Source organism: Panthera uncia, assembly GCF_023721935.1.
Source record: "Panthera uncia isolate 11264 chromosome C1 unlocalized genomic scaffold, Puncia_PCG_1.0 HiC_scaffold_3, whole genome shotgun sequence".
Classification (NCBI taxonomy): domain Eukaryota; kingdom Metazoa; phylum Chordata; class Mammalia; order Carnivora; family Felidae; genus Panthera; species Panthera uncia.
This window is the reverse complement of record NW_026057584.1, coordinates 110853438-111113214: the sequence shown is the minus strand read 5'-3', so window position 1 is coordinate 111113214 and position 259777 is coordinate 110853438. Positions and strand designations below refer to the sequence as shown.

Here is a 259777-nt window from a genome sequence, read left to right as displayed (position 1 = left end):
TAAAAATCTGCTATTACCCAGGTCACCATGTTCTGTAATTAAGACCTGATCTTCATATCCTTCTATCTTCACAGGCGTGAACTGATCCATGTTATACTGGGCAAATGCATGTGCTGCCCCTTCCCTGAGGAGATTGTCATTGTTAAGTAGTAGCCGGACATCATTGAACACTTCATTAAATTCCCCTGGGGGTGCATGAGTGATGAATTTAGCAGCTATGCGTACCTTCTCCTCATCCGACACCCGATCCTCGAAGTCGGCCATCTTGGGCTGCCTAAACCACAATTTCTTTATCCATTCATCAGTTGATGGACATTTGGGCTCTTTCCATAATTTGGCTATTGTTGAGAGTGCTGCTATAAACATAGGGGTACAAGTGCCCCTCTGCATCAGTACTCCTGTATCCCTTGGGTAAATTCCTAGCAGTGCTATTTCTGGGTCATAGGGTAGATCTATTTTTAATTTTTTGAGGAACGTCCACAATGTTTTCCAGAGTGGCTGCACCAATTTGCATTCCCATCAACAGTGCAAGAGGGTTCCCATTTCTCCACATCCTCTCCAGCATCTATAGTCTCCTGATTTGTTCATTTTGGCCACTCTGACTGGTGTGAGGTGATATCTGAGTGTGGTTTTAATTTGTATTTCCCTGATGAGGAGCGACGTTGAGCATCTTTTCATGTGCCTGTTGGCCATCCGGATGTCTTCTTTAGAGAAGTGTCTATTCATGTTTTCTGCCCATTTCTTCACTGGGTTATTTGTTCTTCGGGTGTGGAGTTTGGTGAGCTCTTTATAGATCTTGGATACTAGCCCTTTGTCCGATATGTCATTTGCAAATATCTTTTCCCATTCCGTTCGTTGCCTTTTAGTTTCGTTGGTTGTTTCCTTTGCTGTGCAGAAGCTTTTTATCTTCACAAGGTCCCAGTAGTTCATTTTTGCGTTTAATTCCCTTGCCTTTGGGGATGTGTCAAGTAAGAAATTGCTATGGCTGAGGTCAGAGAGGTCTTTTCCTGCTTTCTCCTCTAGGGTTTTGATGGTTTCCTGTCTCACATTCAGGTCCTTTATCCATTTTGAGTTTATTTTTGTGAATGGTGTGAGAAAGTGGTCTAGTTTCAATCTTCTGCATGTTGCTGTCCAGTTCTCCCAGCACCATTTGTTAAAGAGACTGTCTTTTTTCCATTGGATATTCTTTCCTGCTTTGTCAAAGATTAGTTGGCCATACGTTTGTGGGTCTAGTTCTGGGGTTTCTATTCTATTCCATTGGTCTATGTGTCTGTTTTTGTGCCATTTAATGGTTATTTTTGAAGGAGAGAGAGAGAGGGGGGGGGTAGGGGGGGGAGGGGGAGGCAGAGAGAGAAGGAGGCAGAATCCAAAGCAGGCCCCAGGCTCTGAGATGTCAGCACAGAGCTCAACATGGGGTTTGAACTCACGAACCGTGAGATCATGACCTGAGCCAAAGAATTCATAGTCTTAACACATTTCTGTCCTCATAATGATCAGTCAACTGTCATTCAACTAAGGTCTGTCTAATTATGTTTCTATTTATACTGCTTGGAGATCACTGATAACCTTGAATCTGTACCAAATTTGTGAAATTTTTGGCTGTTATTTCTTAAGATTTATTTCTGCCCCATTTACTCTCTCATGTTAAATATCAAATGTTAAACCATTTGATATTGTCCCACAAGTCACTAAGGTGCTGTTTATTATTTTCCAACATTTTAAAATCTCTTTTTCAGATTGGATCATTTCTTTGGTCTATATTCAAATTCACTGACTCTTGGGGCACCTGGGTGGCTCAGTCGGTTAAGTGTCATACTTCAGCTCAGGTCATGATCTCACGGTTCACAAGTTCAGGCCCTGCGTTGGGCTCTGTGCTGACAGTTCAGAGTCTGGAACCTGCCTCAGATTCTATGTCTCCCTCTCTCTCTGCCCCTCCCCTGCTTGCACTCTGTCTCTCTCTCACTCAAAAATAAAGAAATATTAAAAAAAAACAAAACAAACAAACAAGAAAAACAAATTCACTGACTCTCTCCTCTGATATCCCCAATGTGCTATAAGCCCATCCAGTGAATATTTTTTATTAAACATACTATACTTTTCAGTTCTAGAATATCCATTTGATTCTTTGTTAGAATTTCCATTTCTTTGCCATTTCTTATTTCTTCATTCATTAGAAACGTGTTTTCCTGTATATTTTTGAGCATTATCACAATAACTTATTTGCTGATTCTGACATCTGGATCATCTAAGTGTTGGTTTCACTAATTGACTCACTTTTCTCTTGAGAACCAGTCATATTTTCCTTTTCTTCATGTGTATAATAAATTTGGATTGTATATTGCTTGTCGAATGATAAATTGTAGAGTCTCTATAATCTGTTTCTCTGTAGAGTAGTATGGTTTTTTTTTTTTTGCAAGAAATTAAGTTTACTGAATTAGAACTTCACATTCCTGTTCAGTTTTTTAGCCCTAGCGAGACTTCTTAATCTTTCCCATGCCTCCAGAGTTCAGGAGTCAGCCAAAGATTTGGGCAGAGTTCCACCCAGAAATTATTTGTAGCTGTTCCCTCTCAATTGTCTCTTTTCTGGGATTGTCTTCCTCACTCCTGCTTTTATGATCACCCTGAATCCTGTTTTCTGATTCTCCTGACAATGAGACTGTGACCGCAGGTTCCTACCTGAGTTTTAGTGAGCTCTTGGACCCTGCCTTAAGGCAAAAAGCTAGAAGGACAGGAAACTCCTCCAGTAGTGTTCTGTTTTTCTCACCTCTAATTTCTTCTGGCTTTGGGTCATTCTCCAGGGCCATCAAATTGTTGACTTCTACATTTTTTTCAGTGGGTATAATTATCCATGGGAGAGTTTTTCTGATAGTTTATTGCACTATTAACTAGGAGCCTTTGAGATAAAAATATTTTATTTATTGAGTTGAGGGAGATATTTTGACATTCTCTGACATGGGAAAATACATTTTACTTGACGTTAAACACCTCGAAGTAGAATAATTTAGGATGAGTGTAAGTCACAGTGAGTGTTAGTGTTGTAACCAAGATTAATTTATTTGCACACTTGGTAATAAAGTCCTACATTTTATCATATTTTAAGGGACTTTTCTACTTCAGAAATCAAATTCGTTCACATTTGTGTTTTAAAAGGAGATTCAAAATGGACAATGTCTTTAAGTTAATTCTGGAGAGGTCTTCAGAAAAAGAAAAAAACAAGAGCTGGGTAAATTGGTAGTACAGAGGTATATGTGTCAGACTTGAAGACATAGGACTCAAGTTTGTATGTCAGTTCTGCCGCAGTTTACCACTGTGACCTGGTAAAGCTCTCCAGACTACAGCATTTCTCTCATGTAGAATGAAGACAAATAACTTAGTTCACATGACAGAGGAATAAATGCAATATTTGTTGAATCTGAATCTTAAAGGTTTAGACTGCATTTTCTTGGTATTAAAACAAAAGAGTCCAAGCATGTTAGCATACCTGATCTTTTAGCCCTCTTTATCTCAACTTTAACCCTTTTACCTCACCCCCAGATTATTCTAAGTTTCACAGTGTTCATGCCCATGGCCAGGATTTTTATGGGAAATATTTTGACAATGGGAGGAAAGTAGCCTTGAGCAAATTTATTTTATCTGTCTAAAAGACTATGATCATTTGAATAGACGGTATCAGGATTGATAGGAAAAGGGATGGTAGCAGAGAAGAAGAAAAATGGAATTTCTGGGAAGTCTTAATGATTCCAGCAGTATTCTAGGACTTGAGCCTCAAATGTCAGGATGTAAACACATGCCTCTCTCTGCATCAACTACTTTGGCCAGCAGTGCATGTTATTAACATCCACATGAGTGGTTCCCAGTAGCTTCAATCAAAATTGGCTAATCCTCAAGGCACCTAGGTGACTCAGTCTGTTAAGCATCCAACTTCGACTCAGGTCATGAACTCACAATTCATGAGTTCAAGTCCTGTATCAGGCTCTGTGTTGACAGCTCAGAGCCTGGAGCCTGCTTCGGATTCTGTCTCCTTATCTCTCTCACCTTCCTCCACTTGCACTCTGTCTCTCTCTCATTCAAAAATAAATAAACATAAAAAAAAAGTGGGATTAGTAGATCATATGATAGTTCTATTTTTAATTTTTTGAGGAACCTCCATCCTGTTTTCCATAATGGCTGCAAAACTTTGCATTTCCATCAAGAGTATACACAAGTTCCAGTTTCTCTGCATCGTCTCCACTTGTCTTCTAGGTTTTTTTGATACTAGCCACTGACAGGTGTGAAGTGATATCTCACAGTGGTTTTGATTTGTATTTCTCTGATAATTAGTGATGTGGGGCACCTTTTTATTACCTGTTGGCCATTTGTATATCTTATTTGGAAAGACATCTATTCAGGTCTTTAGCCCATTTTTTAATTGGGTTATTTCTGCTATTGATTGTAGGAGTTCCTTTGGAGATTAACTTCTTATCAGATATATGGTTTGCAAATCTCCCATTCCATAGGTTACCTTTTCACCTTGTTACCTGTTTCCTTTGCGGAGCAGTAGCTTCTTAATTTGATGTAATCTGACTTGCTTATTTTTGTTTTTGTTGCCTTGTTCTTTTTGGGTCATACTCATTAAATCATTGCCAACACAAATGCTGTAAGCTTTTCCCCTGTGTTTCCTTCTTTACAGTTTCAGGACTTACATCTAAGTCTTTAATCCATTTTGAGCTGACCTTTGTGTGAGGTGTAAGATAAAGGTCCAGTTTCATTCCTTCATGTATGGATATCCAGTTTTCCCAACCCCATCTGTCAAGGAGACTATCTTTTCATCATTGTACATTCTTGGCATCCTTGTCAAATGTCAGTTGACCCTATACGCATGGGCGTATTTCCGGATTCCCTGTTCTGCGGCATTGGTCTACATGTCTGTCTCTATGTCAGTACCATATTGTTTTAATTACTGTAGTATAGTTTTATAACATAATATAGTTTAAAATCAGGAAGTGTGATGCTTCCAGATTTGTTCTTCTTTCTCTGGACTGATTTGTCTGTTTGTGATCTTTTGTGTTTCCATATGAATTATACAATTGTTTTTTTTTTTTCTATTTCTAAAGAAATGCCTTTTGGATTTTGATAGAGATTACATTGTGGGTAGTATGAACATTTCAATAATATTAAGTGTTCTGGTCCATGAACACAGGCTGTCTTTCCGTTTGTTTTTGTCTCTTTGATTTCTTTATTCAGTGTTTTGTAGTTTTTAGTAGACAAGTCTTTCCTCTCCTTAGGCTCATTTCTAAGTATTTTTTTTTGGTACTATTTTAAGTGGAATTGTTTTCCTTTTCTTTTCAGATGGTTTTTGCTAGTGTATAAAAACACAAGTGATTTTTGTATCTTTATTTTGTATATCCATCCTTCACTGAATTCATTTATTAATTCTAACAGTTTTTCTAATAGAGTCTTTAGGGTTTTCTATATATAAGATAATAAAATGCAAGCAGGGAAAATTGTACTTCCTTTCCAGTTTGTATGCCTTTTTTTCCCCCTAGTTACTCTGGCTAGAACTCCCAGTACTGTGTTGAATAGAAGTGGTCAGAGTGGGCAATCCTTGTCTCATTCCTGACGTCAGAGGAAAAGCTTTCATGTTTTTACCATTGAGTACCATGCCAGCTGTGGAAATTTATACATGGCCTTTATACATGTGGAGGTACTTCTATCCCTAGTTTGTTGAGATTTTTTTATCATGACAGGGTAGTGAATTTTGTCAAATACTTTTTCGGCATCTCTTGAAATGATCACGTGATTCTTATACTTTATTTGGTTAATATGGTGCATCACATTTGTTGATTATCATTTGTTGAACCAGTTGTGCATCCCAGGGGTAAATCCTACTTGGTCATTGTTTGTAATTCTTCTAATGTAGTGTATGATTCTCTAATTTAGTTTACTAGCATTTTGTTGATGACTTTTACATCAATATTCATTAGGGTTATTGGTCTACAGTTTTCTTTTCATATTCTGTCTTTGTCTGGCTTTGGCATCAGGGTAATTACAGACTCATAAAATGGGTTTGGAAGTGTTCCTACCTCTTCAGTTTCTTGGAAGACTTTGAGAAAGATTGCCATTAAGTCTTCTTTAAATGTTTGTGCACAAACACCTTTTAGACAACATGAGATTGTGCTATTGCATTTAACTTAAGCAGCCTGTACACTAAAAGAAGAAAGTTGTATCATTTTAAAGCCCCAATTTATTTCAATAACAGGCTCAACTATAACCTACCATAAACAATCATGATATTTTATTTGGTACTTAATTTTTTGCAGTGAAATTTATTGCAGTAATGTATGACATGATTCTATTGCATTGCAGGGTAATGAGGTAGAAATGAAAACTTTCATTAAACCATGTGACAGTATTTTACTATATTGTAGAGTATAATTACTCTATAGAGTAATAATTGGATTACTCTACAGAGTAATAATTATAGAGTAATACTCTGTAGAGTATAATTGGATTATATTGATTTACTAAAACTTTACCAAAAATTTGGTCAAAGATATTTCTATCTTTGGATTTGTACTCCAAAAGTCTATGATCTAGAGTATTATATTGTGGGCTGGTCATATTAAATACAAAATCAAAGTCATTATGTAAATTTTGCAAGTCTGTATTAGAGGAACAGTTACTGACATCCTTAGCACCTCATCCTTAGCATCCTAACATAAAATTGCCATGTGTCAAAAACCATGCTTCACTTCTTGCTAAAGCATGACATGTCAAATTTTTTTACATTTGTTTATTTTTGATAGAGAGAGACAGAGCACAAGTGAGGGAGGGGCAGAGAGAGAGAGGGAGACACAGAATCCAAAGCAGGCTTCAGGCTCCAAGCTGTCAGCACAGAGCCTGATGCGGGGCTAGAACCCACAAACCATGAGATCATGACCCAAGCCGAAGTCGGACGCTTAATGGACTGAGCCACCCAGGTGCCCCTACATGTCACATTTTTTAATGTAATTGCTTTTTGAAGTAATTGTGATCACAAAGCCTCTTTTAGATGTGAAGACCTGCACTTTGACTGATTTCCCAAGTACTTAATTCTTTGAGTAATATGGAACCATAGCACCATGCAGCCAGGTGCAAGAGGGTGATCGCCGGGCACGAAGGCCAGAGGGAAACGAGGGGCTGTGTGCTCATGAGTGCAGGACAGCAAGGAGGCCCTCGAGAGGTTCAGGGAAGAATGTGGGCATTTGGGCAAGTTTTATCCTGCCTTTGCTGCTCGCTATCTGTGAGACCTTCACAAGCATCTTAACTCTGGGGGCCTCAAGTCTTTATCTATGTGATGTGTCTAATATTACCCATCTCATAGGTAGGCTTGAATCTGATGTGTAAAGCAGCCAGCACATTCTAAATGTTCAGAAAAAAGTTATTTTCTCTCTCCATAAAAGGACAGGAGACTAGAAGGGACAAGAGATGTTCAGGTCTTTCCTATGGTAAAACCCTGCAAGCAGGCCTTGTGGGACAGAGGGCATTCAGGTTTGGTGCTATAGATGCCATAAAGTTTTATTTGCCAGATGAACAAAACTCTCAGAAGCTTAAATAAGTGAACCTTTGTGCACCTAAATAAAAAATCTTGATCTGTGGAGATCACTAAATGTGATATAGGATCCTGGAACAGAAAAAGGATATTAAGGAATCACTGAGGAAAAGCTGAAGAGAGGAGGGACTTTAGTTAATAATATGTATTAGTATTGGTTCACTTTTGTAACTAATGTAGCTCAAGATCTTAATAATAAGGGAAACTGGGTGTGGGGTATATGGAAACTTTATTATCTGCTTGATTGTTCTGGAAAGCTAAAATTTCTAACAAAATCTATTAATCAAAAAAAAACTGTCTTAACCCTGGAAGCTGGAAAGGATTTAGGGCAGAAGTCAAACTCCAACTCATGAGCAAAGGCACCAGTGCAAACAAGAGCTCATGAAGAGAGATTAATCATGTCAGGACAGCCTGGCATCGAGACCAGTGGGGGCTGGCCTGAGAGGATGCCCCTTGCTCTCCACCCTAATCCACATTCCTGGCCCCCAGACCTGGCCTGGGACACAGTGCAGGCCCCTCCCCACCTAGATCCACACTCCTGACCCCAGACCTGGCCTCAGACACAGTGCAGGAAGTGTCTGCTGCACCTGGTTACTGCTAGACGATGCAGGGCAGGCAGTAGGTTATTAATGAATGCATGGGCACTGCCTATGCTATGTGCTCCTTTAACAATCAACACAAACCTTACCATCCCTTGTCTGACTTGCCATCAGCAAGAACCCTTCGTGCAGAAGAAGAGAAATAAATGTAAACAAACTCAATTCAAACAAACTCAGTTCGGTGAAAACAGCCCAGAGATCTGGCTGGTGTCCGAGCTTTGGCTCCTTGCCAGCGGGGTGATTTTTCGAAAGGAACATTACCTCTCTGAGTCCCCACTTCCTCATCTGTAGAACGAGTTACATAATTTAACCTTTTCTGTCCATGTCACTAGGATGTAGTAAAAAGCCTATGTGGTGACAGACCTGAGAATTTACTTCAGTTGCTAAGCAAGGGGCTGCCTAGGACAATGCTGTTTGCACCAGCTGTCCTCCCCAAGAAGTGACCATCAGACCTTGCCTCGTCCTTCCCTTTCCCTTTCTCTATTCCTGGAATTCCACGACTCTTGCATGTCCTTGGACAGCCCCACCCTCTTGTTTCTGGGGCCTGATGCTGCTGCCCCCATTGCCTGGAACACCCTTTGCCCCTGGTCCTGAAACCTCGAGGTGTTCAGCACGTTCCAGGCTTGGCCAATGTCTCCTGAGCTTGCTCTTCCGCAGCTCTGCCGCTTGTCAATGGTTCCATTCCTGTTTCCCTCCAGACACTGATCCCCACAAGAGCAAGGAGTGTGTCTGTCTTCTTCACACCACATCCTCAGAACCCAGTGTGTATCTAATGGTACACACACAATGAGCACTGAGTATTTCTGAGTGAATTCAGAAAGAAAGAAGCAAATGCATAGTAAGTGGACCCCCTGGCCAGTGCCTGGGGAACAGCTGAGGCTCCCTTCACCACTCCAGATGCTCCGACATTCTCGAGTTCCTGTTTTTACTCTGCAACTATGTGCCAGTCTCTTTACAGGTTTCTAAAAGTGCCCTGAGGCCACCCCCTAAAGAATGTATTTCCTGATCTGCTGGAGCAGAAATTTCCTGGCAGTTAGTTAAGTCACTTTGTTAAGGACTCTTGACTGAGAGCAGCAATCTCAGACTTTCAGCTCTGCCTGCTGGGTTCCACCCCAGAGGTCCTGGGAACCCCAGAAACCGTATCTGTAACGAGTTCCCAAGTGATGCTAATGTCTGGGGACCACACTTTGAGAACTGTAATTTCCAGAGGTCTAGAGCAGCACCGAAAAGATTCCCCTGGGACTGTCTCCACTTGTTGGCAAAACTGTGGCCTTTCCTTATAAGTGGAGACAAGGAATAGTTTGGGTGCTGTTTGTTTATCAGAGGTACAAAGGCCTTGCTGACCTTTATCTAGAATCCAGATTTCTTGGTTCTTTTGCTGTTTCAGTGTTCTAAATTGTTAGATTCTTAGAGTGGATCAGACAGCTGACTTGTCTTCCTACATACAAATTAAAAATTTAGGTCACGACTGACCTTGGTCGTGACCAAGGCCATGGCTTGGTCGTGTTGACCAGGCCATGTTGTGGTCGTGTATTTATTTACCCAAAGATGCTTGTGGTACACTTGCTTCCCCTCTTTAGCACTTTCATTTAAGCCAACTACATGTGAATCTTCCACTTGGCCTTGCTTTGTAAGAAAGGGGTTTGGGCTACCTCTCAGAGAGAAGGTGACAACTCTGTCCCTGCCCATTTGTACAGACCAGCCAGGGCCTGGGTTCCCTAACTTAGTCCTGGGGTCATTCTCCCACTATGGCCTCCACTCACTCCCAGAAATTTCCCCCTCTTTCCTTTTAATGCAAACACTACCTCCACCCTAGACCTGGGTGATGGAAGCTGGATATTAGACAATGAATAAAAATATTGGGACACTCATGTTGAAACACTTTTCTTTTCTCCTGAGCTGCAAGTTTGCTAGGTGAGCAATCCTCCTGTGAGCTGCTGAGACTCCAGCTGGGACTGGCTAAGAAAAAAGGCAAGGAAAGTAGGGACTCTTACAATGAGCTTTATTTCCCCCAAGACCACTGATTTTTAAATTCCCTGGAGAAGAAGGTGTGGCAGAGAGAGAGAGACAGAGACAGAGACAGAGAGTCTGTATCTTTAAGACATATTCTATAGTATTTACAGATTGAATTATATGATGTGTGAGATTTACTTTAAAATAATGCAGTGTGAAAGAAATCAAAGATCTAAATTATTGAGAGATATTTTATGTTCACAGATTAGAGGACTCAACAGAGTAAAGATGTCAGTTATCTCCAAATTGATCCACAGTTTTAATGCAATTTCTATCAAATCTCAGCAACTGTAGTATTTTTTTAACTATAGACAAGATTATTCTAAAATTTATATAAAAGGGAAAGAAATGAGAATAGCTAAAACAATTCTGAAAAAGAGGAATAAAGTAGGAGGAACCACTCTACCAAATTTCAAAAATTATTATACAGCTACAGAATACTATATGGTACAGACTGTGTGGTATTGGAGGAATAAACAAATAGATCATTGGAACAGAGCAGAGTATTCAGAAATAGTGCCAAACAAATATAGCCAACCAATGTTTTAAACAGCTTTGTTGAGATATAAGCCACATACCATACAACTCACCCACTTAAGTATAAAATTCAGTGGTTTGTGGTATATATTAGTAATTTTTTAAATTGTGGTAAATATATATTATAAAATTTGCCACTTTAATTGTATAATTCAGTGGTATTAATTATTTTTATGTGTGCAACCATCACCACTATATATCACCAAGTTTTTCATCACCCCAAATGGAAACTCTTTTAACTATTACGCAGTAATTTATCCCTATAGCCCCTTGTAACCTCTAATCTACTTTCTGTCACTAAGAATTTGCCTATTCTAGGTACCTTATATAAATGGAATCATACAATATGTGTCCTTTTGTGTCTGGCTTATTTCACTTAGCATAGTGTTTTCAAGGTTCATCCATGTTGTAGCATGTATCAGAACTCCATTCCTCTTTATGGCTGAATAATATTCTGTTGTATGTATATACTGCATTTTGTTTATCCATTCATCTGTTGGTGGACATTTGGGTTGTTTTCCACTTTGGGCTATTGTAAATAATATTGCTCTGGATATCGGTGCATAAGTATCTGTTTGAGTCTGATTTCAATCCTATTGGGTCTATACCTAGAAGTGGAGTTGTTAAGTCATATGGTAAGTCTATGTTTTGGTTTTTGAGGACCTGCCAAACTGTTTTCCACAGAAGCTGCACTGTTAACTTTCCTGTCAGCAGTGCCTAAGGGTCCTAGTTCGTTCAGTCTTCTTCAGTGCTGGCTATTTCCATTTTTTGTTTTTTGGTTTTTTTAATCATAGTTATCCTAAAGGGTGTGAAGTGGTTATCACTGTGGTTTTGATTTGCATTTCCCTAATTATTACTGATGTTGACATTCTTTTATGTCTTTATTAGCCATTTGTGTATCTTCTTTGAAGAAATATCTACTCAAGGCTTTTGCCCATTTTTTATTCAGTTTGTTGTTGTCCTTGTTCTTGAATTATAGGAGTTCTTTATATATTCTGCCTATTAATCTCTTATCAGGTATGTGATTTGCAATTATTTTTTCCCATTCTGTGGGCTTCCTTTTCACTCTCGAGACTATCCTTTGATACACAATGCTTTCAAATTTTGATGTAGTCCAGTTTATCTATTTTTTCTTTTGTTACCCATACTTTTAGTCATATGCAAGAAACCATTCTCCCATCCAAGTCTTAAAGACTTTCCTCTGTTTTCTTCTAAGAGTCTTATAGTTTTTGTTCTTATATTTAGGTCTTTGATTCATTTTGAATTAATTTTTGTGTATGATATAAGGTAAGGATTGAACTTCATTCTTTTGAATGCAGAATTTCAGTTTCCCAACACTGTTTGTTGAAAAGACTATCTTTTCCCCTCACTGACTGTCTTGGCATCTTGGTCAAAAATCAAATGACTATATGTATGAATGAGGGTTTATTTCTGGGATCTCTGTTTTATTCTTTTGGCTCATATGTCTATCCTTAGGACAGGGCTCACTGTTTGATTACTGTGGCTGTCTAGTAAGTTTTGAAATCAGGAAATGTGAGTCCTCTAACTTAATTTTAAAGGTTTTGTTTTTGGTTTTGTTTTGTTTTGTTTTTTAGATAATTTTGGCTATTCAGGGTCCCTTTAGATTCTATATAAATTTTAGGAGGAGTTTTTCTATTTCTGTAAAAATGCCATTGGGATTTTGATGGAGGTTACATTGAATCTGTAGATTGCTTTGCATAGTAATGTCATCTTAATATTAACTTTACCATTTCATGAATACAAAATGTCTTTCCATTTATTATATTTTTTGTAATGCCTTTCAGCAGCGTTTTGTAATTTTCAGTGTACACATCTTTTGCCTTCTTGGTTAAACTTATTCCTAAGTATTTTTATTATTTCCTTTTTTAATGTTTATTTATTTTGAGAGAGAGAGATAGAGAGACAGAGAGAACATGCACACATGAGCAGAGCAGGGGCAGAGAAAGAGAGAGAATCCTAAGCGGGCTCTAGGCTCTGAGCTATCAGTGCAAAGCCAGATGCAGGGCTCAATCCCACGTTTCATGAGATCATGACCTGAGCTGAAGTCGGACGTTTAACCAGCTGAGTCACCCAGCCGTCCCTGGTGCTAATTTTTATTCATGTGTTTGGTAGAATTCACTAGTGAAGCCATCTACTCTTAGGCTTCTCTCTTTTGGGTAGCTTTTGATTACTGCTTCAATCTCCCTACTAATTTTAGGTATATTCAGATTTTCTGATTCTTCTTTAGTCGGTTTTGGTAAGTGTGTGTTCCTAAGAATTTGTCCATATCATCTAGTTTATGTAGGTATACAACAGTTGACAAAACAAAACAAAACCCAACTCAAAATGGATCATAGATTTACATGTAAAAGGTAAAAGACTTTTAGAAGACAACATAAGTGAAAATATTTTAGAACTAGGGTTTGTGATGAGTTCTTAGGACATGATTCCAAAAGCATGATCCATAAAAGGGAAAATCAATGAATTGAACTTTATCAAAATTTAAAATTTTTCTTCATGAAAACCTTTGTTTTTTTTTTATTTTTTTTTAACGTTTATTTTTGAGAGAGAGAGAGACAGAGCATGAACGGGGGAGGGTCAGAGAGAGGGAGACACAGAATCTGAAACAAACTCCAGTCTCTGAACTATCAGCACAGAGCCCGACACGGGGCTTGAACTCACGGACCACGAGATCGTGACCTGAGCTGAAGTCATTCGCTCAACCGACTGAGCCACCCAGGTGCCCCATGAAAACCTTTATTAAGAGGATGAAAAAATAAGCTGCTAAGAGAAAATATTTTCAAATCACATATCTGACAAAGGACTCACGTCTAGAAAATATAAAGAGTTTTCAGGGGTACCTGGCTGGTTCAGTCAGTAGAGCATGAGACTCTTAATCTTAGGGTTGTGAGTTCAAGTCCCATGTTGTGTGTGGAGATTAGTTAAATAAAATCTTTAGGAGTGCCCAGGTGGCTCAGTTGGTTAAGCATCCAACTTTGGCTCAGGTCATGATCTTACAGTTTAAGAGTTTGAGCCCTGCATCAGGCCCCACACTGATAGTGCAGAGCCTCCCCCACTTGCACTCTCTCTCTCTCCCTGTGTCAAAATAAATAAATACGTTGCTTCTTGTCAGGGAAATACAAATCAAAACCATACTCAGATACCACCTCATGCCAGTCAGAATGGCTAAAATGAACAAATCGGGAGACTATAGATGCTGGAGAGGATGTGGAGAAACGGGAACCCTCTTGCACTGTTGGTGGGAAAGCAAACTGGTGCAGCCACTCTGGAAAACATTGTGGACGTTCCTCAAAAAATTAAAAATAGATCTACCCTATGACCCAGCAAGAGCACTGCTAGGAACTTACCAAAGGGATACAGGTGTGCTAATGCATAGGGGCACTTGTACCCCAATGTTTATAGCAGCACTTTCAACAATAGCCAAATTATGGAAAGAGCCTAAATGTCCATCAACTGATGAGCGGATGAAGAAATTGTGGTTTATATACACAATGGAATACTACGTGGCAATGAGAAAGAATGAAATATGGCCCTTTGTAGCAACGTAGATGGAACTGGAGAGTGTTATGCTAAGTGAAATAAGTCATACAGAGAAAGACAGATACCATATGTTTTCACTCTTATGTGGATCCTGAGAAACTTAACAGAAGACCATGGGGGAGGGGAAGGAGAGGAAAAAAAAAAAAGTTAGAGAGGGAGGGAGCCAAACCATAAGAGACTCTTAAAAACTGAGACTCCTCTTAAAAACTGAGAGCCAAAGCATAAGAGACTGTTAAAAACTGAGAACAAACTGAGGGTTGATGGGGGGTGGGAGGGAGGGAGGGAGGAGTGATGGGTATTGAGGAGGGCACCTTTTGGGATGAGCACTGGGTGTTGTATGGAAACCAATTTGACAATAAATTTCATATTATAAATAATAAATAAATAAATAAATAAATAACTTTCTCACAGATAAATAAATAAACTTTAAAAATAAAATATTTAAAAATATATATAATTTAACATTTTAAATAAAAAAAAAGAAAAAAGAATTTTCAGGGGTACCTGACTGGTTCAGTTGGGAGAGCACATGACTCTTGATTTTGGGATCATGATTTGAAGCCCCATGGTGAGGGCAGAGTTTACTTGATAAAAAAAAGTGTTTTTTAAGAATTTTCAAATCTCCACATTAAAGCAATAAACAATCTAATTAGGAAAGAGGCAAAAAAAAAAAAAAAAAACCTGAAGGAATACTGCACCATTAAAAATATATGGATGACAAATAATCACATCAAAAAATGTTCAACAGCACCTGCCCTTTGGGAAATGCAAAATAAGACCATGATGCAATATCACTGTACACCTATCAGAATGTCTAAAATATAAAATTGTGACAATACGAAATTCAGGTAAGGATTCTTGAGAAACGTACATTACTGGTGAGTATGTAAAATGGTACCACTACTCTGGAAAACTGTTCTGCAGTTTCTTAAAAAACTAAACACTTGGGGCACCAGGGTGGCTCAGTCGGATGAATGTTCGACTCTGGATTTCAGCTCAGGTCATGATCTCACAGTTCGTGAGGTCAAGCCCTTCCTTGAGCTCTGCCATATGACCTGGCAATTACACTCCTGAGCAATTACATTCATCCCAGAGAAATGAAAACTTGTTCATAGTACCTTTATTTGTAACAGTGTAAAATTGGAAATCACTTGGATGTCCGTCAGTGGGCTGAATAGTTAAACAAACCTGTAAACCCATTGCATGGAATACTAGTAAGCGATAAAAAGGAATGAGGTTTAAATACAAACAACTCAGACAGATCTCAAGGGCCTTTGGCTGAGTGAAAAAGTCAACCTCTAAAGCTTACATACTGGTTGCTGTGGTGGTTACACAAATCTACACAGGTGATAAAATGACTTAGAACCATATACACACATTGTACCAAGGTCATTTTCCTGGCTGTGATATTATATTAGAATTCCATAAGCTGTAATCACTGTGTGAAGGGTACACAAGACCTCTTCACTACTGTTACAAATTCCCTACACTCTATGGTTATTTCAAAATAAAAAGTTTTTTTAATGCTCTAGAGGAGAAGGTATGCCACTCAGACAACCTTTGATGGATTATAGTTTGTTTTAGATGTGTATTGCAGCTACATTTTTTATAAAGACAGAGTCCTCATCTCTTATAAATATATACTACAGTATTTACAGATGGAATTATGTCATATCCTGGATCTGTGGAGAGGGGATAAAGATGAAGCAAGATTGCCCTCATGTTGAGAATTGTTGAAGCTGGATGATGGGTGTACAAGATTCATTTACACTGTCATCTCTTCATTTGTACATATTTCAAACTTTCCATTATAAAACAATTTAAAAACATAAATCAAATAAAAATGATGAGGGTTCCTTGGGACTCTTGATTGCGTGGGTCAGTGGCAGAACTATTAGCTCCTGCCCCCAAGCTGGGCTCAGACCATTGCTGCCAGGCTAGAGCAGAGGGCTTTCTCGGGTCAGTTCCAGGGACAGGATGTTGCTCTCAAGTCACATGCTTCTGTTTCCATATTCAGCCACATGCATGGAACTTTAACTGTATTCCTGGTATTGGCTCTGCCAGGCCTCATAGGCTCTGCCTTCAACTATTCCTCTTCTAGGCCTCTCTGCGTTCATTTATTCATCTCTCCACTTTTTTATTCATCTGTTCTGTCATTCCGCTGTACACCATTCTCCCACCCATCTGTCTACTCATTCATTTCTTTAACACTTACAGAAGTCTACATCAATGAATAAGGCATGGCTACTGCCTTTGGGAGAGACAGTCAGACAATGCAATATATAGGGGACGTATGATAAATGCCATAACCATTGTCTGTACAAAGCACCTCGGGAGTGAAATAGAAGCCGATGTCAGTCCTTGGAGTGATGATGTCTAATAAGACTTGCACAGAGGAGGTAATGCTTGAGGTGAGTCTTGAAAGTTAATATTTTCACCTATGTTTGGCTCACCCGGGTAATCCGGGATAATCTCCCTATTTTGAGGTCAGCTGGTTTGCAGACTTAATTCCATCTGCAACCTTAATTCCTCTTTGTCATGTAAAATAACATATTCATGGACTCCAGGGATTAGGATTTTGACATCTTTGGGGGTCCATTACTCTGCCTCCCACAAGAATAGAGTCAACAACTTGATTTAAGGACAGAGCAAACATTATGGATCCATAGGAAAGGACCATCTATTCCACAAATAGTGCTAAGACAATCGCTTATCTTTACAGAAAAAATGAAATTGGATTCTAAAGGTTCTGGACCCCATTATCATGTGTGCTCCCACCACCAAGCAATTCTCAGGCACCAGTGAAGTGTCCTACGATTCAACTCAATTCTCACACTTTCTACCTGGAGATAGCATCAGATCCCACAGATTAACAGGGCTCAGTCCTGTACGACTACCCTTCTCCCACTTTGGACACTAGTCACAAACTCCAGGTGCTTCTGACCAACAGGCTGTAGATTGGAGGTTCCAGCTGACTCCCACCTTGTGTTCAAGTAATTTGCTAGAGTAGCTCACAGAACTCAGAGAAACATTTTACTGACTGATTACTGATTTATTATAAAAGGATATAACTCAGGAACAATGAGATGGAAGACATGTATAGGCAAGTAACGCGGGAAGGGTCACAGAGCTGCCATGCCCTCTCCAGGTATGCCACTCTCCCAGTCTCTGTGTGTTCACCAACCAGAAAGCTCTCCAAACACTGTCCTTTGGGTTTTTATAGAGGCTTCATTATGTAGGCATGATTGACTAAATCATTGGCCATTGGCTATTACCTCAACCTCCAACCCCTCTCCCTGCCCCAGAAGTAGGTTGGGGGATGGGACTAAAAATTCTAAACCTCTAATCTCAGGGTTGTTTCCCTGGCAACCATCCCCATCCCTAGGTTACCTAGGGGCTTTCTGGAAGTCAGATTAACGTAACAAAAAACCTTTATCTCTCTTATCACTGGATATTCCCAAGGGTTTTAGGAGGTCTTTGCCTGGACCGGGTGGAAGACCAAATACAAATTTCTTATTATAAATCACAGTACCACAGATTCCAACCCACACAATACACGATAAACAATACACAAATATATTCCCAATTGCATAAAAACTTAATGTCAAAATAAAAACTATAGGGGGTACCTGGGGGGCCCAGTCAGTTAAGTGTCTGACTCTTGATCTCAGCTCAGGTTTTGATCTCAGAACCATGAGTTCAAGCCCCATGTTGGGCTCCATGCTGGGCATGAGCCCTACTTAAAACAAAACAAAACAAAAACACTATAAAACATTGAAGAATAACATAGGAAAATATTGTAACTTTGAGGTAGGGAAGAGTTTCCTAAACACAAAACCATATAGGACAAGATTGATAAATTAGGAGACAGGACAAGCCACAAAGTGGGAGACCATATTTATGATACATGTGGGTGACAAAGATTTAGTATGGAGAATGAGAGCAGTGTATGTACATATATATATATACATAGAAATAAACTTTTTTTACATTAATGATTACATTAAAGACCAACAAGCTCAGTTGACACAGATATTTCATATGAAAGGAGATACTAGTGACTCATAAGTATAGATAAGGTGTGTTTACCTCATTAGTGATCAGAGACGGGTGAATTCAAACCACAGTAAGATATGATTCCATACCCATCAGCCTGTCAACAATGTCTGACAATGCCAGTCCTCAGAGTGGTGGGAACATTCATACACACTGTCGGAGGTCTTAAGTGGTAGAATAGCTTTGGGAAACAGTTTGGCATACCTACAACCCAGGAATGCCAAACCTGGGCACCTGCCCCCTAGAGCATGACTTCACACCAGGGGTAATAATTTTGCCAAAGGGGGCAAAAATCTTAGGTATTATGATAGTTTGTGGCTTTCCAAAGAGCCACAGAACATAAAACAAACACAAGGTGTATTTGTAGTATTAAATTTTCATTGAGATGATTAGGAAAACCATGTATAAAAGGCTCTTTAGGGGTTAATAATGAGAAAGAGTTGAGAAACACCATCCGAGGTGAAATTCTAAGACATGTGCCCAGGAGGTTTGTAGGTATGTTTGCAATGCCATCGTTCACACTGGCAACAACACAGAAAAGCACCCAATGTCTCCAGCAGTGCAATGGGTATGTAAAATGTGACGTATTCATAAAATGCAAGATTGTGCAGCAGTGAGACTGAATCAGTCACAGCTGCATAACCCAAAAAAAAGCTGTTGAGTAAAAAAAAAAAAATTGAATTGAGAAAGAAACAAAGAAAGAAAGAAAGAAAGGTCAGTCAGTCAAAGAGAAGCTACTGGATGGTCCCATTTATGTAAGGTCAAACCATGCAAAACTTGACAGAAATAAATGCTAAATACAGCATGGGTATGATTTATAGAACTTTGAAATATTGGATAGCCCTAAAGGAAAGAGAGAAGAGAGGGGAATGCAATTGGAGTAGGGCATACAGGTGGTTCAATTCTAAGACTCTGGTGTTTTTCTTAAACAGAGTAAGTACTATGGGAATTCATTTTATTAATTTTCTACCTATATTTAAATGTATATACTATATTTCTTTGGAGATATATATATATATATATATATATATATATATATCTCCAAATACATATATTCATATATATATATATATATATATATATATTTCATAATAAATTGTTAGCATTATTCTTAAGGGCCTTCTATCAGACTTGGCATGTTGGTTCAGATGGAGGGGCTCTTGAATGCCATGCTCTGGCAGATATATGAGTTTCCTTGTTTATGGAGTTGGTGGGAATTGAATGGTGATTAACAGTGATGGGGTGAAAGTCAACCAGTGCCCTCTTTCAACTAGACAACGATTTTGCAGCAAAAAATGGTTTGAGAAACTAGTTCCCAGGTCTTCTCCCTCCTCTCGAAGGAGCATTTATCCTGAAAAAGGTGATCTCCTTCTCTGCCTGTCCCTCTTCCTCAGCTCCTCTTTGCCAGCTGGTGTCTCTCCTTCCAGCTATCCCTGATGGAGTTCTGGACCCGGCCATCCGTGCTGACGAGGCAGGGAGTGAGGAGGACCTGTATGAGGACCTGCACAGCTCCAGCCACCACTACAGCCACCCTGGAGGGGGTGGTGAGCAGCTGGCCATCAATGAGGTAAGGTCAGGGCTGCATGGGTGAAGGGAAGGGACTGGGACAGATGGCTTGGCTGTCAGGATGAGTCCAGCATGCTCACACAGACCTAGATGTCCACAGGCTCTGTGTTCCAAGCAGATGGCAGTGGCACCAGCATGCACACAACACCATTTGAGCCTGTGGTTCTCCCTTTAGGATGTGGTATCTGCTAGCAGAGCTAGCCCAAATACAGATCCCACCCCTCTGCCATTATGGACCTACAGGGAACCCAGAATGGCAGGCATGACTCAGGACCTACAATCAAAGTGTACTGGTCTATCCTACCCAATTCCTGGATGCAGGAACTCTGCTTGGTGGAAGGAAGGCCAGGGCTTAGCCCCCTCCCTCCAAGAAGTTTTCAGGACAGAAGGGGAGTGAGGCAAGTGAAAATTGATTTCTTTCCTGTTGACTCCTAGAGCTCAAAACTTATTATGGTTGCTATGACAACTGTGTGCAAGTTACTCTTTTTTTTTCTCTTTCTGTTCCTACCTACGCAGAAGAAATTAGTGACAAACTTCCTCTAGGCAAAACTGATTCCCATACTGAGGACTCCTTCTGCATTGTCCAAGGACAGAGAAATTTTGAGACCTTGACTCCTCTCTTTTTATCACTTATACTCCTATTTTCTCCCCTTCTTCGCTTTTAATTCGGGGGTGGGGGGCATTAAACATAATGTGGTCCATAACCCACATCCATAACAACACCATGTTCTCTTCCTAGTCATGAGCTACTATCTATTAATGCTTCATCAAAACCAGAATCTGACCACCCAGGATCTTACACCTCGGAAGGGATCAATTTACAGTTTGAGTGAATGAGTGGGCTGGTGGGCTTCTCAGAAACCCTCAAGGAGTGTCCTGTCCTTATTACCTACTTACTGGACAGATGGTTACAAACTGTTGATGGTGGATGAACTCTTTCCCCAGGCCCAGCTCTGAATAAATGATTTAAAACAGTCATTGAATAATGCTTTATTCAAGATCCATTTGTTAAAGAATACATATTCAAATAAGTTAAATAAGTTGATTTTTCCAATACATAAAGCCTTTCTTTAAGTGCTTCTCATAAGTTACTTTGAATGGAAGATGTCCTAAAATTATGTCTTCTTAAGCAGAATTCACAGATAATGGTTTTTCTTGAAGTCTCAGGCTGCCCTCCTCAGTCTTGGGCCCCAGCCCTGGTGGAGAGCAGCATGGTGAAGAGGGGAGAATCCGGACTTTGGGGCCTCCCACTCCTGGATGGGAGTTCCTCCCTGCCCAGTACCCTGCCTGGCGTAAAGCTCTGAGCAGCTAACCCTCTGAAATCTGGTTTACTTAACTGTAAACAAGGATAGCCATAAGCTTACATAAGGACTAACTGAAATAACATAGATAACCTGGCATATGGTGGGTTCTCCAGCAATGAGGATGATAGTGAGGAAGGATTGCTAACATAAAGCTTTTAGAGACTCTGAACAGTTGTGGGGATATTTGATTGGCCATCAGTGCTGCATTGTTAGAGGTCTTGTGTCTGCTTTTCATAGTTGTGTATCTCTTACTTGAGGGTGAAATTCTGGTCTGTCATATCTTGCTGCTGGTAAGGAAGTGCCTTCTGGGGCCCTTGACAAGTTATTCATTCTAAAAGGTTTTGGATAAGGAAAGCCAAGAGCCAGGAGTGCTCTAAGAGAACCAATAGCTGCTGGCAGAGGGCACCTCTATGAAGGAAATAAAGGTAATTTAGATCATGAATTGGATAGCACCTATTTTAGCTGCTTAGAGACTTTGTTTCTTGTTTGGTTCAAAGGTCTTTCTTGGTATTTGAGGTTCCTGAGTAGACCGGGGGGGGGGGGGGGGGGGGGGGGGGGGGAGGGGTGATGTTGTATCTTATGTTTAGAGTGCTTGGTGCTTCAGGGTACTTGTCTTTCCTGGACATGCCCCTGTGGGGAAGGACATGTCACATCATGCAGGAGGGCAGCCAGTCAGACTGGGGAGCCCCTCTCCAGTGATGCAGCGGCAAATGCAGGTGTCAGTGTCCACCAGGCTGCTCTCCTTCATGAGACCCACCAGCACTTCTAGATCCCTTTTCAGGGCAACATAGCATGACGGGCAGGGCCTGGGTTTGGAGGCTGGCAGCACTGCATCTGCCCCCCAACCCTGCCACTGGACAGTGGAGGACATGTGGCCAGTCATCCCCTCCTCAGGGCCTCAGTTTCCTCTGGTGGGATGGGTGTGTCACTTGAGCTGCACTGGCAGCTACAGGAGGGTCACTGTACCCAGGTGTATAAGGGACTTAGGAAAGGCAGCACCCATTTGTCGGCAGCATTGAATAGACCCACTTTATCAGAAACTGAAGAGATATAAAAGGTGATTCTGCAATAAGGCTAGTTCACTTGGCCTTCCAAGAGCAGTGAAGCCCCACCATGAATGCCCTGAACACACCAGCACTCACTGCTGGTTCACATGTGTGGCAAGCTGATTTGCTAGGGTCAACATGAGTTTCATACTTAAGAGATTATAGCAGCAACAGATGTCAGAGAAAAGTCCATACTAAAGAACATTTATCTTGCTCTAAAATCACATATTCACTTCTATTTTTTAGACACACATATCATGTTCTAAATTGTGACACTTTCTTGTTTGTATTGACCTCAGAAGAAGACACCACATCTCAGTTTCCTAAACAGAAGGGAGTTCAAACCATCCAGTCCAAAGCGCAGTAGACATAGGGGAGAATAGTGAAGCATTTTTGTATTCTGGGTACAGAAGAAATGAGTGCATGTGCTCACAAACACATGCACCTGCAGGTTTATGAGTGTGATGTGTATATGTGTGTGTTGGATGCATGTGACATATTTACTGAGCATGTAATTACTGTCAAGTAATGTCCCAGGCCCTGGGATACAGAATATATAGGAATGTTGAGGGTGGGGGTAGACAGTGCATGTCTGTGTGCTGACAAAAGTGAAAAGGGACACAATATCATATTCATTCTGTATTCTCTGCATCTCACTTGTGCCTTGCGCCTTGTGATGGTCCAGACCCTGCAACATGAGTTAACTGCAGTGCCTAGAAGTGTTCCTTTTTTTTTTTTTTTTTTTTAGCATCATGCGGTCTGGTACCTTGTCCAGATGCCCATGACTGAGGCCTATGTCTGTCTGCCCAATTCCTCACCCTCTTCCCGGCCTTTCCCAGCCTTTCCCTGCCTCATGAGGCTCTGAGCATACTTTGCTGGGCTGGAGTCAGGCCTGAGGGTATCATTAGCCCAAGGATTTTTTTCTGGGGTTGAGGGCTGAAAGGAGAGGTGTCTTCTTTTCATTTCCACCAGTCCTACACCACCCCCACCCCCCGCCCAGTTGTGAGATGGGACCAGAGGAGGGGAGGGCATGGCTCCTGGCCTGGGGTCTTCTGATGCCCCCTCCGCTGTGCTGTGGGTGGCAGCATCTCCCCTGGGGGCCAGGTCATGGCTGCATTAACAAAGGGCGCATGTGTGGAGCCAGTCTTCCCTAGTTCTGCCCACTACCTGACTCTGGCTCTGAGGGTCTTATTGTATCCAGGTCTGCTCCAAGCACCTGATGTCCCCACTCTAGGAGGGCATGGAGGGGGCGTGCCAAGAACAGTTCCTGGATCCTCCTGCTGAGAAGAGATAAGTGTGAACTAGAGGGCAGTCAGACATAAATCTTGTCCTCTAACCTGGGGCTTAGAGCATAATAGGAGCTCTACCAATAATTAGGCCAGCACAGCGGGTGGGAAGCAGGACTGTCCTGGCCCACAGGCCATAGGGTAACCTGAGGATAGAAGAGAGTCTTGCCATCCTCAAGCTCCCAGAAACTCTTTGTGGAACACTAAGAGGACACTCAGGACACCAGGCCAGCTTATGACCTCCCCCTCCATGGAGATAGTCTGACCTTCTCTCCAGGTGTTTCTGTCTTCCCCAGTGTCTGTGAGCCTGGAGATCCATCCCAAGGCCTACCTGGCTCTGGTACCCCTTCTGGCACCAGCCCAAGGGAAGAGCCTGATACTGGTCAGTGCCCCAGATACCTTTTCATGCCCTGTTGTTGGACAACAACCTCACTTAACTCTCCATGAGATGGGGTAGCAGGAGACCCTGGGCCAGGACTGTAAGTTGTCTGGTGGCCAGCACACCCAGAGCAGTTTTCCTCATCCATCCCCAAGCTACAGTGCTGGGGGCTTATCCCTCATCTGTCCAAACACCTATGTCACCTGTCCATCTCCCTGCCAGTCCTGTCACTGGCAGTGCCTCCCTGCAACTCCCTGCTACCTCCTCCACTTATCTTCCCCTCCCTGGCTTGGAACCATCCAGTTTGAACCCCTCAAGAGCCAAGGCCTTTGCTTTCAAGCTTTTCTGGCTTTGCTTTTTTGGTCATGAAACATACACAAAAAGGACGTTGCCATTGTGTTCCCTGCTATCACCCCAGTTCACCAGGATCAAAAGTCTGGGTGCCGCCCGGCAAGGCAGTGGCCACCTCTTAGGTCTTGGTCCCAGCCCAGGTTCAGAGGTTCTTCTGCCCCAAGGTGGTCAGCTACAGGGGAGACAGAGGTCTTGTTCCAGAAATGGGCCATGGCTGAAGCCCTAAAACAGGCCTCTGGGGCCAGTACAGCATCAGGTAGAGTGCTATAGACCCACAGCCCTCAGCACGGTGCTGACCAGTGGATTCCCAGAACTGTCCTCTGTGCCTTTCTTCCTTGGAACCACAGGAACACAATGAAACATCTGGCCTAAAGTCAGGACTTCTGAGCCACACCCTCCCAAGAGGGCATGTCACACAGTCTTACAAAGGAGCCCTGGGATTTGGGGTGGCTGGGAGCCTTTGATGCCTTCTGTTACCCCACTATCCTCCTGAGAAATTGAGGGAGCAAATCTTGAGCCTAGTTTTCTGAACTGAAGAGAAACAGAAAAATGACTTTCCCCTCACGACCAGACAGATGGGAACAGAACCTTTAGATCTGAGGAGGGCAGCCAGCCTCTCTGGATGTAATCCTAGCCCTCCCCTGGCACACACACAGGTACCCACATGTGCACATATATCCCGGCACCTGCTTGGGGTGTTCAGCAGGATGGTGGTGTCCACAGGTGACTCATCTGTACTCACTCACATGCATGTAGTACTAACACACACACAGAAACCTCAATATACAGGAAACAAAGTCACTCATGTGTGAACACGTGCCTCTGCCCAAATTCCATGACTCCTTCTGCCCCGGGAGGCCATAGTGTTGAGCATGGAGCCTGGAAATCTCTGAGCAGGTCTTTCTGATCTGCCTTTAAGTCTCCTTGGCCTGCTTGGCTGCATCCTTCTGATCCATCAGAGGGGCATGGTGACTGTGACAGAGCACATCTTTGTGGATGGAGTGATAGACACCTGCACATGAGCTTTGAACCCTACAGGGCTAAGTGTACAGTCTGTCAGGGAGGCAGTGGGAACTCCCCAGGAGGGAGCATAATAGGAACTGACATAGGATACTCCTGCATAGCTGACACAGGATTTTTTTAAAAAGCTGCTGAACCACATGCAGAAGATGAAATTGGGCCCTTAACTCACACCATACACAAAAATCAACTCAAAATGGATTAAAGACTTAAACCAAAAACCTGACACCACAAAAGTACTAGAAGAAAATAGGGAAAAGCCTCTCAACATTGGTCTGGGCAATGTTATTTTGGATATGATGCCAAAAGCACATGTAACAAAAGCAAAAATAGATAAGTGGGATTACACCAGGCCTAAAAGCTTCTGTACATTAAAGGAAACTATCAACAGAGTGAAAAGGCAATCTGTGGAATGGGAGAATGTATTTGCAAACCATATATCTGATAAAGGATTAATATCCAAAATATATAAGTAATTCATACAACCCAGTAGCAAAAAACCCAAATAATCCATTTTTAAAATGGACAGAGGACCTTAATAGACATTTCTCAAAAGAAGATACACAGAATGGCCAACAGGTATATGGACAGATGTTCACCATTGCTAATCATCAGAGACATGCAAACTAAAATCACAATGAGATATCACCTCACATCTCTTACAGTGGCTATTATTAAAAAGACAAAAGATAAGTGTTGGTGACAGTGTGGAGAAAAGGAAACCCTTATAAACTATTGATGGGAATGTAGATTGGTACAGCCAGTAAGGAAGCTCCTCAAAAAATTTAAAATAGAATTATTATGTGATCCAGCAATCATATTTGTGGGTGTTCCAAGAAAATGGGATCAGGATCTCGAAGAGATATGTGCACTCCCATCTTCTCTGCAGCATTATTCAGTAGCAAAGACATGGAAACAACCTAAGCGTTCATTGCGTGATGATTGGACAAGCAAAATGTGGTTTATATGCCATGGAATATTATTCAGCCTTTAAAAGGGAAAGCCCACCATTTGTGACATCATGGATGAACTTGGAGGACATTATGCTAAGTGAAATAAACCAGACACAGAAAGATGAAAAGTGTGTCATCTTACTTATTATATGTGTAATCTAAAAGTCAAACAAACTCATAGAAGCAGAAGATAGGGGATTGCCTGGAGTTGAGGGAGGGAAAAATAGGGACATGTCAGCCAAAGTATACAAAGTTTCTGTTGTGCCAGATGACTAAATTCTGGAGATCTAATGTGCAGCATGGCAGCATGGTGACCATAGTTAAGGAGTACTGTGTTGTATACTTGAAGTGTGTGAAGTGGTTAGATCTTAGTGTTGTCACCACACACACACACACACACACACGAGAAGTGAGAGAGTGATTAGCCTGATTGTGTTGATTTTATTTCAAAATATACATATTTCAAAACATAAAATTATATCTCTTAAATATATACATTTTTTGTCAGTTAACCCTAAAAAAAGGGGGGGGGGGGGGGGGGGGGCGAGAAGGGGAGTAGCCACTGAAGAAGCCAGCTGCTTTCCCAAAGGAACAAAATGCTGCTGGGATGGGTCAGTAAGGAGAAGTCCTGAGTCATGACCTTCCTGGAGCACCTCCATGTGGGTGATGCCTCAGTCTGTCCTGACTCCACCATCCCTGTATTCCTAGGCGCTTTTATGAGTGAGCAAATTACCTGACCTTTGCAAGATGCATTGACTCCTGAAGTGGGGGCCACGACAGCTCTTGGTATTAGGGATCAGAGCCCCTGGCCTATCCCCATGGCCCGGTACCCCAATACTGTGAAGCTTTGAGGCACCCCCCACGCACCTCCTCCCACGCCCTGCCCCGAGCGCCGCCGCGGCCCTCCGCGCCCGGTCAGTGCGGGGCCCCCGATCACCGGGAGCGCGTCTAGGTCCCCCTAGGAACCCCCCCCCCCCCCCCCCCCCCCCCGTCAGGAGGCGCCCCGGGCAGGCCGCCTCGCACGCCCGAGCCTCCTCACCCCTCCCACCCCGGCTCCCCCGCCCCTGCGGCCGGCTCGGTTGCTAGGGCTGCGGGGCCTGGAGACGCGGCGCGCACGTCGCGAGCTGAGCTGGAGAAGCCCCGGGCCCGGTGACCGCAGCGGCTCCGCCCCCCTCCGGGCGCTCCGGGCCACCCCGCTCCCGCCCTATCGCGGCGGGATCTCCGGGCCGCACGGGGCTGGCAGGCCGGGGCCATGGCCAGGGCCCCGCAGTCCCGGCGACGCCCCGCGGCGCCCGGCAGCGCCCTGCGCGCCTTGCTGCGCTGCAACCTGCCCCCCGGCGCCCAGCGCGTGGTGGTCTTCGCCGTGCTGGCGCTCCTGGTCCTCATCAACGTCGTGCTGATATTCCTGCTGGCCTTCCGCTGACCGCCCGGGCAGGGCGCCGCGGGGGATCGCGCAGGGGTGAGTGGCGCCGCGCCGCCAAGCATCTTCCTTTTCAGCCGCGTCCTCCGCAGTGCCCGCAGTGGCCGGAGGTGCGCCGGCTGACCCCGCCTGGCCCTGGTGCCCCCCTCCTCTGCCAGCTCCATGTGCCACGGCCCAGTGTGTGCGTGCGTCCCCCGGGTGATGCGGCCCTGCAGGTGACTCTGGGGCTTGGTGACCCTTGTGCCACGGGGTTCTTCTGCCTGTCCTTTGTGCCGTGCGCGTGTGCGTGTACCTAAAATGGCGTGTCTCTTCGTGTAACTGAGGATGCGGATGCAGCTGTGGACACGGCTGTCTGTGGTTGTCTGGAAAGTGTACGTGTGACTGCCGTGTGCGCGGAACTGGACATGCGTTTCTGTGTGGGTTGAAAAATGGGGAGATGAGTGGGTTCCTGTGCACGTGTCATCTATAGTAGCTTTATCCAGGTTAGTGGTCTCGGCCAGCATGCCGCTACTACGGGTAGAGCCCTGCCTGCATCCCTGGAACGTGGGCATTCTGAACACCCCCTCTCCCCTGCTGGGCCGCGGCCTGGAGGAGCTGAGCCATATTCCTTCCCAGACTGATTGGAATCCTCCACCAGCCCGCATGTGTGAGAGAGAGGAGGAGATAGGACAGGGTGGGCATGTGTGTGAGAGAGAGGAGGAGATAGGACAGGGTGGGAAGGGTCGTGAGTGGTCATCAAGAGCAGCTTTGAGGTAAAGCCTGGCTTCCTCCAGCCTGTCAAAGTCTCCAGGGCACAAGACTGGATCCTGCCCCCTCCCTCTCCTGACCTGCCCCCCGGTAAACAGCCCATGTCTCAGAGCCAGCTTCTGCTCCCCACTGCCAGGCCAAGAATGAACCTGCAACCCTTGCCCCTCAGCCTACTGGACTCGAATCTGGGCTTCTGTGCAGCCGTACCTCAGACAGAGAGCTTCAGGAAGGGCCTCTGCCCAGAAACCCATCTAGTGTGGGCCCTGATGGCCTCTGGACTATCCTGGAGGTAGAATGCATGTCTGACCTCTTGGAGCTACATTTTATCTTGGTGACAGAGTGCCGCCCTTTTGTGGATCTATAGAGGAGCTTTGTGGCCCAGGGAGAGCACATGGTTACTGTGGCATCAGTGAGGGAGACCAGGGGATTTGCTGAAGACTGTGAGTCTGTCAGGTAACTCCTGTGCACAGCAAGGTACTAGGACAAGGAAGTGACAAACGTGACCAACCCCACCACCACCGCCACCACCAAGGGCTTCTGGATAACTGGACAAGGCAGGTATTGGGGCTTGTCCATAAAGGTCAGGAACCATGGTCTCTCTGGGAAGCCTTACCTGTTTGTCCCATACCTGGAGCCCTTCCCCCCATAGCTATACAGGAAACCACTCTGTAGGATGTGCACCTCTCTGCAAGGGCTGGCAGAATAAAGCAGAAGGGGGAGCCATTGGGCCTGACAAGAGGGGCTTTTGCTCAGGGCTCACTTGAGAAAACCTGGAGTTAGGAGGAGGCACCTGGCCTAGTTAATATTAGTAGGAAACAACCTGGGAAGAGAAATGGTGGGAAGCTGGGCTGTGTGGGTATGTCTGCATTGCTTCCTCCCTGCCTGGGCTCCAGCAGTGAAGGTAGCATCCATGCTGTCCTAGAGACCTGCATGTGTATGTAGCTGGTGTGAACTGAGGGTGGACAGCATACACCTGCAATATGGCATACTGTTCTCTGGAGATCAAAGTGTAGCATCCTGTTAGTGAGTATGTAAATGTGTGTTGGCAGGTGCATGTCAGGGTGTGTGCAGGAAGAGGGGGGTCTCGGAACACCCGCCTCTCAAGGATCAAAACTACCCAAATAGCCTATAGTCACATATTCCCTCCATCGTGATGCACACATTTGCCTGATGTCATACACACCCTCTGTCTTTATGCCCACACTCACCCATCGTCACACACACCTTCGGTCCCGATGCACATGCTTACCTGTGATCACTGTCCCTGAAAGAGGACATTCACCTGCAGCCCACATTCTCATTGGCTCACCCATACCACCCTTGAGTACTTTCTTCCTCGTCTTCAGGCAAGATCTTTCAAGGCCAGGAGTGGTAGCCTGCTTGTGTGGAGTGTGCCAGCTATGGGCTGCCCAGTCTAGTGCCTGCTCCCTAGGTACAGCAGGCTGGCTCCTTTCATGATGCCTTGCTGAGTCCTCTGGTCTCATCTTGTCATATTGCAGCCAGGAGGTCTTGATCCTGGGGGCCAGGCCTTCTTGCAGAAGAGGACATACCTGTAGTAGGTCTTTTTAGCTGGGATGATTGCAATGGTCTCTTGAGGAGGCATGCAACCCCCCAGAAATAACCCAGTGCTTGGTGCCTGTGGTCTCTGGTGGGCCTTGGGCATCTGCAGCCTCTGAATGGCTGTTGTGTGAGAGTAAATGTGCGTATAATCATTCTGAGGAATGATTTCATCAGGGTTTGGAGCAGGTTCCATTCCCAGAACACATAAACTGAAGGTTTCTGAATGTGCTTGCTCAGGCCCTACCCTAGGGAAGGTTCCAGCCTGAGTGGGCTCTGGTACCAGGTGGCCCGCCCTACCCTTCGCTCTGCCCATTCAGGGTTTGGGGAAAACATTTTAGCTACTGGAACTCTCAGATGAAGACCCAGCTAGTCTTGCTGCAGCCCTGCTCTGGTTCCCATTTCAATCTGAGGAACAGAACACACACTGCCCTGGGAGCACCGAGGAAAGGTCCCTGAAGCCAAGGGAGGATTCACACTCATGAATGGGGTCAGAGGCAAGCAGCTCAGAGGAGGAAAGAGTTGGCGCAGACGGCCTGACTGGTGATGCTCTGAGGGAGTGACTGCTTAACCAAAGAGCCAGCCCATGGCTGTGATAGAGCCAACACTTGGTCCCATCAGAAAGGGGCATAGATCTCACCTCTTGTATAGCCCCCTGTCTACCCTTCCTCTTGTCCTGAGCACTCAGAGCCATTCATTATTCACGGAGCAGAAACTGAGCCCATGTTACAGGAAAGCAGGTGTCAGCCCAACAGGAAATGGAGCTCTGAGCACAAGGGCTGCCTGGGGGCTTGGGGGGGGGGGGGCGGAATTCCATCTCCTCCTGATGTGAGATCCATGATAGGAGCGTCGCTCCTGATGTGAGGTCCATGGCCATGTTGGAGTAAGGAAACACCCCAAGTTATTTCAGCAGAGAGAAATTAATATAAAGAATTATGAGCCAGTTTTAAAGTACTTGACTCCATAACCCGAGTGCACAAGAACAATCCTGAGGTATCTGTTACAGAGGTAGCAGCTGCAAGGTGAACCTACCTCTCCTACAGCTAGGGAATATAGGAAAGAGGTTGGAGTAATTAAAGCTGAGGATCCTGTAGGGCTTGGGACCTAGAAGTCTGAGGATAGGTGCTGCTCAACTAGTGCTGGTGGACGTGGCAGGGGAGGGCCAAGAGACCGGTTCTGCCAGTGTTGGAAAAACACTGCAAACCAGATCCAGCTACCGTGATGGCTGGGAACCTCTGTCCCTGGGAGGAGTGGTGCCGTTGCTTGCCAGGTGACCTCACAGGTAATGCAAGTCCACAAGAAGCCAGCAGGAGGGAGCAAGCCCTTCTCCCTCCAGCCTTGTGGTACCCTCCAACGCCACATTTGGAGAACCTAACAGGGAGCAGCTGGCACAGAAGAAATGTAGCTTGCTGTGCTCAGCCCCAGCATCACAGAGCAGAGCAGAGATGGTAAATGAAGCTGAGAACAATAATTTAATCGCTAGTCCAATGGGGATGGGAGGAAGATGTGCCCTGTGCAGGGGAGTGAGCAACATGCTTGCCTCTCAGATTCTGTGGCTCACCAGTATTCTAGTGGTCAAGTTCACTTCAGGCTTCATCATGAGCCCTGCCAGTCCAGACATGCCCAGGGCATAGTCCTGTTCCCTGAAGAATGGCTGGCTCAGGAGGAGCCTCCATTCACTCCTTTGTAACATGAGTCAGGATCCCCTCTTCTCAGGGCTGCTGAGGGGTGGGGGGGCAGAAAACAGGAACACCCTGCCCCATGAGGAGGTCCCTGGCAGCTTTACCCCACTGATCTGCCTGTCTGTGGCTCTCTCTACAGCTCATCAGTGATGGCAGTGTGGTCTGTGCTGAAGCACTCTGGGACCATGTCACCATGGATGACCAGGAACTGGGCTTCAAAGCTGGGGATGTCATCGAAGTAATGGATGCCACCAACAGAGAGTGGTGGTGGGGTCGTGTTGCTGATGGCGAGGGGTGGTTTCCAGCCAGCTTCGTGCGGGTATGGCACCAGCCTATGCTTTCTCTGGGTCCATAAGGAGCCAACTGGCTCTGCTCAGAAGTGCAGACCTGAAACTGCTCTGGGGTCAGAGGTGCTGGGCATGGACCCCCACCTACCTATGGCTGTGCTGGGACTGCAAGACTGCGGGCTGGAGATGGGAGGTGTGGGGACGGGGATGTGAAGAAGGCCAGCCACAGAATTGTGACACAACCTTCCTCCACCCGCAGACCATCACAAACTCCTGCCTGCCCCACCCCTCCCACCAGGGTGCCCTTGGTGTTCAGAAAGGAATGGGTCAGAAACGATGGTGTGTGGATTCCTCCAGGGGGAATCTGCATGTTAGAATGCCACCACCACAAACAACTCGGTGTATCAGGCATTTACTAAACACTATTCAGAAAAGTTGGATAGGCATCTCAAACTTCCGCAACGCTCTGAGAGCTGGGAACAGCCACTTATACCTGAGAAAATTGAGGCTTGGACAAGTTAAGTCGTTAGCACAAGAGATCACAGGGAGGAGACCCAGAACCTACCTATGGTGGCCTTTGGTGTCCAAGGAAGGAACCCGGGTGCCCTCAAAGGCCATGCAGAAGGCAGTGGGGAGTAGAGTTCTCAGACCTTGGGTTTCATTGCTTCCCCTGCCCCAGACCTCATGGATAAACGGCCCATTGTCCACCCCAAGCCTGTCCTAGTTCCAGGTCACAGAGCCAGAAAGGCCCCAATCACCCATTCACTTCTGTCACAGGCCCTAGAGGGGCTGGTGTGAGCAGACACTGGTTCGGAAACCCCCTAAGAATGAGCATCCACTCTGCTCCCAGCACGGAGTCCAGCACCAGCGCAGGAGGGGGAGGGGGACAGAAGACGACAGAGAGGGAGAGGGACAGAAGCTGGCGCCTCTGGAGGGGCTGGCGAGCCTCCGGTGTTGGGGGCAGGGGGCTGCCATGCCTACCTTCCTCCCAGCCTCAGTTCACCACTGCCCCCGCGTGCGGGCCACAGGGGCTGACCCTCCGGGCACTGACTGGCCACGTGCTGCCTGCAGCTGCGGGTGAACCAGGACGAGCCTGCCGACGATGACACGTTGCGGGCCGGGGACAGCGGGGCCAAGGATGGAAGTGCCGAGGGGCAGAGCAGCAAGGACCAGATGCGGACCAACGTCATCAACGAGATCCTCAGCACTGAGCGGGACTACATCAAGCATCTGCGGGACATCTGCGAGGTGAGGCCTAGCAGGAGGTGCGGAGGGTGGCGTGGGGGGACCAGAGAGAGACCTGACAGGCCATGGGCTGCAGGGCTACATCAGGCAGTGTCGCAAGCGTGCTGACATGTTCAGCGAGGAACAGCTGCGCACCATCTTTGGGAACATCGAGGACATCTACCGGTGCCAGAAGGCGTTCGTGAAGGCGCTAGAGCAGAAGTTCAACAGGGAGCGCCCCCACCTGAGCGAGCTGGGCGCCTGCTTCCTGGAGCACGTGAGCACGCCCTGCCCCAGCAACCTCTCTGCCCAGGGCCCATTCTCCAGGCCTCCCAGCCAGGCAGTCCCCCTCTGCCCTTCTTTGCTGGTGGTCCCCACTCCCCTGCACACACACACCCTGGCCCCCGAGCATGTAAGCTGCCCTTTGCCCTTGGCTCCCATTCTGGCCTCCTCGCAGACAGAAGTGGGCCCTGTAGGCTAAAAGCCCAGGCAACTTGCTCTTCTCTTCCCAGAAGCTTCCAGGCTCCACTCCCCTATTGCCCAACTGCCTTCACCCTCCAGCGCTGTTTCAGCAATGTCTCTGCCTCTTTGGGAGGCAGACCAAGTCAGAGAAGGCTCCTTGGAGCAGGGGGCCTTAGGCATCAGCGGGAAAGGTTTTCTTGGGCTACAGGAAATAGAAGGCAAAGCTGGGCGGGGCCACCTGCTGAGCATCCTCAGAGCTGTCATAGCAGATTCTGGGCTTCCTCACACAGTGAGAAAACTGGAATTTGTGTAATGTGTAGCACTTCCACTCTAAATGCCAGTTGGATTGGTGATTTAATTGGATTTAATTGGATGGTGTGGGCTAGATGGACTCCTGGCCTTGCCTGGTAAGGAAGCACTTGTTTCTGTCTCCTGTGGCATTTATGTGGGGTTGAGCAGAGGATGCCAAGGCCAGCCGATCAAGGACAATATGGGTTCCTTCCTGGCTACTACCAGTGTATGTGGGGGTGGGGGTTGAGGGGGCTGTTGGAAGGGCCCTATTACCTGGCTCCAGTGGCAGGAGAGCTGGAAGGGGAGACCTTAGATTCCCTGAGCAGGAATGGGTAGCGGGGTCAGAGCACCTGAGTGAGTGTGGGATTTGGAGCCAGTTATGCAGCAGGCAGAGTTGTGATGGGGGCTGGAAGGGAGGGATAGGCACTTTATCGACATTACCCAGTATGACCATCACAGCAACTGGCCAGTGAGCTTACTGCTGTTACCCTCCTTTCCCACCTAAGTCCATGAAGTCCTAGTCACTAAAGACCCAGTCTTTCTCTGGGTCAGGTAGATAGAACAACAACAACAACAACAACAAAAAAAAAAATGAAAAGAAAAAAGGCACAGCGAGTCTCATGTGCCTCATGTGTGTGTGTCTCAAGACACACACACAAGAGGTACCTGGGTGGCTCAGTTGGTTAAACATCTGACTCTTGATTTCAGCTCAGGTCATGATCTCGTGGTTCGTGGGATTGAGCCTGGTGTCAGGTTCTGCCCTGGCAGTGTGGAGCCTGCTTGGGATCTCTCTCCCTCTCTCTCTCTGCCCCTCCCCCACTCATGCTTTGTCTCTCTCTCTCTCTCAAAATAAATAAACATGAAAAAAAAATTTTTTTAAACAATACACACACAATGTGGACGTATCTGTCACATGGTGAATGGATAAAGTGGCACTGGCTACCCAGATATGAAGCCAGAGCTTTGTGAGGAAGAAGTGAGACACCAGGGGGCACAGACATAGACCCTGGAAGCCATTTAATCTCCCTTAATCTCCTTCTGTCTCCTCTCAATCCTTCTCTCTGTCCTTCTCCCTCCCTCTCTCTCTCCTTGTCTCTGTCCCTCCCTCTCTCTCTCTTCTCCCTCTCTCTCCTTCTTTATCTCCTCTCTTCTCTCCCCTTCACTCTCCTTTCTCTCCCTTCTTCCCCCCAATCCTCTCTCCTCTCTATCCTTCTCTCTCTCCCTTCTTCCCCCCACTCCACTTTCCCCTTCTGTCTCTCCTTTCTTTCTCTTCTCCCCCTTCTTTCCCCTGTCCTCTCTCTCCTTCTCTCTCTCCTTTCTCTCTCTCTTTCTAGTTTTTGGCCTTGGCAGTGCTTCCTTATTAACATCATTGATTTCACCCTCCAAAAAAAAAAAACTGACATACAGTCAAAATATCTGCTGAGAAATCTGGGTGGTGACAGGACACATACATGCCTGAGTTTTCAGTGTCTAATACCCCTGTGTCTAATTCCACATAGCTTGTGCCCAGTGACATGGGTACAGAGAGTCTGGGCCCTCTGAGCCCAGCTCCTGAGGGAAATACAGAGGCCCCTGCTCCCTCTCCTATGCTGTGCCCCAGTTGCCTGGGTGGCCTGAGGGAGCAGGAGGTCACCATCCTGACCTCCAGCTGTGCCCCCAGCAAGCGGACTTCCAGATCTACTCGGAGTACTGCAACAACCACCCCAATGCCTGTGTGGAGCTCTCCAGGCTTACCAAGCTCAGCAAGTATGTGTACTTCTTTGAGGCCTGCCGGTTACTACAGAAGATGATAGATATCTCCCTGGACGGCTTTCTGCTGACACCGGTACAGAAGATCTGCAAGTACCCTCTGCAGCTGGCTGAGCTGCTCAAGTACACACCCCCCCAGCACAGGTAGGAGGCTGCTGGAAAGGGAGGGCAGTCTGAGGCTCTTCATGCCTTGGGTCAGCCAGAGTGTTGAGTTCTGACAGCACATAGTAAAATAGTCCCTGCTGTCACATGCTGTCATTACAATGAGAGAAGAGGACAAAAATAGGATATTAAGTTCTGTGGTGCCCAGACGCACCATCTGGCATTGACAAGTGAAAACTGCCAAGGGCATAGCCCCAGAGGGAGGCAGCTCCACAGCCCCTCTCTGCCTTCCCTAGTACAACCTTCTTCCATGTCTATTATGCCCCAGGGACTTCAAGGATGTGGAGGCAGCCTTACATGCCATGAAGAATGTGGCCCAGCTCATCAACGAACGGAAACGGAGGCTTGAAAACATTGACAAGATTGCTCAGTGGCAGAGCTCCATAGAGGATTGGGAGGTGAGGGCCCCACAGCTCGGAAAATACCGTGGGGCATGGCTCCTTGCTTTAAAATCACGCTTGCCTTTGAAAAATCTAGGAAGGAGCTGAAGTGGGAGTCGTGCTCTGGGAGCTGGCAGTAGGAGAGCTGGTCCTCTGCCCAGGCCAACCCACTGGAGCATGCAGCTGCAGGCCTGGTGGCCTCTTTCCTGGTCAAGAGTGCCCAGCATGTGTGACATAGGATGCTGCTCCCAGTGTGGTCAGCTGGCCCAGCAGGAGGAGCTAGTCCTCAGCCCTCAAGGGACAGGCCAGATCCCCAAGTGGCAGTAACTACTGGGACTCCCAACAGAAGGGTTCAGGCCTGCCACAGCATGACCGAAAACGGATTGCCATGGGTTTTCATTCCATTCCTGATTCCATTCTTCAGGCTTGCACATGCCCCTTATATCCACCAGTCTTGCCTTCTGAAGCCACCCAGAGACCTGAACTAATGGGGACATTCCTGTCATTTAGAGGCCTTCCCGTCCTGCTCTTTCCACCCCCACCCACCAGCCATAAAATGTTATGAAAATACAGATTCCTGGACCCCACCCTAGAAACACAGAATTAGAATCCCTGGTGTAGTCTTCGGGGTTTTTTTGTTTGTTTGCTTGTTTTCTTTTCCTGGTGACTGGTTCTGAGGCCTAGCCCTGGCTAAGGACCCCTACAAACTCACTTATCCCAAACTGAATGGCTGCCAATAACTGGCTATGGTTTGCATTTTCTAAGGAGGAACCAGAGTGAGGCGGGGCTTAGCCTGAAAGTTTGAGGTCTGATGATGGAGCTTCAGGTACTAACTATATTTAGCTAAGAAAACTTCATAAGCCCCTAAAGACAAGGCTCACAGGTGACTTGAGCCAGGTCTAATTATTCTTGAGCATAGCACTGTCTAATCGAAGTATCATGGGAGCCACATGGGTCATTTTAGATGTTCTAATAGCCATCTGGAAACAGAAAAAAAGCAGGTAAAATTAATTTTAATAATGTTTTAAGTCAGCATATCCAAAGTGTTTCAACGTGTAAGCAACAAAATCATTAGTGAAATATTTCACATTCTTTATACTAAGTCTTCAAAATTGGTGATTACTTACATGACATCACAATAGGGATCAGTCACATTTCAAGTGTGCACATGACTGGCCGCCACTGGCCCCATTTTGCAGAGACAACTAACTTGTAGGTTAAACCACCTTTTTACTCCTTAACACCCCACTGTGCCCACCACTGCCTTGGGCTTCAAGAGCAACCCCTCCCTCTGTGGCCTGCTGCTCACTGCAGACCCTAGCCCAGTGGGGGCCACAGGCAGACCAGGCCAGTGGGGAGCCTGCCCCACTCATGACAGAGGCAGGGGGCAGTGCCCAGTGGAGGGGGCTTCCCAGTTTGGGTACACTCAGCTCATAGTGTTCCTTGGGGTCCACCAGGGGGAAGATCTCCTGGTCAGGAGTTCGGAACTCATCTACTCGGGGGAGCTGACCCGTGTTACACAACCACAAGCCAAGAGCCAGCAGAGGATGTTTTTCCTCTTTGACCACCAGCTCATCTACTGCAAGAAGGTACCAGAGCTGCTGTGCCCTGCTGGACGAGCCGTTCAGAGCGGGAATGGAGGGGGTGAAGCTGGGGGCTGGGAGTAGCTGCCAGAGAAAAGGAGCCACACACGTCCTGAGGACGTTCAGTACAGCAGGCCCTTCCCTGGTCAGGCCCATAGGGCCAGGATGAGGATCACTGTCTGTGAAGGAAGCCAAGTAGCCCGAGGACCATGGGGTGGCCCTCACAGTCTGACCAGGGTCCAGTGCTGTTGAGAACACCCTCCTTCATGACCTAGCCTCTGCTTGCTTCTAAAGCCACCTCAGCTCCCCCTGAGCCCTGGCATCCTCTGCTCCTATTGCCTCTTCTTTGCCATTAGCTTCTGCTCCTCTCAGCACATGGCCCAAGTGGCCCTGTTCAGGAAGCCCTCCCGGTCAACTGATACTGGGCCTGGCCCGGTAGGCCTGGTACTCTTCTGTTGTGCAGTATGGGCCCTGACCCACTGTCTCCATGGCTGCCTCTCTGTGAGGCAGTGGGTGCCCTCCAGGCTAGTCAGTAATTTCACTGAAGGCACAAGGCTCCTCCAGCATGGGTTCAGCACATGGCTGTGGGCCACACCACACTCTGCCCTTGTGAGCTTACCACCTGCTGGGAAAGTGGGTGTGCAGCCCGCTGGCCCTTCTGACTGCAGGGCAGGGGGTGAGGCATAAACAGGTCAGGAGAGTGGTTCAGAGGCCTGAGAGGTAAGGACTTGAAAAGCAGGATATAGAGCAGGAGCTCACAGAGTCTCTGGTAGGACCTTCTCCGCCGGGATGTGCTGTACTATAAGGGCCGAGTGGACATGGATGGCCTGGAGGTGGTGGACCTGGAGGACGGGAAAGATCGAGACCTCCACGTGAGTGTCAAGAATGCTTTCCGTCTGCTCTGCGGCACCACGGGAGAGAGTCACCTGCTGTGTGCCAGGAAGCCTGAGCAAAAACAACGCTGGCTCAAGGCCTTCGCCAGGGAGAGGGAGCAGGTGCGGCTGGACCAGGAGACAGGTGCGAGACCCCACTCAGCCTTGATCCACTGTGAGGGCCCACCCAGCCCTCCTCACCCCTGAATGCAAGGTCAGGACAACCTTGAGACTGCGAGGTAGCCATGTGCTACAACCCAGGGCAGCTCTTCATTTCAGCCCCAAGGCATGGCATGGTCTGTTGGCCTGTCCAGGTTTTTCTACCACACACACTCCATAAGGTGGGGGCCTTCTCAGTTGCAGAGAACTGATGAGGCCCCTTTCCAGCACAAAGAATTCAAGTAGGATTTGGGCATGGGCTTTGAGAAACCTCACCCATCCAAACATAAGCAAGATACCTCCCTGCTGCATTCCTTTTCTCTCCATGGGCCCCTGGACATCACACTCAGAGTGACCAGATTGGCTCTTGGTCTGGGAAAGAGCCTCCACCATAGTGGAAAGGACACTAGATGCTGAATAATACATCAAGGACTGGGTCTGGGTGAGAGATGGGTAGGGCAAGGTTGTAGGGAGGGCCCACTGAGCATCTCCTCTGCCTGGTTGGCCAAGGCAGGCTGGCTGAGCAGGATACGGAGCATCTGCAGCATGATGGGACACCAGACCCTGTGAGAGATGCAGGATACACCAGGTGCCGAGAGGCACAGGACAAGAGCAACACTGGCTGGGGAGGGGGAGGAGGTGGAAGTCAAGTCCTCAAAATAAGCAGAGGTCAAGCAGAGGTCTCATTTGCGGTCCTCCCTCCCAGGCTTCTCCATCACCGAGCTGCAGAGGAAGCAGGCCATGCTGAATGCCAGCAAGCAGCAGGCCACTGGGAAGCCCAAAGGTAAGTGGATGGTACCCTACCTCCTCCCACAGCAGCCTGGCCCTACTACCTGATCAAGATCAAACTCCTCTCTGACCCCCAGAACAAAGCCAGCTAGCACGTAGGTCCCATCTGCTGCCCACTGCCCTTTCCAGGTGTTTGTTCCCAAATGGTGGTGGTAAGGGGCCACTGGTGACAAAGCTTTAATCAGTGTGCAGTTGATAATTTTGCTCTCAATCCCCTCACATCCCCCAGAGCAGTAGCATTAGTGACAGCACACCTCCCCAGGCAGGACTGCTTTCTGGCAGGCCTCCGTACAACCTCCTGGCAAGGAGCCCATATCCCCATTCCAACAGAGCTGATAAATGCCTGGCAAGGGGCCTGTGCCATGGAGAAGCTCCAGGGCCCCACACCGTCCCAGGTTTCCTGGCCATCCCCTCTACAGTGGCTCAGGCCACTGGATGTGGTCAGCCCCATGAAGGAACTTCCCTCCCATGGGATGGGACCCATTCCACCCCCCCTACCAAGCAGAGGCTGCCACTCTGCCATGTGACACCTGCTCACTAGGCACCAGTGATCCCTGCTTTCTTTTCCTGCTCAGCCCTCAGCCGGCCCTACTACCTGGCACGCCAGAAGCACCCGGCACTGCCGGCCAGCCTGCCCCAGCAACAGGTTTTGGTACTGGCAGAGCCCAAGAGGAAGCCATCCACCTTCTGGCACAGCATTAGCCGGCTAGCACCATTCCGCAAGTGAGCCAGCCCCCACCCGACAGCACCGTATGGACCTGTCCCTCCAGTGGGCCTCCAGCTTTTTCTCCCTGAGGCCCACAGCATGTGGCCTCCTCTGCCTGTCATATGCACTGGAAGTTACAGGCTGAGGGAGGGAACTGCTCGGCACCCCATTCTTCGTTTCTTCCCCACCACTGGTGCACTGAAGACACCAGCTGGAGGGGCAGGGGCCCACAGCGGTGAGCCTTCCGCCACCCTCTGGACCTCAATGGGGCCTCCTGGGAGCCACAAGCTCAGAGCCACCGGCCAGGCCAACACGCGTGAGAGGACTGGCCACTCTGGACCCTCTTCTCTGGACATCTTATTATCCTTCCTCCTGCTGTCTCTGGGCAGACTGCCTTCAGCCCCTGCAAAGTTGGGCTGTGTGCCCCTCTGCCCTCCTTCAGGCCGCTGGTCCCCAGCTGGTGGTGCCAGGCAACTTGCATCCCTGGAGGGTGGGAACCAGAATTCTGTGCACAAAAATGTCGGGCCCAGAGCCCACCTCTTTTGCCTCCCAGTCCCTCTCTAGACACTCCTGGCTGCTGGACACCCTCTTCACTTGTGATGTGTTTATAGTGGAAAGAAAACAAAACCATAGTCACTGCATACTTCTGTCAGGGTTTGTGACCAGTCCACGTGTAGTTGTGGGTTGACTCCAGAACCTGCTCCCAGTCTGTCTGGATTGTTCTGTTTTTCTAACATTGGGGAAAAATAATTGTTATTAGTGACACAGAAAGATTGCCTTACCCTAAGTGAGTGTGAGAAGCCATAAGGACTGAATTCTGTGGCCCAGCATCCAGGACTGACCCACTAACCCAGAGTCCAGTGAGCATGTGAGTTAAGAGGGAAGCCCATGTCCTGTGCCGAGAAGGGTCACAAGTACAGCCAGGACCTGGCTTGTGGGTGCGGGAACACTGAGCTGCCCCTCTGGCCTAAGGGAATTCAGCAGCATGTACAGTCAGTCACTCTTGCACTATACCTTCTCCAAGCCAGAAGCCACATTTAATTTCATAAAGAAACATGAAAAATAACCTGTTGGCCCTGGTTTTTCCATTTGTGTCTATGCATTTTCTCCTTTGCATGCTCCATCCTTCCTATGACAGTTACCTTTCTCTGCCCTGGGCCTCTCCTTAAACAGAAAGGATGAGCCCAGCATCGCCCAGTGTGGTGGAAGCTCACTTACTTGCAAACCATACCCTCAGAGCTTTGGTGGAAAGAAGCGAAGGTGGCGGGAGAAATGCTTCAGACGCTCAGAAGGAGCTGCGAGGACAGCATGTGGTCTGGGAGCTGTCCTGGTATGGGATACAGCTGGCTTGGCTCCTCCAACCACAGGGGCCTGGAAGCCTGTTGGCTCCCTGACTGCTCCCAGAGTCCATGTTTAGCTGAAGTAAGCAAATGTGAATTTGGGGGATTGGCAGTCTGCAATCTTTCTGGGTTTTAGCATCCTCTTCAATGAAATAGAGAAGAATGTGTCCTCCAGGATGGGGACCAGGACACAGGACCAAGAGAAAAGGAACAGGGGGTAAGCTTTCCTCCCCTTTCCCCTGAGGAAGCAGTCTTCCCAAACTGTTGCCTCCACACACTCTTACACACCGTGCTGTCACGCCACACAAGGTCACCACGGCCCAGCACAAGGCCTTCTGCCCCCAAACCCTGCATGTCCTAACTAGAAAGAAACTACACCACCTTCCAGCCAGGCCATGCCACCTCAAAATAAAACCTACAGGAAAAAAAAAAACAAAAACCATAAAAATCACACTATGCAACACAAGTCAATCTTTATTGAAAACTGCAGTATTAATACATAACAAGTCTTGTTACAATAAACGTGCTTTTAAGAATTTTAAATCTGAGCTCTACTCATCAGATTGCATAAAAAATTAAAATAGTATGAATTTACACTTAATGGAACTGGCTCAGGATGGATGTTCCATTCCTTTGTATTGATTGACACCGTAAGTTCAATGCAGAGGTGAGGGATGCCTTTAACACTGGAAGACAATGCCGACATAAGCTTAAAAAAAGTACCAAGAAAACAGTCTAAAAAAAGTATTTAAAAATCATTAAAAAAAAAAAAAAAAAAAGGAACCATTTCCTAGTCAGTCATAACCCACGTGGCTCCTTGGGACCTCTCCTTAGAGCAGCTATCACGTTAAACCCTGCCAGGAGCACAGCAGAGCCCATCTATTTTACTGACCACTAGTCTACACAAGGACCCATGGGAGACTGACAGGGCTCAGGAGGCCCAAACAAGACACCTGTCATCTCCAACACAACAGCCCTGGGAGCACACATTTCCTGAAGCCCACTGCAGGTTCCCTAAACAGATGCCTGCCTCTCCTCTGTCTCCCTGTCCCAAGTGAGTAAACTTTAAGGTTACCCTAGGGTTTTCTGTTCTTCAAATGAATGGGGGGGGGGGGGGGGAGACAAATCCTCTAAAACACGTAAGATCAACTTTGCAACTTTCTACCCAAAATGATCAGACCCTCCTCTGCAGTGCATCATCTGCAAGTTTGTTCAAAATAGTCTGACGCACCTTCAGAGAGCTCAGGCTGAATAATAAACAGCTCAGGGGAAAAACACAAATATTTGAGATATGCTAGAAACAGCTAAGCAGTCTTCCCCTGAGCCAACTACACTCCTCTCTAGAGAACCCCACCCCCACCCTTAGAAAGCACCAGAAAGAACCAGAAGCTGCCCCTCACCCTCCAAGCACTTGCCCTTAAAACTGCCCGTGAGCCTGCTGAGGGGTCAGACAGGCATCCTGTCCTGACTGGGCAACACCCAGGTTAGTGACGACTAGGGTATCCAGCCATTAGCTGCCAGGTGGGGAGAAGGTGGCCCAATCAGTCAGAGTAATACTGTTTCCAAATGTGTACAGGAACAGGTGAAGAAGGGTGGATTTCCTTTTGAAGTAGGCCCCAATACTGATGTGGTTGGTGTTGCCACCCTTTCACCACCAACTGGCAGGCACACTCACAGAAACTCATGTGCCAGATATCAGCATATCCAAAATGCCATAAGAATATATTTCCTCTTATTACAGAAGCGATGGTGCCACCAGATGGAGCAAGGCACTGTACGCCGAGAGTGGGAAGGGCAGGATGCTCACCAACAAGTACCTAGCCCAAGTCTCAAGACCTCTCTCATGTCCTATAAATACTACATTTGCATAGCACTCAAGAAACAGATTCACAGAACAGCAACTGGTAGGCCTCATAACCATACCAACAAGAATGGTCTGACAAGATTTAACACAGAAGACATAAAAGGTTCTGGAAGCGCCTTGCCTTCATGCCTCCCACGAATGGCCCTGGTCCTGATATTGGCCTCAATTCTCAGAGGCAGCAGGCTGATGGGACCATTGCTCATCACTAAACACTCAAGTCACCCGGCCCAGATCCAAACAAAACTTCCATAAGCAGAGAAACAGGCCTCCTGAACCTTGGCAGAGAGGCTGTAGAAGATTTTTTTTAATTATCCATGATGATGACGTTCATGTTTAGAGGAATTAGGTCCTTGCCTACCTGTCTCCACTTCCAAAAGAACCATAATTCAGCTGAAAGAGTATCAAATTAGGAATGTCACATACAAAAAAAGGCCGTTTCTCTGTTCCACAATTATGCTTGGGATATCAAATTATGCAATTTTATAACAAGTTCTATTCCTTAATTATTTTTACTGGAACTGCTGTTAAAATTACTATCTATGATAGTTTTGCTACTATTCATATGTCCAGATTCTTACCTACTAGGTAAGATCTACCTTTCATTATCATATTTGGTAGCTGATGCCCTGATGTGAAAAGATTTCCACACAGATGTATTCCATTATGCAAAGGTATTTGATAAAGTCTCCCAACTCACCTTCACAAAAGGGAAAAAAGACTTTAAAAAATTATAGGGGGTAAAGTGTTTATGAGCTGATGTAAATGGGGGCAAAATGCAACCCAACCTTCTTGCTCTTGAAAACACTATTTAATTCAGTGCTTGTGAAAACACTCACCCTGTGTGCACCATGTCTCAAGCAAGCCCAATGAAGCATCCGATGTAACTTCTACATTTGAATGACTCCACCCTTACACATAGGGTGTGTGTGTGTGTGTGTGTGTGTGTGTGTGTGTGTGTGTTCCCATTTTGATGTTTAGGGCTTTTTTAAAGCATACACTAAAATCTTATTTTCTCCTAATCTATTACACTAAACTGGGGAAATGGACTTTTCTGTTAATTGATCAGTTCAGCCCTGGAACCTCATGGATATTATAAACCATCCACCATACAGATGGAATAACCAGCACAGAGTTAAAGTAGACACAAACTGTGTGCCTGGGGTACATGGTACACACACACACACACACACACACACACACACACACACACTCTCTCTCTCTCTCTCTCTCTCCACACACACACACACACACTCTCTCCACACACACACACACTCTCTCTCTCTCTCCACACACACACACAGACACACGTGGGTTAAGTGCTAATGAAGCAATTTAAGGTACTTATCAGTAAGCACACTATGTTAATAGACATTAGGAATAAGGAACCTTCTGTTTACAATGATCCATGCAAAAATATTCCTAAACTTCTTATAAAATAAAATGTGAAAAAAGAAAATTATGGGGTACTTACTATAAAAAATAAGGTTACCAAAGGCTCAGGGGTCAGGTGTCCCAGTCAGGAAATGGGGCAGAAAGCCAAACCAGTGCCAGAGCCCTGACCTAGCTGCCAGAGACGTAAGAGCAGGGTCCCCTCCCCAACCAAAGCCCATACACTTGAAATGATGGGGTGAACAGGAGCACACCCACCCCCACCTGACAGACTGCTGAAAGGGAACAAAACCCTCACCCTCCCACCCCCTCTGTGAACAGACACACTCCCACTGATACAAGCTGGGCACATTTAAGCAAAAAAAAAAAAAAAAAAAAAAAAAATCCCCTTCATTTCTTATGTACAATATTCTGACTTTAAACACAAATTCCTTTCTAAATAAATCCTGGCAGGCAAATGCATTCTGATGCTGCCTGGGCCCTTGCTGTCCATACCTGCTTTGTGCTGAGAGCCCTCAGCTACAGATGGCAGACAAGGCTCACAGACCAGAGGCACCAGCCCCTCCCTCACACCTCCCCAGACCCATCTCCAGAAGTCTCCTCCAGATGGTGTCAGATGACAAGTCCCCTTCAGGTGGATGGGCCGAAACACAGCCACAGCCCTGCCTCTCTACAAGAAACAATTTCAAATCAAGTTTTGTTCCCTTTTAATAGTTCTTTTAAATATGTAACTTTCTTCATAACAGCTGAAATCTTTGCCCTTCGTTGGTGGGGGGGTGGTAGAGGACAGCAATGCCTACATATGTTTTCCGTGGACTGAAACTTCTGGGGGCGGGAGGGACGAATGGTTTTCTAAGCTAAACAAAGGAGAAACCAATACCTCCTCCAAGTGTGACTGTTTCTCCTTCACACATCTTCCATCCCAGGAAAATAATTTAGTTCTACATAAGACTTTCCCAATAAAGACACAGAAAACCTCATCTCTACGTGTAGGAGACTTGTAATGAAAATTGAGATGGCAGAGAAAACTGCTTTGCTGATACACAGACAACCTCTTGCCCCTAACTGTACTGGCCATACAACTCTATACTTTCATGATCATCTCTAAGAATGTCCACACCACAATGTTTAGGCAAGCCTAAACGGCAAGAAAAGGGACGTCCAGAAAGCTGGCTGTGCCCCAGGCAGTGGTGGCCCACCCTGCACTTTCCCTGTCCCTGCGACTCTCTTCCCGTGCAGTCAGTGTAAAAGAAACAGATGGCTGAAAACTCAAAGTCCACGTTACCAACTGGCAACCCACATCAACCCCAAAGGCTGAAGAATCATCCAAGGGATTTCAGATACTCTATGAAGAAATTCACTTTAACACTTATAACTTGAAGACTCTGCATACATTACAACAGTGCATTAGTGATACAAGTTGTAAAATGCTTTTCCATTCCTTTGGGTTTTGCATATGATGGTTTTGCATCAGTCACTGCAGGTAGATTGAGCAAGCTTTGTTTTTTGTTTGTTTTTTTAAACATGCATTCAACTAGATATGATTCAGAATAGATTAATACTCCCTTTTTATCATTACAGTTAGCTAAAAAATTGCCAGGCAGCCCACAAAACAGGAATTGCTTTAAGACCAACCCACAGAGTCCGTTGGAAACTAATGGCGCTGGGACCTGCTGGGCCGGGCCAGAGTAGTGTTAGCTAAGTGTCGAGAGCATTAAGAAGAAAGTCCAGGTTGGAGGCGCGAGGCCTGCAGCACCAGCTGTGGAACCTCCATGATGTGACTGCACAGCTCCATCCTCAAACCTGGCAGGGGGAGAAAGACACACATGGTCACACGGAGCACCCCTGGCACCGCTGCTCCAAAAAGAAATTTCATTTAAGTCAAGGAGGACAAAACCCACTAGGACCAGAAAGGGCAGCAGTGGGAAAGGCCACTGCTCCTGGTTGCCGCACACACCTTAGAGAGACTCCTGGTCACAACCAGAATCCTAGTTCCTGTAGGAGGCAGTAGGAGATTAGAGCACAGACTAAGAAAGGAACAAGTATATAGTGTACACAGCAAGTACTCAATGGTTTCCTTTCCTCTACTTTCTAAGAGTCCAAATAAGAACAAATCTTTAAATGCCACACTGCCCTTGGATTAAGAGGGGCATTTAAGCATTTTTCTTGTTAGTGCTTAAAATATAGATTTGCCATTCTGTACTGGAAAAAAAGCCAACCCAGGTTTCACTAGTCACTTACATTTGCAGGGTGATCACCACTGAGGGGGCACGTAGCTGTAGGTGGGCGTTCCTGGGGCCCGATACGTGGGCACAGTGACTGGGTGGGGGGCAACAGGAGTTGGGGAGTGGGCGGTCAGCAGGGTACCTGGAAGAAAGAGCAGCTGTCTCAATGGCAGGCAGCACTACCCACATGAGGCTAGCCTATGTTACCATGCAGCTCCATGCTGCCTGAAAAGAGAGCTCTGGCTTGGCCTGCTTTAACAGGAAGAGGGGTGGTCATGACCTAGACTGCTGTCAGAATTCAGATCATACACAACTCAAAGTTGTATAAACACAGCAAGCTCATATGATAATGTCTGTAGAAGGCTCTGTGCCTTCCCTTCATATAAGCATACTCAATGATTTTTGCAGATCAGATGATAATCACAAATAAATCATTATTTACCCTTAAAAAGGAAGATATTCAGGTGCCTGGGTAGGTTAGTCAGTTAAGCACTGGACTTCAGCTCAGGATCTCACAGTTCATGAGTTTGAGCCCTGCATTGGGTTCCCCAGGGACAGTGCAGAGCCTGCTTGAGATTCTCTCTCTCTCCCTCTCTGTCCCTCCAAACACCCCTCCCCAAATAAATAAGCTTTTACAATGAAAAAATTTTTAAAAAGGAAGGAAATTTGTCCATGCTACCATGGATGAATATACAGGATGTCATGCTAAGTGAAATAAGCCAGTCACAGAAAGACACACCCAATAGGATTCCACTTACATAAGGTATCTCAAGTAGTCAAACTGATAGAAAGTAGAATGGTGGTGGCCAGGGGCTGGGGAGTGGGAGGGTGGGGCAGGGGAAAAAGAGAGCTGTTATTTAATGAGCACAGATCTTCAGTTTTGCAAGGTGAAAGAGATCTGTTTTACAACAAAGTGAAAATACTTAACACTACTCAACTATACAGTTAAAAATGGTTAAGATAGTAAAAATTAAAGAGAGGGAAGGAGGGAGATTCTAAACTACATGACCTTGTAAGTACATGAAGATAAATGTATTTTCCCTATATCTGCAGAAAACTCAGCAACTCTGAGTCCATCTGTAAATCAGCATAACCTCCAACCTAATGGCCTCACCCTGCTTTTCTTCACTTCCCATCTTCCTGCCCACAACCAACCCAGGGCCTGCCATCTCTCCCTTCACGTGCCTCAAACATGCAGTTTCTGTCTGTGCCTTCACAGAAAAGTATGGGAAAACCAAATACAAGGGAGACTCTGAGAAGAAACACACATGGTATCCTAACACACCTTTCTCTCTGGCACAATCTCCCTATATTGGAGTTAAAGGGGGGAAAAAAAAAGAGAGGGAGGGAACAATATTAAAACACACACACACAGCCATGGGCAAGCAATGACATCTTCCGTATTTGGCTGCGTGCCACAGACAACCCATATGACCACTGGGGGCTCACAGGGAGATGTGCACATCCTAGCCAGGAGTCTCATTTCTCTGTGATGTATTTTCCTGAACAAGGGAAAGGGAAGCCTTGGGAAATAAAGGTGACCAATGCCAAAGATTTTCTATAAGAGGCTGTTATGTCCATGAACACAAAGCCAGCTTTCCTAGATTCATGCAAACACCAACATTCACACAACTTGCCCTGCAGCCTACACTAAAGGGGAGTTATCAGGAAGGCCAGCCCACCCAGATACAAAGTGATCACCTTCTGCCCAAGCTTGGTATGTTCACTGGTATGCCCCTCAGCCCTACTGCTAAGGGCTCAGCTCACCTGTCTAATACATTGATCACTATCCACTCATGCCCTATGGGGAAGGTACTTGGTTCTTGGCTAGTCACACCTGTCCTCTCAACCAAAAGAAGAAGGGGAAGAAATAAAAGGAAGGGAAAGAAGGATCATATGCTGTTCCTTTCCCAAAGAGTATATCCTTCCACACAACTCAAGCCATTGAAAAATCAAACCAAGGGTCAGAGAATTAGTGAGCTCTCCCTTCTCCTGGCTCTCATAAAACAGGCAACCCAGGGTCAAGGACTCACCTGCTGACATGGCCATAGTGGTCCCAGCCACCATGCCCATGGTGACGCCATTGCCTCTAGGTGGAGGGATGGGAGCAGGGTACACTGTTGCTGGCATGCCGTTGGGCTGCACCACCGTGGTGTGGTGGATGACATGAGGGGGTGCTGCATACAGGGGCTGTGTGTAGTACGTGCCCTGCTGCAGGGAGGAAGAGAGACAAATACCACAGGGCTCCACACTTCATGGGTCAGAGTCCAGAGAGAACCAACCCTTCCCACACACACAATGCCCAAGAGCACTTAATTAAGGGACCCATAGCACACCCAGGCCTACCTGTGCATAGGGGCTCTGCTGGGGGTAGGCACTTCGCACAGGGTACACAGCAGTCTGGTAGGGGTTGGGGGAGGAGGAGTATGGTGGCACTGCCCCGCTGGTGGGGGAACAGGACACTTTGTAAGGTGTGCCAGGAGTGTAACCTGAAACAAAGAAGCCAGTGGCCAGTGAAAACCCAAGAGATTTCCTCTAAGATCAGGATCAAGACAAGGATGTCCCCTCCCCTCTTACCACTTTTATTCAACACATTAATAGAAGTACTAGCGACAGCAACCAGGTAAGAAATAAAAGGCATCCCTACTGGTAAGGAAAAAGTAAAACTATCACTATTTGCAGCTGACATGACACTATATACAAAAACTAAAGACTCCACCAAAACTGTTAGAATAGATGAATTCATTGGGGTGCCTGGGTGGCTCAGTCGGTTGAGCATCCATCCAGCTCTTGATTTCAGCTCAGGTCATGATCCCAGGGTCAAGGGATTAAGCCCGGCTGTGGGCTCCGCACTGAGCATGGAGCCTGCTTGGAATATTCTCCCTCTTTCTCACTTTCTCTACCCTCCTCCCTCCCTCTCTGTGTCCCTCTCCCCAGCTCACGCTCTCTAAAATAAAGTAAAAAAAAAAAAAAAAAAAAAAAAAAAAAAAAAAAATTATAACGAATTAATGAATTCAGTAAAATTGCAGGACATAAAATACACAGAAACCTGTTGCATTTATATACACTGATAACAAAGTAGCAGAAAGAGAAATTCAGAAAACCATCCCATTTACAACACCAGCACCAAAAACAGTAAAATATCCAGAAATAAATGTAACCAAAAGGGTAAAAGACCGTATACTCTGAGAACTGTAGGACAAACTGATGAAAAAAAACTGATGACAACACAAATAAATGGAAAGAGACACCACACTCATGTACTGGAAGAATCAGTATCATTAAAATGTCCATACTACTGACAGCAATCTACAAATTCAATGCAATCCCCATCAAAATACCAACAGCATTTTTCACATAACTAGAACAAACAATTCTAAAATTTGTGTATGGAACCACAAAAGACCCCCAAACAGCCACAGCAATCTTGAGAAAGAAGAACAAAGCTGGAGGTATCACAATCCTAGATTTCAAGATATACTACACAAAGCTGTAACCAAAATGGTGTGATACTGGCACAAAAACAGACACACAGATCAATGGAACAGGATAAAGAGCCCAGAAATAAACCTACATTTATATGGCCAATTAATCTACAACAAAGGAGGCAAGAATATACAGTGGGAAAAAGACAGTCTTTTCAACAAATGGTGTTGGGAAAATTGGGCAGCTACGTGCAAAAGAATGAAATTGGACCACTTTCGTAAACTAGCCACAAAAATAAACTCAAAATGGATTAAAGACCTAAATGTGAGACCTGAAACCTTAAAACTCCTAAAAGAAAACAGGCAATAATCTCTTGGACATTAGCCTTAGCAGCATACTTATGGATCTCTTAGGCAAGGGAAACAAAAGCAAAAATAAATTAGGACTACATCAAACTAAAAAGCTTCTGCAAAGCAAAGGAAACAATCAACAAAACAAAAGACAACCAAACTACTGAAGGAGAGGAGATCTGCAAATAAATCTGATAAGGATTAATATCCAAAATACACAAAGAACGCCAAAATAAAAGCACCCAACTGAACAGTGGGCAGAAGACCTGAATAGACAGTTTCCCAAAGAAGAGATCAAATGGCTAACAGACACATGAAAAGATGCTTAACATCATTCACATCAGGGAAATGCAATCAAAACCACTTTGTGAAATGAGATATCACTTCACACCAATCAGAATGGCTACTAACAAAAAGACAAGAAACAGTAAGAGGTGGTGAGGAGGTGGAGCAAAGGGAACACTGGTACACCTTGGTGGTGGGAATGTAAATTGGTGCTGCCAGTACAGAAAACAGTATGGAGGTTCTTCAGAAAATTAAAAACAGAAATACCATGTGATCTAATAATTCCCCTACTAGGTATTTACCCAAAGAAAATGAAAACACTAGTTTGGAAAGATACATACACTCCTATTTTTATTGTAGCATTATATACAATACCAACATACGGAAGCAACCCAAGTACCCAAAGACAGAACAGATAAAGATGTCATGTATATGTATGTACACATACAGCCCCACACACACACACACACACACACACACACACACACACTCTCTCTCTCTCTCTCTCTCTCTCTCTCTCTCTCTCACACACACACACACACACACACACAGTGGAATATTACTCAACTACAAAAAAAAAGAATGAGATGTCATTTCCAGTAACACAAATGGACCTAGAGAGCATTATGTTAAGTGAAGTAAGTTAGACAGAGAAAGGCAAATACCATAAGATCCATGTGATTTCACTTATATGTGCAATCTAAAAAACAAAACAAAACAAAAACCAGAAACAGACTCATAAATAGAGAACAAAGTGGTGGTTGCTGGGCTGGGCAGGCAATGGTAATAGGTTGAAAAGGTGAGGAGGATTCAGAAGTACTAACTTCCAGTTATAAAATAAGTTAAGTCATGGAGAGGAATAAAAAGTACAGCTCAAAGAATACAGTCAGTAACATTGTAATAACACTGTACGATGAGAGATGATGAATACACTTATTGTGCTGTATAGCACACAGACAGAACTGGATCACTATGTCATACACCTGAAACTAACATAAAATTTAAAAAGAAAAGAAAAAAAGGCTTTAATTCAAACCCACTTTTGGCCTGGCACAGGGAGGAACCAAGCAGTGTTCTAGCCCTGACCGCAGTCAAGATGTGACACCACTATGGACCAGTCCATCCTCCACAAAGATCTGACCTCATTTCCAGACCTGATACATGTATGTGTGTGTGGGGTAGGAGCATGGGGCCTTTGGGGGAGAAGGAAAAAAACAAGGAGAAAGTTCTACTGATAGTATACTCAACACAGGAACAGAAAAGATATACCTGTTCTGTAGGAATACAAATGGGTACACGTCTAGAGCACAATCTAGCATTAAAAGTATGTCTGTCTTTATATCCCGTAAGTCCACCAAAAAAAAGCATAGATTGGAACAGACTCAACTGTAAAAATGCTCATCACAGTGTTTATCACAGCAAAATAAAGTTGGGGGGGGGGGAGGAATTATCAAGCACCAGGGCTATGGTAAAAAGATTTGACTTAAGACAGTAAGGGGGCACCTGGGTGGCTCAGTTGGGTAGGTGTCCAACTTGGGCACTTGGGCTCAGGTCATGATCTCAGTTCATGAATTCAAGCCCCATGTCGGGCTCTGTGTTGACAGCTCAGAGCCTGGAGCCTGCTTCAGATTCTGTGTCTCCCTCTCTCTCTGTCCCTCATGTTCTGTCTCTCTGTCTCTCAAGACAGAATCAACATTAAAAAAAATTTTTTTTAAATAAAAAAGTTTTTTTAAATAAACTTTAAAAAGTTGAAAAATTTTAATTACATTATTGGACTGTGGTTAGAAGTGTACATATATTTTGTCATTAATTTAAGAGAGAGGGGCGTGTGGGTGGCTCAGTCAGTTAAGGGTCTGACTCTTGATTTTGGCTCAGATCGTAATCTCACTGTTTATTAGATAGAGCCCCACATCAGACTCTGCGCTAAAAGTGCAGAGCCTACTTGGGATTCTCTCTCCCTCTCTCTCTCTGATCCTCCCTGTTCACTCTCTCTCAAAATAAATAAATAAACTTAAAAAAAAAAGTTTAAGAGACAGAAAGAAAATGAATGACTCCCAGGAAGTACACCAGCTCTAAATGATGCTTTTCTCAAGTCACATGAAAGAAATACCCCTTTGACAAGGACCGAGTCAGTCTTAGAAGTTCTTCTAACTGTCATGTACTTTGTGTGCCTAGGTTCACTCCACAGAATGCCTTTCATGGCGTTCATTATGAAGATGCTGATAAAGATGATACTGTCCAAAAGGTCACCCAGTCCCAAGTAGTAGAGCAGGTACAAACCCAGACCTGACTGTGAGTCCTGACTCCTTTGTCCAAACCAGGCAACTCCCAAGCTCAACTACTTTGTTTTCACTCTGAAGAGTGAAAAGACCCTTCCAGGTTTCCCTAAATTATTCTGAAATTCGTTTTAACTGCGAGGTTAACTGTAAGTGGCAACAACGAATAGCCACTCTCCTCAGGTACAGTGCTTCCATCAACATGACTGGTCACAAGTGTGCCCACCATGCACCTCACTGATCCTAATACAATAAACTAATTCAGAAAAAGAAGAGGCTATTTGAGGAAGTGAAAACACACAAGCAACAAATTCATGACCTGGATGAAAAATTGGAGAAAAGAGATCCTCTAAAAAACTTATCACTATTCCTAACAAGTAAGTTCAAGACCATTTTGTCACTGTTCAAACTGCAAAAAGAGCTTGGAGTTTTGGACTGCATACAAGGTGGAAGCTACCAACCTGAGCGAGCTTCCAGGAATACAGTATAAATCCAAAACAATGAAGACCCAGGCATACAGCCCTCCACAGAGAGGTTCTCTGATTCAGAATCACTCTTTTGGTCAACTACATGCACTGAAAGAAGGTGAAGTCCTTCACTCGCAGCCAATGAACGGTCAACCTACAATGCCTTTCCTTTCTTCTTCTAATGGAGGCCAGAGGCCTACTGTTGCAGAAATCCCTCCAGCTGGCCCTAGGTTTCTTAAGGTGGCTTTTGTAACACCTGCCTCATATGTATGCTTTGTTGAAGATGGTGAGATGACTCCGAAAAGCTACTATGTGTATGCACCTGTGAGATTATGATTGAATGGTACATTTCATGTGAAAACAAAACTAAAATAAAACTGCAAACAAATATGTATATATTTTTGAGAGAGAGAGCACAAGTGGGGGAATGGCAGAGAAAGAGGAAGAATCCCAAGCAGGATCTGCGCTATCAGTGCAGAGCCCAATGTGGGGCTCAAATTCACGAACTGTGAGATCATTACCTGAGCTGAAATCAAGAGTCAGATGCTTAACCAACTGAACCAGCCAGGTGGGTATCCCAGAGCTGCAAACAAATATTAACAACATGCACACTGGAGTAAATGGGGTCAAGAGTAATTGATGTCTACAACTTACTTTGAAACACGTCAAAAAGTAAGATGGACTGAAGGATAGACAGAGGGATACATATGTGATACAAGTAAAATGTAAATTTTAAATGTTGATTGTAGGGGCACCTGGCTGGCTCAGTCAGTGGAGCATGTGCCACTTGATCTCAGGGTCTTGAGTTTGAGCCCTACATGAGGTACAGAGATTAAACAAATAAAACTTAAACAGAAATAAAAGTTGATTTTAAAAGATTTTATTGTGGAATTTTGGCAGTCCACAAGAGATTCAATGTGAATTTGTTTTCAGTTTCTCTGTATACTGGAAAATTTTCACAATAAATGTTGGAAAAATAGTCACCCACTATTTCTACTAATGACAGCAATGGTTTTTAATGTATGTTATCTTACTGCATATTCTTGTAACTATGAGCTATGTCCTAACACTAACCAGAAAATTTTGTGTTTTTATAAACGCACCTTTTATCCAACACTCAAGACAAATCAGTTTCAAGGAATAAAACCCTGTCTCCCAGTCACGTTAAAAACTGAGTGTGTGCTAGGCTAGGCACCTTCTTTTCGCTGCTGTTGTTTTATACAGCACTAGACCCACCATGTCACACAGGAGACCCTCAACAGGAAACTTAAAATACACACACACCCCTATCACATGGCATCCAAAACTGACATGGCCTCCTAAAATAATTGTTAGACTTGTCAACCATTCACAATACAAAACCAAATACCTTCACTGCTCAGTCTTTTAAAAATATTAATAGCTTTCCAGATTCTCCTTTCCTAAAAAGACCATCCATAGCAATGCAACCCAGACAACAAAATGATTAGAGCGCTTCTCCTTTCACTCTCATCAAACAAGTGAGTCACCACTGGCTGACTTCCTCTTAGGGAAACAATCATGTATAGGGCCACTGTTCTGAGACTGCAAATTGTGAGGTGCCAAAAACTTTTTGTAGTAGAATAGATCATTTCTTCTAAAAGTACTATATACCACACAAGATTTTATATAGTAAGTTTCTGAGCATAAAAGATGTTTATTTAGAAAATTCAGAACAATAGGGGTGCCTGGCTGGCTCAGTCAGAAGAGCATGTGACTTTTGATCTCAGGGTTGAGTTCAAGCCCCATGGTTTGTGTAGAGATTAAATAAATACTTAGAAAACAAATCTTTAAAAAATATTTAAAAAGAAAATTCAGATCATAAAATGTATGTGAGGAGGAAAGACCTGCACCAAAACACAGCACCATGAAATTTCAAAACACTGGAGACAAAAAAAAAAAAAAAATTACAGAATACCAAAGAGAAACACAGGTTATATTACAGTCAATCAAGCATCAGCAAGGTATCAAAATTCTCAGCAGCAACAACAAAAGCTAGAAAACAATTAAGCAATATTCTCAAAATTCTGGGAGGAAATAATTGTGAGCCCAGAATTCTATAAGCCAACTACTGAAGTGAGTGCAGAACAAAATGTCCTCAGATATGAAAAATCTCAAAACTGTGACTCTCCCAATCTCTACTGGAAGACTACTAAAAGGGATCCTCCACTAAAACTGAAGAGTAAACTAAGACACGGAATCAAGCAGAAGGAAAGGGCACAAGCAACTCAAGATGATGGAGAAGAATAACCCCCAGGATAAGGCCTCAACTAGGATACCAGGTCCAGGGAGGTCAGAGCAGTTGAAGAAAATAACCACTCACCACAGGATGCTCAAGTGGTCACATACCAGGAGTGGGAAGGAGAATGAGGTTATCTGTAAACTATGTGCATGTTAAACCTTTAATTTAAACAAGACAGAAACAGATCCCATGACTCCACAACCCAGTAACACTGTAAGGCTTTTCTCTCCCGTGTGGCTGCCATAAATGAAGTTTATTTTTTAAACAAACCTGGGGTCTTACTTCACAGACATAATTCAAATCTTCCCCAATTTATCCTCCATCCAGCCCTGCAGGGCAAAGCAACCAAGGAAACTATTTCATCACTCCTAGCAACATTTTTTCCTCCCTTTAAAATGTGTGCTGGTGGGGTGCTTGGGTGGCTGGCTCAGTCAGTTAAGCATCTGACTCTTGTTCTGCTCAGGTCATGATCTTGCAGTTCGTGACACAGGGTTCCAGCCCTGTGTCAGGCTCTGTGCTGGCAGTGCGGAGCTTGCTTGGGATTCTCACTCGCTCTCTCTTTCTGCTCCTCCCCACTCATGTGCACACCTCTCTCTCAAAATTAAATAAACGTTTTTTAGAAAGTAAAAAAAAATGTATGCTGGTGGGTGGGGAGATGGGTTACACGCGTGATGGGTAGTAAAGAGAACACTTGTTGGGTTGAACACTGAGTATCGTATCTAAGTGATGAATCTCTAAATACTACACCTGAAACTAATATTATACTGTATGTTAACTTACTGAAATTTAAATAAAAACTTAGAAAATAAATAAATATCCCCCCAAAATATGTGCTAATGTAGTGTTTGAATCACTTCTTAAATAGAGTTTACTACAAAGAATTGAATGTTTTCTTGGTGACTTTACATGATAATTATAAATATTAATTTCAGATACTCATGACTAAACGGGGGAAGTGTGAATGTGCATCCTCAGGGCAACGGGAGCCTGACTGTGCATGCTGCTTGCCAGAATCCTCAAATAGCACAGCTGAGGGAACATGTGAATTCATTATACAAATGCCAATAATGAGAAAGAATGAAATCTTGTCATTTGCAACAACATGGATGGAATTGGAGGGTATTATGCTAAGTGAAACAAGTCAGTCAGAGAAAGACAAATATGTATTCTCACTCATATGTGGAATTTGAGAAATTTAACAGAAGACCATAGTGGAAGGGAATGGGGGAAAAAAAAATAGTTTCAAACAGAGAGGGAGGGAGGCAAACCAAGTCTCTTAAATACAGAGAACAAACTGAGGGTTGAGCAGTGGGGGTGATGGGCAATGAGGAGGGCACTTGGGATAAGCACGGGGTGTTGTATGTAAGCAATGAATCATGGAAATCTACTCCCAAAGCCAAGAGCACACTGTATACACACTGTATGTTAGCTAACTTGAATAAATTATATTAAAAAGAAAAACATTATACAAATGCTAAAAATGAAATAAAATAACTTTCCCAGGAGTGATACAGTCTGGATTTGAGCCACATCTAGCTAACTCCACAGCCCAAACTCTTTCCAATGTATTCCTCTGATTCTAAGAAAGGACAGCCCACTCTGGCTGCATGGGTACTCAGCCTGCTACACTTGTCCATGAGGATGAAATGAATGATGCCTCCACCTACAGGCTCTGAGTAATGGAATCTTTCAGCAAAAGATATGACATATCATTACAAAGTTCTCTAAACCCTCATCATGTCACACTTAGAAGAACTAAGAAATAAGCAATATTAGGACTACTAACTCTCTGAAAGCCAATCTCCACAAACACACCACCTGTACTACGTTAGTTTTATCTACAAACCTGGTGTGAAGAGAACCAGAAGGCAGACTGAGAAAACAACAGAAATGGAGACAAACTTCTTTTTAACTTTTTTATAAGGACAACTCTGGCTTGCTCATCAGGTGAAATGAAAGGCCCACGGAAAAGGAAAATTTTTATTTTTATTTTTTACATTTATTTATTTTTGAGAGACAGAGCACAAGTGGGGGAGGGGCAGAAAGAAGGAGACACTGAATCTGAAGCAGGCTCCAGGCTCTGAGCTGTCAGCACAGAGCAAAGCAGGGCTCGAACCCACAAACCGTGAGATCATGACCTGAGGCGAGGTCAGACGCTCAACCGAGTCACCCAGGCACCTCAAAAAGGCAAATTTTTAAATTCACAGTATGAAAACATTGAGTAGATCCTAGAAAAAGATGGGAGCAAAGCCGTGGCCCAGACTCAGGGAAGGTGGCTGAAAGCACTGCGAGACACTGGAAGGACCTTCAAAGTGCCTTTTATTTTCTCATTTGCAAGTTTCATATACATCTTTATCCTGGTTTCTTCCCAGCTTATTTTTTATTCTCAGCTTACTTTGTCATTCACAAATTTCATATACATCTTTATTCCCAGCTTTTCCTAAAAATCAGAGGGTCTGACAATACTGCGCCAGCAGTCTGGCAGCTGACAACTCTGGCATCTATCAGCAAATGCTCCTCTGAATGAGGCAGCCACCGTTCCCAACAATGCCATTACTCCCACCTGCCTAACCCAGCCTTGTGGTTACAACAACCTGAGAGCAGTCATGGCAAAGTAGCAAGAAAGGACCTATCTCCCATGGGAGAAGATGGAGGACACTCAGGGGCTCCCACAGGAGAAGATGGAGGACACCCAGAGGCACCCACAGGAGAAGATGGAGGACACCCAGAGGCTCCCACGGGAGAAGATGGAGGACACCCAGAGGCTCCCACAGGAGAAGATGGAAGGCACCCAGAGGATCCCACGGGAGAAGATGGAGGACACCCAGAGGCACCCACGGGAGAAGATGGAGGACACCCAGAGGCACCCACGGGAGACGATGGAGGACACCCAGAGGCACCCACAGGAGAAGATGGAGGACACCCAGTAGCACCCAAGGAGGAAGCTGACCAGATCTACAAACACCAAGCTTCCTCTTGGGGAGCTATACACGCTGGGCAAGGAGAACAGCTTTGCCAGCCTCAAACAAATCTGAAGGTTTTTTGGTAAAAGAATAAAAGAGTTGGAAGCTTTTAGTATGCTTTTACATTAACTTGTACTCCAAGAAAACATGAGTAGAAGTGAGCTGCTCTAAAAAATTCTAGAATGTGACATTTTAGAGTGATCTGCAGCATGATCATACATGGTAACAAACAACTGATTCCTTTTTCCTTTTTTTAAAACATTTTATTTTTAAGTAATCTCTACACTCAATGTGGGGCTCAAACTCGCATGCTCCACTGACTGAGCCAGCCATATGCCCCACAAGCAACTAATTCTTATGCATGAACTTCAATCCATTTTTACCACCATATGCAAAAACTAAACCAAAATGGGCCACAGACTTAAATGTAAAACCTAAAACTATGAAACTTCTAGAAGAAAATAGAACATCTTTGTGATCTGGGTTAGGCAAACATTTCTTAGAAATGATACCAAACATATGACCCATAAATGAACAAAATGATAACCTGAAAGTGATTAAATTTATTTAGTCATTTATTTATTTATTTATTTATTTATTTAATGTTTATTTATTTTTGAGACAGAGACAGAGCATGAACGGGGGAGGGTCAGAGAGAGAGGGAGACACAGAATCTGAAGCAGGCTCCAGGCTCTGAGCTGTCAGCACAGAGCCCGACCCGGGGCTCGAACTCACGACTGTGAGATCATGACCTGAGCCAAATTGGACGCTTAACCGACTGAGCCACCCAGGTGCCCCGAAAGTGATTAAATTTAAAAGCTCTTGCTCTTGGGGTGCTTGACTGGCTCAGCTGTGGAACATGTGACTCTTGATCTCAAGGTTCTGAGTTCAAGTCCCACATTGGGTGTGGAGGTTATGTAAAAATAAAATCTTTAAAGAAAAACATAAATTAAGAAAAACTCTTGCTCTTTTAAAGACAATGTTAAGAGAATGAAAAAAGCTACAGACCAGAAGAAAATATTTGCAAATCATGTATCTGAAGAACTCTCAAACTCAACACGAAAACAAACTCAAAACTGATATACAGTGAAAGATGTACACACTCAACCAAAGACATTACAAATGGCAAATAACATAAAAAAAAGGTCAAAATTATTAGTCGTTAGGTAAGTTCAAATTAAAACTGGAATGAAAAATTACCACACACACACTAGAATGGCTAAAATTAAGAAGAATGGCTACATCAAGTATTGGGAAGAACTGGACCTCTCACACACTGCTGATGGGGAACATAAAATGCTACAACCATTTTGGAAGACAGTCTGGCAATTTTTTACAAAGTTAAATATACACCTGCTTTAAGAACCAGCCACTCCCCTCTGTATTTACTCAAGAGAAACGAAAGCATATATCCATACAGACTTGTACACAAATCTTCATAGCAGTTTCATTGATAACAGCCCCAAACTGCAAATAATCCATACGTTCACCAACTGGGGAACGGGTAAGCAAACTGTTATTTTCATACAAAGGACCCTCACAATAAAAAGGAATGAATTACTGATAAAGACTACATGGAGGCGCCTAGTGGCTCAGTCGGTTAAGTGTCCAACTTTGGCTCAGGTCATGATCTCATGGTTCATGGGTTTGAGCACTGCATTGGGCACTGTGCTGACAGCTCAGAGCCTGGAGCCTGCTTTGGATTCTGTGACTCCCTCTCTCTCTTCCCCTCCCCTGATCAAGTTCTGTCCCTCTCAAAAATAAAATAAACATTACAAAATTTTAAAAATTAAAAAAAGACTACAATACGGATGTTAATTACAGAAGAAGCCAGTCCACCCCCCGCCCTGAAAAAGTACATTCCATATGATTCATTTATACACAAATTTTAAAATACAATCTATAGGGGCGCCTGGGTGGCTCAGTCAGTTAAGCGTCCGACTTCGGCTCAGGTCATGATCTCGCAGTTCGTGAGTTCAAGCCCCGCGTCAGGCTCTGTGCTGATGGCTCAAAGCCTGGAGCCTGTTTCGGATTCTGTGTCTCCCTCTCTCTCTGACACTCCCCCGCTCATGCTCTGTCTCTCTCTGTCTCAAAAATAAATAAACGTTAAAAAAATTAAAAAAAAAAAATACAATCTATAGTGAGAGAAAACAGATCAGTGATCTCCTGGATGAGTGGTGCCATTTAGCTGTTAGAGAATTCAGTGAGTAATAATATAATACTACTGATCCCAGAAAAGGGATTTCTTTTACAGACCCCAAAAGATAGGCAACAAGGTAGCAGGTACTCTGTGCCAGGCAGGAGAAAAAGGGTAATTAAAAGCTCCCAAAAACACAAAACAAAAACTATTTTGGAAAAAACAAGTCAATGTGGCAAAAAACTAGTCTCATCTGGGAAACCTTCATCTGGGAACATTACTCTGGCGTACGCAGGCAGGGAACATGAACCACAGGAGAAAGCTTGGGAGCAGAAGACCAAGCCACAGAGGTCAACAGCCTATGAGCTACAAGCTGAACAGATACAGTTAGAGTAGGGACAGGAAAGGAGAAAGGGTGGGCACCTGGGTGGATCAGTTGTTAGGTATCCAAATCCTGGTTTCAGCTCAGGTGGTGATCTCACAGTTGGTGGCAGTCTGAGCTGGCAGCTCAGACCCTACTTGGGATTCTCTCTCTCTCTCTCTCTCTCTCTCTCTCTCTCTCTGTCTCTGTCTCTCTCTGCCCCTTCCTTGTTCATGCGCTCTCTCTCTCTCTCTCTCTCTCAAAATAAATAAATAAAACATTTTTTTAAAGAAAGGAAAAAGGGATAAAAGAGTCACAGAAGGAAGAATTTTATGATTGGCAAAATACAGAGAATTCAAGGTAAGGACACTACAGCTATCTGCTTTTCTATCAAAGTGAACAGTGCGTGGCTAGGTGTTCTGAAATGAAAAAAGGGAAGCACCCCAGCAGACTCATAAGACCAAGCCTGAATTCAGGTCACTGTGGGCTACTGCTGCAGCAGAATCACAAAGTCCAATCTGGGTGAACAGAGCCTGCAACAAGCCCACAGCAGAGTGCTAACTCACAGAGGAAAAGTCCCACTCTCTTTACAAGGTTACAACCCAAACCATGTAAACTTTCAACTCTATCACTGATTTCTAAAATCTAAAAATATTCTCATGCAGAGGAAATAAGACAGCATAGGGAATATAATCAATGGTATTGTAATAGGGTTGTCTGATGACAGATGGTAGCTATACTTTAAGCACAGCATAACTTATAGATTTATGGAATTACTATGTTGTACACCTGAAACTAATGGAACATTGTTAACTATACTTCAAAGAAAAGAAGTAAAACTATAACCAAAGTGCTGTAATATGGGAGAAATCGGTTATCTCTAAAAATGTTAGCAACATAGAATTCCACCTATTAACCAGACAAAATAATCTTTAGTTTCTAGTAATCAACACTATTTCATAACTATGTGTCCTGGCTCTAGTTACCTGCAACTTACAACCTATGATTAGAATGAAGATCCATGTTGTGGAAGAACATGAGAAACGCAGTGTCCAGAGACCTCTACATGCAGTAAGAATAAAGCTTTTATTGCACTCAACAACAAGGCTAATCTTATGAACCAAGAAATCAACTCAACCCCAAATCCTAATTCTATAACCTCTCTTCTCAACACCCACCCACTTTACATTCTCCCCGGCCATGCAAAGCACTTCTACCACCCAGCACATACAGGCTGCATACCTGTTTGGAAGGTAGGATTTGCTCCAGGGTACATGTTGGGGGAATAGGCAGGAGCTGCGGCCGCATAGCCCATGGGGAAACCAGCTGGAGAAAAACAGAACAATGTAATGTCACCACTTAAAAGAGTAACACAATTTTACAACCATGGCTCCCAGACCCAGTCGTTTTTATCTTCTCCACAGACTGACTTAAGGGTATGTATGCTAAGCAGTTTGTCACTAGGTGTCTCCTTTCCTCAGAATTAGGATGGGTCATAATCAAGTCTTTCAAACTTACCAGTTTTATTCTAGATTCTCATCATATAATTTACTACTTAGCAAGAGTAATGAGAATGCTGAGATTGTGTCGTGAAGGGGCTGTAACTGGTACCACTGACACAAGGAAATGGGAAAAATCCAATGTCACAACCCACTTGCAAGCAACCTAATTACAAATAATTACAAATGATGAATCTTTAAGAACACTAAACCACAACCACTACTAATTCATGTGAATACAACAAAAACATCAAATAAAACAGTGTTACGGTCAAAATCCTAGTCACCAGGTGTCCACCAGCAGTGAGTAGGGCCTCAGTTACTTGCTCCTGGCCTCTTCACAGCCTAGGGAGCCCTGTAAGGCCCATGCCCAGGCATTCCCCTGACCCAGCTGGCTCACAGTCCAGAACACTCCATTCATGTGACAGCTGGAGCATTAGAAAGCCTTCCTTATATTCAGGGCACAGAACCAATAAAGATGACCCAGATTCACTAGTCTTTACTATTGTCTGTCACAAACTAGTTATGAAAAGCTGTTACCTTCTCTATTCCTCTTGCCCTCACCTGTAAATAAAGTTGAAATGGAACAGGAGACTTCAAAAGACTCTGTGTTGAAGAGACTCAAAGAAAGTGTCTCCTAGGGATATTTAAGGCACTGTGGTTCTAAGAGTAACCAAAGTGAAAAACCACAAGGGTAGGAAGGTGACAAAGGAGAAAACAGAGTAGAATTCCAGAAGGAAAATCTTTGTGGGTCTGGCTGTCACCTGTAAAGGTGTGGATAAAGTGCCTTACAGAAACCCCTGCATTCTCCAGCACAGCTTGGATGCCCTTGGTCTGCTGCATCTCCTGCTCCAGCAGTGGTCCTGTAGGCTCTACGGGTCTCCTCGCAAGGCAGGGGCTCCAGACCTACCACTCCCAAGGGATCCCTACTTGCAAGTGCCCATTTCTCATCTCATACACAATCCTCTGCTTCGGAGTCGCTTTCCTTTCTCAAAATTGATCCTCCTCCACCTCAGCAGAAGCTATTTTGAGTTTCCTTCATAGATCACCACTTTCCCATTTGCCCAATTACTTAGAAAACAGTGTGAGGAGATCAAATGCTTACCAAATTCACTCATTTTGGACATCAAGGACAGATTCAACTTGAAATAGACCTAAAATGTCTATTTTAAAAAGACCAGGAAGGTAGTTTTTAATCTGTGTTCTATGAACCCTGTACAGTTCCTTAGAGGCCTCAACTGTGAGCAGCAGGAGGTCAAGCAGGCTCTGGAGCCTGCCCTCAATTCACCCTGCTGCTCTAACTTACCTTAGTACTATGGAACTACTTACAAATCTTCGAAAGTTTCATGGTTAAGAAAATTTTAAATACTACTGACCTAGATCTCATCGGGTAGGCCTCTACAACAATCCCCTCAAAATCCAATGTCCTCATCTCTCCATAAATTCTACCAATAAATCCTCCAGGGGCATCATCTGCTCCTGTACCTGTCTTGTGTCTAAGAGGTTCCTGGAACACTACTATTATGTTTGCTTGGCGCTTCCTATCCTAACCTTCTAACAATGAATTATTGTGCTCTAAAATGAAAGAGAAAACCCAAATAACAAGTATTTAAAACAGCATAATTAAACACCAGCAACAGGACATCCTCTGTACACCACACTCGCACACCACTCACACCACCACCCTGACCCAGGGCCCCACAGCAGGACCCTACTTACTCTAGTCCAAAAGTTTCCACCGTAGCCACACAAAACCCCCCACGTGGAAACCCTTGAAAGGACTGCCTCCCCAGCCCCTCACGAACATTGCTTTAACTGGTCTTGGTTGTAGCACCTTCAGTTTCTTAATTTTTCCAGAAAATTCTAACTTGCAGGGGGGCTCCAATAAATAAAGTGGAAAAGCACTGTGCCTTCCTATTCTTATCAATCTTCCTGGCCACAGCACTGTGTTCCTAAAAATGCCCCTCACAGTAAGTACCACAGACTGTTTCCTTCAACATCTAGTCTAGCTCCCTTTTGAGACAGAAACACTAGAAAGCTAGAAATTACACAACCTAGACTCCACTCTTGTAAAACACTGGAAGTAATCCCAAATCCTAATCACTTTTATGACTAATCACTTCATGAAAATAAGAAGTTCAGAACAGAAGATACCATAAGCTAAATTAAAAAAAAAAATACAAAGAAAAATACTTGCAAATTATACAAAAAGTTAATATTCCTTATATATAAATAATTCTTAAAACTAAAAAAAAAAAAAAAAAAAAACCAATAGAAAAAAATAAATAAATAGAAGACATGGATAGAACTGCCTACTACCACTACACTGATCCCATTTCTAACATCAGATTGGCAAAAATCCAAAGGCTGAAAACACACTTTGTTGGCAAGGTTGTGGGGAAACCACCATCTCACATGCTTCTGGTAGGAATACAAAACAATAAAAATCCTATGGAAGGGAAATCATCAGTATTTTAAAAATTACGTATGTAATTTACTCTCTCACGCAGCAATCCCATGTCAAGGAATCCACCCTGGAGATAATTTCCACAATCAATATAAGCTGCAGTATTGCTGGAATACCAAAATACTTCAAACAACATATCTATCCAAAGAACTAGTTGAATAAACTCTGGAAACCCCACAAGATGAAAGATTACAACAGCAGCATTATACAAAATATAAAAAAGAACAAGGCAAACCTCTGTGAACCAACATGGAATGACTCCTAGTATATCTTAAGTTGACAAAACAAAGTGAACCTGCATCACTATTCCAGAAAAGAACCCCCTGCTCAGCCATAAGGAGTATGTGGGCTGACTCCCAGGGCCACTTCTGCCTAATGAGGGCCTCCTCTAACCACTAATCCTTCCCTCACAGCTCTCCCATGAGCTGGCTAAGACCTCAGCAATGTGTAGCACAGTCCTGAGGCTCTCCCTACCTGATTCTGCTTCCTCTTCATTAGACCTTTCACAAGTGTTATCCTCCCCCACTAAAAAGCCTACTTCTCTAATTCTGTGTCCACCATGTTTTATGTAACAAAAAGAGAAATTCGAATACATGGACATATTGGCATGGGGGCATGATATGAACTGAATATGCCCCCTCCAAAATTTGTATGTTGAAACTCTAATCTCCAAATATGATAGCATTTGAAGATACTCAATTACAGTAATCATTTCACAGTGTATACATAAATCATCATATACCCCTTTAAAAAAAACATGTTGTACAACCCAAATACATGTAATTTTTACTTGTCAATCATACTCAATAAAGCTGGCTTGAAGAAAATAAAGCTCAATCAGTATGCTATCTTGCCTCACAAAGGAAGACATCAACTGGACCACTTACAATTCTTATTTATATTTATATGCAAGTTAGCTAGCATATAGTGCAATAATGATTTCAGAAGTAGAATCCAGTGATTCATCACCTACATATAACACCCAGTGCTCATCCCAGCAAGTGTTCTCCCCAATGCCCCTTGCCCATTTAGCCCATCCTCCCACCCACAACACCTCCAGCAACCCTGTTTGTTCTCTGTATTTAAGAGTCTCTTGTGGTTTGTCCCCCTCCCTATATTATTTTTGCTTCCCTTCTCTTGTGTTCATGTTTTGTATTTTAAATTCCACATGAGTGAAGTCTTATTTGTCTTTCCCTAATTTTGTTTAGTATAATACTCTAGTTCCATCCATTGTTGCAATTGGCAAGATTTCATTCTTTTTTATTGCCGAGTAATATTCCATTACATATATTTATATATAACATAAATATATATATATATATATATATATATATATATATATATATATATATCACATTTCTTTATCTATCAGTAGATGGACATTTGGGCTCTTTCCATACTTTGGCTATTGTCAATAGTGCTGCTGTGAACTTTGGGGTGCATGTGGCCCTTTGAATCAGCACTCTCGTATCCTTTGGATAAATATCTAGTAGTGCAATTGCTGGGTCATATAGTAGTTCTATTTTTAATTTTTTGAGGAACCTCCATACTGTTTTCCAGAGTGGCTGCACCAGTTTGCATTCCCACCAGCAGTGCAAAAGGGTTCCTCTTTCTCCACATCCTCGCCAACATCTGTTGCTGCCTGAATTGTTAATTTTAGCCTTTCTGACAGGTGTAAGGTGGTATCTCACTGTGGTTTTGATTTGTATTTCCCTGATGATGAGTAATGTTGAACATTTTTTCATGTGTTGGATGTCTTCTTTGGAGAAGTGTCTATTCATGACTTTTCCCCATTTCTTCACTGGATTATTTGTTTTTTGGGTGTTGAGTTTGATAAGTTCTTTACAGACTTTGGATACTAACCCTTTATCTGTTATGTCATTTGCAAATATCTTCTCCCATTCCATGTGCTTTTAGTTTTGTGATTGCTTCCTTCACTGTGCAGAAGCTTTTTATTTTGATGAGTTCCCAGTAGTTCATTTTTGCTTTTGTTTCCCTTGCCTCCGGAGACATGTTGAATAAGAAACTGCTGCAGCCGAGGTCAGAGGGGTTTTTGCCTGCTTTCTCTTCTAGGATTTTGATGGCTTCCTGTCTTAGGTCTTTCATCCATTTTGAATTTGTTTTTGTGTATGGTGTTAAGAAAGTGGTCCAGGTTCATTCTATTGCATGTCGCTGTCCAGTTTTCACACCATTTGCTGAAGAGACTGTCTTTATTCCATTGGATATTCTTTCCTGCTTCGTCAAAGACTAGTGGGGGTGTCTGGTGGCTCAGTTGGTTGAGTGTCCAACTGTGGCTCAGGTCACGATATCACAGTTTGTGGTTCGTGGTTTGAGCCCTGCGTTGGGTCTGTGCTGACAGCTCGGAGCCTGGAGCCTGCTTTAGATTCTGTGTTTCCCTCTCTCTCTGCCCCTTCCCTGCTCATGCTCTGTCTCTCTCTCTCTCTCTCTCAAAAATAAACATTTAAAAAAATTAAAAAAAGAAAAAAAAAGATTAGTTGGCTATACGTTTGTGGGTCCATTTCTGGGTTCTCTATTCTGTTCGATTGATCTGAGTGTCTGTTCTTGTGACAGTACCATACTATCTTGATTATTACAGCTTTGTAATACATCTTGAAGTCTGGAATTGTGATGCCTCCAGCCTTGGTTTTCTTTTTCAGGATTACTTTGGCTATTCGGAGTCTTTTCTGGTTCCATACAAATTTTAGGATTATTTGTTCTAGCTCTGTGAAGAATACTGGTGTTATTTTGATAGGGACCGCCCACCTCCAATTTTAGTACACTGTGTATTGCACTGAATGAAAAAACACTAGGCATGCGGAGACAGGACCACATGGCTGAGAAACAAACAAAAAAAGGGACAACTGACAATAAAAACAGACCCACAGGTGATTCACAGACTGCAGTCACCAAGCAAGATCTTTAAAATAACTGTAATTAGTATGTTGGAGAAAAGAGAAGATTGGAGTACATGAAAAAAGTCAATTCAATAAATGCGTTTTATAGCAAACTGGAGAAGAATTAGCAGGATTAGTGAAATGGAAGCAGGTTGGTACAAAATATCCACATTAAAGCTCACAGAGGGAAAAAATGTAAAAGACAAAAAAATGCAGGACACAAGAAACAGGTAAAAAGATTTACTACACTTATAAATGTAAGTCCCAAGAGAGAAGGGAGGAGAAACAAAAAAATACATGAAGAATCACTGCTACTGCTATTTTGAAAAAAAAAAAAAAATCAACCTACTGAGGCGGTTTCCAGTGTTACTGAAACACACACTCAGTACTGTCTATGGCTGCTTTTGTTCTGGAAAGTAGGGGTTGTATAGTTTTAACAGAGAGCCACAAAGCCTGAAATATATACTACACCTGGACCTTTATATGAAGTTTGCCAATCTCTGCTTTTGGCCAAAGAACAGGAACAAAATTTAGGTATCTTGCACAGAACTGGAATATGAAAGGCAATCAATATTTTATTAAAAACACTATCAGGCAACACTAATACCATAGGGTTTTGCCTATTTCCGTTGCTCCAGATCCACCCAGGATTCTCCTCAGCTATTTGGCATTCTGTTTAAACTAGTCTGATGACTTAAAGATAGTAGGTCTTATTACTAAATTTCTTTTTATCAATTCCAGAAAATTCTGTCACTCCTTTTCTTCTAGTCTCTCTATTCGACCTTATGGAGCTCTTAATTCTCCCCAAATCTTCTCATTCTGACATCTAGATTTCTTAACTGCTCTCCTATAGCCCTCCCCCCTTTCCTTATTTGGCATCCTGGTTCTCCCATTCAGTGGTGTTTTACCTGCAATTTAACCTGAATTTTATTCACATGCCATTCCTTTTTAAGTTCCTTTGGTTCTTTATGGTCACCCCCCACACACACACCCATGTCTAGTTCCCCTCTTATATTCTCATTCTTTCTTTTTGATCTTCAATTATTCTAAACTTGTTTGTGTGATGTTGTTTCTACCTGATGTTCTATTCCTGAAGTCTATCATGACTGGTGACTCTTACTTGCATTGTTAACAGGCAGAATTTTGTGGGAAACCCACACAACCTGGAATGGGAACATATGCCTCCATAGCAGTTCTGCATTTGCTGCTGTCAGGTGCTTAGGGGTAATGAAGGCTGCAGACTACTTTTTATGTTAGTTTCTCAATTATGGACCCCTGGTAAGTCTGAGTAATACAAAGTGGAGCCTCCAATATCCCTGACTGGTTATAAAGTGTTAGGAAGGATTTCCCCCTTCCTAGAGCCCAAGCAGAGATAAAATTCCCTTGTGGAACCAGTGAAAGAACTGTTTTAGTCTACATCTTCCCTGGGAGTATGACCCTCTGGAGGAACAAGATTGGTGTAGGGTCCCACTCCCAACTCTCAGCCTCACAATGGCCTCACTTTCTGTCCCCTTGTGGGATGTTAAAACCAACTAAGAGCACATGCCCCTTAAGACAAGCTAATTATCAGCTCAATGGCCAAATGCACTGGTTTTTATGTCACTTTCATATTTAGCTACAGATATTTCACTCACTACCCTGCAAGTTCAGTTGTACATTTTTTAAATGTTTTATTCAATTTTTTAAAAATATTTATTTTTAAGAGAAAGAGAGAGCATGCAAGCAGGGGAGGGGCAGAGAGAGAAGGAGACAAGGATCTGAAGCAGGCTCCCACTGACAATAGAGCTCACTAACCGTAAGTTCAAGACCTAAGCTGAAGCTGGATACTTAACCCAATGAGCCACCCAGGCACCCCTAAATGTTGTATTCAATTTTCTAGAGGTTTTATAGCAACAGGATTTTAAGGTTATCTGTTCCACCATATTATCAAAACCCACAAAAAAATTTAACATTACAAATAATTATTCCTTGGGGTGTCTGGGTGGCTTAGTGGGTTGGGTGACCAACTCTTGATTTTGGTTCAGGTTATGATCCCAGTGTCATGGGATCCAGCCCCGTGTCAGGCTCCACGCTGAGGATGGAGCCTGCTTAAGATTCTCTCTCTCCCTCTGCCCCTCTCCCCTACTCACACATGCTCTCTAAAATAAAAAAATTAAAAATAAAAATAAAAAAAAAATAAAATAATGACTCCATGTTAGATGTCACCAACTAGGATGACCATTTGCTGTTTTCAACCAATCAGCTCCTAGTCCCCCAAATTTGCTTTACTGCTTCCCTCACAGCCCAAGTTTGACTAGCTGACTCCAATAAGGGAGGAATATGCCTCAGACCTGAATTAACCAGCAGAATCTCCTTCTGGCCCAGGGATGGAAGCTGAGTGCAATCAGAACACACCCCAGGACTGGTCTGAATAGAGAACGAGAAGCCCCATGGGGGTTTCCTGTAGAGCAGATGTAACAAGGCTCATAGCCAGTATACTGCTGGGAGTAGCTGACCAGAGAGAGACCACAATGGGGAGAAGTGTAACCCATGACCAATACTGAGCCAATCCTGAGGAAGTGAAGCTGAGTCCAGGAGGCAGAAACCAGATCCCAGTACCACCTGTTGGAGCCACCAGATCAAGCTTTGACCAAATCCAGTCCTACCTCTTGATTTTTCAGTTCCATGAGCCAAAACATTTTCTTCCTTGTGTAACTCACTTTGAGCTAAGTTTGTCAACTAAAAGCATTCTTAGGGACATGGAAATTTACTAAGTGCTCAAAGTTCCGTAACAAAACAAAGTTTTACTTGCTTACCTGGATAACCAATTCCTTTGGCATTTGCATAGGGAACCCCAGAAGAACCAGGGCTATAAACAGGATTCATGATTTCAAGAACTAAAAAGGAAAAAAAAAGTCATTTAGCCAAGCACTTTTATTCTCTAGTTTTTCTCCAACATCAGTCTCAAAATAGCAGACAGCAAGAGTCCCTCCTCTAGTCTACTAAAAACAAGGCATCTAAGGCTGCTGCCAATCTACTTAGGAAAGGAAGGCCAGAAGTCCTGATGAGCACCCACCTAATATTGTAAACTTTCCTTCACAGCTTCTTCAGTCCATAGGAAGTTAAAGGGAAAAAGTGCTCTCTACGGCCCTACTTAAACCAGTGAAAAAAAAATGTCCTTATAATTTAAATGTCCTTATAACAAAGAATAGTTAAGTAACCCAGATCTATTCAGAATATGAAATAGTGTACAGCTACTTTTTAAAGTGTTTAAGAACATGACTGACATGTTATATAGAAAAAGGAAGGGAATGATGCTGCATTATGTAGTATGATATCAAATCTGCACCCGCACATAGTATAGGCACAGGCATGTGTACTTCCAACACAAGCAGAAAAGATCTGGGAGAATATAAAAATATGAACAGAGACTGTCTCTAGATGGGGTGGGGTTAGTGTTCTTTTTGCACTTTTCTCTGTTTCTTCAATAACTTTTGTTAAATATACATATATTTTCTTAAAAAGAAAAATCAGCTACAGCCCAGCAACTTTATTAACCCATTCAATGTTTTTTCACAATCTTTTTCCTGTAAAGTTCAACTTACCCAGCTACAACCATGAATTTACCCCTTCCTCAATAGAAATATGATTCTCATCAGTATCTTCAGCAAGCTCCTCTGAATTCTATCGCCCAAAGTATTTTCCGAAAGTGAGTTTAATCAAGACTATTCTGCATTCCTCGTCCAGTAAGTCACTCACACCAATTTACACGGTAGTAAGGATTAAGGGGGACCCTAAATTTAAAAATAAAAACACCACAGGGTGGGGGGATGACAGGCAACAGGTATATGGGAATTCTCTGTATTTTCTGCTCAATTTTGCTGTGAACTTAAAACTGCTCTAAAAAAGTCTACTTAAAAAAATTAATAAAATGTACATGTATTTACTTGTTTAGCGTGTGCCTCCCTTACCACATCCCCAACTAGAAAGTGGCCCCATGCAGACAGCGAACAGGGACTCAGTCCTATTTACTGCAGCACCAATAGCAGTTATCTGGCACAAAACAGGTGCAAGTACTTGCTAATTTTCTTAAAAAACACATGCACCTTCAAACACTGTAGGTATCAAATTCCATTACAAAGACATATTGCAAAAATTAACTACCTCAAGGTCTCAGCTTACGCGACTCATTCAGCATATTCATAATCAAGCAGTTCAATACAGAAAAAAATATATAAGGTCCCATCCTTAACCTTTGTAACAAGTTCTAGTCTAAATTAGGAATAAATTAGGAACATCTGTGATTTGGATATTCATTATCTGAAAAACTAATTTTTTTTTTTAAACTTCTAAACCAAAAGGCAGGTGCCAACTTTACCGTGACATTCACAATTACAGGTAAAAGATAAATCTAGATCAGTACAAGCCAACAGTACTCTCTGCAACTATGAGGATGCTCTCTGTGCCTTCCAATATGGCAGCCATTAGCTAAAAGTAACTACTGAGCACCCAAAAACATGGCTTGGCTACTGCAGGATCTGATTTTTAAATTTATCTGACTCAAATTTATTTTTCTAAAGTTTATTTATTTATATAATCTCTATACCCAAGTGAAGCTTGAACTCAAGACCCGGAGATCAAGAGTTGCACACTTCTCTGACTGAACCAGCCATGCACCCCTCAACTTAAATTTAAATAGTCATATGAGACTAGAGGCTATCACAGTGAATGGCACATGTCTACAACACAGATGACAGAAAATAATAGGAAGCCATAGAAAGCAAGCAGGAGAATTAATTATGTATCTTATCCCACAGTTTAAGAATAAGCAAATTGGCAAAAAATAAATAAATAAATAAACAAATTGACAACTTCCAGTCCCTATTGTCCTGCACTTTTAACCCATTCTTAGTGGATGTACAACATAAGAATTGTGGAAACCCTCACAAATTCCATCTATCTCTGTAGCTCAACTATGATCTCTAGAAAGTGCGTACCTTCCAAAACTCTGTTCCTCTATCCTGTGCCAGGATCTAATTTCATTTACTCAACTGAATTCAAGATAAACAAAGCACTATGCAAAGGCCACAGAGGGGGGAAAAAAAAAGCAAGTCACAGTCCCAGTTCTGAGTTTACAATCTAGGAAAGTGCTGTCCAATAGAAGTTTCTGTGAAGAAAACATATGGCAAGAAAAGAAAAGAAAAGAAAAGAAAAGAAAAGATATGGCTACCCTGTCCATGTAAATAGCCATTAATGGCTGGTTAGTGAACACTTGAAATGTGGCTAACACATGTAAGGAACCGCATTTTAGTTTAACTTCAACAGTCACACCTAGGTGATGGCTATTCTACTGGACAACCCAGTCCTGAAAAACAAAAAACATGAATAATGGTGATATAGAACAAACAGTAGTAATAGCCACATTAAGAGCCATAAAGGAATAAAGTATTATGAGGGGTGAGGGGAGAGAGCAAAAATTCAACAGGTGAGGGGGGGAATGAATGGTCAGAAAAAACTTGGATTACAGAGGTGATATTTTCAACAAGCTCTGGACAAGTAGGATCCCGAAAAGCCACAGAAGTGAGAAAATACAAGATGTACTTCAGTAATACTGGGCAATTGGACTTGTAGGGAATCAGCAAATATTGTTATGGAAGTGGGGCTGAGTAGGAGATGTCATGGAGTAGGCAATGAAGCTCATGAATAGCATAACAATTTAACACAAGCATTACCATATGATCTGGTAATTCTACTCCTTGGTAAATACCCAAGAGAAATGAAAACATATACATCCACACAAAAATTTGTACACAAATGTTTATAACAATGTTATTCATAACAACCAAAAATTTTAAATAACTCAATGAAGCACTGAATACCACAAGGCTCTCCTGCCATAAGGATCTCATAGCGTAAACCAGTAACACAATTCTACTGTACATTTGCCACTAAAAATGTACAGAATTGCACCTGAATTCTCAATACCATAAGTTCCAAACTACTCAGAAGTTACACTTCCTGAAAGCACTTTTACTTCCCCAGAGGCTAATAATGTTTCCTAGAGTGATTGAAAGTCTTTAATGAATTAAAAATTACAGGTTAAGAAAATATAACAAGACTGATAAAAAAAATGTTGCAGTTCCCTCTCCTATTCAATAAAAAGGCCTGAATAATATAAAGACAAAGTCCGTGAACTAATGTCAAAAAGCTTCTTAGGTTACTTTTGAAATAATGAGACTTCCCCAAGATTCTGAGGCTCAAGGACAGGGAAAATAATTTTCTCGGCTCTGTCTCCTTGCATTTCACCAATGCTTGGCACACAGGTATCTTATATGTATCTTCTGAATGTTCTTGAATAAAATAACTATCTAATAGAAAATATAACTTTTCACAGCAATAAATGTGAGATTGAGAGGTGCCCGGCTGGCTCAGTAAGTCGAGCACGGACTCTTGATCTCTAGGTTGTGAGTTTAAGCCTCATATTCGGCACAGAGCTTACTTTAAATATATGTATATGTATATGTGTGTGTGTGTGTGTGTGTGTATATATATATATATATATATATATGAAGTTGAAACGTTTATTTAAAATATAACTCAGAATTTAGGGGCACCTGGTTGGCTCAGTCAGCTGAGCACGTGATCCTTCCTTGCTTTTGGCTCAGTTCATGATCTCACACTTTGTGAGATTGAGCCTGGCACTAGGCTCTGCCAGGATTCTCTCCCCCATCTCTCTCTGCTCCACCCCTGCTCGCCCATGCTCTCTCTCTCTCTCAAAATAAATAAACTTAAAAAATATGTAACTCAGAATTGTTGAAAATTTCTGTTTACTGATTAGTGGATATGAAAGCTGAACCCACTGGCCAATCTTAACATCATCATCACAAGTCAAACTATTTAACACTAACAAACCAAAAGGGGGCATTTTAAAAATCAAATGACCCAGTTTCTTCAGTAAGTCAAAGGTCTGGAAAAAGGTAGAGGGGTGGGGAGGGCAGTTCTAGATTAAAATAGATTTACACATAAAAGTCATTAGGTGGATTTTGTTTGGATTTTGATTTATATTGAAAAAAACTGTAAAAAGATTTTACAGTTATAAAAATGTCCTCTAGAATGCCCCAACTTATGGGTTTGTCTGATTGCTTCATGGTGTTGCCCACCCTATTCCTCCAATTTGTCTGTCAACTGGAAGTTGGATGTATAAGATCTATTGATGCAGACTGTAATGTTTTTTTGTAGCAGTACCCTTAGGTGATGCAGAGTACTTCTATCACATGAGGATGCACGTAGTGTTAAATAGTTTGACTCGTGGTGATGATGTTAAGATTGGCCAGTGGGTTCAGCTTTCATATCCACTAATCAAATATAAAAAAATTTTAAGTGTGCACACTCGTTCTCTCTTAAAACTTTTTTTTTTTTTTTTTTTTTTTTTTAAAGAGGAGAAAGTTCTCAACTCCCTCAAACTCTACCTTCACTACTGAGGTAGAAATTGGAAGAAATTCATGTATTTCTACACAGGAGTGGAAAGACTTCAAAGGCATATACGTAGAGTGGAACACAGATATCAGAAAAATAACTATTACTCTTTTAGGTTAGTGTTCTGTTGTTTTAAAAGTGCTCTCAACTGATCTAGGAAAAGAAGCTGTTTATGTGAGAAATAAAATTTCCCTTTAAACTACAGAACATACAAAAAATTAAAATATTTTTACAACGCACTTAAGTTCTTATTTTCCAATTCTAATCCTCTACCTCTACTACTAATTTTCCCAATGTTTGAAAATTCAACAATTTTGGCATTACAATTCTAACCATAAAGTAGAAATGAGTTGAAAGGCAGGTGTAGAGCAGAACAGTAACTAAAAATCCTAACAAATTTATCACGGCCTGATAAGAGGGCAGGGGCAGTTAAGAGCTACAGCAGCAGATGGTGCTTCCTCCTGAGCTGCAGGCACTCACCTCACACACAGAACCCAATCTTTCCACTATTTCCAAAGGCAGGAGCCAGGAGGAGCGGATGCTACCTGCTCAACACTTTTAGCAACTGCTGCTCAAGGACACCCATCAAAAGGCACAGGCTGCTGGCTCTGCTGTCTTCAACTCTTAAAGCCTGCGGGGACCTCTATCAAATCTTATCTTCCATTTAGTCACAAACACAACTAAACATTAGCAACATACAAACACTCCCACCAAAGCAAACCCACTTTATAAAGCTTAAGGGAAATCTTCACAGTGTGTACTACAGTAGCTTCAGCATTAGGAAAAAGAGCTTTAAATTGTCCAATTGGCTGTCAAAGCAAAAATAATCCACTACTTACTCACCAAAGTTGTAAAATGGATCCCTCTTATTGCTCACAGCAAAAACTTTCAAACTTTTTTACGTATTTGAGAAAATAATCTCAATTACACGATGACTTGAAAATTTAAAGTGTGGAAATGAGACAAACCTTTTCACTTATAATTTTTTCTTGCATGCCACAAACACTCCCGAATATTCTCATGTACGACTTTAATAAAACATTAATTCATACGACCCATTAAGACGCACACTTGAGTACGCTGTAAAAGAAAAATACCGTTTGTGGACAGGCTGCAAAGACTCACTTCTTTAAAGTTAACCCAGACTGGGCGACAAAACGTCCTTTCTGAAATTAAAAAGGCTTTCAAGCTGGAGGGCGAACACTAAGCTTCTGCCAGGCAAACAATCATTTTTACTTTGTAGGTAGACAAGGTGACTAGTTTACACATTCGAAATGACTGCAACCACAAGAATCCCAAATCTAAGTTAGAGAAAACAACACCCTGCTGCCTCCCCATTTTTCATACGTTTTCCTGACCCGATCTAAGTCGGACCTTAAAAAGATCCAGCGAACATTCTTGGGCACGGACTCCACCTCTCACCGGCCACCTGGGCAGCAGCCCCCCACCACCCACACCGCACCTGCCCGCGCGCCAGTCCGCGCCCAGTTCCTCCTCCCTCGGGCCCCCAGAGGCCCGGTCCGTCCCACCGGACAAAGCACAGCCTGGGTTACCGCCGCGGGTGCCGCCAGGCCGTCCCCCCGCCCGGGCACCAAGCGACCCTAAGCCGCTGGCCCGACCTTGGCGCCGCCCCAGGCCGGCCGCACAAAGCGCCGCACTTCCGGCCGGCAGCGCCGCCGCCCGAGCCCGCCGCCCGGGCCCGCGCTCAGCCCCGGGCCAGACAGGGCGCAGCGTCCCGCCCCGCCCCCGCCCGGGGGCGCCCGCCTGCACTCACCGCGCCGCGGCAGCGGCAGCGGCAGCCTGGGCCTCGATGACCAGCGCACGCCGGCCCGGGGCGGGCTCGGCGGTGGGGCTCGGCGAAGGGCGAGCGCCGCGGAGGCCTGTTCTGGTGCGGGGGCTGAGCCGCGAGGCCCCCGTCTCCGCCGCCGCCGCCGCCGCCTCCCCGGCCCGCGCTTCCAGTCGCTCCGCTCCGCCCGGCCCGCCTCTCCGCAGCCCGCGCTCCCCGCCGACGCTGCGCAGCCACCGAGCCACCGACCTCACTTCCGCCTGGAGCGCGCCGCGGCGGGGACGCGCCGGGCACGTGACTGTATGGCTCCGTCCGGACTGGGGTGGCGGCGTGCTCGCTCCCGCTGGCGTCTGAGAGACGCCCGGATGGAGTCTGCGGGGAGCACCGCGTGGTGCGACCCCTGGCTGGGCTACCCCAGGGTCCCGGCGTGCGGAGCTTGTAGGGCGAGAAGCCCTAGCAGCTAGCGGCGCAGGTGGGAACGTCTGTGTTGACCTTAAGGAATAGGTGCTTACTATGGACTTTTTCCTCGCGCCATTTTTGCCTTTCTAATGCAATATGGAAAGAACGTATAGGAACAGAATTGTACTGATTACAGAATTGTACTGATTTCTTAGAAAAAATGCATTTCATTTCGTATTTTTAAAATACGTACGATCCTGCCACTGTACTGCAGGAACCTGTGTGTAAATGCAGACGGCAAAGGTGCAGTAGTGGTGTGTGACCCGGTCCTGGCTGTGATGCCCAGTGGTGGCAACTGAGTAGAAGGCTCACTCAGCACCCCCAGCCAGGGCTGGTGTGGTGGCGTGCAGGTGAAGTGCTATCCCACAGAGCGGCATGGGAGCCCGGCCTTGAACACCCTAAGGACCGTCGCAACAAAGCACATCCCAGCGACGCTGGGGCACCACGTAGAGGCTGCAGGCATGGGCACTGACTGCATTCACTCTGCCAATCATTGTTTCCAGTGCTCTGCATTCCTTAAGTCATTTAATATTTGTGATAAATCATTTTACAATTGAGGGAATTAAGACACAAAAAGGCTGACAAGCTTTCAAAAACACGCTATTAGAAAGCCCACTAAGGATTCAAACCCCAACATCTGGCGTCAAAGCGCTTGCTTTTAAAGGGGGAGTTCTGAGTTTTAGTTTTCCCAGAACACCTCTAGCTACTTGCACGACATTAACAGAACCTACAAGGTCCTAGCCTGAACTGAGAGTCCGTGAGTCGGCTGTGGAGAAAGGTGGAGGAATCCTGAGATGCAGTCTGAGATGGGTCTCTTGTAAGGGTCTGAAGAGAGTTGGACAATCCTGTGGGCCTGTACTCAACAGAAAGAAACCAGCAGTTTATCTTGCTGACTGTGCAGGTAACAACCGGATCTGGAGGGACACTCACTACATACAGTTCCTAAAGACTCTACCCAGCATATCTGTTAAGAGTTCTGGGTACAGATTAAAGTAGTCTCAAAGGAGATGATTCCTGGCAAGCTGTAAATGTTGACAGTTGTAAAAAAAAACGTTACTTTTTAAAACATCCATGAGAATATAAACACTATGGTGATTCAATTCGCATTTTTTTTCCATTTAAAAAAGACATGAGTAAATTCTATAACTAAAAGTTTAATTGCTCCTTTTTCTCCTTCCACTGCCCCCACAGAATTTTACCCTAATATATTTGTGTGTTGAGCATCTTTTCTTTTTTTTATTGTTCTTTTTTTTTTTAAGTTTTATTTCCTTATTTTGTGAGAGAGAGAATGGGACAGAGGATCCAAAGCGGTCTCCCTGCTAACAGCAGAGGGCCCGAAGTGGGGTTCAAACTCACAAACCCATGATCCTGACCTGAGCTAAAGTCAGATGCTTAACCGACTGAGCCACCCAAGTGCCCCCTTTTCTTTCTTTCTTTCTTTTTAAATTACCAGTTTCTGTCAGGATAACTAGGAAATGCTCCAAGACCAAAACCTCAGTGTCTTCACACAACAGAATTTTACTTCTCACTTACACATGAGGTCAAAAGCAGGAGGGATTGTCTGAAAAACTATACAAACAATAAGAGCATTCAGCAAAAACCAATAATCAAAATGAAGAAAATATATAGCTATCATGTATCTAAATAAAAACCAATTAGAAGATATAACGAAATGGTATAAAAGATCAATAGTATACAAGGATACTTACAGGATAGATAGATAAATAAATAAATAAATAAATAAATAAATAAATAAAATGACATAATACCTAGCAATAAACTTTCATAAGAACTGCACAAGATTGACGTGAATAAAACTTTGAATAATCCCTGAATGGCACAAAAGAACACTTAAACACATGGAGAAAAACATATTCTTGGAAAAGTGGATTTAACATCAAAGAGATGTCAATGCTCCCTAAGTTAATTTACAAATTTAAATACAATTCCTATAAAACGCCAATAATTATTTTTAACTAGATGAAGTGATTCTAATTTACCTCTAGGAAATAATCAAGAAGAATTAAAAGAAAGAATCTTTCAGGAAAACTTTGAAAGTAAAGAGTAATAGGGAGGGAGCTGGCAACTAGACCTACCAAATAAGAAAACATATTTAAAAGCCTCATTAAAGGGGCACCTGCCTGTCTCAGTCAGTAGTGCATCTGACTCTTGGGGTCATGAGTTTTAAAAAAATTTTTTTAAATAAAAGCCTCAATAAAGCAGTGTGTCACTGAAATATGAATATACAGACTAATGATATATATAACGTTAAACCCAGAAATACACCCAAATAATTTTGGGAAGTCACCAGGGATAAAGATCAATTATTCAATAAATGGCATTGGGACAAAAATATACCCATCTGAAAAAACATAAAATTGGGTCCATACCTTACACTATACTAGAATTAAATCCAAATGAAGAAAGATATGAATATATAAGAACAAGAAGAAAACATGGGAAAAAATCCTTTTTAATCTTAGAGTAAATAAGGCCATTCTAACTCCTGTTCAAAATCCAAAAGCCACATTATGAAAAACTTTGGTTTGGCAAAAAGTGCCATGAACATAGTCAAAAGACAGATGATTAACAAGGAATAAATAGTTCCAACACTTATGATAGACAAAGGGTTAATCTCCCTAGCACAGAGAACTTTCAGAAGTTAATAAGAAAAAAATCCTACAACTCAATAAAAAAACAATGAGGGGAGTTCACAGAAAAGAAAGTAAATGGCTCTTAATCACATGAAAAAAATCCAACCTCACTCAAGAGAAGAATGCAAGTTAAATTTCTTTGAGATAGCATTTTCCCCCATTTGATTGGCAAGCATCCAAAAAATTGACAGTACACCTTATTAATGTGGCTGTGGGGAAGCAGGCACATTGCTAGAGTGTAGAAGGGACCACTTGATGTATTATGACAAGTAATACACAAAATATTTGACTCAACAATTCTACTTCTGGGAATCTGTCTATAGAGATGCTTGCTGGTGTAAAATGAAATAGGTGCAAGCTCATACATTGCAGTATTTTTTAGAGTAGCAAAATATTGGAAAAACAACCCTAGTGTCCATCAATAGGGGACTGATTGGCTGGTTCATCTATACAATAAATTACTCTATAACTCAAAAAAGAAATGAGCAACCTTTCTATAAACTGAAATGGAGATACCATCAAGGTAGATTGTAAATAAACAAGGCAAAGGATGGAACTGTTTCACAGGCTGAGTTGTGTTCCCCCACCCCTAATTCATATGCAGAAGCCCTAACCCCCAGTACCTCAGAATCTGTACTTGCAGATAGGGCCTTTAAAGAAATAGTCAGGTTAAAATGAGGTCAGTGGGGTGGGCCCTAATCCAATCTGACTGATGTCTTTATAAGAAGAGGAGATTAGGATACAGACAACACAGATGTATGGACAGCCATGTGAGGACACAGTGTGAAGGGGTCATCTACAGGCCAAGGAGAGAGGCCTCAGGAGAATCTAACCCTACTAGCACCATGATCTTGGACTTCCAGCCTCCAGACCTGGGAGAACATAAATTTTTGTCATTTAAACTGTTTTTTTGTGTGTGGTGTTTGTTACAGGAGCCCTATTCAACTGTGTTAAAGAACATCATGATGTTCTTTAACTGTTAAAGAACATCATGTAAAAAGGGGAAATGAAACTATGTATTTACTTGTGTATGAATACAGACATAATTTCTAAAATCCAAGAAACTAAGCAGTGATTTACTGTAATGAGGCTACGGACAGAGTGGACCCTGAGCAAATGGAAGACAGGGAAGAGATGAATAATTTTCAAGGTTTGTTTTTCCTTTGAAATATATGAATGTATTACATACTCTAAAATTAAATCATAAATAAATAAAATCTCATAAATTTGCAGGAGTGTAAAATGGTATAATCATTTTAGGAAAAAGTCTTGTTATTTCTTAAAAAACTAATCATACACCTGTCCTATCGCCTAATAAATTGTAGGTATCTGCCAAAAAGAAATGAAAACATACATCCATTCAAAAGAATTGTACAAAAATGTTCATAGCAGTTTTATTGATAATAGCCAAAAATTGAAAGAAGTCCACACATCTATCATCAGGAGAACAGCTGAACCAATTCAGTAGGGTACCTGGGGCCTGCTTACAATGGTTTGAACTGGCTCCTGAAAGCCAAAGGATACATTTTCAGGAATTTGGCAAGACACTTGGCAAGCACAATTATTAAGATTAGGTTATAGAAATTTATTAAAAACAAAAGACGCAAAAACTTATCCCTTCCTAGTTATTGTGTTTTACTGTTGCCTGTGCCCTAAGGCTCTTTGAGGCTCTTTGGGGCTATTGGACCTGCCTGGCGGAAATGCTCTATAACACTAAGCTGCAAGAGCTTCCTTTCCTGCCTCCCCTCCATGAGGTCACATTGTAGCCTGAACTCTGACCATGGTAGGACTATCTACATCATGCAACTTGTCCAATAATACTAAACAAGGCTTAATTTATTGCTTGCCAATTTTATAAACTTAAGAATATGATGGAGGGGTGCCTGGGTGGCTCAGTTTGTTAAGTGTCCTACTTTGGCACAGGTCATGATCTTGTAGTTTGTGAGTTCAAGCCCTGTGTCAGGCTCTGTGCTGACAGCTTGCTCAGAGCCTGGTGGCTGCTCCAGATTCTGTCTCCCTTTCTCTCTGCCCCTCCCCGACTCACACTCTGTCACTGTCTCTCTCAAAAATAAATAAACATTAAAAAAATAAAAAAAAAAGAATAAGATGGAGAAAATATTAATGTAGATTAAACTTCAAAGGGGATAATGTCTATAGTTTTCCCTTTATGAATAGCACAAAAAATTTAGGAAATATTTTTCTAATATCCAAAAACTACTATCCTACTTGGGAAAGAAGTCACTCATGTCATTGACAAGCAACCGAAGTTCCAATAAGGTTTTTTCACTCAAATCTTACTGCTTAATATAAAGGGAAATATCAGTCTAGGTTATGAGACACCGTAACAATAAATTGCTGTTTTAAAGCATTAAATTTTGGGGTGAATTGGTACACAGCAGTACATAAACAGAGCAGCTCTCTCTTGAACAGCAACCCAATATCAGTCCCACATTGTGAAATCAATCTAGTCATTTATTGCCTGCATTTTAGAGTGAACTAGACTGGAAAACAACAAAATAAAAGAGTGCCTAGCACAAGAGTATGGTTAAGTATTACTTTGTAACTCTTCATATATATCTTTTTTTTTTTAGTATAATTTATTGTCAAGTTGGCCAACATACAGTGTAAACAGTGTGCTCTTGGCTTCAAGAGTAGATTCCTGTGGTTCATTGCTTACATACAACACCCAGTGCTCATCCCCAAAAGTGCCCTCCTCAATGCCCATCACTCATTTTTCATATATATGTTTTTACATATATTATGTACTAGGTTATGAAGTAAATTCATTATGTAGGCGATAGTCAAAAAGTTGGAAAATACTACTCTACCGAGAAACAGAATTATTTGTTCACAGGGTACCAGCATCTTAAAACTGACTAGATAGTGTCAAATTGCTCTCTAAAGGTTTGTAATAAGCTACACCATCCATAGTAAGATACAAGCTCTGATAGCTTCACGTATTTGTCACATTTAGTATAAAACTTTAAAATGTTTGCCAATAAGCTGAATGTGTAATGTCATCTCACAATTGTTTTAACTTCTATTTCTTATGCACCTGATATAATCCTTGTAAATAATTTTTGACCAGAGTCTGTTTATTATGGGATCATTGCCCTAAACAATTACTGGCTTACAGAGTATGAACTATGCTAAACTTCTATGTTAAATCTTATACCAAATTTAACTCTGGAAGGGTTGCACCAATCTATAGTTGCACAAGCACTGTATGCCACTCACCGTCCCATCAAATCCTTGTATTTAACATTTCATTAAAAACCTTTTAAAATTTGATCACTGAAAAACCACTTGTTTTAATTTGCATTTGTTAGATCACAGGCAAGCTTCATTTACAAGATTCATTTGTTGTATTTGTGTTTTCTCTTGTGTGAATGATTTACTCATAATTTTTTGCCTGTTTTTATACTGGAGTCTTAGGGTTTTTCATGTCAATCCGTTTGAGTTCCTTCTGCATAAAACTTGAGGAGTTAATAGGAGAACAACACTTTTTTCTCTTTACTATCTAGCTGGATACAAAGTTTTTAAGAGTGCAAAACTCTGTTTTGGTTCAGCATATTGGATTAAACACAGGGATCTACTCTTCCCTTCCAAACCCTGTTAAGGTAAAAGAAAATGTGTTTTTAATGTATTATTATATTTATTTTTTTTATTAATAATTTTATTATTACTTTAAGGAGTCTCCATGCCTACCATGGGCTTTGAACTCAGGACCCTGAAATCAAGAGTTGTATGCTTTACCAACTGAGCCAGCCAGGCTAGAAAAGTTATTTTTTTTTATTTTATTTTTTATTTTTATTATTTTTTTAATGTTTATTTTTGAGAGAGAGAGAGAGAGAAAAAAAAATGTGAGTGGGGGAGGGCAAAGAGAGAGGGAGACACAGAATCTAAAGCAGGCTCAGGGCTCAGAGCTGTCAGCACAGAGCCCGAAGCGGGTTGAACTCAGAAACATGAGGTCATAACCTAGCTGAAGTCGGACACCCAACCGACTGGGCCACCCAGGTGCCCCAAGAAAAGGTATTTTTAAAAGAAGGAATCCTGGGGCGCCTGAGTGGCTCAGTCGGTTAAGCGTCCGACTTCGCTCAGGTCATGATCTCGAGGTCCATGAGTTCGAGCCCCGCGTCGGGCTCTGTGCTGACAGCTCGGAGCCTGGAGCCTGTTTCAGATTCTGTGTCTCCCTCTCTCTGACCCTCCCCTGTTCATGCTCTGTCTCTCCCTGTTTCTCCCTGTCTCTCCCTGTCTCCAAAATAAATTTAAAAAATAAAAATTAAAAAAAAAAAGAAGGAATCCTGAATAGTCCTGGAAAACAACTTAAGGATACTATTGGTTGACCAGATATTTACAGACAGTTGAGCATGGTAGAAAGCAATTAGGGTCCGAAGCTTCTCACTCAAGATGGCAGACCAAAAACACACTTTGGTCTTCTATTCCCTCTTTAGACTTCTATGAAATAGATAGTAGGTGTTTAATAAGCAACACAGCAAACTGAAGTAGTAATAGAGGCCGTGGTGAATGAGGGAGGAGAGGGACTCACTTTAATGTAAATGGTTTAAATAGGCAGAGCAGGTGTGAGGAGGGAGAGGGAAAGGTGGTGAGAAATAGCCTATGAACAGGGACAGTAATAGCTCTCTTTCCCATTCTCGTGTGCATGGACAGTTTCATGTTTATAGTGGGCAAAACCCCAAAAGAAGCGGCTCAACTGTCTGAAGAAAACTAAGTCTTTTCAGTAGATGTTGAGGGCAAAATAAAGTCAAATTTAAGTATGCAAAAACTCTTTGTTTCCTACCCAATAGAGACATTTCAGAATTTCTGTCTAGGAAGAGCAAAGGTATAGCAAGCTGAGTGAAAGAGCTTCCTAGTCCTGGGCTGGACTTCACTTTGGCTTGACCCAAAAGCCAAGTCTGTTTTCACTAGAAGATTTCCATTCCAAATAAAGTGGGATGTGGCATGGAGAGACATGACATATTACTTCGTGTCTTATTTATTTTATTGAAGTTTATGTACTTATGTATGTATGTATTTTAGTAATCTCTACACCCAGTCTCTGAGGCTTGAACTCATGACCCTGAGACTAATAGTCCCATGCTCTTTCAACTGAACCAGCCAGGCATCCGCATTTCCTATTTAGATTTTCTTTTCTAACCACAAAAGACTTAACATTTTCTTTTTTCAATTTTAGTACTAGCAAACAGGACAAAAAAGGGAGCACATAATTTGGTTTGACCAAGTTGAGGACCACAAATTCTATGGAGCCATGGAGCAAGGCGACCGATGAATATGGAGTCCTAGCGCGGTTCCTTGAAGCCCTCTTTCAGTTCTGGACCAGAGGACACATGTTCAGTATTGGCAGATATGGGGCTGGAAAGCAGGTATTCTTACCCCCACAGTTGGCCTTTTTCCTCCTATACTTTCTTGTCAGTAAACTTGGACAGAAAACCAATTTTACTGAGCACTGCTCCTCGTGAGAGTGCCCTTCAACCATCCTCAGATCAAATGCAGCACCAGGCCTAGTGGCAGCAAGTTGGGCATGCTGGTGTCAAAATGACTTAGGTGATTTGAGAGCATGTCAGGACACTCCAGAGGAGACTTTCATTTACCTCCTGCTTCCACTTATGGAGTCCCAGGAGTCCAGGCTGATTAGGATCTGCAAGTTGCTATTCGTATCACCAGTGACTGGCACACTGTGATTTTTCAATTCACCTTTATTGAATAAAGTGTTTGTAACCATGCACAAAACATGGTGATGGTGAGTGCTTGTGAGCTCTGCTATGTATGGTGGGATAGTGTATTAATAGCATAAGAGAACTGTTTTGACCTGAATTCAGATTAAAGAGATTGGAAAATTAAAAAAGAAAGAAAGAAAGAAAGAAAAGAAAGAAAGCCAATTTTACTAAACCAGAAAACTTACTAGGAGACACTTCCTGCTCCAGCTCCTAGAACGTCCACTTAAACCAAATTGGATTCAAATATTACCTTTTTCCTGTTGTCTAAGTGATTTAAAGTCAAGTGATTAATTGAAGAAAATTTGGAAAATACAGAAAAGTATGAAGAAATAAGTCATCCACAGCCCCAATGCTCAAAGACAAAATGCTTGTGTATTTTGGGACATTTCAACTCCAAGCCTTGAAAGATACCTAAGATTAACACAGAAGATAGGGCTAGCCTTATCACTTTACTGACAGATGGTCAGGAACTTCAGTGATGTCAGGTAATTTGCTCAGGCTTATTCTTGGGTAGTGGGACCAGGAAGAATTCTAGAAGACTCCAATCTCTGAACTCTTTGTTTACTAAGTCACACTATTTTACAAAACATTAGATTGGAAAGCATCACAGGACTCCCCACCCTGAATTTCTTTTCCCAGAGAGAAGCGAGGTTAAGACAGGAGCTCTTGCCAATTCAGTTTGGAGTTTTGAAGCCCATTAACTACAGGCCTTTCCTCCAATTTTTAAAATTTAAAAAATGTACGTGTGTGTGTGTGTGTGTGTGTGTGTGTGCGCGCGCGCACGCAGTGGAAAGAGAGAGAGTTTACATGCAGATGTTAAAAATGAGAGAGCAGTCCCCAAAGGGAGTCACTTGTGCCAAATTCCACACTACCAAACCAAGACTTAATACCTAAGTGTAGTTTCAACCTCCCAGGGATGTAACCTTTAATCATACAATATGGAATTACCTGGTCAGCATGGTGAGTTAATCTGCTTGATAGATCCCCTTAGGAAGGCATCCTTGCCTGAAACTGCATTCTTTGCTAATAATTTTCCTGTTCTGTCCTCTTTCCACCTTTAAAAACCTTTCCTTTTCTACAGCTCATTGGAGTTCCTTTCTATTTGCTAGATAGGATGCTGCCCTATTCATGAATCCTCGAATACAATCAATTTGATCTTTAAAAAAAATAAATAAATTAACTCAGTTACATGTTTGCTATTTATCACAGAAAAGAAAACAAATCTTAAGCGCACAGCTTGATAAATGTTTACACAGTACTTACCTTTCAGGAGTAGAGTTGCCCAAGATTCCCTCAGGCCACTTTCCAGGAAGTGTCCCAACCCTGACCCTAGAGGCCCCACAGGGGCTTAAAAGCACCATAAAAGTTTCTCAGTAAAGGTAACTAACATTTCTTTTCCCCCTCCATTGCCTTCTTTGTTTTTAAATAAAATTTTTATTTTGAAATAATTTTAAATTTGTGGAGAAAAATTAGTATATTCAGTTTCCCATGATGCTTACATCTCACATAACCATGGCACAATTCTCAAAACTAAAAATCACTAGTAATTATTATTAAAGTCAAGACTTTACTTGGAATTTACCAATTTTTTCACTAACGTCAATTTTTCTGTTCCAGAATTCCATCTAGGATCCCTCACTGCACCTGACAGTTTCTCAGTCATTCCCTGTTTTCAATGACCTTCATAGTTTTGAGGCATACTGGTGAAGTATTTTGTGGAACATCCCTCAATAGGGATTTGCCTGATGTTTTTCTCATCATTCCACTGGGGTGGAAGACCACAGGAAAAGTGACATTTTCATTACATCATGTCAGGGTTAAATATTACCAACATGACTTACTACAACTGTTGATGTCAACCTTGATCACATGGTTGAGTAGCGTTTGTCAGGTTTTTCCACTGTAAAGTTATTTTTCCCCCTTCTCACACTTTACTCTTTGGGAGGAAGTCATTATGCAGATTGGGGGGTGGGTGGGTGGAGATTAATAGCCCCTCAGAATGGGGGATGATTAGAATTCCTCTACAAAAAAAACCTTTTCTCTTCTCCCCATTAATTTATTTAATCATTTATTTACAAAAGAAGGGCTTGTTTTACACTGTAAGTTATAATCCAATAATATATAACTTATTTTGCTGCTCAAATTGTTCCAGATTTGGCCATGGAGAGCTCTTTCAGGTTGACTTCTGTATTTTATGACACGCCTCCACGGTTTATTTTTTGAGCATTCCTTACTTCTGGAGCTACATGAAGCTCCAGACTCTAGGTTGTACTTTTCCTGCCCCACCTCTAGAGCCACTCATTTCTTTAAGGAGCCATGGCTCTTTTTATTGGAGGGTTATATTTAGATGCAAGATCAGGGTGCAAACAGTTCCTTTTCAGTTGAAAAGTAAGCCTCCCTCCACTCCAGCAGAACTGAGGATGTCCCAGCCCCCTCCCCTCCCTCTCCAGCTCTCCTTTCCCCTGCCCTCCCCTCGGCTCCCCTCCCCTCGGCTCCCCTCCCCTCTCCTCCTCTCCCCTCCCGGCTAATACCCAGGCTCCGCCGTAGCCCCCAAGACCATTCCAGGCATGCCCCGCGCGGCCAGGCGCATGCGCCAAGGCGGTGTGACGTTGGACGGCGGCCAGGACGCAGGCGTGGGGCATTTGCAGCCAGAGAGCCTCAGCGGCGTCCTTGCGCTCTGTCGCCCTGCTTCTGTGCTCCGCGGCGGCGGCCCGATAGTTCGCAGGTAAATGTCCCTGTCTGGTTCCGGCGAGCCCGAGCCAGACCCACCTGCCTGCGCCCCTTCTTCTCCCCATCCCCCGGAGTTGGTCCCTTTGGAGCCTCTCTTGGGGCTCAGCCCCGTACTCCTCCGAGAAGACCCCCTCTCGGCTAGCGTCCCGCCCCTCTCCAGTGTCGGTCCTTGCAGAGCCTCTGCCAGAGTTGCCCGGCTCTGCGCGCCCTCCCCTTCCCTAGCGTCGGTCCCTGCTGAGCTTCCCCTTGAGCCGCCCAGCCCCGCACCCTTCCGAGAGGACGCCCTCCCGGGCGTAGGTCCCAGCAGAGCCTCCTCTAGCGCCGCCCACTCGGCGCCCCTCAGAGTTGACCCCCGGCCCACATTCTTTTCTCCCGTTGCTGGTTGTCGGCCCCACCAGAGCTTCTGCTAGAGCCGTCCATTTGCGCGCGCCCTCCTCTTCCACCGTGTCGGCCCCTCCAGAGCCTTCCCTAGAGCCGCCCACCCCGCGACCCTCTGAGCGAACACCCTCGGCTTCTACCAGGCTGGAGCCGCCCAACTCCGCGCCGCTCTGCAGGGACTGCCCTCGGCCCGCGCCCTCTCCCCTCCCTGGTGCTGGCCTCTCCAGAGCCTCCCCTAGAGTCTCCCAGCCCCGCCCGAGCTCTCCCGCAGCCGTTCCGCTTCCCGCAGTTTCTCCCGACCGGCTCGCTGCCTTTCCGCTCCCCGCAGGTGCTCCCACCCGTCCCGCTGTCTTTCCTCCAGCTCGGGTGTCCTAGTGCCGGCTGTCTGGTCGAGGAGACTTGGGCTCTTTTTCGTTCCCCTCCGGCACGGAGATCGCACCCTCTTTAAGGAATCCAGAACGGTATTGAAACTCTGCACTCGCGGGTGCGCTCGGCCCCCGCTTCGTTTCACCTACTCTTAGCTGTGCAGTCTTAGGGTCTTGGTTGTACTTTTTCCACATCTGATCCTTTCATTCATCCAGATCAGGAACTCTGGACCTCAGCGGGGGTTTATTTAGTGTTGACATAGAGTTTTTTGTTTTTATCTCAAATGTAGAGTAAATTACATAGAAGAGGCTTTGTAAATGAACGAATAGTAAGTTCCCGTTTTTTCTGGGAAGTGGAGGGAATGAGGTACGACTGTCACACTACCAAAAAATCTAGAGCAACGTGATTAATTCCCAATACCATTGACTCCAAGTCCCTGAGAATTTTTTTTTAAGTACCTCCTCTGATTAGGACGGGGTGGAGCCACTGCCGGAGGCAGTTCCCTTGTATTTAAAGGGAGGAAAGGGTCTCCTGGTCTTTGAGGAAACCAAAGCCAGTGCAGGAAGTGAGTTGTCAGAAGTCACGAGGGGAATTAGGGCCGAGCTGGGACTGTTTAGCTGCCTGTTTACTTTGGCTGTCTTTATTTGTTGAACAAATCAATGACCAAAATATTTGCCTATATGTGCTTGTGCAGCCAGGTTATCTAAGGGCCAGCCTGTACATGGGAACGAGAATGTCTAGGGTTTCCTCTTCCTGGTAGTGATTTTTTTTACTTGACTCCTCCTCTTCCCCCCCCCCCCCCCAGCAGCATACTGATCTGATCTCTGAGGGCAGAAATCCAACATATGTTGGAGGATCATCCTGGCAGATGAGGTAGTGTTCAGTAAATGCTTTCTAAGGGAGGCTGCAGGAAATAACTCAGAATCTGACAAAGGTTCTTCACTAGCATATTTTTAATGATGTCAGTACATTTTGTAAGTAAAATTCCTAATAATCTCAAGGACTGAATTTATGAAATGTGTGCATCAGTGGTATAGAAAGAACAGATACCACTCTTGTTGTGATAGTCCTATTATTCTTCTGGAAGATACTAGTTTTTCCTGACTCTCCCTAGAAGCTATGCTATGCTTCCCAGTTTGCCACCCTACAGGAATATTTGGTTTCTTTCTCCTTACCTCTGCCTTTTTTCCTTTTTCTAGATGTGTAAAGAAATTAAAAATGGTTAGTGTCTCTAACTACAAAAAACTGCAGATAGTAAAATAAACTATTAAACATGTTATAAAAAGTGGGCTGTCATGTTTTATTGGTTGTATATTTGCTTCTGAATTTGATCATGGGCACAGACAGTTGAACTTTCTTATCTGTTTAGTTTGTCTGCCCTTTGATGAGTACTTGTATTAGGCTTGTTAAGAAGTGGTTGCTACTGCCAATGGTTGTAGTGCCAATGCTACACTGACCTCTGAGTGATGATGGCTCACCCAATTCTTGTCCCCTGTATTTAGGGTACACTTGGGACTTCTTGTTGCCTTTACATTATTGTTATTTAAAAACTTTTTTTGGGGGGCAACTGGATGGCTCAGTTGTTTAAACATCCGACTCTTGATTTCCATTCAGGTCATGATCTCGTGGTTTGTGAGTTCGAGCCTGGGCTCCACATTGACAGTGGGAGCCTGCTTGGGATTCTCTCTCTCTCTCCCCTACTTTCTTTGCCCCTTCTATGTTCTCTCTCTCTCTCATTCTCTTAAGATAAGTAAAATAAACTTAAGAAAAAATGGTTATAATTTAAAAGAAAAATAATTTTTTTCGGGGCACCTGGGTGTCTCAGTCAATCATCCAACTCTTGATTTTGTCTGAGGTTATGACCTTATGGTTCATGAGATTGAGCCCTAAATCGGGCTCTGCGCTAACAGCATGGAGCCTGCTTGGGATTATGTCTCTCTGCCGCTACCCTGCTCATGCTCTGTTTTTCTCAAAATAAGTAAATATACATTAAGAAAAACTTTTTTTTTTTTTTAAGATTTTGTTTTTAAGTTATCTCTACACCCAGCATGGGGCTCGAATTTACCACCCTGAGGTCAAGAGTGGCACGCTCCACCTGATCCATCCAGGTGCCCCTAACATTATCATTTTTTTTTTTTTAAGGTTTATTTTTTTTTTGAGAGAGAGAGAGAAAGACAAGAGTTCTAGCTGGGGAGGGTAGAGAGAGGGAGATAGGGAATCCTAAGCAGGCTCGGACCCATGAACTGCAAGATCATGACCTGAGCTGAAGTTGGACACTCTACTGACTGAGCCACCCAGGCCCTTCCCCTACACTATTGTTTTTGAAGAACAAAGTTTTCCTCCCTTTGATAAGGTAGGAACTTTTACAGTTAAGGTACAGAGAGGGCTAACTAGAGGAACCAGGATATTGTGAATGAGTCAGTTGTAGACACGCAACTCTAAATTGCATTTCTTAAAATAGTAACGTAATTATAGCAGTTCTCAGTTTTGGAGCACCTACAGGGCTCTTTGGGTGTATTATCTCATTTAATTCTCACACTAACCCCCTATGAGATAACTAGTAGTGTCCTGTTGTACAGGTAAGAAGAAAAGTGAAGCTTGGGAGGGTTAGTATTGTGCTCAGAGTCATACCAGTTAGTAAAAGGCAGAGCTCAGAACTGACAGATTCCAAAGGCAATGTTCTTTCTACCTCTTAAATTAATCTCTTTTGGATTCAGTGCTTTTAAAATGATTTCAGTTCACATTTAAAATAATTTGAATTGTTGAAGGGCACCTGCGTGGCTCCATTGGTTAGGTGTCCAACTCTTGATTTTGGCTCAGGTCATGATCTCATGGTTTATGAGCTCAAGCCCTGCCTTGGGCTGCTGGCTGACAGCATGGAGCCTGTGTGGGAATTCCCCACTGCCCCCCACCTTTCCCCTGCTCATGCTTGCTTTTTCTCTCTTTCTCAAAAATAAATAAACTTAAAAAAATAATATGAATTGTTGAATATGGTTTATGTTTAAAACTTCCTATAGGTTTTCTGGCATGTGTGTAATGTGGGTATTTTGCAGCTAGTTTGCTGGTGTTTTATTCTGTTGAGACCCAACAGCAGGACTTTTATCTGATGAGTTTTAGTTTATGCAGTAGATCTTGCTCCAGGATATAAATAGTGAAGCGTTGAAATAAGTTATGAAGTGATGTGGACTTCAGCAAAGTAAGGCAAAAAAATATTCCTGTTCCTTTAAAGATGGATTTGGTTCTGTATTCAGGGATGTTTTTTGTTTGTCTACAAGATTTTTGTTTTTACTTCTAGTGTATATATGTTCAAATTTTGACCTTCAAGAGCATCTTAATTTATTAAGTCTTCTAAGCCATTTGAGAAGCCACCTAATGTGTTTCTGTCTTCTGGAATGTTTTGGGCAAATTTTATTCATGTGCTAGTGAGGAAGTAATAGTGATGATAGTAATTGCTGCATGAGCAGCTACCAATTCTTGAATTTTAGTAAATGTCAGGCACTATGCCAAATATTTACATGTTTTTTCACCCAATTTTCCAAATATCTATCAAGTAGGTGTTGGTATTCTCATTATATGGGCTAAGAAACTAAGCCTTGGAAAAGTTAAATAACTTGCCCAAAGTTATCTATAAGTGAGTGAGTCAGGATTTGAACATGGGTCATCTGTTTTTGTCTCTGCTGCTGGTCTCTCTGTGATTTATGCTTTGTTTTCCCCTTAACTCATTTTAGTTGCATTTCAGGAGGGAGCAGAGTTAGCTGTTTATGCTCCTAATAATCCATCTTTAATGTTGAAAATAGCAAAGCAGTCATTAGCATGGGTAATCTTGACATTATTGGTATATCTTTTGTCTTGGATTCTCATTTTAATATCACTGTGTGTCTTCTCTCTTTGAAAATAACTCTCCTGTGAATTACAGTGTTTAGTGATAAAAATACGGATTTTACATAACCGTAATATTTTTGTTTAACACAGAAAGAAAAATTTAAAAAATGGATGTTTAAAGTCTGCCTCCCCCGCCCCAGCACTGTTTCTCAAGGCAGGGCAGGCTAGTAGGATCAGGAATTGGCCTAGGCCAATGAATAATAGTAGGATACCTCTTTTAGGCAGTGACATGTGAGTGCTCTGTAAGGCTGAAGGCAGGTGGACTGAGTGACAGTGTCTCCTCTGTTCTGGTCAGGGTTCAGGAGCTTGGCAGGGTATGGATTCTAGACAGATACAGCTGCGGTCCAGCTTAGGTGAGGTGGGTCATTTAAGGAGCCAGGTACTGGCAACTGCTTATTTAAGAACTTGTTGCCCTTGGTTTATCTTCTTTATAGGGCATAGTGTCGAGAGTCTGTATTGTGTTACATACATGTTGCTTATGGGTTGGGAGCCAGAGGCAAGGTTGCTCTTGCTGCTGGAGGCCGAGACTAAGGCTGATGAGGCAATATGCTGCATGTGGTGCTGGTGATAACAAACTGGTGCCTGACAGAAGAGGCTAGTAGTCACAAAGGATACACATCTCTTCAGTGAAGATAAAGAACTTGTTTTCCTGCCTTCAGTTGAGTGCCCACCTTGCTGTGTCTGCTAGATGGCAAAATGCCCTTGCCTCAGTCCCCCTAAGATGTGCTGTGTGGATGATATTGCCTGACTAGAGTGAAGATCCCACAGGGTGCTTGAGGAGGCTTTCATTATCATGGGGCTTTAATATTTTCTTCTTTTTGACTTTTCTGGAGACTGGCTTGTGAGTGCCTGCCCAGCAAGTACAAGTAACCGGACTCAGTGTATTCCTGCAGGTGTGAATTCCAGGTTTGTTTCCTAAAAGTCCTGCTCTCCAGTGGTTTAAGTTTTAGGCTGGTTTGAAGTCTATTCCTACAGTCTTCTCTACTGCTAAGTTTTATACACTTGAGTCCTTAACTCAGAAGTCTAGACTTTTTGTCTTAAAAAAGAAATTGTGGCATCTTGGTAAACACAACAAATACCCCTTATTATTACCATAATAACCATTTGAATTATCAAGTGAGGAGAAGGTATTATACAAGTCAGAGTGTTTAAACTTTCTTTTAACACCCCCCTCCCCTGGGCCCCCAGTTGGGTGAAATCCAAACTCACATCGGAAGTTGTGTGCTTTCTCTAACACATTCTATAGCAGTGTATATGGTTTTAGTCATCATTTTATTCTTAGGATGCCTTTCATCCTCAGTTGGTTCTAATGAACTATAATTATTGTTTTTGATTTGGCATTATTAGATGCTCTTCCTTCAGCTGGTTGGTTTTTTTTAATCCTTTCTAAAGACATTCCTTCCTGAAACCGTCTTTAATTTTTTAAAGTTTAATTTACATTTTTATTTGTAGAGACAGTGTGCATGAGCAGGTGAGAGGGTGGGGGCGGGGAAAGAGGGAGGGAGAGAGAGAGTGAGAGGGAGGGAGGGAGGGAGAGAGAGAGAGAGAGAGAGAGAGGGAGGGAGGGAGGGAGGGAGGGAGGGAGGGAGGATATGAATCTTAAGCAGGCTCCATGCTCAGCGCAGAGCCTGATGCCGGGCTTGATCCCACAATTCTGGGATCATGGCCTGAGCTGAAATCATGACTGACTGAGCCACCCAGGTGCCGCGTGTCTTTGCTTTTTGACAGTAGGCACAACTTGCGGTTTCCTGTCCCTAAATTGTAACCAGCTGATTTTCAAGGAGCACAGACTCCTTTTTGAGAAGACCAGTATCAGAGATAAAAATCTGGACATGGGGTGCATGTGAGATTGTCCCACATAATGACTAAAGATAGACAGGATGATACCAGATAAGAAGCTACTTGAGTCCACAGAATTACCCTTTCAAAAAGTCACGAGTTTCTGTTGATAATTCCAGTTTAAGTTTCTTTAGACCTTGTTATAATAGTTTTCTCTTTCTCTAATGGTTTTGAATTATTTTACATAAGCACACCAAAGGTATGTTTACGATGTCCCCTTGATGTAGAAGTTGTTTTTTTTTCCTTTTTGAATTTTTATTCAGATGGCCTGAAATTGATTCCCAAGTCAGCTGATCAGATTCCTATTGTTGACATACCTTGAGTGCCAGATACCTGAAAAGTAAAACCCAGGCTTACGCCAAGGCAGTACCAAAGAGAACATGAGTAACTCAGATGTTGACCCATGCAGTTGGTAGATAATAGGAAATCTCAAGGTTTTTAAGGTTTTATTTGGAACTTCATTTTTGACCCTCTATTTTCAGGGGTGCTAGCATTGTTAATGGTTTTACAGGTATGTAAAGTTGTTGGACTCAGTTTCTTAAAAGACCTTTGAGTAAATGAAAGTTTTTTTTTTGTTTTTTTTGTTTTAATGTTTATTTATTTTGAGAGAGAAAGGGAGAGAGAGCAGGCACGCAAATAGGGGATTTCAGAGAGGGAGAGAATCCCAAGCAGGCTCCGCAATGTCAGCGCAGAGCCCGATTCGGGGCTTGATCCCATGAACCTTATGATGATCACGACCTGAGCTGAAATCTGCGTCAGATGCCTGACTGACTGAGCCAATCAGGTGCCCCAATGAAGGTGTTCTTACCAGTGTTAACACCGGTCTGACATTTTGACTATTATGAATGACAGCAAATAGAGTCAAAATGATATCAAGAATCATTTGAGAATAGAAAAAAGTTACCAGAAAAGTTCAGGAAACATTTTTCTATTGCTCCACAGTTTTACACAACCACCAGCTGTTGAAGTACCAGCAAAGTTGTAGGACAACTTTGCAGCCAAGTTTTATAATAATCGTGTTGTGACTTGGTAGCTCCCAATACCTGCTAGTAATTTTTGGCCTATTCCCAGATATTTTCTTTTTCACATGAAATACAGACCGAGAATTCATGTTACGATGGTAGACACTTTACTATAATTACCTAGGATTTGGCATGAGTGAATGTGGTTTGATGTTCTGGGGTAATAACACAGCTGTTCGAGATGTAATGCTGTCTATAACATTGCATCACCCATCTGTTTAATTTATAAGTTTGACCTGTTGCTTTTACTAAAGTATAAGTACGTAAAAACGGGGACTTTGGCTTGGTCCCTGCTGTGTCCTTAGTGCCTACCACAGGCTGGGAACATATTAGCACTCAAAGGATATGTGTTGGATGAAAATATGGTGGTGTCCGTTTGGAACTAAATGATTGTTCTAGGATGTTTTAGGCTCCAAGTTTTAGGAAACCAGTTCAACCCAGTTTAAATAATAAAAAAAACGTTCATTTTGCCTAACAGAGAGCCTTGGATTAGGGTGGGTTTCCCTGCCAGTGCACCTGCATATCCACTGGGGGAAAGGGGGAGATATTGCCTTTCTGATTCTTATTCACCTGGGACTGTTTGAGCATCTAAATATGTGGGAGAAAAATGGGGAAAGACGGAAAACTTCCTTTCTTGGTGAGGACAGATAGCATGAGTTGGCAGAAATTGCAAGGACATTAAGAACCTTTAGAGTATGAGATTTTGGAGATGCTGGAGTATAGGATGAACCAAGCTTGTGGAGCTCTTTTTGCAAAGGTTTGGAGAGGGGAGAATTTAGCCGTACTTAGATGTGGGAAAAATTAAAGGTGGGGAGACTAATTTGTTCTTTTCAGGTGCCTACTTGGGCTTTTGCTCTGTTTTGCTAACTAACCCTTAAAGAGAATACCTAAAAATGCTAAAGTAGAGAACCAAAGTGGCCCATAATTTCAGCCTCCAAAAAAAATCTATTTTTTTAATTAAAAAAAATTTTTAAGTAATCTTCATGCCCAACACGAGGCTCAAACTCATGATGTGAGATCAAGAGTTGCACTACCACGTGAGATCAAGAGTTGCTCTACCAACTGAGCCAGCCAGGCGCCTCTAAAATCTGTTGATTAAAAAAAAAGGATAGAAGTTGCTGGGTGATTCAGTTGCTCGAACGTCCCACTCTTGATCTCATTAGTTAGTTCAAGCCCTGCATTGGGGGCTTGAAATATCACAAAAAAGGTGTAATAGGACTGAATAGTCACTTTTCTGATACATACCCAGCATTGCCTCTCTCCTCTCTTCAGATACACATCCTTAGCAGTTTCTTTGATTTCCTTCCACAAAACAATTACGCAGGTATCAGCACATACTGTTCTACCCCCTTTTAAACATCTGCGAAATGATCTGTCATATGTGTGGAGGGCGTGTATCCTTTGAGTGGTCTTCTGATGTGGGGCACTTTGATTGGAGCTAGTTCTTTCCAGTATAAGCGATATTACCACAAATACACAGATATGTTGGTGAACCTCTGCACATGTATCAATGAGGTATAATCCTAGTAATGGTGAAATCGCTGAGTCAGAGTTTATGAACATTTAAAATTTTGATAGATGTTGTCAAAGTTTCCTCCCAAAAGTTTGCAACATTTTTTGTTCCTGCCATCATACATACTCCTTTCTGGATATAATAGTGTTTTTCATTTGTGCCCATCTGATAGGTAATATTGTTAACTTGTGTTTTGAATTTTGTCTCTTGAATTGAGAGATAAATTGAATGACTTACAAATTTATTGCTCATTTATTTATTTATTTTTTTGTGAACTGCCTGATGATAATCGTTTGTTATATGTGAGTTTTGTACATGCAGGAAATTAGCTTGTTGCTGCCATATAATTGTAAATGTTTTTTTTTTTCCTTTTTTAAAGTTTATTTATTTTTGAGAGAGAGGGAGGGAGGGAAGGAGACAGATGGGGGGCTGGGAGGGGCAGAGAGCTGACAGCAGAGAGTCCAGTTTGGGGCTTGAACTCATGAACCTTGAGATCATGACCTGAGTCAAAGTCAGACACTTAACCGACTGAGCCACCCAGGCACCCTGTGTTTTCTCTTAATCTTTCATCTTTTTGACTTTTTATTTTGTCACTCAGATTTTTATTTTTATGGAGTTAAATTTATCGCACCTTTTCTTGACTTCTGGTGTTCTGCTTTGACCCGGCCACTCTGCCTGTTGACACCAGTTCACACCTGACTGGGCTGTGTGAAGTCAACTGGGCATACCAAATATAAAGCTAAGGCAGCAGACCCCAGAGCCCCAGGACACTGGGCATGTTAGGAGAAGCTACAGGTCCTTGACAGAGTCTTAGTGTTCCTGGGGCTGCTTTATGTTTCTTGAGTGGCATTAGATTTCGTAAGGTGGGTAAGAGTGTTGAGGCCAAATTCTAGAGTGGAAGGTGGGGGGAGGGTTTATATTGACCCCACTGAGGAGGTATTAGGTAAATGCCAAGTGGCCAATTAGGTAAAATGGCTTTGGTCCCTTCCTCAGCTGACACAGAAAGGGATGAGAATGGAGAGATGGCTGTGATTTTGTGATGTAATAAGAAATATGTGAACTTCTAAAACCTTGTAATTTCTCCGGGATCCTGGGTGGCTCAGTTGGTTAAGTGTTTGACTTTGGCTCAGGTCATGGGTTTGAGCTCTGCATCAGGCTCTGCACTGACAGCTCAGATCCTGGAGCCTGTTTTGGATTCTGTGTTTCCCTCTCTCTTTTTCTCTGCCCCTTCCCCACTTGTGCGTGCTCTCTCTCTTCCAAAAATAAACATAAAAGAAAAAATAAAACCTTGAAATTTCCTGAGATAGAGGTGCTAGGAGTGTCTTGTGATTCATAATAAGTCCCTTTCAGCCATACATAAGTTTATGCTAATGAGGTGACTTGATGGGTCCCCAGATAACTTCAAAATGGGGCTGGTTGCTGAGGGTCACTCTTGTGATTACAAGCTTAGAACATTCAGGGGCGCCTGGGGGACTCAGTCAGTTAAGCATCCAACTCTTGATTTCTGCTCAGGCTGTGATCTCACGGTTCATGAGTTCAAGCCCCTGCACTGTCAGCACAGAGCCCACTGGGGATTCTCTCCATCTCTCTCTCTGCCCTTCCCCTGCTTACACACTCTCTTTCTCTCTCTCAAAATAAATAAATAAACTTTAAAAAAAAAAAAAAAGCTTAGAACTTTCAGCCCCATCCCTGGACCTGCAGGGATGGGGAGAGCCTGGGTATTAAGTTCAGTCACCAGTGGCCAGTGATGTAATCAATCATGCCTACCTAATGGAACCTCCCTTAAAACCCCTAAATGCCGGGGTTCCAAGAGCTTCTGGGTTGATGATCGCATAGAGGTGCTGAGGGGGTGGTGTGCCTAGAGAAGGCACTTTGCCCTCACTCTTCCATCTTGTTCTTCTTGAGTTACATCCTTTATGATAAACAGGCAATGGTAAGTAAAATGCTTTTTCCTGAGTTCTGTGAGCAATTCTGGCAGATTATCAAATTTGAGGAGAGGTTGTGGGAACTCCCAGTTAGTAGGTCAGAAATACTGGAGACTCAGGACTTGTGTCTAAAGTGGGAGCACTCTTGTGGAACTGAGCCCGGAACCTGTGGGGTCGGATGCTAACTCCAGGTCAGAATTGGGTTGAATCAGTAGACATCCAGTTGGTGTCCTGAGATAGGGAGAATTGGTTATTAATGTTGGAAAGACCCCACACGTTTGGTGTCAGAAGTGTTGTAAGTGAAAAACAGCTCATGTGGGCCATTCTCTTTTCTGGGTGTAACTTTGAACCTGGCTTTTTTTATAGGTGGAAAGATGGCGTTTGTGAAGAGTGGCTGGTTGCTGCGACAGAGTAAGTACAGGACATGAGCACCTTGGTCTGGGTTTAGTGTTGCCTTAGGGTACATATTTATTTCTGTTGCTGAAACAGATCACACTTAAAAACAAATAGGGGGACTGGGTGGCTCCGTTGTTAAGCATCTGACTTCCGCTCAGATCATGATCTTGTGGTTTGTGAGTTCAAGCTCTGTGTCGGTCTCTGTGCTGACAGTTCAGCCTGGAGCCTGCTTCAGATTCTGTTCTCCCCCTCTCTCTCTGACCGCTTGCATTCTCTCTCTCTCTCTCTCTCTCTCTCTCTCTCTCTCAAAAACAAAAACAAAAAAACAAATAGCAAAGTCTTATTAATATTGTTGCTCTGGACTTTCTCTTGGAAATTTTACAGCTCTGTGAGCTGTGTTTCTGTTCACACAGAGTTCTTTCTTGGTTGCTGCCTTGACAGAAACCAGAGAATGGTGGTAATCCCTGCTGGTTTTTCTCTTTTTCTCACTAGCATGCTGTATTATTCATGGCTGACCTGAGGCCCTGCTTGAATGTAACCAAGCTGAGCTCTGATATATTAGCATGGAGGTACTGCTCTTTTTGTGGGAAATACCTGTCTTGTCTGGAGATTGAACAGTGACTAAAATTCTGAAATACTGGAGACTTTAATTATAGGGATGAAGATTAGACCTGAGGGAATGAGTTTATTTAAAGAAGGTCTTTTGGATCTCCAAAAGGACTCTGCAGAATAGACTCAATTCTTTATGGAGTTGAATTCACATTCTTAGACTCATCTGTGTGTGTGATGATCTTTCATATACTGTCTGTTCATCTCTGAGACTGCCACTAGAAGTAGAATTCATGGTCTGTTCTGGAGCAGGGAGAACTGACTGCTCATTGAAGAAGGAGTAAACAGATTATTCTGCTGTTCTTCTAGAAACAGCAGAGTTAAGGGAAAAGTGACATCATTTATTACTCAAGAAAAAACCTGAGCTGTAGTTTACACTCTTTATTGTTGAGATACAAATTTCTGTATGGGGGATACTTTTAGAACTTAGCTAAAATGGAGATTAACTGTGAAGAATGGACTGCATACCTTAGATGGTTTATAAAAGCTATTATTTGTGAAGCTTGTTTGTGACCCTGGTATAAAGATTTTACATATATTATGTAATCACAACAGCTCTTCTAGTAGAAGAAATTGAATTTCAGTGATAATTGGTAACTTGGTAACACAGGGTAGCAAACCTGTATTCAGACGCAGGACTGTGTCATTTCAACATTGACACACTTTCTACCAGGAGAGAAGCTTTCAGCTTATTTGTCCTGTCACTAGTTCTACATTCCCAGACCTGGAGCTGAACCAGGTGTCCTTCAAGGTCTGTGACAGTTCTGTATTCTAAGAATAGAGAGAGCCATTACAATGTTGGCTTTAAAAAGAAAGTCCTGGCATATTGGAGCCTAGCCCCAGGCTTTGTGTAAGTTTTCTTGTCTTGGATTTTGTGATCCTGTCCTTCCCTAAATTGTCAGGGTATGAAGAGAGCCTTGCTCAGACCTTGAGGATATATGTGCCTTCCTTTCCTGGCCCTTTGGATTTTCTCTGGTTTTCTCCTTAGGCTTTACTGCGCCCTTGACTGAGGGCAGTCCCCCTGTCAGCGTAAGTGAACAGTGACCATTTTGACAATTGTTTTTTGCTCCCTCTCCCCACCCATCAGTGCCTAGCATGATGACGTACACAAAATAGATGTCTTTTTTTTTTTTTTTTTTTTTTTTTTTTTTAATTTTTGGGACAGAGAGAGACAGAGCATGAACGGGGGAGGGGCAGAGAGAGAGGGAGACACAGAATCGGAAACAGGCTCCAGGCTCCGAGCCATCAGCCCAGAGCCTGATGCGGGGCTCGAACTCACGGACCGCGAGATCGTGACCTGGCTGAAGTCGGACGCTTAACCGACTGCGCCACCCAGGCGCCCCAGATGTCTTTTAAATAAGTTGTATAGACTTTTCCAGTGTCCTGGTCCATGACAATCTCAAATCCGTATATTCAGAAGATTTACGCCATTTCCCCATCTGCCAATGTGTGGGTTGATTTTCCTTCTTTGAAAAAGCAGAACTATCAATCACAATAAAATAAAATGAGGTGAAATGCATTATATTCACTGGGTAGCAGAGGTACACAGATAATTACATGTTTGCAAAGAGGTCTCCCAGGCTCCTTTTCTTGCCATTGCCACATAGACCCTTAGGACCTCTGGGCTCTGGAGGACGCTTAATTTGGGAATCTGCAGTCAGAGCTTCCGTGGCAGGTGAAATGTTTGGGTAGAACTCTCTAATCCAGTGATTCCACCTGTCTCTGTTTTGGTGGCTCTCTTGGGTAGTTTCTGTATAGCTCAGGGGCTGCCACTCACATGGATGCTAATGTCACTTATTTATCAGTTTGGGCCAGTGCTGTGGATGCCCCTCTCAGCAAGGAGGGTACCTGATAGTGGTAAAAAGTTTGGAAGGCTGATGTGTTGCCTATTTGGTTAACACTGGTAGCAGCCACAGGAGCATAAGGAGAGGTACACAGAATGGGATTTGTGCATGATGGCTGCCAACAACAGAGTGGGATCTATGGGAACAAAGGATATAGTACTTAGTGTCTGGGTGTGAGGAAAGGGTAGGAGTGACTTGGCCTTTTAGTTTTCCCTTCTCGCTGACAGAGATATTTGAGTTTTATGAAGTTGAGTGCCTAGCCCTACAAATGACAGGATGAATTCCTTAAACTGAAAGGGACATGTGCGGTAGTAGTAGGGATGCACACAGGATGGGGGTCAGCGTCCTGGTTGTGGGTGCCTCCAGTGTCTGAGCCACCCTCCCACACCCATGGGCTTTAAGGGAAGGTGAATGTTAGAGAAGAATAGATGTGAAAGCCCTTAAAGAAAAAGAAAAACATATTTTCCCTAAAGTGGAAGATACTATTGTTATCTGTATATAGAGACTTCACAGTGCCATGTTTTCTGAACAGTCTAGCAAAGTTAAATAGTACTGGGAAAGTTTTGAGAAGATAAAATATTAGATGTTCATTTCCTATTTAAAAAATGTTTTTAAAAACAGTTGACACAATTAGTTTCAGGTATATAACTCTAATGTGTGTGTGTGTGTGTATATATATATATATATATATATATATATATATGCTGTGCTCCCCACAAGTGTAGCTACCATCTGTCCCCATACATCACTATTACACTGTCATTGACTTTACTCCTTATGCTGTGCTTTTTATTCCAGTGACTGACTCATTTCATATATATTTTTTTTAGATTCCACATGTGAGTGGAATCATATGGTATTTGTCTTTATCAATCTGATTTATTTCATTTAACATAATACCTTCTAGGTCCATTCATGTCATTGCAAGTGGCACAGTCTCCTTTTTTTATAACTGTAATATTTCTTTGTATATAAACATTACATCTTCCTTTTCATGTTTGTCCATGGACACTTTGCAACTTAACGTTGCTTCCCTGTCTTGGCTATTGTAAGTAATGCTGTAGTAAACTTAGAGGTGCATGTATCTTTTTGAGTGAGTGTTTTTGTTTTGTTTGTGTAAATACCCAGTAGAATTATTGGACTATATTGTCTTTTTATTTTTAATTTTTTGGGGAACTTCAATACCGTTTTCTGTAGTGACTGTACCAATATACATTCCCACCAACAGTGTACAAGGGTTCCTTTTTCTCTGCATCCTCACCAGTGCTTGTTAACAAAATCAAGGTTTTATTGAACTTTTTTTTGAAAATTTGGGCCTATTAATTTAGCAGCATTCTTAGTATCTTTAGCGTGAGCTGCATGTAGCCTTGGTACAGCACGGGTGTTTGTGCCATTGGAGTCTGCTTTCTTTTTCTTTTCTTTTCTTTTCTTTTCTTTTCTTTTCTTTTCTTTTCTTTTCTCTTCTCTTCTCTTCTCTTCTCTTCTCTTTTTTCTTTTCTTTTCTTATTTTTTTAATTTACATCCAAGTTAGCATATAGTGCAGCAGTGGTTTCAGAAGTAGATTCCTTAATGCCCCTTACCCATTTAGCTCATCCCCCCTCCCACAACCCCTCCAGTAACCCTCTGTTTGTTCTTCATATTTAAGAGTCTCTTATGTTTTGTCCCCCTCCCTATTTTTATATTATTTTTGCTTCTCTTTCCTTATATTTATCTGTTTTGTATCTTAAAGTCCTCATATGAGTGAAGTCATATATATTTGTCTTTCTCTGACTAATTTCGTTTAGCATAATACCCTATAGTTCCATCCATGTAGTTGCAAATGGCAAGATTTCATTCTTTTTGATTGCCGAGGAATACTCCATTGTATATATATACACCACATCTTTATCCATTCATCCGTCGATGGACATTTGGGCTCTTTCCATGCTTCAGCTATTGTTGATAGTGCTGCTGTAAACATTGGGGTGCATATGCCCCTTCGAAACAGCACACCTGTATCCCTTGGATAAATACCTAGTAGTGCAATTGCTGGGTTGTAGGATAGTTCTATTTTTAACTTTTTTGAGGAACCTCTGTACTGTTTTTCAGAGTGGCTGCATCAGTTTGCATTCCCACCAACAATGCAAAAGAGATCCTCTTTCTCTGCATCCTTGCCAACATCTGTTGTTGCCTGAGTTGTTAATGTTAGCTATTCTGACTGGTGTGAAGTAGTATCTCATTGTGGTTTGATTTGTATTTCCCTGATGATGAGTGATGTGGAACATTTTTTCATGTGTCGGTTGGCCATCTGGATGTCTTCTTTGGAGAGGTGACTATTCATGTCTTTTGCCCATTTCTTCACTGGATTGATTTTTGGGTGTTGAGTTTTGATAAGTTCTTTATAGATTTTGTTTTTTTTTATTTTTTAATTTTTTTTTATTTTTTATTTTTTATTTTTTAATATATGAAATTTACTGTCAAATTGGTTTCCATACAACACCCAGTGCTCATCCCAAAAGGTGCCCTCCTCAATACCCATCACCCACCCTGCCCTCCCTCCCACCCCCCATCAACCCTCAGTTTGTTCTCAGTTTTTAACAGTCTCTTATGCTTTGGCTCTCTCCCACTCTAACCTCTTTTTTTTTTTTTTTCCTTCCCCTCCCCCATGGGTTTCTGTTACGTTTCTCAGGATCCACATAAGAATGAAACCATATGGTATCTGTCTTTCTCTGTATGGCTTATTTCACTTAGCATCACACTCTCCAGTTCCATCCACGTTGCTACAAAAGGCCATATTTCATTTTTTCTCATTGCCACGTAGTATTCCATTGTGTATATAAACCACAATTTCTTTATCCATTCATCAGTTGATGGACATTTAGGCTCTTTCCATAATTTGGCTATTGTTGAGAGTGCTGCTATAAACATTGGGGTACAAGTGCCCCTATGCATCAGTACTCCTGTATCCCTTGGATAAATTCCTAGCAGTGCTATTGCTGGGTCATAGGGTAGGTCTATTTTTAATTTTCTGAGGAACCTCCACACTGCTTTCCAGAGCGGCTGCACCAATTTGCATTCCCACCAACAGTGCAAGAGGGTTCCTGTTTCTCCACATCCTCTCCAGCATCAATAGTCTCCTGATTTGTTCATTTTGGCCACTCTGACTGGCGTGAGGTGATATCTGAGTGTGGTTTTGATTTGTATTTCCCTGATAAGGAGCGACGTTGAACATCTTTTCATGTGCCTGTTGGCCATCCGGATGTCTTCTTTGGAGAAGTGTCTATTCATGTTTTCTGCCCATTTCTTCACTGGGTTATTTGTTTTTCGAGTGTGGAGTTTGGTGAGCTCTTTATAGATTTTGGATACTAGCCTTTTATCCAATATGTCATTTGCAAATATCTTTTCCCATTCCGTTGGTTGCCTTTTAGTTTTGTTGGTTGTATCCTTTGCTGTGCAGAAGCTTTTTATCTTCATAAGGTCCCAGTAATTCACTTTTGCTTTTAATTCCCTTGCCTTTGGGGATGTGCCGAGTAAGAGATTGCTACGGCTGAGGTCAGAGAGGTCTTTTCCTGCTTTCTCCTCTAAGGTTTTGATGGTTTCCTGTCTCACATTCAGGTCCTTTATCCATTTTGAGTTTATTTTTGTGAATGGTGTGAGAAAGTGGTCTAGTTTCAACCTTCTGCATGTTGCTGTCCAGTTCTCCCAGCACCATTTGTTAAAGAGACTGTCTTTTTTCCATTGGATGTTCTTTCCTGCTTTGTCAAAGATTAGTTGGCCATATGTTTGTGGGTCTAGTTCTGGGGTTTCTATTCTATTCCATTGGTCTATGTGTCTGTTTTTGTGCCAATACCATGCTGTCTTGATGATGACAGCTTTGTAGTAGAGGCTAAAGTCTGGGATTGTGATGCCTCCTGCTTTGGTCTTCTTCTTCAAAATTACTTTGGCTATTCGGGGCCTTTTGTGGTTCCATATGAATTTTAGGATGGCTTGTTCTAGTTTTGAGAAGAATGCTGGTGCAATTTTGATTGGGATTGCATTGAATGTGTAGATAGCTTTGGGTAGTATTGACATTTTGACAATATTTATTCTTCCAATCCATGAGCAGGGAATGTCTTTCCATTTCTTTAAATCTTCTTCAATTACCTGCATAAGCTTTCTATAGTTTTCAGCATACAGATCTTTTACATCTTTGGTTAGATTTATTCCTAGGTATTTTATGCTTCTTGGTGCAATTGTGAATGGGATCAGTTTCTTTATTTGTCTTTCTGTTGCTTCATTGTTAGTGTATAAGAATGCAACTGATTTCTGTACATTGATTTTGTATCCTGCAACTTTGCTGAATTCATGTATCAGTTCTAGCAGACTTTTGGTGGAGTCTATCGGATTTTCCATGTATAATATCATGTCATCTGCAAAAAGCGAAAGCTTGACTTCATCTTTGCCAATTTTGATGCCTTTGATTTCCTTTTGTTGTCTGATTGCTGATGCTAGAACTTCCAGCACTATGTTAAACAACAGCGGTGAGAGTGGGCATCCCTGTCGTGTTCCTGATCTCAGGGAAAAAGCTCTCAGTTTTTCCCCGTTGAGGATGATGTTAGCTGTGGGCTTTTCATAAATGGCTTTTATGATCTTTAAGTATGTTCCTTCTATCCCGACTTTCTCAAGGGTTTTTATTAAGAAAGGGTGCTGGATTTTGTCAAAGGCCTTTTCTGCATCGATTGACAGGATCATATGGTTCTTCTCTTTTTTTTTTGTTAATGTGATGTATCACGTTGATCGATTTGCGAATGTTGAACCAGCCCTGCATCCCAGGAATGAATCCCACTTGATCATGGTGAATAATTCTTTTTATATGCTGTTGAATTCGATTTGCTAGTATCTTATTGAGAATTTTTGCGTCCATATTCATCAGGGATTTTGGCCTGTAGTTCTCTTTTTTTCCTGGGTCTCTGTCTGGTTTAGGAATCAAAGTAATACTGGCTTCATAGAATGAGTCTGGAAGTTTTCCTTCCCTTTCTATTTCTTGGAATAGCTTGAGAAGGATAGGTATTATCTCTGCTTTAAACGTCTGGTAGAACTCCCCTGGAAAGCCATCTGGTCCTGGACTCTTATTTGTTGGGAGATTTTTGATAACCGATTCAATTTCTTCGCTGGTTATGGGTCTGTTCAAGCTTTCTATTTCCTCCTGATTGAGTTTTGGAAGAGTGTGGGTGTTTAGGAATTTGTCCATTTCTTCCAGGTTGTCCAATTTGTTGGCATATAATTTTTCATAGTATTCCCTGATAATTGTTTGTATCTCTGAGGGATTGGTTGTAATCATTCCATTTTCATTCATGATTTTATCTATTTGGGTCATCTCCCTTTTCTTTTTGACAAGCCTGGCTAGAGGTTTGTCAATTTTGTTTATTTTTTCAAAAAACCAATTCTTGGTTTCGTTGATCTGCTCTACCGTTTTTTTAGATTCTATATTGTTTATTTCTGCTCTGATCTTTATTATTTCTCTTCTTCTGCTGGGTTTAGGCTGCCTTTGCTGTTCTGCTTCTATTTCCTTTAGGTGTGCTGTTAGATTTTGTATTGGGGATTTTTCTTGTTTCTTGAGATAGGCCTGGATTGCAATGTATTTTCCTCTCAGGACTGCCTTCGCTGCATCCCAAAGCGTTTGGATTGTTGTATTTTCATTTTCGTTTGTTTCCATATATTTTTAAATTTCTTCTCTAATTGCCTGGTTGACCCACTCATTCGTTAGTAGGGTGTTCTTTAACCTCCATGCTTTTGGAGGTTTTCCAGACTTTTTCCTGTGGTTGATTTCAAGCTTCATAGCATTGTGGTCTGAAAGTATGCATGGTATAATTTCAATTCTTGTAAACTTATGAAGGGCTGTTTTGTGACCCAGTATATGATCTATCTTGGAGAATGTTCCATGTGCACTCGAGAAGAAAGTATATTCTATTGCTTTGGGATGCAGAGTTCTAAATATATCTGTCAAGTCCATCTGATCCAATGTATCATTCAGGGCCCTTGTTTCTTTATTGACTGTGTGTCTAGGTGATCTATCCATTTCTGTAAGTGGGGTGTTAAAGTCCCCTGCAATGACCACATTCTTATCAATAAGGTTGCTTATGTTTATGAGTAGTTGTTTTATATATCTGGGGGCTCCGGTATTCGGCGCATAGACATTTATAATTGTTAGCTCTTCCTGATGGATAGACCCTGTAATTATTATATAGTGCCCTTCTTCATCTCTTGTTACAGCCTTTAATTTAAAGTCTAGTTTGTCTGATATAAGTATGGCTACTCCAGCTTTCTTTTGGCTTCCAGTAGCATGATAAATAGTTCTCCATCCCCTCACTCTCAATCTAAAGGTGTCCTCAGATCTAAAATGAGTCTCTTGTAGACAGCAAATAGATGGGTCTTTTTTTTTTTTATCCATTCTGATACCCTATGTCTTTTGGTGGGCGCATTTAATCCATTTACATTCAGTGTTATTATAGAAAGATACGGGTTTAGAGTCATTGTGATGTCTGTATGTTTTATGCTTGTAGTGATGTCTCTGGTACTTTGTCTCACAGGATCCCCCTTAGGATCTCTTGTAGGGCTGGTTTAGTGGTGACAAATTCCTTCAGTTTTTGTTTGTTTGGGAAGACCTTTATCTCTCCTTCCATTCTAAATGACAGACTTGCTGGATAAAGGATTCTCGGCTGCATATTTTTTCTGTTTAGCACACTGAAGATATCGTGCCAAGCCTTTCTGGCCTGCCAAGTTTCAAAGGAGCGATCAGTCACGAGTCTTATAGGTCTCCCTTTATATGTGAGGGCACGTTTATCCCTTGCTGCTTTCAGAATTTTCTCTTTATCCTTGTATTTTGCCAGTTTCACTATGATATGTCATGCAGAAGATCGATTCAAGTTACGTCTGAAGGGAGTTCTCTGTGCCTCTTGGATTTCAATGCCTTTTTCCTTCCCCAGTTCAGGGAAGTTCTCAGCTATAATTTCTTCAAGTACCCCTTCCGCACCTTTCCCTCTCTCTTCCTCCTCTGGGATACCAATTATGCGTATATTATTTCTTTTTAGTGTATCACTTAGTTCTCTAATTTTTCCCTCATACTCCTGGATTTTTTTTATCTCTCTTTCTCTCAGCTTCCTCTTCTTCCATAACTTTATCTTCTAGTTCACCTATTCTCTCCTCTGCCTCTTCAATCCGAGCTGTCGTCGTTTCCATTTTGTTTTGCATTTCGTTTAAAGCGCTTTTCAGCTCCTCGTGACTGTTCCTTAGTCCCTTGATCTCTGTGGCAAGAGATTCTCTGCTGTCCTGTATACTGTTTTCAAGCCCAGCGATTAAATTTATGACTATTATTCTAAATTCACTTTCTGTTATATTATTTAAATCCTTTTTGATCAGTTCATTAGCTGTTGTTATTTCCTGGAGATTCTTCTGAGGGGAATTCTTCCATTTGGTCATTTTGGATAGTCCCTGGAGTGGTGAGGACCTGCAGGACACTTCCCCTGTGCTGTGGTGTATAACTGGAGTTGGTGGGCGGGGCCGCAGTCCGACCTGATGTCTGCCCCCAGCCCACCGCTGGGGCCACAGTCAGACTGGTGTGTGCCTTCTCTTCCCCTCTCCTAGGGGCGGGATTCACTGTGGGGTGGCGTGGCCCGTCTGGGCTACTTGCACACTGCCAGGCTTGTGGTGCTGGGGATCTGGCGTATTAGCTGGGGTGGGTAGGCAAGGTGCACGGGGGCAGGAGGGGCAGGCTTAGCTCGCTTCTCCTTAGGTGATCCACTTCAGGAGGGGCCCTGTGGCAGCGGGAGGGAGTCAGATCCGCTGCCGGAGGTTTGGCTCCGCAGAAGCACAGAGTTGGGTGTTTGCGTGGAGGGAGCAAGTTCCCTGGCAGGAACTGGTTCTCTTTGGGATTTTGGCTGGGGGATGGGCGAGGGAGATGGCGCTGGTGAGCGCCTTTGTTCCCTGCCAAGCTGAGCTCTGCCGTCCGGGGGCTCAGCAGCTCTCCCTCCCTTTGTCTTCCAGCCTTCCCGCTTTCTGAGCAGAGCTGTTAACTTATGACCTCCCAGATGCTAAGTCGCGCTTGCTGTCGGAACACAGTCCGTCCGGCCCCTCCGCTTTTGCCAGCCAGACTTGGGGGCTCTGCCTGGCCGGCGAGCCGCCCCTCCGCCCCGGCTCCCTCCCGCCAGTCCGTGGAGCGCGCACCGCCTCGCCGCCCTTCCTACCCTCTTCTGTGGGCCTCTCGTCTGTGCTTGGCTCTGGAGACTCCGTTCTGCTAATCCTCTGGCGGTTTTCTGGGTTCTTTAGGCAGGTGTAGGTGGAATCTAAGTGATCAGCAGGATGCGCGGTGAGCCCAGCGTCCTCCTACGCAGCCATCTTCCCCTGCATCCCAGTTCTTTATAGATTTTGGATACTAACCCTTTATCTGATATGTCATTTGCAAATATCTTCTTCCATTCTGTCCGTTGCCTTTTAGTTTTGCTATTGTTTCCTTAGCTGTGCAGAAGCTTTTTATTTTGATTAGGTCCCGATAGTTCATTTTTGCTTTTGTTTCCCTTGCCTCTGGAGATGTGTTGAGTAAGAAGTTGCTGTGGTCAAGATCAAAGAGGTTTTTGCCTGCTTTCTCCTCGAGGATTTTGATGGCTTCCTGTCTTATGTTTAGGTCTTTCATCCATTTTGAGTTTATTTTTGTGTATGGTGTAAGAAAGTTGCCCAGGCTCATTCTCCTGCATGTTGCTGTCCAGTTTTCCCAGCACCACTTGCTGAAGAGACTGTCTTTATTCCATTGGATATTCTTTCCTGCTTTGTCAAAGATTAGTTGGCCATATCCTTGTGGGTCCGTTTCTGGGTTCTCTGTTCTTTTCCATTGATCTGAGTGTCTGTTCTTGTGCTGGTACCATGCCGTCTTGAGGACTACAGCTTTGTAATACAGCTTGAAGTCCAAGAAATCTGCTTTCATCTCTATTTTGATGTAGTGCTCTGGGCATTTGTATGCAGGTATACTTATGGGGCCAGAGGAAAGTTTCCTGTTTCTGTTACCTGTGGGTTAGAGGATAAAGTCCTTACTGTTTTAGCGTAAAGCAAATCTCTCTCATTTTTTTCAGGTACTATTTTGAAGCGTTGGAAGAAGAATTGGTTTGACCTGTGGTCAGATGGTCACCTGATCTATTATGATGACCAAACTAGGCAGAGTGTTGAGGATAAGGTCCACATGCCGGTGGACTGCATCAACATCCGCATGGGGCACGAGTGTCGGGGTAAGTGAAAGTGAGTCTGTCGTGGCCGGCTTCTGTCCTCTTCCTTTCCCCATTCTTGGTGGGAATTGAATCCTCTTTCTTACTCATTTTGCTTTCATTAGCAGACCAAAGAAGGGTTTCATTTGGGAGGTAACCACGGTGGACACCTAGATACTTGAATCATGAATCATATGATTGGGGCAGATTGAATTTTCTCATCTGAATTAAACCCAGCAGTTCACATTCCTTGTTGTCCCATGGAGAAGGTGGGGAAACAGAGTTCTGGGATCCCCAGGAAGAATGGAACCAACATAGGTAGTATAGGTTTTGTGACTCGGAACGAGCATCTTATTGATGACAACATCAGTCGGTTACTTAAAAATCCATGATACTTTGGTTTTTGGAGTTATCCCTTATATTCATTTTAAAGGAACAGATTTTTAATAAGTATAGACTTAGATTTTTAATTTTTAGAGCGACAACATGAGTGGAGAAGGGACAGAGAGAGAGAGGGAGAGAGAGAATCCCAAGCAGGCTCCACACTACCAGCACAAAGCCTGATGTGGGGCTTGAACTCACGAACCATGAGATTATGACCAGAGCTGAAACCAAGAGTTGGACACTTAACTGACTGAGCCACCCAGGCACCCCTCTATTTCTAATTAATGGCATTTATAGACTTCCCAGTTTATTAGCTCTGTTTCTGTTTGGAATAAAGAATCTGTTTTAGTAAACATTGATGTTTGAAACATCCTGCTCTTATATAATAGGTTTTGAATTAAAGAGTCACAAGTGGCATATGTGCCTGTAGTAAGTATTGGTATTGTAACATCTTACTCCTACATGTTAGGTCTTGAAACACCAGTGTCCATGGGCCAGCTGTTGAAATCTACCTAAACCAAGCTCAAATATCATAGACCTTATTTCTTGGTACACATGAATTGTGTGTACACAATTAAAATATGATTTTCACTTTTAAAGCAATGATCCAGTTTAGTGTTTCCTGTGAATAAAAGCAGTAAGTATTCTGTTACCTGATGCTTTGTAACACTTTTCATTGTGTGGGGTTTATTCTTGTAATATCTGGGCTCTTCTGTACATCTCCATATGTGAATTGCCTTTTAGAAGGAACCTAAGTTTAATTGGAACAGAGTTGTGATTTATGTGCTTGGTTCTGTGGAGCAGGACAAAGATGTTTTGTAATTGGAATGTTCTGAAGTACTGGTCTTTTGCTTATCAGAGCTGTTAGGTAAGAATAAATCTTGAAAAAAAAACTATGTAAATATTTCTTTATTCTACTTATGTTTCATAGATATTCAGCCTCCAGATGGGAAGTCAAAAGACTGTATGCTGCAGATTGTTTGCCGAGATGGGAAAACTATCAGTCTTTGTGCAGAAAGCACAGATGATTGTTTGTAAGTTTGGGTTTTTTTATGTGTATAATTTAAAAAGTGTCCTGTTTTATTTCTAGTTATCAGGAAGGAAGAAGCATGAGAATGGAGTTTTCTTTCAGGCATCAGAATAAGTGACTGAGAGGATGTGTGAAAGAAATGCAACAGGGCCTTGTTCCATCTCTAATAACTCTGGTCCTAGTTTCTGTGTCTCCAGAGCTGTCCGGGCGAGATCCCCGTTATAGTGGGAATGACAGGAGGTATTAGCATGCAGTCATTCTGCATGTGCTCTTTTTTTCTTCTCTAGATGCACATTGGGTAATGGGCGTAGTTGAATGGGTTCTTAGAGCTTGTTCTTTTTATGTAAATGTCTTTTTAAAAAGCACGGACATCTGTATTATGAAGTCTTTCCCTTCCTTTGATGGTTCTTATTCCATCTGCCTTCTCTGAAGAAGGGATATGGAGCCAACACTGATTAAATGAAATTTGGGGGGTGGGGTGGAAGAGTTTTTTTTCTTTCTGGCCACTCTGGCCACTCTGTATCACTCCCATGGACATTGTGAGAGTTCACTAACAGATTATTGTGATTTTTCATTTATATTAAAACATTCATATGTAAGTGACATTTTCATATAATCCAGAGAAGTTTGTCAGAGTGCCTGCTCTGCATTTCACATACATGTTCCTCTTCAATATAAACATTTATTCCATGCTAAACTCTAGAGTTTATTTTAAATCCCGTCTGTAGCTACTTTTTTACACTCTTCTTTTATCAGTGAATCTTCAGTGATACTTTCTGGAAGAGATACTGCTTTCCAATAGACTGATGGAGAAATGACTGCATGTCCAGCCAGTTTACTACTTTTTTTATAAATCGGGTCTATATATTATTAGTATCTAACAATTTAAACATGCATTTTGAACACTCACTTGGCCCTACGCACTGTGCTAACTGCTTTATATATGGTATTTAATGCTCACCATATCTTACAAGGTAGATGCTGTTCTTGTTACAAGAAATTTAGGTTTGGGGTGCCTATGTGGCTCAGTCATTTAAGCATTTGACTTTGGCTCAGGCCATGGTCTCATGGTTCATGAGTTCAAGCCCACATTGGGCTCTGCACTGACGGTGTGGAGCCTGCCTGGGATTCTCCCTCTCCCTTTCTCTTTGCCCCTCCTCCACTTACATGTCTGTGCTCTTTTCAAAATAAGGAAATAAACTTAAAAAAAACAAAAACAGAAGAAACAGGCTTAGGTTAATTTCCTATATCACTTTTTTAATGCTCCTATAATAAATCATCCTGAGGTTAGTGGCTTCAAACAGTACAAATTTATGATTACATTTCTGGAGGTCAAGAGTCCAACCATTGTTGGTAGGGCCATGATCCCTTCTAGAGGCTCTAGGGAACAATCTGTTTCCTTGCCTTTTCCAGCTTCTAGAGGCTTCCTGGTTTCTTGGCTTCTGGGCTGAGCCCTTCTCTTGTGGTCATCTCTTTGGTTCTTTGCATCTGGGGAAGGTTATATGCTTTTAAGGACTTAATGAATAGTTTGGGCCAATGTGGATAATCCAGGGTAATCTCCCTATCTCAAGGTCCTTAATTTGAATTCTATCTATAGAGTCCCTTTCCCCTGTGAAGTAACATTCACAGGTTTTGGGGATTAGGAGGTGGACATCATTCTGCTTACCACACTTGCCAAGATTTTAGAGCTGGTAGAATAGACTGAGGATTTGAACCTTTGTCTCCAGAGCTGCCGTGGAGCTCTGCTCTACTGTACACTAAGGTGTCAAATGGAATGTTCTTTTAAGTAGTGGAAAAAATATCTGGAATTAGCAGTAGTTAAACCAGTGATGTTTATGACCTCAATAAATGTGAATTGGTTAAATTTCCCTTAAAAAAAGTAAGATCTGAGATTGGGTAAAAAATACAGAGTATAACTTGTCTATTAACAAGAAACAAACTTGAAATAAAATGAGAATGCTAATAGAGTAAAGAATAGGAGAATGTTAGTTTGCTGTGGGCCACAAACTGGGTGCCTTAAAACAACAAATGTATTCCCTCACAGTTTTGGGAGCTAAGAGTCTGAGCTCAATATGTCAGCAGAGCCATGTTCCCTCTGAGACCTTTCAGTAGAACCCTTCCTGCCTCCTCCTAGTTTGGGTTGTGGCTGGTAATTCTTGGCATTCCTTAGCTTGCCACTGAATCAGTCCAATCTCTGCCTTTTGTTTCTCAGATTCCACAGATGAGTGAAATAATATGATGTTTGTCTTTCTCTGACTGGCTTATTTCACTTAGCATTATACTCTCTAGATCCATATATGTATATATGTTTATATATACACATACACATATATATACCACATGTTCTTTATCCATCTATTGCTAGACACCTGGGGTGTTGTTTGGTCACTAAATGCTGCAATAAACATAGGGGTGCATGTATCTTTTCATATTCTTTGGGTAAATTAGTAGTGCGATTATGGAATTATACAGTGGTTCCATTTGAATTTTTTTCCTCTTTTTTTTAAAAGAATTTTAAAAAATTATTTTTGAGAGAAGGAGAGAGAGTGTGAGTTGGGGAGGGGCAGAGAGTGGGACAGAGGATCAGAAGCAGGCTCTGTGCTGACAGCAGAGAGCCCAATGTGAGGCTCAGACTCAACAAACCGTGAGATCATGACCTCAGCCGAAAATTGAGAGTTGAATACTCAATCAACTGAGCCACCCAGGCACTCCTCCATTTTGAATTTTTGAGGAATCTCCATATTGTTTTCCACAGTGGCTACACTAGTTTGCGTTCCTACCTACAGTGCACAAGGGTTCCTTCTTCACATCTTTGCCAACACTTACTGTTTCTTGTGTTGTTGATTTTAGCCATTCTGACAGGTGTGATGTGATATCTCGTTAAAGTTTTGATTTGCATTTCCCTGATGATGAGGGATGTTGAGCATCTTTTCATGTGTCTGTTGGCCATCTGGATGTCTTTGGAGAAATGTCTGTTCACATCTTCTGCCCATTTAAAAAAACTTTTTTTTTTTTTTTAACATTTATTCATTTTTGAGAGACAGAGACAGCGCGCGAGCAGGGGAGGGGCAAGAGAGAGAACGAAACACAGAATCCGAAGCAGGCTCCAGACTCTCAGCACAGAGTTCGAGGCGGGGCTCAAATCCATAAACCATGGGATCATGACCTGAACTGAAGTCAGATGCTTAACTGATTGAGCCACCCAAGCGCCCCTCTTCTGCCCATTTTTTAATTGGATTATTTTTGGGGGGTGTTGAGTTTGGTAAGTTTTTTATATATTTTGTATACTAATCTTGCATTAGATATATACCATTTGCAAATATCTTCTATTCAGTAGGTAGTTTTGTTGGTTGCTTCCTTTACTGTGGGGAAGCTTTTTGTTTTGATGGAGTCCTAATAGTTAATTTTTGCTTTTGTTTCCCTTGCGTTAGGAGTCCTATCAAGAAAGAAATTGCCATGGCCAGTGTCAGAGAAATTGCTGCCTGTGTTCTGCTCTAGAATTTTTATGGTTTCAGGTCTCACATTTAGGTCCTTAATCCATTTTATTTTTGTGTATGGTGTAAGAAAATGGTCCAGTATCAGGAAAAAGCTCTTTAACATTGGTTTTGGCAGTGAATTTTTGAATATGACACCAAAAATGCAAGCAGCAAAGGAAAAGGAAACACATGGGATTACATCAAACAGTAAAACTTTTAAAAAAACATTTAGTTAAAAAAATTTTTTTTAAAGTTTATTTATTTTGAGAGAGAGAGAGGGAGAGAGAGAATCCCAAGCAGGCTCCACACTGTCATCACAGAGCCTGACTTGGGGCTTGATCCCTTGAACCGTGAGATCATGACCTGAGCTGAACTCAAGAGTCAGACACTTAACTGACTGAGCCACCCATGCACCCAAACTGTAAAGCTTCTGCACAGCAAAAGAAACCCATCGGTAAAATGAAAAGGCATTGTATGGAATAGGAGAAATTATTTGTAAACCATCCACACGATAAGGGTTTAGTATTCAGAATATATAAGAATTTGTATAACTTCATAGCAAAAAACCACAATTTTTAAAAATGGGCAAAAGACTTGAATAGATACTTTTCCAAAGATGTACAAATGGCCATAGGTATGGGGAAAGATGCTCAACCTCAGTAATCACCAGGAAAGGCAAAACAAAATCATAATGAGATTACCTCACATCTCTTAGAATGGCTGTTGTCAAAAAGACAAAAAGGTAAATGTTGTGAGGAAGTAGTGATAAGGGAGCCCTGTGCACTTTTGGCAGGAATGTAAATTGGTATAAGCCACTATGGATACATTATGGAGGTTCCTCAAAAAAACTGAAAGTAGAACCATCATATGATGTAGCAATTCCCTTCTGGATATATGTCTTGAAGGAAATGAAATCCTTATCTTGAAGAGATTTCTGCACCCACATGTTCACTGCAGCATTATTCATAGTATCCAAGACATGAAACAGCCTAAGCAGTTGTTGATGGATGATAGATAAGGAAAATGTGATACACACACACACACACACACACACACACACACACCACATACATTGAATATTATTCAATTAAGGAAAACAGAAGGAAATCCTGTGTTTTACAACAATATGGATGGATCTTGAGGGCATTGTGCTAAATGAAATAAGTAAAACAGAGAAAGACAATTACTATATGTCTCACTTGTAGAATCTAAAAAAGCCAAATTCCTAGAAAAAGATAGTAGAATGAATGGTGGTTGGGGGAAATGGGGAGATGTTGGTCAAAGTATACAAACTTCCAGCTATATGATGACTAAGTTCTGGGCATCTAGTTATGTAGTATTGTGATTATAATTAGCAAATACTTGTTACATGCTTGAACAAGTTAAGGGACTAGGTTTTAAGTGTTATGATCAGAAAAAATAAGTAATTATGTGAGGGGATGAAGGTATGAATCATATTGTCATCATTTTGCATCAAATCATTACATTGCATACTGTAAACTTACATGTAATATGTCAATTTCTCAAGCTGGCAAAAAAGTACTAGGACTGTTTTCAATCACAAAAAAATTGCTGACAATCTGAATCTCTTATCATGGAACATTATGTAGCCATTAAAAAAATGCAGTTGGCATTATGCTAAGTGAAATAAGGCAGAGAAAGACAGATACCATATGTTTTCATTCATGTGGATCTTCAGAAACTTAGCAGAAGACCATGGGGGAGGGGAAGGGGAAAAAACAGAGAGGGAGGGTGGCAAACCATAAGAGATTCTTAAATACTGAGAACAAACTGAGGGTTGATGGGGGATGGGGGAGAGGGGAAAGTGGGCGATGGGCATTGAGGAGGGCATCTGTTGGGATGAGCACTGGGTGTTGTACGGAAACCAATTTGAAAATCAATTAATTTAAATAATAAAATCCCAGAATCAATCAATAAGTCAATAAATTAAAATGCGGTAGATCTGTGTGTGTGACATGAACTGACAAAGCAAGTTGCAGTAGAGTTAAACATGTGCATTTTTTTATACTTACTAAAGAGTAAAGCAAAAACTGTATAGTAATAGAGTAGGCTTTAAATACTATATAGTGTATGCGCCACAGATACATATTGTTTCACATATTGTGTATTGTGCAGATCTCAGATGATTTGATTGAGTGGGTCTTGGGGTAAGGACAGAAGGCCTGTTCTTGAAACAAACTTTTCCAGAAATTTTGATGCCGACACAGGTTTGAGAATCCTTGAGGTAGATGTTGGATTGCCTTAAATAAGCATCCCTTTTTCTTTTCTCCAGGGCCTGGAAATTTACACTGCAGGATTCCAGGACAAACACAGTAAGTTGCTAAGGGCAATCACCTGTAACGTTTTTGCCTTGTCTTGCTGTAACAAATGGGATGATAGGGGATTAAGAAAGGGAAATGGGGATGGGTTTCTTGATCGTCCAGCCATGGCTGAGCACTCATAGCTGGGCAGGACACCTTTTACTGATATGAGAGTAAGCTAGATTTTGCCAAACCTTTTAAGGCAGGAGGATCCCTGCCAGTACAGGCAACACTGGTCCTAATATTGTCTTCCAGAAGTGTCTGTATCTCAGAAAGTTTTGCAGCACTTTGAATTCTGCTGTAGTTTACAGAGAAGGCTCAAAAAGGACCAGAGTCCATTCATGGCACCCCAGCCTTGTGAAACAAGCATTTTGGGGACTTGTGCTTGATTCTAGTTCTGCTTCTGACCTTAGGAAGTCACTGAGATAGTAAACCCCATTTGTAGGGGTCTAATGCCATTTTTGTGTCCGAGAATCAAGGCAACTTCCTCTGCAGGAAACATTTTTATTCTTCAGATAAGATTTTATTTTTCCCTATAAAGGGAGGAAAAGAAAAAGGTAGATGAAGCTTATAAAATAATTTGTACAGGTAGGAAAAGTAAAAAAGACTTAATATCCAAATGTCATTGTTTCCTACTCTGTTAGCCCAAGACAGTTCTTCCTGTAAGCCTACTCTGCAACTCCAGTTAGCTTTTCTCTCACAAAAATCTTGGCTGAAATTAGTGTTAATGATCCATACTGTTGGGGCTAAGATCCCAAGATGATTCTTTGCATGGATTTATTATTATTTTTTTAAGTTTATTTTTTTATTTTGAGAGAGAGAGAGAGAGAGAGTGCACACATGCTCACAGGGAGGGGCAGAGAGAGAGGAAGAGAGCATCCCAGGCAGGCTCTGTGCACCATCAGCGTGGAGCCAGACATGGGGCTCAAACCCACGAGAACCATGAGATCATGGCCTGAGCCGAAATCAAGTGTCAGATGCTTAACTGACTGAGCCACCCAGGTGCTCCTGGAATTTTTTTTAAAAGAGTACATAGATTTTTCTTTTTCCACTGGGAAGTAATTTAATGAAGGAATTTTTTTTTTAGTGCAAAAAGCAGGCTGTGTGTGTAGGACAATCCCTGACTGCTGTGTCTTCAGATTGTAGGATTTATATTTAACAGAAGGGTTGTTGAGAGTGGTGCCACATCTTTGAAAAGGCCTGGATAATGGTAGACTCTGGCCTCCTTAGTCAGTGAGAGCTCCATTCCTGCCTTCTGCAGATGGCTGAGGAGGACAGCCTCCTCCCGAATTCAGAGGACAGGAGAGTGCAGGATTAGAGGGGGTTGTGGGGAGATACTCTTGTTGTTCACTGCTTTTCAGAGACCTGTTGTATTTGCTGTTCTAATTTTTAAAATTTTGCTGAATAGAAAGGATATGTATACGTACAGAATCATGAGAGCCTGTATATGGTTGCTTTGTGACAGAAAGCTGTTTTTCATTCTCTCTCCTCTCGTAGGCTTATGTTGGCTCAGAAGTCCTGTATGATGAGACAGCTGTGGCTTCTTCCCCTCCTCCTTACACAGCCTATGCTGCACCAACCCCTGAGGTAGGGAGCAAATCTTGGTGTTTTGGAATCCAAGTTTTAGGGAGGTTGGGGTCTCTGTGCTACTCTTCTCCCCACCCCTCCCAACTGTGCTACTCTCCTTTTTAAGAAACAAAACAAAAAAAACCCTTGAACCAGTATCAGAGAAATTAAAAATGCACTCAACCCTTTTCTTTAAACTTTTTAAAAAACAGATTATTGTCATTGTTTGCTTTCATAAAATAAAGCTATTGCTTTATAATCTCCATGGTTACATTTTGTTTTTAAGATAGGCCTGATAATGATTCATGTTTTTTGTTTTGTTTTTTTTTTTTATTAAAAAAATGGTTTTTTTAATGTTTATTTGTTTTTGAGAAAGGGAGAGAGACAGAGTGTGAGTGGGGAGGAGCAGAGAGAGAGGGAGACACAGAATCTGATGCAGGCTCCAGACTCTGAGCTGTCAGTGCAGAGCCTGACGCAGGGCTCGAACCCACAAACCATGAGATCATGACCTGAGCCAAAGTCGGATGCTTAACCGGCTGAGCCACCCAGGCGCCCCTTTAATTTAAAAAAAAAAAAAAAAAAGTTAACGTTTATTTATTATTGAGAGACAGAGCATGAGCAGGGGAGGGGCAGGGAGAGGAGGAGACACAGAATCCGAAGCAGGCTCCAGACCCTGAGTTGTCAGCACAGAGCCCAACGCGGGACTCGAACTCACAAACCATGAGATCATGACCTGAGCCGAAGTCAAACGCTCAACCGACTGAGCCACCCGGGCGCCCCTAATTTTTTTTTTTTAATGTTTGTTTATTTTTGAGAGAGAGAGAGAGAGAGAGACAGAGTGTGAGCAGGGGAGGGGCAGAGAGAGAGGGAGACACAGAATCTGAAGCAGGCTCCAGGCTTTGAGCTGTCAGCACAGAGCCCGACACGGGGCTTGAACTCATGAACTGTGAGATGACCTGAGCCAAAGTCAGATGCTGAACTGACTGAGCCACCCAGACGCCCCCTAGAAATGATTCATGTTAATCATAGTTGCTTTGATAATATGATATTGATGATTTTTATACTTAATGAATTACTTGAATTTTCTGTATAACCAGAAAAGATGCTTTATTTTTATTTTTACTTAAAAGATTTTGTTTATTTTGAGAGAGAGAGCAAGCAGGGGAGAGGCAGAGAGAGGGAGAGAGAGAGAATCCCAAGCAGACTCCACATTGTCAGTACGGAGCCCAACGTGGGGCTCAATCTCATGAACTGTGAGATGGTGACCTGAGCCGAAATCAAGAGTCAGATGCTTAACTGACTGAGCTACCCAGGAGCCCTACTTTTTTTTACTTTGAAAAAACAAAACTCAAGAAAAAAATCACATATCAAATACCTTAGGAGTATCTCCTAGTTAGATGTGTTAAGTGTTCAGTGCTACATATAGAAGTCTCTGTTGTGGGAGGGACTTCTGTTTTGTTTTGCTTTTTTAACTTTTAATAATTATAGATTTACAGGAAGTTCCAAAAATAATATGGAAAGATCTCATGTACTCCTCATTCAGCTCCTCAGTTGTTACATGAAATCAAAACCAGGAATTTGAAATTGGCAAAATGTTTATGTCTGGTTTCGTGTCATTTTATCATATGTGTAGGTTTGTGTAACCAGCCCTTCAATCAAGATATAAAACTGTTGATAAAATCTTCCCGCTACACCCTTACATAGTTATACCCTCATTCCCCTTTCTAACTCCCATCAACCACTGATTTGTTGATTTGTTCTCTGTCTGTATAATTTTGTTATTTCCACAATGTTATATAAATAGAATCATACAGCATGTGATCTTTTTTTTAAATTTTTTTTTAATGTTTATTTAATTTTTGAGACAGAGAGAGATAGAGCATGAACCGGGGGGGGGGGGGGGGGGGGGGGGGGTCAGAGAGACAGAGAGACACAGAATCCCAAGATGGCTCCAGGCTCTGAGCTGTCAGCACAGAGCCGGACAAGGGGCTTGAACCCACAGACCGTGAGATCATGACCTGAGCCGAAGTCGGATGCTTAACCGACTGAGCCATCCAGGCACCCCTGATCTTTTTGAGTTTGATGTTTTTCACTTAGTACAGTTCCCTTGAGACCCAGCCAAATTCTTGCATGTATACCCCATTAAGTATTGATGGATGTTTACTTGGGGTTGTTTCAAAGTTTTGGCTATTACCACTAAATGTACTGTGAATTCTCCTCATGTATAGCTTTTTATATAGGCATAAAGTTTTATTTCTTTGGGGAAAATGCTCCAAAATGGAATTGCTGGGTCTATTATATGGTAAGTACATGGTTAATTTTTTAAAAAGCTAAGAAACTACTTTCCAGAATGACTCTACTGTTTCACTTATGTGAATAATCCAGTTTCTCTGCGTCTTTCCCAGCATTCAATGCTGTCACCATTTTTTAATTTTAGCTGTTCTTACAGGTATGTAGTGATATTTCATTCTAATTTTAATTTGCATTTCCCTAATAGCTAGCGATGTTGGACATCTTTTTATGTGCTTTTTTTTTGCCATTGTATATCCTGTTCAGTAAAATGTCACTTCATGTCTTTTGCTTGTTTTCTAATTGTATTATTATTTCTTTTAACATTGAGTTTTGAGAGTTCTTTGAGATTGAGATAGGAACACTTCGTCAGATATGTGGTCTGGAGCATTGTGTTACTATCCTCTTAACAGTACCTTTCATGGAGTTTTAGTTTTCATGCAGTCTAGTTTATCAGTTTTTATGGTTTGTGCTTTTGTTGTCGTTTCATACTTCCCCCAAGACCAGGTTTCCTAAGGTTTTCTCCTGTGCTATTTTTTGGAAGTTTCATAGTGCCAGGATTTACATGTAAGGCGTTAGGGTTAGGGTTCATTTTTTTTGAATATGAATGTCCACTTATTCAACTACAATTTGATGAAAAGTCCTTTGTGGAATTGCTTTTGCATCTCTGTGAAAATTCACTTGGCTGTATTTGTGTGTGTCTATTTCTGGGTTCTCTGATTGTTCTATTGATCTATGTGTTTTTCTTCCTCTTACACCACACTGACTTGATTACTGTAGCTGTATAAGTCTTAAAATTGGGTAGACTGATCCCCCACTTTATCCTTTTCAGAATTCCCTGAACTATTCTGGTTCTATTTCCTTTCCATATGATGTGTCTAAATCTACAACAAAATCTTCTTGATAGATTTTGAAAGAAATTGTTTTAAACCTATGTATCAGGTTTTTGGGGGGAGAATTGACATATTATGTTGAGTTTTTCAGTCAGTGAACATGGACTGTCTCTATTTAGATCCTCTGATTTTTTTCATCAGCATTTTGTAGTTTCAGTATAAAAATCTTGGGCATGTTTTGTTAGATTTACACTTACGTATTTTTTTTTTGATCGTTGTCTATGGTATTATGTTTTAAATTTTAATTTCCCCAAGTTCATTGATTTTTGTTTATTGATCTTATAGCTTGTGAACTTACTAAGCTCACCTGTTGGTTCTAGAAGTAGTTTTTTGTACATTCTTTGGGATATTCTACAATAGACGCAATCATGTCATCTGTAAATAGGGAGAGTTTTCTTTCCAGTCTGTGTGCCTTCTATTTCTTTGCCCTGGTTAGAACTTCTAATGTTATGTTGAATAGCAGTGGTAATAGCAGTCATCCTTGTCTTGTTCTTGATTTTAAGGGGAATGCATTCGGTTTTTCTACATTACATGTGATGTGAGCTGTAGTTTTTGAAGATGTTCAATAACAAGTTGAGAAAGTTCCTTTTCTAGTTTTCTGAGTTTTATCATGAATAGGTGTTGAATTTTGTCAAATACCTTTTCTGCATCAATTGGCATGGTCATGTGATTTTTTTTTTAAACCTCTGTCAATATGATGGATTATACTGATTGATTTTCAAATATTGAACCAGAGTTGCATCCCTGTAATAAACCTCTCTTAGTTGGGTGTATAATTCTTTTCTTTTATTGCTGAATTCTGTTTGTTAATATTCTTACAGATTTTTGCATCTATATTCATGAAGGATATTGGTCTGTAGTTTTTTTGTACTCTTATTTGGTATTAGGTCATACTGGCTTTACAGAATGAATTTTGGGAAGTGTTCCCTGCTCTTCTATTTTCTAGAAGAGATTATATAGAATTTGTGTTAATTCTTTTTTAATTTATTTTTAAAAAATTTTTTAAATGTGTGTTTATTTTTGAGAGAGACAGAGACAGAGTGCCAGCAGGGGAGGGGCAGAGAGAGAGGGAGACACACAATCTGAAGCAGGCTCCAGGCTCTGAGCTGTTAGCACAGAGCCTGATGCGGGGCTCAAACTCACCAACCCTGAGATTGTGACCTGAGTTGAAGTTGGATGCTTAACTGACTGAGCTACCCAGGCGTCCCATGTTAATTCTTTTTTAAAATATTTGGTAGAAATCTCCAGTGAAACAGTCTGGGCCTGAAGATTTTGAGGGTGGGGTATTTTTAATTACAAATTTTATTTTTTTAAAATGTTTATCTATTTTTGAGAGCGTGCAAGTGGGGGAGGTGCAGAGAGAGAGGGAGACACAGAATTGGAAGCAGGCTCCGTGCTCTGAGCTGCCAGCACAGAGCCCCATGTGGGGCTCGAACTCATGGACCCTGAGATTATGACCTGAGCCGAAGTCGAATGTTTGACTGAGAGCCACACAGCCGCCTCCAAATTCTATTTTCTTGAGAGTTATAGTACTGTTCATTTTCTATTTCATATTGAGTGGATTGTAGTAATTTGTACTTTTTGAGTAATTGGTCCTTTTCATATAAGTTGTTTAATTTACGTGTGCACCTCTGTCATTGGTCCATAGACATTTATATTTTCTTGGTGGGTTAACTGTATTATCATAATGTAATGTCCCTTTCTGTTTCTGGCAATTTTCTTTAGTCTGATGTTTGCTCTGATATTAATATAGTCACTTCTTCTTGCTTTTCACTGTTTGTGTGGTATCTCTTCCCATCTTTTTTTTTTTTTTTTCAACCTACATATTTCATTTGAAGTGAGTTTCTCATAGATAACATGTATGTGAGTTTTCCCTATCTGACATCTGACAAATCTCTATTTTGTAATTAGTATATTTAGACCATTTACATTTAATGTAATTTTTGATATATTAGGTTTAAGTATGCCATTTTGTTTTTTGTTTCCTTTGGTTCTGTGTTTTAAATTTCTCTGTGTTCTTGTACTTAAGCTTTTTGTGAATTATTTGAACATGTTTTAAAATTGCCTTTTGAGGGGCGCCTGGGTGGCTCAGTTGGTTAAGCATCTGACTATGGCTCAGGTCATGCTCTCATGCTCGTGAGTTCAAGCTCCTCGTCGGGCTCTGTGCTGAGAGCCTGGAGCCTGCTTCAGATTCTGTCTCCCTCTCTCTCTCTGCCCCTGTTCGTGCTCTGTCTCTCTGTCTCTCTCAAATATAAATAAACATTAAAAAAAATAAAGTTGCATTTTGATTTATCTATAATGTTTCTTGAGTGTGTCTCTTTGTATTGCTTTTTTAGTGGTTGCTCTGCATTATTCATATTTACATATTTTTCAAAGTCAAGTGTTCACGTTTCTTTTATATATGAGAACCACATCAGATGGTGTTAGAAATTTTGCTTCAGCTGTCAGACTTGTTAGAAAAGTCAAGCTGTGAAGGAAAGTTTATTTACATGTATTTCTGCTCTGTACCTATTTTTTTTTTCTTTTTTTACCTCCTGATGTTTTAGGGTTCTTTCTTTTATTGTTTACATTTTGTTCAGTGAAATTCTTTTTTTGCCATTCTCTTAGGATAGTAGCTCTGTTGGCAACAGATTCTCAGTTCTTCATCTGAGAATGTCTTGATTTTTTTCTTTATTTCTGAGGGATATTTTCACTAGTGTAGAATTCTGAGTTGACATTTCCTCCAGCATTTGTCAAGTGTGTGCTATTTCCTTTGGTCTACATGGTTTCTGAGGAGAAATCTGCTATCATTTACATTTCCCCCCATGTAGGTAATGCATTGTTTGTTTCTTGCTATTTTCATTGTCCTTAGTTTTCAGAAGTTTGACTATAGTATGTTGGTATGGATTTTGGGGGCGTTATCCTATTTGGCGTTCACTGTCTTTTTGTTTCTTGCTAAATTTGGGAAAATTTAGGCCATTATTTCTGGAATGTTTTTTTCAGCCCCACCCCTTTTCCTTTTGAAACTAATGATATGGATGTTAGATGTCCCACATGTCTCAGATTCTGTTCATTTTCTTTTTATTAAAAAAAATTTTTTTTAATGTTTATTTATTTTAGAGACAGAGCATAAGCAGGGGAGGGGCAGAGAGGGCTGGAGACAGAATCTGAAGCAGGCTGCAGGCCCTGAGCTCTCAACACAGAGCCTGACGCGGGGCTCGAACCCATGGACCATGAAATCATGACCTGAGCTGAAGTTGGACACTTAACTGACTGAGCCACCCACGCGCACCTTCTTTTCTTCAATATATTTTCCTCTCTGTTCCACTTTATAGTATGTTTACTGATTCTTTTTGTCTGACATTTCTATTCTGTTTTTGGACAACTGAGAATACTAAAACATCAGGAGGTAAAAAAAAAAAAAAAAGTATGGTCAGAGCAGAAACTCTGATAAATGAGCATTGGCCTCAACTTAAAGTTGCCAGCTGCATTAACCCCTAACAAGGGAGTCCACTTGTCCTTTGAAGCCAGGCATTGACTTCTCATCTGTAGCTATGAAAATCCTTGATAATATCTTCTTCCAATAGAAGGCTATTTCATCTGCACTGAAAATCTCTTGTTAGGTGTAGCCACCTTCATAAATGATCTTAGCTGCCGTCTTCTGGGTAACTTGTTGCAGCTTCTACATCAGCTCTTGCTGCTTTACCTTGCCCTTTTATGTTATAAAGCTGGTTTCTTTTCTTAAACCTCATGAACCAACCTCTCTTAGCTTCATACTTTGTTCTGCAGCTTCTTTCCCTCTTTCAGCGTTCACAGAATTGAAGAGAGTCAGGGCCTTCCTCTGGATTAGGGTTTGGCTGATCTTCTACCCAGACCACTCATACGTTCTCTGTATCAGCTATAAGACTGTTCTGTTTTCTCACCATTTGTATGTTCACTGGAGTAGTGCTTTTAATTTCCTTCAAGAACTTTTCCTTTGCACTCACAACCTGGCTGTTTGGTACAAGAGGCCCAGCTTTTGGCCTGTCTCAGTGTTCAACATGCCTTCCTCACTGAGCTGAATCCTTTCTAGCTTTTGATTTAAAGCGAGAGATTTGCGACTCTTCCTCTCACCTGAGCACTTAGAGACCGTTGTAGGGTTCTTCTAAATTAGCCTCATTTTTCTTTTTTTTCAATTTTTTTTTTCAATTTTTTTTTTTAAATTTTTATTTTTGGGACAGAGAGAGACAGAGCATGAACGGGGGAGGGGCAGAGAGAGAGGGAGACACAGAATCGGAAACAGGCTCCAGGCTCCGAGCCATCAGCCCAGAGCCTGACACAGGGCTCGAACTCACGGACCGCGAGATCGTGACCCGGCTGAAGTCGGACGCTTAACCGACTGCGCCACCCAGGCGCCCCTAAATTAGCCTCATTTTAATATTGTTGTGTTTTAGGGAATAGGGGACCTGAGAGGGAGAGAGATAGGAACTAGTGGTTGGTGGAGCAAGCAGAACACACGATTTATCTATTAAGTTTGCCCATTTATATGGTGTGGTTTGTGACACCCCAAAACAGTTATAATAGTAATATCAAAGATCACTGATCACAGATTGCTGTAACAAATATAATAATGAACGGGGCACTTGGGTGGCTTAGTCATTTGAATGTCTGACTCTTGATTTCGGTTCAGGTCATGATCCCAGGGTCATGGGATTGAGCCTTGTGGTGGGCTCTGTGCTGAGTGTGGAGCCTGCTTAAGATTGTCTCCCCCCCTACCCCTCTCCCCCTCTCCTCCTCTCCTCCTCTCCTCCTCTCCTCCTCTCCTCCTCTCCCCGTCTCCCCCTCTCCCCCCCCCCCCCCCTCCCCCTCTCCCCCCCCCCCCCCCCCCCCCTCCCCCCCCCCCCCCAGTCCCTCCCTCTGCCCTGCTCCCCTGCTTGTATGCTCGCTTGCTTGCTCTCTCTCAAAAAAAGAAAGATATTAATAATTAAAAATTTGAAATATTGTGAGAATTAGCAAAATGTGACACAGAGACATGAAGTGAACAAATGCTGTTGGAAAAATTGTGCCAATAGACGTGGTCCGTGTAGGGTTGCCACAAACCTCCCATGTGTAAAAACACAGTATCTGCAAAGTGCAGTGAAGTGAAACACAATAAAATTTCATTATGATGTTGAATAAAAGTAGTAAGAGTGGGCAGGCACCGTATTGTCTTGTTTCTGATCTTAGAGGAAAGCTTTTAACTTTACACTGTTGTTTATGATGTCCTGTGGGCTTGTTGCATATGGCCTTTATTATGTGGAGGTACATTCCCTCTCCACCTGCTTTGTTGGTGATTTTTATTATGAGTGGATGCTGAACTTCGAAATTGTATTTCTGATGGGCCTATTTCTTTTCAGCAGGCATATGGCTATGGTCCATACAGTGGTGCGTACCCTCCAGGAACTCAAGTTGTCTATGCTGCAAGTGGACAGGCTTATGCTGTACCCTACCAGTACCCGTATGCAGGTACCCCACGCCCACCTTCCATTCCTTATTTCTCTTCATTTACTGGGTGGATCTGTGAGGCCTGAAGGAATTGTATTTCTTAGTTTAAGGATAAGTGAGCAGTGCTTCTGGTTATAGACCACAAATGATTCTACTATGCTTTAAAAAAAAAAAAAAAGTTATGTATTTTTACGTTGTCTTATAAAGTTGGAGTAGGCTTGTGTTTTTTTTTTTTTATTTAAAAAAAATTTTTACATTTATTTATTTTTGGGGGAGGGGCAGAGAGAGAAGGAGACACAGAATCTGAAGCAGACTCCAGGCTCCAAGCTGTCAGCACAGAGCCTGACGCAGGGCTCGAACTCACAAACCACAAGATCATGACCTGAGCCGAAGTCGGACGGTTAACCGACTGAGCCACCCAGGTGCCCCAGAGTAAGCTTGTTAAAACTTCACTGTTGTATCCAGATTTATTCCCAAGGAGAGAATTTGTACCTACTGGTATTCACTTATATCCCATTTTAAACGATAACTTTCTCCTGTTTTTTCTCTTCTGGTAACATCCTTCAAATATTATCACTACTGAGGCGATACTCCATTTTGCAAGTGAAATAAAGGCCTGGAAGGTTCTTACATTTATTCCAGGCTTTTGATGCACTTCCATTTTTCACCTTACCTGAGGAAAATTGTAGTTGTGAGTAACTGGCCTGTGTAGGTAGCATCAAGTCCTGGGTGCAGTTTGGGCAGTGGGAGGTCTAAGGTGGAGGTGCAGGAGAGTGCTGGCTGTGAGGCCAGAGCCTACAGTCAGGATGAGGGGGCCCAAGAGCCCCCATCATGTGGTTGATGGACCGAAGAACAAGGCCACACCCAGAAGCCCAGAGAAGGGAAGTCAGGCAGAGGCGGTTGCAGTGGGCATGGCATATCGGATCAATGTATAAGTGAATGAAGCTGGCAAATAGCTTACAAGAGTCCTGAGCCCATAGAGCGGTTGAGAATCTGAATCTGAGGGCGCTGTGAACAAACCTAGTGCAGTGTCTTACCACGGCAGTGGAAGAAGAATCTGTTGCCAGAGAGGTAAGTGGTCACTGATGCTAATCTCCCAGAGAGGCCCAGGGCTGCCGCCCCCTGACTCAAAGTATCCTGCTAATTAGTGGTGGTTACTTTGGTGTCTCATAGGTGAGCATCCAGTATGAGAGGTTCTCTGCTTATCTGTTCCTGCAATCTGATGTAGTTCACTCAACTAGCATGGACTGTGACTTTTTGACTTTTTTTCATGTTAAATTGAAAACTAATAAAATGATGATGCTAAAAAATGAAGTATTTGTTGGCCCTGTGATCTTAGCACAACTATTTTTGTTTGAATTACTTTCCCCATACAAAATAAATTTTTGTCATTGAAATCTTATATCACCTTTTGCATTTCTTTTCTCATTTTAAAATTCTGTGTATTCTGAGTGTTACATAATTTCCATAAGTATTTTTAATGACTGCATATTATATTGGGTGATCTTCTAGTATTAACTGTTTACTTTTTCCTGTTTGCAGTCATAAATGTTGCTTTGAACATGTCTAATGATTTTCTTTTTCATTCCTGTTAAATCTTAGAATACATTTTTCATTTCTGTGTATTAAGTTAATGTGTTAAAGGGCATAGACATTTATTTTTCTTTTGATACCATTGAAATTTAGAAAGCTTCTCAAACATGCAGAAGTATGGACAATAGTGTAATGAACTGTCATTTGTCCATTACCACCTTCAGCTAGCATATCATGCCTAATTTTGTTTCACCTCCATCTCCTGTCATCTCTGGATTGTTTTGAGGGAAATCCACACTGTATCCTTTCATCTGACAGTATTACAGTAAATCTTAATACCATTTATTTAATTTTTTTTAAATGTTTATTCATTTTTGAGACACAGAGAGAGACAGAGCATGAGCAGGGGAAGGTCAGAGAGAGGGAGACACAGAATCTGAAGCAGTCTCCAGGCTCTGAGCTGTCAGCACAGAGCTCGACGCGGGGCTCGAACTCACGAACTGCGAGATCATGACCTGAGCTGAAGTCAGACGCTTAACTGACTGAGCCACCCAGGCGCCCAAATCTTGATACCATTTACCCAGTTGATTCTCAGAACAGTTTGCCAGTTTCTTTCTTTCTTTTTTTGAAGAAAATCTATTGTTATTATTTTTAATTATGGTAAAAAAAAAACAAGTACCATAAAATTTACTTTTTTAAAAACCATTTTAATTGTACAGTTCAGTAGTGTACATTTAATTGTACAGTTCAGTAGTGTACAGTACATTCACATTGTTGTGCATCAGATTTCCAGAATTTTTCATCTTCCCATATTGAAACTGTACTCGTTAAACAACAACTTCCCTTTTCCTTCCTCCCAGCCCCTGATAACCACTATTATACTTTATTTTTCTGTGAATTTGGATACTTTAGACATTTCATATAAGTGGAATCCTATAGTATGTGTATTTTTGTAATTGGTTTATTTCACTTAGCATTATGGTTTTTTTTCTTCTTTCTTTTTTTTTTTTCTTTAAAGGAACTTTTATTTTTTTCTACTACTTCAATGATAGAATTGGAGATGTAGCCTGGTGGGGAGGAATCAATGATGGACTGAGTTTGAAAAGGGAATAATTTAAGACTGGTCCAACTGAGGCCAGAGACCATTTACATGAGAAGTAAGGCAAATGACTAATAACAAAAAATTCAACTTCACTAATAAAGAAATGCAAATTGAAATGAGATACCGTTTCTGCTGATCACATTGGCAAAAATGAAGATATTCTTCAGTGTTGGTAAAATTTGCCAGTTTCTACCACTTCTAGGAAGTTCCTGAAGCACTGGTTTCTCAGCTGTCCTGAAAGACTGCTTATTGTTATTAGCTCTAAAAGTTTTGATACCCTCCTTGGGTCTAAAGTGGATCCTTAGGTTGCTTTAGTTTACATTTTTCTGCTGACTGGCAGAGATAAACATGGTATAATTGTTTACAAACTTGATCTCTTTGCCTGTTTGTCTTGCAGTTGGTGGGTTTTAAGCCCTAGCCTACCATGCCATGAGAGCGAACTTCTTTCTTACTCAGCCCCCAGACCTCTGACTGGGGTAATCTCAGCTGTTTCTTACTGTATAGAAGATCAGATGTTTTGCAGAAGTGCTAGTAAAGGGAATTTCTGTAAATTGGATTCTTTACTTGCTCTTGCCTTTCTTCATAGAAAAAGAGATAGCCCTCTCATGAGCACCCTCAATTTACTTGCTGCAGAGGGCAGAGTCAAGAAGTAGGTGGGCATTCAGCATTAGCGTTGTGACCCATCTAGCAAGCATACTTGCTGTGGAGAGGGTGAGTTGAGTTTGTGGTCATCCCCCAGTAGCCTTGTCCTGATGACCAGATTGGAGCTTCTCAGTCCCTTTCTGGATACCCCAGTGCTTGGCCAGCTTCATGACATTATGTGGTCTTTAGACACCATAGTCATGCATATAGCAGGGTAAAGGCCTTCTCTCTTTTTAAAAAAAAAAAAATTTTTTTTTTTAATGTTTATTTTTGAGAGAGAAAGAGAGACAGAGCACAAGCAGGGAAGGGGCAGAGAGAGAGGGAGACACAGAATCCGAAGCAGGCTACAGGTTCTGAGCTGTTGGCACAGAGCCGGACGCGGGGCTCGAACCCACGAACTGTGAGATCATGACATGAGCTGAAGTCAGACGCTTAACTGACTGAGCCACCCAGGTGCCCCAAGGCCTTCTATTTAATATGATTGGAGCCAGTGGTCAGTCAGCCAATTAAAAAAGTACAAAGGGTGCTGTGTACACACTATGAGTGTTCTGTTTTAATTTACCTGTGTTAGTGGACAGTGTTCAGCTATCTTTTGACATGGGCTCTAGGATTTTGCTTTGCATTGGCTCCTTTGGTTGGAGTTTTCTTGTCTTGTAAACACTGTGCTCATGGGCTGTCTTTTGACATGGGCTCTAGGATTTTGCTTTGCATTGGCTCCTTTGGTTGGAGTTTTCTTGTCTTGTAAACACTGTGCTCATGACATATCACCGCATCGCAGTTTCCCTTGGTAAGTACAAACAAGTCTAGGTTTTAAAATTCTTTTTTTAGTTTTTTAGTTTACTCATTTCCTTGCTCTGATAGTAATTTGTGAGTTACCTGCCTTTATTCAGTCCACCCTAAAGTATCGAACTTAGTTATCCTGGAAGCAATAGCTGCCTATTTCACATTCACATTTTGACCATTTATGTAAAGCTTAGTTAAGTTAGGTAACTACAGTATGTACAACTTAGAAATGTCCTCAGCTGACTTGGGTAAGGATTTCTCTTCCTGGTAGGAGCAGAGGCAAGCAGGAGCTGCAGGAGAGGTCTCTCCTGGTCATGTAGTGCAGGAGGCCCTTGATGTGATCTACTGAGGGAATGTAGATTTAGATTGTCCAAGGGATCTTCTAATTAAGTCAGCTTGCAAGTTCCTACTATCCTACATTTCATAGTTCCATTTGCCTAATTGAAAACTTTTAAATTTCAAGGCAGTGAAAGTAAATACTACTAGCTCACCAATTTTGAAAGGTAAACATTGCATAAAACATTGTTTGCTTCCAGTGCTGTTACCTGTACTTGATCAGCCCTTTGTTTATAGTGGTGTCATTCTACTGTGCAGCTTTGGTGTTTTTTCTTTTCTCTTCTCTTCTCCTCCATCATATTTGAGCTTTAGTGGTTTATGAGTGCACACTTGTAGCCTGAGTGCCTAGGTTTGCATGCCCTTATTGCCATTAACCCCTGTGTGCCTCACTTTTGCCCATCTGTAAAATGGGTATAATAATAAACTCAACTCATAGGGTTGTTAGTATTAAGTGAGTCAGTACATGTAAATGCTTGTAGTACTGTGATTGCTTAGAGTACTAAGGACTTCTAAATGTTAGCCTTTATTTTGCTGTTGGTTTTCATCTACATATACACATTACTGTTGTATTAGTTTCTTGCTCCCTTAGGGTTGAACTGTTAAGGGAACAGCAGGTCAGGGAGGGAAGTTAACATTATTTATATTTGAGTAATTTTAAAGCTAATTAGCTGTTAGATAGTATAGCTGTGAAGTATAGAACAGAACAAATAGTACATTTCCAGTTGTAAACTTTAGTCATGCAAATTAAATATTAAAGTTGTTTAAAGTTTGCTTTTAGAAATTTTCCCCTTAACGTAAGTATTTTCCCCCATAAAGACCTATGATTAAAAATGAGCAAGTTTTATTAGCAGATTTAAGGTCTAATTTAAAAATGGTTTACATGAATATCAAGAAGCTAATTAGCTTTTAAATGGATTTTTCATTTTCAGCTTTAGGTGGAGATTCTTGCCTCTCACAATGCAGGCTCTGTGTATCTCCCATGCTCTCCTGTATCTACCTGTCATCCTAATAAGTGTGACTGGAGGGGAGAAGTGGACATTGGAGACTGGAGCTTACAGCTGCATTAGGATCCTGCTGTTTGCAGTGTTTGGGGGAGGGCAGAAGTGGACATTGGGGACTGGAGCTTAACAGCTGCACTAGGACCCTGATGTTTGTAGCATTTGGGGAGGGCAGAAGTGGTCATTGGGGATTGGAGCTTACAGCTGCACTAGGACCCTGGCTGTTTGCAGCGTTTGGGGGAGGGCAGAAGTGGACATTGGAGACCAGAGCTTACAGCTGCATTAGGATCCTGCTGTTTGCAGCGTTTGGGGGAGGGCAGAAGTGGACACTGGAGATAGGAGCTTACAGCTGCAGTAGGATCCTGCTGTTTGCAGTGTTTGGGGGAGAAGTGGACATTGGGGACTGGAGCTTACAGCTGCACTAGGACCCTGCTATTTGCAGCGTTTGGGGGTTTGGACCTTGGAAAGTTGAGCACCTTGGTTTCCTCTTACTGCAGTCTTAGAGACAGTCACCGTGGCCTGTTCTGGGGGAGAGCCGGGGAGCACCCACTCAGCGACTCCACACACCTGTTGAGAGGAAGATAGCACTGTAGGGGAGGGATGCACATGCAGGGAGATGTGACCTTTGCCACTTCAGGGCACACTGTCTTTATGAGGGAATGTTGGACTTCACAAACTGCTCCTCACAGCATCTGCTTTTTCACTTCTTTTTTAGGACTTTATGGACAACAGCCTGCCAACCAGATCATCATTCGGGAGCGGTATCGAGACAGCGACAGTGATCTGGCACTGGGCATGCTGGCCGGAGCAGCCACTGGCATGGCCTTAGGGTCTCTGTTCTGGGTCTTCTAGAGTCCTTCAGATCTGGATGTGCATAGCTTCTGATACCCTGTGTGCAATAATATAATTTGCAGGGCATTTCTGTTGGTGATAAATGTTTTTAATAATAGTTTAATTGTTCTTTTGAAAGTGATGACATCATAGTTCTAACTAATCCATACACGTACTGTAGAGAAGGCTTCTGATTTGTGTTTAGCTAAAACATGGAATCTCTGGGGCACTGGCTCATTCCAGGAGTTTCATTCTAGAACTCTTGGAATACCTTATTTTGGACATACCTATTTAGAATGGCATTTTCTTTTCAGAGTTAGGTATAGTGCTTAAGGGATAATTTAGTGTTCTGTTTATATATGGTGATGTATGAGTGAGCAATGTGGCAAGGAGAACTGCATCTTCTTTCTGTGTAACATTGAACTTTGAAGCCTTGGATCAGAGCTGGCTGCATGTAACTTCAGGAGTTGTGGACTGGTAAGCAACCAGGAACTTCCCTGAGGCAGTGGGGTGGTATCCCCAGGACCTCTGGGGCCAGCAAGGCTGACTGCTCAGGATGATGGGGTAGGGTCAGCCCCCCTCCCCGCCCTCCTCCCTCCCTCCCCACCTTCCTCCCCACTTCCTCTTAAAATGATGCTTCTTCATTTTATTCTTTGTTCTTTTGGTATGATCCTTGGAAAATATCCCATATTAGGAATTGGCTTGAGCCTCAAAGTTTTATCCTTTAAAACTTGAAGAAGCCAAAACAGTTTGAAGTATGTGGAGGTAGATGTGCTTTATTCAGAGAAGACCCTATGTTTTTAGTGTCTGCTTTGGATATTTTTATTGCCACATCAGCCTACTTATAGCTTATTTTGCTACTTGTTGAGAAAGTGGTATTAAGAGTGGTGAGGAAATGGAATGAGAGCCATACTTACAGTGTGACTGTGTCAGGCCTCTGGGGATCACACTGTGCAGAGGGTGCTCTTTTCCTCTCTTCTGTCCTTCTGAAGAGCAGGTGTCCTGCTTTGTGCAGGACTGGGGCACTGTGATTGTCCCCCAAGCACTGGGGTTCATGGAGCCCTGGTGATGGATAGTGGGGGCTCTTGGGACCATGGCTGTTGGGGAGACTCAGGTTACAGATGGGAAATGATTGCCTAAGAACATGAATAACCTTCTGTCAAGGTATTACTCAGCTTGACCAGGACATGGGCTTTGTTTTTATTCCTGACACAGAAGCTTAAACCATGTAATTTTGAGCCCCAGCTATGTGTGAAGCTCTGGAAAACCCATAATCCTACACTTCTGTTATTTCTTTATATGAATTTGTAAAGCCCAGAATTAGTCCAGTCTTCTGTCCCGCAAGCTTTAAAAAATGTACTTCCACCAAGGCAGTTTAGCACAGTGACAGTCCCTACGCTGGCACTCCAAAATACACTCCCTAGTAGCACAAACTCTGTTTTTATTTTCTGTGGCCAGTTACATACATAACTTGTTTCATAGGTCAACTGACTCCATCTCTGAGCAGACTTAAATAGATGTCCATATGAAGCCATCTGCCAAACGACCTTGATGTCAGGTCTGTTTTCCTGGGCAGTTCTGCTGAACTTACACTGTAGAGTCTGTTTCTAGTTGAAAGGAGGTGCACTTGACTGTCACCCCTTTGGATATTTGAGACAGTGGAAAATTGCCAACTGTGATTTGTGACAAGGTTGGTTTTGATGATTAAAAATGTTGCTCTTATGATTTTACATCCTTTGTAGTAAGAATGGCTTTGTTTAGATGATAGTCATTATTAAGAGCTGTATGCTTTACTAATAAAATATTAAACAGTTTTTAATGTGGTATTGGGGTATTGATTTTGAACTTGGAGTTCCTGGAACCACAGGGTACTGAGTTATGTTGCTGAAATGCCTGGGAAGCAGAGTCCCCCCTCTGACGGAAGGGGCAGGTGTAAACTGAAGCTTGGGCACATGTGTGTGCACTCTGTTGGCCAGCCCCATTGGGCAGCCACAGTTGAACCTGGAAATTCAGTGTTGCCAGTGACTTGATGCTGTTAGGAAATGCATAGTAGGTATAAAGATGGGCTGAGATACTTCATTTCCTTGGTCCAGTTTCTGTAGATGCCAGCTTTGTGATTGCCTCAATTTAGGTAATCCTAAATCAAAAAAAGTTAGATGAGGTGGAAGGAACTTGTTCAGGTGTGAGTAAGCTTTTCTCACTTTCATGTGTGGAAGAAGTTGCCCACTGACATTGCACACATGCCAAGCTGATTGTTTTTTGGTTACTGGAGTGAACTTCAGAGTCTTAGATAGTAAGGAGAAAAGAAAGACCAGTGGCTGTGTTTCAGATGATCATCCTGAAACAGGCCAGACCTGGACCCAAGACACTGGTCTCAACCATGGTTGAGACGAATGGCCTAAGTTTATTTTCTACATCAGTTATGATCCTGTTTCATTTTTCTTTCTCCTTCCCAAGTTTATGTAGACACAGGCATGGAATGCAGTTCCATTTCTCACCCCCCCCCCAGAATTGATCTGTTTTCTGATTGCTTCCCTCTCATAATCTCTTGTGTCCACAGAACCTATTTTCCCTGTATATGCAAATTGTATGTTTATAAGTGAAAATGTTAATACATTAAATGGTTAACCTTAAAGCAGGTTGCATTGTGACTTCTGTTTTTTTAAATTAAATTTAGTTAAACTAAATAAAACCCAGCTTACCTATTTCTCCCACTATCCACCCCCACTTCTGGCAACTACCAATCCATTTTTTAAAAAAATTATAGTAACACACTGTCAGTTTTTTCTGCTACATCATGGGCAATAAGAATGGCAGTTACTGAGTGGGGCGCCCGGGTGGCTCAGTTGGTTAAGTGTCTGACTTTGGCTCAGGTCATGATCTCATGGTTCATGATTTGGAGCCCCACATAGGGCTCTGTGCTGACAGCTTGGACCCTGGAACCTACTTTGGATTCTGTGTCTCCCTTGCTCTCTGCCCCTCCCCCACACGTGCTCTGCCTTTCTGTCTCTCAGAAATAAATAAACATTAAAAAGAGATTAAAAAAAAAAGAATGGCACTTAGAAATCCCTGAGTGCTGGGGAATGTATTATCACATCAGAAAAGAATGACTCATTAGATTCTTACAGTAACTCTATAAGGCACTATTGTCCAGGTTACACTGGATGAAACAGGCTCAGAAGTTAAATATTTTTCTTAGGAGCACACAGGTAGTAAGTGAAATGGGTTTATATCTGATATGAAAGCATATTCTTTTTCCTTATGCCATGTCCTATAAAGGTGTAATTTCCACAGGGACATATGGATGGCATGTGTAGTAATACTTGTAAGATGACTATGAGAAAACTGATCATCCTGAACCAGATCCACTTGGCAGTGCAGATTCAGTAACTTCTTCCAACTACATGTCTTTGGTTGCATGACTGTGTATTTTTTTTTTTCCCTTTCCCCATCCGCAATTAAATCTCTAGATCCTGAATTACCACAGTTTCCTCTGGGCTAGTTTTTCTGTTTACCTCACCTATTGCAAACTTTCATTAAATGGTGATGTGTGGTTGCGTGTTACAGTTTAAGATGAGGAGTTTTATTTATACCAGAAACTTTGAGTCTCTTGGTTTCATTTCTTTAGAGAGCAATCCTCCAGTATTTTGCCAGGAGACACTTTCTGGGTGTGGAGAAGGGTAGACACTCCACACACAGACCACAGCCCTTTCCCTCTCCAGCTTGACTTTATCGTCATCTGTCATGCTGACCCCTGCTGCCTCCAGCTGTATAAAATTTTTTTGAGTAAGTTATACATAGCACCAGAATTTTTTTTAAAAACAAAGATTTAGTAATGGGTTATCCATCTGCCCATTTCCTACCCTCTCTTGAGAAGAGAGGTTCTCTCATGAAGGTTTATCTTTCATGTTATCCTTCATGCATATATAGTCTAGTACAAAAAATATTCTTATTTTTCTCCCCTTTTTACACAGAGGTTGATATATACACCAGTGGTACCCAGACACTTTAGTTGCAGGATCCTTTTACACTTAAATTTTTAAGGCCTCCAAAGAGCTTTTAAACATGAGTTATATTTATCAATATTTTCCATATTATGAAATAAAATTGAGACAATTAGAAACTTAAAACCTATAACAGAATTTACAAAAATTATTTTCCAAACCAAAATCTGAGGCAAAGCATTTTCACATTTGAAGATATTTCTTTAGCATCTGGTTTAATAGAAACCAGCTGGATTCTCCTGTATGTTTCTGTGTTCGGTCTGATTTGATTTGTTAGTTGAGGCATAGAAGGAAATATGGCTGCACATAGACATGTAGTTGGAAAGGGAGGACTGAGCAGACCCCCTGAAAGGGTCTTGGGTACCCTAAGGAGTCCTTGGATCATACCTTGAAAACTGATGTATGAAAGCTCTTTTCTTCTTTTCCCCGACTTAACATATCTGAGGTGTTTCCATGTAGTACTTAAAGAACTTCCTCATTCATTTGATTTATCCTATAATTCCATCCAGTACCCATTTGACTTTTGCTATTGCTAACAATGCTATAATGAAGGATATTGTTCAAAAGTTTCTCATCCCAGTGTGGGGCTCTTGAAGGGGTTGTGTTCCTGTTGGCTCTGTGGAACTCATGGATGATAAGCTTCTCTGGAGCATAAGACCTGGAAGTGGGAGTCTGTGTCACTGTATGCAGAGGCTGACTGCTGTGATAAGCCACTTGAGATCTCAGGAGCTGAGTGCTGAATGCTTTACTGTTCAACTCCTAGTCCTGTGGTTGATTTCCCCAGGTTATCATTTAGGGACCACACTGGTTGTCTTGGAGTCCTTCGTGGATGCCAAATGGAACAGAAAGGTGGTGAAGATCTACCCATTCTTCAGCTTGTCAGTGGTGCTCAAACTTTAGACATTCCAGTGGTAAGAGCTAGTCACACGACCCTAGCTACACAGTGTAGTCCGAGTTCAGGAGCAATCTGTCCTGATGACAGTTGCCAATGAACATCCAGTGAATGGCAGATAACAATGGCCAGCTATCCTTGACACTCAATGGAAATCAGTTTATATTAACCCTCAGTTGCATAGTATTTACTGATTGGTACAGTAGGTGGTTGCAAATTACATGTAAATTGTTGGTTCATACAACACAAACATCATTGCTCACAGATTTTGTTCTTGTTCAATTATTTCTTTCCCTACTCCCCAGTTGACAGGCAGCTTGGGGCCTAGGGGAGAAGAGTCCCCCTTCCCAGCAAGGAATGTGGTCATTTCACTCATTTGTTCTTTAATACCTTAAACTCATTTATCACACCAAATAGTGGGCTTTGTGGCAGATTACATCATTGCCCCTGATTGTTCCTCCTCCCTTCGCTGAGAGAGTTTTACATTTTTGCTTGCTTCTGTGTGACTTACCTTGTCTCCTCAATCACTGGGAGGAACAGACCTCTCTGCCTCACCTGGGGTATGGTGTGTGGCATGAATTGGCTCAGGAACATGAGTGTTCTCGTCCAAACTGTAGAGCCCAGGTACTGATAACAAGTGCATATCCCTGGGGCTCAAGTCCGGAAAGGCCAGAGGGGTTCAGGGTAGACTGGAGTCTTCATTTTCACCAAACCCCAGGGTACTCCTTCCAGCCTCAATGCCCCAGTCCCAGGGTCCCCAAGCCCTGCCTCTCCAGAACACTTATGCCTTCCTCTCTTCTCTGCCAGGGGCACCTCCCTTCCATCCTTGCTGTGCCTAGGGAGATTTTCTGCCCCTTCCGGGTGAAAACAGCAAGGAGGAGAGTGACACAGTGGGAGGCAGTGTTTGGTACACTTTGCATGGCTCTCTGGCTGTTCCTCTACCTGGCCAGTGGTAAGTCAGGTCAGAGGCACCCCCTGCCCCCCCTGCCCCAAGCCCTAGTCAGCCAGATGACATTCCTTAATTAAGCAGGGCCATTCCCCTAGTGGGCAGTGAGCCTTGGGCTCTCCTGAGCAGCCAACCAGGCAGGGCCCTACCTGGTTCTTCTGGTGATTGTCAAGAGGCCAGGTGAGCATGTCATGGGCACAGAGAATGTGTGCCAAACACAGTGGGAGGCTGAGGCCTTGGATCCTTGCAGGAAGGTGTGGGTATGGTCCCCATACCCACAGGCTGTTCATCCCAGTTCCCAGGAGCCGCCTCTCATGCCACGATGGGGGTGGCAGGTACAAGGCAGATGTGAAGGAAGGACCGTGGGAAGGACTTTGGGGGCTTCCCCAAGTCTAAGTATAATAATGACAGAACCAGCCCCCAGACACATAGCAGGAGCCCAGATGTTCCTTCTCTTCCCCTCCATTCCTTTCCTAAACGAGTGGTTCTGTGAGTGTGGTCTCAGACCACCAGCAGCCCCCCTCCCCCAGAAATCTACTGGAAATGCAGACTCTACGGGCACCTGAGAGTGGCTCAGTCAGTTAAGCATCTGACTCTGGATTTTGACTCAGGTCATGATCTTACGGTTTGGGAGTTTGAGCCCCATGTCGGGCTCTGAGCTGCCAACACGGGGCCTGTTTGGGATTTGGTCTCTCCCTCTCTCTGCCCCACCCTTACTCATGCTCTCTCTCAAAATAAATCAACTTAGAAAAAAAAAAAAAAGAAAAGAAAAAAAAAAAGAAATGCAACCTCTGGCTCAGCCCAGACCTGAATCAGCAACTCAGCCCTCAAGTTGATTCCACTGCAAGTTCAAGTCTTGAGAACCATTGGCCTAAAATAGACTTCCTCCTCCCACCCTCTCCCACCCACTCTCTCCTTCTCTCTTTCTGTCCTTCCCTCAATCTCTCCCACCCCACCCCTTCTCTGCCTTTCTCTGCCCCCTGTCCCACTTCTCTGCTGGGGAGCAGCTACACTTCCTCCTTGCAGCAGCTTGTTCTGAGAATCACCACTGGGTGTCAGAGCAGCCTCAGGAATGTCTCTGCTGTCAACCCCTCCCAGGTCTGCCCTGTCTCCCAGGGCTCCCACACTTAGCCCCAAAGAAGACATGCTTGGATCGTGGTGTGGGTCTGACTGCAGAAACAGAGCCCCTGTACCCACATTCCCGCTCCCTGCTCACTCCCCTGGACTGAGGCCAGTGCTCCATGTTCCCATCTTCTGTCTCCAGTGTTTCGGGGCTGAGGAGGCCTTAGGTGCCGTCCCTAGAGGAGAAGGGGCTTGCTGAATGTCAGTCACTCCAAGACTGTCCAGGTGGAGAGTGTTTCCCTGTCCTTTCCTAACACCCCAGGGTGAGCCACATAGGCCCTGAGGAGGGGAATCTGGTAGTGTCTGTGTAATGGGGACAAGGACAGCCCCCAGCACCATGTAGGCTGTCATGAAGGATGTGAGGTTCATGCCCAACTCTCACTCCTCCCAAGGTGCCTCTCTCATGCTGGCCCTCCCTCCACAAAGCTTCTGCAAACTCCAAGCTTTGAGTCCATCTGTGAGCCCTGGCCTGGGCCTCCCAGGCCCTGAGGACCCTCCATACAGGTCTAGTCTACACAGTTAGGCCCTGTCTGTCCTGCCACTGTAGGCCCTGTCTCAGGCCCTGTCCAGCCTTGTGGTTGCTGCTTCCTCCACATGAAAGGGCAGTGTGCCTCCTGAATGCCCCCCCACCCTGCCCCGAGGCTATGCCCACAGTCCCTGCCAGACTCACTCAAGTCTTCCCCTCTATTTTAGGCCAGAGTACACCACCCATGCACTCAACACACACTGGGCTCTGCTCAGTGCTAGGCACTGGGGCATGAGACTAGAGAGACCAGGTTGTTGCCTTGTGGAGCAACCACCCCAACTTAGTGGGTGCTGCACAGTGCTGGGAGGGGCTGCATTGGAGGGCAGGGGTTATGCTGGGTTTCCAGACTATGGCGGAGCCATGAGTGGCTTTAGCAGGGTGGCTCTGGGGACAGAGAACTTGGAGAAGCGCTGGGAGGAGCTGGCAGCTGTGTGGTGGAGGCCAAACCTTGGAATAATTGGAGATTTGTTGTCAAGTGACCCTTGTAGGACTTGCTGAGGGTTGGCTGGAGGATGGAGGAGTGATCCCTGACCAGGATCCTGGGCCTCATCCTGGGGCCTCTGGGTAGGACGGGGGCAGAGACGTTGGGAGTGTGCTGTGTGAGGTGTGGGATTTCTCCTGAATGTCCTATGGGAGCATCTGGAGGGCAGGACAGAGGTCTAGGCAGAGGGATGGTCCTGTAAGGCCTGGAGCTGGTAATCTGGGGCACAGGGACTCTCAGGACAGACCTGCCAGGATGTGAGGGAGCCACAGGGCACGTGGGCATGGGGGTTGGAGTGGAGAGGGGCTGGGCTGGAGAGGGTGTTGTCAGCAAGAGAGCAGCAGGGGAGGGTCAGAGAGAGAAGGAGGGAGAAACCCAAGCAGGCTCCTTGTTGTCAGCTCAGAGCCCCATGCAGGGCTCGAACCCACAGACTGGTGAGATTATGACCTGAACTGAAATCCAGAGTTGGACGCTCAGCTGACTGAGCCATCCAGGTGCCTGGTCTGCTACACCTCTTGATGTGTCCTTTTTGATGAGGGAGCATAAGGCAAGCTGACAGGCCACAAACAGCCCCCCACCCCCTGGTGGGATATGTGGGGATATTCCTCAGGCACTCTGGCTGCCCAAGAACAGAGGAAAGGGGAAAACAAAGGGTTAACTGATAGAGATCTTAGTGCTGCAGGACCTAAGTCTCCATCATCCCTCCACAGTGAGGTGGTGAACAAAGGCAGAAGGAAAAGGCAGGTAGAATTAAGTTTCCTTATAAACTGCAGCCCGTTGACAAATACTGGAGGTAGGCAGAGTAACTCCCTATGTCTTTTTGTTTTGTTTTGGTTTAATCTTTATTTATTTTTGAGAGACTGAGTATAAACAGGGGAGAAGCAGAGAGAGAGGGAGACACAGAATGTGAACCAGGTTCCAGGCTTAAGCCTTCAGCACAGAGCCTGACACGGGACTCAAACCCAGGAACTGGGAGATCATGACGTGAACCAAAGTCGGAAGCTCAACCTACTGAGCCACCCAGGCAGGAGTAACTCCCTATGTCTTAATGATAATGCTCTGCTAGAAGGAAAAACAACCCTAGCTTGACAATAGCCAGGCCTCCGGGATCCTGGGAGGCTTCTTTAGCATTATGAAAATCTCATTGGAAACTTCCCCTGGACTTACCTCCCCCAACCCCAGTCTCCTCATGGTCCCAGCCTCCTCATGGTCCCGGGCAACTCTTCCCACCCACAGGTCCTGTCCCTGTGCTTTAATAAAATCACATTTTTGCCCTGGAGACGTCTTCAAGAATTCTTTCTTGACTGTCGGCTCCAGACACCACAAACCCCACTGTCACTCCCAAAAACCTCATCACTTTTGTCCTTTGGAGAGCAGTTCATCTAGTCTTCAGATCTTCTGGAGAGGGAAATGATTTATCTGCACCTATAGGTTAGGTGTGTCCACAGGAGGGGGTGAGCCCAGGACCCACCTACACTGCCATCTCGGATGCCATCTCTAGCTGCTTTCAGGATTCTTCTTGTCCTTAGTTTTCAGAAATTTAATTATGATGCACTCTTGGCATGAATTTATTTGGGTTTATTTTGCTAGGTATTTTTTCAGTTTCTTAAATCTGTGAGTTTGTGTCTTTTGCCAAATTTGGGAAGTTTTTGGCCATTATTGATTTGAATATTCTTTCAAACTCAATCTCTTTTCTCTTCTCCCTGAGACCATGATGATAATGAATGTTAACTCTTTTGTTTTCCCCCAGAGGTCCCTGAGGCTATACTAGTTTATTTTCCTTCTTTATTCTTTATCTTGTAAATTCTGTTAGTTTGTCTTCAGGTTCCCTGATTCTATCTTCTATCATCTTCACACTACTTTTGAGCCTAGCCATTGTTCCTTTTTTCCGTGATTGGCTTTTTCAATTCTATTGTTTCCATTTGTTTTTAAAATTACTTTTATTTATTTACTGAGATTTTTCAATTTTTTCACTTGTTTGTAATTTTTTGTTGTTGAAGCATTTTTATGATTGTTGATTTTGTGCCAAGTCTTAATTTATAAAGGTGACTGAATGACGACATGAAGAGGTTGATGTCATTGCAAGAAATTTAATGTTACTCACACTTTCCCTAAGAGGCATGCCATGTAAGGCCACAGAGGTGGGGAAGTACCTGTGTTGTTCAGGAGGCAGGAAGTAACAAAAGGAAGGCATAGGCCATGGCATTTTGGGGGATTTCTGAAAGAAAGGCAGGGCAGGGCAGGGCACACAGCTTAGGATTGGCTACTTTGAATAATTCCAGCAGTTTCTGGGGAAGAGAGGCTGTCCCTAGTTGTCTGGTACCTGACTCTCAGTTGACTTAGGGTAGGAGAAATATTGCCTTGGTGTGACAGTTCCATAAAGGTTGGGGTTATGGACTCTGGATTGGTTGGTTTGCATCTGAAGGGTAAGTTTGCTGGTGAGTTGCTTACTATTTTTAGGAATTAGGTAGCCCTGGGAGTGCAATCTCTTTCTGGCTAGCCAGGTCAAAACATCATTAAACATGAAAAACATGATTAATATATGGTTCAAAATCCTTGTTGGATAATTTCAACATCTGATTCATCTTGGTGTTGGTGTCAGGTGAGTGATTTTTCTCATTCAGGTTGTGATTTTCTTGACTTTTACTTTTTCTTATGTTGAGAGACTTTGGGTTCTGTTAAATCTAGTTATGTCTATGCACAGGTCTGGGCCCACTTTTTGTTGGCTGTGGTTTTAATGGCAGTTGAATTTTCAGAACTTTGGAAGTAATATTTTGTTCTGATTTATCTGGTGTTGTTGGGGCTCCTGCTGGCACAAGGTGGTGCTTTGTCTGGGGGTGTAGGGGGTTTGTCCAGGTTGAGGGATTGGGAAGAGGAGCCTCAAGTTCCTGGGGACAGAGAAGTTTCTCTGGCTATGTGTTTTTCTGGTGGGATCCATCTGTGGGCAGGGTTGGAAAGCACCTCATGAGCTGTGCACTTACTGTGTGTGTGGATGCCCCCCAGCTACCTTGATGTCTTTGGGTCAGAAAGTAGGATCTCCTGTCTGCAGAGGGAGGTGAAGAAGCTTTCAGGGCTGGGTACTAACTGTGGCAGAATACCTCTTGTTCCTGCCACCCATCTGCCTTCATGCCTCTTTGCAGGTGGGTGGGGTGAGGAGAGGAATCTCAGGCCCATGTGTACAAAGAGGATTTGGGGTCCCTGCTTATAGTCATGGTTCCCCCCAGCAGTCTCAGTGTCTCCCTGTCAAGGAGGGGAGTCTGGCTCAAGGGCACAAAGAAGCTTCTTTGCCTAGGTCGTTTGTTGTGGTAGAAGCCTTCTTGCCTACACTTCCCTGTCCCTCATCCCGCCCCTGGGCCATCTGCAGGGGAGGGCAATCTCAGGCTCCCAGACATGAAGAGATTTCTTGTACTGGGCTACTTCTTGTAACCAGGCCATTCTTGCTGGTATCTCCAAGATACTATCTGGGCTGGGGTTGGAGAGTCTCAGGCCTGGTGAGGAAGGAGAATACCTCCTCAGCCACTACTGTCAGTGGGGCTCCTGACTGATCCCCTTGCTGGTGGTGCTGGGTTTGCTCAGTAGTGTTGGAGGGACTCCTTTTCCAACGAGAGGAAGCATGAGCCTACTTGTGCCACCTTGTCATACTAAGTTGAGGATGGGGGCCTGGGAAAGAAATGTTAGGCCTGGGTCATCTTCTGTTGGGAAGACAGAAGGTGCCCTACACTGTGCTATGCCTCCAGTCCTAGTTTGGGGGACTAAGCCAGTTTTCCTTCCTCTTTCCATCTTTGAGAATTCTTCTTGGTTGCTTTTTGTTATTTCCAGGGTTTGTAGTTGTGCCCCGTGGGAGAAGCATGGAGAAATGGCTCTGTGCCATCTTATCCAGGCTGGCACTTCTCTTGCCTTTTTGTTAAAACATTTTTGAGTATATTTGACACAAGACATTACATTAGTTTCAGGTGTACAACATAGTGATTCCACTTCTCTATATGTTATGCTCTGCTCACCACAAGTGTAGCTACCCTCTGTTATGTACAATGCTATCACAGTAACATTAACTGTATTCCCTATGCTTTACCTTTATTCTCGTGGTTTATTCATTCTGTAACTGGAGGCCTCTATCTCCTACTCCCTTTATTCATTCTGCCCATCCCCCTACTCCCTGTCCCTCTGGTAACCATCAGTTTGTTCTCTATTTATGGGTTGGATTCTGCTTTCTGTTACCTTGTTTTTTAGATATAAATGAAAATCATATGGTTTGTGTCTTTCTCAGTCTGACTTATTTCAGTTAGGTTAGTACCCTCTAGGTTTATCTTGTCATGTGAATGGCATGTGAATGGCATGTGAATGGCAAGATCTTATTCTTTTTTATGGTTGAGTAATATTTCATTGTGTATGTATATACCACATTTTCTTTATCCATTTATCTATTGGTGGACACTTTGGTTGCCTCCATATCTTGGCTATTTAAAATTTTTTTTAGGGGCGCCTGGGTGGCTCAGTTGGTTGAGCATCCAACTTCGTCTCAGGTCATGATCTTGAGGTTGATGAGTTCGAGCCCCGCGTTCGGCTCTGTGTTGACAGCTCAGAGCCTGGAACCTGCTTCCGATTCTGTGTCTCCCTCTCTCTCTGACCCTCCCCTGCTCATGCTGTTTCTCTCTGTTTCAAAAATAAAGATAACATTAAAACAATTTTTTTTTAATTTTTTTTACATTTTTAAAAAATGTTTATTTTTTAGAGAGAGAGAAGACAGAGCATGAGTGGGGGAGGGCAGAGAGAGAGGGAGACACAGAATCCAAAGCAGGCTTCAAGCTCTGAACTGTCTGCACAGAGCCTATTGCAGGACTTGAACCCACAAACCAGGAGATCACGACCTGAGCCAAAGTCAGATGGCCAACCGACTGAGCCACCTAGGTACATCAGAGATTAAACATTCTAATGCTTACTCTTAAGTCTACAAACCAGACTTAATAGTGTCAAATTTGCCCCCTAATTGACACTGGATTCTTAGAATGTTGACCTCCCACTATCCCTGCCATCCATTCTCATCTATTATTGTCCAGTAGTTTAGCTCCTTTTTATATTCTCCAACTTATCATAATTATTTTATAGTAAACATTTATATTTGCCTCATTTGCTATTTCTTTGTATCTCTTCTCTTTTCTTCTACATGTAATCTCTTTCTCTTAGGAGTCATTTCCATTGGGTATGCAGTGATAAGCCATCTGAGTCTTTGCTTGCAAATATCTTTATTCTCTTATTACTCAGGAATAATGGTTTAAACAGTATAGAATACTAGAGTGATGGTCAGTTTATTTGTTTGTTTGTTTGTTTCGTTGGTTTCTGGTCAACATTTAGGATAGTTCACAATTGCCTGTTCTCCAATTTTTGCTTTGAGTTTTGCTGTGAACATAATTTCTGTTAATTTTGTTAGTAATCTGCCTTTTCTTTCTACTTACTTTACAGTTTTATTTTGTCTTTGCTGTTTATCAGTTTTGCTACAATATGTCTAATTTAGACATTTAAAAATCTTGCTTAAAACTTGTGATTTATGAATCTGAAGATTCATTTTTTTTTTTTATTTTTGAGAAAATCCTCAGCCATTTTCTTTTCAAAAATTGTGTCTTCTCCATTCTATCTTTGCTCCCCTTGTAGAATTTCTGTTAAGTGAATGCTGGACCTTCACCTGTTCTCTCCCATATTTCAACCCCTTTTTCATATTTGTCATCTTTTGACTTTCATTCTTTTTTTAATTTTTAATTTAATTAATTAATTTTTTAATTAGGACCTAGTGCAACAATGAGTTCAGGAGTAGATTCCTTATTGTCCCTTAGCCATTTAGCCCATTCCCCCTCTTCCACAACCCCTCCAGCAACCCTCTGTTTGTTCTCTATATTTAAGAGTCTCTTATGTTTTATCCCCTTCCGTATTTTTATTTTTGCTTCCCTTCTCTTATGTTACCTGTTTTGTATCTTAAAGTCCTCATATGAGTGAAGTCATATGATATTTTTCTTTCTCTGACTAATTTCTTTTAGCATAATACTCTCTAGTTCCATCAGGTAGTTGCAAATGGCAAGATTTCATTCTTTTTGATTGCCAAGGAATACTCCATTGTATATATATACCACATCTTCTTTATCCATTCATCCATTGATGGACATTTGGGCTCTTTCCATATTTTGGCTATTGTAGATAGCACTGCTATAAACATTGGGGTACATGTGCCCCTTCGAAACAGCACACCTGTATCCCTTGGATAAATACCTAGTAGTGCAATTGCTGGGTCGTAGGGTAGTTCTATTTTGAGTTTTTTGAGGAACGTCTATACTGTTTTTCAGAGTGGCTGCATCAGTTTGCATTCCCACCAGCAGTGCAAACGAGATCCTCTTTCTCTGCATCCTTGCCAACATCTGTTGTTGCCTGAGTTGTTAATGTTAGCCATTCTGACAGGTGTAAGGTGGTATCTCATTGTGGTTTTGATTTGTATTTCCCTGATGATGAGTGACGTTGAGCATCTTTTCATGTGTCTGTTGGCCATCTGGATGTCTTCTTTAGAGAAGTGTCTATTCATGTCTCTTGCCCATTTCTTCACTGGATTTTTTTTGGGTGTGTGTTTTTTGGGTGTTGAGTTTGATAAGTTCTTTATAGATTTTGGATACTAACCCTTTATCTGATATGTCATTCGCAAATATCTTCTCCCATTCCATGTGTTGCCTTTTAGTGTCTCTGATTGTTTCCTTCACTGTGCAGAAGCTTTTTATTTTGATGAAGTCCCAATAGTTCATTTTTGCTTTTGTTTCCCTTGTGTCTGGAGACATGTTGAGTAAGAAGTTGCTGTGGCCAGAGTCAAAGAGGTTTTTACCTGTTTTCTCCTCGAGGATTTTGATGGCTTCCTGTCTTATGTTTAGGTCTTTCATCCATTTTGAGTTTATTTTTGTGTATGATGTAAGAAAGTTGTCCAGGTTCATTTTTCTGCATGTTGCCATCCAGTTTTCCCAACACCACTTGCTGAAGAGACTGTCTTCATTCCATTGGATATTCCTTCCTGCTTTGTCAAAGATTAGTTGGCCATACATTTGTGGGTTCATTTCTGGACTCTCTGTTTTGTTCCATGATCTAAGTGTATGTTTTTGTGCCAGTACCATACTGTCTTGATGATTACAGCTTTGTAATACATCTTAAAGTCTGGGATTGTGATGCCTCTAGCTTTGGTTTTCTTTTTCAGGAGAAAACTCCCTATTTGATGTTTTTTCTGGTTCCATACAAATTTTAGGATTATTTGTTCTACCTCTGTGAAGAATGCTGGTGTTATTTTGATAGGGATTGAATTGAATATGTAGATTGCTTTGGGTAGTATTGACATTTTAACAATATTTATTCTTCTAATCCAGAAGCATGGAATATTTTTCCATTTTTTTTTATGTCTTCTCCAATTTCTTTCATAAGCTTTCTACAGTTTTCACTGTATATATTTTTCACCTCTTTGATTAGGTTTATACCCAGGTATTTTATAGTTTTTGGTGCAATTGTAAATGGGATAGATTCCTTGATTTCTCTTTCTCTTGCTTCATTATTGGTGTATAGGAATGCAACTGATTTCTGTGCATTGATTTTATATCCTGCAACTTTGCTGAATTCATAGATCAATTCTAGCAGTTTTTTGGTGGAATCTTTTGGGTTTTCCACATAGAGTATCATGTCATCTACGAAGAGATAAAGTTTGATTTCCTCTTTGCTGATTTGGATGCCTTTTATTCCTTTTTGTTGTCTGATTGCTGAGGCTAAGACTTCCAATACTATGTTGAATAACAGTGGCAATAGTGGACATCCCTGTTGTGCTCCTGACCTTTGGGGGAAAGCTCTCAGTTTTTCCCCATTGAGGATATTAGCAGTGTGTCTTTCATATATGGCTTTCATGATCTTGAGATATGATCCTTCTATCCCTACTTTCTTGAGGATTTTTATCAAGAAAGGATGCTGTATATTGTCAAATGCTCTCTCTGCATCTATTGAGAGGAACATGTGGTTCCTGTCCTTTCTTTTATTAATGTGATGTACCACATTGATCGTTTTGCAGATATTGTATAAATCCTACTTGGTCATAGTGAATAATTCTTTTAATGTATTTTTGGATCCAGTTGGCTAGTATCTTGTTCAGGATTTTTGCATCCATGGCCATCAGGGAAATTGGCCTGTAGTTCTCCTTTTTAGTGGGGTCTTTGGTTTTGGAATCAAGGTAATGCTGGCTTCATAGAATGAGTTTGGAAGTTTTCCTTCCATTTCTATTTTTTTGAACAGCTTCAAAAGAATAGGTGTTAACTCTGCTTTAAATGTTGGTAGAATTCTCCTGGAAAGCTGTCCGGCCCTGGACTCTAGTTTTCTGGGAGATTTTTGATTACCAGTTTGATTTCTTTACTGGTTATGGGTCTGTTCAAATTTTTATTTCTTCCTGTTTCAGCTTTGGTAGTTTATATGTTTCTAGGAATTTGTCCATTTCTTCCAGATTGCTCATTTTATTGGCATCTAATTGCTCATAATATTCTCTTATTATTGTTTGTGTTTCTGCTGTGTTGGTTGTGATCTCTCCTCTTTCTCTCCTTCCTCCGTCAACCCAGTGGGCTATAATGGTCAAATTTTCAGAAGACAATCTTTCTAGGAATTTTAAGACCAAATGTACAAAATGTATTATTTTATTAACTCTATTCTTGTCATATACTGACAACCTCTTTAACATCTAGAAAGACTAAATGTTGAAAATTAGGACTCCTCTGTCCAGTATATACACTATATACACAGCTAAGTAATCCAAAATGCGGGAACAAAAGGGACAACGGTGAAATCTTGCCTCACTATGAATACACTGGCAGAACTCTTGGCCCTCCCTTTTCCTTTCCTCCTCTGAACCAGTGCACAAACACAATGGCTACTGTTCAAAGAGGTGGTTTGGCCATTCCCCCCAAATTAAAACCTATTTCATATGAATTTCAACAAAAATATATCTACAGAATGTCTTTTTACTACCTCTATTTTTAACATATCAGATACTTAAGAACATCTGAAAAGACTAGAGATTTAAAAAAAGTACTTAGCGTTGTCAACTATATATACAGTAGTTTAGGAATAAAATGCACACACACACAAATGGTTATAATATGAAAATGTCTTCTAAATATGACCAATGTGGCACAGAGCCTTCTTTCTTCCTCAAGGTCTTCAACTTCATGTCCTTTTACCCACTGAACAAACAGGAATGTGTGTGGCTCCTGATGTCACTTGCAGAGGTGGTCTAACAATTCCATTTCAAAAGTCATTTCCAGAAGACGTTTCTTTTCTATGATTAAAAAAACAAACAGACATTTACAAGATGTGTGATTTTCTAGCTCTACTTTCTCATATGTTGGCAACCTCTTTACATCTAGAAAGCCCAGAGGTAGCAAAAGTTTTCTTTTGAAAGTTTGGGGGGTAACTTCATATTATATACACAGGCCTTCTATAAATGGCCAGTAAATCTTCCCAAAGGGTGGTCTTCCTTTTGGTCAAATGTGGTGTGAAATTCTCCCATTTCTATTTTCCAACATCAACCTCTGGTAGAAGGAAGAGCACTGTCTTATGGCCCGTTAACCAAAACACCTGTTGTGGACCAGGCCCAATAGAGCCTCTGTCCATTGTCTGGAGCAGTCCAACTGGGACGGAGCAGTCATCCCATGGCCCGCATCTGTGGGGCTCTGAGGCCCAGGGGTGGCCAAGCTCACATCAATGTAGACCTGCCTTGCTGGGCCCTCCCACAACTCCAAGTGGCCTCCATTCTTCTCACCCCAGCACGCCCCACCTCTAAAGACACCACGTCCCCACTGGCCGGGCTGGTGCTTAGCATAGGCCCCACAGACTTGGGCCAGGAGAGTGGGCAGCCAGCAAGGTTGGGGTTCCAAGAGGCTGCCTCCATTGGAGCCGGGGTGGGGGTGGGGAGAGGTTCATGGCTGCTTCAAGGCCTGGACCTGGCCAGTGGACAGCCACGGCCAGGGCACTGGGTCTCTGCAGGTCAGAGTCCGCGACCTGTCCCTGGGCCCCCTAGTTCACCCACTGGCCTGATAGATGCCTGCGCTGATGACTGCAGGCCCCCCAGGGACCTCAGTGAGGCCTCAGGGTGGGGATGGAATGTAAAAGCCAAGAAGCAAGGTCAGGAAGGTCACTGAAAGCCATCAGAAGGAGTTTGGACTTTATCTTGGGGCGATGAGGAGCCACTGAAGAGGGTGAGGGAGGAGAGAGGTTGACTGTAGGGAAGATCAAGAAGCTGTCGGGTCTGGGGTGAAGGGCCAGCTAGGAGGCTGCTGCAATTATCTCAGCCAGAGATGGTGAGTGTGTGGTGGAGGGTGGGAGGGATGCAGCTGTCCCAGGAGCCTGTGGGTCTGTGTCTGATCACAGTGCCCAAGGGTGCCCATGAAGTGAACATCTTCTTCAGATCATTCATCAAGTGCCTCCACACAGTGGGCTTGTCAGGCAGGTCAGTTTCCCTGTCTTTTCTGCAGTGTCCTCGCCACTTTCCCCACCAAGGGGGAAATGGGCAATGGGCCTCTCTTCATTAACCTACACCGAGTACCTTGCCTCAAGTTTCCCCCAGGAAGTGGTTAAGGTGAGGGCTTCAAATGCTTTCCTTAAGAACGTGGAACAAGTCTTAGCGCTGAGCTAGGTGCAGACACCAACCTGAGTTGGGGATGGCTACATCAGGCACAGCTGCTGGCTGCTGGCTCCCTGGTCCTCTGTAAGGCTGTCTCTGCCTCTGCCTGTCCTGTCTCCTGGCTGCCCAGGCTCAGCACTCTCTTTTGTGGGGGACATGTCTGTTTTTCTTTTACCTGGGCATCTAAAATTATGGCCTCTTAAAGTAGGCAAGACACAACACAATGGATGCTCTCATTGACTATGCCCTGAGGGACTGTCACCCCCGGTGCTGGCTGGGGAGCCCTTTTGCTAGCCCATAAAGGGGATTGAGAGATGCTCCAGGGAAATGAAATAGTCTACAGTGAAAACAGATAAATTAACCGATGTTTACACTTATGCTCATTTAAGCTCCAAAGACGACTTGTGTAAAAAGCGGCCACCTAATTTGTGGAAGAGGAAGAATCGAGATTAATTGAAACAGTAAATCAACATTATGGTTGTGTGGGAGAATACATTTCCAGTGCATTTTTCACCAGCTCACCAAAGCAGCACCATTTAGCATGCTGATTTACAAACAGGAACAGGAATGACTGGGACATCAGATTGCTTTGATGTGCCACCAAATCAGAGGATTCCTCTGAGAAAGGCACTCTTTGGCATTTGAGTGTAGAGTCAGGCCATCTGTGGCAGGAAGGTCCCACGTTCCCCAGTTCTGTTGGTCTGTAGCCACAGGGGGCTGTGCTCTGGCAAGTTGGACAAGCAGACGAGTAGTAAACACAGGGCTTCCCAGAACATTTCACTGAGACAAGTCCCTGATGATAGACGGGTGTTTACATCTGCACCCTTTCCTGTGCCAGCAAGCTCTGCTGTGTTTTTCCCCTAAGAACTTAGGACAATCTAACAGGCTTAATCTGTGTATTTACTACCTGTCCCATCTTACTAGAGTGTAAGCCCCAAGAGGGTCAAGGGCTTATCTGTTCCATGCCCTGCCCTGTCACCCACCCTAGATAGACCTGGCACATCATAGGTGCTGCGTGAGCTTTTGTGGACTGACAGAGCCCAGCCCCTGCTGTGAGGACCTGCTCTGAGAACACTCTGCTCTCACTGCAGAGGCTGCATGCCTAGGTCAGGACCCGTTTCATGATGTCACTCCACAGACATTAAGGAATATACCTTGCTGGGGACATTCATGTAGGCTGAGAAGAGAAGAGAAGAGAAGCCAGAGAAAAGAAGGCATGGTTTCCCTTTTCTCCTATCTTTCCGCTGGGGCAGGTGCTGAGGCCAGGAGGCTGATTTTTTTCCAGTGGAGCAAGCCCTGCCCTGCTGATATCCCTCCTGTAGGGCAAGTGTGAGGGTAGTTTTCCCAGTGGGTGTAAGCAGACGTGTTTGACATTGAGTGGTCCGAGTCTGGGGTGCCAGCTGTTTATAGGAGCTGCTCAGCACCTGGGGACTATCCCGGCAGGAAGCTGAGCTTACTTTTAGAGAATGTCACTTGCTGTACCACATTTTATGCTGAGAAAGCAGGCACAGAGGGTTGGATAATTTGCTCAAGGTCAAATGCCTGCCAAAGTAGAAGATATAAAGATTTGACTCCTAAGACTGATTCTGTCCTACTGAGCCATCCTGCCCTCACTCCTCCAAGCTGCTAAACTATCTGAGGAGAGACCCTGAATATCAGCACTGGGTTACCTCTGGAGGCCCTTGTGTCTGTGGTCTGGACTCGCAGGTGGTCAGGTCTCCTGCAGCAGGCAGGGAGATATGGAAGGACATGGCCTTTGTCAGTGTCTGCTGAATGCCCAGGGTTCTCCATGCACCCTCTCACTTACTCCTGGTGTCCCTACAGCTGAGGCTCTGGCATGTGGCTACCTGCCTAAGCTTACACAGTGAGAGATGGTGGGCCAGCGGTCTCAGGCCACTGTCCCGAGTGGTCTCTATGTAGGACCTGTTCCACAGCACTTCCACTGTCCTGTGGCAGTTCCCAGTGGTGCAGCTGCCGAGAGTTTTCATGGCACTTGGTATCCTGTGCTGGTCCCTGTGATTCTGCTATCAGAGACTGTGCCTGTCTCACCTCCTGTCATCTGGGGATGCCTTGTGAGCTCCAGCAGGGCTACTTTTTCCTGTGCCTTTCACCCCTGGACAGTGTCCAGGCCACCACATGCACCCTGCTATCTAGTTGTGACTGGCCTTTGGTATTTTGGAGCATTGTCTCAGCCAGCTTTGACACCACCAGGAACCAGTCCTTCTGGCGTGGGAACAGGACCACAAACCAGCTTCTCCACTGAAGAAGCCAGCCCTTAGCGCAGAGATGGGGGCCTAATGTTAATGGAATGAGGCACAGCAGCATCCATATAAATGTATGGCCCACATGTGTGGGTCATATGCACACACATCAATGCAGAGACACGTGTGCCCTGCAATCAAACACATGCTCAGGTTTCATGCATGCCAGTTGCCCTGTGTGTGTGCACATAGAGAGACAGACACCAACCCACAGCCAAACAGACATGCAGAGAAGTGGTGTTGGGTGGAAACAATCTTACTTGGCTCCTCTATCTGTTGACTTTTGATTCCTTCCCCTTGGAAATAAATCATACTTTGATGAGTGATTGAGCAAAATGTGGCTGAACTCAGGTTATGGGAGTGGTGTCGGCTGGGGTGATCTGAGTCCAGGGAGAGACTCCAGTGTCCAGGCCTGAGCCCACCAGTCACCTCTGCATTGCCAGGCCCACACTTTTTCTTGGGGCCTGCTGGCGAGCCCTTCCCCTCTTCCTACTGGGCACAGCCTGTGGGTCCCCCAGCCACCTCCTCCATGCCCCCCCTTGTGACTGCCATGCAGAGTTTTGGTGCCATTTTGCACACTCTTCAGAGAAGACACTGTTCTCCTGGTGTGTCCCTGTCCCAAGGCAGGCAAACCTGCAGGGATCAGGATACTGGTTGTGGCACACCTGGCAGAGACCCTGGGTGAGCCACTGTGCTGCTCTGCCTCAGTTTTACTTTAAGAAGGAAATAATGAGAGGCACCTGGGTGGCTTAGTCAGTTAAGTGTAGGACTTCGGCTCAGGTCATGAGCTCAGGTTTGTGAGTTCTAGCCCCACATTGGGCTTCATGCTGATGGTGCGGAGCCTGCTTGGGATTCTCTCTCTCTCTCTCTCTCTCTCTCTCTCCCTCTCTCTCTGCCCCTTCCATGCTCTCTCTCTCTCTCAAAATAAACTTAAAAAAAAGAAGGAAATAATGACCCTACATGAAAGGAATTGCGGTGAAAAATAAACTGAAATAATTATGGGGAGAATCATAATTGCTTGAGGGATTGTAGGTCTCAGGAAAGGGGTGCTCTTTGTTAGGGAGGCTGGCTGTTCTCCTTTTGCCCCCACCCTCATTCCTTCCTCTGCTCTGTGCCCTGCCCAGGCCCTTGAAGGGCAGCCGTCCTCACATGCCCCTGGGACACCTCTGCCTGTTGGCATCCAGATGGGTTTGACCAATGGAGAGCACTGGCAGATGTGGGTGTGAGGAGAGAGGGCTGGGGCATCTCTTCCCTGTCTCCTCCCTGCTGGGCTCCGTTTCTGGGTGCCTTCTCACCTGCCCCCTCACCTAACCCTGAGGAATGCCATGGCCTCACTGTGGATGGCCCCCAAGGGCCATGTCTGTGTGCTCTCAATCCCACCTAGGCCTCAGGACCATGCCCTTTATTTGAGCCTCTTGTCTGGGAAGGGGCACTGGGCCTTCCCAGTGGGAGTGGGAGTGGGAGCCCTGGCAAGTGGGCTGGGGACTGGGAAATTTGTCTGGAAGGGGCACTGGGCCTGCCCAGTGGGAGTGGGAGTGGGAGCAGGAGCCCTGGCAGGCAGGCTGGAGACTGGCAAGGTTGTCTGGAAGGGGCACTGGGCTTGCCCAGTGGGAGTGGGAGTGGGAACCCTGGCAGGCGGGCTGGGGACTGGGAAGGTGGGTGGCCCACGAAAGAGTGGATCTGCCTAGTGGGAGAGAGGAATGGCATCTGCTGAGTTCCCACAGTGTCCTGGGCATTGCAGTAGGGACAACACCTGATTTATTGCTCACATTAAGCCCAGGATGTGAGTGTTATTGCACTTTCCTTGCATGGATAGGTGGGGCAGGAGAAGTTGGTGACTGCCAGACTCACAGAAAGCTGCACAGCACTGGAGGCCAGGTCCCTCAGCCATGGCCCTGACCGGTGCAGGGTCCTATGCAGGGAGGGCCTGGCTGTTGACCCTGGGACACAGCACGTGGTGAGCCTTGGAGAGGTAACTGCCCTGCCTGACTCAGCTGCCTCACCCGAGAGGAAGTAAGCTCCTGCTTGACTTGAACACCTCTGCTGGGATTGTCACTCGGCCATTCTTGTTTTGATTGGTCCTGCCACAGAGAGAGTCCAGTTCCTGCCTTCTCAGCAGCCTTCAAGTCTTCCTGGGCCCAAGGCTCAGTCCTGTGCAGCCAGACAGGCCCCTCTGGCACTCATGATAGATGTACCCAGGGAAGAGACACAGCTCAGGGGCACTGCCCACACCACAATTCCACCCATCACTTAGCTGCAGGGTGTGCCTCTCTGTCTACACTGGAAAGACCCAAGGCACCTTACATAGAGGCACTTCCAATCCCATGGGTGACCACAAACAAGTGAGCAAGGCATGTGGGTGCAGAGAAAATAAATGCATCTAGTGCCAAGGGGTCCACACACAGAGCACTCCCCACAGGGCCTATCCATGAGCTTCCTTCTGGCCCAAGTAAAGAGGGAAAATGTTACCTGGAATTCACTTGCAACCAAGGAGTTCCTGTGGGCTGTTCCAGCCGTGGGGCCTGGAGTGCGGTGTCTTAAGCTGCCATCTGTCCAGGGCCAGCCTGTGACAGCAAGCTTTGCATTTCCTCGCCTAATGGAGTTAGACTCCTGGCAAGGCTCTGGCTCTTCACCTCTGCTCATTTCCCCTCCTCTTTCTATGGGGTTTGTTTGCAGGCGTTTATCTGCTGTACTTGAGGCTGAGCCTGGAGGAGAACCCAGAGGTCAGATGAGGCCCTGGCCATGGGTGGCACTTGGAGAAGGAGTCCCTGATGTGGAGACCTTGCTGCCCTGGCAGCATAGCCTCTGCTGTCCCTCTGGTCCCGTTACTTCTCATGACAGGTTGGGGTTGTAGTGAGGAAGAGTGGGAGAGAGCAAGAAGCTGAGCGGAAGTCACGGCTTATAAAGAAATTGTGTCGGGCTGTGGCATTTCTGCTTTTATAATTCTCAGTCAGAATGTACCTCTCTGAGCAAGGAATGGGGTCTCCAGTCTGCTCCTGTGATGCTGGCAGGTAGGTGACATGGCAGGACAGATGTCTGCATCCCTGAGGTGTGCTGGGCCCCACAGATGCCAGTCTGCTGAGGGGGTGGTCTTGGTCCCGCCACGGTGTGCAGGGAATAAAAGCCTAGCAGCGGCTCCTACAGTGGCATGTAGGGTGCTGCTCCTACAGCATCCCACAAGAGATTCAGCCTGCCTTTCCTAGCACAGGCCTTACCATGCTGAACAATGCACAGAGCCCAGACAGCTCTGCACTGATGGCAGGCTTGGTGGGCTTCAGGGAAGAGCATTCCTCTGCAGAGCTGTGCCTTAGGACTGGGCCTCAGGGGTCCAGGGAAAGCAGATGGGGCTGGGCTTGAGCCCCCATGCCCACATTATGCAGACCCATGCCAGGCTTTCCTGTTCTATATGTGCTGCTTCCTTTTCAGACTTCATTTGCAGAAGGAGTCCACAGCTGAGAGTGCCTGAGAGAACCGATGGCCTCACAGGAAGGCTCCCAGCTGGTTCTTTGGCAGAATTTGTGAATATCTCTTCTCCCACTCAGCCTCTTTGTGCTGATCGGGCAGCAAAAAGCACTGCATGGGGGCAAGGACTGGGGATGCACAATGATGGTGCTCTTGGTTGGCCCATGCTGGCCCTCCCTGCCCTCTCCCATGTTCCCACACCCTCCTCTCCTGTTGTCCCTCAGAAGAATGGGCTGGCAGGGAGTTAGGGAGAACCCTCCTGGGGAGCACAACATACAGGCACAGACAGCCACTGGGTGGGATTGGAGGATCCTGGAGAAACTTTTGTTAGAGGACCTTTGAGGCCCCATCTATGGATAAGTGTGGGAAAAGTTGTTTCATGAGTTTAGTAATCATGGCAGAATCAGTTTTCTGTGTAACCAAAAGTCCGCATCCATAACTTACTATAAAATATAGGCATCAGGAGGCAGGCCTTTTTATATTTGTGAATATTTCTGTATCACCTTGTGACAACCTTGTAAATATTGTTAAAGGATGGCAGTTTGACTCTGAAACATTCATCCTACCGTGGTAAATGGCTTGCCCCCCACTAGAATGGAGACTAGAGGGTGGGGCGTCGGTGCGGGTGGGGTGGACTCATGCACTCAGTCTGTGTGCAGGGATGCTTGCTCCCTAGGGGTGGGGGCTGGGCCCTGGGTGGCGATGGAGCGTCTAGGCTATGCCGACGCTTGGTCACAGCAGCTGGAAGGCCTGAAGTGAACTTTGGAGGGAGGGCCAGGGGTCAGTGAGAGGCTGCTAGGCACATTTTCTCTGTGTTGTCTCCCTCCCCTAGGACACCTTGCAGCCAGACTATTACTGTCTTCATCTTACAGAGGAAGCAGGGGCTGGAGAGGTCAGGTGCCAGGCTCTGGTGCCCCAGTGTGAGAGGCAGTTTGGAGTTTAACCAGCGCCACGCTGACCCTTGGGTCTCAATGCCATCCAAGAGACTGCTGGTACCCAGGTAGCAGAGAGCCCAACTGCAGGGTAAGTTTCCACAGGGCACAGGGCTGCATCGTGGAGACTTCATGCCTGGACACGGAGCCTGGAGGCTGAGCCGCACTGTAAGTTTTATAGCTGTGGTCACTTGTGATCTCCTGGTGGAGTTATTAGAGGACACAGGTGATTTCCGCACACTTAGACCATGACCAGCTCACTATGGTCATCAGCTGCTGTTGCTGCTGCTGCTGTTAGCGGGCAGTGAGTGGACCCTGCTGTGTTCTTCCGGTGTCCTCAGCAAGTGGACCCTGCTGTGTTCTTCTGGTGTCCCCAGCGAGTGGACCCTGCTATGTTCTTCCAGTGTCCTCTGTGGCTTTGCAGTTTTCCTGAAGGGTCTGGCTCACCCAGGACATCCTTGGGCCCATCCTGTCTGCCCTGACTGTCATCAGGTGTCTGACCCCTATCTGTGCACGCTTATGTGGGGTGAGCTGAAGCTTCACATACATGGTTTCATCTAATTTTCCTGTATACCCATGAAGTGGGCTTTGTTATCCCTTTTCCTTGAATGAACTGGAGATCAGAGAGATTAGGCAGCTTTCTCGAAGTCACAGAATTTGAATGTGTGTTCTATTTTTCCTTTAAAGCCATATAGTTCTTGTATTTTATTGTAGTACATTGTACCACATTGCATGGCCTCTCATGCTCAGTATGAGCTAGGAACTTTTTGAACTGATTTGACCTGAGGTATCTTTCCATGAATGTCAAAGTGATATATCAGTGACCATCTGGCCTGTTGGGTGCAGAATGAAAGGCAAACTTTAGGGCACACAATAAGCATGTCATGGTGTTCTTGATTTCTCCTTGGCGATAGAGATTTGATTTTGGGGGTCTCTGATCGGCCAGGTCCTGCCATTTCTGGTGCATATGTGCCTGGAGGAAATAAGCCCTGGTGATCATGAGAAAGAAAATGACTTTGTGATTTAAAAAAAATTTTTAATGTTTATTTATTTTTGAGAAAGGGAGACAGAGAGTGTGAGCAGGGGAGTGTCAGAGAGAGAGGGAGACACAGAATCCAAAGCAGGCTTCAGGCTCTGAGCTGTTAGCACAGAGACCAACGCGGGGCTTAAACTCACAAACTGAGATCACGACCCGAGCTGAGGTCGGACGCTTAACCAACTGAGCTACCCAGGCACCCCATGACTTTGTGATTATTAACCTGGCCATATCCTCCTGGGCTATCCTCTGTCAGATAGAATCCAAGAACTTTCTGGGGAGATGGGGTGGATTACCATCCCTTGGGACACACGTGTATCTGCTCTTACCTGGGTACTGTTGCAAGAGTGGTGATGGTTTGTTGGATGTTGCCTGACAGTCACATGTCTGGTGGTGGGGAAACCAAGTGCATGCTGTCCCCTCCAGGGGGAGCCTTGGGTTCTCCAGCAGATGGGGGCTCTTCTCTGGCACACCTCTCTTCTGGGGGTTACACCTAGGGACAGGCCTTGGTATCTGACCTCTCTCTTTTCTGCCTAGCCCTTTTTGCCTTGCAGCAAAGACTTTTGCCTCTGTCTTCAAAATTCTGGATTCCAGACCCAGACACACCTCGCCACTGCCCCATCTTTGGCCTGGTCAGGGCACTGAGTCTCTTACTTGGGCCTGGCTGCCACCTCCCACCTGTCTGTATGGAAGAGCCCTTGAAATCAGATTCAACACCCCTGCCTTGTCTGCTCTCCTTCCCTGACCCTCTGTGGGCTCCCTAGAGGCTCCACTGGATCTGCTCCTGGTTTTCTCCCCACCTGTTTCTTGTTGTCACCCCAGGCTTGTCTCATTGTCCCAGCCACTCTAGCCTCTTCTCTGTCCCTCACATGTGCGGGTGCATACCCTGTCCTCAGGGCCTTTGCTCTTCTTCCCACCACCTGCCATAGAAGGCCCATCTCATTCTCTCACACTGTTGTTCAGTTCCCTGCTCAATGTCACCTTGTCACCTGATCTACAGAAGCCTCTGTCAGTCTCCACCCCTGCTTTGTTTATTACTAGCAGGCAGGAGATGATATACTTCCTTGTTTACCATCTGTCTTTTTAGCCAGCCCACACCCTCTGCTCTGCTCGCTGTGGCATCCCTCCCACCTGGGCCAGGCCAGCGTCTGTTGTGTGCTGAGGCCACTGCTGTTGGAAGAGCATGGATATGAGCCTGGGCCCCTGACAGCAGAGCAGAGACAGGAAGCCCCAGAGCCTACAGGACTTGGGACAGGTGCATCCCTTGAGGTTTTTGGTTCTGAGCCCTCCACTCTGGTAGTGGCACTGGGCAGGCAGACAGGCACACAGGGAAATGGGGACAGGTCATCGACCTGGGGTAACCCCTACCATTTACTGTAAGCCTATTCTGGGGCAGCTCTCCTTGGGCCCTGGATGTGTGTGGTCTCCCTGAGGGGTCAGGGTGATTGTGGAGCTTCAGGAGATGTGGAGATGCAGGACCTGCCTGAGTCACCTACTCCACCTACTGCCACCTACTCCCCTGTGGAGAGAGCACAGTGGGGGGCAGCATGCTGCACTCTCAGGCTCACTTCCTGTTGGCTGAGGGCTCCTGGCGTCTCATTTATTTATTCAATAAATGCTGGCTGATGACACGGGGCCACTGACTGGGAGTGCAGATGTATAAATGATCCACTATTGTCAGGAAGGGTGGACAGGAATCAGCAGGGCAATGACAGGGAGGAGAGCAAAGCCTGGAGGGGGAGCCGTTCCCTCTTGGATACTCATTGCCATGTTCCAGCTCAAACCCGAGACTCATGGGAAGATGTATTCCCTGAGTGTGGGTTAGCTCATCCTCACCCTAATGGCATTGTGTGGAGACAATGTCAGTATGCATCTTAACTGCAGAAAAAATTCCTGGAGCAGCAAGTTGTTGGGGGTAGAGCTTGGATAGTAGTCTAGTTAGGTATGGCTGCATAACAAATACCCCAAAAATGTAACTTAAAACAATCAGTTTATTATTATTGATGATGATTCTGGGAGTGGAGTGGGCTTAGCTCAGAGAGTCTTATTCTCAGGGTCCCTCTATGTGATTGCAGTCAGATGGTGTGTGGTGGTAAATTTTCTGTGCCACCTTTGTTAGACTATAGGTCCAAATGTTTGATTAAATCCAAGTCTAGATGCTCTGTGAAGTTATGTTTCAGACATGATTAGTATTTAAGTAAGTAGACAATGGGTAAAGCCGATTACCCTCCATAATGTGGGTGGGCCATACCAATCAGTTGAAGGCCTTGAGAACAAAGACTGAGGTTGCCTGAGGAAGAAAGGGTTTCTTCCAGGCTGCTCCTGGACTCAAGACCACAGCAGAGCTCTCTCCTTGGTCTCCACCATTTGACCTGGCCTGCAGATTTTGGACTTACCAGCTCCCACAATCTAATGAGCCAGTTCCTTCAGATGAATCTCTCTACATGTGTGTACTCATCCCAGTGGTTCTGATACTTTGGAGAAAGCTAACACATGCTGTCATCTCAAAGTTTTACACACTGTGTATGTGGTGGTTGGGGTGAGATGTTGGATGGGTGGTCAGCCAGATACCCATGCATGGCCCAGACTTCCTTAAACATAGCACCTGAGAAAAGAAGGAGCTTGAGAAAATGGCAGAGTAGGACCCTGAGCTCACCCCATCCTGTGGTTACAAATAGATATCCACATCAAAGTAAATGAACTGGAGGGTGATTTGAAGACTGGCAGAACAAGTTCCACAACTAAATGTGGAGAAGAAGCTGCAGCTGAAAGGTTAGGAAGGTCAGAAAGGTAGAGGGAGGCTGCCCCCAGGAGGGAGGGAGGTTCATGGAGAGGGCCAAGAAACAGGCCCCTGCACCAGGGAGCTCTTACGGGGAAAATTAATCCTCATTGGCTTTGAAAACCAGAGAGTTTGTAAAACCAGTAGGAACCTGGAGCTTTGAGAGTCAGCTGAATGAGCACTGGGTGAGCCTGGAGGGCAAGGAATAGCTGGGTTGCCGCCCTTAAAGAGACAGCAGCCTTCAAGGAAAGGCAACATAAAAACAGCAGTTTATACAACACCATGGTCAAATGGGAGACAGATCTGTTCATACTGATTTTGGAGGGTGTTGGGGACTTCCCTGAAAATGAGGGAGCTGGCAGGTTCCATTTCCCTCCCCTGTCCCCCAGTGTAAACACAGGTCATCTGTGGGAGGTGACACTGCACAGACTCTTACAACCAAACCATCTAGCAGTGTGCCATGCCTGTGAGTTCTCCTGAAGACTCACCCACTCTAAGTCTGTGCGCCTTGGTCTTGGGCTCAGAGCAAATTTTGTTAAAGCTGTGCACACTCATCCTACCCAGCCACAGGGCACACAGCTGCTGCCTCAGGCCATGCCCAGCTGCTGTGCAGCACCCAGCTGTTGCAGCACTTTGGGGGATCTGGAATAGGACTAGTGGCCTAGCACAAATTTGCTAACACTGCCACTCCACTCCCAAGTTCTGTGGTGGACACACCCTCTCAGAGCTGGCCTGCCTGGATTCCACTAACACCACAGAAAGCAAGCATGACCCACCACAGGCAGAGAGACAGTGCAGATGACTGCACTAAGAGGAATAGTGACTCAGATACAACAGCAGGGAATAAGCAACACACATAGGATAGTTTGTTGCACTGCCAGGTTCTGGTGAACAGGGGGCACTGCACGTCAGGGCACTCCAGGACCTCTTCTTCATAGAGCAGAAGACACAACTGACTTTCTTAACACACAGAGAGGCAGACAAAATGAGGACACAGAGAAATATATCCCAAATGAAACAACAGGACAAGGCCACAGCCAGAGATCTAAGTGAAACAGATATAAGGAAATGCCTGATAGAGAACTTAGAACAACAATCATAAGGATACTCACTGGACTTGAGAAAAAAGAGAAGACAGGAATAAGACCCTTAACAGACAAATAAAAAAGAGCATAGCAGAGATAAGGGGCTCAGTAAATGAAATGAGAAACATACTTGATGGAATGAACAGCAGCATGGATGAAGCAGAGGAACAAATTGATGACCTAGAAGACAGAGTGATGGAAAGTAGTCAAGCTGAACAAAAGAGAGAAAAAAAAGTATACAAAATGAGAATAGATTTAGAGAACTCAGTGACTCTATCAAACATAATAATATTCATATTATAGGAGTCCCAGCAGAAGAAGAGAGAGAAAAGGTGGCAGAAAATTTATTTGAAGCGATAATAGATGAAAACTTCCTTAATCTGGGGAAGGAAACAGATTTCCAGATCCAGGAAGCACAGGGAACTCCCATCAAAATCAACAAAAGCAGACCCACACAAGACATATTGTAAGTAAATTGGCCAAATATAGTGATAAAGAAAAAAATTAAAACAAAATTTTTAATGTTTACTTATTTTTTTTTTTTTTCTTTTTTTTCAACGTTTTTTTATTTTTATTTTTGGGACAGAGAGAGACAGAGCATGAACGGGGGAGGGGCAGAGAGAGAGGGAGACACAGAATCGGAAACAGGCTCCAGGCTCCGAGCCATCAGCCCAGAGCCTGACGCGGGGCTCGAACTCACGGACCGCGAGATCGTGACCTGGCTGAAGTCGGACGCTTAACCGACTGCGCCACCCAGGCGCCCCAAATGTTTACTTATTTTTGAGAGACAGAGAGAGACAGAGTGCAAACAGGGGAGGGGCAGAGAGAGAGGGAGACACAGAACCTGAAGCAGGCTCCAGGCTCTGAGCTGTTAGCACAGAGCCTGATGTGGGGCTTGAACCCACAAACTGTGAGATCATGACTTGAGCTGAAGTCTGGCGCTTAAACGACTGAGCCACCCAGACGCCCCAAGAAAAAATTTTTAAAGTAGCAAGACAAAAGAACTTATAAGGGAAAACTCATAAAGCTACAGGAAATTTTTCAACAGAAACTTTGCAAGCCAGAGGGAGTGACATGATATATTCAACATGCTGAATGGGGAAAATCTGTAGCCAAGAATACTCTATCCAGCAAGCCTATCTTTCAGAATAAAAGGAGAGATAAAGAGTTTCCAAGACAAAAACTAAAGGATTCATGACCACTAAACCAGCCCTACAAGAAATATTAAAGGGGACTCTGAGTGGAAAGGAGAGAACAAAAGTGACAGTATAAAGGTAGGAAACACAAAAACAGTAAACATGAATATTCTTTAAAAAAATCAGTTAAGGAACTCACAAAACAAAAGGATATAAAATGTAACAACATATACCTGAAGTTGGGGAGAAGAGGAGTAAAGAATCCATTCAAAGTTAAACAACCATCAACTTAAGGTAGAATGCTATTTGCATAAGAGGTTATATAGAAACCTAATGGTGAGCATATATCAAAAACCACTAATAAATATGCAAGTAATAAAGAGAAAGAGGAGATTGAACATGGTGGAGAAATAGGGGGACCCAAAGTTCCCTCGTCCCTCAAACACAGCAGTGTTGAGGTCAAAGGACTTTGAATTCCAAGAGTCCAGGCTGCAGAGTGACAGGGACATCTCCAGGGACCCATGGGGACAACCTGGTGGGCCATAGCTGTGTGATTGCAAACTGGGAGGGATAAAGTAGGCAGCATCCTCACGGACTGGAGGGATCCCCGTCTGCGGAGAGACAAAGGAAGAGAAAGAGAGGCTGGAGAAGCATAGGACCATATCTGGACAGGAGACACCACGGACCAGGATGGAGAAAGATCCAATATCTGACTGTGGGGCTTCCTCCGGACTGGGGCTGGATCTCCAGTTCGTGCACTTGAGAAGGAGGGGAGCCAGCAGGGATCGGTAACTAGTTCAGAGGTGCAATCTGCAGTCAGAGAAAGCAATCCCCTCCCTGGAGTGCTGTGGGAAGAAGGTGTATGACCGCTCAAAGGACCCTGCCTGCGTCCGCCAGCCAGAGGCCAATATTGGTGCGCGGAGTGGCACTTCCCCAGAACTGGGGTGCATGGAGTGGGACCCTTTAAGACATTGGGGTTTAAATACCAGCTGAGTACCATGGAAGCACCAGAGCCAGCAGAGCTGGACAAGCCATCTTGTTCATGCCCGAGTGGCACTGAGAGGAGGTCCTCCATCGGTGGGGTGGAGCGCACTTCCCGGGAACTGGGGCGCACGGAGGATTCTTTAAGACATCTGGGTTTGAATCCCAGACAAGCCCCAGGGAGACGCTGGAGACTGTGGAGTGGAAAAAACAAAAACAAAAACAAACAAACAAAATGGTCTGCTCTCGCCACTCAGCACTGTGAGGACTGCTTGAACAGAGTAGTTTGGGACACCCAGTCCGTGGAGGAAACACTGGGGTGTCACCATTTTTCTCCCCATCACCAACAAGGTGGGGCTTCAGGGAACGGACAGTGGACCCACAGTGGAAGCAGGACCCGCCTACACCAAACCACACCCTTCCCTGCCTGGTACCTGCATATCTAAGGAGTGGAATTGACCATGAGGAACCGGAAGTTCCTTCCTCCAGATCAGCACTGCCACCAGGTCCAAGGAACCCAGTGTTTTTGCATTTTCTGATTTAATCTTGGATAGTTCTTATCACGTGTGTGTGTGTGTGTGTGTGTGTGTGTGTGTTTTCTTCTTCCTTTTCTCCTTCTTATTTCTTCCCTCCTTTATCTGGGTATTCTGGTTGTTAGTTTGTTTAGGCAGACATATTTAATCTATTCTCTTTATATCTGTTCTATATCTCCTTTTTTTTTTTTTTTTTCTCTCTCTCTGGATTAAGCAGTATAGTTTGTCTGGTGAATTTTCTTTTCTTTTCTTTTTCCTCACCCCTGTCATTTCTCTCTTTGTATAGGAGAAGGCCTCTTCCATCAACACTGTGCCCCCCCATCCATTTTGTTTGTTTGTTTGTTTGTTGTTGTTGTTGTTTTTCCAGGGCTACTTCAAAGAACAAATCAAAGCACACCTGGTGGAGGGACCAAATTATCACTATGAGTAGGGAGATAAAACAACTAGAGTCCAAAAAACAGAGAGCAAGTAACATACTCCAAAAACACCTCCAAAACCAAGCCCTGGACAGTGTATGACCCCTCTTTTTTTAAAATTTTATTTATTTTTTTAAAATTTACATCCAAATTAGTTAGCATATAGTGCGGCAATGATTTCAGGAATAGATTCCTTAATGCCCCTTACCCATTTAGCCCATCCCCCCTCCCACAACCCCTCCAGTAACTCTCTGTTTGTTCTCCATATTTAAGAGTCTCTTGTGTTTTGTCCCCCTCCCTGTTTTTATATTATTTTTGCTTCCCTTCCCTTGTGTTCATCTGTTCTGTGTCTTAAAGTCCTCATATGAGTGAAGTCATATGATATTTGTCTTTCTCTGACTAATTTCACTTAGCATAACACCCTCTAGTTCCATCCACATAGTTGCAAATGGCAAGATTTCATTATTTTTGATTGCCGAGTAATACTCCATTGTGTATATATATATACACCACTTCTTCTTTATCCATTCATCAGCTGATGGACATTTGGGCTCTTTCCATAGTTTGGCTATTGTTGATAGTGCTGCTATAAACATTAGGGTGCATGTGTCCCTTCAAAACAGCACTCCTGTATCCTTTGTGTAAATACCTAGTAGTGCAATTGCTGGGTCATATGGTAGTTCTGTTTTTAGTTTTTTGAGGAACCTCCATATTGTTTTCCAGAGTGGCTGCACCAGTTTTCATTCCCACCAGCAGTGCAAAAGAGATCCTCTTTCTCTGCATCCTTGCCAACATCTGTTGTTGCCTGAGTTGTTAATGTTAACCATTCTGACAGGTGTATGGTGGTATTTCATTGTGGTTTTGATTTGTATTGCCCTGATGATGGGTGATGTTGAGCATCTTTTCATGTGTCTGTTGGCCATCTGGATGTCTTCTTTGGAGAAGTGTATATTCTTGTTGTTTACCCATTTCTTCACCAGATTATTTGTTTTTTGGGTGTTGAGTTTGATAAGTTCTTTATAGATTTTGGATACTAACCCTTTATCTGATGTGTCATTTGCAAATATCTTCTCCCATTCCATGTGCTGCCTTTTAGTTTCGCTGATTGCTGTGCAGAAGCCTTTTATTTTGGTGAGGTCCCAGTAGTTCATTTTTGCTTTTGTTTCCCTTGCCTCTGGAGATGTGTTGAGTAAGAAGTTGCTGTGGCTGAGGTCAAAGAGGTTTTTGTCTGCTTTCTCCTCAAGGATTTTGATGGCTTCCTGTCTTACATTGAGGTCTTTCATCAACTTTGAGTTTTTTTGTGTGTATGGTGTAAGAAAGTGATCCAGGTTCATTCTGCATGTTGCTGTCCAGTTTTCTCAACACCACTTGCTGAAGAGACTGTCTTTATTCCATTGGGTATTCTTTCCTCCTTTGTCAAAGATTAGTTGGCCATATGTTTGTAGGTCCATTTCTGGGTTCTCTATTCTGTTCCATTGATCTGAGTGTCTGTTCTTTTTTTTTTTTTATTTTATTTTATTTTTGGGACAGAGAGAGACAGAGCATGAACGGGGGAGGGTCAGAGAGAGAGGGAGACACAGAATCGGAAACAGGCTCCAGGCTCTGAGCCATCAGCCCAGAGCCTGACGCGGGGCTCGAACTCACGGACCGCGAGATCGTGACCTGGCTGAAGTCGGACGCTTAACCGACTGCGCCACCCAGGCGCCCCATGAGTGTCTGTTCTTGTGCCAGTACCATACTGTCTTGATGATTACAGCTTTGTAGTATAGCTTGAAGTCTGGGATTGTGATGCCTCCTGCTTTGGTTTTCTTTTTCAAGATTGCTTTGGCTATTCAGGGTCTTTTCTGGTTCCATACAAATTTTAGGATTATTTGTTCTAGCTCTGTGAAGAATGCTGGTGTTATTTTGATAGGGATTGAATGAATATGTAGATTGCTTTGGGTAGTATTGACATTTAACAATATTTGTTCTTCCTATCCAGGAGCATGGAATCTTTTCCAGTTTTTTGGTGTCTTCTTCAATTTCTTTCATAACCTTTCTGTAGTTTTCAGTGTTTAAAATTTTCACATCTTTGGTTAGATTTATTCCTAGGTATTTTATGGTTTTGGTGCAATTGTAAATGGATTCGACTCCTTAATTTCTCTTCTGTTGCTTCATTGTTGGTGAATAGGAATGCAACCGATTTCTGTGCACTGATTTTATATCCTGCAACTTTGCTCAATTCGTGAATCAGTTCTAGCAGTTTTTTGGTGGACTCTGGGTTTTCCATATAGAGTATCATGTCATCTGTGAAGAGTGAAAGTTTGACCTCCTTCTGGCCGATTTGGATGTCTTTCATTTCTTTGTGTTATCTGATTGCTGAGGCTAAGACTTCCAACACTATGTTGAATAACAGTGGTGAGAGTGGACATCCCTGTCTTGTTCCTGACCTTAAGGGGAAAGCTCTCAATTTTTCCCCATTGAGGATGATACTAGTGTTGGGTCTTTCATATATGGCTTTTATGATCTCGAGGTATGATCCTTCTATCCCTACTTTCTTGAGGGTTTTTTCAAGAAAGGATGCTGTATATTGTCAAATGCTTTCTCTGCATCTATTGGTCATATGGTTCTTGTCCTTTCTTTTATTGATGTGATGAATCACATTGATTGTTTTGCAGATATTGAACCAGCCCCACATCCCAAGTATAAATCCCACTGGGTTGTGGTGAATAATTTTTTTAATGTATTGTTGGATCTGGTTGGCTAATAGACCCCTCCTTAATATAGTAGTGCTCGCAGGTGTAGGACATATAACAAACTTTTAAAACACATAAGGGACAGAAAATAAGCCAAAATGATGAAACAGAAGAATTCTCCTCAAAAGAATTTCTAGAAAGAAATGACAGCTAAAGAATTGATCAAAACAGATATAAACAATATAACTGAACAAGAATTCAGAATAATAGTCATAAGATTATTCACTGGGCTTGAGAAAAGCATAGAAGACAGCAGAGAATCTATTGCTGCAGAGATCAAGGAACTAAAAAATAATCATGATGAATTAAAAAATGATATAAATGAGGTGCAAAGTAAAATGGATGTGGCCACAGCGCAGGTTGAAGAGGCAGAAGGGAGAATAGGTGAATTAGAAGATAAAATTATGGAAAAAGAGGAAGCTGAGAAAAAGAGACAAAAAAAATTCTAGACAGGAGAATTAGAGAACTAAGTGATTGAATGAGGCATAATAATATCTGTATCATAGGAGTACCAGAAGAAGAGGCAGAGAAAGGGGTGGAAGGTGTACTTGAACAAATCATAAATGAGAATGTCCCCAATTTGGGGAAGGAAATGGACATTGAAATCCAGGAGGCACAGAGAACTCCCTTCAGACATAATAGGAGTCAATCTTCTGCATGACATAAAGTAGTGAAATTAGCAAAATACAAAGATAAAGAGAGAATTCTGAAAGGAGCTAGGGACAAATGGGCCTTAACCCACAAAGGTAGACACATAAGGGTAGTAGCAGATCTATCTATGAAAACTTGGCAGGCCACAAGGGAGGGCAGGGAATTTTCAATGTGCTGAATAAGAAAAATATGCAGCTGAGAATCCTTTATCCAGCAAGTCCGTCATTAAGAATATAAAGAGAGATAAAGGTTTTCCCAGACAAACAAAAACTGAAGAAATTCATCACCACTAAACCAGCCCTACAAGAGATCGATCCTAAAGGGGACTCTGTGAGTGGAATGTTGCAAAGACCACAAAGGACCAGAGACAACACTACAAGCATGAAACCTACAGATAACACAATGACACTAAATCCATATTTTTCAATAATAACACTGAATATAAATGGACTAAATGCTCCAATCAAAAGACATAGGATATCAGAATGGATGAAAAACAAGACCCATCTATTTGCTGTCTATAAGAGACCTATTTTAGACTTGAGGATGCTTTCAGAATGAAAATGAGGGGATGGAGAACCATCTATCATGCTACTGGAAGTCAAAAGCAAGCTGGAGTAGCCATACTTAGACAAACTAGGCATTAAACTAAAGGTTGTAAAAAGAGATGAAGTAGGGCATTATATTATAATTATGGGATCTATTTATCAAGAGGAGCTAACAGTTATAAATGTTTATGTACCCAATTCAGTAGCACCCAAATACATAAAACAATCACAAACATAAGCAATCTTTTTGATAAGAATGTGGTACTTGCAGGGGACTTTAATACTCCACTTACAACAATGGACAGATCATCTAGACAGAAAATCAATAAAGAAACAATGGCCCTGAATGATACACTGGACCAGATGGACTTGACAGATATAGTCAGATCTTTTCATCCTAAAGCAGCAGAATACATATTCTTCTAGAGTGCACATGGAACATTCTCTAAGACAGATCACATACTGGGTCACAAAACAGCCCTCAATAAATATAAAAGAATTGAGATCATGCAACACACATTTTCAGATCACCATGCTGTGAAAGTTGAAATAAACCACAGGAAAAAGTTTGGAAAACCTCCAAATGCATGGAGGTTACAGAACATCCTACTAAATAATGAATGGGTCAGCCAGACAATTAAAGAAAAAATATATGGAAACAATGAAAATGAAACCACGACAGTCTAAACGCTTTGGGATGCAGCAAGGCAGTCCTAAGAGGAAAATACATTGCAATCCAGACATATCTCAAGAAACAAGAAAAATCCCAAATACAAAATCTAATAGCACACTTAAAGGAACTAGAAGCAGAACAGCAAAGAAACCCCAAGGCCAGCAGAGGAAGAGATAAAGATTAGAGCAGAAATAATATAGAATAAAAAAACCCAGTAGAACGATCAATGAAACTAAGAGATGGTTTTTTTGAAAAAATAAATAAAATTGATAAACGTCTAGCCAGACTTCTCAAAAAGAAAAGAGAGGACCAAAATTGATAAAACCAGGAATGAAAATGGATTTATCACAACTAATCCCTCAGAAATACAAACAATTATCATAGAATACTATGAAAAATTATATGACAACAAACTGGAACACCTGAAGGAAATGGACAAATTCCTAGACACCCACACACTACCAAAACTCAAACAGGAAGAAATAGAAAGTTTGAACAGACCCATAATTAGTGAAGAAATTGAATCAGTTATCAAAAATCTCCCAACAAATAAGAGTCCTGGGCCAGATGGCTTCCCAGGGGAATTCTACCAGACACTTAAAGCAGAGTTAATACCTATCCTTCTCAAGCTGTTCCAAAAAATAGAAAGGGAAGGAAAACTTCCAGACTTATTCTATGAGGCCAGCATTACCTTGATTCCCAAACCAGACAGAGATACTACAAAAAGGGAGAATTACAGGCCAATATCCCTGATGAACAGGGTTGCAAAAATTCTGAACAAGATACTAACAAATTGAATTCAACAGCATATAAAAAGAATTATTCACCATGTTCAAGTGGGATTCATTCTTGGGGTGCAGGGCTGGTTCAATATTTGCAAATCAATCAATGTGATACATCACATCCATAAAAGAAAGGATAAGAACCATATGATCCTGTCAATACATGCAGAAAAAGCATTTGACAAAATACAGCCTCTCCTTAATAAAAACCCTCAAGAAAGTTGGGATAGAAGGAACATACCTAAACATCATAAAAGCCATATATGAAAAGCCCACAGCTAATCTTATCCTCAATGGGGAAAAACTGAGATCTTTCCCCCTGAGATCAGGAAACAACAGGGATGTCCACTCTCACCAGTGTTGTTTAACATAGTGATGGAAGTCCTAGCATCAGCAATCAGATGACAAATGAAATAAAAGGCATAAAAATTAGCAAAGAAAAAGTCAAACTTTCACTTTTCACAGACGACATGATACTCTACATGGAAAACCCGAAAGACTCCACCAAAAAGCTGTTAGAACGGATACATGAATTAAGCAGAGCTGCAGGGTACAAAATCAATGTATAGAAATCAGTTGCATTTCTATACACCAATAATGAAGCAACAGAAGGAGAAATCAAGAAATCGATCCCATTTGCAATTGCACCAGGAGCCATAAAATATTAGGAACAAACCTAACCAAAAATGTAAAAGATCTGTATGCTGAAAACTATAGAAAGCTTTTGAAGGAAATTGAAGAAGACACAAAGAAATAGAAAAACATTCCATGCTCATGGATTGGAAGAATAAATATTGTTAAAGTGTCAATACTATCCAAAGCAATCTACACATTCGATGCAATCCCAATCAAAACTGCACTGGCATTCTTCTCAAAGCTAGAACAAAGAATCCTAAAATTTGTATGGAACCAGAAAAGAGTCCAAATAGCAAAAGTAATGTTAAAAAAGAAAGCCAAAGCAGGAGGGATCAGAATCCTAGATTTTAGCCTCCACTACAAAGCTGTAGTCATCAAGACAATATGGTATTGGCACAAAAGCAGACACATAGACCAATGGAATAGAATAGAGAATGCAGAATTGGACTGACAAATATATGGCCAACTAATCTTTGACAAAGCAGGAGAGTATCCAATGGAAGAAAGACAGTCTCTTTAGCAAATGGTGCTGGGAGATCTGGACAGCAACATGCAGAAGAATGAAACTAGACCACTACACCATACACAAAAATAAATTCAAACTGGATGAAAGACCTAAACGTGAGACCTGAAACCATCAAAACCCTAGAGGAGAACACAGACAGTAAGCTCTTTAACATCAGCTGTAGCAACTTTTTCTAAGTATGTCTCTTGAGGCAAGGGAAATAAAAGCAAAAATAAACTATTGAGACTTCAACATAAAAAGATTCTGCACAGTGAAGGAAATAATCAATGAAACTAAAAGGCAGCCTACAGAAAGGGAGAAGATATTTGCAAATGACATGTCTGATAAAGGATTAGTATCTAAAATATATAAAGAACTTATAAATCTCAACACCCAGAAAACAAATACTCCAATTAAAAAAATGGTGCACAGTGTTACCTGGCTGGCTCAGTTGGTAGAGCATGCAACTCTTGATCTCAGGATGTGAGTCTGAGCCCCACATTGGGTGTAGAGATTACTTAAATATAAAATCTTTAAAAAAATGGGCAGAACAGACATTTTCCAAAGAAAATATCCAGATGGCCATCATACATGAAAAGATGTTCATCATGACTCACGATCAGGGAAATGCAAATCAAAATTACAATGAGATATCAACCCATACCTGTCAGAATGACTAAAATCAACAACACAAGAAACAACAGGTATTAGTGAGGATGTGGAGAAAGGGGAACCCTCTTACACTGTTGGAAGGAATGCAAACTGGTGAAGCTACTCTGGAAAACAGTATGGAGTTTCCTCAAAAAATTAAAGTAGAACTTCTGTATGATCCCACAGTCACACTTCTAAGTATTTAGCCAAAGTTACAAAAACACTAATTCAAGGGAATACACGTACTCCAATGTTTATAGCAGTATTATTTACAATAGACAAATTATGGAAGCAGAAAGTGTCCATCAACTGATGAATTGATAAAGAAGAGTAATATTACTGAGCCATAAAAAAGAATGAAGTCTTGCCATTTGCAATGATGTGGATGGATCTAGGGAGTATAATGATAAGTGAAATAAGTCTGTCAGAGAAAGACAAATGCCATATGATTTCCACTCATATGTGTAATTCAAGAAACAAAACAAATGAACAAAGGGAAAGAGAGAGAGAGAGAGAGAGAGAGAGAGAGAGAAACAGAGAGAGAGAAACCAAGAAACAGACTCTTAACTATAGAGAACAAACTGTTGGTTACCAGAGGAGAGGTGGGTGGGGGAATGGGTGAAATAGGTAATGGGGATTAAGGAGTGCATTTGTGATGAGCACTGGGTGATGTATGGAAGTGCTGAATCATTATATTGTACACCTGGAACTAATATAACACTGTATGTTAACAAAATGTAATTAAAATAAAAACCTACAAACAAAAAAAAAACCCTAAAAACAAACAAAAAAAAAACACCCCAAACATGGCACCTGGGCTCTCATAGGGGAGATAGAGTCTCCCAGGTGGACTCTATCACCTGTCATGACCTCATCTTGGAAATGACCCAACATTTTCCCCCTAGACACAGCTCCACTAAATTCAAAGTGAACCCAGCCGGCCTTTTTAATTTTTAATTTATTTTTTAAAATTCAGGGTTGTTAACCTACAGTGTATTATTGGTTGCAGGAGTAGAACCCAGTGACTCATCATTTACATGTAACACCCAGTCCCCATCCCAACAAGTGCCCTGCTTAATGCCCATCACCCGTTTTGCCCATCTCCCCACCCAACTGCCCTGCAGCAACCCTCAGTTCTCTGTATTTAAGAATCCTTTATGGTTTGCTTCTCTGTTTTTATCTTATTTTTCCTTCTCTTCCCCTATGTTCGTCTGTTATGTTTCTTAAATTCCACATATGAGTGAAATCATGATATTTATCTTTCTCTGACTTAGTTCGCATAGCATAATACACCCTACTTCCATCCAAGTTGTTGCAAATGGCAAGGTTTCATTCTTTTTGACTGCTGAGTAATATTCCATTATATTCCATATAATTATATATATTCCATATAATATTCATATATATATATATATATATATATACCACGCCTTCTTTATCTGTTCATCAGTTGATGGACTTTTGGGCTCTTTCCATAATTTGGCTATTGTCGTTAGTGTTGTTATAAACATTGGGGTGTGTGTGTCCCTTTGAACCAGCATTTTTGTATCCTTTGTGTAAATACCTAGTAGTACAATTGCTGGGTTGTAGGGTAGTTCTATTTTTGATTTTTTGAGTAACATCTATACTGTTTTACAGAGTGGCTAGCCTGCCTTTCAGTGCGAGGCATGTCAGCAGCACATGGGAAAGAGCTCAAGAGCTGGGTGGTCTTGTTGCTGCTAAGTTAGAAAATCATTGGCTCCAGTTGGAAGCTGGGGGAGGAAAGAAGAGTGGGAGGCTCAGGAGAAGCTGGAGGAGGCCTTTTGCTGGGGATATAGGCCCTGGGCATGTCTGGCCTGTAAAGCAGGTCCATGCACGGGCTCTCTGGACTTGGTCAGAGTCTGCTTTTAGTCATCTTGGCCTGGAAGGAAGGAAAGAGGCAGCTCCCAGAGAGCCTGGGCTGGAAGTGAGAGGTGATGTCGTGGGGCCTGGTGTAACTCTGGGGGTGTGAGTGCGAGGGAGGCTATGGAAGGACAGTGGAGGAGTGAAGAGGGGAAGGGCACAGAGAGACTGTGCATGCAGGGAGGGGCTTTCTGGAGCAGGGTGTATGTGAAGGGGGCCTACTGTACTCCCCCCAGCAGCTGCTTCCCAGGGCCAGAGTGTTCCCCTGATGCTGAAACCCTCACAGAAACAGACAGTGCTGTCCCAGCTCCTGGCGCATGCACACACACACACACACACACACACATACACACACTCTCTCTCCTGTGTACACTCTCCTGGGTACACTCTCCTCCCACACTCTTACACATACACACTCATGCACACACACCCTCACAGTCATGCACGCAATCCCATGTGTACACACTCACCCAGACTCTCACACACATATTCATTCATCTTCACACACTCCCACGTACACACACTCTCATTCACATATACAAAATTCACAGTGATACACATATACACATTGACTCACATACACAATCACATACTCATATGTACAAACAATACCCCACTCACACCACACATTGTCACAATCTCATATTCTCACAGACTCACTAGTCACTTTCATACACTCACACACACAATACCCCACTCACATATATCCTCACACATAGACTCACACATACTTACACACTGATGCACACAGGAACAAAACCTCTTACACACTCACGTATTAACAGTCACATACAAACTCACAAAATCACTCACCCACATACTCACAAACACACAAAAACACTCCTCTCACTCTCACACTTGCCTCGGGACTACCACTTTCACTCATTGGTGGAAACCCACCTGCTCTTTTCCTCACGTGCAGGGTGCAGCTGTACATTGGGACCACCTGGGAGCTTTTGTTTTCCTCCATTTTTTAGAACGAATATTCTCAAGTGTACAGAAATGTAAAAGAAAGATTGCAACGAACATCTGTCTACCCACCACCTGGCTTCAACAATTGTTAACACTTTGTCATAATATTATTTTTGCCTGAGTATTTGACAATTTATCTCTACCCACTGCATGTTTCTCTCCCTCACCCCCCTCACATTATGTATTCACATTTTTAGTTATTATTTGCTTTATAATACCTTATAATCATTAGTCTGTTTGATGCTTACGTTTTTCCAAATTTATCCAGCAGAAGCCCCTTCAAGGTGCCTTCTGAGTCCTTTTGACTGAAGCATTTCTTTCGTTTTGGCCTAACAAAGCATCCCAGCTTCACCTGTCCTTTCACTGTCCCTGCACCAGAACTGGTCATTTCTCCAAGGAGCCCTGGTTTCTGTTGGTGAGGGGGTATTTGGAAACCAAAAACTGCACTCTGGGTGTGATCATTACCGCTAGGATATCAGTTTCTAGGCCTTTTCAGTGGATAGAGGTAGGAGACTTATTTTTTAAATCATGAACTTGTATTAATATTTAAAATTCCAATTTTACGTTGAAGATTTGTTTACTTTATATTTGCATCTTTTTTCTCTTACAGTGAAAAATTTGATTTCTAACTGTATTTACACAAATGTCTTCCTTGGTCTCACACCCTGGTCTTGGCCTCTTTGCCTCAAAGCCTATGCTGTTCATCATCTGCCCACTGCTCACTCTGCCACTGGAGCCCTGCTAAGCCCAGCTTTCAGGTGGGTGTCAGGTGGGTACAGTCAGTAGCACCCATAAGTTTCTGATGAATTGTCCATTTCCCCACTGAACTCTGATAGATCCCAGGGAGAATGCAGTCTTAGCCAAATGTGAAGCACAGTTTTATCTCCCAGAGTAGACTAAATCACTCTTTTTTTGGTGGAACCAGTCAGGAGAGATGTTTCCTGTTTCAGCTGGATTTCAGAGACAGAATTAGGTTGAAATGGGAAGCTGATATTGGATGAGGAGAGCAATGCAAATCAGTGAGAAAAATAGGACCATTTAAGAAATGAGTCGGCGTAACTGTCTAGATATCTGGGGGAAAAGAGAATTTATCTGCCTCCTACCTTACACCAGACTAAATTTTGGACAGACCAAGACTTTAAAACTAAAATATAAAACCATAAAGATAACTAGAAAAAACTTGAGATTAAAAAATTTTTTTTGTAATCTTATTTTAGGGAAAGCTTTTCCCAGCATGAAAACTGCAAAACCATAAATGAAAAGTGATAGATTCAACTATAAGACAGCTAAAAAAAGTTCCACACCAAAAACTAGAAATATATAAGCAGTCAAGAGGCAAACACAGACTAGGGTAGATATTTACATAAAAAGTGCTCATGTCCTTACTAGAAGGTTTCCTACAATTACCTATAGAAAACTGCCAAAGGCCATGAGGACACAGAAAAAAGCTTTGCAGGAAAGCAAAAGCATATAGCTCTTAAACCATCACCACCAATGGAAGTTCAACCTCACTTCTCACTTCTAATGAGAGAAATACAATTAAAGGTCCAATGAGTTACCATTTCCAGCTACTAGGTGGTCAAGGAACATGTTTCTTGTTAGCAAGGTTGTGGGTCAATGGGTACTCTCATACATTGGTGAAGGGAGTATGGAATTGATCCAGTGTCTATGGAAGGCACTCTGTCAGTATCTGTCAAGGTAGAAAGTACACAGAAATTATTCTGCAGCCATACAATCACTCATAGGAGTGGCATTTGTCTCAGGACATGCACTGCAATATTGTTAGCAGTTGCATTACATTTGGACACCTCACTGTCTATCACAAGGCACCATTAAATATATTCTGATATATTCAGGTACAGAATATGATGCAGCTAACTAAAAGTGTGAAGAGGCACCCTAACTGCTGATGTGAATTGATTTCCAAAGTGAAAACTATGAGATGGGGAGAGAGTGTTATTTGTCACAGTGGAGTTAAATCTGGGCAGGTATATGCACAGCCTGTGTCTGGACAGAGGCCCAGGACCTGGTGTGGGGGAGGGAGGGAGGGGATATTTTCACTATAAGGCTTTTGCATCTCTAAACTTTTTAATGTTGATATTAGGAATAACATCTTACACATTAAATTTTATGTATTAAAAATAATTTTTAAAAATTACTGGAAAAAAATTGATCTGGTTGATAGGTTTCTTCCAGGGAATACTGTATCATACCTCCAACCATGAGGAGATGTGGGGATTTCTGAGGCCACAGCTGGCCTGGGAACCCTAAGGTCATGTGGGGACTTGTGGTCACCACCCTTAGAACATGAAGTGTAGTTCATATCATAGAAAAAATGGGGGCCTGGAGAAAAATCTCTATCAGCGCATGCACTATAATACAGGTTTATGGCATCTCCATGTCTTATGGCCACTAGAATCTATGTCTTACATTCATGTCTGTGGGTGGCTGGGATGGCTGTGCTTCGAGGCTGGGAGGCAGATGAGATCCAAGCACTAGCAGTGCAAGAGGGTATCCAACTGCATTAGCATGAGTGTTGCACCTGTTAGCATCCCATTTGTCAAAGCAAGTCCCATGGCCAGGACCTAGAACTGTGGAGTAGAGGAGCATGATGTGCTGAGGCTGGGTCTGAGGGAGTGAAGCCTTGAGGCTCATAGTGCATACAGTATGCTTCCTTGCACACTTACTTCATGTGTCCTTCCCCAGAATCTACAGGGCACGTGGCAGTTTTAAGGAAGAGTCTTTCTTTGTCCACCTCATTTTCTTTCCAAAGGTTTCTTAGCCAAAGTTGTGTGAGTCAATACAATTCCTTCTCCACCTGACAGAAAGCATGGATAGGGTAGCAATAACCAGAATAAAAGGACAAAAATGGTTCAGCACATTAAAGGATAATACAATTACTGGAATACTGATTCTGTAGCAGCCAGCCACAGACCCAGAAATCTGTCTAAATGCCTCCCAAACACCAGTGGAGAAACAGGGATGGGTTGATGCATGTAGAGGCAAACCTCTGAGAAACCCCAGAATCCCCAGTGTCTGGTGAAGACAATGGAGTGCTGAATGATCTCCCACCACAAGTTGCCCAGTGCACTCCAGTAATAGGGCTGGTTTGGGAAGGATTTGGGGCTTGCAAGGGTGCTTCACTCTGTTTCCCACAGCATCGCAGTAAAGCCAGCACTGGTTCAGGGTGCCTGGCTGGTCTTTGTGGGCCATGTATGGAGAGTTTAAGTGAGAAACTCTTGATGTGTAGCACTGATGCAGCATTGGTTTACTTCTTCCCAAGAGGATGCCAGAGAAGAGTGTTGGCTAAAGATGATGAACACAGGTGGAGCAGGCATCCTGCCCAGAAAAACAACTATCTGTAAAACTGAGGAAGATTCATGCATCCAGGGAAGAAGCCAAGCACAGGCATCCAGAGCAGAAAGGAGAGACCCTTTCACCGTCATCTCCAACTGTGAGCTCTTGGGCTGGGTCATTGTCTCTGAAGTGTTGGTATACTTAGGGATGACAGAGGCCAGCCTGGTGAGAAGTGGCCTTCCCAGATGGAGATTCATGAAGGGTAGGAGTGGCTACCAGTGTTACATTCTGAGTATTTGTGCTAGAGGCTGGCTCAGGATGGAACTACAAGTGTGGGCTCTACTGCTAGGTGAGGAGACTTCAGTGGGCTTTGTCAGATCATCAGGAGTGTACCTTGCAAAGATTTCACGATATCTGTGACCAAGTTTTGAGGGGACCCCATCCACAATGCATATGAATCCTAGGCACATGGATAGTCTCATTGTAGGGACATTTTATGGATGGCACTTTTATAATCCAGAGATGGTGCCATTAAAACTATTGTAAGGTCATTAGAGCACAAACCCACCAGCTGGGTGGATAGGATTTGGTTACATTGAGAGGGCCATGGATAAAGAGGGAGTGACTCTTTTAAGCATTGCTTCCATTGGTATCATTTAATGTAAAAGGAGGTGATCTATGGGTCAGAATCCATGCCTGGTGGCATGCTGGTCAAAGCTCTTCTAACAGAACCTGCCAGCACCAGCACTTAGCAATCCTGCAGTGCAGTTGTGTACCTGGCTGATTTTGTTCCCATACATCTCCTGAGACAGGGGGTCTACTAGCAACCCTATTATCCAGGCTGTGCACAGTAAGAGTAATAGTCACAACCAAAGGGAGGATTTACATTTGGGTAGCTTGCAGGGGCATCCTTTGGGACAAACAATCTGGATGCTGACCAAGGGCAGTATGGCTGCTTTGGAGCAAAAGGTTCTTTACCTCTTTGTCTGTGGTTGGGTAGGGCTTGGCCTGGGTCTGCTGATAGAAGCCACCAGATCCCAGGGTTTCATTTCCTAATGTGACTGACATCCACTTGGTGAAGGGCCTCTTCTCCTGTGAGATTCACACATTTCTGCTATTTGTCCTGGAGCTATAATGTCAATCTCTGCAAAATCTGTGATGAATCTGGTTTAATTAGCCAGGATTTATCACCTGAATAGTGAGGCAAAGCTGGTGGCCTTAGCTTCATATCTGGTTATGGATCATCATCTGGGCCAATAAATCTGTAGAATCATGATCTGTAAACAATTTAGTAGGGGTTTTCCCTTGGGATTTTTATCCTAAGGGGGTCAGACTGCATAATCTTCCCCTGTTCAAGTTGCCATCATGTGGAAGATGGAGAGACAATGGGAAGACCAGTATGGTGAGGGGAGCACTCATGTAGTGAACAGATATGTATGATGTCCTTCCTGATGTCAGAGGAGTGGGGATTCCCTGAAGCACTAGATGGGAGTTCTTAGCAGAAGACTGGTAACTGGTGGGGAGTGGGCATGGAGATCTGAGGGCCAGGGATCAAGCAGTATTGGAGACTGGGCTAAAATTTCTGTCCATGTAGGGGACTGCCTGTTGTTTAAAAGCTTGAGGAACACATCTTTGAATAGGCCATTGTCCCTCTATATATGTCCAGCCACTTGGAGCTGGCAAACTAGGTGGAGATTCCTCAAGATTCCACGTTATAGAGACTGTAACTGATCTGCCTGGGAGGTGAAACGGGTATCTTAATCTGAATCTATGATGTCTGGTGGACCAAAGGGGATGAGCACATATCTGGTTAAGAAGGAGATTCCATGATGAGCAGGACTGGTGCTTTGTGTATTGGTATATCCCAGAGCTGAGTAGCAGTTCCCAGTCCACTTCTGTGGGTATTTTACATTTAGTGAGGAGCTTGCTAACTCCCTTGGGCATTTTGGGTGGCTTTGACACTGGGTGCTCAGGCCATTAGATCTTGTGCCCCCACGTGCCATGGGTAAGGAACCATGATATCCCATAGTGTTGGGTGATGAGGTGAAACAGCAGCAAGGTGCACAGCAACAGAGGGACTGAGGGCTCCAGCTGCATCTGCTTTTGTGAGGAGCTACATCTTCCCGAGTGAGGGTGCCCTTAATGTATTGGTTAGGACTTGGAGTTGCAGTGCTACACACAAACATAGTGGAGTATCTCTCTCCCCCTAAGGGCATTGCCTGGCACCTTTACCCAGAAGCTCACCCTTGGGTGGGGGTTGCCACTAGTGTGTCCTCGCTGTTAACTAACACAACAGGACCTTTCAAAAATCCTAGCCAATTCTCCTAACAGTTGATAGCTAGGTCCATGTTTAGAGTTGAGAAACCCCAAATTTAATACCCACTGGGGAGTTCATCTTCTGTGGAATGTTAGCAGTTAGAAGACACATTCAGGGCACCTCAAGCCAGCTTCAATGAGTGACACCCCGAGGTTTGGGAGGACTCTGGCTGTTTCTTTCCCAGCTTTCACTTTGGGATGGGAATTTGAGGCAGCACTCTGCATAAGCAGTACATTGCTGAGAAAAGCAGTGTGGATGAATACCAGCAAGTGGTGGATCTGTCTCTCCAGATAGAATTATCTGTCTGCAGAGCCAGACCACCATCCACAGCTAAAAGGCATTCTCATTGGGTAATAGCAAGCATGCCTCTACCATCCTGTTTGTGATGTTAGTCTTAAATTAACATCTTTTAAGTGGAGCATAGGGTGCTGGATGGTGAACCATAATTCAAAAACAGACCACAGGAAAAATTTCAGTAGAGTTCATTACTCACAAGTTCAAGAGCAAGGACATGGCAGGCCTCAAGACACCAAGCAGGGAGATCAGGGTGGAGTGCAGGCAGGGAGAGCCATAGGACCTATGACTCATGCATTTGTTAGATTCCTTGGGTAGAGTGCTTTGGGGTTCCCAGGCTAAGTCTGGGTTGGTTAATCCAAAACAAAGAGAGTGGAGTTTTGGTGAGCTCCACAGGTGTCTTATCTAAGGGATGCACAAAGGGAAAGTCCTGGAAGGAGGGGGAGACTGATCACAAGGACCATTGGTAAGTCCTATCAGAAGCTAACTTGTGACTCTATGGGCCATTATCTAGGGCATGCACTTGCATGTGGGGCTAGTGTCAATTTATGTTTCCCACAGGCTGCTTAGCCAAATGAAATGGATGTCAAGGCAGGAGTACCACGGATTAGCTTAGCTAAACTCTCCAGAAGACCCAAACAAGTAATGGCTTAAAACAACAAAAATTTATTTCTTGTTCATGGGACTCACCTGGACTATTGAACAGATCTGAGGGCAGCACTTTTCCTTGGTCATTTCCATGGTCACTGAGGGACATAGGCTGATAGAGCCTCTGCCATTTTGGATACTTGACTTCTAAAGGGAAGAGCGTGGGAGCCTTTTGAGGGTGGCCAGAGCTCAGGCACAGGCACTGGCACTCTCATCTGTAAGGAGGCTGGGATGCAGCCTGGCTGTGTGCTCAAGAAGACCAGCTGGCTACTGTCTGCAACAGTTGCCTCAGGATGCCTTAGAGGTATGGAAACCATCTGTGACCAAGAAGTGTAATTACTGCTCTTTGTAATGGTGAAACCCTGGAAATAACCCAATATCTAGCAATGGGAAATTAGCAAAAATATCTATGCAGTGTGACATTGCATGGCTACTAGAGGTCATGCTTTGGGGGATATTTAAAGAATAAAATGAAATGATAGTATAAAATATTAACTGACAAAAGCAGGGCACCAAACTGAATATTCAATATCTCACCTTTGAAAAATCTAGAGCAGATGAATATGTACTGAATTAATAACAGTGGTTCTCTCTGGGAAGGAGAATTATGGATAGCTTTTATTTGTTCTTCATCTTTCCCTATTTCCTAATTTCCTGCAATGAATACAGATTTACAATCAGAAGAAATGATACAAAACTACATGCTGATTTACAAGGAACAGACTTGGAGGCCCTTCCCTCCTCTCATGTCTTTGTAACGACCTGGTCTGTGTTGATTGATTTTCTCATGGGCAGATCAGGGAGCCCTGCTGCAGCCTGGCAGAACTAAATTGGGTATTGGCCCAGCAGGCCTGGCAGCAGACTCAGGCATTGTCTCTCTCTCTCCTTGGCTTTGTTTTCTCTAGAGGGTCCACCTTTTCTGCTCTGATTCTCACAGAAAGTAGAGCATGGGCTCACACTGCAGCCTAGACATTTGGGGCAGAATGAGGGAAGGTCCTGAGGGGCCCTTACCCAAGCAGACCCCCACCCTGGCATCCAGGTGCTGTTGTTGCACTGGGAGGGCCATGGAGAAAGCATACTCCCCACACATTGACTGCATTATCTATTTACTCCACAGAGCAGCTCTGAAATAGTGTTTGCTTAGTCAGCCGATGAGAAGGCAGCCTCAGGCAGGGAAGCACACAGTCATAAATGGTTGAGAATGGATGCAAAGATGTATGTGCCTGATTGCAAAGCCCTGGAGAAAAGTGTGCTTTACTCCCACTGAACTGATAGAAGCTCAGTGAACTTTTCCTTTCCTGAGGAATGGGCCATAAAAGGACAGTACTTTTCCTCTGCAGTCTGAGGCTGTCATGATGAAAATGCTGACCTGTGACCTCCTGGATTTTGGAGATACTTCTCTGTTAGAAGCAGGTCCAGCAGTAGTCTGGATGCAGAAGTGTAAGCACCCAGGGTCCAGATATACTGGCCTGGAAACACTAGCCCTTGAGACAGAGCCCAGCAGCAGGCACTAGTGGGTAGATTCAGGCAAGCTGGGGGCATTTAGGAGTGAGTCAGGAGCAGCCCACAGTCTCAGGGTTGGAAGTACCATTGGGGGCCTGGCCTCTCCTGCACTGTGTCCAGCACTGCTGAAATTCATTTTTATTGCTATTTCAGGTAAATGTCATACTGGTTCTGCCAGAAGAGACTGCCAATCTCCATTTTGTACAAGCCAGAAGTTGGCAGAGGATATAACTGCAGCTGTGGGGCACAGGACGTGTGGCTGGCTGGGGAGTTGACGGGTTGGTTCCAGACTCCTGTTCCTTTAGTCACTGTGTGGCTCCTGACATGGCACTGGCCATTCCACAGGAGCTGACAGGAAGCTTTCCATAGACAAGGCCCTGGGAGGCAGTGACAGGAGTCCAGAGCCAAGCTCTTTCCAGGGACAAGGCCTTGGGAGGCAGTGACAGGAGCCCAGGGCCGAGCTCTTGGCTCAGAGCTGCTCCAGGTGGGCCCAGCTTAAGGCAGGACCTCCCTGGACTACAGCTGGCAGACCCCACAGGTCAGGGTGAATAAGCAAAAGCGGTCACTGGTGCAGTGGGTGGTGAGGACAGGCTAAGTCCAGCCTCAGAGGTGGAGGACCTGGGGCGGGGGCAAGTTCCATGGTCAGTCCAACACACAAATGGCAGAGATAGGGCATGTCCAGCTTGTCTTCAGTGACACTGTCCCTGACACTGTCCTTCCTTAGGTGCTCCTTTCTCTGTTCCTGATTAGTTTCACCTCTATCATCCACCCATCCCCGGTAAAAATCTGTGTTCAGGCAAGTGTTTGACATTACCCTGTCTAGGAACACAAGCGGGCTTGTTGGTGGAAAAGGGCTGAGCTACTGTGGTTATTGTCATCTCCCTCTAGGAGATGTTGGCCACAGCCTGATGTTCTGCAGGGATTTCTATTTCCAGTCTCATGCCTAATTAAATTATGGAAAACTTTGAAGCCTCAGATAGCAGATAGGAAGTTAATTAAGGCATCAGAGCAACAGCAAATTTTTTTTTGAGTGGAGTGTCTTGGTAGTTGAGAAATTACAACAAAAATAACAATATTAAATCATACTTTAATGAATGTTCATCATGAAGCAACACTTTTCCTACATTATCTCATAAACCTTCATTTTACTGATGAGGAAATAGAGTAGGGAGCTTAAGCAAAGCAGGATCCCAAAGTCAGTGGAACAGGTGGTGCCAACCCAGTTGCTGATTCCTTGCTCTCCAGCACTGTACCACCCCAGTGGCTGCAGGCACCTCCTCCCTGCCCCTCTGTTCTCCTTCCTGTGTGAGTAGAAACCAAGGCCTCTCTGTTACTGTCACTGGCTGTGGTACCCATGTAGGGCTGCACTTCTTCACCCAGTCCAACCCCCTCCCCAGCCCCTCTGTGGGTGGCTTAGTCAAGCAGCTTTTGCATTTGGCTGATTTAGGTCGAGCAGGGGTGGGAGGGGTACGGTGGGGGGAGGCAAATGCTGGGGCTCTGGATAAGTTCCTTAGCTCTGAACAAGGGTCCCAGGAGAAAGGCAGCCATTCTCACCTCTAGTGTTTCTATGTCTGGATGTGGCCCCTTCCCAGCCTGGTGGTAATGCCACATTTAGCAGAGGGTAAAGACATGAGAAGGCTGTGCTCCAGCCAGCCATGGCCGCCTAGTTATGAGACCCACTCATACTTGCTGTTAGCAGCGCTTTTGGTTGGCTGCGGCTCCCTGCTGAATCACTCTACCCGAGACAGCCCAGGTCTGCACTGAATGTCGTGATAGCTTAACTGATTTAAGTTTGCCTCACTCACTATGTGATGTGGTTTTTGTTCCAGAACGTGGGCTCAATGATTTCAAGTAATCCTTGTGTGGTCTTCATGCAAACCTTAATTTAAGATCCCCCAGTTGTGTGTAAGGAACTAGATGTTCTGGAGACCTCCTACCTCTGTGAGCTGTGATTCTGGGGTCTAGTGTGGAAAATGCAGGTGGGCCTCTCTCCCGGAGTAAATGCTTTCACAACCAGGTTTGCTTTTGGCAGAGAATAGGATACATGGCATCTAATTTTTTCAGTCTTTGTGAATACCGCACACATGTCTGAAGATCCTAAAGGTCTAGCTGCATTTTTATTATTTTATTTTTTAATTTTTTTAATAAAAAATTTTCTTTTACATTTATTTATTTTTGGGAGACACAGAGAGAGCACAAGTGGGGGAGGGGCAAGGAAAGAATGAGACACAGAATCTGAAGCAGGCTTCAGGCTCTGAGCTGTCAGCACAGAGCCCAATGCGGGTCTCAAACTCACAAACTGTGAGATCATAACCTGAGCTAAAGTCGGATGCGTAACCGACTGAGCCTCCCAGGCTCCCAGGTCTAGCTGCATTTTTAAAAATGAAATGAAAAAAGGGAGGGAAACCCAATGACACATATGCAGTGAAATCGAAGGTGGAATCTGGTGTGAGCTAACAGGCACAGACTGAGACCCATCACCCACCCCTTCATTCACCCTGCTAAAGCCCCTCCTGTCCAGGGTGCCCTTTTGATGAATGGTGATGAGAGGTGGCCCTGATGGGATTACTGAAGAAAGGATGAGAATTTCTAGGTAATGGCCATGGCCAGACCCAGAGGAGGAGCCCATTTTAGTTTGTCTTCTCTAAAACTATTTTTCCTAGATGATCACATCATGGTTTCTCTTGGCGAGTTTAATTGCCTGACTACTGATCTTTCAATTGCAAAGTTAGAAATTTCTGGGCTTCTCTCCCCTGGAATGAAATGTTTCATGAATGTCATGAACACCTCCCTGGGAATGGAGCCCATCATTGAATTGAGCCTTCCTATGGAGGCCTGGCTAAGTTTCAACCAAATCTCTCCCTCCCTAATGTGAATTTATTTAACTTCCCTCTGTTTTTATGAAACACATTTTGGAAGACATTGGAACAAACAAGCTTCACACCTTTGTTGTCTTCTGATGTCAATTTCCCCTGCCTTTGAGTTGCTGAAAATCCAGTCTTTTTTTTAAAAGACTTTTTATTTATTTATTTATTTTGAGAGAGAGAGAGAGAGAGAAAGAGAGAGAGAGAGAGAGAGAGAGAGAGAGAGAATCTTAAACAGGCTCCATGCCCAGCGCAGAGACTGATGTGGGGCTCAATCTCACGACCATGAGTTCATGACCTGAGCCGAAATTAAGAGTCAGATGCTCAACTGACTGAGCCACCTAGGCACCTGGAAAATCCAGTCTTTCTATCAAGCTCTCATCCCTCTTTAAAAGTGTGCCCTGAGAAGAGGCTGTCTTGGAAGTGCAGGATTTGATGGGCACAACCATGTTTACCCTTGGGAAAAGGATCATGGAGTGGTGCTATAGGGTTTTCAGAAAACAGTTCTCCTGGGCTGTCCACTGTGAGGGGGCCAAGAGATCCACAGAGCCAGCTGTGGATGACGGTGTCCTATGTGGCTTCAGACTGAATATGCCTACATATCTCCCAGGGGTCTCATTAAGGAGCAAATGTGGGTTCAGGAGTTCTGGATGGGGCCCCAGTTTCAGCATTTCTTACCAGCTCCCAGATGAGGACAGTGCTGCTGGGCTGAGGGCCCAGAGCTTGGGCAGAGCAGAAGAGAGGGGCTGCCAGGAGAAGCAGACAAATGTGGAGTACATGATAATCCACAGACTCCTCTGCTTTCCTTTTGTGCAGAAATAAATCTCATGAGCCCCGTCAAGTGTGAGACATGAGACATGGATCCAACCCAAGATAAGTCTCTCTTCAGACAGGCTGTCAGGACTTCAGAATGCAGCACCCCCATATCTGGATGTGAGTTATGTACTGACTTGGGCTGGGATATAGTGGACTCCAAATCTGTGGTCCAGGGCTTGGGATAAACATGTGGAGCTGCCAATTGTCCCTGAAGGTTGCTGCATGGGGTTCCCAATAGCAGGGTGAGACGAGTTGCCACGTGTCACTGACTCTGTCTTCCCAAATTCAGAATCCACTTATGCTGGTCTTGTTGGAGTGTGCTTCTAGAGTTTGCTTTATACAATGCAATAGTTTTTCAAATGTGACTGTTCAGTTGAATTCTAAAAAAATTGTACACTAATCATAGGGCATTCTGAAGTTGGAGGACTTGTGTGTGTGTGTGTGTGTGTGTGTATGTGTGAGGAGGGAATGGAGATAAATTTGGCAAAAGAGATTTTGTTACATTTCAACTGACCTGAGTTCCGGTTTGTCCAACCTTTGGTCAATTGTCAGCCCATCAACTAATCCACTATGTCATTTCTTCCTCTGTGCACCTGATCTGTGCCCAGACATGCTTCGATTATGGCAACTGATCACTGAGGGTCTGCAGTAGGCCACAGCATTGTGATATGAGGTCATCCTCTGGTCATTCCTCCCATTATGACTTGGGGAGTTGGAATGGTTCACACTTTATGGATGAAGATATGAAGTTTCAGGGAGGTTGAAGGCTTGGCCACATTATATGGCCTGCAGATGGCACAGGTGACATCAAACTGCCCAGACACCCAGCCTCTTTGGCTGTCACTGAATTCTCATTCTGTAATTGCAGACTTTGTTTTTTTTTCCTTAAATTTTAATTCCAGTATAGTTAACACACAGTGTTATATTAGTTTCAGATGTACAGTACAGTGATTCCTGGTATTCATCATGACAAGTACACTTTTTAATCCCCATCACCTATTTAACCCCTCCTCCCCACGTCCCCTCTGGTAACCATCAGTTTGTTCTCTCAAGAGTCTGTTTCTTGGTTTGTCTCTCTTATTTTTTCCCCTTTGCTTGTTTGTTTTGTTTTTCAAATTCTACATATGAGTGAAATCATATATTTGTCGTTCTTGGACTTATTTCACTTACCATTATATCCTCTAGCTCCATCCATGTTGTTGTAAATGGCAAGACTTTGTTCTTTTTTATGGCTGAATAGCATTTCCTTATATATATATCACTTCTTCCTTATCCATTCATCTAATACTTGGGCTGCATCCATAATTTGGCTATTGTAAATAATGCTGCAATTAACATAGGGGTGCATGCATCCCTGTGAATTAACATTTTTGTATTTTTTGGGTAAATATTCGGTAATGCAATTACCAGATCTTAGGGTAATTCTATTTTTATTTTATTTTTTTGAGAAATCTCTATACTGTTTTCCAGAGTGGCTGCACCAGTTTGCATTCCTACTAACAGTGCAAGAGAGTTCTCCTTTCTCTACATCTTCACCAACACCTGTTGTTTCTTGTGTTGTTGATTTTAGCCATTCTAACAAGTATGAAGTGATATCTCATTGTAGTTTTGATTTGCATTTCCCTGATGATGAGTGATGTTGAGCATCATTTTATGTGTTTGTTAGCCATCTGGATGTCTTCTTTGGAGAAATGTCTGTTCATGTCTTCTGCCCATTTTTAAATTGGATTATTTGTTTTTTGGGTGTTGAGTTTGATAAGTTCTTTATATATTTTGGATACTAACCATTTATTGGATATGTCATTTGCAAATATCTTCTCCCATTCTGTTGGTTGTCTTTTGGGTTTTTTTGATGGTTTCCTTCACTGTGCAAAAGCTTTTTATTTTGATGAAGTCCCAATAGCTTATTTTTGCTTTTATCCCCCTTGCCTCAAGAGACATATCTAGAAAAATGTTGCTATGACCAATGTTAGAGAAATTACTGTCTGTGCCCTCTTCTAGGAATTTTATGGTTTTCTGTTTCACATTTATATCTCTAATCGACTTTGAATTTATTTTTGTGTATGGTGTAAGAAAGTGGTCCAGTTTCATTCTTTTGCATGTTGCTGTTCAGTTGTCCCAACACCATTTGTCGAAGAGACTGTTCTTTTCCCACTGGATATTTTTTCCTGCTTTGTCAAAGATTAATTGACCGTATGGTTGTGGGTTCATTTCTGGTTTTTCTGTTCTGCTCTATTGATCTATGTGTCTGTTTTTGTGCCAGTACCATAATGTCTTGATGACTACAGCTTTGTAATATACCTTGAAGTCCAGAATTGTGATGCCTCCTTGCTTTGCTTTTTTTATTCAGAATCATGCTTATTTATTTAGTAATATCCAAGTTAGTTAACACATAGTATAGTAATCATTTCAGGAGTAGAATTTAGTGATTTATCACTTACATATTACAGTGCTCATTCCAACAAGTGCCCTCCCAGTACCCATCACCTATTTAGCTGATCCCCCCACCCAACTCCCCTCCAGCAACCCTCAGTTTGTTATCTGTATTTAAGAGTCTCTTATGGTTTGCCTCCCTCTCTGTTTTTATCTTATTTTTTCTTCCTTTCCCCTATGTTCTCTAGGGCTGACTCCTCCTCTGAGCCTCCACGGATCTTCTCCAGGAAGAGACCCTGCCTTCCCAAGGGCTGTGAGTATTTTAATATTCCCTGTCCTGAGCATGGTACATGGAATATAGCGGGATCTCAGTAAGTTATTATTGTCCAAGTGTGGAAAAGAGTGACAAAGTTTATAGTTACAAAGACATTGAATGGCCAAACCAATTTTGAAAAAGAAAAGCAGGTGCTTTGATGGTCTGTTCCATACTTGGACACTTATTCAACTTCATTTGTTAATAATAATTTACTGAGATCTTGCTATATTCCATGTACCATGCTAAGGACAGGGAATATTACAATAGTCATAGCTGTTGGGATGGCACATAGATGCACTGAGCATCAGTATATCAGGGTCCCTACCTGGAGCAAGATTCAATGGAGGCTCAGAGGAGAGGTCAGCCCAGCCAGGGGTCAGGGATCTGGAAGTCAGAGAAGATGTTGGTCCTGCAAGGTGCTCAGGAAGCCAGAGGAGGGGCTGCCTCTGTCAGGGGTCAGAGGTCTTTACAGAGGAGTTTGCCCCCTGCACGTGTCAGGGAGGACATACTGGGCAAATAGACTTAGTGTGCCACAGTGTGGAACATGGTTCCTGGTGTTCTTCTCCATGTGTACATAAATCTTGTCTTCTCAGAGGGTCACAGGCTCCCTGAGGACTGGTCTCTGTTTCACTTTTCTCTGTTCATGACTGGCCTGAAGAATGGGCTGTGACAATAAAGCAGAGCTGAAGGAAAACCTCTATTGTCTGAGGCTTGCATATCCCAGCTACTCAAGGCAGATAAAATAAAATGATACCATTTTGAGGGGACAATTACATTAGCTAGGATTTAATAATAGCCTTTTTACAATGCTAGCAAGTGTGAAAGGAGACACAAATGGATAAAGTGGATGTCAGGACCAACTTTCAAGAAAGCACTTTTTCACTTGGTTAACATTTATATATATATATTTTTTGATTTGCTTATTCTGATTTTAGGAATCTGTTTTAAGAAACAGTAAGAAACTCAAAGCCACAGCAGAAACCTCCTGGTGTTGCTCAGAACCATAGAGCTGGAGTTTGTCTGGGGGTGGTTGTACAGGAGAGCTGAGGAGGGGTTTGGTGAGAGCTCTGTGACTAGTCATGAACATTGTGGGAGTTTGGAATAGCAGGGACATGCTTATGATTTGACGGTAATTGAGAAAAGGCCAATACAGAAACATGTGGTGTCATTGCAGCAAGTAGAATTGTATACAGACAGAAAGAAACACACTGGAGTATGACTAATGGTTAGCTTTGAGAGAGATACTTATAGCTGACTTAGTTTATTTCTCTGTAATTTATAAAATGGTCTGCTGTAAACCTTTGACAATTGTCTAGTAAAGACCTCATTATAAATAATTGAGATAACACAATTTTGGTTGAAGGAATGTGCAAAAGCATGTGGGGTGTATTTGTTTCCTATGGTCACCGTAACAAATTACCACAAATTTAGCAGCATAAAACACCACAAACTTATTATCTTCTCGTTCTGGAGTACAGACATCTGAAATGGGCTAAAATCAAGGTGTTAACAGGATGCATTCCCTCCAGAATCTCTAGGGGAAAACTTGCTTCCTTGCCTTTTTCAACTTCTACAGACTGCCTGCGTTCCTTGATTTATGGCCAGTCTCTTCAAGCTCTGCCTCCTCCATGTGTCCCCTTCTCTGGTTCTGCTATTCTGCCTCCATCTTGTAAAAACTCTGTGATTGCCTGAGCACATCTGGATAATCCAGGATGATATCCCCCATCCCCAGATCCTACATGTAATCACATCTGTAAAGTGCTTTTTACTGCATAAGGCAACATGGTCACCGGTTCTGGAGATTAGGGCATGGGCATCTTTTGGGAGCCATTACTCTGCCTACCAGAAGGGGCAATTTACTATGGGGGTTTGAGAGTGCCATGGCTGGTACTGGGGAACCTGCCTAGCACATCACCACCACCTTGCAGGAGTGTTCTCTAAAGTTCTTAGAAAATCCAGTGTAAGAGCTTGAGAAACAGAAATTGATCACCTGTCTGATGTTGTCCAGGTGGATCCTTCTTGGTAAATGCAGCACCCACAGAGACCTCTGGTGGGGTTCAGTGGTGGAGGTCTGGGTATCTGAGTTCCTGGAATTTCAACTGACAATCATCGTCACAGAGAAAAGTGAGGGGAAGCAAGTTTGGGGGTGTGTATGCAGAAGAGGATTTGACCATGCTCTGAGACAACTTTGTGGAGAAGTATAGGAAACTGGGGCCAAGAGTTGTATTCCAGAGCCCCAAAAGGCAGGCAGAATTATGGGCAGTGTAGGAAAAAACCATTGCATCTGTACAGTGCTTCACCTTCTACAGCATGTTTTCTTGAATTGTTTTACTTCATTTATTCTTTCATGCATTAATTCAGCACATTTTTGGGAGTGGCTATTGTGACAAAGGGACTAAAGATGGTGCCTTGCCACACACAGTCCCTGTTCCTGGTGGGTGCGGGATTTCTGCTGCAAGTCCAGAGGCAGTCCACCATGTCTCCTGAGAGGGCCCAGGTCAGGAGTAGGACCCCTCTCACTCTGCCCACTAGACTGTGCTCTAGGGACCTCAGACTCTCCATCTACCTCTTTGGGTCTGTAGAGCCTCCTCCAGCCAGACCATGAGGCTTCCTCCACCCCTGCCATGAGTCTTGAGAGGGCAAGAGGCCCAGACCACTGTGTGGTCCATCCTGCCTTTCCCTGGAAGCTGAAGTCCTCCTGGCCTGGCCTTTCCTCATCTCTCTGTCCTTGCCTCCCTTCTTGTTTCCTCACCTTCCCAGGTCCTCCTTCTTTCCCTCAGGACCATCCATCCTTCCTTCCTCCCATTTTCTCTCCACAGAAGTCACATACTGGGGTTGGAGCAACAAGAGTGGAAGACACTCCAAATTCCCCTGAGGAGTCCACCCCTTGGGCAGGCCCTGTTCCTATTTGTTTCTGTAGCATAAACAAAGTCCCCCTCATCAGGAGGCAAAGAAGACAAAGGAAAAGCAGAGAGAAAAGAAAATGCTTTTGGAACTGGGACCAGAATCTCATCTGACATTTGGGAAGTAGAGCAGACAGGTGCTGAAAGCAGGGCTCATGTTGTCCCATTGATGACCAGTGCCTGCTGAGAGAGAGGGTGGGAACCTCTGTGTGTGTGTGGCACTGTCCCCTGTACTGTCTGCCTGATCCCACACAGAGTGTTGGGGGTACAGGGTGGGAGGGGCTGTGTTTCCTGGGAACATCAGGTGAGTGTCAGGTTGAATGCGCTCTTGGTGGGGGTTGCAGGTGAAGCAAGTGGTTTAAGGCTGGGGGATGCTGTTCTCCTCTGAACCTCACGTCTGGGCATTTAGTCTACATGATGGCTCTGTTCCCTGCAGTGAGGTCCCACAGGTGTGTTCCTGGAGTACCTACATCCCGACATCGCTGACAGTGGCGAGGGGATGGCATGGAGGTGGACACAGGGTCTGGTGCCCTGAGCATTTCTCCATGCCAAGGATCAAGGATTACTTATTCCAGAGCTTGGGGCCAATGAAACTTCGGTGCCACAGGCCACTCCTAAGCCACTATGGGAGATGCCATAGGCTGAATTGTGCCCCCCACCCCAAGTTCATATGCTGAAGCCCTAACCCTCAGTGTGATCATATTTGGAAGTAGGACTTTTGACAAGCATTAGGGTTGGATGAAGTGATGAGGACCAAGCCCCAGTGATGAGATTACTACTCTTATAAGGAGAGTTGCCAGAGAGCTTGCTATCTCTCTCTGCCATATGAGAACGCAATGAGGAGACCATCTGCCAGCTAGGAAAAGGGCTCTCACCAGAACCTGTTATGTTGGCACCCTGACCTCAGACTTACGGCCCCCGGAACTTTGAGAAAACAAACTTTCTGTTGTTTAAGCTGCTCAGTCTATGGCACTTTGTTATGGCAGCCCGAGCTGACAAATACAGATTTTGGTACTGGGAAGTGGGATGTTGCTGTAACAAATACATGAACACATGGAAGCAGCTTTGGAATGATGGGGTGATGGGCAGAGGCTGGAAGAGTGTTGAGGTGCATTCTAGAAATATGGATGTTAAGGGTGATCCTGATGAGGCTCAGATGGGAATGAGAAACATGTTCTTGGATACTGGAGGAACAGTGATCCTTGTTATTAAGTGGCAGATAACTTGGCCACACTGTGTTCTAGCATTAGTGGAAGGTAGAACTAGTGATTGATAAAATAGGATACGTAGCTGAGGGGATTTCTTAAAAAAATTTTTTTAATGTTTATTTACTTTTGAGAAAGAAAGAGACAGAGAGAGGGGGAGACACAGAGTCCGAAACAGGCTCTGAGCTGTCAGCACAGAGCCCAATGTGGGGCTCAAACTCACAGAGTGCGAGATATTGACCTGAGCTGAAGTCGGACGCTCAACGGACTGAGCCACCCAGCTGCTGCTGTAGCTGAGATTTCTAAGCAAAGTATGTGGCCTTGTTTCTCCGGACTGCTTAAGGAATGTAAAATGTAAAAGGAATTAAGATGTAATTGTAAAGCAAAAAGGAGCCAGAACTTGAAGATTTGGAAAATCCTCAGTCTATCTATATTGCAAACAACAAGTAAGTTTTTTCTGCAGAGAGCACTAAGAGTGTGACTGAACGGCCATCTGATAAACAGGTCATGGGATGGGTGCCACTCATATGCTTAATCAGCCATTGCAGTGGAAAAGAGGGGTAGAGATGACATTGTGCCATCGGAGACACTGCCCACTTGGACTAGAAGGGACAGAGAAATAGAGACAGAATGAAGGAAGGCCATCAGACTTCTAGATCCTACAGGACCTGACTGGAGAGCCATTTGGCTGCCAGTATGAGCCATTCTTCAAGGAAAGGGAAGAAGGGTGAAGGTAATTTGGAGACTATCAAGGCCACTGTTTTGGTTCCAGCAGGTCAGGTGGTCTATGACTGAAGCCTTGGGACTGCCCTATGGAGCCTTGGGGAGAAGTGGCCTCAGCCATGGAGGCTGTCACTTCAGTGAGCCTGGAGGGCAGGGTGTTGAGCCAAAGAGGACTATTCTCATGCCTTAAGATCAGATGGAATCGGCCTTACTAGGTTCTGGACTTGATTGGGACCTGTCACCCTTTTCCTTCTCTCCTTTTTCTCCCTTTTGGAATGGGACCTCTGCCTGTGCTACCATTGCATTTGGGAAGTGTTTAATGTGTCTGATTTCACAGTTCACACAGCTGGAGAGGAATTTTGCCTCAGGATGGTCTGTGCCCAGAGTTTCACCCACACCTGATTTAGGTGACCTTTCTATTTTTCTGTCTATCTTTCTCTTTCCCTTCCTTCCTTTCTTGTGTTTTTTATTTAAGTATAATTGACACACAGTGTTATGTTAGTTTCAGGTGTATAACATAATGATTCACAGTTCTATACATTGTTCAGTGCTCATCACAGTAAGTGTAGCCACGATCTGTCACCAAACGACATTATTACCATCTTATTGACTATATTCCCTATACTGGACTTTTCATTTCTGTGACTGATTTGTTTTGTAACTAGGAGTTTGCACCTCTTAAGATGCCTTATCTATGCCACCCTCCCATCCTCCCTTCTGGATGCTACTAGTTTTTTCTCTATATTTGTCTGTTTTTTGTTCTTTGATTGCTTTGTTTTTTAGATTCCACATATAAGTGAAATCATATGGTATGTATATTTCTTTAACTGACTTATTTTGCTTAGTATTACACTCTCTATACTTTTATTCTTTTTATGGCTCAGTAATATTCCCAGTTTATTAACCCAATAAACATAGGGTTTGCAGCATTATGTACAATAGGTGATATTAAAATTTTTTTAATGTTTATTTATGTTGAGAGAGAGAGAGAGAGAAAATGAACAAACAGGGGAGGGGCAGAGAGAGAGGGAGACACAGAATCCAAAGCAGGCTCCAAGCTCTGAGCTGTTAGCCCAGAGCTCAGTGTGGGGCTTGAACTCATGAACCATGAGATCATGACCTGAGCCAAAGTTGGATGCTCAACTGACTGAGCCACCTGAACGCCCCTACAATAGGTGATATTTAGATGAGACTTTGGACTTCAGAGTTCAGAATTGGTGCTGGAATGAGTTCAGAGTTTTGGGGGCTCTTGGGATGGAATAACTGTGTTTTGTGTGCAAAGGACATGCATTTGTGGGCCAGGGCTGGAATATCATGGACTGAATAGAGGCTTTTTCTCAGGGGCACTTTGGAGGCGAACTCGCAGGGATACACTCCAGCTTGTAAGGTGAGGTTGTACCTGCAGTCAGAGGGCTGACTTGTGGGTGAGGGACAAGGAGATGGTGTGAGGCTGGCTTCATTTGCTTTCCCAGGCACCTTCCCGCTGAGTCCTGGGACAGCCCTGGGAGGCATGCAGGCACACCCTGTCCTGCAGGGGAGCTGGGAGTTGGCCAGGTGGACTGGACCTTACCCTGTACCTGTGCCCCCACATCATTTATCTCCAGCACACGCTTTCAGGTTTTGAACCAGGGTCACTGTCTGCATGCTAGTCACCTGAAAAGACTCAGTATTCCTGCACAGATGACCAGCTTTCCAAACATCATCAGGCAGTGTAATGAGTACATTTTTATAGACTCTGCTGTTGGCAAGGTTTGAGGGCTATCTGAGCTGGCTCTCCCTTTCTTTAAAACCTTGGTTTTCTCAATTTAGCATTGTTGTAAAGATGAAGTAGATAATGTGTAAAGTGCTTCATGAAGTGCCTGCCCCTTCCCCTTCCTCTCCGCACTCCCCATTATCTCATTTGACTCACCCACAGCCCTGTGTCTTCTCCTGGGGAGGAAGGGAATGGCCATCCTGAGCCTGTCTTCCCTGGACACTGTGGTGGGGCTTACACTGATGTTACATCATCCTTCTAAAGTCTCTGGACCTGACTGTTTTTCCACATCCCCCAAATCCACAATGAGAGTCTCTTATGTGCTACTCTGCATTCTAAGAGCTAGAGATTCAGCAGTGATGGAAACACAAACCTCCACCTTCTAGGGGCCTACATTTTTGTGGAGAAACAAATGAGATAAGTAAAACAAACAAACAAACAAACAAAACCCTGTAGAGTAGGTGACATGATGCACAGTACCAAGAAGAAAAGTAAAGGTGGGGATGTGTGTGTCAAGTCGGAGATTTGTAACCACAAATAGATGGCCTGAGAAGTTGAGCAGAGGCTGAAGGAAGTGAGGGAGGAAGCCTTGTGAAGGTCTGGGAGGAGAGTTTCAGGCAGAGGGAGCAGCAAGTGCAAAGACCCTGAGAGGGGTATGAGAGGGCAAGACCAGAATTAATCAGGCCTGGGCCACTGCAGAGACTTTGGCCCTCACTCTTAGTGAGATAGAAGTCCAGAGGCAGCACAGAGAAGAGGATGGATAGGAACTGACTTTCATTTAACAAACTCACTCTGACTGCCTAGCCAAGAAGAACCCGAGGAACAAGGGTGGGGTGGCTGAGCAGGGATGCACAGAGAGATGCAGTGGCGCAGGCCAAAGGCTGGCAGGGTGGGTGGTGAGAAGTGCTTGGAGTCTATGTCTATTTGGAGGCAGACACCTGGATGGCCTGCTGGACTGTGTGTGGGCCTGGGGAGAGGGAAGGTCATAGGTCACTCCGTGGTTTGTGGCTAGCACCTGGCACCTGGCTGTCTGGAGCCATGATGGCTGACACAGGGCAGGGCAGGCTGACCTGCAGATAGGAGTGGCTGTGGGGCTCCAGCAGAGTGGGGAGCTGACAGCAGCAGGCCTGGGCTTCGTTCAGGGCAGAGGCACAGACTGGACTTACACCTCTGGGGTTCTTGGGGAGGCGCAGTTTACTTGCCAGGGCACTGGATGAGACCCAGAGTGGCCAGAGGGAGGAACCCCAGGTTCGCTTTCTACAAGTCAGAGACTAGGAGGAACTAGCAAGTGAAACAGGAAGAGGAGGGGCAGGAAGAGAGCAAGGTGTGTTCATCACACTGGGGCGCCAGGGGCAGGGAGGGCCCAGATATGAATCCTGCAGTAGAAGTGTGGGGCAGTGTCCTGAGGGATTAGTGATCCTGGTCAAGCGGGTTCAGTGGGGTGATGGAGCCACTTAAGGGGAAGGACCAGCTGTGTTCTGTGTTTGGGCTCCTGTCTCTTGCATATGAAATGTTGATATGGACAGCAGTGCTTGACACTATGTTCACCATCTCTTGGATCTGGCTTCCAATGTCTCACTGTGAAGTGGGCATTCATGTCTCTATGCAGACATCCTGTGGTCCCTTTATTGATGATTGACTGTCACATGCAGCTGTGCTCCAGTCAAGAGCCTCGTTTTCATTGAAAAATTCTGTCATTGCCCTCACCTGAGGAGTCCTTTCAGCAAGGAAAGAAAATGTGTTCTACACTTTGGAAGATGCCAGAAGGGCCATCAGGTGGGGTGAGCAGAGTCGACTGGTTGACTTTGGTATCCTGTACTCTGAGAAACCCTCTTTCAGGGGGCAGACCCACCCTGGAGACCACCCTTTGACTCTTAGATGGGCAGGGACCCAGGGGGTGTTAAGGGACCCCCAGATGGGTAGGGATATCGGGGAACCGGGGGGGGGGGTGAGGGTATGGGGGATCAGGGTCCCCTAGAAGGGTGGACACCAAGGGAGGGGCACTTTGAGGTGTCAGGGCCTTGTTTATGGGGACGAGACCAGGTATTTTCCAGTCTGCATCTCATGGCTTGAGAGACATCTTATTATTTCTTCTCAGAGAAAGCTTTTCCTTCCTTTTTGAAATTCTCCTCATTAGTCATAAATTCAATTTTATACAGATAGGGTTTGAGACTTGGTCTCAAAAGGCTTACTTTTTAGCCATATTGGTCATCACAGGAGTTGGTGCCTTTTTGGACACTGTTCTGCATTAAGAATGGATGTGAAATATTCCTGTACAACTGTGTTGTATGTCACAGCAGACTGGCTCCTGACAGCCTCGTATAAGGGTGTCACTATCCCCAGATAGGAATGTACAGAAAATATACCTGAGGTATTTGTTACTCACTTTATGTGTGTCTGGGAATTGTAAGGAGCCTGGCAGACCTTGCAGGGTCAGGAAGGGTGAAGCAGATTCTCTGCATGCTGGCTAGTAGCATGCAGGACTTGGGGGGAGCTGGAGCAGACTCCCCTGCTTATCTTCCCCGTCCCTCTCCATTGTCCCTCCTGGTTCCAGGAGTCCACGTAGCCTTCTGAGTGCAGCCAGGTCACACAGCCCCACAGATGAAATCTTCCAGGAGTGTCACTTCATCATGTCCACTTACATTCTGTTAGCTGAAGCAGATCAGGTGGCAGTGCTGAAATTCACTGCCTGGGGGGCTGGGAGACGCAGTCCTGCCATGTGTCCAAGAAGGAGACTGGGAATTTTGTTACTTGTGTGGCTGGTTGAGGGGAGCTAGGATGTCTCCCTGAGCCCCAATGACACAGCTTCCTGTGCTCTCTTGAGGCCCTTCCTTTATCCCAGCACAAGCAGGGACCTCCTTGTGATTTGGGAGCTGCCCAGGCCTGGCTCCTCATCCTCTTAGCCATCCCCTTGGCCCGCACTTGGCTCAGACACAGAGACTTTTGTCTCTGGATCCATCTGGATGTGTGACTTCAATTTGGACTCTTTCCTCTGACCAGCTTCTTCCTTAGAGCCCTTCCTTCTGGAACCCCCTCCTCAGCCCCACAGGGACAGGTGGAGGAAGAGGAGGGGACCATATCTTATTGTACAGTGCTGGCTGTCTCCCTAAGGGGTGGGCTTTCTCGTAAGGCAGTATGGCAGCAAGGGGAAATAGAAGGCTCAGCCATTACAGAAAGAGAACTTTGGTTTTTCTACATTGTGGCCCTTATGTATGTTGACCCACTTGCAGGAGTGGCAGCTGTTGAGCTTCTCAGTGAGCACCTCCTATGGGCAAACATTTTGCCTCTTTCATCTTTTTCAAAGGCACTATTGGTTTAACAGATGAAGAGACTGAGGTCCAGAGAAAGAGAGATGAAGTTTCCAAGCTGACAAAGCCAAGCAGTAGCTGAGGGAGACTTGAACCTCAATCACCTGGTGGGCCTGGACCTGCCTGATTCCACACTGCTGCGCCACCCCAGATAGGGGGCTGCTGCTCACCAGCTTTGTTGAACTGTGTAAAATAGAAATGGGAGCTCTGGAAGCCATAGTGTTTGTCACAGATGAATTAATGCAACGGTGGAGTCCTGGTTCCTCCTCCGTGCATCCTGGGGGCAGCCATCCAGTCATGGGAGGGGACAGCAAGGAGGGAGTGGTCTGGGGCAAGACGCCAGGCCCCGCGCAGGTTTTGTTTCCTTTCTCTTTCTCTCTCTCCCATTATCTATCTATGTCTATCTATCTATCATATCTATCTATCTATCTATCATCTATCTATCTATATCTATCATCTATTAAAATTTTTTTTAACATTTATTTATTTTTGAGATACAGAGAGAAGCAGAGCATGAGCAAGGGAGGGGGAGAGAGAGACACACACAGAATCCAAAGCAGGCCCCAGGCTCTGAGCTGTTTGTTAGTACAGAGCCCAACGTGGGGCCCAAACCCACGAACTGCAAGACCATGACCTGAGCCGAAGTCAGATGCGCAACCGACTGAGCCACCCGAGCGCCCCTATCATCTGTTTAATCTATCTATATCTATCATGTATATATTTATGTATGTATCATCTATCATCATTGTCATCATCTATCATTCATTTAATTAAATGTGGATGCCTTTAGATCGGGTGGAGATACACTAGTGTCCACACTGATTTCCACTGGGATGTGCTCCTTCCTGCCTAGTGTGTGATCACCTGTCCACACAGGTCATTTGTGTCTGCGTCTTGTTCTGACTGCAGGCCTCTATGGGCTCTTTCTCTTTCTCTGAGCCTCTTTACAGTCTTCTCTTGCTCTATTGGGAACATGTAGGACTCTGGACACCACTCTGGGGCTCTGGGAAACTGGGAGTGTCTCAGTCCCTTCTGCCATAAGAGACCTAATACCCTTCTGCACCCATCCTGGCACAGATGTGACTGTACTTTTCTTTCTTTTTTAATAAAAATAATATTTACCATGAGATATTTAATATACAAAGTGAAACATGCAAACACATGCAATTTAGGGAGCATAATGTCAAAATAACACTCTTATAGCTCAAATCCTAAAGTATCCCTAAAGCCACATGTCTTTCTTCCTGTCAGCCTCCCATAGGGAGCATCATCCTGAAATCTGTGCTTATTATTTCTTTGGTTAAAATGGTTATATTAGGGGTGCCTGGGTGGCTCAGTTGATTGAGCATCTGACTTCTGATTTTGGCTCAGGTCATGATCCTAGGATTGTGGGATTGAGCCTTGTATCAGGCAAGATTTTCTCTCTCTCTCTCTCTCTCTCCTTCTGCCCCTCTCCCCTACTTGCTGTCTCTCTCACAAAAAAATGTATTTTCCCTAAACAACGTGTCATTTAATTTTGCTTTTTAAAAAGTGTTGAGTACTATAAAGGAGGTCTCAGAATTATCAGATGGTGCCAAATTGTTTATCACAGTGGCTGAATTAATGCACTTGCTCTGGTGGTCTGGAAGATTGTCCCTCTCTCCACATCCTAACACATAGTATTATCAGACTTCTTAACTTTTGGCAATCTCGTGGGAGTATCTTAACTGTGATCTTAACTTCTATGTACCTGATAATTAATGAGGTTGAAATTCTTTGACTTTTGTGTATCTTTTGTTATGAAATGCTTATTATCTTATTATGTCTTTTTCTATTGAGTTGTTTTTCTTTTGATTTATGGGAATTTTTTCTAAGTATATTCTGAATACTAATCACTTGTCAGTTGTATGTGTTGCATATCTTTTCCAAGTTTGTATCTTGTCTTTTCATCCTCCTTTTTGAATTAATTAACTAACTAATTAATTAATTAATTTTGGGGGTATGGTTGACACACAATGTTACATTAGTTTCAGTTGTACGACATAGTCATTCAATAAGTCTATATGTCATACTGTGTATGACACAAGTGTAGCTACCATGTGTCACCGTACAATGCCATTAAAATACCACTGACTATATTCCCTGTGCTGTACTTTTAATTTTAATTTTAATTCCAGTATAGTTAAGATACAGTACTGCATTAGTTTCAGGTGCACAACATAGTGATTCAACAATTATATACATTACTCAGTGCTCATCATAATAAGTGTACTCTTAATCCCCATCATCTATCACACACATCCCTCCTCCCACCTCTGCTCATCAGTTTTTTCTCTATAGTTGAGTCTTTTTTGGGGGGGTTGTCTCTATTTTTCTTTGTTCATTTGGTTTGTTTCTTAAATTCCACGTATGAATGAAATCACATGGTATTTGTCTTTCTCTGACTGACTTATTTCACTTAGCATAATACTCTCTAGATTCATCTATGTTGTTGCAAATGGCAAGATTTCATTCTTTTTTATGCCCAGATAATATTCCATTGTATATATGTACCACATATTCTTTACCATTCATCTATTGATGGACACTTAGGCTACTTCCATAATTTGGCTATTATAAATAAAGCTGCAATGAACATAGGGGTGCATATATATTTCTGAATTTAGTTTTTGTATTCTTTGGGTAAATACCCAGTAGTGGAATTACTGGATCATAGGGTAGTTCTATTTTTAATTTTTTGAGGAACCTCCAGACTGTTTTTCAGAGTGGCTGTACCAGTCTGCATTTCCACCAACAGTGCAAGAAGATTCCCCTTTCTCCACATCTTTGCCAAAACTTGCTGTTTCTTGTATTTTTGATTTTAGCATTCTAACAGGTGTGATGTGATATCTCATTGTAGTTTTGATTTGCATTTCCCTGATGATGAGTGATGTTGAGCATCTTTTCTTGTGTGTATTAGCCATCTGGATGTCTTCTTTGGAGAAATTGCCAGTTTATGTCTTCTGCCTGTTTTTGTTTGTTTGTTTGTTTGTTTATTTTGAGAGAGATAGAGACAGAATGATCAGGGGAGGGGCAGAGAGAGGGAGAGAGAAAGAGAATCCCAAGCAGGCTCTTCACTGTCAACACAGAGCCCAATGCAGGGCTCCAACTCACAAAATCATGAGATCATGACCTGAGCCAAAACTGAGAGTCAGATGGACTGAGCTATCCAGGTGCCCCTCTTCTGCCTGTTTTTAATTTGGATTATTTGTTTCTTTATTGGTAAGTTGTATAAGTTCCTTATATATTTTGGATATTAACTTCTTAAAATTTTTTTTATATGTTTATTTATTTTTGAGAGAGAAATAGGGTGTGAGCAGGGGAGGGGCAGAGAGAGGGAGGGAGACACAGATCTGAAGCAGTCTCTAGGCTCTGAGCTGTCAGCACAGAGCCTGATGTGGGACTTGAACTCACAATCCATGAGATCATGACCTGAGCTGAAGTCGGATGCTTAACCAACCTAGCCACCCAGGTGCCCCTTGGATATTAACTTCTTATTGGATATGTCATCTGCAGATATCTTCTCCCATTCAGTAAGTTGTCTTTTTGTTTTGTTGATGGTTTCCTTTCCTGTGCAAAGATTTTTATTTTGGTGTAGTCCCAATAGTTTATTTTTACTTTTGTTTCTCTTGCCTCAGGAGACGTATCTAGAAAAATATTGCTAAGGTTGATATCCAAGAGATTATTGACAATGTTTTCTTTTTTAAAATTATTTAATTCATTTTTTAAATTTACATCCAAGTTAGTTAGCATATAGTGCAACAATGATTTCAGGCAATGTTTTCTTTAAGGAGGTTTATTGTTTCAGGCCTCACATTTAGGTCTTTAATCCATATTCATTTTATTTTTGTGTATGGTGTAAGAAAGTGGTCCAGTTTCATTCTTTTGCATGTTGCTGTCCAGTTTTCCCAACACCACTTGTTGAAGGGACTATTTTTTCTCATTGGGTATTCTTTCCTACTTTGTCATAGATTAATTGATCATATAATTGTTTTTTTTTCCTGGGTTTTCTATCCTGTTCCATTGATCTATGTGTCTGCTTTTTTGCCAGTACCATACTGTTTTGATCACTATAGCTTTGTAGTATATCTTGAAATCTGGGATTGTGATATTTCTAGTTTTGTTCTTCTTTTCAAGATTGCTTTGGCTATTCAGGGTCTTTTGTGGTTCTATACAATTTTTAGTATTATTTGTTTAGTTCTGTGAAAAATGCTGTTGGTATGTGATAGGGATTGGAATCAGTGTAGACTGCATTTGGTAATATGGACAATTTAACAATACTTGTTCTCCCAATCCATGAGCATGGAATATTTTTCCATTTGTTTGTGTCATCTTCGATGACATTCATCTGTATTTTATAGTTTTCAGGGCACAAGGAGGTCTTTCACCTCCTTGGTAAAGTTTGTTCCTAGGTATTTAATTATTTTTGGTATAGTTGTAAATGGGATTTTTTTCTCAATTTTTCTTTCTTAATTTCAACTTCATTATTAGTTGAATTAGTATTGAATGCAACAGATTTTTGTACATTGACTTTATATCCTGAGACTTTACTGAATTTATTTATCAGTTCTAGCCTTTTTTTTTTTTTTTTTGGAAGAGTCTTTGGATTTTCTATACATAGAATGTCATCTGCAAATAGTGAAAATTTTACTTCTTCATTGCTGATTTGCATTCCTTTTATTTCTCTTTGTTGTTTGATTGCTGTGGCTAGGACTTCCAGTACTATGTTGAATAGAAGTGATGAGAGTGGACATACCTCTCTTATTCCTGACTGTAGAGGAAAAGCTCCCAGTTTTTCCCCATTGAGGATTATATTAGCTGTGGGTTTTTCACATAAGGCCATTATTATGTTGAGGTATGTTCCCTCTAAACCTACTTTGTTGAGGGTTTTTTCATGAATGGATGCTGTATTTTGTCAAATATTTTTTTCTGAATCTATTGAGGGGATCATATGATTCATATCCTTTCTCCAATCTTATCTAACCTAACATCGTGCATCACATTGATTGATTTGTGAATATCAAACCACCCTTGCAACCCAGGAATAAATTCCATTTGATCATAGTGGATGATTTATTTTTTAATGTATTGTTGAATTCAGTTTGCTAGTATTTTATTTTGGACTGTTGCACCTACAGGATATTGGCTTATAGTTCTCTTTTTTAGTGGTGTCTTTATCTGGTTTTGGTATCAGGATAATCCTATACTGTCCCTTTTATCCCTATGACTTACTCATTCCATAACTGGAAGCCTATACTTCCCACTCCACTTAACCTATTCTGCCCATTCCCCCAGTCCCAGCCCCTCTGGAAACCTCCAGTTTGTTATCAGTATTTATGGGTCTGTTTCTGTTTTGTTTGTTTGTTCACTTGTTTTGTTTTCTAGATTCTACTTAAAAGTGAAATCATATGGTATTCTTTTGATGAAAGAAGGTCTTAGTATTAATGCAGTAAAATTTGTCAGTCTTTCCCTTCGTACTTTGTGCTTTGTTGGTCTGGCTTAAGAAAGATTTTCCTTCCCCAAAGGCACAGAAACAGTCTTCTATGATTTTTTTTTTTACAAAATTGTTAACATTTTGATTTTGAATTTAAATAATTAAACCATTTGGAGTGAAGTAGATGTCTTTTTTTCCTCATGGAGGCAAACAGTGGCCTCAGGATGATTTATTCCATGTATTGTGTAGTGGATATTCCATGCCATCTCTGTGAACTGAAGTCCTACTTCTGCTACTATTTAATGTGCATGTATGGTTTGCTTTTTCTAAATTCTCTGTCCTGTTCCACTGGTCATTTTGATTGTCCCTGAACTGACAACTGATAACTGGTAGGGCAACTGTCCTTTCTAAATTCTTCATGAATTCTTTGACCTTTCTCTTCTATAAAAAATTTAAAAGCAACTTGCCAAGTTCCTTCAAAACCTTATTGGGGTCTTGATCGGATTTTGTTGAATCTATAGTTCAGTTTGGAAGAAACTAACCTCTTTTATAATATTGATTATTCCAATCCATGAACATCATATATCTCTCCATTTAGTTTATTGTTCTTTATTTTCTTTTAATAACTTTATGATTTTCTTCGGATACATCTTGAATATCTTTTTTTATGATTTATTCCTAGGTACCTTACATGCTTTATCTCTATTGTAAATGGCATACATTTCTGGGGTTTTATCTTCCTTCATTTGGAACATATTTCTCTGTCTCTTCATTTTTCTTGACACCCTGTGTTTGTGTATTAGATGAAATAGCTATTTCTCCCATTCTTGAAGGAGTGACCTCCTGTAGGAGATGAATCTTATCATTTAACCTTACATTAGCTCTTGGTTGCCTCTGAATTTTTGTGATTGTTTAAGCAGCTTGGGTCTTTTTTTTTTTTTTTGTAAGTCCCAGTTGTTGAGGATGTGCTAACACCTGTGAGTCTTCCAAGGGAGGGGTCAGTCAGCACCTATGTTAAGGCTGATTCAAGCTAGACCCTCAGGCAGCAGCTTTTAAGGTAAGCAAATATATATAGACCACAGCTGTAGACCCCACTGTCCTCCAGAGCAGGCACTTGGGAGTTTACCTCAGAGACTGCATCTTCACTTCTGATACCCCCTCAATGTGGTGATAGCTGCAAAATTTGGGGCTCCAGGCAAGTGTATGGGCTCTTTTCTGGAAGGTGAGCTATATAGAAGACCAAATAAGAACTCAAATATGGTATCTCCCAGCCTACTTTCTTTGAGAGCCCTTCTGTAGCTTTTACATGTGTGGTGAGCCTCAAGCCTGCCCCTACGGCTGAAGCTCAGACTAAGTAAAAGGCCTTTTTCATAGGATGACTGGGGGTGGTTTTTAGTTTGCTGTCTTTGCAGCGCCTTGGCGGTGGTAGATTGCCAAGAACTATTTCTCTGATTATTTCAGAACCATAGGACCTCAAAATAATCCTTGGATACTAGACCCAGGAAGTTCAAAGAGCATCCTCTGTGTGGGCTTCCCACAGTTGGCTTTGTGGGGACCATGGTACAGTGGCATGCAGGCATGGTATGCCCCACTGGCCACCTTAAGTTGTGGAGTTATGGGCTCAGAGGCAGGGAAATGCCCACTGGCACTAGCAGATTAGAAGAGTACAAAAATGATGTCTGCTTTGTGCTTGTGTCTGCTAGGAGGGTAGATAGAAAACACCTACCTCTCCTTCCCCAGAGAGCATTCCAACAGGCTTCTATCCTTCCATCAAACACTTTAAGAATAGCAAATAAATCTCCTTCAGTTAAGGTCTAGGTGCTTTGTGAACTGCTACTTTTGTGCTGGATCCCAGGATAAGTGAGTCTGTGCATGAGCCCTTTAAGAGTGGAGTCTCCATTCTCTACAACACTATGACTTTCTTAGACACACATTCCACTAGTTTTCAAAACCAGATATTTTGGGGGCTTTCTCTCCTGTGCATGTCCCCACGGTTGGGTGCCTGATGTGAGGCACAAACCCCTTGCTCCTCAGGGAGAAATTCTATTTATATTTGTGAGATACTGCCTGACTTTGGGTCACTGTGCTATGGATGGGGTTTTTGGTGAGATTGCATCTATGCCTCTTTTACCCATTTTGATGTTGTTCTTTGATCCTTTGTTTTGGAGGAGCTTGTTAAGATGGTTTTTAGATTTTTTTTTAGAGGGTGGTTTTTCCATATGTAGTTGCAGATTTTTTATGTCCATGGGAGGTGAGTTCAGGATCTTCCTCTATTGCCATCTGAAAGGCCTTCTTGTAGGTCAATTTTATTTGAAACATTTTCAACATCTGATTATTTCTTTAATTAATGAGTTAAATGAAATATTTGGCAAGCGTTTATTTTATATTTGTATGATGAACATGGTTTCACCAGTTTGAAAGCTATACTTTAACATTGTGAAATTTTTCAAGCATCTATTCAATACATTGAAATTAGTGTAATAAATTCCCTTGCACTAGCCTCCAGTTCCACAACATTAAAACTGTTGGGAAGCCTGTATGTATTTCATTCACTTAATCTGCTCACTCTCTCCATGGAGCAGGTACAATTATTACCCCACCTTAGAGAGGATGAAACTAAAGCATGAAGAGAAGTGACGAATCCGACTCCACAGCTGGGATAGGCACAACTGGGATTCAGCTCTGGAGCACCTATTATTAACACTGCTATCTGAGAAGATTCCAATCCTGGAGGGCTTCCAGGGGCTAAAATGTGGGTGTACATTTTGAGCCTTCAGGAGGGTGACATTGTGCGTCCCCAAATCACTGGACTCAGTTAACACTTTCTTCCATACCCAGAACAAGGACCTCTGGATGTCTTTAGGAAATGTTGTTCTGGACCCAACTGAGTAAAATATGGTAGTGCAGAGCCTGGTAAATTTAACATGAGCACTGAGCTCAGACCATGCTGGATGAGACCTGATATTTACCACCTGTACAGCCTTGGACATGTCATTTCCCCAAGAGCCCCAGTGTCCTCCCAACAGAGGGGACTGTCACAAACTTTGAGTCTGGAGTTTTCTCTTGTCCAGTAAGAGAGCAGATGCAGAATTAAATATGAGAGAGGCTAGTGTCCGGGAGGAGACAAGAGCCCTGAGTAAGGGTCCTTGCTCCATAGCTATTAGGATCAGAAGGCTCACAAATGTGATGGATGTGCAGCAAGAGACAATGAAACAGTGATCATCAACTCATGTGTGTGAGAGAAAAGGGGTTTCGAAGATATGCAGTGTTAAGGGTTTGGGTCAATACAAAGCAAAATCCCAGCACCGAGCAGATGGCTGTTTACTGCAGGCACCGGGCACTGTGTCTGTTTATCTTAACTTGCCTAGGGGATAAGACAGATATAGCATACTACCTCAGGGTCAACAAGGCACCTTTCTTTTGCTAATTAGCTCCAGGCAGTTTCACCCTGCTGTGTGGTCTATTGCCTGTTTACCTGTTTACCTATTCTGGACGCTTTTATCCTGTGCAAGCAGCTTTATGCTTTTGTTTCATGCTGGGGGTGCTTCTGCCCTGTTTATCTATTCTGGACACTTGTCCTGTGGAAGCAGCTCTATGCTTTTGTTCTATGCTGGGGACACTTTTGCCCTGTTTACCTATTCTGGATGCTTTCATTCTAAGCCTTGTTAACCCATTGGTGCAAGTTCAGGGACTGTCTAAACTTATTCCCCACAGGGGACAATCTACACAGCTCTTAGCAGCCAGTAGGATGGAAAATGTTTGCCTGCTCAGCATTCTTGGAAGTGATGGATATTGCCTTCCTGTCTTCCCAGTTTGTTGACTGACCATTGTTGCAGTCCGCCCTTGTCTGTGAGTCTGATGGGGGGGGGGCACCCCATCCATGAGTCTAATGGTGGCAGGCTCCCCCTGTCCACAAATCTGATGGTGCAGATATGCCCTTGTCCATGAGTCTGATGGTAGGCAGTTACCCCTGTCCATGAGCCTAATGGTTGGGGGCTGCCCCTATCCATGAACTGATGGTGGGAGCCACACCTGTCTACAAATATGATGGTGGGGATCTGCCCCTATCTATGAGTCTGATGGTGAGGGGATGCCCCTGTCTATAAGTCTAATGGTAGAGGGGTTACCCCTGTCTATGAGTCTGATAGTGGGGAGCAGACCCTGTCCATGAGTAGGGTCACACAGCAGCCAGACAGCCCACTGAGGAATAGAAGCCTGGAAGCCCTGTTTCTTGCAAATGAAAGACCCAGCCTGATGGCCAGCACAGGGGTCCTAATTTGGGCCATTGATGGAATTTACTGTTCAACCAACCTCAAAGCACTGCTGGAGAAGGCTGGGGAGATGAGGGAAAATATTTTATATATCCAAACAGGTTGTTCTTAAAAGAAGCAAGCAATAAACTAAAAGCAAAAAGCAAAAGGAAGCATCCCATGGAATAGGAGGCTTGCAGGGACCACAAGTGACAAGGAGCTCCTGTCTCTCACAGAGCCCAATCAGACCCTGTCCATAGACAAATGGTCACACTCTCAGAACTGGGCCAACTGCACATTCCTTTTGCTGTGTTCTCTAGTGCCAACATTTCCATGTCACCTCCAGGGGTTTTCACAAAATCTACCTCTCAGGCACTGCTAAGGTACTCAGGAGCTGCCTGTGCTGTGTGCAAGTTTGGGGCCTGTAGGTGTGCATGTGTTGGTGCTTTGGTGACAAGGGCATGGTTAATCTTCTCACAGATGTGAGGTGCATCTTCTGTGGGGGCAAAGACAGGGGAGAGCAGGGCTTCAGCTTTCAAGGTGGCAAAAGAAAGCCAGGACCTGAGGGTAGGTATTTCTGGATTTGGAGCTTTACAAATTGATTCAGTTTCCTTATCTGTCAGTTGAGCTCATGTGGCAATAACTCTTTTACTGATAAAATGCAAGTAAATGATTTGGGGTGTGTAAATGTTGGCAAAGAAAGGCCAGTCATGCTTGGCCTTCCCAGGGATGGGCACTTATTTGTGATTCTTTAACATTACCCTGGAAAGGGTGTCAGCTCAGAGTGCCTCATCAGGAGTCCAAGGGGGGATAGACATAGTGATGTGGGATGGGGTGAGAGAACTGAGAACACACTACAGGTCTGAGAACTGGTGGTTTAGAAAGGGCAGGAGAGGAGGGAAGGGGAGGAAAAGATTGGATTGAGGATGGCTGGAGGCTCATTTCAGGAAATTTGGTAAAGGGATCGGATCCTGGACAGAGGACTAGCTCCCCGGGCCATTTCTGTGGAGACAAAGGCCCCAAGAAGGAGTCTTTGGGCTTGGAGAGGAAATGTGAAGCACTGTGGGCATGCAGGCATTCAGGTGGAAACTGGTTTCCTGAAACCATTGTATTAGGTGGACTGCTACCCTGCTCTTCTAACTCAAGGGCCCAGTCATCTGTAATGGTTATGATGATAATGATGATAATTAACATTTACTATGTGCTTCCTATGAGCTGAGAACTATAAGCATCTTCAATATGATCTCTCTATGAATTCTCACAGTTGTTCTGAGAAACAGGTACTACTAACTACCACATTTGACAGACAGAGGCAGAGAAAAGCTAAATTACTTGTCCAAGGTTGGGTCATGCAACCTCTGGGGTGTTGGGCTATGCCACCTCTGTCTCTCCAATGGCCAGGTAGCATCTACCGTCTATGTCTTATGTCAATAGCTGTCTCTGGAAGGACTCCTTAAATGTGAAACTCTAGGAAGCATAGCAATGAGATAAAACAGAGATGAGAACTATCAGTGGGCACAACACAAGACTCAAGGAACTTACAGTTGTTAAGTTCTGAACCTGGAATCCATATACTCACTGTAGGTGGTAGCTTCTAACATGGTCTACAATGACCCCCTGTCCTGGTAAATGGGCCTAGTGCAAACTCTTCCCCTTGAGTATGGGCTGGACTTAGTGATTTTCTTCTAATGAATAGAATATGGTGGAATTATGAGATGTCACTTCCAAGATTAGGTCATAAGAAGACTGTACTGTTTGGGCTCTCCTCTCTGTTTCTCTCTGTCTCTATCTCATCCAATCTTGGATCACTTGCACTGGGGTGAAGCCAGCTTCCTTATGAGCAATCCTTTGAAGAGGCCCATGAGCCCTGATAAAGAAATGAGACCCTCTGTACAAAAGCCCATGAAGAAGTGAAGCCAACAACTGTGTGAGTGACCTTGAAAGTGGTCCACCTGCATCCCTACTGCCACAGTTGAGTATTCAAATGAGACCATAAATGAGACCAACAGTCTGACAGGTTGAGAGAGACCTTAAGCCCAAGATGCTCAGCTAAGCCTTGCTTGAAATCCTGAGCTGCCGAGACCATGAGATCATACCTGCTTGTTTTAAGCTGCTAAATTGTGGGATAATTTGTTAGGCTCAATAGGTAACTAAGACACTCCCTGTGAAGAACATGCTAATCCTCCTCAAGGAGGGGGATCATAGTATAATTAATTACCTTAACTAGAACAATTATGATAATAAAATTACCCTGGGATGGATGACAGGCATAAACCTGAACCATCCCTGGCAAATCAGAACACAGAAAAAAAGGAATACTTGTGGCATGTTTGGAATTCTCCTTGTGTAAGCTTCTAGGGTCCTTCATGTCCCACATGGACTCTAACTGGTCTGGAGATGCTTAATGCCAACCTCTTGCTTCAGGAACATCAGAGCTAGGGCTTGGCTTTCTCTCCTTTTGCATGTGCCTCTGGCATGACTTTCAAGGACTCAGTTTTTATTATCTGATTGCCATGATGAGTTTGCTGTCCCTAATTCTTTCTGCTAACTGAATTCTGGGCCTGCCTATTAGGCTTTGGAAAGAGTAGGGATGGAAAGCTATTTATCCTTTGTGTTTTCAGTTGAACCTGGCATCTTTGGTTTCTGTGACATGGGAGTGACATTTGAGGCAAGGAAGACCAACATCCTGCTGGGAGTCCAGGCCAAGCATGGGTCTTCCGGTTCTGGAAACATAGCTCTGGCAGTCCTTCTGGTGAAGGTTGAGCTTATATGGGGGCAAGGAACAGAGTTTCATGGAAGCCACCTAGTAACAAGGGGATTTATGGTGGGAATGTTTGTGGACTGGAATTGGACCATTTAGCATGGGTTCCTCTCTCCAGTTCTTTTAGTACCTGTTTCTTGGTCTCTTCCTGTAACTGAACTTCCATCCCAGATCCCAGAAGAGAGAATTCTGTTTGCTTTAACAAATTAACTCATTACTTATGTGTCAGGTCCTCATGAGCAGATCATCTCAGGGGTAGCTGATAACTTACTTATGGGAAGATGCCCACTCAGGTGCACATAACAACTACCCCTGGGCAAGAAGCAGACCAGTGTTGCTTCCTTCAGTAGGGGCTAAAGGCAGAGCCCATAGCTGAAATGGGACATTGGTTATGGTGGCACCCTTGAGTCTCTTCCAGAAGCATCAATATGACTTGACCATGTTGTTATTTCAACCATGTCTTGGGTGTCTCATGCCCTGGCATAGAGACAAACCCTCACAATGACTTATGACAAGTTGCACAGTAATAGCAATTTTTTTTGTCTGACTCTCTTGCTATTCTGAGCTCTGTTGTGACAGGAAACAAAAGTGGTCATAAGAGGCCTCAAAGTGGTGAAACACGTCATGTCAGCCCTGTCCTGTTGCCTCAGGGGTGGTAATTGAGATGCAATCACATTTGAGTTGCTGCCTAGTTCCACTTGGTATGACATTTGTGGATATATTTGTTCTTTCTCACTCTGTGGAGAATCAGACTTACAGTTGGCCCAAAAAACTGGGGTGTGCTGCACCTTTGGGCTCCATCTATCAGTGGGGGCTTTTGCAGAAGCTTCTCACTGGGCATTGCTTAAGTCCTCCTCTGGAGATGGGTGCTGACTCACTGCTAAGTATGCATTAAAAATGATGGAGACCAATTGATTTCTGTGTCAGGCACTCTAACTCCCATTTCAAAGTTTCTTTAAAAGGCCATAAAACATGAAGTTTTGATAAATCTCTGGAAGACAGGCATACAGGCAAATGCAATTTTACTTTCTCAGTTATTAGTGCTGTTTTCAAATTGATTAGCAACCAGGGCCCAATTCAATTTCTCTTAAGTGTCTATTTGAAGTAGTTAAAACTTTTCAAGAAATTTAATAGTGGGACACTTGCAACTTATCTCCATAGTCAAACAAGAGTGAATTATCTTCTTTTGGATTGCTCTATCAAGTAATTTTAAATAAGTATCCAAAAAGCACACTGAAAAGAATTTGGAAAAGTTTCTGGTAGGGAATTTAAATTCTTTTTGGAATGTGACTAATGAGAAGCTGAAAACGAAATCCATGTTTAGTGGAATTGTTGTTTGAACTAATTTTCAGACAGTGCTGCACCATCTAGAGAAAATTAAATAACCTTCTTAATGAGGGAGACACAAGGTAATTTAGAGTTATTAAATAAGAAATTAGAAATTACTTGTGTCCCTTGCCCTTTGTCCCAGTCAAAACTCCGTGGTCTGTGTGTGTGTATGTGTGTGTGTGTGTGTGATGTATTTCCCAAACTTACATTAAAAATAAAAAAATACATTTCTGAGAGTCCAAGGCATGTGTCCAAAGAAGTTGATTTCTTTCTACAGTAAGACTGCTTTTTCTTGCCATTACTAGGAAATGAAGTGTCCACATACTGCCTCTTCTTTCAGTGCAGAATTTTGTGAAATTGCACTGCTCCTGATCTCTTGATAGACTTATTTCCAGGAGCATTGCATATTTCATTTCTTCCTAAACAAAACATATTGACCATAATTTAAGGTTTATTACATGACTCCAATCATCACTAATATCCATTCGACAGCTTCCAACATTCACTGAAGGCACTAATGTCCACGGTGGGCTGGACAGTGAGGCCATGTGAGAAGAACCACAGGCCATGGCTGATACAGGGGGTTCCAATCGGGGGACAGGCTCTTAAACAAAGACCTGTGCCTGGTCCCAAGATGACTGCAGCTACAGTTCCAGTTGAGGTAAGTTTCCCAGACAGGTGATACAGTGTGGAGTTTTGAGTAGCTGCTAACCATGTGGCCAGTGAGGCAGGTGCTGACTGGGGAGGGCCAGGGCAGCAGAGAACCTGGGGCAACACTTCCCCAGTGAGTTCTGTGGAATGGTTCCTCCCAGGAGGAATCTCTCTCAAAATGTTTCATGGTTAAAGAGACCGGGAAATACTCATGCTCCAGACCCATGTGGGTGATTTCTTAGGCTTAATATTAACATAGGAAAGAATTCAAGACATCCTGCCGGAAAGAAACTGCCTTGACTTTGTTTAATCCAGAAATTTCCACACATATTTGGTTATAGCCCTCCATCCCCCTGCCTATTGCCACACTGTTTTGGTATAATACCATTATGTTTTTGAAAAATGTTGTGCATATCATAAGGAAAGCTTCCAGACAGCCTCAAAGAATAGAGAAAACTTAAGTGGCTTTATACTCAGGGCTGCAGGAACTGCCCTACAGGGTCTCCCCACAGCTGTGCCAGGTGCCTGCTGTGTCCTCTTTCCATTTGCAGGGGCAGGGCAGGAGGACTGGAAAGATCCAGGCATCTTTCCCAGGCCAGTACTTCTGCCCACATCTGATTGGAGGGACTGTGCCGCATGACATCACCTTGCCTGGAGAGAGTCAAGGACCTTCCTCTTTCAGGGTCATTTGCTACCTCCAGAAAGGGGAAAGATTTGGAGTAGACAATTCCCAGTGTCAGGGAGAGCCTTATGTGACTCTGGCTAAGAAACTTCACTTTTCCCTATAGCAAGCAGTTGTCAAGATGGTCTTATGGATGTCAGGTATCTGCAGAGGTGCCTCAAGTGTGTGGCAAAAGCTTTATCTGAATTACTTTTTTAAGAAAGTATTTTAAATGGCTAAAATACCCACTCAAACATGTGGTGTATCATTCATGTGTCTTTATTCACAAGCAAGAGGAGATGACTCTGCAAATAAGCAATACTTGCTGGTTGCCTATGGCAGTGACTTGGAAACTTTTTATTTCTTAAAGCAACAAAACCCTCTTCAAAGATTATGTGCTACTTGAATAAATAGGACTGATAAGAGGAATGTTTGCTAGATACATTGATTTTATAATTTTTATCTATTATAAAGTTGATGACTTAGAAAAAGAAAAGGTACCACTATAAGGAAGAAGATAAGGTGAGCAGGGATACTGTTAAAAGTTTCTACAGTAGAAAACATGGCTGTTATATGAGCTTTTACAGTAGCCACTGTTGCAGCAGCTGGCTACTTATCTTAATATGAATATATGTCTATAGTGACAGTAAATATGTGTTTGGAACACATGAAACAAAATGGAACAAATGAAAAGAACAGAGGTTTTCTAACATTAATGGGAATTACAGTATTACAGGGGGGAACTAATTGCTGATTTGCTAGAGTCATTGAAACTTCTTCAGTGGTTTTCCCATAATTCAGATCTTGGATCTGCTCTCTGGAGCCTAAGTAGGAGATGGGGAGGCACTGTATGGAAGGGCCAGGGAGCTAACATTTACAGTGTTTTGAAGGCATGGGACCACTCAAGTCACGTCTGAATCTGTTGCCAGCATCCAAGCCTGAAGGGTGGAGCAGGATGAACTTGGGTATAGCAGTGAGAATATGAACAGGGATAGATGGAAGAAATATTAAGGAAGCACTTACTAACTGGAGAGTAAAGGAGAAGGAAGGGGGAATCTAGGAAAATGCCTAGGCTTTTGGAGAGGGGGGCTGGGTGAATAATTGTGACATTCACCATTAATGAAAATATAGGAAGAAGGTGCAGTTTTGTAGGACTCATTTTTGATCACATTGGATTTAAGGTGAATTTATAAATAAATTATGTCACTCTGGATGTTGATAAGTTGGATGCCAAGGAATATTGTGAACCAGGTGTGAAAATTGTATACAGTACAGCTTGGGAGATAAAACATTCAGACTTAGGACATTGTTTAACTGGATACCATGAATCCAGATGGAATACTTTTTTGTTTTGTTATTTTTGTTATGAAGGATATAAAAAATGTTTGAAAATCTGAGCTCTGCACTGACAAGTGAAGAAATGGCCAACTCTACTTGCTGACCTCAAGGCATGTGAGGTGAAGGAGGAGGCTCCCATGCACCTGTTGGCCTCACAAGAGAAGCAGACTTCAGGGAAGGCAGAGCAGAAGGAAGTTTAATATTATGGGTTAGGTACAAGTTGTGGGGACATAAAATGGCATTTTAGAGAGCAGTTTTGATTTTCTTTGGAGGCAGATATGTTGATCCAAGACTTCAAAGATTAGTACTTAAATAAGTTTCTAAGTACAATGACTATACATAGTCTAAGATAGTAGGGCACACAAGAAAATGCATTCACAAGAATGGATAGAAGTGCCACTCTGCTGTCCCCAGAAATAAACAATGAACTTAAAGACCCAGGTATTGAAATCATCAGACATGAAATATAAAACAATTCTGCATACTATATTTAATAAATTAAGGGTAAGCTTGGAAATGTTTGCAGGGAGCAGGAAACTATAGAAAGTTATTTAGAAAACTTGAAAAAAAAGACCTTTTAGAAATAATCAGGATTAAAAGTTCACTTAAGGTCCATTGTCCTGCTTGTTTCTGGATCATTCTTTCTGGGAGCCTTGGGCCACCATGTAAGAAAAGCAACTAGCCTGAGGCTCACTTGCCAAAAAGGCCACATATAGGCACTGTGGTCAGCAGTCTCAGCTGAGCCCAGGCTTCCCGCCACCCCCTCCAGGGTATCCTCCATGTGAGGGAAGCTGTATTGCACCTCCAGATGAGCCCATTCATTAGCTGAGCATTGCTGAGTCACCAGGCGGGTCACCCTGCTGAGACCTGCTTGAATTCTGACCCATAAATCATGATATAAATTAAAATAAACTCAAGCTAATGTCTTGCAAAGGAATGCCAAGGTAAAAAAAAATCTTAAGCAACTTAAATGGCCAAAGGGCCCGCTCTACGATTGAGCTCAGCCACATATCCAGCAGTGGTACCAGCAGCATTGTGTGTGAACTTTGATAAAGTTACAGAAGTTTCATGTTGATGCCACCTATTGGCTACAAGGTCAAAGGGTGGTGACTAGTATGATAATTACTGTGAATGACATAATGAAAAGTCTGCCTCCTGAACTTGTTGAATGAGTGCCAGCGGTTTGCAAGAAAGCCTGGAAACAGTGGAGGGGCACTATTATAAAAAAATTCCCCATTTCTAGTACACATTTTGCAGAGAAGATATTATAGCATGGAAAAAACGGATACAATACAATTCCAAAAGTAATATGGAGGGTGTGGAGTCTGAATATAAAGAAGTTTTAGGACAGCCTTAGCCAGTATACTTACCTTTCCCTTTTCATGTATGTACAAGGGTAATGTATAATAAGGCTATGTGTGGATAAGTCGTAAGTGTTCTTTTAATAAGTGTAAAATGAACATTCTAATCAAGAAAGTGTTTAATTGTGGGAGTTTTTTTCTTATTTGTACATAAATAATGATGTATTTCATAATTGATAGTGTTTTAGATATTATGAAATGTGGTATATTGTTTACGGATGCATAGGTAGATAGAAAAATGAAACACAAACAAGGACTGGCTGTCATAAAAGTCAAGATAGTGGGCACTGGTGGCATGAGGCAGGGGTCAGGAGGAGACCCCTGGCTTCTGGATGGTTACAGTGCCCTCTGTCTACAGGTGGCTGTGGTTGGGTATTCATTTTACTATTATTTGATGCATTATAAATATATGTTTTATGTCCTTTGCTATTTAGGTTATGTTCACAATAAAAAGTTTAAAATAAATTATGAACTCAGTTGTAAAGTTGGGTGTTCTTTAGCCTTTAGAAGTGACCCTATTCCTGAGAAAATTGCTGCAGATTGAAAGATGCAACAGCCTGGATGCAGCAAGCAAGCTACCTGTTTTTTGCTTGGCAGCAGGATGCCAGCTCTAGGTCAAGGTGAACTGTGCAGAATAGCAGTTACCAGGGTCACCCTCCTCAAAAAGGCAGATCCCAATTTGCTGAGAAGGGACCGGCCAGCTGGAAGATGCCAGCCATCAAGACTGGGTTTGGCACTATTTCTAGAATGGGTGAATTTTGTGCTTAGGTTGGTTAGCGGGTAAATACATCCTTTAAATAATTCTTTTGGGGCAACTCTTAACAAATGGCAGTGGAAAACAGGTGGCAGTAAACTACAAACTGTAGCAAGGTCTTGAAGTGCTGGGGGTGGGTACACATAAACTTTGTAGCAGGCTTGGGAGCATGAAGTCCTTAAACTCACCAGTCACTCATTGTGGCTTTTCTGACTTCGGAAGAAAATAAGAAAGGCAAAATAAGAGAGGTCTTGCACTTAATTTGGAAATAGAAATCCAAATATCAGAGGCCTAAGCACAGCACATCAGAAAGGATGGGGTTCTGGGATGGGCTCTGCAAAGACCACCCTCTCCTTATAGGAGTGTGGGAATAGTCTTTTAGGCAGAGGACAGTGGATGGCTTTCCTTCTTGATGCCTTAGGGGCATCTGCCAGCAAAGGCTCCCTTTATTTATTTATTTATTTATATTCTAGTTAGTTAACATACAGTGCAATATTGGTTTCAGGAGTAGAGTTCAGGAGTTGATTTATCACTTACATACAACAGACAGTGCTCATTACAACAACTGCCCTCCTAATGTCCATCACCCATCTAGCCCATCTTCCACCCACCTCCTCTCCATCAACCCTTAGTTTGTTCTTTATTGTTAAGAGTCTTATCCCTTGAGCTATGGTCTTGGGGGAAGGAGGAGAACTCTTTTATTGTTGCATTAGGTTTGTGTCAATGTGAGAAGTGTTATCTGTACGTGTAGGTCTTAACCTGGTCCTCTGTAAACTCTCCCTCAGGGACTGGTTGGATTGAGATCTGGGTGCTTATAGTAGAGACCAACTTGTTATGAGGTATGGGGGACAAAGCAGGAAATGAACGCTCATCCCCCAGTCTCCAACCATAGGTACCAGGGCAGGATAGCCTCTGGAGCCTGGGCGGGGGGGTGAGCCGAGGGAGCACCTGTGCCTAGTACATCTGTCCACTGCTCCCGTGGGTTGACACAAGGTGTCACAAGGACACACAGTGTCCCCAGTGTGGCAACAATATGAGGATTTCTAATTTTACTGGCTTTTGCTTACTCAGTGAAATAAAATTTAATAACACAAACACAAAAAGGAAGCTTCTGCTCATTAGTATGGGATTTTAGCTACTCCCTTCCCACAAAACAATAAACCTAATCTTTACATTTCAGCCTTCTTGTGATTCTCATTCTTCGTTTCCCAGGGTGAGATAATCATAATGATGTTCTGAGAGAGAGAGAGAGAGAGAGAGAGAGAGAATGTGCGTGTGTGTGCGTGTAACTTTTTCCTTTTCCAGCTGGAATTGAACTTACCTGGTGAAAGCAACAGCAGGGAAACAAGGGCAGTACTTAGTATTTAGGTGAAACAGGGGGTTTCAGATATGATGATGATGACACACAGCTCTATCTTTGTGTCTGTAACACTGAGCATCTTAGAATGATATTTGGATTGTCTGAGAAGTGTGTGTGTGTTCCTGTGTATCTGTACATGCTCTGCCAGCTGCCTTAGAAATGTTCTCTTCTTCACTTATATTCTAATTTTTTTAATGTTTATTTTTGAGAGAGACAGAGAGAGACAGTATGTGAGGTGAGGAGGGGCAGAGAGAGAGGGAGACACAGAATCGGAAGCAGGCTCCAGGCTTTGAGCTGTCAGCACAGAGCCCGACGTAGGGCTTGAACCCATGAGCTGTGAGATCATGACCTGAGCTGAAGTTGATCGCCCAACCGACTGAGCCATCCAGGCGCCCCTCTTCTTCACTTATATTCTAATTAACTGAAAATTAACCTGGCTCCAAAAAATTCAACTTTTCTTCCAGTTACAGTTTTGGGATTGTGATTCTGCATCTTTCAAGTCTATGAAGGCTTTACTAGCTTCATCAGGGGTAAGAACTCTAACGCTGCTGAAATAGGAACTATTATTGGGAATTGGATACCCTTTAACATGAGGAGATAAAGCAATACACTGAACATTTATTAGCATGAGGTAGATGCAATTTTTTTCTTTTCTTTTGCTCCCCCCCCCCCCAACTGCTTCCAGAAAATAATACAAGTGGCCATCTGATATGCAGGGAGACAGTGTGGGGAAGTGGAAGGAGTACAGACTGCCACCTCTTGTCATTTGTCTGGGTCACCTTGGACAAGGTCGTCTATCTCAAATTCAGTTTCCTCATCTGTAAAATAGGGGAAGCAGGGCCTAGCTCCCGAGGCTGTTGTGAGGGCTAGCAATAATGCACAAGGAGTGTCTGGCATTTACTAGGTGCCCCCATACGTGACATGTTTCTGCAGGCCTGCTAAAGGGAAAGTTTTATTTAGAAAGTCAGGTTTAACTAAGTCATTTTTTCACTTTTTCATTTTCAAAAGGAAGGTTATGGGGAAACATCCCCTTGTTTTTTGAAGGGAGACCCATGGAGATGGGGTGTAGTCAACCTCACACATGTGGGGGCCACACACACTCAAGAATGTACCAATGGCTTGAGAGGTGCCTCTTCCTTGGGAATTCCTCTGTCCTGTTGTAAAGGATGAAAAATGGCCATCACGCTTCATGGGAATATTCTCAGTAGGAAGATTTTGGAAAAATCTTCCTTTTAGTGGACTTGCTTCTCCAAATGAGAAAGCAGGTTTTGAAGGCTGTGGAAAGGAAACACCCGCTTCCATTCTGTGTCTCCCTCTCTCTCTGCCTCTCCCCTGCTCGTGCTCTGTCTCTCTCTCAAAAATGAATAAATTTCAAAACAATTAAAAAAAATAAAATTGAAGAATAAACTTGGGAATACAAATGGGGTGGCTGGCCTTCATATAATTCTATGTGGTTATATTTCTAGAGTTGGGGACTTTTTTAAACCTGATATTTTAATTTGATTCTAGAAATATATGTATAAGTAAATGTAGTTTAACCATTTCATTACCCCACCAAGGTGGTGGGGTATGATCAAAGAAGACACCACATTGGTCATTTTCTACTGCCCCCTTAAGTGCCCTCGGGGTATTTTGGGCAGGCTCCAACATGATTCAAGTTCCTCTGAGTCTAATCTGATATAAAGGCGAGCACATTGAACTCCCATCCCAATTTAAGTCTTCCTTCCTCCCTTGTTTCCCCATCCTCTGGGACCACAGCAGGGGTTTGGGAGCCTGGACTAGGGGAAAGGGCCACTGGGGCCTTCTCCCCTGTTAGCTAGCTCTACGTTATCTTGCTCCTTAGTTTTGGTTTTTGGTCCCTGCAGGGTTGCTATGGGGAATGCAGACAGAAGAGGCAGGGAATGTTCCACCTGGCTGCTGTGCTTGTCACCTAGCTTTGGACATCGGTCATGGACAGTTGCTTACATTGTCTCAGCAACCTTGGAGGTTCTGTGAGATCTTCCTACCATCCCTGGATGAGGTCCTTGGTTCATCTGTCCTAGGGGATTTTCTGTCTTCCTTCTAGCTATTGTCCTCTTAGGTATATTTCCCTTTGAGATGGTCTCAGACTTGCTTCTCTCTGTGAGACTAAGGAGACATGTGGCAAACATACTAAATCAGGCAGACAGTCTTGCCAAAAGTGTGGCTTGTCCCCAAGCTGGCCCAGCTTTCTGCTCTATACCTTAGGCCTCCTAACCTTACCTTTGCCTTTAGACTTCTCCTCACATCCTGCACACCCCAGGAGGCCTCAGCATGATGTCTGAGTAGTTCTCTCAAGAACCTCTTTGCCTGGTGTGAGGTGAGAAGGTGGCATACCCATTCCCCCTACATGGGGGAAAGGGGTGTCCCTGCATGCCCCTTCCTCCACATGGGGGCAGTGCCCATTCTCTCTGTGTTTGGGGGGGTGCCCTACACACAGTAACTACTCTTCCCACAGGGAGTCTCTGTTAGCTGGATGGAGGGCTAACACTTGGAGAACCAGGTAATAATCTCTGAACATGAATGTGATCTGGAAAGCTTTAGGACTTATGGCATCAGCTGAATTGTTCATGGCCTTTGCAGACTCTGGGAAGACTCACAGGAAAGGAGGGACCCCATAACTGTTTGTCACCCTGGTCATTATTGAGGTATATTGAATATATAGAGGTGACCATGAACTTTGTTCTTATGCTCTGTGATGGGAACATGGCTCCCACAGACTGGAAACTTAGAGATGGAATAGAAATGTGATGTGTTAAAAAAAAGAATTGTGATGTGTTTCATGCATTCAAAGAGTCTGTATGCATGTCTCCCAGGCCCAAGACCCCACAGATTCTGCCTGCCTCCTTGGCAGCCTCAGCCCTTGTAAATGACAACTGTGACATAGGGGGTTGGCACCAGGTCTGGGTTACTCTTCAAGAATAATTCTTTATCCTTGTCTAGGATGGTGGAAATGGCTGTTTGCTCTCCTAGTATCCACTCCCTTCTTTCTGAATACCAGAATCTTGATTTTGTTTGGGGGTCAATGTGTCCAGATAAAAACTCCTCCTTCCCTGGCCTCTGGGTATTTATAACTTGCCAGGTGATGCAGTCTGGCTGATGAGTTAGAAGATAATGGTTTCCAGTAAAGTTTTGCTTTTGTGACCTAGGGATGGTTTTCCCTGCTTCTCTCTTGCTATGGAGACAAAGATGAAGTTAGAGAAGTAGTCATCCATGGCCAGAGGATGGGACAGCAAAACGATGCACATGCATCTGCCTAGGATTTTCTCCTTTGAAATTTACTGCAGTAAAGTAGCCTCATATGTTTAAAATACTATGATTTGGGTTTTCTTTTGCTTGATGCTGAATGCAGTTCTAGGTGACATATCTGGAGGCTAGGAGTGGTTTGCATAGGGAGAGAGTGCTCCTGGAACCCAGTAAGTCTTTGGGAAGGGCCTTCCTGAATTCATCTTCATTGTCTCTTCATGGCACAGGGGAGAAGAGAGGAGGTGAAGGAAGAGGGAGCTTCCCAGGGACTGGTCTCCTTCACTCATTCATTCTAACATTCTGAACTCTGTGTGCATGCCTTATTCAACTGTGATGTCCTCAGAGGCTGGACCTGTCTTGTGTTCCTCCTCATTAAACCCAGCAAGGGGCTGGGATCACAAGGGTGATGCCTGTGGATGCATGTTCTGACTGGTGCTCCTACGGTCACAGCCAGCCCTCATAGGGGGGGTGGCCATGGGAGAGTGCACAGACCATGTGCCAGGTGCCTGATAAGGTGTGTGTTAGGCAGTGCCTGGGTTCAGTAGATGAGTAGGGGGACACACAGGGGAGATATCTCACCTTCAAACCACAATTGGTCTTGCAGACACACATTAGTTAGAAATAGTATTATGGAGTCTCCTGAGGTACAGAGAGAGGGAAGAGGGGAAAACTAACATTTCTTGAGTGTGTGTTTCCATCAGGGCTTGACATTGGATCCTCCCAGGCACCCAGAGTGGTGTTACTAGTACTGTGGTGGCAGAGACACAGCAAGGAGCAAGGAAGAAAAGTGCAGCACCCAAATCACACCTCTTCTGCAGCAAGAGCAGCACTTGGACCTGTGTGTCACAGTGAACCCCCCCGCCCCTCCCCCTTAGCTGCCTGAATAGGAAGACTTGTAGCAAAAATTCCATCTCCCAGACTGGCCCGTGGGAGATTCTGAGCAGTTGAATTGAATGGAAATATGAGTGTTTTAAATATTGCTATAACTTTAGAAAAGTTTAAATTCATCGGCAGTTTTTCTCTTGCCTGGCCCTCTCCTCTGAATCCCCAGTTCTTTACTTGAATGTCTGATAGGCTTCTTCAACTCTGAGACCTTCACTCCTGTGGCTTTGATAGCTTCATCTTTCGACTGGCTCAGCTCCAAGGCCTGCAGCTGACCTTGACTCCTCCCCATCCTGGGTGCTGGCAGCAGTGACTCCACCTGACCCATTTGTGGCTGTCTGTCTCCATTGGAATTGAAGCTCTCAAGGACAGGGGTTGTCTCTTTATTCCCTGCTGGGTGCTCAGTGCCTGCAACAGAGCCGGCACTCAGTGAGTATGAGAGCAAACAGCCATCCCTTTACCAACTGCCTTAGGTCAGAATCTCCTGTCCCTCTGGCTGCCTTTCCCACTTAGCCCTGGGGCTGTTTGCTGGCACAGACACATTTGAGTCACTTCTGTGTCTCCAGGTCTGGCTGCCCTCATGGGTGCAGGAAATATTTCTTGAACTAAGCTGAACAGCTTAGAGCAGTGGGATCTAAACAGATGAATCTAAATGAGAGGAGATGGGGGCAAGTTTGGATCTGGTTCAGGCCCAGGGCTAGCAGCAGGTTTGATTCCCCCAAAAGCAAACTCTGAGATAAGAATTCAGGGCAAGGAGTTTGCTTGGGAGATGCAGGAAAGAAGTGAGAGCAGGGCAGAGAGCAGTGCAGTCAGCTACCACAGATGGGAGGTCAGAAACTCTAGGCTGGTGCAAACGCACACTTTCCAAGGGAAAGGAGCTGGAGTATCTACACACCAACCCTTCAGGAGGTGTGAGTGCCCGGGGCTGGTGGCTGCAGGGGGTGCAGAATGAGCACAGCACTCAGCTCCAGGGACTGCAGTTGCATGGTGGGGTGTGGCTGAGCCCTGTGCGTGGTGGGTTTGGGGATGTGAGTGGGTGTCACACAGCTCCGGTCCCTGCTAGGGGAGACCCTGGAGGAGGATGTTCTGGCTCAGGACAGGGAGGGACAAGGCAGGGAGTACCTCAATAAACTGCTGATGTCATCATTTTATGTCATGCTCAAGATACACTTTAGACTGAATGATGTTGTGGGAGTAGCTTTGAGCATGGAACCAGGACAAGCGGGAGCTCTGCTTTAATGAAAGAGCTCAGCTTTGGAATTGGACCCAGGTTAAATTCCTACCACTGATAAGTGCCAGCTGCCAGATCTTAAGCAAAGTACTTAACTCCTCTGAGCTACCTTTCCCTTGGTTGTGAAATGGAGATGGAGAGAACTCCTTGGTAGAGTGGTTGTAAATATTGCATCATACAACATAATAAGAAAGTCACCAGAATGGTTGTAAACATTACATGTGATAAGGTAAGGAAAGCACTGGCAGGATGCCTGGGGTGTAGTAGATGCCCAAGGTATGCAATTCGCAATAGCTCTCCCCCCTCTGCCAGCCTGAAGCCACCTAATGTCACTCTTTTTATCAGTTAAGGTACAGCCAGCTGCTATAATAGATGTACTTCAGCTTCTTGGTGGCTTGGCTAAATATCTAGCATCTTATTCCTTGTTCACATACAGTCCAGTCAGTCCATGGAGTTTAGGGGTGAGGGTGCTTTGTGCTGTGATCCACAGACCCAGGCTCGACATCTGGATGGAGCCCCTGCCATTCCCAAAGCCTGGCTTCTGGGATGCCCTTGACGTTGACATCTGGCTGCAGACAATGGAAGAGATAGAAGACATGTATGAGGTTACATAGCACACATCGCCTCTACTCACATTCCATGTCACACAGCATGAGCTGAAAAAGGGGGCTGAGAAATGTGGTCCTTATTTTGTGTGGAGGAGGGAAGAGGGAGGGTTTGAGGAACAACTCACTAGCCACTACCACAGTGTTGCTGTGAGATTTGAGTAATCAAATGTGTGAAAGCACTTGGCTGTCACAAGAGTAGGGTGTCCTGACTGCTTTGAGCCAGATTTTCCTCCAGATCACGCTCCTGTCTAGACAGAACATCTATCTTTTCTCTATCTGCTGAGTCAAAGAGGCCCCGTTCTCAGGGCAGAGTCCAAATTCCCACCTTGTACGAAATGAGATTGTCACCTCCGTGGCAAATAATGTGATGCCTACAGATTCCAGCAAGGTGTTCTCTGCACTGTGTGGTGGGGATCTGCAGCAGTCTGCATCCTGCGGGAGCTGAGCTGGACTCTGAAAAAGCTGCAAGTTTAATTTCTCATAGAACACTAGATGCTGACTCAGATTTTCTGATGAAAATCAGATTTTTGGACACTCGCTCCAGTTTATAAGAGCTTTCTCATGAAGACTTTGCCTGTAAACCTTATGATATAGATACGAATGATGTTTCCTTTCTAGCGATCTCATTCTGTTCTGATATCCCTTGGAGCACACTTTGGAGTTCTATCTTGAATCTTTGCAAATTAAATTTTCTCTCTTTAGGGAGCCAGATAAAAGAATGATTCAAAGAAATGGAGCAATTTGGATTCATCTATTTTGGTATGTGAGTTAAATATCATTAAAGTGAAAGTTCCATGCCACCTAAATCATGTATTTGAGAGTGATTTGTCATTATTTCTAGAAACATACTTATAAATCTGCTCTACACAGTAAATAAATCCCACAAATATACTTATAATTCTGCCTAAATAGTAACTAAATTCAAAATGAAAGGGCAGTGTCCTAGATGAGCCTATGTTTGTGATACCTTCTCTGTTTACTGTAGATCAGTGTAGTGGCACAAACTAATACTAATGTGACAGGTATCTGAACATTTAAAAATCACAGATGTAGAAAACACATGCTGCCCCACAAAAGGCCAATGTCTTTCTGTCTGGGAAACCATCAGTGATGCAATGCATTTTCCATTTCCTGTCTGACCAGGTTGACTAGGTGCCCCAGTTTACTCTGGTCAGATCTGGCTTATGTCAGCTGTCCTGGTGTCATTAACAGAGCCCCTGGTCACTCTCAAAAGTGTCTTGCTTGGATGATGTATTTCATAGTCACCCTATGTCTGATTGATGTCGTATTAGTAGGCATAAAATGAACTTTAAGGAAGAATACCATTTATCTTTTGAGAAGACTAAACTCATTCTGAGAAACACTGACTTTATCAAAAGACTTCAATTCCTTCAGACACATTGATTTTTGACAACATGAATTGTATATATAAAGAGTGTTCAATAACATCAGAGAGACTAATTGAAAGGATATGAATCACAAAGAAATGGAATCTAGTATGAATTCTGGACACCAGAAACTCTACCTAATGGCTCTCTGGGCTGGTGAAGGCCTGGCTCATTGCTAATGCAATTCATTAGGACCAGGTGGAGCTCAGAGGCATGCCACTCAAGCTGTGCCTTTCTTTTATCTTCAGTTTTTTTTTTTTCAGTAGACTGGCAGCACCTCCTTTGTTAGCCTCAGGTTTTCTGCTGTTCACCTAGATGTCATGCCTGTAGCCACCTTCTGCTTGGAAACTTCAGTGCCATGTTGGCCTCCAATGTCCTCTGTCTAGTTCCATCAGGGTGACTGTTTCCATGGCCTCCAACATGGTGTGGAGGATCTGCTGTCTGGGCAGGGTCAGGAAGAAGGTGGATGTGGGCTCTTCCTCAGGGCCAGAATGGGCACTCTGAAGCCAGGTGCTACAGCTGGTATTAGCTACTAGCTTTCTGACCTTAGACAGGCTTCATGACCTTGTTGTGCCTTAGCTGTCCCACCTGTTAAATTGTCTAACAACAGTTACACAGTCGTTTTACCTGTTAAACTGTCTAACAACAATTTCTACTTCCTAGGGGTATCAGAAGGAATAGGCAGGTAAGTTAAGAGCTGTCAGGCATTGAGACTGTGCTGAACATAATAGGGGGAGTCACCCACATGCTTGCCACTGAGCCCTGTTGCATTTAACCCCATAGCCCTGGAAGGAGGGGTATCCATTGTTTATATAGGAACGTTTAGGTTCAAAGAGTCAGAGAGACTTGCTGGGTGTTGGGAAACTCTTACAATGTCACTAAGGAGGGTCTGGAACTCCAGGCACAGAGAGGTATCATAGGTTGGGAGGAGGGAAGGTCCCATAAGTACCTGGGAAGGGTACTGGCTTGTTCTCCTCAGGAGGTGTCTGCACACAAGACAACCCCCCTGCCTCTCAGCTTACACATACTCACTCATTTCTGAATTCAGGGAAGGATGGCCATCCAGTGGGTGGCTGGTACTCTAGAACCTCATCTCCTGGAGCAGGAGGTGGGCTTGGGTTTCCCTATCATTTTGTAGAGACCCTGGCACGCTGTTTCTTGCCTTTGCCTCCCTTTACACATCTTCTTTCACCTGAGTCCCTAATGCCAGCTCCTCTGACCCACCCCTACTTGTTCTGTGCATGGCTATTGCTGTGCAGCCTTCCTGACCCCTTTCTGATGCCTATCTTGGTGATATACATCCCCCCTCCCCAACCCATAGGACTATTAGCTGCTTGTGTCAAGAAGCTGTGACTATTGTTCTGTCTGCCCAGCTCCCTGACAGGACATGCCCCAATCCCTACTTATTAGAAGAATGGATTATGTCACTGGAGCCTCTGATATATCTGAAATATGCAGGAAAATAGCCCCCATTTGCAATGGTTATGAGGATAACTAATTTAACATAAAGACCATGCTTGCAACATGTAGGTTTGCAACAAATATCCATTGTTACTATTATTTCTGTAGTTCATAGAGAGACACAGTGGCCACCTGAGGATCCCTGACTTTTGAACTTCCTCTTTCCTGTGCTCATGCATTACGTGTGCCCCAGCCCTCTTTGGTTGGGTGGTTGGTGGGTAGGAGGTAGGTGTAGCAGTAGAGGGCACTGATCTAGTCCTGCAACATTTCCAGCTCATGTGGAGGCTTTTCTTCAGTGCAAACTACAATTATTCATAATGAGGCAACTATTGGATATATTTCTTGTTCCTTCTAAGCTCCTGAGCTGTTGTTGAAAAGAATAGTCTTGACCATAAATGACATGAGTTAAGGACATAAAGTGAGTGATGGATGAGGCTAACAGAAAGTAGTTATTTAGAAAAGTTCAGATAACCATTGCCAATTGTGCAAGATTGCTGCTAAACCATGCAACTTTGAAGGCTGGGAATTAGTGAGTCTGCTGGAGCAGGGTCAGTGTGTTGTGGTAGAAAGAGTTTGGTGTGTCTCTGGGATTAGACACCTGAGCTCCATTCTAGTGCCACAAGGCAGGTTCTTCTAGCTCTCAGTTTCCTCCTGTGTAACTGTGCCTTCACAGTGCAGGATGAGGACATGACAGATGCACAAAACACACAGTGCCTGGCATAGCACCACAGGAATCACTGAGAACTTGTTTGTAGATCTTAACAGTATCCAGGTAGTTTCACCTTTATTAACTATATCATTTCTTTGGACTTTGTAAGACTCCTGTAAGATGTCTAAGGCAAATAATCTCATGCCTACTTTTTCAGTGATGATAAGTGGGAAGTTAAGGGCACTGGGACACAAGATCTGACCCTGCAGGAAAGACACTGGAAGTTTTAATCTGACTTTGGGTCCTCTTGTCTTTTTAAAAAACATTATTAATAATTGAGGTGAAATTCAGATAACATGAAATCAACAATTTTAAAGTGATTAATTTGATTAATTCAGTACATCCATGAGATTGTGTGCAACCACCATCTCTAATAGTCCTGAAATATTTTACTCATCCCAAAAGGAAACACTGTACCCATTAAGAAGTTGCTCTCCATTCCTCCCTGCCCCCATTGCTGACAATCACCAATGTGTGTTCTGTCCCTGTTACTTACCTATCCTGGATATTATATGAATGAAATCATATAATACGTGACTTTTGTGTTTGGCTACTTCACCTAGCATAATGTTTTGAGGTTCATTCATGTTGTAACATGTGTTAGTACTCATGCCTTTTTATGGTTGAGTATATTCCATTGTACGTATATAGCACAATTCGTTTATCCATTCATCCATTGATGGATATTGACCGTTTCCACCTCTCATAATGCTGCTGTGAACATGTGTATACATGTTTGATTATTTGCTTTTAATTCTTTTGGGTTACATGGAGGAGTGGAATTACTAGGTCCTGTGGTAATTTTGTTTAGCTTTCTGATCAACTACTATACTATTTTCCACAATGGCTAATTCATTTTACTTTCCTGTGATAAATGTACAGGGGTTCTAATTTCTCCACATCCTTGATAATACTTGTTATTGTCCATTTTTTATTATAACTGTTCTAGTGAGTGTGAAGTGGCACTTCATTTTGGTTTTGATTTGCATTTCCCTAGTGACCAATGAACTTAAACATCTTTTCATGTGCTTGTTGTCTATTTCTATATCCTGTTTGGAGGAATGTCTGTTCAACTCCTTTGACTTTTTTTTTTTTTTTTTAGCTTGTTTTATTTTTTAGTTTTTTAAATTTACATCCAAATTAGTTATCATATAGTGCAACAATGATTTCAGGAGTAGATTCCTTAGTGCCCCTTACCCATTTATCCCATCCCCCCTCCAACAACCCCTCCAGTAACCCTTGGTTTGTTCTCCATATTTATAAGTCTCTTTTGTTTTGCCTCCCCTCCCTGTTTTTATATTATTTTTGTTTCCCTTCCCTTATGTTCATCTGTTTTGTCTCTTAAAGTCCTCACATGAGTGAAGTCATATGATTTTTGTTTTTCTCTGGCTGACTAATTTCACTTAGCATAATACCCTCCGTAATACCCTCCAGTCCATCCACGTAGTTGCAAATGGCAAGATTTCATGCTTTTTGATTACCAAGTAATACTCCATTGTATATATTTACCACATCTTCTTTATCCACTCATCCATTGATGCACATTTGAGCTCTTTCCATGCTTTGGCTATCGTTGGTAGCGCTGCTATAAATATGGGGGTGCATGTGTCCCTTCGAAATAGCACACCTGTATCCCGTGGATAAATGCCTAGTAGTGCAATTGCTGGATCGTAGGGTAGTTCTATTTTCAATTTTTTGAGGGACCTCCATATTGTTTTCCAGAGTAGCTGCATCAGCTTGCAATCCCAGTCCTTTGACTATTTTTAATTGGATTTTTTGTTCTTGTATTGTAAGAATTCTCTACATATTTTGGATACTAGACCCTTATCAGATATATAATTTGCCAGTATTTTCTCACATTCTGTAGGCTGTTTTTTCATCTCTTGATACTCTCTTTTTATTTTTTTTAATGTTTATTTATTTTTGAGAGAGAGAGAGAGAGAGAGACAATGCGAATGGGGGAGGGGCAGAGAGAGAGGGAGACACAGAATCCAAAGCAGGCTCCAGGCTCTGAGCTGTCAGCACAGAGCCCGACATGGGGCTCAAACTCACTAACTGTGAGATCATGACCTGAGCCGAAGTCAGATGCTTAACCGACTGAGCCACCCAGGTGCCCCTTGATAGTGTCTTTTTAAATGAATGAATGAATAGATGAATGAATTTTAAGTAATCTTTATACTCAGTGTGGGCTCAAACTTACAACCCTGAGATCAAGAGTCACATGCTTTTGGGGCACCTGGGTGTCTCAGTCGGTTGAGTGTCCGACTTTGGCTCAGGTCATGATCTCACAGTTCCCTGCATTAGGCTCTCTGCAGTCAGTGCAGAGCCCACTTAGGATCCTCTGTCCTCATGTCTCTCTGCCCCTCTCCCTCCTCAAAAATAAATTAAAAAAAAAAACAAAAAAAGTCACATGCTTTTCTGACTGAGCCAGGCACTCTGATAATTTCTTTAAAAAAATTTTTTTTTACATTTATTTATTTTTGAGAGACAGAGAGAGACAGAGCACAAGTGGGGGAGGGGCAGAGAGAGAAAGAGACACAGAATCTGAAACAGGCTCCAGGCTCTGAGCTGACAGCACAGAGCCCGACCTGGGGCTCGAACTCACAAGCTGTGAGATTATGACCTGAGCCGAAGTTAGACGCTTAACCGACTGAGCCACCCGGGTGCCCCACTCTGATAATTTCTTTAAAAAAAATTTTTTATTGAGTTTTATTGGACGTACAACACTGTAAGTATAAGGTGTACAACATATTGATTTGATACATTTATAGTGCAATACAATTTTCATAGTAGCATTAGCTAATACCTCTATCATGTTACCTAATGATAATTTTTTCTAGTGTTAAAAAACAAAATCTAGTCTCTTAGCTAGCAACTCTAATGTCTACAATATAGGCTTTTTTGTTTGTTTTGTTTCTTTTGTTTGTAATCAGTATACTGTGTATTAGGTCTCCAAGACTTATTTATCTACTAGTTACTATCTAGTACTGCTAGACGTATTTATCTACTAGATACTACTAGTAGATACTGCTACTATCTACTAGATTATTTACCTACTAGTCCCATTCTTCCACCCTCAAACTCCTGGTAACCACCATTTTACTCTCTGCTTTTATGATTTTGTTTCTTTTTTTTTTTTATCTTTTTCTTTTCTTTTTTAGATTCTACATGTAAGAGATACAATACAGTATTTGTCTTTCTCTGACTTATTTCACTTAGCACAATGTCTTGAAGTTTCATCCACACTTTTTTGCAAATGGAAGAATTTCCTTTTTTCCCCCATGGCTGAATAGTATTCCATTATGTGTGTGTGTGTGTGTGTGTGTGTGTCCCTATCTACTGTCTATCTATCTATCTATCTATCTATCATCTTCTTTGTCCATTTCTCCATTGATGGACACTTAGGTTATTTTCATGTTTTGGCTATTGTGAGTAATGCTGCAATAAACATGAGAATGTGTATGTCTATTTGGTATCTTGCATTCATCTCCTTTGGATATGGAATTGCTAGATTGCATGATAGTTCTATTTTATTGTTTTTTAAATTGAGATAATTGACATATAACATTATATTTGTTTCAGGTGTACAATGTATTGATTTTCTATTTGTATATATTGCAAAATGATCACCACAATATGTCTAGTAAATGTCCATCATCACACATAGTTAAATTTTTCTTTCTTGTGATGAGAACTTTTAAGATTTACTCTCTTAGCAACTTTCAAATATAGAATACGGTATTATGAACAATAGTCCCATGCTGCATATTGCATCCCTGTGACTTATTTATTTTATAACTGGAAGTTTGTAACTTTTGACCCCCTTCACCCACTCCCAACCCCTGCCTCTGGCAACTACCAATCTGTTCCCTGTATCTATCAGTTCAGTTTCTCTTCCTCCTCTCCCTCCTCTCTCACCCCCTCCTATTTCCCCTCTTCTTTTTCTTCTGTTTAGATTCTACATGTATGTGAGATCATATGGTATTTCTGTCTGACTTATTTGACTTAGCATAACGCTCTCAAGATCCATCCATGCTGTCACAAATGGCAAGACTTCTTTCTTTTTATGGCTGAATAATATTCCATTATTTCTTCATCCACTCATCATTGATGGACCCTTAGGTTGTTTCTGTCTTGACTGTTGTAAATAATGCTACAATAAACATGAGAGTGCATATATCTTTTAAACTTAGTGTTTTTGTTTCCTTTGGGTAAATACCCAGAAGCAGAATTGCTTGCTGGATTGTATGGTAATTCTATTTTTAATGTTTTGAGGAACCTCCATACTATTTCCCATAGTGGCTGCACCAGTTTGCATTCCTGTCAACGATGCACAAGTGTTCTTTTTTCTCCACGTTCTCACCAACACTTGTTATTTCTTGTCTTTTTGTAAATAGCCATTCTAACAGGTGTGAGGCAATATCTCATTGTGGTTTTGAATTTCATTTCCCTGATGGCTAGTGATGTTGAGCACATTTTCATGTGTTTGTTGGCCACCTGTATGTCTTCTTCATAAGGTGTCTATTCAGGCCCCCTTCCCATTTTTAAATTGGATTGTTTTTTGATTTTTTGTTTTGATTTTTACTATTGAGTTGTATCAGTTATTTATAAATTTTGGATGTTAACCCCTTATCAGATGTATGATTTACAAATACGTTTTCTTTAAAAAAATATTTCATTTAAATTTTATTTATTAACTTTGAGAGAGAGCTGGGGAAGGCCAGAGAAAGGGAGGGAGGGAGAGAAAGAGAGAGAGAGAGAGAGAGAGAGAGAGAGGATTCCAAGCAGTCTCCACACTGCTAGCTTAGAGCCCAATGTGGGGCTTGAACCCACAAACTACAAGATCATGACCTGAACTGAAATCTAGAGTCAGATGCTAAACCAACTGAGCCACCCAAGCATCCCAATATTTTTTCTAATAAGGAGTTGACTTTTCATTTATTGATGGATTCCTTTGTTGTACACTTTTTTTTTTTTTTTTTGGTAAGGTCCCATTCATTTGTTTTTGCTTTTCCATTTGGTGTCAAATCCAAAAAATCATCAACAAAACTGATGTCAAGGAACTTACCACCTATGTTTTCTTCTAGGAGTTTAATGATTTCAGGTCTTACATGCAAGTTTTTATTTTTAGATTTAGTCTATTAATCTATAATGATTTTTATGTGTGGCATAGGAAGTGGTCCAGTTTCATTCTTTCACATGTATCTGTCAAGTTTCCCAGCACCATTTATTGAAGAGACTCTCCTTTCCCCATTGTATATTCTTGACTACTCTGTAGCATGGGTTTATTTCTGGGTTCTCTATTCTGTTCCATTGATTTATGTGTCTGTTTTTATGCCATTACTATTTCAGTTACTATAGTTTTGTAATATTAGTTTGAAATTAGGAAGTGTGATGCCTCCAGCTATGTTCTTCTTTCTGAAGATTGCTTTGGCTCTTTGGGATCTTTTGTGGTTCCATACAAATTTTGGGATTGTTTGTTCTATTTCTCTTAAAAATGGCATTGGAATTTTGAAAGAGATTACACTGAATCTGTAGATTGCTTTGGGAAGTGCAGAAATTTTAACAATATTAATTCTTTCAACCCATGAGCATGGAACACCTTGACTTTTTTTTTTTTTTCTGTTGGCTTCAATTTCTTTCATAAAAGTCTTATAGTTTCCACTGAACACATCTTTAATTTCCTTGGTTAAATTTATTTCTAGGTATTTTATTCTTTTGATCCAATTGTAAAGGGGATTGTTAATTTCTTTTTTTTTTGGATAGTTCATTATTAGTGTATTGAAATACAACAGATATTTATATTATTAATTTTCTTTCCTGCAACTTTAGTGAATTTATTTATTAGTTCAAAGTTTGTGGCCTAACATATGATCTATCCAGGAGAATGTTTCACGTGTGTTTGAGAAAAACGTGTATTCTGTTGCTTTTGGATGGAATGTTATTTGTATGTCTGTTACATCCTTCTGGTTTATTATTAGAGTCCTTTAAATCCAATGCTTTTCTATCTGGATGATCTATCCATTAGTGGAAAATAGCATATTAAAGTCCCCTCCTATTTTGTATTGTGATCTATGTCTCTCTTTAGAAATGTTAATATTTGCTTTACCTATTTAGGTGTTCATTTGTTGGGTGCATAAATAATTACAAATGTTATTTTCTTGTTGGATTGAACACTTTATCATTAAATAATAATCTTCTTTGTCTTAAACTTTTTTTTAAACTCTATTTTGTCTGAAGAGCCAAGATGGTGGAACAGCATGGAAGTTTTCTTGCATCTCTTGCCCATGAAATGCAGTAAGATCAACACTAAACCATCTTGCCCACTTAGAAAACTGATTTGAGGATTAACACAACAATCTATATACATGAACCACAGAACTCAGCAGGTATGCAGTGTGGACACATGAACTGGGGGCAAGAGAAGCCACAGAGGGAAGGGAGCTGTTTTTGCTTGAAGAGAGGATGGAGACAGGGTTGGGAGGGAGAACAGGAAAAGGATCCCCCCTGAAAGCAGCTGGAGAGAAAGAGGAAGAGTGGAAAGGGCTGCAGAGACTGAACAAAAAAGAAAGGAGAAAGGAGAGGGTTTTAATTCCATTAAGACTCTATAAAGAGGGGACGTGTGGAGTCTGAAACTCTGCAGCTTGGTACCTGGTGGGGCTCTGGTGGGAAGCATGAGTCCCCAGGAGCAGAGAGAGAGGTCTGAGGGGTTCTCTGGCCACACAGGGAGAGGTGGTTCCCCTGCAGGGGGGACATTGGATAGAGGCTGTGTGGCTTTCCCATGGGCAAAGGTCCCAGTGGATCCTGGAGAACAACCATATTCTCTAGAGTTGGAACAAGGACATTAAGGATGAAGCCTTGTGTCAGATGTGCATTGTGATTTACCATAATCCCTGAAATGCTGCTGCTACATGATCACATGAACTTTTTTTGTTGTGGGCTGATACCTGGCCATTGCTTGGTGAGACTCTCCGCCAGAGGGTCTGAGGAGGTCAAAACCGCAATCACTCAGAAGTGAGGGGTTTGTAAACACAGCTAAAACTCAAGAGGGAGCTAAAACTTCTGAGCTAAAACTCAAGGAGGTGATCCTGGCAGTCTAATGGCTTGGTCATGGACAGTGTAGAAGTGGGTAGTAGACAGAAGCTGGAGACAAAGGAGGGGTGCTTGATAACTGGTCATGGAGAGCACAGAGTTCTGATACTAGAGACTGGGTAATGGGGTGACCCCATTTTCACCCCTCCTGCACATATGCATACATGCCTACAAGCACCACAACAATCAACCCTAGTAAGCTAAGCAGTGCCATCTAGTGGAGAACAAAGCCATTACACCAAGCCCTGCCAACTGGGCCTATGGCGGTCTTGAGGAACACCACAAGTCACTCTGCCTGCTTAGTTTACAGGCTATAAAGTGCTTCATAATTTGACTTCTAGGAGAAACTGGATGTAATTTAAATCGTATTTTATTTTGTTCGCTCATCCAACTATTCGATTTTTTTTCTTTTCTTATTCTTGAGTACAGAAAGAGAAAAAAAGTATTTTTATTTTCCATTTTTATTAAAAAGATTTTTCTTTAAATTTTCTAGTATATTTTTTTTACCTTTTTGTAAATTTTTAAAGTTCTATTTTATTCTATCACTTCATTTTATTCTATTTTATTGTATTCTTTTTTTTTCAAATTTTCAATCGTTTTCCTTTTTTTCTTTTTTTCCCATTTTTTCTCTAATCTATCGAGCTTCTTTAAACAATGAGACCAAAATACACCTAGAATAGCATCCTTGTTTGATTTTTTGGGTTGTTTTAAATTAATTAATTAATTTTTTACTTTATTAATTCCTTTTCTTCCTTCAAAATGACAAAATGAAGGAATTTATTCCAAAAGAAAGAACAGGAAGAAATGACAGCGAGGGACTTAACACAGATAAAAGCAAGATGTCTGAACCAGAATTTAGAATCACAATTATAAGAATACTAGCTGGGGTTGAAAATAGATTAGAATCCCTTTCTATGGAGATAAAAGAAGTAAAGCTAGTCAGGATGAAATAAAAAATGCTATAACTGAGCTGCAATCTCGAATGAGTGCCATGGCGGCAAGAATGGATGAAACAGAGCAGTAAATTAGCAATATAGAGGACAAACTTTTGGGAGAATAATGAATCAAAAAAAAAAAAAAGAGGGAGACTAAGGCAAAAGAGCACAATATAAAATTAGAGAACTCAGTGACTCATTAAAAAGGAATAACATAAGAAGATGAAGAAAAAAAAGGAGTACAAGCTTTATGTGAGCAAATCATAGTGGAAACTTTCCTAACCTGGGGAAAGAGACATCAAAATCCAGGAATCCCAGAGACTCCCTTTAGAGTCAACAAAAAACGACCATCAACAAGGCATATAATAGTCAAATTCACAAAATACTCAGGCAAGGAAAGAATCATGAAAGCAGCAAGGGGGAAAAAGGTCCCTATCCTACAAGGGAAGACAGATCAGGTTCACAGCAGACCTATCCACAGAAACTTGGCAGGCCAGAAAGGAATTGTAGGATATATTCAATGTGCTGAATTGGAAAAATATGCAACCAAGAATTCTTTATCCAGCAAAGTTGTCATTCAAAATAGAAGGAGAGATAAAACGTTTCCCAAACAAAAATTAAAGAAGTTCATGACTACTAAACCAGCCCTGCAAGAAATTTTAAGGAAGACTCGCTAAGGGGAGAAAAGATGAAAAAAAAAAAACCCACAAAAAGACCAAAAGCAACAAAGACTACAAAGGACCAAAGAACACCACCAGAAATTCCAACTCTACAGGCACTCACTCTAAATGTTAATGGACTAAATGCTCCAATCAAAACACATAGGGTAACAGAATGGATAAGAAAACTTGATCCGCCTATATGCTGTTACAAGAGACCCATTTTATTTTTATTTATTTATTTATTTATTAAAAAAAATTTTTTTTAACGTTTTATTTTTTTTTTGAGACAGGGAGAGACAGAGCATGAACAGGGGAGAGTCAGAGAGAGGGAGACACAGAATCCAAAACAGGCTCCAGGCTCTGAGCTGTCAGCACAGAGCCCGACACGGGGCTTGAACTCACGGACCGTGAGATCATGACCTGAGCCGAAGTCGGCTGCTTAACTGACTGAGCCACCCAGGCGCCCCAAGAGACCCATTTTAGACCTAAAGACACATTCAGATTGAAAATAAGGGGATGGAGAACCATATATCATGCCAAAAGAAAGCCAGAGTAGCCATACTTATATCAGACAATCTAGATTTTAAAATAAAGACTGTAACAAGAGATGAGGAAGGACATTATATCATAATTAAGGGGCCTATCCACCGAGATCTAACAATTGTAAACATTTATGCTCCAAACGTAGAGAACCCAAATATGTAAATAAGTTAATCACAAACATAAAGAAACTCATTGATAATAATACCATAATAGTAGGGGACTTCAACACCCCACTTATAGCATGGACAGATCATCTAAACAGAAAATCAACAAAGAAACAATGGCTTTGAATGACTGGATGGATTTAACAGATTTTATATATATATATAATACATTTCATCCTAAAGCAGCAAAATACACATGTTTCTCAAGTGTACATGGATCATTCTCCAAAAAGATCACATACTGGGTCACAAATCAGCCCTCAACAATTACAAAAAGATTGAGATTTTCAGACCACAATGCTATGAAACTCGAAATCAACCACGAGAAAAAATTTGGAAAAATAACAATTACTTGGAGACTAAAAATGGGCTAGCCAAGAATTTAAAAAGGAAATGAAAAAGTAAAAGGAAGCCAACGAAAAATGATAACACAACAGCCAAAAACCTCTATGATGCAACAAAGGCAGTCATAAGAGGGAATTGTATAGCAATCCAGGCCTTCTTAAAGAAGGAAGAATGGTTTCAGATGCACAACCCAACCTTACACTGTAAAGAGCTGGAAAAAGAACAGCAAATAAAATGCAAAACAAGCAGAAGATTAGATTAGAGCAGGAAATAATAAAGGAAATTAAAGAAGGAAATAATAAAGAAATAATAAAGATTAGAGCAGAAATCAATGCTATTGAAACAAAACAAACAAACAAACAAACAAACAAACAAACAAAAAACAGATCAATGAATCCAGGAGCTAGTTCTTTGAAAGAATTAAGAAAGTTGATAAACCCCTAGCCATTTGATCAAAAAGAAAAAGGAGAGGACCCAAATACATAAAATCAAGAATGAAAGAGGAGAGATCACAACCAACACTGCAGAAATAAAACAATAATATGAGAATGTTATGAGGGATTATACACCAATAAAATGAGCAATCTGGAAGAAATGGAAAAATTTCTAGAGACATATAAACTGCCAAAACTGAAATAAGAAGAAATATAAAATTTGAACAGACCCATAACCAGTAAAGAAATTGAATTAGTAATCAAAAATCTCCCATAAAACAAGAGTCCAGGGCCAAATGGCTTTCTAGGGGACTTCTACCAAACATTTAAAGAAGAGTTAACACCTATTCGTTTGAAGTTGTTCTAAAAAATAGAAATGGAAGGAAAACTTCCAAACTCATTCTATGAAGCCAGCATTACCTTGATTCCAAAACCAAAGACCCCACTAAAAAGGAGAAGTATAGACCAATTTCCCTGATGAACATGGATGTAAAAATCCTCAACAAGATATTAGCCAACCAGATCCAGCAATACATTAAAAGAATTATTCACCACAACAAAGTGGGATTTATACCTGGGATGCAGGGCTGGTTCAATATCTGCAAAACAATCTATGTGATACATCACATCAATAAAAGAAAGGACAAGAACCACATGATCCTCTCAATAGATGAAGAGAGAGCATTTGACAATGTACAGCATCCTTTCTTGATAAAAACCCTCAAGAAAGTAGGGATAGAGGGATCACACCTCAAGATCAAAAAGGCATATATTAAAGACACACCGCTAACATTATCCTCAATGAGGAAAAACTGAGAACTTTCCTCCAAGGTCAGGAACATGACAGGGATATCCACTCTCACCATATTCAACATAGTATTGGAAGTCTTAGCCTCAGCATTCAGACAACACAAAGGAATAAAAGGCATCCAAATCAGCCAGGAGGAGGTCACACTTTCACTATTTGCAGATGACATGATACTCTATGTGGAAAATCCAAAGGATTCCACCAGAAAACTGCTAGACTGATCCATGAATTCAGCAAAGTTTCAGGATATAAAATAAATGCACAGAAATCAGTTGCATTCCTATACACCAATAATGAAGCAACAGAAAGAGAAATCAAGGAATTGATCCCATTTGCAATTGCATCAAAAACCATAGAATATCTAGGAATAAACCTAATCAAAGAGGTGAAAAATCTATACACTGAAAACTATAGAAAGCTTATGAGAGAAATTGAAGAAGACACCAAAAAATGGGAAAATATTCCATGCTCCTGGATAGGAAGAACAAATATTGTTAAAATGTCAATACTACCCAAAGCAATCTACAGATTCAATACCATCCCTATCAAAAAAACACCAGTATTCTTCACAGAGGTAGAACAAACAATCCTAAAATTTTATGGAACCAGAAAAAACTCCAAATAGGGAGTTTTCTCTTGAAAAAGAAAACCACAAATGGAGGCATCACAATCCCAAACTTGAAGATGTATTACAAAGCTGTAATCAAGACAGCATGGTACCGGCACAAAAACAGACACTCAGATCAACGAAACAGAATAGAAAACCCAGAAACAGACCCACACCATATGGCCAACTAATCTTTGACAAAGCAGGAAAGAATATCCAATGGAATAAAGACAGTCTTTTCAGCAAATGGTGCTAGGAAAACTCGACAACGACATGCAGAAAAATGAATCTGGACCACTTTCTTACACCATACACAAAAATAAACTCAAAATGGTTGAAAGACCTAAACATAAGACAGGAAGCCATCAAAATCCTCGAGGAGAAAGCAGGCAAAAACCTCTTTGACCTTGGCCGCAGCAACTTCTTACTCAATACGTCTCCAGAGGCAAGGGAAACAAAAGCAAAAATGAACTATTGGGACCTCAACAAAATAAAAAGCTTCTGCACAGTAAAGGAAACAATCAGCAAAATGAAAAGGCAACTGACAGAATGGGAGAAGATATTTGCAAATGACGTATCAGAAAGAGCTAATATCCAAAGTCTATAAAGAACTTATCAAACTCAACACCCAAAAACAAATAATCCAGTGAAGACATGGGCAAAAGACATGAATAGACACTTCTCCGAAGAAAACATCCAGATGGCTAGCAGACACATGAAAAAATGCTTAACATCACTCATCATCAGGGAAATACAAATCAAAACCACAATGAGATACCACCTCACACCATTCAGAATGGTAAAATTAACAACAACAACAAAAGATGTTGGCCAGGATGTGGAGAAAGAGGATCTCTTGTGTACTACCTGTGGGAATGCAAACTGGAGCAAGCACTCTGGAAAACAGCATGGAGTTTTTTCAAAAAAGTTAAAAATAGAGCTACCCTATGAGCCAGAAATTGCACTACTAGGTATTTCTCCAAGGGATATGGTGTGCTGTCTTGAAGGGGCACATGTATCCCAATGTTTATAGCAGCACTATCAACAATAGTCAAAGTATGGAAAGAGCCCAAATGTCCATCAATGGATGAATGGATAAAGAAGAAGTGGTATACATATACAATGGAGTATTACTTGGCAATCAAAAAAGAATGAAATCTTGCCATTTGCAACTATGTGGATGGAACTAGAGGGTATTATACTAAGATAAATTAGTTAGTCATACAAAGACAAATATGTGATTTCACTCATATGGGAATTTAAAATACAAAACAGGTGAACATAAGGGAACGGAAACAACAATAATATAAAAACAGAGAGGGGGACAAAACATGAGACTCTTAAATATAGTGAACAGAGGGTTGCTGGAGGGGTTGTTGGAGGGGGGGTGGGCTAAATGGATCAGGGGCTTTAAGGAAGACACTTGCTGAGATGATCACTGGGTGTTATACATAGGGGATGAATCACTGGAGTCTACTCCTGAAATTTTTGTTGCACTATATGCTAGTGAACTTGGGTGTAAATTAAGAAAGAAATAAAGTTATTAAAAAAACAACTCTATTTTCACATAAAATTATAGCTGCTCTAGCTTTCCTCTGGTTTCTTATCATATGGAATATCAATTTCCATTCTTTTACTTTCAGTCTGTGTGTGTCCTTACTTATGAAGTGAATCTCTTGTAGGCAGTATATAGATGGGCCTTGTTTTTTTAAATATGAAATTTATTGTCAAATTGGTTTCCATACAACACCCAGTGCTCATACCAACAGGTGCCCTTTTCAATGCCCACCACCCACTTTTCCCTCCCTCCCACCCCCCATCAACCCTCAGTTTATTCTCAGTTTTTAAGAGTCTCTTATGGTTTGGCTCTCTCCCTCTCTAACGTTTTTTCCCCCTGTACCCTCCCATGGTATTCTGTTAAGTTTCTCAGGATCCACATAAGAGTGAAAACATATGGTATCTGTCTTTCTCTGTATGACTTATTTCACTTAGCATAACACTCTTCAGTTCCATCCACGTTGCTACAAAGGGCCATATTTCATTCTTTCTCATTGCCACGTAGTATTCCATTGTATATATAAACCACAATTTCTTTATCTGTTCATCAGTTGATGGACATTTAGGCTCTTTCCATAATTTGGCTATTGTTGAAAGTGCTGCTAAAAACGTTAGGGTACAAGAGCCCCTATGCATCAGCACTCCTGTATCCCTTGGGTAGGTTCCTAGCAGTGCTCTTGCTAGATCATAGGGTAGATCTATTTCTAATTTTTTGAGGAATCTCCACACTGTTTTCCAGAGTGGCTGCACCAGTTTGCATTCCCACCAACAGTGCAAGAGGGTTCCCGTTTCTCCACATCCTCTCCAGTATCTATAGTCTCCTGATTCGTTCATTCTAGCCACTCTGACTGGTGTTAGGTGATATCTCAGTGTGGTTTTGATTTGTATTTCTCTGATCAGGAGTGACATTGAGCATCTTTTCATGTGCCTGTTGGCCATCTGGATGTCTTATTTAGGGAAGTGTCTATTCATGACTTCTGCCCATTTCTTCACTGGATTATTTGTTTTTCAGGTGTGGAGTTTGGTGAGTTCTTTATAGATTTTGCATACTAGTCCTTTGTCTGATATATCATTTGCAAATATCTTTTCCCATTCCATCAGTTGCCTTTTAGTTTTGTTGGTTGTTTCCTTTGCAGTGCAGAAAGTTTTTACCTTCATGAGGTCCCAATAGTTCATTTTTGCTTTTAATTCCCTTGCCTTTGGAGATGTGTCAAGTAAGAAATTGCTGCGGCTGAGGTCAGAGAGGTTTTTTCCTGCTTTCTCCTCTAGGGTTTTGATGGTTTCCTGTCTCACATTCAGGTGCTTTATCCATTTTGAGTTTGTTTTTGTGAATGGTGTAAGAAAGTGGTCTAGTTTCATTCTTCTGCATGTTGCTGTTCAGTTCTCCCAGCATCATTTGTGAAAGAGACTTTTCCATTGGATATTCTTTCTTGCTTTGTCAAAGATTAGTTGGCCATACATCTGTGGGTCCAATTCTGGAGTCTCTTTTCTATTCCACTGGTCTATGTGTCTGTTTTTGTTCCAAAACAATACTGTCTTGATGATTACAGCCTTGTAGTAAAGGCTAAAGTCTGGGATTGTGATGTCTCCCACCTTGGTCTTCTTCTTCAATATTACTTTGGCTATTCGGGATCTTTTGTGGTTCCATACAAATTTTAGGATCGTTTGTTCTAGTTTTGACAAGAATGCTGGTGCAATTTTGATTGGGATTGCATTGAATGTGTAGATTGCTTTGGGTAGTATTGACATTTTAACAATATTTATTCTTCCAATCCATGAGCATGGAATGTTTTTCCATTTCTTTGTATCTTCTTCAATTTCCTTCATAAGCTTTCTATAGTTTTCAGCATACAGATTTTTTACATCTTTGGTTAGGTTTATTCCTAGTTATTTTGCGATTCTTGGTGCAATTGTGAATGAGATCAGTTTATTTGTCTTTCTGTTCCTTCATTATTAGTGTATAAGAATGCAACTGATTTCTGTACATTATTTTTGTATCCTGCAGGAAACAATCAGCTAAACTAAAAGGTAACTGACAGAATGGGAGAAGATATTTGCAAATGACATATCAGATAAAGGGTTAGTAACCTGTTTTGTGACCCAATATATGATTTATCTTGGAGAATGTTCCATGTGCACTCGAGAAGATAGTATATTCTGTTGCTTTGGGATGCAGAATTCTAAATATATCTGTCAAGTCCATCTGATCCCATGCATCATTCAGGACCCTTGATTTCTTATTGATCCTGTGTCTAGATGATCTATCCATTGCTGAAGTGGGGTATTAAAGTCCCCTGCAATTACCACATTCTTATCAATAAGGTTGCTTATGTTTGTGATTAATTGTTGTATATATTTGGGTGATTTTGAATTCAGTGCATATACATTTATAATTGTTAGCTCTTCCTGATGGATAGACCCTATAATTATTATATAATGCCCTTCTTCATCTCTTGTTATAGCTTTTAATTTAAAGTCTAGTTTGTCTGATGTAAGTATGGCTACTCCAGCTTGCTTTTGACTTCCAGTAGCATGATAGATGGTTCTCCATCCCCTCATTTTCAATCTGAAGGTGTCCTCAGGTCTAAAATAGGTCTCTTATAGACAGCAAACAGATGGGTCTTGTTTTTTATCCATTCTTATACCCTGTCTTTTAGTTGGAGCATTTAGTCCATTTACCTTCAGTGTTATTAAAAGATACGGGTTTAGAGTCATTGTGATGTCTGTAGGTTTCATGCTTGTAGTGATGTCTCTGGTCCTTTGTGGTCCTTGCAACATTTCACTCACAGAATCCCCCTTAGGATCTCTTGTAGGGCTGGTTTAGTGGTGATGAATTCCTTCAGTTTTTGTTTGTTTAGGAAAACCTTTATCTCTCCTTCTATTCTGAATGACAGACTTGCTGGATAAAGGATTCTCGGCTGCATATTTTTTCTGTTCAAAACATTGAAGATTTCCTGCCATTCCTTTCTGGTCTGCCAAGTTTCAGTAGATAGGTCTGCTACTACTCTTATGTGTCTACCTTTGTAAGTTATAGGCTGTTTATCCCTAGCTGTCTTCAGAATTTTCTCTTTATCTTTGTATTTTGCTAGTTTCACTATGATATGTCATGCAGAAGATTGATTCAAGTTACGTCTGAAGGGAGTAGTCTGTGCCTTTTGGATTTCAATGCCTGTTTCTTTCCCCAGATCAGGGAAGTTCTCAGCTATGATTTGTTCAAGCACACCTTCAGCCCCTTTCCCTCTCTCTTCTTCTGGAATTCCTATGATATTACTCCGTTTGATTGCATCACTTAGTTCTCTAATTCTCCCCTCATACTCCTGGATTTTTTTATCTCTCTTTTTCTCAGCTTCCTCTTTTCCATAATTTTATCTTCTAATTCACCTATTCTCTCCTCTGCCTCTTCAATCCGTGCTATGGCTGACTCCATTTTATTTTGCAGCTCATTTATAACATTTTTTAATTCCTCAGACTATTTCTTAGTCCCTTGATCTCTGTAGCAATAGATTCTCTGCTGTCCTCTATGCTTTATTCAAGCCCAGCAATTAATTTTATGACTATTATTCTAAATTCTTGTTCCGTTATATTGCTTAAAGGGTTTTTGATTAATTCATTAGCTGTCGCTACTTCCTGGGCTTTCTTTTTTTTTTTAATATATGAAATTTATTGTCAAATTGTTTTCCATACAACACCCAGTGCTCATCCCAAAAGATGCCCTCTTCATTACCCATCACGTACACACCCCTCCCTCCCACCCCCCATCAACTCTCAGTTTGTTCTCAGTTTTTAAGAGTCTCTTATGCTTTGGCTCTGCCTTGCTTGTAGGGTTGCCCCTCCACCGCCCTGGCTCTTTCCCACCAGTCTGTGTAGCACGCACTGTCTCTCTGCCCTTCCTACTCTTCCGTGGGCCTCTTGTCTACGCTTGGCTTTGGAGAGTTCATTCTGCTAGGCTTCTGGCAGTTTTCTGGGTTATTTAGGCAGATGTGGGTGGAATCTAAGCAATCAGCAGCTTAAGGTGAGCCCAGTGTCCTCCTACACCGCCATCTTCCATGCTGCCTCCTTGTTTCTTGTTTTTAATCTATTCAGCCACTATCACTTTGGTTGGAAAATTTAGTCCATTTATATTTAAAGTAATCATTAATAGGTTAATAGGCACAGGTTCCTTCTCAGGAATACTAATAACCTGAGGCAGGGCAGAGGGAGGGTACAAAGGTGGAACTATTGGCCTTCTCAGTCTCTGGAGAGGATTGTAGTCAGCTTCTAGCTGTGTGGTTAATTAGAAGCTTCCCTTCAGGCCATAGCTCTGAAGATAAGCTAGTTGGCCTCTTTAACAGATATGAGTGACCAAAGATGCTAAGGTGCTAAGTGGTCTCTGTCCCCAGTAAACATCCCAGTAAGCCTCTAGATGTGTGTCAAGCCAGATGCCTGTTTCTCAGTCCAAAGCTCCAAGATAAGCAAATAGGCCTCTTTCACAGAAAGACTGAGGGTGTGTGTTAGTCTGTTGTCTTTGCACTGTGCTGGGGTTGAGAGCTGACCAAGAACTATATATCTGCCCCATGGGATCCATGAACACAAGCTCCACTGGCCACCACCGTCAGGCAAGAAAGAGGTATCCCTCAAGTGGGAGCCCCCAAAACTGATTTAAAACAGACATAAAAGCTGGGAATCAGGACAAGCTTCCCTGTGGAAGATACAATGCTCTGGAGTATAACAGAAGGTGAATGTGAACATAGTGTCACCCTCTGTGTTCTCTGTAGAGGATTGCAGTTGTCCCTTAGATGTGATCCATGTGTGTTTCATTAGATGTTTGCCTATTATGCCAGAACTATGAAGACAAGCTAATAGTCATCTTTCACCAAAAGACTGGGCACCTCAAGTCTGTTGTCTGTCTGTTGTGTCCTGGAGATAGTAGCCAGTTAAGATTTTTTTCTCCACTTGTTACAGTCCTGTGGGTCCAATGAAGATAAAGCCCTCTGGCCAGAAGTTCTTGATTCCTGGGTGGCAGTCACAAGTACCAGAGAAGCAGGCAAGTGTACAAGTCTTTTTCTGGGAGACATTGATGAGGTGGAGTGAGACAGGGAGAGGTCAAAGATTGTACCTACTGGTCTCTGTCTTTGGAGTATATCAGTACAGCCTTAGATATGTGTTAAATTAGATGCTGGCCTCTCAGGCTGATGCTTTCAGGTAAGCTAATAAGCATTTTTTTACAGGAAGTCTGGGTATTTTTAGTCATCTGCATCTGTGCTGTGCTCTGGGGTGGGTGAGTTCATGCAAGTCCTTTAAGAACTGTTTCTAAATTCACTATAGCCTTGTGGGCCTTGTGGATATAAGCTTTGTTAGCTTCAAAGCAAGATGTTTAAGGGCTTGTCTCCCAGGTGCAGGTCTTAGGAGTTGGGGTGCCAGATATGGGGTTCAAATGCTTCACTCCTCAGGGAGAAGCTTGGTGTTGTGAGTTCCCTCCCAGTGGTGGGTTACTGCACTAGAGGTGGAGTTTATGGAGAGATTGTGGCTCAACTTCTTCTGCCCACTTTGACATGGGTTTTTGTCTTATTCACTCAATGTGTAGGAGTTGCTCAGGTAGTTTTGGGGTATTTTTCAGAGGAAACTGTTCCATATGTAGCTGTAGCCTTGGTGTGTCTAAGAGAGAAGGTGAGTTCAGGATCCTCTTACATCTCCATCTTGAACCAGATCCTATTTTAAAATTCTTTGTGGAACTTCCATACTGCTCTCCAGTTGCTGAACCAGTTGATAATCCCACCAACTGTGCACAGTGTTTCCTATTCTCCACATTCTTACCAACATTTGTTATATCTTCTCTATGATAGCTATTTTATAGGTATAAGGTGACATCTCATCTTGGTTTTGATATGTATTTCACTGATAATTAGTGATGTTGAGCTCCTTTTCATGTATCTGATGGTCATTTAGATGTCTTCTTTGAGAAAATGTCTGTGTAGTTCCTCTGTCCATTTTTTAATTAGAGTCACATGAGTTCTTTATAAATTTTGAATATTAATCTCTTATCTGATACATAGTTTGCAAAAATATTCTATTTTTTAATTTGTATTTTCATTGTTGATTTTTATTGTTGTTGTTCAAAAGCTTTTACATTTAACATAGTCCCATGTGTTGATTTTTTTTCTTTTGTTGTCTTGGTGTCATACCAAAAAAATCATTGCCAAACCCAGTGTCAGGGAGACTCTTTTCTATGTTTCTTTCTAGGAGTTTTATGGTTTTAGGTCTTATCTTTAAGTCTAAGATCCATTGTGAATTGATTTTTGTGATTGGTGTAAGGTAGGGTCCAGTTGCATTTTTCTTCATGCGGTTATCCAGTTTTCCTAGCACCATTTATCAAAGAGACTATACTTTCAGCAATGGATGTTCCTAGTTCCCATAACAAACACTTGACTGTATATATAGGAATTTAATTCAGACTCTCTACTCTGTTCCATTGGTCTATGTGTCTATTTTCATGCCAGTACAACACTAATTTAATTACTATAGCTTTATAGTATAGTTTGGAATCTGGAAGTGTGATGTCTCTGGCTTTTTTTCTTCTTCTTTCTCATGATATCTTTGACAATTTGAGGCCTTTTGTGTTTCCATACAAATTTTAGAATTTTTTAAGTTTCTGTGAAAATCTCCATTGGCATTTTGGTAGGGATTGTGTTTAATCTAATGGCTTTGGGTATGGACATTTTATTTTCTTCTAATCCATGAACATGGGATATCCCTCCATTTGTTTGAATTTTGTTGATTTCTTTTTTTAAGTTTATTTATTTTGAGAGAGAAGGAGAGAGAGAGAGAGAGAGAGAGAGAGAGAGAGAGAGAATGAGAATGTAAAGCAGGCTCTGTGCTGTCACCGCAGAGCCCAAGACTGGGCTCAAATACATGAATTGTGAGATCATGACCTGAGCTGAAACCAAGAGTTAACTGACTGAGCCAGCAAGGTGTCCCTTTCATTGATTTCTTTTAGCAAAAGCTTGTAGTTTTTATTGTACAGATTTTTCACTTCTTTGGTTAAATTTATTCCTAGGTATCTTATTGTTTTTGATGTTATTGTGAATGGGATAGTTTTCTTTATTTCTCTTTTAGATGTTTTATTGTTAGTATATAGAAAAGCAACTGATTCTGTGTATTGATTTTATATCCTGCAGCTTTCCTGAATTCATCTGTTAAATTCAACATTTCTTTGTCTTTGGGCTTTTCAATATATAAGATCATATCATCTGCAAATAGTGACAACTTTACTTTTCCCTTCCCGTTTTGGATGATTTTTATTTTTTTGTTTTTCTTGATTGCTGTATCCAGGACTTTCCATATGATGTTGAATAAAAATGGTGAGAATGGACACCCTTGTCTTGATCTTAGAGGAAAAGCTGTCAGTTTTTTCTCCATTGATTATAACGTTAGCTGTGGGTTTGTTGTATGTGGTCTTTATTATATTGAAGTATGTTCTTTCTATCTTCAAACTGTTGAGGGTTTTTATCATGAAAGGATGATGCATTTTGTTAAATGCTTTTTGTGTATCTATTGAGATGATTATGTGCTTTTAATCTTTCATTCTATTAATGTGGTGTATCACATTAATAATGCATATGCTGAATCATCTTTGCATTCCATAAATAAATCCCACTTGGTCATAGTGTAATTATACACAGAATTGAGAGAGGCGGCAGTGAAGGGGGTGGCTGAGTTAAAGTGACTGTCAAATACTCCATCTGGCTCCTCCTTGCTCTCTGCTTCCTGTGTTCTCTGGATGTGAATCAAGGTCTTGTCAATCTGAAAAAATAAAAAAAAATGAGTAAAATGAGCTTAATGATTTTTTGAATTTGATTTGTTAATATTTTGTTGAAGAATTTTGCATTTTGTTCAGTTAATGATCTATAGTTTTCTTGTAGTGTCCTTAACTGGTTTTGGCATCAAGGTAGTGCCAGCCTTGTAGAAGGAGTTTGGAAACGTTCCCTTCTGAACTTTTTTGGAAGAATATGAAAAGGATTTGTAAGGCATCCTGATTAGATTGGAGCTGATGGCACAGGCAGTGAAAGAATTTACCAAAGGCAGAACAAAGAGATAGAAATTTATTGAGTATACCACAAAGGAGCAATGGGCAGGACAGCAAAGGAGGTGGTGGCTAGGAGTAATAGTTATGAGCATAGTGAGGGAGTAAGGGGATGCATGGAATTTTCCCTTTTTGGTAACCTTAGGATCTGTGCCTGGTTGTAAGTAACCCATTAGTTAGTTAGTGCCTATGACTATTTTGAGGTAGGTGGTTTAATGAGCCTGTTTGCATTCAGCTCAGTGGTCACTTGGGCACTTTTGCCTGGCTCAAGTTTCCATTGCTCAAACTTGCTGCCTAAAAATGGCCTCTACAGGATTTACATTAGTTCCGCTTTAAGTGTTTGGCAGAATTAGCCCATGGAGCAATCTAGTCCTGGGTTTTTCTATGTTGAGAAGTTTTTGATTATTGACTCAATCTTTGTACTAATTACTCATCTGTTCAGACTTTCTGTTTCTTTCTGGTTCAGTCTTGGTAGGTTGAATGATTCCAGATTATCCATTTCTTCCAAGTTGTCTAATTTGTTGGTGTATGTAGTCTCTTATGATCTGTAGTGTCAGTTATTACTCCTCTTTCATTTCTGATACTATTGAGTCTTTTTTTTCTTAGTCTAGCTAAAGATTTGTCAATTTGGTTTATCTTTTCAAAAAAACCCCACATCTTTTAGTATTGTTAATTTTTTCTATTGTTTTTCTTGTCTCTATTTTCTTTATTTTTCCCTCACCTTTATTTTTTATTTTCCCTTCTACTACTTTGGACTTAATTTGGTTTTTTTATTATTATTTTTAGCTCCTTATTAGTCTTTTAAAATTTTCAATCTTTCTACTTTCTTAATACATCCATTTTTTCACTATAAACTTCCCTCTCAGGACTGCTTTTGCTGTGCTCCATAGGTTTTGGTAAGTCGTATATCTATTTTCATTTGTTTCAAGATATTCATTGTTTTCCTTGTTGATTTCTTTTTTGATGTATTGGTTGTTCAGGAGTGTGTTGTTTAGTTTCCACATATATATTTCCCTGCTTTCTTCATGTTGTTAATTCCTAGTTTCATACTGTTGTGGTCAGAAAAGATATTCAGTATGATTTCATCTTCTTAAATTTGCTAAGACTTGTTTTGTGTCCTATCATATGATCTATCCTGGAGAATGTTCTGCTGCTGTTGGATGGAATGTCCTATAGATGTCTGTTAGGTCCATTTGGCTAATGTATGCTTCAAGTCCATTGTTTCTTTGTTGGTTTTCTGTATGGATAATCCACCCATAATTGAAAGTGAAGTATTGAAATTCTGTATTGTTAATATATTGTTTATCTCCCTTCTTATCTGTTAGTATTTGCTTGAAATATTTTGGTGCTCCAATGCTGAGTGTATACATATTTGTGATTGTTATGTATTCTTGGTGGATTGATACCTTTATCATTATATAATGACCTTCCTTATCTCTTATTACCATTTTTGGCTTAATGTCAATTTTTTCTAATATAACTATGGCTGTTTCTGCTGTCTTTCAGTTTCCATTTGCATGGATTGTAAATTTGTAACCCTTCACTCTGAGTCTATGTGAGTCTATATATATCTTTAACTCTGAAATGGATCTCTAACAAGCAGCATATAGTTGGGTCTTGTGTGTGTGTGTGTGTGTGTGTGTGTGTGTGTTTTAAATCTATTCAGCCAATCTGTGCCTTTTGGTGAATTTAGTCCATTTACATGTAGAGTAGTTATTGATACGTAAGTACTTACTAATACCATCTTATTAATTGCTTTCTGGTTGATTTGTATTTGCATTATTTCTTCTTCCCTTTTTCTCTATTTCATAAGTTGGTTAATTTCCATGGTATTATGCTCTGTTTCTCCTTTCTTTGTGTCTTGTGCATTTATTCTTGGGTTTTGCTTGTGGTAACCTTGTGAATTACATAAAATATATTTTATTTATTTATTTATTTAATTTTATTTTTTTTAATATATGAAGTTTATTGTCAAATTGGTTTCCATACAAGACCCAGTGCTCATCCCAAAAGGTGCCCTCCTCAATACCCATCACCAACCCTCCACTCCCTCCCACCCCCATCAACCCTTAGTTTGTTCTCAACTTTTAAGAGTCTCTTATCCTTTGGCTCTCTCCCACTCTAACCTTTTTTTTGTCCTTCCTCTCCCCCATGGGTTTCTGTTAAGTTTCTCAGGATCCACATAAGAGTGAAAACATATGGTATCTGTCTTTCCCTGTATGGCTTATTTCACTTAGCATCACACTCTCCAGTTCCATCCACGTTGCTACAAAGGGCCATATTTCATTCTTTCTCATTGCCACGTAGTACTCCATTGTGTATATAAACCACAATTTCTTTATCCATTCATCAGTTGATGGACATTTAGGCTCTTTCCATAATTTGGCTATTGTTGAGAGTGCTGCTATAAACATTGGGGTACAAGTGCCCCTATGCATCAGTACTCCTGTATCCCTTGGATAAATTCCTAGCAGTGCTATTGCTGGGTCATAGGGTAGGTCTATTTTTAATTTTTTGAGGAACCTCCACACTGTTTTCCAGAGTGGCTGCACCAATTTGCATTCCCACCAACAGTGCAAGAGGGTTCCCGTTTCTCCATATCCTCTCCAGCATCTGTAGTCTCCTGATTTGTTCATTTTGGCCACTCTGACTGGTGTGAGGTGATATCTGAGTGTGGTTTTGATTTGTATTTCCCTGATGAGGAGCGACGTTGAGCATCTTTTCATGTGCCTGTTGGCCATCTGGATGTCTTCTTTAGAGAAGTGTCTATTCATGTTTTCTGCCCATTTCTTCACTGGATTATTTGTTTTTCGGGTGTGGAGTTTGGTGAGCTCTTTATAGATTTTGGATACTAGACCTTTGTCTGATATGTCATTTGCAAATATCTTTTCCCATTCCGTTGGTTGCCTTTTAGCTTTGTTGACTGTTTCCTTTGCAGTTCAGAAGCTTTTTATCTTCATGAGGTCCCAATAATTCATTTTTGCTTTTAATTCCCTTGCCTTTGGGGATGTATCAAGTAAGAAATTGCTATGGGTGAGGTCAGAGAGGTCTTTTCCTGCTTTCTCCTCTAGGGTTTTGATGGTTTCCTGTCTCACATTCAGGTGCTTTATCCATTTTGAGTTTATTTTTGTGAATGGTGTAAGAAAGTGGTCTAGTTTCATTCTTCTGCATGTTGCTGTCCAGTTCTCCCAGCACCATTTGTTAAAGAGACTGTCTTTTTTCCATTGGATGTTCTTTCCTGCTTTGTCAAAGATTAGTTGGCCATACATTTGTGGGTCTAGTTCTGGGGTTTCTATTCTATTCCATTGGTCTATGTGTCTGTTTTTCTGCCAATACCATGCTGTCTTGATGTTTACAGCTTAGTAGTAGAGGCTAAAATCTGGGATTGTGATGCCTCCTGCTTTGGTCTTCTTCTTCAAAATTACTTTGGCTATTCGGGGCCTTTTGTGGTTCCATATGAATTTTAGGATTGCTTGTTCTAGTTTCGAGAAGAATGCTGGTGCAATTTTGATTGGGATTGCATTGAATGTGTAGATAGCTTTGGGTAGTATTGACATTTTGACAATATTTATTCTTCCAAATCCATGAGCAGGGAATGTCTTTCCATTTCTTTATATCTTCTTCAATTACCTTCATAAGCTTTCTATAGTTTTCAGCATACAGATCTTTTACATCTTTGGTTAGATTTATCCCTAGGTATTTTATGCTTCTTGGTGCAATTGTGAATGGGATCAGTTTCTTTATTTATCTTTCTGTTGCTTCATTGTTAGTGTATAAGAATGCAACTGATTTCTGTACATTGATTTTGTATCCTGCAACTTTGCTGAATTCATGTATCAGTTCTAGCAGACTTTTGGTGGAGTCTATCGGATTTTCCATGTATAATATCATGTCATCTGCAAAAAGTGAAAGCTTGACTTCATCTTTGCCAATTTTGATGCCTTTGATTTCCTTTTGTTGTCTGATTGCTGATGCTAGAACTTCCAACACTATGTTAAACAACAGCAGTGAGAATCGAAATCCCTGTCGTGTTCCTGATCTCAGGGAAAAAGCTCCCAGTTTTTCCCCATGAGAATGATGTTAGCTGTTGGCTTTTCATAAATGGCTTTTATGATCTTTAAGTCTGTTCCTTCTATCCCGACTTTCCCGAGGGTTTTTATTAAGAAAGTTGCTGAATTTTGTCAAAGGCCTTTTCTGCATCGATTGACAGAATCATATGGTTCATATCTTTTCTTGTATTAATGTGATGTATCACGTTGATTGATTTGGAAATGTTGAACCAGCCCTGCATCCCAGGAATGAATCTCACTTGATCATGGTGAATAATTCTTTTTATATGCTGTTGAATTCAATTTGCTAGTATCTTATTGAGAATTTTTGCATCCATATTCATCAGGGATATTGGCCTGTAGTTCTCTTTTTTTACTGGGTCTCTGTCTGGTTTAGGACTCAAAGTAATACTGGCTTCATAGAATGAGTCTGGAAATTTTCCTTCCCTTTCTATTTTTTGGAATAGCTTGAGAAGGATAGGTATTATCTCTGCTTTAAACGTCTGGTAGAACTCCCCTGGGAAGCCATCTGGTCCTGGACTCTTATTTGTTGGGAGATTTTTGATGAATGATTCAATTTCTTCGCTGGTTATGGGTCTGTTCATGCTTTCTATTTCCTCCTGATTGAGTTTTGGAAGAGTGTGGGTGTTTAGGAATTTGTCCATTTCTTCCAGGTTGTCCAGTTTGTTGGCATATAATTTTTCATAGTATTCCCTGATAATTGCTTGTCTCTCTGAGGGATTGGTTGTAATATTCCATTTTCATTCATGATTTTATCTATTTGGGTCATCTCCCTTTTCTTTTTGACAAGCCTGGCTAGAGGTTTGTCAATTTTGTTTATTTTTTCAAAAAACCAACTCTTGGTTTCGTTGATCTGCTCTACCGTTTTTTTAGATTCTATATTGTTTATTTCTGCTCTGATCTTTATTATTTCTCTTCTTTGCTGGGTTTAGGCTGTCTTTGCTGCTCTGCTTCTATTTCCTTTAGGTGTGCTGTTAGATTTTGTATTGGGGATTTTTCTTGTTTCTTGAGATAGGCCTGGATTGCAATGTATTTTCCTCTCAGGACTGCCTTCGCTGCGTCCCAAAGCGTTTGGATTGTTGTATTTTCATTTTCATTTGTTTCCATATATTTTTAAATTTCTTCTCTAATTGCCTGATTGACCCATTCATTCTTTAGTAGGGTGTTCTTTAACCTCCATGCTTTTGGAGGTTTTCCAGACTTTTTCCTGTGGTTGATTTCAAGCTTCATAGCATTGTGGTCTGAAAGTATGCATGGTATGATTTCAATTCTTGTATACTTATGAAGGGCTGTTTTGTGACCCAGTGTGTGATCTATCTTGGAGAATGTTCCATGTGCACTCGAGAAGAAAGTATATTCTGTTGCTTTGGGATGCAGAGTTCTAAATATATCTGTCAAGTCCATCTGATCCAATGTATCCTTCAGGGCCCTTGTTTCTTTATTGACCATGTGTCTAGATGATCTATCCATTTCTGTAAGTG

General features: G+C 42.8%; 3 protein-coding genes and 1 long non-coding RNA gene across 7 annotated transcripts; 2 read left to right on the top strand and 2 right to left on the bottom strand.

Annotated features, from left to right (window-relative positions):
• Positions 1 to 19735: 19735 nt before the first annotated feature.
• ARHGEF4 (Rho guanine nucleotide exchange factor 4) lies at positions 19736 to 41340 on the top strand. 2 transcript variants are annotated; one of them, XM_049615812.1, is made up of 10 exons: positions 19736 to 19903; positions 31787 to 31966; positions 33006 to 33182; positions 33256 to 33435; positions 35572 to 35804; positions 36091 to 36220; positions 37660 to 37791; positions 38559 to 38802; positions 39523 to 39600; positions 40181 to 41340. In XM_049615812.1, exons 2-10 carry the CDS (start codon positions 31841 to 31843, stop codon positions 40330 to 40332), a joined length of 1452 nt encoding a protein of 483 aa, XP_049471769.1. In that variant the 5' UTR covers positions 19736 to 19903; positions 31787 to 31840; the 3' UTR covers positions 40333 to 41340. The 2 variants fall into 2 exon arrangements, with proteins under 2 accessions (XP_049471769.1, XP_049471768.1); XM_049615811.1 differs by lacking the exon at positions 19736 to 19903 and adding an exon at positions 27961 to 28143.
• A 762-nt stretch (positions 41341 to 42102) lies between these two features.
• On the bottom strand, positions 42103 to 45185 carry LOC125911728 (uncharacterized). Its single transcript, XR_007454429.1, has 2 exons — positions 44776 to 45185; positions 42103 to 44732 (listed from the first exon to the last, which is right to left on the bottom strand). It is a non-coding gene; the product is annotated as an uncharacterized LOC125911728 (long non-coding RNA).
• Positions 45186 to 45594: 409 nt separating this feature from the next.
• On the bottom strand, positions 45595 to 77940 carry FAM168B (family with sequence similarity 168 member B). Of its 2 annotated transcripts, none has more exons than XM_049615813.1 (7): positions 77744 to 77940; positions 71310 to 71390; positions 62897 to 62980; positions 49476 to 49618; positions 49163 to 49340; positions 47146 to 47271; positions 45595 to 46707 (listed from the first exon to the last, which is right to left on the bottom strand). In XM_049615813.1, exons 2-6 carry the CDS (start codon positions 71377 to 71379, stop codon positions 47159 to 47161), a joined length of 588 nt encoding a protein of 195 aa, XP_049471770.1. In that variant the 5' UTR covers positions 71380 to 71390; positions 77744 to 77940; the 3' UTR covers positions 45595 to 46707; positions 47146 to 47158. The 2 variants fall into 2 exon arrangements, with proteins under 2 accessions (XP_049471770.1, XP_049471771.1); XM_049615814.1 differs by having other exon boundaries at positions 49163 to 49337.
• Positions 77941 to 89225: 11285 nt separating this feature from the next.
• PLEKHB2 (pleckstrin homology domain containing B2) lies at positions 89226 to 138583 on the top strand. 2 transcript variants are annotated; one of them, XM_049615810.1, is made up of 8 exons: positions 89226 to 89331; positions 100628 to 100672; positions 112191 to 112343; positions 113635 to 113737; positions 119503 to 119542; positions 121028 to 121117; positions 129636 to 129741; positions 135830 to 138583. In XM_049615810.1, the coding sequence occupies exons 2-8, from the start codon at positions 100636 to 100638 to the stop codon at positions 135964 to 135966; spliced, it is 666 nt and encodes a 221-aa protein (XP_049471767.1). In that variant the 5' UTR covers positions 89226 to 89331; positions 100628 to 100635; the 3' UTR covers positions 135967 to 138583. The 2 variants fall into 2 exon arrangements, with proteins under 2 accessions (XP_049471767.1, XP_049471766.1); XM_049615809.1 differs by having other exon boundaries at positions 129633 to 129741.
• The last annotated feature ends 121194 nt before the right edge of the window (positions 138584 to 259777 follow it).

Excerpts from the sequence above, each read along its gene's own strand:
- ARHGEF4 (XM_049615812.1), top strand. The coding sequence starts at position 31,841 with ATGGATGACCAGGAACTGGGCTTCAAAGCTGGGGATGTCATCGAAGTA. Across the intron at positions 33,436-35,571 it reads GCGCCTGCTTCCTGGAGCAC|CAAGCGGACTTCCAGATCTA; the intron begins GTGAGCACGCCC and ends CTGTGCCCCCAG. Across the intron at positions 37,792-38,558 it reads AGCTCATCTACTGCAAGAAG|GACCTTCTCCGCCGGGATGT; the intron begins GTACCAGAGCTG and ends AGTCTCTGGTAG.
- FAM168B (XM_049615813.1), bottom strand. The coding sequence starts at position 71,379 with ATGAATCCTGTTTATAGCCCTGGTTCTTCTGGGGTTCCCTATGCAAAT. Across the intron at positions 62,981-71,309 it reads CAAAGGAATTGGTTATCCAG|CTGGTTTCCCCATGGGCTAT; the intron begins GTAAGCAAGTAA and ends GTTTTTCTCCAG. Across the intron at positions 47,272-49,162 it reads CACTATGGCCATGTCAGCAG|GTACCCTGCTGACCGCCCAC; the intron begins GTGAGTCCTTGA and ends TCTTTCTTCCAG.
- PLEKHB2 (XM_049615809.1), top strand. The coding sequence starts at position 100,636 with ATGGCGTTTGTGAAGAGTGGCTGGTTGCTGCGACAGA. Across the intron at positions 100,673-112,190 it reads TGGCTGGTTGCTGCGACAGA|GTACTATTTTGAAGCGTTGG; the intron begins GTAAGTACAGGA and ends CATTTTTTTCAG. Across the intron at positions 112,344-113,634 it reads CATGGGGCACGAGTGTCGGG|ATATTCAGCCTCCAGATGGG; the intron begins GTAAGTGAAAGT and ends TATGTTTCATAG.